Source organism: Leucopleurus acutus (genome assembly GCF_964270905.1).
Source record: "Leucopleurus acutus genome assembly, chromosome: 2".
Lineage (NCBI taxonomy): Eukaryota > Metazoa > Chordata > Mammalia > Artiodactyla > Delphinidae > Leucopleurus > Leucopleurus acutus.
The window spans coordinates 124,513,014-124,801,371 of record NC_139143.1 but is presented as its reverse complement, the minus strand read 5'-3'; the positions used below and the strand labels follow the sequence as shown (position 1 = coordinate 124,801,371).

At 35.5% G+C, this 288,358-nt stretch overlaps 1 protein-coding gene and 1 pseudogene across 4 annotated transcripts; both read right to left on the bottom strand.

Moving 5' to 3' along the window:
- Positions 1-36,890: 36,890 nt before the first annotated feature.
- On the bottom strand, positions 36,891-40,796 carry LOC309974484 (jupiter microtubule associated homolog 2-like; annotated as a pseudogene). The gene is made up of 2 exons: positions 40,711-40,796; positions 36,891-37,472 (listed from the first exon to the last, which is right to left on the bottom strand). The product of its transcript is annotated as a jupiter microtubule associated homolog 2-like (transcript).
- A 76,318-nt stretch (positions 40,797-117,114) lies between these two features.
- ADGRL4 (adhesion G protein-coupled receptor L4) lies at positions 117,115-243,257 on the bottom strand. 3 transcript variants are annotated; one of them, XM_082833985.1, is made up of 17 exons: positions 243,017-243,257; positions 241,517-241,666; positions 178,317-178,469; positions 168,496-168,642; positions 167,955-168,025; positions 166,827-167,006; positions 166,537-166,720; positions 164,990-165,106; positions 154,325-154,530; positions 148,575-148,748; positions 147,153-147,356; positions 144,852-145,072; positions 144,656-144,722; positions 121,288-121,379; positions 119,558-119,726; positions 119,141-119,199; positions 117,115-117,406 (listed from the first exon to the last, which is right to left on the bottom strand). In XM_082833985.1, the coding sequence occupies exons 1-17, from the start codon at positions 243,036-243,038 to the stop codon at positions 117,340-117,342; spliced, it is 2,283 nt and encodes a 760-aa protein (XP_082690111.1). In that variant the 5' UTR covers positions 243,039-243,257; the 3' UTR covers positions 117,115-117,339. The 3 variants fall into 3 exon arrangements, with proteins under 3 accessions (XP_082690111.1, XP_082690109.1, XP_082690110.1); XM_082833983.1 differs by having other exon boundaries at positions 117,115-119,199; positions 243,017-243,161; XM_082833984.1 differs by lacking the exon at positions 178,317-178,469 and having other exon boundaries at positions 243,017-243,161.
- Between the last annotated feature and the right edge of the window lie 45,101 nt (positions 243,258-288,358).

Sequence of the window (288,358 nt, the reverse complement as noted above, 5' to 3'; positions counted from 1 at the left end):
CAGGGAAGACCCAATAGTTTAAATTTAATGTGTATACGAGTTACCTGGGGATCTTGTTAAAATTCAGATTCTGATTCAGCAGGTATGAGGGCTGAGGGTGTAACAATCTTCCAGGTGATACCAATCCAAGGACCACATTTTGTGGAGCGATGTTCTGTGCCACAGGAGATTCAACTTTTGAACTCAGACACATTCTGGTTATTGATAACCAGCAAGTTAGATTCACTAAAAGTGCAAAACCAATGAAGAAAGATCAAAGCAGCCCAGGCAAGGAAAGAGACCTTTGTCTCTTTTCTTCTCCCTTCCCCCTACCTCAACCCTGACAGAGTTGGTATTGAAAGGGGCACTAGAAAGAGATGACTCAGAGAAAGATCATGTCTTACCTTTACCCGCTGAGACCAGAGTCCGGGTTCCAGCTCAAGGCTCTGGCAAACAGCTGGCAGCATGTAAAACCCTAATAGATTTGAATTAAACTTTTAAATACTGAAAGTGATAGAATTGGCCCAAGATAACATCAAAGTGCAGGAAGATTATACAGAACATATCTGAAAGCAGTGATTAGAGAACAGAGTTATTTCATATTTATTCTTCTCCATATTAAGACTGCTTGACAAAGTGGTTGTGTTTATATAACACTTGCCTTGAGAAAATTTTTCAAGCACATTTTAAAGTCTGGATAAAAATGAAATAATAAATGTTATGCAAACTATTTTTAAATGTTACCACAGAACTGTGTTTATACAATTAAAGATTTGAAATAGTCTCTTTATCCAGAGCAAAGTACACACACACACACACACACACACACACACACACACACACACCAATTTTTACAACAGAGTCAAGTCACCATTTTTATGAGTGGCATCTCCTGCCATCTGCTCAAGGTTGGTCGCTTTACTTCTAATGTGTTTACTTTCTGGAATGCAGACTTGTTCGGCTTGAAAGTTATTGGGCGATGCAGTGAAATCTAGGTAATAGAAAACATCCGATGTAAAGCTGATTAACTCTACAGAGAAAAGATATTTTGGGAAACTGCACAGGAAATAGGATTGGATGATTTTGTAGAGGCATAAATTGAATTACAATTATTGCCAAAGGCAAGCAGCACCATTAGAAAGCACATCAAAACGGTAACCAAACCAGACACACTGCCAGCGTTTTTAATGGGCATATCAACTCTCTGTGGAGATGTTGAGAAATAGCTTGATGAGATTCTTTTTCTGCTGTGTTTGGGAAAAGGGAATTCTTAAGATGTACATTATATTAGTTTAGAAAACAATGCATGTTTTTGAAGCTTAAGTGAGCAAACTCACAAAAACTTGTGAACAAGTGTGTGTGTGCCCACACACACCCACGTGCACACATGCACACACACAGGAAACTTTAGGTGTGCTTATCTTTTTGATATTCAAGATAGACTATTTGCCCGTCAGGCTTCAGCCAGAAAGTTGTATTTCTTAACAACTCCCCAAAGAGAATTTCGGTTCTCTTTCATAATTCTGACATTTGAAACCATTTTTCAACATTTCTACAGGAAAAAAGGAAAAGATAACTAAAGCCTGGTTAAATGGATCTGCTCTTGGGCTTGACTTCAGTCCCAACTCCTCTGTGAGAATTTTTCTGGCCATTTCAGCAATAAAAAGAAAGATCTATTCCTCCATCATTTTAACTCATTAGCCTTTTATCTATATCACTTGTCATTTAAATACCACTTAGTGTCAATAATAATTTTTTCCTGCGTTATTTTCCCAAATAGCTCTTCAAGGACAAGGAACTTGCTGTCTGGGGGGTATGTCATGGTACTTTCCAAGATGCCAACACACAGTAAGTATTTAATAATAATAACTGCCGTTTACTGAGCTTTAAGTATTACCTGCTAGATACTGCTATGTTACTCACATCTAACACTTCAATTAATTCTTATGGTAACTTTGTGAGGTAGCTATATTCTCCATTTTTTAGATGAGGAAACTGAGGCTCAGAGAGGTTAAAGACTTGTTAGATGTAGGCATTGGGTCAGAGTTCAGCTCAGCTCCAAAGTTTTTATTCCTGTGATATCTAGCCTTCCTGGTACCCACTATATGTATTAACTAGTAAGTCAGGAGATCAGATTCTAGGTCAAGCTCTGCCTCTAAATAGGTCACTGATGTCGTATTAGCCACTTTATCTTTATCAGCTTCAGTTTTCCTTGCTATAAAACAAACCTAAGTCCATAGAACCTGCATATGCACTTCCAGAGAACTAACATTTAATGAGTACTTATTATGTACCACAAACTATACTAGTCAACTTCTTATGTACATTCATCTCACTGAATCCTCCCAATGCCCCTAAATACATATATTAATATATCTCTTTTGTAGTTGATGAAAGTGAGATCTGAAGAAGTTAAATGAATTACTCAAAGATACTTGGTCTGAAAATGACGGAGTCTGGGTTTGAACCTGACCCTAAAATCATTGTCCTTCAACTTTGCCGTGCCAACAACAGGAAGAAAAGCTGCTGTTGAGTTAATAATGATGTAGACAATTAATTTTCTACTTTGGGAGGAAGCATAAACATCATTAATGCCCTGTATTCCTCTATTAGTGATCAGATAACTTTAAAAATATTCTCCATGTCAGAAATGGGTAGTTTAAGGAAGAAGTTAATCATGTCAAAGTGGTTGTAATAAAAAAATGCAAAGCTATCAATATATCTGTCTCTAGATACAATTGGAATTTTTATCACCTTGGAAATTCAGCAAAGTGTAGACAATGTTTCAAATATCTACTTCAGGCAAATATTATATGAATATCTTTGAAGCAATTAAACTCGTTTAATTTTCCAGTTTACAACTACTATTTGTAGGTATCTCCAATGTGGTAGCATGTTTAGTATGCCCTCCTAAAGGCATGTAGTAAAGTGATTGTCCTCCCTCTCAAGCTAGTAGTCAAGGGCTTCCCTGGTGGCGCAGTGGTTGAGAGTCCGCCTGCTGATGCAGCAGACACGGGTTCGTGCCCCGGTCCAGGAAGGTCCCACATGCCGCGGAGCGGCTAGGCCCGTGAGCCATGGCCGCTGAGCCTGCGCGTCTGGAGCCTGTGCTCCGCAACGGGAGAGGCCGCAACAATAAGAGGTCTGCGTATTACAAAAAACAAATAAAAACAATCTAACAGTCTAACTTTTTTTTTTTAACTGCTGGATATATTTTTTACAGCCACTAATTACTCAGGGATGGATTTGGTATTGCTATTGTTTGTCTATTTTACTCACCCTAATCTGGCATACGACCTGCTCTCTGCCTCACACCCCCATTTCATTATAGGGTATTACATCTGAATTCAGAGGGGTGAGATGCATTTATGCTTCTGTTAAAATAGTGTAGACTCGGAAAAGCAGTTTCCTTTTTAGGGGGAAAGAATGAACAAAACCATAACTATTTCTCCCAGGGTGTGTCCCAGTGCAATTTTCACCTTGAATTAAACCTTTAAGTCAAAATCTGCAAATGGTGCCAGAAACTTTTTGGCTTAATACTATACAGCAGTTAAGACTATTATTATTTTCCTTTTCTTCAAATAAGTTCACAAATCTGGTAATTACCAGGAAGTTGTTATTGTTTGCCTTTACGTGAATACACTTTATTTAGCATTAAGGTGGTTCTGTAAGAGAGTGCTTTTAAAATATGTATACAGAGGAGTTTTTTCTATCACATGAAGGTCATCCTGGTTGCTTATCCAACTTCACTGGAAAAGTCTTTTGTGCAACTGAAAAATAGGGAATGTACTTATTTCAATTTCTCCCTGGGTCCTGACAGCGAATTTCTCCTCAAGGTGATATTAAACATAGAAAGTGAAGAACTGAAGCAAAACTGGCCAAGAGTTAATTTGGACCTTCGTGGCAGCATAGTTGAGATAATTTGAATCATATGCAGTTCTTAAGGACTGCTGAAGACCCTTAGTGAGCCAGAGCTTGAGTTCCTCTGACAAGCATATTGAGAAAATGTTTATGGTACCTGGAAGTGAGGAAGCTCCTGTCACACTAGTTAAATTTGGAAAAATACCAAGAGCGCAAGTTTTTTATAGGCCAACCATGCAGTGTCTGCTTGTGTCAAGCCTGACCATGAACAATATTTTAGCCATAATTTATCTCTTGTGAAATCAGTTCACAATAAATCTTATGAAAAGTTGAGCACAGCTCTGTTCTCTTCTACTGCTTCCAGGTTGATGTATTAGACTACTGGAATACGTCACTTAGCAGGTTGAATTTATAATCTTCTAGCACTCTACTGACTGCTTTTTGCAGAACTTGATATATCTCTGCTGCCTATCATTAAAATGATCCATTTCTTATTCATTCTTGAGAGCATGGGATGCAATCCCTACCAGGGGTTAAGCGTAGTAAACAATCTTCCAACTAAAGTTACTGAGGGAGGGAGGCATATCTTTAATTAATATAGCTGATCCTATAAAGAGTGCTCTTGGAAACTGTGCTGATTTCCTTTTGCGGAGAATGATTTTGAGACTTTAAAAAGTAATTGAATATTTTACTCCCTTTACATACTCTGAGACATCTAAAATGGACAAGGCTATTTAGGAGCCACATTATGGAAAATAACACATACTCCTTAGTCACAGTGGAATACTTTTGTGCATTTTCAGTCTGCTACCTTTGCAGAATACACATCAACAACCAAAACATGTCTTTTCTGTTTTCTGGGTTTTTTTTTTTTTCTCTCTTTAGTTTTACAAAGAGATACTAGAACTAATAAGTAAACTCCATACTGCATTCTGAGAGAATATATTTCTAACTGTGGTCAATATATTTCCTGCTGTGTTAGGTTAATAGCTCCTTTCCGTTGTTTACTCCAGAAAATGGACCCCAGCAAGCATGTATGGTGGGAGTTACAGCAACAGTGGCAGCAACATAAATAGCTGTGGTAACTTTTTTACACATGAAGTTATTACATTTTTATTTTTTAATAACTGAATATATTGAATACATAAGAATAAAGTTAAATCTTGAGAACTGTATACACTTTTTAATTATTACTTTGAATTCAGCCATTCTTAATGAATGTGTTTTTTTTTTTAATATCAAAGTAAGAAAATTCCTTCAAGCCATTGAAATAGATTGAATTCTGAATCCTATTTCTGATGTTCACAGTAGGCAAAAAGCAGTTGACCTGCTCCTTTTTTAGTATAATGTCTTAACGGGGCTTTTTTTTTTTTTTTTTTACTTTGAGTGTACTAAACATTAGAAATGCTCCAAGCAAGTTGTCTAAAGAGACATCTCCCTTTTTCAGGGTCCTTTGATAAGGTAGCTTTAAGAACAGGAAAGAGCTCATTTGAAAAATATAAAAGAAACCCTCTTTCTTTTCAGACCGAGTTATTTTCTTACCACTGAGTTTGTCCTTCATTTATCAAAGAGTTGTTTACAAGGGTTGAGAAGGCTGACATATCTCTCTGTTCTTTAATTCCTTGTTTATGAACTGGAGTAATCAAACGAGAATGTACATAGCATGGAGAGTGGTAAACAACCATTGCTTTGTTATCATAGTTTATAAAATTACAGAATTTCTCAAGAGATTTACATCATTGTTTGGTGCAAAGCATTTTCACATTAATTAAGAAACAGATTCACTTTCGGAGATTCAGTAAACACATTTTAATTATTTCTCCAACAGTGTCTAAACCAAATGAACAAGAAGGTAATGTAAAATTCTCCTACTTACCTTGAATTCATTTGGAAGATTTTTAACTCCAAATATCTTTTGGCCCACATTGTGTACACTAGCTGGTGTAACCTTGTTTTTATTTTGTGCATTTGTGGCCAAAACCTTCTTAGCAACTAAAGCTGATGCCACATCATGCAATATTCTATAGAGATGACATATTTAAAACATAGCTGCCTTTGGAGGCACAAAGGAGGAGGTCTAGTTAAATTGAGACTTATCTTCATTCTTGAGGATGGTCAATCTATTTGAGACCTTCTCAGGATTCCCTGAAAGCACCATCTATATTTCAGGATTTAACTCTATGGAACCCATGGAAGACTACAAACTAGCTGTAGGGGTCCCCTAAAAATTTATGGTGCTAGATTTGATACCCTGGAGGTACTCTTCAGACTGCTACATCTTTGATTCCTAGGAAAATTCTTCATGTGTTTGCTCTGTAACATTTCCTTTTATATAAATGTTCAAAGACCAAACTAAGCATTATTAATGATAGAAAGGACAACACAGAAGAAAAAATGATGCCATACACAGACCCCATCTGATACCTTATCTGCTTCCACAGTGCTATAGACTGAACGTTTGTGACCCCTACACATGTGTTGAAATCCTAAACTCAGTGTGATGGCAGCTGGAGGTGAGGCCTTTGATAGTTGATTAGGCTATGAGGGCAGAGCCCTTGTGAATGGATCCCTTATAAAAGAGACCCTAGAGCGCTTCCTCCCTGCTTCTTCCAGGTGAGGACACAGCAAAAAGATTATCTCTGTGAACCAGGAAGTGGGCTCTCACCAGACATCACATTACCAGCATTTTGATCTTGGACTTCCCAGCCTCCAGAACTGTGAGAAATAGATTTCTATTGTTTATAAGTCACCCAGTCTGTGGTATTCTAATACAGTAGCCCAAACAGACTAAGATACATAGTTAACAAATGAATATCTGTCTCAATTTTGTTTTATAGTGGAGCATCTCGTTACTGAAGATAATGCTAACTGCTGTAGTGAATGAGCTCAAGATCTCAATGGGTTAATAAAATAGAGGTTTCTTTCTCTCTCACATAAAATCCAAATTGGGTTTTCTTGATTGGCAGGCAGCTTTCCACATTTGAGGACCCAAGCTCCTTTCATCTTGTAGCTCTGTCCTCCTCAGGAGCCATGGATTCCTCCTTGAATTTTGTTCATAGATAGGTAAGGAGAAGGTGAAGAGGGCTCACTCGCTTCTTTATCAATTTAGCTGGCGAGTATTTCATGTTATCAATATTTTTGCTGACACCATCGGCAAGAACCAGTCCCGTGGTTCCAGTGACATGCAAAGAGGCCTGGGAAATGCAGTCCATTTTTGGGCAGCCATCCTGGTAACAACTCTGCACAATGGAAGGGCATCTTTGATTGTCCTTTAGATTTAGGTGTCTCAAACATCCTTGACATTTGCTGAAGTGATGGTTTTCCATTTAAAACAAATTTGTTAGGTCCTTACCTTTAGGAATTTTTAAAAATATGGAACAATCTGATAAGGAGAGCTTCTAGGTGAGAAGGAATTTTTTTAAAAGAATATTTTTTTTCATTTGGAAAGAGTCTTTTCTTTCTTCCTTCCTTTCTCTCTTTTTCTTTCTTTTTTTTTTTTAGAGCATTTTTAAGTTTAGAATTAGTGAAGCTTTGATTTACAAATGGTTTACTTATGCAAATCTTCAGCAGAGGGCTAAAGTCAAATGAGTCAAGAGATAGTGTCTGGTAAATTGTGATTTCCATTGAATGGGGTGTGGGTGTGTGTGTTCTTTTCTCAGACATATATTCTTAGCTTTTGTTTGAGATATTGCCTTTAGGGATTTACTCCATTGATCTCGGAACTTTTAAAGAGCCATAAAACAAAATACAATTAAAATAGTCTTGTACTATAAATACTAGTATCATTTAAGATTTAGCCTAGGAAAAGGCTCTAGTGATCATGGAACTCAGTATAGAGGCCTGAGGAAGGAGAGGATATAGAAGGGCTGAGTCAGATGGGAGATGGAAAGATGAAGCCAGTGAAGACTTTTACCTATTTTCTAGTTGTATTGAGTGTCAGCTCTGAGTGGGAATGTTGATTTGGAGTACAGTGAATAAGTATCAGTGAATATAGAAAAGCTATTACTTTATTCTCTCCACATGTATTTTCTAGGTGCCTACTATTTGCTAGCAATTTTATGAGATGCTGGAATAATGAAGAAGAGGATGGTCATTTCAGTTTTTGTAGAACTTACAGTCTATTATTATTAAAATTGAATCAATTATATTGGCAAATTGAGTCAATAATAATGATAAATAATAATGAAAGTGGGCTGAGTTTCTGTTTCACTTGAAATATTTTAATTTATATGTGTAATATTTCAATATTGTAATATCTGTTTTACACATTGATATATTTATATGTAGGTAGCAATAGGCTAAAAGGCAGCATAGTGTTATTCCTAGAGCCCAGGGCAATATCTGGTACATAACAGAAACTCAACCAATGATACCTGATGAATGAATAAATAAAATAATCCTGGGTAAAAAATTAGGAGAACTCCAGTTCTTACTGTGAGTTTGCCAGTGACTTTCAGTGTGACACAATAAATGACTCCCTGTTTCAGTTTCCTAATCTGTAAAATGAGATGAAAACATCCATTCTATCCACCTTACAATGTAGATGGTTCCTTGTATAGAAACAAGATAGCAGACATGTAAGACTCAGGAATATTACAATAGCTGATAATCTCAAAATGGAGTATATTTTTATGTGACTAAGATATTTCCATATTCTGTTTTAGAATAAGCTTTCTGCTTGTCATGTTTTAGGGAAATAAAAATAATTTTATTTTAGAAAATTGAATTGTATTACCAAGAGGCAAGTATATTTTGTGAAATCTTAGAACCTAGTATCTCTTAGAAGTGTAGCCTAATGAAAGTGTCTTGGAGCCCTGGAAAAATCTCAGTGCAGAAAATGGTACCCTTTCCTCGATTCTTTCCTTTCATGGACAGATGTTCCCCAAGGTAAATCCTTGGTCCATCATTTTTTAACCTGGATTGCTTAAGAGAAAGAAGTGTTATTTAAAGACAATCTAAAAACAGCCTAAGAGGGAGGAGGTGCACATGCACATATTTGAGATTAAGATGAAAGAGGCATGTTTTATTCAAAGTTCAACATCCATTTATTTTGAGGATAGAGGTGTCTGTGTTGTGACTCATGCATGCTGGGAGAAAATGCCAAGTATCTTGATAACTAATGTTAGTAAGGAAAGATTCACCAAGAGGGGGCAGAAGCTCATGAAATGCTAATCTTTGAATACAAGAGTAAGAATCAATTTTAGATTCTGATTTTTTGGAACATTTCAAAGGACTTAATATTTTGGTACAAAAAGAGAAATTTATATATTCTGAGAATAATGATAAACACTTCTCTCTACTACAATTCATCGTTGAGGCTTTCTTTTCTTTCTTACTGCTTTAGCTTTTCCATTTTTCTTTTGTCTTCATGCCTCCCCTCACCTTCCCTCTAACCTTTCAGACTAAACATTATAGTCATTTACCTTTTAAGCTTTCAGACTGAACATTTTATTCCTTTAACTTTAGAAAAATTTTGGTTGTGAATGTGCTCCTTTTATGCTAAGTGTTGAAAAACTATAAAATTTAAGCTAGAAGGACAATACTTCCATCATAATCCCTCCTTTAACAAACGATATTTTGGAGCATTAAAAATGTTGTAAAGAGACAGTACATTTTCTTCAGTCACTGAATGTATGATGAGTGGTACACTGAAAGTGAAAGGAGAGACATTTTATAAAGTGTAAAGAACAAATTTACTAGGGCTTAGTTATGGACTGCACACTAACAAGAGACACGAGGCAGTTTAGTTGGATGACACTGGATCAAATTAATCCTACAAAATGACAAGGGCAAACACCAGGGATCTCCATTATGAAATGCCTTGGAGTGAAGGCTTAGCAAAAAGTCAGTCTTGCATAAGCATAAAACACAAACTCTTTTAGAAACTACATTGCTGAAGATGATTTATTTTGATGTGAGAAGAGTTTTTAATTTTTAATTTTAGACCTTTTCCTTAAATAGAAATATTGATTTGCCTAATAGGACACATATACTTTTTCATCTCAAAATATCAATGACTTCAAAAGGAGAGGTGAATGGGACACAAAAGGAGCAATCACAGACCACAGGCATAGAATGATTTTGATAACTTTTGGACCTGAATATAAAAATCAAGTTAACAAAACCACAGCCTCCTTCAACTTGTAATGCAAACACACAAAAATAACTTGACTTCAACAGGCAAGGTAAATTCACTTTACTCAGAAATGTCTACGGTACTTACAGAAAGTCAAGGAGAGGACCTAAAGTGAAGGAAAAAAATGTATCTGATTAATAATTAATAAAACTATTGTTGATTCAAGGAATATTGTTGAGTGGAATATTTTCAACATCTTAAATATGTTCTGATGTCAAATGCAAAGCTGTTGAACGGTTTCAAAGGAAATGTTGGCTCTGTAATAAGAAATCTGCATTTAATACATAAATAGATGGGTTTAATATCTTTGTATTAGCCAGTCTTGAGAGAGACTAGCCATATCTAAATTCATGTATTGTGTAATTTGCATGTTTTGAGTCTGGTAAATGTAGCTACCGAGAATCCATATTTTTAAAAAAGTAAGCATGCCACTTGCTCTTTTAAATTGCTCTGCTGCATTTTTAAGAGTTTTGAAAATGGGTACTTGGTGTGCATAGAACAGCAACTGTTGCTCATTCTGTCTTTGCCTCTACTTCAGCAAAGGGATATTTTAAAAAGAAATATACTAGGAATACATCAAAATATGTGATGCAATGGAAATAAGTTTTCCTTTTTTTTTTTAAACCTTCATTCCAAGCATTTCATCAGCCTAACAGAAGAGAATGTCTCTCACAAAACCTTCATGGCCACCTATCACTGTGGCCACATTCTTATCTCCATCTAAGCAATTGACATGGATCAGAAAATATAGCATAAATTTAAAAACAGGCTATCCCTTACTGGAATAACACAAGGGTTTTGTTTGAAAATAAGAACAGTTGAATTATTTGTAAGAATGTGGTATGGCTGAACTGGTTAGGAAACACACCCCATTAGAAAACTTTTCCCTCTTTCTTCTTTTGTCTATGTCAGGATAATTGAGGAAGGCTATTTCAGGTGGTACAAATAGCAACATGAAACACCAAAGAAGAAAATCTGCATCTCAAAGATGAACTGAGGGACTTCTTTCAGAGGTTTGAAAGATCAAAACTTTGAGTGGACTATCTTCCAAACCGCAGATTTTGAGATTAATCAATGACCATAAAGCTGGGTGCCAAAGTATCTCTCAGAATTTTGAAACATAAGCTGAATATACAATCATTTAACAACATTAACAGCCAAATTCATTTTCAAAGCAAGCCAAACAGTGCTATGGGCATTTTATAGTTCTTTTTCTGTTAATCTTTTATATTAAATATTTAAGTATTTTAAAATATACACCAATTATTTTTGATGTATTCAAAGTATATGTATATATTTAAAATATATGTAACACATATGCTAGCAAAACAATATAATAAACATTGGTGAAGCCATTATGTAACCTAAGAACTTAAATGTTAATATGAATTGCATCTACCTGTGTACAATTGACTATCCCATGCTTTCCACTGGAGAAAACTACTGTGGAGTATTTTAGTAGCTCATACTAGTAGTTTCTACACTAGTATAGAAAACTAACTATATATGTCATTATTCTGACATACGTATGTAAGACAAAGGCATATATGATCCAACTGTATTTGTGTTGAGATTTATAAAAATAGTTCTATGTTTTATGTAGTCTTATAGGACATTTCTATTCAACATTATATTTTAAGTCACATCCATATTTTTGTAAATAGCTGTGTTTCATACATCTTCACTGCTTTGTAATATTTGATTCAGTAAATATAAAATCATTTATTTATCTATTCCTTTGTCAAAGGACATTTGTGTGACTTCCAGCATTTTACTATTATTAGTGTTGCTATTATGAATACTTTTGCATGTCTTCTTGTACACTTATGTAATAATTTTTCCAAAATTTGTACATAAGGGTAGAATTATTGGTTTGCAGGGTGTGTGGATGTTTAACTTAATGTCAACAGGTTTTCTGAAATAAGTCCCAAATCACAATCCACCAGATTGTCTGAGTTCCTGCTGATCTACATCCTCCCAGATTGTCATATTTCTTAACTTTTTGGCACTCTAGTGGCTATGTGTAATAATTACAAATAATTAAATTAATTAATTAATAATCCCTACCTCATTGTAGTCAAAATTACATTTCATTCATTGCAGTATTTGAGAAATATTTGAGTGCCTATGTGCTGGGTACCTGTTGACTGTGCTGTGGATATGGCAATAAACAAAACAGAAAAAAAAATAATCCCTGCCCTTATGAAGGTTAAGTTTTAACTGGGCAGACTGAAAATGAACATAATAAATAAGTGAACTATGTAGCACATAAGGAGGTATCAATTGCCATTGAGAAAAATAAAGTGAGATGGGGAATCTGTGGGTAGAGGGCCAGTTGCAATTGTAAATAAGGTAACCAGGGTTGATGTCTCTGAGAGAGGATTTCAGTAAGGACTTGATATATGTAAGGTCTTTAGTGATGCGGAAGGAACAGCCAGGGCAGGAAGGATCCTGGGATGTTTGAAGCATAGCCAGGAGGCCATTACATCAGGAGCAAGTTGAATGAAGGGAGAGTGATAGATGAGATTGAAAGGTAATTGTGGACCCAGATCACCATGCAACGTATAGGTGATTTTAGGGATTTTAGCATTAATATTGTGAAATGTGAATCTACTGAAGATTTTGAGCACAGGATTTACATGTTCTGAGGCCATGGGTAGAAGTATGGAGACCAGTTAGGAGAGGATTAGAAAAATGGAGAAGATGATGGGGGATTGGACTAGGATGATACAAGTGGAGGTGGTAGAAATTGAGGAGGGTATACGCTTTTAGAATATTGGCTCATTCTATTCTTGAACATGGGATATCTCTCGATTTAGATCTTCTTTAGTGTCTCTCAATAATGTTAAATATTTTCTCCACACATATCTCTACATCTTTCATTTCTATTGTTATTGCAATTCTCTCTCTCTCTCTCTCTCTCTCTCTCTCTCTGTCTCTCTCTGCTTTAAACATTATTTCAGTGTTTACTGTATACTGAGATACCATTTATTTTTGTACTGAGATACCATTTATTTTTGTATAGTGAATTTATGACGAGCCACCCTGCTAAATTCTTATTAATACTAGCAATTTGTCTATAAATAATTTTGGGTATTTTATGTGGTCAATTATATCAGTTATGAATAATATTTTCTTTTAAGTATTCTTCAAATACTTAGGCCTTTGATTTATTTTCACCTTTCTTACTGTACTAGAAAAGATCCCTGATAAAATTGGAATAAAAGTAGTGATATGGGCATCCTTGATTTATTCCTGATTTTGAAGAGAATATGTTTAATGCTTTAGCACTACAGGATTTTTGTGGTAGACTTTTGGTACATATCTTTTATCAGGTTAAGAAAGACGCAGACGTAGAGAATGGACTTGAGGACATGGGGAGGGGGAAGGGTAAGCTGGGATGAACTGAGAGAGTGGCATGAACTTACATATACTACCAAATGTAAAATAGGTAGCTAGGGGGAAGCAGCCGCATAGCACAGGGAGATCAGCTCGGTGCTTTGCGTCCACCTGGAGGGGTGGGATAGGGAGGGTGGGAGGGAGACGCAAGAGGGAGGAGATATGGGGATGTATGTATATGTACAGCTGATTCACTTTGTTATACACCAGAAACTAACACACCATTGTAAAGCAATTGTACTCAAATAAAGATGTCAAAAAAAAAAAAAGAAGCTCCCTTCTATTCTTAGTTTTCTATTGGTTCTTTACATGAAGACAGGTGGGAATTTTATAAGATTTCTACATCTCTTAGATGCTCTTGTGCTTTTTCCCTTTAATATAGTAGGTTTATTATTAAAGGGTTTAATAGATTTTCAATGTTAAAACTTATTTGTATTGCTAAGATAAGTCCAACTTGGTCATAGTGTATATTTTTATGTTATTTTGGATTCAGTTTGTATATCTATCATTTGAATTCTTGCATCTATATTCATAAATGAGATAAAGCTATATTTTTCCTTGCTTAAACTATCCTTCTCTAGTTAAAAACGATGCCAGTATTTCTAGTTTTTGGCTGTCAAATCCACTACAGCATTTGTCCACACTTAACTAGTGAACAATATTTTAAGACCTTACTCCAGTGGATTTTGTACATATTGACACAATTTAAAAATTTTGTGTTTGGACCATTGGTTATTTTAAGGTAACAAATATTTGATTAAGCTAATGAAATCAAGACTCGGTCAACATATATTATACCCATTGTGCTTTTGTAATTCACAAAGGACTATTAACTTATGTTTATATATAAATAGCCCAAAAGTGATTATTCTATAGGGCTGAGGTGTTGCAAAATGAGTGCTATAGGAATGTAGTATTTTGAACATATGAATAAGTCATGATCATTATGTGAAATGTCTACTATTTCATCTGATATTTTGGTTTACTTGATTTTTTTTGATTTTGATTTTTGTTTTGATGTTTTGTTTGTTTGATTTTTTTTCTTTTTTTGCAAAAGTTTTGTGTATGTTTATCAGTACCCAGATCTCCACCCTAGCCGTCTTGTGTGCCCACTGTATCTAATTAGCAATTTCAAGTTAACAGAGTCTTTCTTATAAATAGTGACTTGACTAATTCACCCTAAGGTCAGAGATCTTTTTAAGCTGTAAGGTTCTTTAAATTGTTATCATTTCTAGTTTTTACCAGACCACAAGAGTTGTCAAATAAATATGAATGATTAGGCCTGAAAACTTTAAAATAACAACTTAGAAGAAAATTTAAACTACCAACTTCATAACATTAAGATGTTGTTTAAATGAATTAAGTTTTTTCTTCACGGTATTATGGAATTAAACATTTGCTTTATACAAGGGCACTGGGCTTGAAAACTCCAAAGACATTGTGTTTCTTTGACAAATTGATGACTTCCTTGTGTAGAACTGTCATATAAAAATACAAGACGTAATATTTGGGGCATATACCAAAAAATTTGTTGTTTACTCACGTTATTTTCCCAAGTTTTTGATTTATCTAAATTTACCTGGGTGTTTTGTACTGTGTTTGCTAAATCCAGTAACCCTCTCCCTAGGGGAATTAAAAACAAAAACAGGTTTTTATAAATGCCGCGTATAATTCTAAAGGAGCACCTAGCTCATCTGTCTAGGTCTATTATGTAATCACTTCAGGTGCTTAACATCTCTGCTAGTTAGTCATAAATAAGAAAGCAACACAAGTCAACTTGAAGAGTCTGTTTGTGTGCCTTCTTTGATATTTAAATAGAATTCTAGACAGTATTTGGTATATGGCATATCTGCTGTATTTGAAGTGAGAGTATGTGAGACCATAAAAAAAAAGTAAGAGGAAAAGGAGGTGCTGGATCCTCTCCTGACAATGACTAGAAAGTGAAGACTGCTTTCAATAGTCTGGGTCCAAATTCACTTTGAGCAGCTAGCTCAAGAGGGTTGTGACATTAATAGATGTATTAGAGATGAATATACGTGAAGGAAGAGGACAGAACTCCACAATACAGCTATTATTTGGAAAATAGACTCGGGTGCAGAAACCAGAGAATAGTTTGGTTAAAAGCAGATGAAATAACTGATATTTTCAACTAATCCCCATAGGTACCCAACAAGACTCAATGTCCTCAATTGTCCATTCTATGATCTGATAAGAATTCCTGGAATATTTCAAAGAGGAAGTACAATAAATGCTCTTTCTGCTGATAAGTCCTCAATTTCTGAGAAGTTCATTTTCCAAGCAGAATAAAAAAAAATAATTTCCATTTCCATGAACAAATCTGCAATTATGTTGAAAAGAACAATCCAAATAACTTTAAAGCTGTCTTGGGAATTTGTGTTAAACCAGATAGAAAAGTCACATAATGACTGAAGTGGCTTTGTGTGCCGAATATGTAAATAATCTTGGATAGTTAATTATTTCAGGTAATATTATAATTCAAGCAGAGAAGAAGGAAGCTTTTACTAAATTTCCTTGATTAAGTAGATTTTTCGCTATGATTAATAAAAGCCAGCCCCCTCCCAATATGACTCCTCCACTTTGAGTTTAACTCTCATTTCCAAAAATCAAAGCAAAACGAAAAATAAAAGCAATATGCAAAAATTATCAATATTAAATTTTCCATTTGAATGTATACTTAGGTTAATTTCCTAAAGAATATTTAAGATAAAATATTTTCTCTTAATAATGTGTCTTTAATTAGAAGTAGAAGACTGTTTTTAGGAAGTTGAATTCCGGTCACTTTTGAATAATTAGTCATGTTGGGGCTTCCCTTGTGGCGCAGTGGTTGAGAGTCCGCCTGCCGATGCAGGGGACGCGAGTTCGTGCCCTGGTCCGGGAAGATCCCACATGCTGCGGAGCGGCTGGGCCCGTGAGCCATGGCCGCTGAGCCTCCGCGTCCGGAGCCTGTGCTCCGCAACGGGAGAGGCCACAACAGTGAGAGGCCCGCGTACGGCAAATCAAAACAAAACAAAAAACAATTAGTCATGTTGGTAGATGATGAAGTTTCAGTATTTTGAGTAGCAGAATATTCTTAAGCCCTACAGTATTAATGTTAATACTAACAATAGAGCACTCTTTCCAGTGAATAGCAAATGTGTTACCATCCAAACTCATTATTGTATTTTGGAAATTAAATCTGTTATTTCTTATCTCAACTATATATTTGTTTAATTACTTTTTTGATTTTTTTATGTTTTATAATGATTTTTCTCTGCCTTCAATGGTTTAATGTGTGAATATACTAAAATACCTTAGGACAAATAACCTGCTAAGAAAAGGTTTGTAAGTATCACGGATTGTGGAAGACTTAGTTTACAGTTAAATAATATTCCTCTATATTAATATAGATTGTTATCTCTCTATTAAATATCATTTTTACTGGGAATAAACTTGTCTGTAAAAAGTATTATTAAGCAGAAAGAGCTTGTTTATCTTTTGATTCTAGCAGTGCCCAGGTCAATTTCCAGAGCAAAAAAAGGTCTGAGCCTGGGAGTGTTTTTTGTTAATACCTCTAAATAAGGGATGGAAAGAAACTTTTCATCTGCTATTTAGCTCTCCAGAGTGGAGGTCTAAAGATATCTCTTTAGTCCAGGAATAGATTACTAATAATTTATTTGACATTTAATAAATTCTAGGTGCTATGCTGTGCAGTGCACAACATAGTCTGTGGCTTCAGGGATTTCCTATTTATTTGAAAAACAAGACACAGATGTGTGGCCAACTAGTCAAGTGTACCTTGAACACTGCACTAAACTGAGACACAGTAAAACCATGTCTCTCTCTATTGCGTTACAAATTAAATGCAAACTTAGTTCTGGAATTTTATACTCTCCACAGTGTGACCACACCCACCCCAAGGTCTACTGCCCATTGTTTCCCTCACAAAATTCCACAATAGTGAGATGGGAGTTGCACGTAGCATTTGTTTTTTGAGTGTTCATCATGTGTCAAGCATTTCACACGTATGGAATCATTTAATTTTCACAACAATTCTAGGAGGTAGTTACCATTGTTATCCTCATTTTATAATCAGGAAAAAAGAAAAAAGGAAAAAAAAAAAGCAAGACATGAAGATGTTAGGCAGCTTGCCCAAGGTCATAGAACTAGAGGTGGGCCACTGTCAGGACTGGAAACTCAGTTGGCTGGCCCCAGAGCCTGAAGATTTAATCACTGTATTTTGCCTCCTTCTTGCCTGCTATGTGTTAGTCTGCTTCCACCCTTCAGTTCTTGTTGTTTCTATAATGCTTCCTTCCACCATCAAAACTGTTCTCCTTATTGAACCCCTACTCATCTTTTAAGGTTGATCTCAAAAGTCACCTTTTCTTATGACCACACAAAGGTACCTTTTTTTACTACTCTATAACCACTTTATTTACCTCTTTTTGGCTATTTATTAAATTTTACCTTATATTATTGGAAACTTTGTACTTATCTGCATTATGAGATTATAAACTCCTTGACTGTATCCTAATTTATTCACTCAACTCTCTGTCATTGTGCTAATCTCTGCCCAACATAGAATAAGACAGAGTACTTGACCTCAAGAGAAACCTTCTAGAGTGGGAGATAATTACAACAAATAATTACATCCAGGAGGGTCAGTGCAAAGACATAGAAGCAAACATTGCAAAACCAAAAAAGTGAACTGAATCTAAGTTGGTCACTGGGGAGGTGGAAGACAAGAAAAAGTTTTAGGAATTGTTGACACTGAGCTAAGGTTTTAGTGTTGAAACTAAACCTCATTGACTAGTGAGGAAATGGATATTATAGTCCACAGTCCCACCAAACCATACTCCTGCACATAGTAGATGCTTAACAAACATTGGTAGAACTTAATTAGATTAAAATCGCTACGTGCATTTCCTGTGTTCATGCAGACACAGCGAGAACAACTTTGAAGCCATTGATTAAAAAAGACTTTACAGAAATGAAAAGTTTCAGCTTTCTGTGAAGTTCCCTGTCAAGCAATCTCACAATTGCACATCGTTGTTGATAGTTTGGCACACATTATGGGCTTTATGGTCTTTATTTTCTTTAAAGCTCTCTATTTTTTAGAGATTGCTAGATAAATATGTGGCAGCACTCCGTGCAGAGTGCACAGAACAGAACATTCAAAGATAAATCCTACCAAGCTGAGGGGATAAAAGAATTAAAAAAAAAAATCAACTTGCATTTCAGGTTGTTCATCTGGGCAAAAAGAGAATAAAAACGGCTTTTATTTAGCCCATTCAATAATTCAAATTCCTGGAGAACAGTAGTGGGGTAGTCACCGGGCAGAAAATTCTCTTATTTACTTTTAAGAACAATTTTTTATGCCACTCATCTATTTCTATCACTTAATGAAAGCTGAAGATCGATTCTTCCCTGGTGAGTGCAGAGTTGGCCAAATGTAGCTGCATCAGAGGTGTCATATGTCAATACCTGTAGAATTATACAGAATAGTAAAATAAAAGCCAGAGTTGGCTCTGGTGTTTTAACACACACACATATATATATGGCATATATATGAGATACGAGAGTGTGTGTTCCCTATGATCTCTGTACTAGGAAAAGCATGAAAGATATTTCCAATTTAAAAGCACTCACACACATTTTTATAATATTGTGGAAAATTGAGTGTCTATAATAGTGAACATATGTGTAAAATGTTTACTTGGAATTTATTTAAATAACTTTTCCTTAACATAGTATTAAAGAAAAAGAACAGTATTCTCCACAGCATATGCCCACATCAGTGCTTTAATCATAACAGCCTCATTTTCCAAAGGTTTATTTACATAAGTGCTTTCTCTGTAAATGTTACATTTGAAAAAAAATACACACATTCATATAACCTTTTAAATCAACGACTGCTGGCAAAATGTATGGAGGAGACCAAAGACATATGCCAAAAGTGGTTTGGAAATGTATTTAGCCTTAGTACTGTTTGTAAAATTCATTTTAACTTTGATGCTTGATTACATTGCAACAGCTTTTTCAAGATTCCATCTGGCGCTGTAAGTGTAGTGGGTAATCTGTGCTGAAAAGGGAGTTTGGGCGGTGTTAAGTACATTGCCTCATGCGGATCTTGGACTAGGCTTTTCAGGTAGAGGTATTTTTGACTGATTAATATCTGGTGAACTTGACCTTACATCTTCATCTTGTGCCCTGGAGCCCTGCTTTCCCAGAGAAGGTCCTCACTTCAGCACCTTTTTGTGGATATTAATGAGATCAAAGGACCCCCTCCTAACCTGGTGAAAGGTATTGTCCTCAGATGTTCAGACTCCTTTTCACTTTCTAGATGCTTTATTTAAAGGAGCTGATGAAATTGACCAACTGTTTGGATCTTGGGTGGGTAAAGTCTACAAAGATAATGCTAGAACAACAAGGGACATAAACTTCCTAAAGACTGAGGCAGATTTTTAATGAGTTATTCAAATTATTATATAATTCTCAAGCTCACTTTTATCATTCAGATGTCATACTTTCTAAATTCATTTGTTAAATCTTTTCTTCGGTCTAACATGGGCTCAAATGTTGTAATTGAGGGACCATGAAACAAAGTGATTTATTTTAGTTCTTTAAATTCTGGATTATTTTTATAGATCTTTACCTTAGAAATATAAACATGGTTAAACTGAAAGAGTTACCAGCAAAACTTATTTTAGTCACTTTTAACGTTAACTTTCTGAGGACAATTTAGGAAATTTTGCCTGTATTGTATCTTTCTCCTCACTCCTCCCCCATATCTCCAGGCAAAATTCTTTCTCTAGATTACACTGCCATCTGTTTTCATTCTTTTGGTATTTGGTTGCAATTGTTTTACAGCATATATTTTTGAATAATAATTAATAGAAGTAAATCAAAACTCTCAGACAAATAATTCTCATATGTGGAATAGCAAAATCAGATGAAAATATGACTGAAAATATCAAATTAATTTTCAAAGCTAAGGACTGGGGATTTTGCCTTGTGGCCTTGATCAAGGTCAATAGGACTCGTGTGGTTAAGTTTTGGCAATGTGCTCTAAAAACGCTATCCTCTGAAAATATCTGAGGAAACTGGAACCAGGTAAAAAAAAAGTCAAGAAAACACAAGGGCATTAAAAGAAAGAAAATCTCAGAAACCCATTTTTTGTAGAAGCTAGAATAATATATTGTATGAAATCATTCAGTATTTCTGGCAGTATACTGGAGGTAAAATTTTATACTCCAGAGCAACCATGACTAATTCTTCTACCTGCTGTTCCCTTGGTTTCTATATTTTTTTCATTTGTGTTTTCTTTCCTTGGCTCTGCTGAATGCAGCCTTTCCCTCTTGGGGGAGTGTGATAAGGAGTCCAACTTTTCATTATTCATTATGGTCTAAAAATCTCATCTGCATGCTGATCTCACTTTGAAATCAATGGAATCTCAGCCCCCGAAGAGGTGTTTAACTAAATGAGAAGCAGCTCATGGGAAAATGACAGGGAAAACATTTTATTATACTAATGTACATTTCAAATCCAAATGTAAAAACATGATGGATGATAGAGGCAAAACTGGAACCAAGAAACATATTATGTCAAGAATTAACTTAGTTCATGTAGCAAATGTCTCAATTAGACAAAGGGGGGAGTAAAAAAAAGGCAAATGTTAATGTTATTAAATTAATGCAATTAATGTTTAGTTACTTTAATTCAGCATGATTCAATACTTACCTGAACTCCTAAGTCAACAAGTAATATTATATCAGGGTCTATAATGTTTATCGTCTATGACTAGAAACCACATTTTGAGAATTACAAATATTGATAGTACATTATATTATAGAAGGTTATCTATATAATCTATATTTTATTTTAAAAGGACTATCATTTCTGGGAATAATCAGAAAACTGGTTATCCCCAGAAAACATCATTTCTTCTGTAGATCTCTTCATTCCCTGGGCTTCTCACTTTTTTTGAGATTGTGAGTACTGTCATTTTCCTAAGATTTTAAAACTCATACAAAGACCTTTTAACATGAAAGTGGGACCATTTGCTATCCTGCCTGTATCTTATTTCCCTCATTTACTGTTTATTTCCATATATATAAAGTTATATAAATGTATCATAATAAAAATACACATTTTCATTCACATTTCAGGCATCTATTGAGGACAATGTCTCCTTTCTCACAGTCATCCTTACCCTTTCACCTTCTATCATCCTATATGATTTCACCATATACATCACCCCAAAGTATCCCAAATCTCATGACTCCTTATTTCCTCTATGTTAGTGTCTTCCCCTTATATTTCTCTTCAGTAATTTATCTTCATTGCCATATCCTGAAGTTTGCCCTCACCTGAAATGGAGCCTCCACACAGCAGGATTAGCGAATGTTGGGAAGAAAGTATTTTCCTTCACCCTTCAGAGGTTCTTTTGACTGGTCTAATAACCAAATAGACATGAGACAGATTGACAGGAGAAAATCAAATTTAATTTCATATGCACAGGAACTCCCACATACATGAGAGGTCCAAAGACAGAAAGGTAAAATGAGGTATATATGCAATCCAGAGCTAAGGAATGGGAAAGGAACCAGAGGCTTCAAAGGAGAGGAGAGCAGTTCACAGGACAATAAGAGGAGCAGGCCAACAAACACATGAAAGAATGCTCAACATCATTAATCATTAGAGAAATGCAAATCAAAACTACAATGAGATATCATCTCACACCAGTCAGAATGGCCACCATCAAAAAATCTAGAAACAGTAAATGCTGGAGAGGGTGTGGAGAAAAGGGAACACTCTTCCACTGCTGGTGGGAATGTGAATTGGTACAGCCACTATGGAGAACAGTATGGAGGTTCCTTAAAAAACTACATATAGAACTACCATATGACCCAGCAATCCCACTACTGGCCATATACCCTGAGAAAACCATAATTCAAAAAGAGTCATGTACTAAAACGTTCATTGCAGCTCTATTTACAATAGCCAGGACATGGAAACAACCTAAGTGTCCATCATCGGATGAATGGATAAAGAAGATGTGGCACATATATACAATGGATTATTACTCAGCCATAAAAAGAAACGAAACTGAGCTATTTGTAATGAGGTGATGGACCTAGAGTCTGTCGTACAGAGTGAAGTAAGTCAGAAAGAGAAAAACAAATGCCGTATACTAACACATATATATGGAATTTAAGAAAAAAAATGTCATGAAGAACTTAGGGGTAAGACAGGAATAAAGACACAGACCTACTAGAGAATGGACTTGAGGATATGGGGAGGGGGAAGGGTAAGCTGTGACAAAGTGAGAGAGTGGCATGGACATACATACACTACCAAACGTAAGGTAGATAGCTAGTGGGAAGCAGCCGCATAGCACAGGGAGATCAGCTCGGTGCTTTGTGTCCACCTAGAGGGGTGGGATAGGGAGGGTGGGAGGGAGGGAGACCCAAGAGGGAAGAGATATCGGAACATATGTACATGTATAACTGATTCATTTTGTTATAAAGCAGAAACTAGCACACCATTGTAAAGCAATTATACTCCAATAAAGATGTAAAAAAAAATAATAAAAAAAGAGGAGCAGATGTTTGGTAATTAGATGTTTGCTCTGCCATACAGACGGGTCACTCATATAAAATTTATCTCTAATAATAATTCTCATTCTGAAAAAACCCCGAATTTAAATTCTTCTAGGTAGTTAAGGGTGGGGCAGAAGTTCCTCTTGAGTGCACAGGGTCTTAATTGCCTTTTGTTCAAAATAATCCACTTGCCAAAGTGGCACATCTTGGGGAGGCTTATTCTGAACCCCTTCAAAAACTTAAGCTGCATTGTCTTTCTTTCTGATTACGGCATCATTTCATTTCAGACATCATGCGAGTATTCCCTACACTGTTGTTTTTTGATCTTATTGAAACTTTCAGTCTCTTGACATCCAACTCTTTCTTCTAGTCTCTGGGCTTACTTGAGGCATTCCTTCCTTTTCTAAACACTTGGTTCACTTTAAGGGTCCCTTGGCTAACAGCCTCAATTCTTTTGCCTCCCTGACCTCTGCCATCCCCTATAATCCTCCTGCAAACGAAAAATGTTAAAAATTGCCTTTCACTTCTCTACACATGTGTATGACCAGAGGCAATCACACAATTCAGCAGCTGTTCTCTGATTTATTTCAACAACTATCCTGGTTCTTCCATTTGTATGTCATGCAGCTTACTTTGTTTTCTGGCAACTTGAGAGACAACCTTGACTTCTATTATAAAGAGAGAAGAGCATAAACCACCAAGCATGAACTTTCTTTACTAACTCCCCATCCTCCTATAAACATGTCTATGTCTGATTCTAGAGTCTTCTTTTCCTCAGTCTCTTAGACTGAGACTAACCCCTAATTTGTTCTTAAAGCCAGTCATTTCTGAGATTTTTCGTAATGTTGATTCATCAATCCTCTTTTCTTTCTTGTTTCTTCAACTTCTTTATATTTGCCCTTTTCTATCAGTATTAAAAACAAACAAAATCTAAAAATTTATTTCCAGATTACACACTACCTTATATGGCATCAGCTTATCTTTACAACAGCCCTGTGTGTGTGCTGGTGGTCAGTTAACCTGGGAAATTCAGATTCAGCAGTGTTAAGGATTTGGCCAATGTCACACTGCTAATGGTAGAGCACCAATCCATTTCAAATTTTTCTTCTCCCTTCCACCATGCATTGTTAATTATCTTTTCATATGCAGTGTTCTAAATTAAAGGTATTCTCTTTACTCATTGTATCCATCACAGCACTTAGCCCAGTACCTCACAAAATATTGGTGAAATATGGGCTTCAGTTATGATAAAGTCATCACAATTCAGTGCTTTAAATGCTACATTTCCAAGATATAATCATGTAAACTACGCTCACAATGTCCAATTTACGGAAGTGTCACAGGCACTCCTTTCTAATGGCAGTCCAAAATGGAGGTTGGCATGATGTTCTGAACATTTGAAAAGAATAATAGTTTATATCTCTGAACTATGAAACTGTACTGCCAACTCCTAATGACCTTCTTGACTGTTAAGAGATTCCCCTCAGGTTCTCCAAATGCTTAAAATAATAATAAAAAAAATCTGAAATACTAAGATCATATTATAAACTGCACCTGGAGAAAATGCTTCCAGGGGTCATAAAGTCAGTAGGTATTGCAGATGAAACAACTTTATTTGAAAAAAATTATAAAGGGAAATTACGCCACGAATCAAAGTACCTAAAAAGAGATAGAAAAAAATACTGCACACTTTTCAAAACTTTCTATTCCATTTGGAATAGCTATTTATCAAGTACAATAAAGAAATTTTTTTTGTCCAAATAACTTTGCATATACAGTTGTTAACCTATTTGTAAGTATTGCTTTTCAGACACATTTTGGGGATTGCTTTTTAGTTATAACAATGGAATAACATTGTTCTCACTTGAAGTATATGAATAGCTCAAAAGTAATTTTCCTGCTTTACTTTTTTTTCTACCACTTTTTGGATATTACTGCTCTTATGTGCCCTGTAAATGTCATATCTTATTGGATGCATTTTCATAAGCATGCCTAGCCTTTGTTAAGTGTGCATCTCTATTTTACAGGCTAGATTATAACAAAAAGATTTTTAACCCACATTTTAAATCCAGGGCCATCTGAGTAGAAATACATCAATACCAAATTATTAGTAGAGTTCTGATGGGACAGTGCTACCTGTCTGTCTTACTAACTTACTAAGTATTGAAGGACATTTCCTGTCATAAGAAAATGTAAAAAGAAAGGAAACACATATCAGTACAAGTATAGTTAGATTTTAAAACCACCCTGTGCAGTATGGATTAATTTACTAATTGCCTAATATGACATACAGCATAACATGAGAAATGCTGGAAATCCCAACCATAAAACTGATATCATTAAACAGAACACTGCATCTTTGTCCTATTAATGTGTCTAATTAGAGGTCCCTTGTTAACTTCATGGCAGTTATAATGTTTTTTCCAATTGTACCAGCCAGATCATTTGCATTCCTTCACATTCTGTAGTAACAGTTCATGAGATGTATTAAATGGGAATCACTCAATGTGATATAAAAAAGGAGATCAAGAAATAAAACAAATGACTCTCTTTTGCTATCAGTTTGGGAAAACTGGTGAAGGTGTTGGGAAGAACTAGGCCAGGTGGTGAAGTGTTTTATCAGAGACAAAATTACAATGAGGTAGTTTGATATATCCAGTGATACCTGCTAAAATATTAAAAATGAAATGCAATAAAATCACATCTAATCTCAGAAACATTTGTCTGTCCTAGGGTTGGATATTCCTCTTTGAACTTATTTTTTTCTGCTCTGGTAGAATTGGAGAATAAGATATGGCTTTATATGCACTCATTGTACTTTGAATTAGATTAACAGCTAGTTCCATCAGGATTGGCAGGAGAAGTAGAATTTGACAGTATCATATTCCAAAAATTTAATAAATATTCTCTAGAGAGATTATGTGACAGATACAGACTTATGCATCTTAGAGTGAGCAGCTCTTCTGTTGAAGTTTTATGGAAAGACCTTGGTTGTCTCATATGCTTTTAGACTCTTCTCTCCATTTGTCTACTATATGAATTATTTATTTAAATTTATTCATTTATAAGCATGTAGAAGTTCCATTTGGAGAAAATCCCACCCATCCAAACCCCTTTCTCTTCATCTAATTATAATTCACTGGGTTGCATTTAAAGAGGAGTATTGGATGCATCATTGTTGACGTAGACTCTCTTCTTGACATAACTGTAGTCATGCTCCTCTAATCCCTCTCTAGGCCTCCACCTTCAATGTCTGTCCTTGATATCTGATCACTCTCCATATCTGGTCAAATTCCTTATTCCTCTTCCTTAGTATCTGATCCCCCTGGGTCTGACCTCGACAAGAATCCTATCAAGTAGATCTAGCCAGAATCCCCCCTTATCCTTGAGTTTCCTCCTAGTAATTTTCCATCCACTGACCTCCAATCTACTCCTGGGCTAAAAATTCCCATTTTTTTCCATGCTGTATTTGGAATTGAGCCCAGTTCTATACTGAGGTCTCTTTTCCCCTATTGCAACAGTTCTTAAATGAAATCTGGTTTTGCTTCTTAATTATTATCCAGTTCTAATTTTCTTTAACATTGTGAATATGCATGATGTCAAGAAAAGAGCTTTCATTTGACAGAACAAGTAAATAATAAATACAGACTTACAAATTGATCAAATTTGGCTTGTATTGATGTGCTGAACTTTTAAATTTACATTTGTTTCTGACTTAGACATCTTAATCTCTCTTAAAGTCCCCTACAAACATTCTCTCCTCTCTCACCTTCACCACTGGGGTCTAATGTTATCAACATTATTCCAGTATCTGTAGGTAGTGGAGGAAAAAGATCTTATAAATACATTCATAGTGATATGTACAGGACTCGTTGTGCCATTCTTTTCAGAATTATAGATTTTTTAAAAGTCCTAAGGAGAAGGCTAACTAAAACAAGAAAAAAATTAAATACTCCTAGTATTTTAGGCAATAGTGGGGGAATTCTCTGGATTTGCGGAACCAAGTAACAGTCATTTAATTCCATCAAGCAGTCAACATTCCACTGCCTGTGTATAAAACCTGCACTAATACAGATGCCCTATTTTAAAAGTCTTTATTATTATATATAATCATTGGTATTTTTAATAATAGGTAACTAATTTATTATTGCATCATTATTTCTTCTTCTGAGTTTTTACTTTACAAACCACAGTTTCTAAGATAGTGAACTTTTTCTTTTGGTATATGTTCTTGTTCTTTTTTCCCTATAGTTTGAATGCAAACTTATTTCTCCCAATCTATGGAGTTAATTTGAGTAGAGTTAGTTTCCTCATTACATTGGGTGAAGTACATAATTTATAAGTCTCAAAAAGTTATTGAGAAATATATTTGTCTTATGATATTTGTGTGATTTCAAAGAAGAGGCTTATGTCAACCTCCGTGGACAGTGTCCAACTCAACTCTCCTGTCTTTAAAGAGAGTGCTGATTTATTAGACTTAATAGAAATTGATACAATATGATATATTTGGTTATAATTAAGGCATAGTTTTCAGTTGGCTGTCATGCTATACATTTTTGCCACTGTCGTTGTTAAAGAATAATTTTCAAAGGAAAGGAAAATCTTGATTCTTATACAGATGCAAGAACGAGTACATATTAAAGATTTTATTTAACTCATTAATGAGGAAGCTAAGATGTTACAACCTGCTCAAAGAAGTTAAAGAAACACAAATATATATAGAATTATGGAATGGTGAAATAAATAGACAAGTGGAAGCAAAATTGGCTTTTCCACAACAGGAGAAGTTTGTCTCTTCACAGAATTTATTTGCATGTTGATAGAAAAGAATTATTTTTGTACAATAGCTTCCACAGAGTCAGAATCAGACAACCTAGAAGGACGTCTTATAGAAAATGTACAGTTTTCCTTTGAAGCACAAAGTTTTTCCTACACTGTCTAGACATTATGAGTTCGATTAATCTGTCCTCCTGGATGGTAGTCATGTCTCTGATGACTTAGTAATATGAGGACAATGGACCTTAGCTAAAACTCTAAGGAAAGGAAAATTCTAAGGTTGAATTTATCATCCTGACAGGTCAAACATGGACTAGGCTGCAAGGCTGTTTACCCTGTAATTCCTGGCACATAGACTTGATATCTCCGGAAAAACCTTAGCTAAATAGCAAGGGAAGACCCATATTAGGAAATTTGAAATAAACAGTAACAAAAAAAAAAAACTAGGTGTCTGCAACGGAAAACTTTGCATTGTTTAGACTATCATACTTTCTGGGTTACTAATTCTAGCTTTTTTTTTTTTTTTTTTTTTGCCTTTGAGCTAATTTAGAACTCTGCAAGTTGTAGATAACTGTTAGCAATGAGAAAGAATTCTTGTCAATAAACATGCAAATAAGTTAATAAATTGTGTCAGGTGGCAATTTAGTTGATTTCCCTCACTCCCCACTCCTCAAGTACCCCCCTGGAAAAAGCCAGTTTTGAGTCATTTGCACATTTATTTCAACACTTATTTATTCCATATAAATTTGCAGTTCTTTGGTTTCTCCTTTGGACTGGTTGTAATATCATACCAGTTACCTCAGTTAAATATCTTTGACATGTGTTCATTTGATATTTGTATGATACACAAGCAGGTCTTTTACAATTTATCGTTTAACATCACAAAAGCATCTAGAGACTCCTCTTGTGTAAGAAATAGTTGCAGTCTCACACTGGCTGGGTTACATTACGAAAGCAGGCAGAAGTGGAAGGAAATGATGGCAAACTCCATTACTTGCAACAGATCTCTGTCCTTACAATCTTCTGTCGTGTACTTCTTAAGGTGAATATGCCTTAGTTTTCAGGATAAAAACTAAATATTTGGTTTATAGGGGGTATTTATTGTATGAAATAAATTTCATGAAATAAAAAAATACATAATTACCATATTTGGTAAGTATCTTCTCACTGTATCTTATATTTTTATAGGAAGAAATAAGATATTCAACTTAATTCAAATGAACTCAGTTCAATTCAAATCAAAATACCTCTACTGTAAGTGTCCAAGAGGTGCTTTAAATTTAAAAAGTTTCTTGTTATCCAAGTTAGATATATTTTGTGTAATTCTCTGAGATTCTTGTGGAAAACTATTTCATAATTGTAAGGTATTTTCAGATTTGTATATAAGCAATGATCAATTATCAATATTTCTCCTGGGTATTTCCAGAAAGCAGTGCCTTCTTATAAAAAATAAATTGCTCTTTACCTATAGCTTAGATATTTTTCCAGCTGTTCATGCCAGTCCCTTAGCTTTCATTAGCACCAAGGAGTTATGCATGATGAAGGGAAAATATTTACCAATGGAAAACATGTTGACTAATGAAATGATGCATTCCAGCTATTGCATTTAGGAAGATAAGACTACATATGCAGGCATCTAATTGAAGTGATATTTTTCATGTTCAATCGCAATCGTTTGAAAATCTTTTAAGGAAGTATTTATATTCAAAATTACCTTGACTAAATATAAACAATAAATAAATACTTTTAAAAGACCTACATCACTAAACAATTTCTTATGATTTTCTTAGGGAAGCCTCCTCTTTTGCATAGCTAATGCTGTGGCAGCTTGAAATTGAGGTCCATGTATTAGTCAGTTAGGGCTGCTATAACAAAATACCACAGACTGGTTGGTTTAAACAAGAGACATTTATTTTCTCACCATCTAGAGGCTGGGAAGTCCAAGATCAAGGTGCCGGCAAATTCAGTTTCTGGTGAGGGCTCTCCTCCTGGCTTATAGACAGTTCTCTTCTCGTTATTTCCTTAAAAGGCCTTTCACTGGTGTGCAAGGAGAGTGGGAAGAGAGAGAGAGAGAGCTCTGATGTCTCTTCTTATAAGGACACCAATCCTATGGGATCAACACCTCACCCTTATGTCTTCATTTAAACTTAATTATGTTCTTAGAGGCCCCATCTCCAAATACAGTCAATTTGGGAGTTAGTGTTTCAACACATGTATTTTAGAGGGTACAAACATTCAGTCCATAACTGATCATAGAGTTCAACTCTGTTATAAAAATTTGACAGTTTGTATACACATTTTATTACAAATTAGAGAATGATTTATTCAATTTGAATGATAATTTGCTTATACTTATACACTTGTACCTTATATAGAAATTGTCCCTAGCTTCATGAAACCATCTTTAGTGCAAATATAGGACATATTTACATTCTATTACTGAAATATGCTTCCACAGTGCAGTGCGATTGATGAATTCTGACCGACTGTTTCTTCAGTTTGAAATAGAACCTCACATGTGAGCAAAAATGTGATATTCACTTACATTACAGATTTTCTGAAAAAATATGTATGTTCACATTTCCTCACTTTTTGTCACAAAACCCTCTGAAGTATACTTTTAGTGATAATCTTAATGTCTCTAATAACACAGTTGAATATATTATAAAAAGAAAGAAGTTAGTCAGGAACTTAGTGCCAAGAGACATCTGTTGATTTATTGTGATCTACCCTTCAAAATATTTATTATTCTGGACCAGTAGAGATGCATGTTTATTATAGGTTATATTATAGGCTATATGCCCGCCAAAGTGAGATTGTGTCAACTGATATACTTTTGTACACGTTATATGTTAAACTCTCCAGGGTTTGCACATGAATCCACTGAATCACCACGTTGCTAGTAGTATCCTCTGCACCCCAGTGTCTCCTGATTTACTACTTTCTTTTGGCCATGACATGAAATACAACAACGCATCTCAAGCCAACCTTTTTCCTTCCTACACTTCACTTTTCACAAAGATTTACATTAAAGCATAAGTGAGAAAAAGAAGTAAGCCTCCCTCCAAACCCTGAATGACTGAGATGTATTTGGCTATTACTAGAAAATTGCTTCTTACCTTCAGTACATTCTGAAAAATAGACATATTCTTTATGCTTTTAGTACACAGTGCTGATTGCATTTCTTTAAGCACGTCTTGCTAAATGTCCTCAAGTTTCTAGTAGGTGTATCAGCTATTACTGATACTGTTGTTTTTGTGGTCTGTTTTCTATTTCATTTTCTTGAAATGGGGATTAAATACTGTTGGAGGGTTTCTGGAATTAAAGAGAAGGCTCAGGTAAACATATCTGCCAATGATCTCAAATTGCTACATTTTCATTTGGGGTTTCAAAAATATTTTAGGGGCTTCCCTTCCCATTGTTTTCTCAGATATTGACCATTAGTACTGTTTTAACAGTTACTTTCTTGACTTTAGAAATCCTTTATGGTCTTCTAATAAATTATGTGGACACTGTTGTCTTCCAGCAAATTCCTGACATTACTTCCCCTATTATTATAACGATTTACCAAAGAGAATACATAAATTGACACACTTGGAGACCCTGTTATTTGGGAGTTCCCATTCAAATGTTATTTATTGGGAGCTGATCACTAAGAATCCTAAGAAAAATAGTTGGTATTGACCCAGCTAGCTAGTGTGGCTCGTGTAATTATCATACTCAGCCATATAAAACACAGCTATATGCAGTCAAAGATCCATGAACACAATTCACACTAACATCGTTGAAATTCAGCAGACAGACAGACCTGAATTTAAATTCCAGCTTCACCCCACATGAACTTAACCTTCTGGAAGTTACTAACCTGCGGAAACTTCTGTTTCTTCATTGGAGGCTGATCAAATTAGAGATTATGTATATACCACCTAGTACAGTCCCTGGCAAATCTTTGAGAGCCAATAAATTGTCATTATTATTGAGTTTTTGTTATATATCTGTGAGGCCAGGCTATTACTTGGTCTTCAAAGAGATGTTATGACACAAATTTAGTCTTTAGCTATGTATGACTTTGTAGAAAATATTAGTAATATTAAATATTTTGTTACTTTTCATAAGATCAATATGAAAACCTTAAAAACTTCCATACATTTGTTTTTATAAAAATATCGTACTACATAAACTGTGATGAATAGATTGCAAGGCAAAGTGGAGCAGAGGGACCAGTTAGGAGGCTACTAGTCCAAATGCACCGTGATGATAATTTATAAGACAGATTCAGGAAAATTCGATGATAGGAAATAGGGTTATAAAGGGCAGATTCAAAGTGAATTCCTAGGGTTTTGTCTGAAACAACTGTTTGTGCTGTCATTTACTAAGAAAGAAAGCTATAAATGGAGTAAAATCAGGTTCAAGAATAAAGTAAATTCAGTGCTTTTTAAATTGATGCATAATTGGCATAAAATAACATGCACAAATCTTAAGTATTCAATTTGACATGCTTTGATTATTTTATTAACTGGTGCATTCACAACACAAAATAATACCTGGGACGTTTTCTTCACCTCAGAAAGTTCCCTCATATCTTTTTCCAGTTGATTCAACTCCCCTTCCCTAAGCAATGATTTTCTGACTTCTGTAATTGTAGAATAGCTTTATGAATCCTCAGATTGCATACTGATGGACTCATACAGAATGTATTCTTCTTTGTCTGTGTTTTTCATTTTAGCCAAATAATTTTGAGAATGCCATGTGTATTGGTAGTTTATTCTTTTACATTGCTGACTAGTATTCCATTGTATGAAACTATCCCAATCTGTCCATTCTCCTGTAGATAGACTTTTGGGTTGTTTCCTGGTTTTGGCAATTATGAATAAAACTGCTATGAATATACTTATAAATCTTTATTTCAGATATATATTTCATTTCATTTGTGTAAATACCAAAGAGTGGAATTGATGGGTTGTGGAGTAGATGTATGTTTAATTTTAATAAGAAACTGGCAAACGATTCTCCAAAGTGGTTTTCATTTTATACTCTCAGCAACGGTATATGAGAGTTTCAATTGTTCCACATTCCATCCTGTATTTAGTGTAGTTTGTTTGTTTATTTGTCACTCTAGTAGATGTGAAAAGATATCTCTTTGTGGTTTTTTTTTTGACTTGGCATCAACTTTATTAGTTTTTATCACTAACATGCTTGGGCAGATTTGTTACTTGAAGCTGGTTAAAGAAAAAGGAGTTTTAACAAAATGATATGCTGGATAATTCTTGATGCTTACTGAAGGATACTAGTACACTATTGAGAGCTCAAGCTAACTGAATTAGAACTTGCTTCCTTTCCAATTTGTAAAGATAATTTCCTATTCAACTTTTTCTTTTTCTCATTACAAGACCCTAAAATGTAAGATGGGCACACAGGTTTCAAAAGTTCTGTCAATACTTTAATTTCAAAGTATCCACCCCGAATGCAGACTAAAACGTCACCTAGGTCCCTGTAATGTCCCTCTCATTTCTTCCTAAGTTGAAGTTCAGATAGCACTTTGTAGTCACACAGAACAGGAATCTTTCATGCATGAGCTCCAAGAATGCTAAGGATTAAGAATATAATGAGTTCAGAAGAAATGAACGGGATAACATAGGAGGAGGGTTCAACCCTTGCAGGGTTCAACTCACAAAGATGTTAGAACAAGTTATGCTCCATCCAAAGAGTCAGTGTATTTCTGGACAAGGCACAGGACCTGAAGAGGGAACCCTTAGATGTCTTCCACTTCTTCACCATAATGCACGGGAGCCCACCTTGCGCCTCTGACACAGCCACTGCCTGGCCTCTGGAGACAAACAGGCTGTGACACTCCAAAACCTCAGTGCTTGCCTGCGGCTGGAGCAGCTGCTACAAATAGGTGATGTACTGGTGCCAGTGGCTAGCCCTGTTCCAGGAACATGCTCTCAGATGAACAAGTGAAGAGAGTGTCAGGTCCCCCATGTTGGGTTTCTTTCTGAAGTGCTGTCCAGTTAGTTGGTCCTGATGCAGCAGGCTTCTAGAAGGAAGCTTCCTCTAGTGGAGCTCTCCAGGCAGGCAGTCTGAGAAGCTCCATCACCCTGAGTCCACTTAATACACATAAGGATATTAAGTTTGCTTGTAGGACACATGAAAATAGCTAATATATAAGAAGGAAGAACAATCTATGCTTTCTCTACAGGACCTGAATCTACAGGCAGATCAATTCTAATAGCTCAGCACTTCATCTACTCGCTGCCAGGCTTTCATGGCAGTTTCAAAGTCAACTCAGAGGCAAGTTCTTCAGGAAAAGAAGTGGTGTTAAGAGAAAAAAAGAAGCATTACCTTCAATTTATGGAAACTAAAAAGAACACTGCCACATTCCTGTCCATTCTGTTTGAAGCTAAGTCTTTGGTTTTCAAATGAAAAAAACCTTAAATCCATAAACTTTGAGAAGATTAATTCGGGTATCTTCTGGTTTAAAAAAAAAAAAAAAAGACAAACCCCTTCAACCAATGAAAATCTGTAAGGGAAGGAGCAGAGTTCAGGCACTCCGGAGAATAGATGTGGAGGAAACACGTCCGCCCGCCTGCCCGCCCGCACGCACACACACAGCACACGACCAACAGACAAAGACTCAGTATGTGACTGATAAGTTTAATTCAACGGCTACACCCACTCCTGCCTTGTAAAAATAACAGAATGCTCTTCTCAAAGTTACATCGCCATGTGAGCACTGGTTTGTTGTTTTTGATACAGCCTTACAAAAAGTTGGCACCAAATGCACATAAAAGAAATTTTAAGGCTTAATAAAAATACAGATGAGTAATTTCTGAATGCAGCTTGGAGGTTGAGAAAAGGATGCCAAGAGTTAATGAAGCTTCCAAATACAGGCAGTCCCTAATGTACAGAGCATTTTCCAAATGCAAATGGCCTCCCCCATCAGGTTCAAAGGAGCAAAAACTTTTCTGCTGTTCCTCCCAGGGACCAGGCTGCCCGGGGCTCTCTAAAGCCATGCGCATGGACCCAAGGAGGGAAAGGAAGACGGAAGATGGGGACAAAAGTAAGGCGATGCGGTCACTGCTGCCCAGAGGCTCTGCTCTGATTGTTTTCCTCCTTCCCCCAGGCCTCTATCCCCAGCTCTGCCCCAGAAGTCCCTGACAGGGGACAGATCTAGAAAGCTCTTCCCCTCATGTGACTGACAGTGAGACTGAAGCCCTGAGGGCCAGCAGCACGTCAGGGTCTTCTTGGCGATCCAATTTGGAATTCACAAATCATTTTCTTGTATATTAAAAAAAAGAGTTAGAAATAGCAGTTCATTTCTACCTTTGGAACATCTTACTGTAAGCTAAACAAGTTAGTGTGTTTAACTAACGAAGTTAGTGTATTTGAGCTTAAAAGCTAATCACCATGTATGACATTTTTTAATGTGGAAAAAAATGCTCTGAATTCCAGACAACTTTCCTATAAATGACCATTTGAAGGATGGAGGAGATAGGAAGCACTTGATAGAGTCACATGGAATCAGTGTTTCTCGGCTCCAAAGTCAGCAGGGGGACAGAAAGGCAAAGTGTCTTTACTTGGCAAAGCACCGTGCGAACCCCCCAGCGCCGGCGGAGGACGTGCAGTTTGGCAGGGAGCTCCTGCAGGCACGTGAGCGTCCAGGCCACTAGGAGTGCGACTGCACTTTAACAACGATGAAGACATTTTTAGCACCTGCATTAGCTTTGTAGGCACTCGTACCAGTAGCTCCAACCCAAACTGTTGGTCCCACGTGACTGCAGTACAGGAACCGAGACCATAGCCCTCCAGAGGCTGGATGGGAGAAACTTTCGCCTGATAGATTACAGCAGCACGATTCTTGCCAGCCCATTATCTTTGCTGGCAAATACCATGGAATGGGCCGGTTGAGACTTTACTGCCAAACTATTTAATGTCTTAGCCTAAGGTCTCTAAGGCTCTTCTGGAAACTGTGAATATGGTCCAGAGGTTCTGCAAAGCTTTATAAAGGGTGGCCTAAGAAAACTTTCCTTCCTCTTTGGTGTACCTGAGCAACAGACTTTTTTTCTAGAAAGGTGTCAGAAACAGATCAGAGTCAACAGTTACTGATGTAAAGCTGGTACTTGAGAACAGCTCTTGAGCTATTATGACAGAATCCAAACCTAAGAACCCAAGTTTCTCAAGCATCTCTTCTTCCCACTGTCAGCAGGAATATAAAGGAAGACATGTGAAGGAGTTAAACAATCCCATTACCTGGATATATCTGGGGAGTTTTTAAAGTCCTATAGAAGTTAGTGGTCTTGCAGAAAGGAAGTGTCGCTGGTGAAGGGAACTGTCTACATCACTAGTGAGGAGCAAAGGCCTGGACTTAAGGCTGATGAGGAAAAAAGGAACACTTCACAAGCAAAACTGCCTGTAAAGAGCCCCAAACCAGTCTCTCCTGGATGAAAGGGAGAGATTTCTACATAAGATCTGGCCAAGGATTGAGAGGGCAGAAGCGGGGCACCTCGGGAGATCAGGGTGCAAAATCTTTCCATAAAGCGTACGACTGAGAACAACATTTTGGTTTTTTGTTGACAGTTGCTGAGGAAAAGCAATGAAGATGTTTCAAGAAAATCTGCGGAACTGAAGCGAAAAACACTGCGGCCGAAGTCGCAGGAATGGAGACCGTGTCCATGAAGGGTAAACGGCGTCAGGACCTCAGGGTTCTATCCAGATACCCGCCTCCCCACCCCGCCAGGGTTTCAGTGTGTCTTGCTCTTCTATCCCACAGCAACGGACATGTGGTTTTTGGTTTTCTCTCCAAGGCTTTAAACTCTGCTACTGTGTTAGTGATTCCTAGATACCCAGCTAGCCAACACACCAAGGACGCGAAGAGCTCACTCTTCAGGCGCACCTGGCCTGGCACCGCCTCCCCGCCCACCCACCCGAGAGCTCCTCCCACACCAGGCATCACGTTTCCTCCCTTGGTAGTCCGGCAGGCGAGGTCCCGGGCTTCTAGTGATGGCAGTGAAGCCGGAGCAGCAGCTGCGGGTGTCCACCCAACACACCGTCTCCCCACCCTGCTCCTTCGGGCTAAAGAAACTACAACTTTGAAATCCTATCTCTCGAGTTTCCTGTCTGGCTCTGGGGGACGCAGCAGAGTCTCAGTAGAAGGAGACGCTGGACTTGCCTCCAGGCGGGTTCAGGACTTTGTTGTGGGAGCGAGGTCTCGGGATCAGCCTGGGCTCATGACTGCCGATGGCGGGCGCCGGCTGCTGGGCACGGGCTGCTCCTCCCGGGCCACTGGGCGCCCCAGCTCTTGTCTGGGGGAGGCGCTGGCTGCGGCTCTAAGGTCCGGTGTGTCCTCTCCCTCACACAGGAACACGTGGTCCTTGGGTTTGTTGGGTGTGCCATGGGTGAAGCAGCAGCGACTGGGGAGCCAAAAATGTCACTGGTCTTCCCACCAGGGTGGTTCAGACGCTGTCGCGTCTGCACAGGCGTGGATTCGTCAAATATACCACTTCCTTTCCCCCCAGGGGGTTTGGTCCTTTTGGGTAAGTTCTGAGGTTCTTCAGTGGGTCCCAAAATATTAGATGCCATCCTGTTTAGGCCTGCGTGGAGGTGCGGCTGCTTCTGGACGATCGCTCGGCTCTCCTCCCGGGGGCTTCATGGCCCTGGCGGCGGCCCGGCCTCCCTCGCTCTCCCGCGCCCGGAACGTGTCGCCCGCCACGCGGAGCCTCCAGCCCCTGTGGTTTTCATTTTACTTTTTATGTCCCTGATCGCAAATGATTTTGAGTGCCTTTTCATGTGCTTATCTTTTGAATATCTTGAATATTGAATATGCTTGTGCTTATCTTTTGAATATCTTGAATATTGAATTTTTGAATATCACTTGAATATCTTCTTTTGGAAATTGCCTGTTGTAATAATGTATCCATTAAAAAAATTAGACTATTCATAATTTTATTGTTTATTGTAGGAGTTTTTGTATAATCTGAATATGTGTTTTTGTCATATAAATGTCATGAATATTTCTCCTTGCATTTGGTTTATCTCTTCATTTTTAAGGGAAATCTTTTCATGAGCAGAAAATTTCCAATTAATCCATTTCACTTCTGCTAAAAGTTGAGTGGTTTTGTTTTTTTGTTTTTGTCCTTACCAAGAAATCTTTGCTTACTCTAAGGTTATTAGGATATTACAGTTTGGATCCTTTTAGAAGTTTTATGGTTCTGAATTTTCAATTTAGGCCTATGACTTATCTCAAATTAATCTTTGTGTATGGTTTGAAATTGGGGTCTACTTTCATATAGATATTTAGTTGTTTAATCAACATTTGTCAAAACCCCTCTTCTTTCCCAATTTATTTATCAAATGGCTAGATATGTGAGTCTGTTTCTGGACTCTATTCTGTTCATGAATCTCTCTATCTTACACCAAAATCACACTTAGTTATGTAAATTTTGAAATCAGTTCATGTAATTTCTTCAACTATTTTTTTTCAAGATATTTTCTAGGTTCTTTGCATTTCCATAAGAATTTTAGAATTTTCTCACCAGTTTCTATTAGAAATCCTTTTAGGATTTTGTTAGGGATTGTGTTGAATCCATGGGGAAAATTAGAGAAGGAACATCTTAAAAATATTGAACCTTCCAATACATAAAAGGGTAAATCTATCCCTTTGGGTCTTCATTAATTCCTTTGGGCAATGTATTCTATTTTTCAATATACAGGTTGTGCATATATTTCATTGGATTTAATAAAGTAATTTGGGGCTTACCTGGTGGCGCAGTGGTTGAGAGTCCGCCTGCCGATGCAGGGGACGCGGGTTCGTGACCCGGTCCGGGAAGACCCCGCATGTCGCGGAGCGGCTGGGCCCGTGAGCCATGGCCGCGGAGCCTGCGCGTCCGGAGCCTGTAAAGTACTTTGAAATGTTACTTTTTTTTTTTGCGGTACACGGGCCTCACACTGCTGTGGCCTCCCCCGCTGCGGAGCACAGGCTCCGGACGCACAGGCTCCGCGGCCATGGCTCATGGACCCAGCTGCCCCGCGGCACGCGGGATCTTCCCGGACCGGGGCACGAACCCGCGTCCCCTGCATCGGCAGGCGGACTCTCAACCACTGCACCACCAGGGAAGCCCTGAAATGTTACTTTTAATGGTATTGTTCATTGCTAGTAGATAAAAATACAAGTCATTTTTATATATTTATTTTGAATCCTGTGATCCTGATCACTTCACTTATTAATTTTAGCCATTGTTTTGTAGACTACATAGAGTTTTATACATAATCATGGCATTTTCACATAAGGACAGTTTTACTTATTCCTAGATTTTAGGTTTTTTATTTATTTTTAAATATTTTTACTTTATTGCACTGGCTTGGACATTCAATACAGTGCTAAACAGAAGTGGTAAGAGTGAATATCTTGACCTTTTTTCCTCTCTCAGGAGAAAAGGGCTCAATATTTTATTAAGTGCGATGTCAGCATTAGACTGTTCTTAAATTCCCCTTCTTGGATTAAGGGGAAGTTTCTTTCTATTCTTAGTTTGATGTGTTGTTTTTTTAAAATCATGAATGGGTGTTGAATTTTGCCTTTTTTTTTTTTTTTGTCCTCCTAAGAAAGTCATATGGCTTTCTCTTTTATTCTGTTAATGTATTGAGTTACATTGATTTTTGAATGAAACACTAGACTAAATTTCTGGGATAAATTACCTTTGCCATAACATATTATCCTTTTTATACATGGATTGATTGAATTCATTAATATTTTGTTATGAATTTTTGCATCTGTGTTTGTGAGAGATATTGGTCTGATTTTTTTCTTGTAATATTTCACCACAAAGTTATTCTGGTTTTATAAAATATATTGGGAAGTCTTCTCTCTTCCACTAATTTCTGAAAGTTTGTGTATAATAGGTATTATTTCCTCCTTAAATACTTGGTAGAATTCAACAGTGAAGCCATCTGAGTCCACGGTTCTTTGTGGGAAAAAAAAATGATATTAATTTCCTTTACAGTTATCGGTATTTTGTGCTGTCTATTTTTGTGTGTGTATGTGTCTGATGAAATTGTCCATTTACCTAAGTTGTCAAATTTATTGGCATAAAGTTGTTCAAAATATTCACTTATAGTCATTTTAATGGTTACAGTGTCTCTAATGATTTTTTCCTTTTTATTCCTGCTGTCGTTGTGTTCTCCTTTCATGAAACTACGGCAGGCCAACATTTTAGCTTTCAAGGAGGGAAAGCTCTCCAAGTCCTTGACAATAACCTGGACAAATTTTTCAGCAGTCCAAGATTTGACTGATTTAAAGTTAATAATGATTCATTTGTTATTTTACCAGCTTTTTTTTTTCCAGCTATCTCAATCCATTAATACTTGTACAATATTTGTAAATTCCTTGATGCAAGGTAGTCCTCAGAGCTAATATTTAAAGAAGCAAATGTGTTCATTTCATTGATAACTAAAAATTAAATACACAATACACTGGGAGGTACTTCAGTATTTCCACGTTGACATTACCTACCCCATTACTTAAAAGTAGATTTTAATTTATTGAGCTATTCAAGAATTATTGAGAGCCCTATTAAGCCAACTCTTGTGGAAGGTGCTGGAAATATAATGAGGAGTAAGACACAGTTCTTGCCCTGAAGGAGCTTACAATTGAGTATTGAGAAAGACGTGTTACCGTGACTTGATGGCTTAGTCTAACAAGTGATATGATAAAAGTGGGCACAAGAGACAGGGAGAAGACTTAACTCAGTCTTATCTAGGACAGGCTTCTAGGAGGAAGTGTCATATAAATTCAATTCTGAGGAATGAGTAAGAGCTAGCTAAGCCATTCTCAGATTCCTGTCCCTCAGAGACTGCAAAAATACAATCTGTCTTCATTATTCACAGATTCTCTATTTGCAAATTCGCCTACTTGCTAAAATATGTTCATAACCACAAAATCAACATCATGGCATTTTTACAGTCACTCACCGCCATGTGCAGAGCAGTGAAAAATCTGAGTAGCCCAATGATTGCGCCTCTTCCCAGTTAAGATCAAACAAGGCAATCTCTGCCATCTTCTATAAGGTCTCCTACTGTAAACAAGTGTCCTTTTCATTGTCTATTTGGTGCTGCGTTTTTCGCATTTTGGTGTTTTTTGATGGTGATTTCGTTGTTTACAATGGCCCCAAGCAAAGTGCTGAAGTGCGTCTAGTGTTCCTAAGTACAAGAAGGCTGTGATGTGCCTTTTAGGGAAAATATATGTGTTAGACAAACTTCTCTCAGGCATGAATTATAGAGCTGTTGGCCACGAGTTCAATATTAATGAATCAACAGTATATATTAAACAAGTTGTTTTTAATGAGTAATACACATAAAACAAATTTATGTATCGATTGGTTGATAAAAAGTTTGTGGCCAGAGGCTTGCAGGAGCCTAAGCCTGTGTTTCCCCAGGAGCAATGGTTCAGTATTCACTACTTCTGTGTTTGCAGTGACTTTATAAAATATAACTACTGTAAATAATGAGAATCAACTCTAAATGTTTTCTGTTTTAAGCACTAAGTTTTGAGATAACTGGCTATGCAGCAATAGATAACTAAAAGAACATATAAAGTCCAATGATGTAGCCTTTTTATAAGGCCTATATGATCTGACAGCTAATATACCCTTCAGGAGTGTGTCTAATGTCTAGCCAAAAATATTTTAGTACAGAATGAATGTGTACATTTGCAGGTGAATATTCATATTTTTTTGTTGGAATTGGCATAGCTCTGTAGACTATTTGGAGCTACTGTGTTTTGAGATATTCTGAATTGTTTTCTATTTGGAAGTAACTTAATGTATCAAGAGTTGGCCACATCCAGTGCCTTCCCACTTAACTTTATTTTCAGGATCTCTTTTAGCAATGTATTGTGAACAACATACGAATATTAGAAAATACCAGTTTTGTGGCTTTTCCATTGTATAAATCAATTTTAAAAATCAACCAAACAAGATTACACTGGCTATGTGTGAAAAGGAATGTCTTGACAACCTAAGGTCCCTGCTTGGTTTGACTCTCCATGATTATACTTGTTTCATATTTGTTAAGACAATGATCATTATTTAAGCTACAGAAGAGCTTTGCCTACCTCTGATGAACACACAAAGGTGTAGGGTGAGCCATTAAAGAAAGATTAAATTGTTGGCTCCTTATTAGAAAGTCCCGCTTATTTTGTTAAAAGGTACCAGATTATGTATAAAAATAGAAAATAGCTGAATTGGGCACAGGCATTCTGCTGGGATTAGATGAATGGCAGCTGCGAAACCATTGTGAGATGCAAAAGCGCATTTTAGCTTTCGCTAAAAAGACTGTGGCTCTCACTTTCCTTGCAGCTCTGGCCCATGTCTTGCTGCCAGCTCAGCTGTTAAATTACTGTGATATTAGAAAACAGGCTGGAGCTGGCTGTGTTGATAAGGAAAATAATTTAGGAAGTCCCTGTGCTCACTCCTAAGAATGTCGCCTTAAATGGATAAAGAATAATAATCATAATATTCAAGTATATGAGGTGCATAATCAATATCTTAAAAGATGTATGAAAAATAAAGTATCTTACCTGTGATATTAAATATTTACTGAAAATTTATAAAATTGTTCATTTCATAGACAACACTGGTTCTGATGCTGGTTTTCTGTGGGGACAGGGATAATAGGAATCAAGTTGTTATTTGACCCAGAAGAGATATGAATACACAACATATATTATTTTCAGTCTAACAGATAACTCAAAAATCTATACATCAGATCTTCAGGGATTCTTTTTGTGGGGTTCACTAATATTCAAAGATTTTAGAACTTGAACACAGCACCAGGAATCTCCACACTGACTCACATCCTTTGTAGTCTCCAATATTGCTCTGAGAATCACAAGAGATGTAACTTATTTGAAACTTAGTTCTGCTTAGACACAAAGTCATAATTCTTGCCTTCTTCTACTGTGGAAATGGGAAGAAGGGCCTGAGAAGAAATTAATCAAGTACTTTACTTCTATTCCCTTCCTGGCCACCAACTCCCCCCACCCCCTTCCCCCAGGTTAATAATTCCCACTGGTGGTAAGGGGTTATGGCAAAAACACATTCAGTTCATTAATTCAGAAAAGTAAATGAACCAATGTTTATGAAAATAGTCAATTTTGGAATTGGGGAGGGGCAACTCTTAGGTGTACCCATTTCAAATTTCTATGTTTTAAAAGTTTCAATAATGTTCATATTTCTTTTAAGCATTGTACTTTTGAGCACAAAATGGTTTAAATAAGATTTTAATTTCTTTAAATAATCCTCAAGGAGCCTAAAATAGAACTGTATTCTGTGCATTACAGTTTAATAGATGTGTTGTTATTTAAGCTGACTGCAGTTGTATTTGATTTTTTTCATATAATTAGATTCAGTCTAGCCTTTTGGTCTAGCCTACTGGTAATTTTCTTCATTGGAAAATCTGCTAAAAACTTTGATCTCTTTTTGAACCTCCCCATTAATCAGTTCAGTTCACTGATCTGATTCTAAAATATAAGCATATGAAAAGACTGAAATAATTGGTTTGCTCTGAATTACACAAGTTCATCTGGATAGAATCTATGGAGACAATAGGAAAGCTGAAAAGAGTGTGAAAGCATTTCCTTTAGTGGTTTCTTTATGCTGGAAAGAATGATACATTTGTATTTATCTCTGAAACAAAAAGTCACCAACACAAGATTAGGAATTAATATTTTCTTATGAGAAAGATGTATAATTTACACATAGGTTAGTTTACCTTAACAAAAATGAATTTTAACTTTTACTTTTTAAAAGATGAGAAATATTTGGTGAAATGCCTTAAACTCCATTTTAATTTACTGTTATGACCAGATATATACAGAAATAGTTCATTAAATACAAGGAAAAAAGAAAAAAAATAATGATGTTAACAATTAATTACTTGTGTTTTAGGGATAAAATCCATTGACAGATTTTTTTAAATTAATAAGCTTAATTTTTTTTAGAGTAGTTTTAAGTTCACAGCAAAATTGTGTGAAAAGTACAGAGAATTCCATGTATTTCCTATTTCCACACACCCACAACCTTCCCTGCTATGGACATCCCACACCATAGTGGTACATTTGTTACAATCAATGAACCTATATTGACACATGATTATCAACCAAGGTTCATAGTTTACGTTACAGCAAGACAAACATTTTCCAACATATATAAATATATATATATAACACATACACCTTCATACATGCATTTCTTTATTCATGTGATATCCAAAATTTTAGAAGAATGTGCACAATTTATTATAAAATTGTAACAAAGACTGGAGAGTGTTTTGATCATTCTGGAAAGATGAAGCTCAGTATAAATACAACCTTGGAAATTGTCCAGAGATTGTGGCAATATCTTTCTTCTAAATAGTTAGATATCCTTTGATTAAAGATCCCAAGTACTCTTAAAGGGATCTTGTGACAAGTATAGTGCAAATGCTAGACAGGGACCAGAGCGGGTATGTTTTTCCATATTGAAGTGGTCCTCACCCACTTTGACCTTATCTCTTGCAGGAAGCATAGCCTGTGTGGTGGTAGTGGGGTGGAGTGTCTGGAAACTGTGCTGTACATGTGGTGAGACAGCCTGAAGCAACTGTTATTTGGCTGTTTGTTGAGTCCCTGCTCACATTATTTAAAGTTATGTAAACTGGTGTTGAGGAATATTGTGTGGCAGAAATCTTTTAGTTAATTCCTAACTTAAGACCAGTTGATACTGAGTCTGTAGTTGTGAAGCAGTCAGTCAGATCCCTGGGTCTAATTAACTCTGGTGGACCTGACAAAATAGTTCCATGAACCTTCCAATGAAGGGCCAGACCATGGATCATTATGAGGTCTGACTCTGTTATGAATTGAATGTTTGTGTTTTTCCTAAATTCATGATGAAATCCTAATGCCCAGTGTGACAGTGTTAGGAGACCAGCATTTGGAAGATGATTAGGTCATGAGGGTGGAGCCCTCATGAATGGGGTGAGCGCCCTTATAGAAGAAACCCCAGAGGACTCTCTAGCACCTTCCGCCATGTGAGGACACAGTGAGAAGGTAGCTATCTGCAAATCAGAAAACAGGTCCTCACCAGACACTGAATCTGCTGGCACTTTGATCCTGGACTTCTCAGCCTCCAGAACTGTGAGAAATAAATGTTTATTGTTTAAGTTGTCGGTATAACGGTATAACGGTATTTTTGTTATAGTACCCCAAAGGACTGAGACATTTCACCTACACAAACAACAAGTAATCCTAGATCAACTTTCTGTTTTTAAAATCTCAAGCTGCAACCTTAAACCAGGGCATATATAACTCCTCCAGTGCTCAATGGATGTTTCATAAATGTAGTAACATAATGTACACAAGTGGTTAAGCAAACAGGTTTGGAGTCATATACATCTGGGTTTTAATCAGAGCCCTTCTTTTATTAACTGCGCAACCTGGGGAAAATTGCCTAAAATACTCTGGTTCTCAATTTATGTATAGGATAATTTCTACTTGATAGATTATAATGCAAATAAATTATTTGTATGTTAAATGAAAGAATGAATATTGCCCTTGATTAGTTAATATCAAAAAGTGGGCACTGGGCTTCCCTGGTGGCTCAGTGGTTGAGAGTCCACCTGCCGATGCAGGGGACACGGGTTCGTGCCCCGGTCTGGGAAGATCCCACATGCCACGGAGCGGCTGGGCCTGTGAGCCATGGCTGCTAATCCTGCGCGTCCGGAGCCTGTGCCCTGCAACGGGAGAGGCCACAACAGTGAGAGGCCCGCGTACTGAATAAAAAAAAAAAAAAAAGTGGGCACTTTGTAAGAGTTATTTTCCCTTTAATTCATCTTTTAGTTTACTAGTTTATTTTTGAATAGTTATCTTTATGGCACAATGAAAGAGATCCCTGTGGGCAGTGCATTTCTGAGCATTTCTACATCATATCTACAAAATATAAATAATAATGTAAAGTGGCTCAATATGACATCATGAGGAGGAGTCTTTTTATCTCAATATTACTACTGCAATTACCTCAGTCATTTGAAAAATTAATTCCTAAATTCAACAAGGCCCCTACTTCATGACAGATTTCAAGACAGATTGCTCTTCAGGAGTGAATGGGGTGATTTTACTACCTTTCATGCTATTTCAACCATCGATATGAAACACCATAATTTTTCAAACTTTATATATTTACTCTTGATGAAACTTTCAAAAATTTCCAAGTTGCCTTTCTATATTCAGTTCAAGGTGTGATTTTTAATATGGAATATAAATTCTTCCATTTTGTCCCCCAGGATACTGAATATTGACAGGGATGACAAGTTGTTTGGCCAGTGACTTGGTGAGTTCAAATAAAATAACAAAGTTATTTTTTGGCCAGTTGCCATTATACTCCACCATCGCTATAACTGAATTAATCCCCCTAAAGGATTATAGGTTTGATTTTGCATGGAAAAATTTTAAAAAGTCAAAAACTTTGTGCATAGCACTTCTTTCCATTTCATCTGTTTTTTAAAATTTTATTATAGAAATTTTAAGCATAAAAATGGGAGGGAATAGTATAAATGAATCCTTATGTTCCATCACCCAGCTTCAACAAATATTGACACTTTACTAATCTCATTTTATCTCTCTTCTCTACTTTCTGTTCCTGGAATATTTTTTGAAATCCAAGATATTATATCTCATGTCATTTTCCAGTAAATACATTATCTCTAATAAGTAAGGACTTAAAAACATCATGATGCCATTATCATGAACCTAGCAAAATTAAAATCATTTATATCATCTAGTATCCAGTCTGTGTTTACATTTTTTCTATTGTCCCCAGACTGTCTGTTTTATGGTTTTGTCCAAATCAACATCAAACAAGTTTCACACATCACATTTGTATCTATGTGTTAAGACTCATAAACCATAGCCCCCCCTTTTGTATTTTAATTTTTAATTTGTTTTTCTATCTTCAGATTGACTCTGTAGAATGCAAGTGAAAAATCTTCAAAGGATTATGTTTCCCATAAGACAGTGTAATTAGTTGGAGCACACAAATATTAGGATTTCTCTGTAAGATAAAGCTCTGAATACAGAAAACACTCATTTATTCAAAAAGTAGTTTTGGGTGTTTACTATGTGCCAGGTAGTATGCATAACTGGGATAGAATGTTGAGCAAGACTGATACAACTTGTGCTCTTCTGAACTTAAGTATCAAACAGAAAGAGAGACATGGAATCAGACATGTAAGATGCGGAGTGTAATAGACTAGTGTATAATGGTGTGTAGCAGGGCACTATGGGAGCATATAAGAGAGAACCTGACCCAGTCTAGAGCGGAGGAGTATTAGGACAGAATTGTGTACCTCTAACTTGATATGTTGAAGCTCTAACCCCCGTGTGACAATATTTGTATATAGAGCCTTTAAGGAAAGATAAAATGTGGTCATGTGGTTGGAGCCCTTATCAATAGGACTGGTGTCCTAACAATAAGAGGAAGAGACACAGAGCTCTCCTGTGTGAGCCTGTGCAGAGAAAAGGTCACGTGAGGACACAGCAAGAAGATACTGTCTGCATACTGAGGGGAGATTCCTCACCAGAAGCCAACTCGGCTGGCACCTTGATCTTGGACTTCCACCCTCCAGAACTGTGAGAAAATGAATTCTTGTTGTTTAAGTCACCCAGGGTGTGGCATTCTTTCATGGCAGCCTGAGCAGAACAATGCGAGGAGTAACAGAAAGCAGAAGTGGGGCTCCTAGCTTACCTCTCAACCATAAAATGCAGAAGATCTGAGAGAATTCCTTAATTCATTCACCAGTAAATCCTGATTACAAATCTACTACATCAAGGGCTATGCCAGGATGTGTGTTGGTGGAACAAACTGTACGTGGACTCTGCCCTCATGAGGTGCATCCTTTAGTAGTCATCTAGACATTAAACAAATGACGTCAGGTATAAATGCATCATTATGTTGAACCCGGTGAAGGGGAAGGGCAGAGTCCTAGAGGAAAAATTAATGGGCTGCTGTGTGGGTAGGAGGAGGTATGGAGGGGGCAGGGGAATATTCATAAGGCTGGGGAAAGCCTCCAAGAGGACGGGGCATTTTAAACAGAGTTTGAGAAATGAACAGGAATTTAGGTAAGGTTCAGAAGAAGAGCATTCCAAGCAGAGGAAAGAGCCTGAGGAGAGAATAAGCTTTGACACATTCGAGAAACAGGATCAGAATGCATGGAGTGTAATAACAAGAGAATAAAGAGCTGCGAGATGAGACAGAGGAGGGAGGATCCGGCTCCTGCAAGGCCTAGGGAGGCATGCTTGGAATATGGCACATGCAGTGAGACCCTGAAGGGGAGAACGCAGGCAACTACTGGTCTGAGAGAGGGATTAAGAAAATCACTCAGGCTGCTGAACGGAGGATGGCCAGCCATACAAAAGAAAGCACAAGATGAAAGGAATGAAAAGAGAGGGGAGGTTAAGTGACTAGAGCAGCTCACATCTTGGCAGAAACTAAGGATAAAAGAAGCATGTCTTTTTCAACATTTTCTTTAGCACGGGTACCTCTGCCCACAAGCACCTAGAACGTGATTAAAGAAAAACCGCTCCATCCTGGCTAATCCCACTTTATATTTATGATTATACCCTCAAAGCAGCCTTGCAGAGCTTTCTGGAAACTCTATTGCATTTCTCTTGTCCATTCACTTTTTTTCACTCTTCTAGATCAGGGGTCAGCAAGCTACCTTCTGTGAGCCAAATACATCTCTGATTGCTTTTATAAATAAAATTTTATTGACACAGTCATGCTTATTTGTTTATGTGTTGTCTGTGGCTGCTTTTACAATGTAACACAGAAGTTGTAGCTGTGACAGAGACTTTATCTTTCACAAAGCCTAACATATTTGATATCTGGCTCTTTGGGACAAATGTTTGCTGACCTCTGTCTGAGATGGCTATTATATTTCTGTGTCTGCAAAACTTCAACCCTCCTTCCCCTCTTTACTCTCAGCTGAAAACTTTGCTTTTTATTTAAAAAAGAGAGTAGAAAAATGCATAGGAAAAAATTCACATTCTTCTAACACCAAGTATATATCTTCCTTTGGACACTAATTTCCCCTTTTACTGTTCCTTTTTTTTTTTTTTTTTTTTTTGCGGTACGCGGGCCTCTCACTGTTGTGGCCTCTCTCGTTGCGGAACACAGGCTCCGGACGCGCAGGCTCAGCGGCCATGGCTCACGGACCCAGCCGCTCAGCGGCATGTGGGATCTTCCCAGACCAGGGCATGAACCCGTGTCCCCTGCATCGGCAGGCGGACTCTCAACCACTGCGCCACCAGGGAAGCCCTACTATTCCTTTTTGATTTTGTTGACCTTGATGAGAATCCCTTGAAAGAGTAATCTACATTTACTGTCTATATTTCTACTTCTTCCATTCCGTAATGAAGTCTTGCCACACAATATTTTTGTCAAGCCCCATAATGACTTCCTTGAAACCCTATTCATTGGTCAATTGTAACTTGCCTTCTAAGCAGCATTTAACAAAATTCATCATTCTCTCTCTTGAAGCAATTTTTTTATGTAGCTTCTCAAAATCTGTCGATTATTCTCTTACTCCACTGTCTTCTGGCTTTTGTCCCTTTCCAGGGTTTATTTTTCTTCCAACCTTTGCCCAAAACATCATTGTTCCAAGACTGAGTTCTCTCACCTTCCCTTTTTACACACAATGTTATCAGTTTTATCCAGTCTCTTACAATAAATGCCATCTCTGTATTGATTTTTCCCATGTTTACTCCTTGAAACCCCAGATTTTTATTTTCCTATTGGACTGTCTAGTTGATATGGAAAAATTAAAATTTTTCCAAATGCAAGTTCTTGATTTTTTTCCTAAAATCTACTCGTCTTGTTTTGGTGAAGTCACTTCCATTCTTCGAGTTGCTCAGACCAAAAACTCTGAAGTTTTGGGGGGGGGCTCTCTCTTTCTCTCATATCCTAAAATCAATCCATCAGAAAATCCTATCAGATTTGTTAAAAAATGTATCTAGTATTCAACCCCTTCCCTACATCTACTTTGACCACTTCATGCAAGCTGCCATCATCTCTTATCTGGATTGTTATAATATCCACTTCGATGGTCTCTCTGCTACCAACTCTTTCTCTCTGTCATCTGTTCTCCATTCAGCTGCCAAATGATACTATTTAAAACTCGAACCTCTCTTAGAGGCTCCACGGGCATCCATATAAGAACCAAATCCTTACCTTGTAAAATACAACTACAACAAAAAACAAATAGCTTATTCAAATAAACAATTATTGGAAATAATCAAGGGTCTTTTACAAAGATATGGGCAAGGTAAAAAGGGAAATTCAGGAGATAGTGGAAATAGTGCAGGATTGTGGGATTATTGACAGCAGAGGTCATTACCATCCTTAAACCTGAAGGAATGAGGGAAGGAAATTATTATTGGCAGCTGGAGGCAAAGGATTACCTGTCAGGAGCTGTGACCTGCAGTGTAGAGGCAGAGCCAGCCTGAGGTAACCAAGCACAGAGAGGTATGGGAGATTAAATACCTCACCTTCACTCTTCTCCTTCCCTCTGATTTCCTCTCATGCCTCTTATTGGCCAAATCCAACCTAAAGCCAAAGGGTAAGGCAGCCCACTGATATGATTCATAAAAGGGCATAGATAATGGAACAGAAGTGGTATGTATGCTGAGATGAAATCTCTCTAAAAAATGTTAGTATACAAAAAAGTAAGGAATAGAACAATGTACATGAGTGAGCCATTTCATAAAATTTGCTAAAGAAGATAATTACATGGATATGCATGGATATTCAAAGAGTTGTATGTGTGTATGTATGCGAGTATCAATATTTAGGATTTACATTTTATTTTTTTCTGGAGAGGGCTATAGTAACTATTTAACTGTGGTAAATAGAAAATAATGTTTGGAATTAGTATACAAGGTAAAAAGTATTTTATTTTTAATTTGACATCGCTAGGATTTTTAAGTTACTAAACACATGCATATTTTTATTTCTAAAAGCCATAAACTTTAATGATGTCCTCAAATATAATAAATGAAAAATGGATTCTATATTAACTTAATTTTTTAAGACTCTAATTATGTGAATGACAATGTGTGAATTTATATAGTTCTAGAGAGAGTTGTGGAATGACACATATAAATATTTTAAAATATATTTTTAAAAACAAGCTTACAGTGACAAAACTTTCTAGAATAATTTATAGAATTATAAGCAGGTGAGGAAATCATTATTAATATGCTCTTTTGAGAAAACCAATGGAAATTCTAAACTGCTGATTGTGGCACTTCAGCAGAGAGATTGGTGGGAAAATATCTAATTTACATTTAATTTTTGAAGAAAAACTTAAGAAATATATGCAACACTTGTGGCTACAACTGGCATTCACGTTTGGAATACTGCAAAGTTCCATTATTTCAGCAGATTTCACCTCAGCCTATCACTGAAATCAACAAGACCTCATGTGCTACCAGGAAATAGATTTAGTAATTAGTTAATATTTATAAGTGGAATATTGTCATGAAAAAGACAATACTGTTGGAAAATGATTAAAAAATAATAATTGGAGGTTGCATAGTGGTGCAGAAAAATTGACACAATTTTTCTTGAGAACCCTAATTAGGTATACACCAAACTGCTGCAAATCTAGACCCTTTTGGTCCTGATAAATGGGAAGAGAATTTGAAGTGGTCTTTAGGTTCAAACTGAGTAGTTTGTTTATGAGCTTATTGAACAATTTCAGTTCATTTTAGAGTGATGATGTAAGAGAAGAAGGAGAAAAAGCAATTCAAACGAAGGAGAATATTAACTCCAGAGGTAATCTCTAAAGACCCAATCTTGGTTGAAGCTCCAACCTATTTTATGTGGAGGACTTATGGGTGATAGAGAAATACTGAACCCTTAAACTCTGGACACTTTCCTTTAAAGGTTTATTGAAGGATCTATTCTTGTAGATATATATCTCTATAGAGATATAGGTGCAGATAGAGATATGAAACATCCTTTACATAAAGCACTATTACTCTGTGATCCTCCAAATTACCCCAAGTCAAATAATGCTTTTATGATGAAAAAACTGAGGGGGCTATTTTCATATATTTCTCTGCAGTGCAGAATTTTAAGTGAAGACATATTTTCAGGCAAGATGGGAAACGTCAGTATCAGCATGCAATAGTATATTTTTCTTTGTTGAATATGTATGTAGTATGAATCCTTGAAATGCAAAACCAGAAAACTATATTAATTATGTTAAATATCAAGTAAAAGTAAGCTATTTGCTTTTATATTCATTTGTCTTCTGCTTATGAAATGAGTTGATTAAATAATCTGAGGTTATATGATTTTGGTACAATCAAATTGATCTTGTAATGAACTGCTGTGCATTCAAAATTATGCTCTATTGTTTCCCTGAGCACAAAGCAGAAGAAATCCCTCAAGCCCAAGGTTGGCTTGAGCTGAGAATTACCTGGCAAAAGTGTGAAATGGAATTTAGGCTACTGCATAAAAAATAAATAAATAAAAATAACAGTCTTAGTTACATTCTATGTGAGTAAGCAAAACATATGATGAAACTGAATTATTTCTCCAAAGCTCGAAAAATTTGTATAGGAAGGTAATTTCTGTTTTCAAATTGAATATATTTTCTTACCCTAATAAGACTGGATTTTAGTTCTGTGCCAGTGATTTCTATTTTACTCTTTGTTTACAACCCATCTTTTCCAAGTACTGTTGTGGCATTCCACTAGCAATATCTTTTCATATTGAGAACTAGAAACTCTCCCTTTCTGAAAGTTAACTTCTGAAAAATAAAATACAGCTCTAGAATTACAAGCATGTTCAATTCTATTTAATGAAATACAAGGAATAGATTTAAATAATGGATGTGCTTTTGTTTCCCTGAAGAACACATGCAAAGGTGAAAGCCATAGTTATATTAAAATGCCTACATACTTTATATTCAATTATGAAAAACTATCATATATACTAATATAATAAGATACAATAATTAATTGATAATTAATAATTAATTGAGATAAAGTACTTACCCTAAACTATCATATATACTATCATACTTACCCTAAACTATCATATATACTAATATAATAAGGTACAATAATTAATTGATTATTAATTAATAATTAATTGAGATAAAGTACTTACCCTAATACAATTTTTGGTTCTGTGAACACCCCCAAAAAGTAGAAAATATTGCAATTAAGTTAGATTAAAAATTGTCTTACTTTTAAAAATTACATGTTTTTAAAATATATAATATTGCCAATAGCATAAGAAATCCGTTATTTCAATTCTGACACCAGTACACATTCTGCTCTTTTGTTCCACTTTAATGAAAGGCAAGTGAATTTCTAAACACAAATTCACCCTAAGAATTCTTATACCATTTATGTTCTATTTGTTTTTGTCACTCAACTCAAGCACCCATATTCTATCTGTCAAAGGACTGTCTCATGGGGCACTAAGTTTCCCACAGTTGTGTGTTGCATGTATGTGGGAACCCTGGATAGAAAGAAATGAGAAATGCATTTTTAGTTTAGATTCCCATATCTTTATCCTTTTCAGTTTGTATTTCATAAAACTACATTTAAAATAAATGAGGCAAAGTTTTTAATAAAAATATACATGTTGCAGAGAAAATCAAAATAAGAGAAATGGCTGTTTCTCCAACTGGTGATATCAATGGACCCACAAGATCTTCCCACACAAAATGTGACTATAAATGAGACAATGTGTTGTTTGCCAGGATGACGGCAGCATCCATAGCCTTCCTGATGGAGTGAAAATACTAACATTAAGTGTCAGTCATGCTGCTGAACATTAAACTTTATCAGAAGCCTATGTTAGAAGTATTGATCCTATTTTAAGCTTCTTTTACAGAAGATAATGAGTCCAGGGAAGTTCATTAACTTGCTCAAAGTCATACAGCTAGTTTGGAGCTGAGTATGGGAAATAATAGAAAAAACTTATAAGCAACACCTTACTTACAAGACTCAATTCTCAAAACAACTTGAGAGTAGATGTCCACAGGTAACCATATAAGTGAAGGCTGACTGATACTCTCTGAGCTTCAGCGCCTGGTCCAGGTTAGTACATGGTAAATTCCCAATGATTTGTGTTGAAGAAATGAAAAAAATAAATGTAATTGCATTTGACAGATCATGAGTGTTGTCTACTGATGATGTTCCGATTAAACCCTTATTTTCTATTTCTGTAGAAATAGCTTGAAACTCCTTTTTTCTACTAAACATATTTGATGTATCCCAAGGAGATACAGAGTTGGATTAAGCCAAGTAAACCTTGCTTTTTCCTCATGTCTTCTTGAGGCCTGGTGAGAAAGAAAGTAGAGGAGCTTCAGCTAAAGAGGAGGGTTAAAAGTGTCCATTTCTCATCATTCCAGTCTGGGTTTGGAATGAGCTGATGCAGAAGAAGGGTGGGAAAGATCATTCTGGTGACTAATGTCCTCAAGAAAACTGGATGCAACATTTTCTAGTCAGAGGAGGATCATAACCTTCATCAGAGGATCTCATCAGACACAACTACCATAGTATGGACACATGATGGACACATGACCTGTGCTTGCCTTTCTATCTTCTGCAGCTCTGGAGATGGTCATTGCTTCTTCCATTTTATTCCAGAGCTAGGGATACTCTGACTCTTAAGGCAGGTGGGCAGGTAACAGCAGTTTTGTGGCCTAATTCTTCAACAGTGACCAAGCAAAAAGTAAGCCACCAATTATTTTAAAACGTCTCACTAATGGCCAAATGCTCTTTTATTTTAAACACAGCATTTGCACCTATATTCAAACTCATGATATAGTCACATATCAGTCAGATTAGTACTTCAGAAGATCATTTTGTAACCAAAGAGATGAAACCTCATAATAAAGTCGTGATTTCAGGGCATATTTTATGTGCTACTTCAGCTCTTATTATACTCATCTGTAAATTGTTCTTCCAGCTACAGCAGCAGCTGCAACTTGACAATGCCTCACCTCAGCCCCTGCTGCATGCCTCTCACCTCCTGATCTATGGCTTTCCTGTTGACACTGAGGTATGGGATGTCACACGTCCTCAATGGGTTCTCACATATGAGCAACCCAGATGTATGGGAAACTTAATGTCCCATGGGACAATCCTTTGACAAATGAGAGATGGGAGCTGGTATATAAATATTTTTCGCCTTCCTCCATTCACACTCTATCCCCAAAAGTCTTCCTAAGATCGATGGATCTATCTATCTACCTATCATCTTGATAACACAGCTTTCTGTGCTGTGTTTCCCTCATCTCTCATTCCTTCTCCCTCAGCTTGTGTTACCTCATCAAACAGTAGCACCAAGCTCTTTGCTTCAAGTTTTGTTTTCTGATGACCTGGGATAAAACAGTTGGTAAGAGGATTGCAGTGTTAACATCTAACATGTAGTGGTATCATCACTCCTGAGGCTTTTACCTACTGACTGATGAGAATGAGATATAGGAAGGTGAAATGGTAGACTATATGGTGGCCATGATTCTATTTAAGGATCATGTAGGGCTATGATACTTTTACGAATTGTAATGTGGAGGGGGTTGGCTTCTGTTAACTTCATCAGAAGACCTGGGAAACAAATGATAAGCTCAGAACAGCCAACTGTCAATGAAAGGTATGCTGTGGAAACCAATTCTCATCTCCTGTAACTGCAAGGCAAATTTTTCTAATTATCAGGCCCAGAATCTAATTGCAAGGGCGGCAGAACAATGAATGCACAGCTTCAAAGGAATTTGTATGTCAAAATCAGGGAACTGATAGAATAGAATGAGATCCTAAGACCAGGATGGTGACATTTCCATAGATGAGCCTGAAAATCTTGAAGACTCAAATTTCCCTAATGACTCTAAGCTAGTAAGAACAGCCCTCTCCCCTTTCCAGAGGTGAGAAGCTTGGAGACCATGCCTCAGATCTAATCTGAAGCAAATGACTTGCAAGGTGACATCTATCCTCCTAAACATCTGCCCCTATCACTTCTCATTTCCACCAGGTTAATGAGCATGATCATGTCTCTGCAGAACCTGAGTGGGGAAGTTAGTGTCTGCCCCAGGAGAGAATGGTTTATAGGAAAGAATTGTTGAACCTCACTAATATGTGCCAGCAGGAAACAGGAGGGTGTGTTGAGGTGGATCTTAAGGATGTTAGATCGGGTGGGAAAGACTATAAAGCTGGACCGGGGAAGATTTATTTTCATGAGAGCCCTCACTCATGAATCCGGTTTTAATATTTGGTAAGGACACCTGGAGATGGTCCTAACAGTCCTAACAGTTAGTATGCCTTCTTGAAGCATGATGACAGCCTACAGTATATTGGGAGAAGACATCAGCATTTCCTTGGCATATTATTGAGGAAGGGGTCTGCAAGTTCAAGGAGATGGAAATGTTAGAATAGATTCACCTAAAAATACCCAAAACCCACCATCTGAGTGTTCATAAAGGCAATAAGGAATGCACTGGTGATATGGGTATGCAATATCCATAGAAAGCCTGATAATAGTTTGTTGGAACTGCTGCCATGGAAAAGAACTTCCTAGTGTCAATGGGGATGATGATTTTGGAATGGTAAAGACCAGATGGTGGCACTTAATCATCAGAATTAAGGTCTTTATAATCACCAAAATGGACAGTAAGTCTATAATGTGAATCTGGGTCCCTTGACCACTGTGGCAGTGACTATTGTTTCAGTGTTTCTAGAAATAAGATAGAATACCAATAATTAGGGTATACTTAGGAACTGGCAGAACCCTCATATTAGTTCCTGATCTATGGAGTAAGAAATAATTACAGAAAAAAAAGTTTAGCCATTTCCCTTCCTCCCTTGCCTAACCACGATGGTAAATAAGAAGAAATACCATATACTGGGAGGAATTTCAGAGATTACTGCTGTCCTCAAACACTAAAATGATGCAGGTGTATAGGTCCCCTTCCTATTCATTCCACCTGTGTGGTCACCATAAAACCAAACTGATAATGGTAATGGATTACTGTAAAATTAGCCATGAAATAATCTCAGTTGTAGTTGCTATTTCAAGGTATATCCAACACCTTAACTGAAATATATTTACACACTTAGTATATAATTATTTATCTGTTATATACCAACATATAGTCTTCCTAATTACTAAGCAATTCACTTTTATATAGCAGAGACAATGATATACACTTGCTGTCTTGTCTCTGGGATCATGTGAAAAATCTTACTCTCTAACACAGTATAGTCTTCAGAGGCTTCAATTGCCTTCATTCTTCTGGAAAAGTTCCCTGAATATTCTCTATTAATGACATCATGTTATATGCAACTGATAAGCAAGAAGTGAGAGTATCTCAAAAGTCCTACTATACAACAAAACACCCAGGAGCAGTTGTCCTACTAGAACAGGTGAATAACCTATCGGAACTCTAGCTAATGTTCCAACTTGGGGTCAACATCATGTTAGGATAGGCTGCTGTCCTTTAAGATGTGGTACAAGTATGTAACAATGGCCTCGATATGGTACAGTGTTTCAATAGTTAAAATGCACAGGTCTGGAAATCAAGAACTAGAAGTATGATTGGCCCCCCTCACCACCACTTCAAGTGTTCCACTTACAGAATTTTTGTTTACTTGTCTGTCATATTAGAGATCCTGGTTTCCAAGGAGGAAATATTTCTTCCAGAGACACAAAAAAGGCCACCATGTCCATATAACAGGAAGCCCAGCCTACCACTTAACTACTTTGATTTTTTCATGTCAACAGTCCAAAGGGCAGAAAACAAATACTTGTGAAAGTAATCAACTCTGATCACCATGAAAATGTTGGAATGCTGCTACACAGTGGGGGGTAGGGTGAGTGTGTATGGGTCCCACAAGATTCTGGTGCTTTCATCACCAATTATAGTGGCAAATGGGCACTTATAACAATGATAACACAACAAAGACAATATAACTAAGGGCCTTTTAGTTATCCCTCTGGGCTAAAGGTCTGTGTCATCCTACTAGGCAGGTATCCAAGACCAGCTTGGCTGAAAGAGTGGGAAGTGGAGGAGGGAGATGGTGACGCAGTTAAGATCTCAAGGTCAATGGTTATAGTGAGTCTTGCAGCATGTTTCACTTGGGAATTAAGATTTTTCAAAGAGTGTGGCTGGCTTCTACTTGGAAGGAAACTCTGACTTATTAAACTTGTATCACCTCTCTTTGGGAAAAATTAAGATCACCATATTCTCACAGAATTGGAGGCCCCATCGTGTTTTTTGGAGCCAGTTAAAATGGAGGATACAAGTTTACCTGAGGGGCAAGTATTCAATCAATACTTGGTAAGAGCCAGCGAATTAATTCTTCTTTTCTTCTCAAAGATATTCTTACCTAAAATGAACTTTATATAGCTTCCAGGTGAATGCTCCCCAAAACTGATTGATTGCTGCTCTTAGCAACCATTGCAATAATTACGGTATTTTGTAATGTGTCATCTTGGAGCAGCTCAACAACATTTTCCAAAATTCCCTTCCATTTCTGATTCGAGCTAGCCAAAAGAGAAATTTGGGCAAGAATTGTTCAGATGTTCTATATGCTTATAATTTATATACTTATATATATATACCTTTATGTATTCTATCCATTACTGAGGAGGCAGTGGTGTTAAAATCCTCAAATATAATTATGACTTTATTTCACTTTAATTCTGTAAGATTCTGCTTTATCTATTTTAAAATCATTACTTGGTACATACACATTTATAATTGTTATGCATTTCTAATAAACTGCTTTTTTAAACATTTTAGCAATTCTGATAAGTATGTGGTGATATCACATTGTGCCTTTAATTTGTATTTTCCTAATGACTAATGATGTTGACCATCTTCTCATGTGTTTATTTGCCACCTGTATGTCCTCTTCAATGAAATATCTGTCATGTCTTTTGCACATTTCTAATTGGATTTTTTTTTCATTTTTAGTCTGACCCAGATCTTAATGAATGCCTTGTGATCCTGCCAGTAATATAGCAAGGCAGGCAGTCCTGTGAGGAACTGTCACAAGACTGTTTCTTGTCCACCTCTCTACCTTGCAGGGGGCTCCCTGTCTAGCAGGAGAGGCTACCACAAGGCAGTTTCTCATTCATCTCCTTGCTTGTGGTGAGACGTGGGACCTCCCACCTCACCACCCCCTCCCCAACATAGGCTATAAAACCACCACTTAACTGCAGTCTAGAGATGGCTTCTCCACAGCAGAGTAATGTACTAATTGTGCTGTCATCTGGCCCCTTAAGTCCTGTGTCATTCTGCAGAATTAGGGTCATAGGTAGCTGAAACCATGCTGATCTTGCTTCTGCTTTACTTTGTGTAAGTAATAAACTGTCAAAATCCATTCAGGTTCATTGTCTTTTGCTGACTGAACCTATGGAAACATAGCAAGCCAACCTAGCAGCTGCCACCATGCTGCTAGTCAGGAACTGCTTGACCACTTGACAATATTCATTAACCTTTTACTCAAACACCATTTCTTTGACCTATAACTGCATTTGCTTAACTTATCTCCCTGCCAATGTTCTGGCCTCCTGCAAATCTCTATCTTACGTGAAACTAGAGTAGCTTTTCTAAATGCAAATCTAATATTGTTTCCCCACTTAAAATCTTTCGACTGATAGATAAAGTGAAACATTTTACCATGTCTTAGCCAATTCAGGCTGCTATAACAGAATATCATAGACTGGGTGATTTATAAAAACAACAGAAATTTATGTCTTAGGTTTTGGAGGCTGGGAAGTCCAAGATTAAGATGCTGGCAGATCAACAGTGTCTGTTGAGGGCCCACTTCCTGGTTCAGTCTTCATGCTTGGTCCCCAGTTGGCAAAAGGAATGAGAGAGTTCAATGGGGTCTTTGATGAGGGCACTAATCTCATTCATAAGGGCTCCAACCTCGTGACTTAATCACCTCTCAAAGACCACATCTCCAAATACCATCACATTGGACATTAGGATTGCAACATGAATTTGTGGGGGAAAACATTCAGTCCATAATACTGTGGCTTACAGTGGCTTCCAGGATTTGCCTTTTGACTACCTCTGCCACCTCATATCTTCCTTTAACAGTGTAAGTTCTAGTGGGATTGAATATATTCTCAGTTTTGGAGGCAAGATACCCATGTCAAGTTTTAGGCTTTAAATATGTTTAGTCCTGACCAATCCTGAGCACAAAATATGGCAGCAAGACATGAAGCTGAGTAGAAAGGCACTATTGGATTTGTGTGGAACACTGAGTCTTGCCTTATTTATCTGACTTAATGAGGTGAGTATATATTTATAAAATATATCCAGCAACCCATGACTTTCATGCAACAAATACCACACTTATCATGTATTAATGGGCTACAGGAGACTGCAAGTCCAGAGTCACATCTTATTCCCTGTATTCCTATATTTCCAGGAAAACAATGACATTAATTTCTTCAATTTTATAAAACCTCAGGGGTGATTACAGGGAGTTGATTTAGAAGCACTTTTGATTGAGTAGTACATGCAACATTATGTAAATGGCTTTAGGATTAAGTAGGACATATTTGATCCAACATTTTGCTGCAGTATTTGAAAAGCCAGCAAATGGCTCATGTTATGTGTCAGCATAAAACTTTAGACTGCAAAAAAGTGTCTGTTTTGTCTTTGACACTATATTCTTTGCCTCCTCCACCTTCCTCAAACTCTAAGAAACTAAGTAAGCCTTTGTAAATATTTTCTAATTTTTTCAATTAATGATATCCAAAAACAAAAACAAAAATTGAGTTACCAACTAATTTCCCCCCCGGTAGACTATCTCTCAGTAGGAAACTCACAAGGAAAGGAAGAATAATGTTCCCTAAAAGTACAAAAGATCTTGAGGAGAGATGTTTAGAGGTTAAGATGTTATTTTAACACTTATGAGAGAAAATATGATCCTTCTCCTTAGTGATAAGGAAGACATTTGTGAATCACCCACTTTAATACCTTTAGTGTGTATCTGGTACTTGGCAGCATTGGTAGCAGTAAAAATAAGAGTGCATAGAGCGTAAACGTGTAAGAATGAATGCAGTATGCTTTGAATTGCAAAAACCCCTTGATATGAAATGGAAATGCATTTGAATTATCACTTTAGAAATACTGCTTTAATGCTGGTGTTATTTGTTGCAATCATATTCCCTTCAGGTAACAGAGTTATGTTAATGACTATTAAAATTCAGCAGAGGGCTTCCCTGGTGGCGCAGTGGTTGAGAGTCCGCCTGCCGATGCAGGGGACACGGGTTCGTGCCCCGGTCCGGGAGGATCCCACATGCCGCGGAGCGGCTGGGCCCGTGAGCCATGGCCGCTGAGCCTGCGCGTCCGGAGCCTGTGCTCTGCAACGGGAGAGGCCACGACAGTGAGAGGCCCGCATACCACAAAAAAAAAAAAAAAAAAAAATTCAGCAGATATTTCTGAGTACTCCTCTCACTGTATTCATGATGCTGAGTTATGGTTTAGTGATATCATATGTTTAGGGACAAAAAATGGGATTAGGAAAATTGCTCTCAGCCACCCTAGTAAATTTTCACCAGAACAATCAAGGAGGCAGCTATGGTAGATGATATTTACTTTGACCTCTGAATACATCATTAGAATGGAAATGACTTAATGTAATATCCCCAAATATATGTTCTGCTGCTGAGATATGTTACCTAAGATTAGTATATCCTGTGCCAGTATACTACAGTTTAAAAAAGTCAAAACTTTTAACATTCTCCATTTTTAAATTTTGGTATTTGGTGACATTGGTACACAGGCAAATGCTTATTCATGAAATGATGTATTTAAATTGGCATTGTGTGGGAATAAAGGTGACATATAATTTTTAATCTCTATACTTAATTTTGCACGTTCTTTGCAGATTCCATATTTTTTTTCAAATCCCCCAAACCACTCATCAACAGAAATTGTAGTTAAAAGTGACAGCTAACACTGTAAAGAAATAATTACATGACCACAAGGAAGTCCAGTTCAACTCTGTATAAAATATGGCACTAATTCCATGCATATATTTTATCCATTTAACTTTAGAGAAAATATTTTTAGGAGAAGTACATTGCTAGTCATCATGTCAGAATCCAAACTGTAACAGTAGTCAACTGGCTTGGAGTATGTATTTTATAATACATGCCTCGTCTACAGTGAATGTTCCTGATTGCAATCTGCCATGAGGTTCATCTACTCAGGCTGTTGTCTGGGTTGCTTCTCTTAGAGGAGGACCTGGCTGAATAACTGCACTTCAAATTTTATGGTAAAAATAATTTTGTCTTGTGGCCAGGTTTTAATGTCAAAGGCCAAAATATAGCTTAGAAAAACCATACTCATATTCTATAGAATTTTCTCTTGCAATATTATAATATTGTGCAATTACTTTACTATTATGGAAATTTGAAATGTGTGAGACTTTATTTCTCTTCCAGTAATTTTGCATTAAAATTTTGACATAGGGAAGCAAGAGATTGATATGTCAGTTTTGACTTTGTCACTTTGTAAATTTGTTACCTTGGTCAATTCATATTAATGCTTACAGACATTTGTTTTCCAATTTATAATAGGAAGGAGTTGAATAAGATCATCAATAAGATTGATTTAGTTCACAAAAGTTGTAATATTCTAACAAGGAACTTGCTTAGGTAACAAATCTTAAAAAGTTGTACCATAAAATTCGGTATTACTTACCATGTGATTTTAAAGTGAGATTTCATAAAAATTTTGTTGATGTAATGAAATCAATGCTACTTCCTTAAAATTTAATTACAATTATCCCATATGCCATTAAATAATAATAAAACATTACTTTTTCTGTGGAAGTACATTTTAAAGAGAAATATATAATTTTTCTTTTTTTCTGAAAGACTTGATACGTCAAAAAGATTTACCTTTTTGAATGGTATCTATCTAGAATTGTTATTTTGTAAAACACAATAACATCTTGGAATACGGACAATTATGTCAGCAATTGAATATGTCATTAGATTTGACATGTGTGGAATGTGATGCTCATTTTTGTCATCTGCAGGTCACCATGACACAGGATCAGGATGACACTAGGTCAGAAGACAGACAAAATAAGCAATTTAATGCCTAAAGGGTTCTTTGTGCTCAATCAAACCTCTTTGTGCTAACTCAAATATAGAGCTTGATTTTACTCTAGAAAATGCAAAACCACCGAATCATCTAAAAGTAAAACATCTTTAGAAGTGAAAGTGTTCTTTAATCTGATAATTATAAAAATGCCAGTCACTTGTTACTCCATATACTTTGAAGTATTCTTTGGCTCATGTAATGTGAAGTTTGTTTATTTTGCTATTTTTGTTCCATTTTGTTCACATTTTTATTTCAAACATCAGTCAATGGAGGAATGATTTCAATGACCTCAACTGTCTACGTGGCAGAGCAATTTGCTTCTGCTTTTATCCATGTTGAATTAGAGTGAGGAGAGAGTTTCTCTTTGGACCTATGAGAGATTATTTATGTACAATCCTAGAAGAGGGGCATTATTAACTGCAAAAGAAATCCATGAAAGCCCCTAACACACTCAGGGTTTTTTGGTTTTTTTTAGAAGATGTTGGGGGTAGGAGTTTATTAATTAATTAATTAATTTTTGCTGTGTTGGGTTTTCGTTTCTGTGCGAGGGCTTTCTCTAGTTGTGGCAAGCGGGGCCCACTCTTCATTTCAGTGCGTGGGCCTCTCACTATCGCGGCCTGTCTTGTTGCGGAGCACAGGCTCCAGACGCGCAGGCTCAGTAGTTGTGGCTCACGGGCCTAGCTGCTCTGCGGCATGTGGGATCCTCCCAGACCAGGGCTCAAACCTGTGTCCCCTGCATTAGCAGGCAGATTCTTAACCACTACACCACCAGGGAAGCCCACACTCAGGGTTTTTAAGTTTAATGAGCTTATTTCAAGAGTAAGTCTAAATATTTTTCAGAAAATGAAAGTGATTACACAGAGACTATTAACCTGTTTTCCATTATCTTTGGTGATTTTGTAGACAGTCTTATTTAGCATCATTTGAACCAAGACAAGTGGTTAATTTTCTATTGTTTCAAATTATGTTGAAATCATATATATGTGCATGTGTGTGCATATATATATACATATAATAACTATTGAAACCGAGTGAGGCCCTTTTTCCCCTGTTTCTTGTAAGCAAGGCTCCAGCCTCCATGACCTTCCCTGAGTTCCAAAGGGCAGATTCCAACAGTTGTTAATCAAGGGAGAAGCATCCATGAAACCACCTGAGGCAAGATTTAAGGGACCAGAGAAGCTCATCAAGATTAGGTGACCACCTGAGCTGAGATTAAGGGCGTGCAGGCCCTGCGTAACCCGAATCTTGTCAGAGACCCCACCTTTGAACCACTGTTATAAAACTCTCATCAAATCCTCCCAGGTTGGGACACATAGTTTCTCAAGGCAGGAGCCCTATGTGTTCCCCTTTGCCTGGCAAAGTAATAAAGCTATCCTTTTCTACTTCACCCAAAACTCTGTTTCTGAGATTTGATTTGGCACCGGTGTACAGAGAGGCCAAGATTTTGGTAACACAATTAAACAATATTTTGATGACTATTAATCATTTAAAGATTGCAAGCAGAAAAGTTGATTTTATAGATTTATGAACATAGTTCCTTCTTAGGTTTAATTCTTATATTTAGATGCATATAATACTTTTCTTTAAGATTTAAAATGGTTGCAGAATTATTGTCCTTTCTTATTACAGATTTGCAGACTATTTTATAGAGTATCTATACTGTTAATCAAAAACAGTGATAATATATATGTGTTTATCATGTAATTTCATTTTATCTATGCAATTTTATAAATGCAATGGGAGAGTGCAAATAAATAAATAAATAGAAATTGGAAGCAATTTCTAATTACTAAGTCTCAGAAGACATAACATTTAAAAAGCCAAAATTAACTTATTCTAGTGACCTTTGAAATCATATTAGAATAACAATTTAGCAAATCACATGCCTCTTAATTCTGACTGAAGATATGAAATCAAAAAGTAGAATAAAACATGTTGAAGTTGCAGATAGTGCCAACTTTGGGAAATATTCTGTTTTATATCCTGATCATCCCTAATTTTGGCTTCAGGTCTCAGACTGTCTTCTCCTAAATCATTTAAAATCAAAGAAACTGAGTAACAGCCACATTTATATTAGAGACCTCTGCCTCCAGCTTTCTGATAGACTGGATATTCTACAAACAAACAATAAAAACACTTCTTTCTTTGATATAACTTGATCCTGGGTAAATTTTAACAAGCTTATATTTAAATGAGTGACTGAGCTTGTGATGAAGTAAGAAAAATTAACAGGGTTACCAAAATAGGAATAGCTTGCTAAAACCAAAGCAGTGAGCATTAAGTAATCAAAAGCTAGGGGATGTTCCTAAAAAGCAATGCATATATCAGGTATGTAGATCTTAAAAATAGATGATATAGTATACAACATTGTAAATCAACTATATTTCGATAAAAATTTAAAAAATAAATGACATAGCATGTAGGAAATTAGACATTATCCTTAGGCCCACTGAATTAGAGAGATAAAGGGACACGACTGCAGTAATACTATGTTTTAGTGAAATGGTAGGTTACCAACATTTTTCTTTTGTTTTATTGAACTATAGTTGAATATAGTTGAATTTTGGTACAAAATTCAACTATATTGTTGTTGAATATAGTATCAAAAATTTTGTACCAAAAATCTTCTGAACAACAAAAGGAACATACAAGGATACCTGTCTGTCTCCATCTCAAAAAAGAGAAAGATATGATAAAAATAATGATCATCATCAAAATGATAGGCTTATCTGATAACTTACAAACATAAAGCTCTCTCAGGTGACTCTCGATTTCAAATTTTTACAACCCATGTCAATGGAGAGTATCAAGCCAAGAAATTATCTTAAATTGGTCCCAAGTTAGTAGTTCTCCTGATGACATATAAATACTCTCAGGAGGAAAAAAGACCCAAGAAAATATCCTCAGGTTTTCAACAGAATAAATCCTGTCAAATATTAACTCAGATTAAAAAATACTGGCTATTTCAAGAAAGAAGCCATTATGTCTGAGGTCCAGCACAAACAACACAATAAAGACATACAAGGACTTCAGATACTGGAATTATAAGATTTAGAATATAAAATAATTATATTCTAATTGTTTAAAAAATGGGGTAAAAAAATAGCAATGTGCAAGAAGTTATCAAAAACATGAGAAATATCTGATATTCAATTAAAAAAGAGAATTAAGAGTGAAAAATATAATAAATTAAATTTAAAGTGAAGATTAAACAGCAGATTAAATAAATCGGTAGAGATTATTAATGAACTAAAAGAGACATTAAGAAATTATTTAGTCTGTAGCAGAGAGAAAAGAAGATGTACAGCATGAATGAGAGGTAAAAGATATGTAGGATAGATAAACATGGTCCATTAATATAATTAGAGTTCCAGAAATAAAGAAGAAAAATAATGACTAAGAATTAATTCTAGAAGAGATAATAATTAATAATTTTCAAGAACTTTATATGATATGAAAATCTTTATGAATACTAATAGAATAAATAAAAAGTTCACAACTCAATACTTTGTAGTGAAATAACTGTGACATACTCAAACAAAACCAAACAAAAAACTACAGCAAATATTTTTAAAGGCCACAAATTATCTTCTCATGAACAGTAATTATACTGACCGCTGATATTTCAAGAGTAACACTGTAATCTTGACAATAATGGAAAATATCTTCTAAGTGTGAAGAGAATTTATGTACCCAGCAAAACTATTTTTTATGAGTGAGGGAATAGAAAAGTAATTTGCAAGTAAACAAAATGGAGTTTACTATCAACAATCCTTATTTAAAGAACTTGCAAGTAATGCATATATCTCAAGAAGAAGGAAAATGATCCTAGAAGAAAGTCTGAGATATAAGAAAAAATGGTGAGGAAATAAATTGGTAAATATGTGTATAAATACATATACATGCCAATTATAAAAAATATTAATATTCATGTACAATTTGGAGGAAGTAGAAATGACAAAAGAGGATTATAATACCACATAAGCTGGGGTATCTAAAACATTCAAAGATCTTGGTATTTGAAAGGAGAATTAATCTACTGATTAAATTTTCTTTACATTAGGTACTCCTGAGAAAATTGTGTAAGTGTAACTCATAAAAGAATAAAAATAGGGCTTCCCTGGTGGCGCAGTGGTTGAGAGTCCGCCTGCCGATGAAGGGGACACGGGTTCGTGCCCTGGTCCCGGAAGATCCCACATGCCATGGAGCGGCTGGGCCCGTGAGCCATCGCCGCTGAGCCTGCGCGTCCGGAGCCTGTGCTCCGCAACGGGAGAGGCCGCAACAGTGAGAGGCCCGCGTACCGCAAAAAAATAATAATAATAAATAAATAAATAAATAATAATATTATGATAGCACCCAAATGTGTAGATTTAAAAAATAGTAACAATTAGCAAGTGAAAATTCCTGAAAAATTCCTCCCCAAAAAGATAGCAAAGAAAAATAAGACATATAAAAGCAGGAATAATAGAAAGCATAAAAAAAGATGTAAACAAGGCCTAATATATCATTAATCAAATGCAGGTAGACTGAATGTTTCTTTTATAAGACAGAAATTGTCGAGTGGAATTTAAAAGTCCAGTTGTAGCTACAGATTCTTTACAAGCAACAAACCAAAAATATGAAGACACCAAAATGTTGAATATAAAAGGATAGAAGAAGTCATATAAGGTGAATACAAAGCAAAAGAAACTATGCTAGAAATACTATAGATGCTATTATGAGAAGAAAAAAGTGGACTTTAAGATAAAAATGTTATTTGGACAAAAAGGATTAGTACATTATGATAACAGGTTTAATTCACCAGGAAGATGTAATAATTCTAACCTTGTACTTGTACTTAACTAATAGATAAAGCAAAAATGGATCAAACCAAGTGGAATTTGAACAATATGCTTACCAAACTTTATTTAATAGTAGATCTGTATATCTAATGTTGAAGCCAACAATCAGAGAAAACAAACTCTTCTCAAATGCTCGTGAAGTAGTTTTACAATTTGTCTTAATGAATGTTATGTTATTGAGAAATCTCAACAATTTTTAATAAATTGATATCATACAGACCAATATTTACTGACTACAATTACATAATATTAGTAATAAGTGAAAACTAACTTGATTGTGGTGATCATTTCACAGTGTATACACATAGCACACACATTGTACACCTTAAATATGTATAATTTTTATTTGTCAATTATACCTCTAAAAAAGCTGAAGAAAAATAAAATACAAAAATACTCCAAAAATAAATTAGACATAAGTGGTAAAATGATATTTAATAAAGCCTCTTTCTATATTAGAAAGTTAAAAATACATAAACAATTGAATAATTAAATAATGACTAGATGAAAAAATCAAAATTAAATAAAAAAAATTTTCCTGCATGATAGTAAAACACTGCATATTAACATTAGACAGATACAACTAAGTTGGTTAGATAAAAATGGATAGCCTTTAATGCTTAGACTAGAAAATAAAGAAGACTGAAAATTAATGAGCTCAGCCTCCCACTTAAGTAGTTAAAAAAAACAACAAAGAGAATAGACCTAAATAAATTGGAAAGATAAATCTAATAAAGATATGAAGAGAAATTAATAAAATATAAAACAGATATACAAAGGAAAAGAGCACTAAGCTAAAACAATGATTACTGAAGTACCTATAAAACAATAATACATTTTACAGGATGGAGAAACAACAATAAAAAAAAAGAGAATGAAAATACAAATACTGTCAAGAATTAAAACGGTAACATAACTACAAATATAGCAGAGATTTAAAGATAGTAATCGAATACTATAAGCAAACATATGCCAATATATCTGAAAACATGTGGAGTGGAAAAACCTCCCAGGAAATTGACTTACCAAACCAACTCAGGAAGGAATGGAAACACTAAATAATCCTATAGGCCTTAAGTACATTGAATCAATTAACAATCTCGTCATAAAAATAATACCACTAAATATTCCTCACAGATGGTCTTACAAGCAAATTCTATTATTTATATGGAAGAAACCCATCTCATCGTGAACAAATTATTTACAGAATGGAAATAGTGGGACTGCGCCCCAGCTTATGAGGCTACTAATAATCTTGATTGAAAGCCAAGTAAAGAAATAGGAGAATTGTACCTGCAAGATAGGTGAAATCATTTAAAAATTAGTCAAATAGAATGCAACAGTATATAAAACATATATTACAGCCTGATCTAAAAAGCATGTCTCATTTAATGTTACATATTCTATGTAATTTCCTTATTAAAAGACTAAAAAACAAAAATGCTTTGATCTTTTCCAGAGTTTAAAAGAAAATTCAACATCCATTTATGATAAAAATTTTAACAAACCAGGACCAGGGTAGAACTTCCATCTCATTGTCAAAGGTAAACATCATTGTTAATTGTCCAAAACATTCCTTTAAACCTAAGAAAAGGGTAAAGATGCCCAACGTCACTTTTGGTAAATCATAGTGAAGATCCTCCACAGTGTAGAAAGATAATAAAAGGCAGAAGGATTGGAAAGAAAGAACAATACATCAGTCGCTAGCATGCTTAGTAAAACTACAACAAAAGATGTGCAAAGTATTTATAAAGTTATTGAAAACAATTAAGGATATACTCCATATTAAAATATTAGTTTTCTCTAAATTAATTGAAAGAATCAATGCAGTTCCACTCAAAATTCAAACAGAGTTTTTCATGAAATTTGTCAAGCTGATTTAAAATTTTATATAGACAAGAAGACGAGAATAGCCATAACACTCCTAAGGCAGAAAACAAGGTAGAAAAATTTGTTCTTGCAGTTACCAAGACGAATTGTAAAGTTATGATAATTGAGATAGTGTGGAGCTAACAAATAGATCAGTGGAATAGAATATAAAATATAGAACCAAACCCAAGTATATACTGAATCATACTATGTGACAGAAGTGACATTGCAAGGAAATACGTTAGGATGGACTATTTAACAACTGGTAGAGAAAAAGTTGTAATTCTTGTAGAAAAAATAATAAAGTTGGAGCTGTACCTCATACCATAGACAAAAAAAGTTCAGGTGGATTGAAAGTTTAAGTGTAAATGACAAAATGTAGTAGATTTACAAGAAAATTTGAGACTATGTTTACAGCCTCAAAGTATTTCTTAAACAAGATAAACAAAGCAAAACCAAAATAGAAAGAATTAACATACTTTATTAAAATTTAAAAATTCTGCTCCTCCAAAGACACATAAAAATAAAGTGAAAAGGTAAGTCATAGTCATAAACCAGCAGAAACTGAAAATTACAAAAGAAGGATTTTTTTTATATATAAAACTACAAATCTAAAATTACTCAATAGAAAAGATACAAAATATATACACAGGGATTTCAGAGAAGAGAAAGCAAAAATTTTTAATAAACATAGTAAAAAAGACTCAGGATTACCTGTATAAAAAATGCAAATCACATCTATATTGACATATTCTTTTATATCCAAATGGCGAAAACCATATCACAATGAAATTTTAATATGGAAAAATAAATATAAAAGAACATGGACTCAATCATCAGGTAAGCAGGGCCAAAAAGAGAGAAAGCAAGGTGCAACTAAATAAAAGAATTCATCTTCCTGAGAATTAAAAAGAAATGCTAGACATCCAAAAAAACCAACCAACCAACGAACCAACCAAACTAACAGGAATTAAGAATGCATTTGATGGGCTTATTTACACTGGACGCAGCTGAGGAAAGAATCTCTGAGCTTGAGGATATCTTAATCAAAACTTTTAACACTAAAAAGCAATGAGAAGGGCTTCCCTGATGGCGCAGTGGTTGAGAGTCCGCCTGCCGATGCAGGGGACACGGGTTTGTGTCCCGGTCTGGGAAGATCCCACATGCCGCGGAGCAGCTAGGCCCGTGAGCCATGGCCGCTGAGCCTGTGTGTCCGGAGCCTGTGCTCCGCAATGGGAGAGGCCACAAAAGTGAGAGACCTGCGTACCGCAAAAAAAAAAAAAAAAAAAAAAAAAAAAAAAAAAAAGCAATGAGAAAAAAGACTGGAAAACATGACAGAATATCCAAGATCTATGGCACAACTACCAAAGGTATAACTTATGCATAATGGTGGTACCAGAAAGAAGACAGAGAGAGAGAAAGAAAATGTTGAGCAGAACACCATGAACCAATTACTAATCCGCGGGGAGGACTCCAACTATGTAGAGAATAGCAAAGATCATCACTATGCCAGCCACCAGGAGTAGAAGGAAAATGATATAGGTTAGAAATTTATAACTACATAAAAAAAGGAAGGGCATAGGGGAAGGAATAAATAATGTAAAATAAAATATTTTATTTTTCTTATCCTTAATCGATCTAAAAGGTAACGGTTTATTCAGAGTAATAATAGCAACAATGTATTATGTAGGCATGTAACCCTTCTCATGGAGTTAAGTTACTTTTTGTTCCTTATTCTGGGCAAAGCTGCTTTGCTTAGAAGGCATTTTCCAGATGGGAGGCATCCAAAAAATCAGTCTCCTTTCTAGGAAATTTCTATCTGTGGTTAACAGTTTAAGCAGACAATTTAAACAATTTCACATGCATGTTATTCTGAGTCATGTATAACCTAACACTGGCTTTACTGCCAATCAAAATGACAACTGCAAATTCATTCATGATCTTGATCTGAGAAGAGAAATCCCTACAGATGATTTAAGGAGAGTAGAGAAGAAAATGAAATTTTGTGTTATTGTCCATTATGGTTGCTAACTAGCAGGTCCTCAGAGAAGTGAGTGAAATGTTTCCCAGGCACTGGCTAATAATTTGGAAGGATGTAATTTGAGATTAGAAAGAGAGTTTGAGGTCCATATGACAAATATGTGTGAGCTAGAGTGGCCCATTTTCTCATCTAGAAACAAACAAATAAATAAAAAACATCTGAATAGAAATTTTAATAGAAAACCTTGAACTTTTGGAAAATTGGTCTGTCTGTCACACTTCATATATGATTTAAGGTAGGAGATTTTTGCTTGCCTCAGGGAGTAAAAGCGCTATTGAGTTTACCTAATGAGATTTCATGGAAATAGATGAATTCAAAGGAGAATAATTACTCTAAAAGTTTTACACTTTTCAATGCTTAAGGTTAAGGAAATTACCTATCCGTATATACACATTCCTCGGTGTGGTCCTTTTAAAAACTTAGAACGCTAGTAAAAGACTGCATCTTCGAAGAAGTGTATACATTTCTGAAGCACAGTACTTGGAACCCAGTGGGGAGTGAGTCAATATATGCTGGAGCGAGAGAACAAGAAGGAAAAGATGAAGGGGTATGTGGATAAGAGAAAATGAGGAGAGAAAGAAAATAGGAGACTCTCTTACAGTACTAGTTCTGAAGTTGCTAGATAATATATTGCTGAATTTTAGATTTAAATTTTAGCATTTAATACATCCAAAGGGATATAAATAATATTATATCAAGTACCCATGTAGTTACCAACTAGCTCAAGAAAATACTTGCCAATACTGTTAAATCTCTTTCACAAACCTTTCCTGTACACAACCCAGTTATGCTCTAGAAGTAACCATTATCCTAACATTGTTATTTAGCATTATAATGAATTTCTTTATAGTTTTCTAAATATATATGTATCCCTAAGTAATACATAGTGTTGTTTTGAATACTTAAATCTTTATATATAATTGGTTTCAATGTGCAACTTCATTTTTCTTTCCATCCAACATTGTGAGATTTATCTATATTCATTCCTTCCTGCATGCTATGAATATACTATCTATTTCTCCATTCTCCTGCTATAGACATTTAAATGGTTTTTCTCTCCCTTCCTTCCTTCCTTCCTTCCTTCCTTCCTTCCTTCCTTCCTTCCCTCCGTCCTTCCTTTCTTCTTACCTTCCTTCCTTCCTTCCTTCCTTCCTCCCTCTATCCTTCCTTTCTTCTTTCCTTCGTTCGTTCGTTCGTTTGTTCCTTCCTTCCTTCCCTCCGTCCTTCCTTTCTTCTTACCTTCCTTCCTTCCTTTGTTCCTTCGTTCGTTCATTCGTTCGTTCGTTCGTTCGTTCGTTCATTCGTTCGTTCGTTCCTTCCTTCCTTCCTCCCTCCGTCCTTCCTTCCTTCGTTCCTTCGTTCCTTCGTTCGTTCGTTCGTTCGTTCGTTCCTTCCTTCCTCCCTCCGTTTCCTTCCTTCCTTCCTTCCTTCCTCCATTTCCTTCCTTCCTTCCTTCCGAATGCTATTTTATGCATTATCCAAAGTGATGGCACCAATTCCCAATTCCACTGTAATGCATAGACATTCATCATGCTTCCCTACTTTTCCAATATTTGAAATATGGCAGCTTAATATAGCAGCTTTAAAAATTTTTGCCAACTTGATTATTATTAAATCGTATTTCATTGTGACCCTAATCTATTTTTTTCTTAATTATTAGTAAAGTGGAGTATCTTATCATGTGTTTATTGGCATCTTTTTGTTAATGCATTGTTTTTGCTTTTTACTGTTTTAGGAAGTTTAAAAATATATTTTAGATATATGTACAGTGTATTATACATACATATGTGTGAATATAAAAAATATTTTCCCCCCCAATTTTCAGGCTCTTTTCCCACTTTTGTGATGTGCTTTAATGAAAATGATTTTACATTTTAATGCAATCAACATACAGATAAACTCATCACCCAGATTCTCATCCCTGTTATGCTCTGTACATCCTACTGAGATCTATAGTCTGTTCAATCTATAACATTTTTACTGTCTCTCCTTCTTATGCGTTGCCTACAGCCTTCATTGTCTTGCCCTTTAGAGTACAAGTCTGAAAAATCTGAACTCTAAATGAATTCAATTTTCTTTGTACTCAGCACTTACACTGGGACTCGTAACACAGTGGAGAAAAAAAACACACAGCCATGATGCCTAACCCACTAGAACTCATAATCCTTTCCCTCTTCTGCTCTCCTATGTAGCTCTTTCCTGCTGCTTCTTAAATTCAAAACACTCTCTTATCCATCTTCACTCTCAGACTATGTCCTTGCTTATTTCACCAAGAAAATAGAAAAAATTGGAATAAAGATGCCACATACTTCCTCCACCCCAGTCCCCAGTTAACATAAACTATGCCCATAGAGCCTACATTACTCCTATAACTAAAGCTCCCCACTCCCCTATCTAAAGCTAAACCCTCCACTGTGTTCCCTCCCATATCATCTGCTCAAATTTCTTTCCAGCATTCGTCCCCTTTTTCTTCTGTGCACAACAGTCTCCTCTCTCTATTGGATCATTACTATCATCATACAAATAAGTAATAATTTTTAGAAAGAAACCTCTCTGGCCTCCACTTCCTTTCCAGCTAACACCACTGTAGCACTCCATTTCTTATCTCTCTCTTCTAACTAAAAACTCAGAAAAGCTGTGTACAATTACTTCTCTGATTCTCTGCTTTTATTCTCCTCTTTTAAGGTTTTTATTTTGAAAAATTCAAACATACACAAATATAGAGAGAATAGGATAATGAAATCCTATATTCTTATCACCCAGATTTAACAATTATTTGCCTTACTATCTACATCTACACTTTTCTCTTTTTCTTTCTTTCTTTCTTTCTTTCTTTCTTTCTTTCTTTCTTTCTTTCTTTCTTTCTTCTTTCCTTCCTTCCTTCCTCGCTTCCTTCCTTCCTTCCTTCGCTGAAGTACATAAAAGCAAACTTCAGACACCATGTTATTTTTCTTCTCTAGTCAGTCTTTGGAATTCAATACTTCACCATATCAGCTATTGTCAAGGTCAACTATGACCTCTACCTGGCTAAGCCCAATGGTCAGTTCTCACTTCCTCTCATACTTGGCTCATCAGCACCATTTTGTAAACTTGATCACCTGCCTCGTTGAAATATTTCCCTCACTGGCACTGCAGTGTACCCTACTGCTTTGGTTTTTCTCCTGTTACACTGAACACTTCTCTTCAGTTTCATTTGGTGGCCTCTCTATCTATAAATCGTAGAGGCCTTGAGATTTACTTTCTTGGCTTCTTTTATTCTTTGCATAGATTCATTCTTGGGTAATCTAATCCAATATTCTGGGTTTAAGTACCGTCTAAATACATAATGATTTTCATAGTTACATCCCCAGATGAGTCCTCTTCTAAGCCTGACTCATATATGTCCAACGACTTTCTTGCCTGTATCACTAAGGTGTCTAACAGGCATGTCGACTTTAATGTCCCGAACAGGACCTAGAATCTTTTCACCTCCTCTTAGCAAACTTCATCCTCTAAACTGGATCACTATAGCAGATAAAGTGATCCTAGAATATAAGAGAATATGTATATTCTCTCTCTATAATCTATAAGCTGTATCACATCACTCTTTAGCTCTACATGTTTTTTTTTTTTTATTCCCATCAGAGTAAAAGACAAAGTCTTACAAGGTTTATAAGTAAGGTGGGCATATGTTTATCTTCCAAACCAGAACACCTTGAGGAGTGAAAGAGGATTAAAACTAATTAAGGTAATATGATTTTAAAATACTCACTTATGAGTAGACAAATTAAATTAATTTCATTTGTAGACATAAAATGATCATATTCAAGAATTATTTCAGAACAAAAATGTTCTCCCCAAACAGTGTTTGTTAAAGCAATATTTAAAAACTAAATATCTCACTTAAAAATGAACATAATGTGAATAATTATTCTTGGTACATTTTCACATACTTTAGTCATGGTTTAGTCATAATTATCTCTAATATTATGTCACTGGCACTTTTTTTAAGTGTATATTTTACCATGGGTTTATTAACTTTATTTAAAAACATTTTTTCAAATGTTCTTCTAATTTGCATTATACAGCTAATTTAAAAGTAATGAATCTTTCAATGTGTTCTAGTTTCCAAGCTGTCAATAATTTCAATTTGCTAAAATCTTCAGATATGAAATTTGGAAGGAACTCCATTTGTTGACTAATTTAACTATTACTATTTTCTTGTTTTGAAAAAATACATCAACATTTAGAGGATTCTTTAAAAAAATGTTCAATATCATTGTAGCACATTTAGCTAGATTGACAAAGCAATTGTTCAAAGAGCCAACATTTTCAAAATATTATTGATGTGGGAAGCAAAAGAATAAGTTAGCCTCAGAGAGAATGTACTTTTTTAAATTTAACATTAACTTAATCAGAAAAGGTTTTATAGTTAATCTATATACATGTATATGCTTGTAAATTTTGACAACTATAGCTATTGTTTTTATTTATAGGACACTGCTATTTGTTTAGATGTAAATGAAAATTATACATGCATGATAACCAATTTAAGAATATCTCTCTATATATTTTTAACTTATAAGAACACTGGTAGAATTATGCTGTTATTCTTCAATATTTGTATTTGTTTTATCACTGTAGTGCTAAACTTTCTAACTTAATTAAGAAAAGTATTCACAAGAATGTCAGATATCTAACTTTCAACAGAATTAACTTTCAATAATTTTACTTTTACCCCATGAATTGTACAAGAAATTCAAATCATTATTGGAGTTAAATTAAAATTTATTGAAACATCAGATGACACTAATATGAAACTGGGATCTTTTAACTATTTCTGAAATTCTTCTACTAAAGGAGGCAATATATCACTTCACTCTTCATATGTGCACAAGAGAAGTAAATAATTTTAAAAAAAAAACTTGGATCTAAAAGAAAAGCCACACTTAGAGTGACATATAAATGTATCTTCTACAGTTACAAGCTCTAAGTCATTGTCTTGTGTGAAGTTGTTTTTAAAAAAAGAAAAACATTTATGTTTAAAGTAAAGGATCTCCAGCAGATTTTTCTTCTGATTTTCATGTGATCAGTGATATTATGGCCCCATGAAAGATGGAAAATATTGACAAAGAGTAATAAGAGCAGGGTTGCTGTACAAATATTACAAATGTTTATAAATATGGTAGCTTCAGGGATAGCGTAAGTCAGTCTATGAATGAATGCCCAAATGAAACTTTGTATTTAGGATCTAAAAATGTGGCTGTCATTGAATATCATGTTCTTCTATAAGGCCATCATTATAAGAAGAGCAATTTTATTCTACTGGACTGAACATTAAAAAAAGAAAAGAAACAGAAAAAAGAAACCAGGGTCAAATCAAGGTTTATGTGTGTCCTGATAATTAGAATTCTAGCTCATTCTTATGTGGCATATGCTGTGTGTAAGGCACTGTTCAAAATAATTTAGATATATTAATACGTGTAATTTTTACAACAACTTTGTGAAGGGGGAGTTTTTTATTATTACCATTTACAAAGAAGCAAACTGACAGCAGAGATGTTAAATAACATGTCTAAGATTACATGGCTAAAAGGTGGAAGACTTGCATTAAACCTTGGTGCTATGGGTTGAACTGTGTCTTCCCCAAATTCATATGTTGTAGCCCTAACCCCCAATGTGACCATATTTGGATGTAGGGCCTTTAGGAGGTAATTAAGATTAAATGAGGTCATAAGAATAGGGCTCTAATCTAATGGGACTGGTATCCTTAAAAGAGGAGGGAATACCAGAGTGCATTCTCTCTCTCTTTCTCTGCCATGTGAGGACATAGCAAGAAGGTGGTCTTCTGCAAGACAGGAGGATAGCTCTCACCAGGAACTGAGTTGGCCAGCACCTTGATCTTAGATTCCTGAGCCTCCAGACTGTGAGAAATACATTTCTGTTGTTTAAGCCACCCAGTCCATGGTATTTTGCTAGGGCAGCCTGAGCTGCCTAGTCCACCAGACAACTTGGCACCAGAGTCTGTACCTCTTAATGATTAAAACTCCAGGTGAAAAAATGACTTATTCAAATCTTCTCAAACTTGTGTTCTGGTGTGCACAGAGCAGCAGCATTAAATGAGTATTCCCATACGTATTTGTTTCCTAGGGCTGCTATAAAAAAGTATCACAGACTGGGTGGCTTAAAATAAAAGAAGTGTATTCTCTCACTTTTTGGCGGGGCTAGAAGTCTGAAATCAAGTTGTCACCAGGGCCATGATCCCTCTGAAAGCTCTAGGAAAGAATTCTTCCTTGTCTTTTCCAGTTTCTGTTTACCTTGACTTATGGCAGTGTAACTCTAATTTCTGCCTCTGTCTTCACATGATCTTCTTATATGCTTTTCTGTGTGCCCTCTCCCCTTCCTACAAAGACACCAGTCACTGATGTTAGGGCCCACCCTAATCCAGTATGACCTTATCTGAATTTAGTTACATCTGCAAAGACACTATTTCCAAAAAAGTTCAAGTTACAAGGTTCAGGTTGGACATGAATTTGTGGGGACTCTAGTCGACCCATCACCAGATTTCCGAGAAGACTAGATTTAGGTTAAAAAATCACTTGAAATCTTCTCTCTAGGAAACCAGGAAAGGGACAGCTGTAAACGAGCCATTTCCCTCTCTTTCTTCCTCCCTCTGGATTAGCCATTTTGAAGGATTAAGCTGAATTGTAGGCTCCCTGCCGTCCCTCCCCCCACCACAAACAAGAAATTAACTTCTTTCAAATTTCCTGTCTTTTGAAGAAGGGGTTGTAGGATTTAGAGCTATGTATGTGGTCTGAAGAGAGCTCATTTTAGAGTTAATTTAGAATTAGAATTTCAGACTTAATTTAGAATCTAGTACATGTGAACCTCAGACTATTCTAACTCTTAAACAATTAGTGTTGGAAAAGCTGACTGAGCTTTAGAAAACTGTAATATTTAGGCTTGTTACTGAGTTTTTCTCTTCCTGATGAATAATTAAAACTGTAACTGTTATTTATGGGAAATCATTCTGAAAGAGTTGTCATCTATACTTTTCATAATTGGAGTGGAATAAACACATATACATTGCTATGAAGGATAGTTTGCGCGTCTTTTATTTATTTTGTTAGTTCTTAGATATAAGAAGAGCAAAGTACAAGAAACTAACTTTAGAACAATTAAGAATTTAAAAAGATTTTTAAAAAAATAAAGGACGCTTAGGGGTTGAGGGAAAAGATCTTCTGTAATTTATGGACATTGAATTATAGATTTGAACATAATACTTCAAAATATCTGTGTTGGTTAATATTTTGAATTTTGGAACGTGCTGAGGATGGATAAAAGTCACAATGGCAGACCAAAAAAAAATCTCAAAGCAAAATGTAATAGTAAATTGTTCCGGATGGGCAAGGCCAAGGCATAGGTCCATTAGTAGATGATGTTAGGTAATAGCTTTCTTTGAACAGCTTGCTTGGTAAAACTGGGAAGCACTTTCCACTGTATGGAGCTGTGGTTTACATGAAAGTTCAAAGAAGAATTCTGGAAGTGGAGCATGGAGAATTATTAGAACCTTGACCTCTCTTGCTTCACTGAAGTTTAGTATAAAAAGAAAAATGCCTGATTTTCTACAGTGAATCCAGTGAATCTGGATCTACAGTGAATCTACAGTGAATCTTTGTTATAAAGAAACAAAGAAGGCTCTAAGAGGAGCCCAGTCTGAAGAGAGGAAGAGTGTGGATGGGTGGTCGGACAGCAGCAGTGCTGGCCCATCGGAGGGGAGTGCCGGGGTGGGGCACAGGGAGTAGCTGATGTGGGAGCCTCTTCAGATCCAGGTTTTTCTCCGGGGAAATGGACAGGTGTGTGAACTGAAAGTGCTGTGCCACTGAAGAGTATAATTTCAGGTCCAGGTAGCTTTGTTGTGGTTAGTCTCTGATTGGATGTAAGTGAGGAGAGCACATCCTTCTCTTTGACCTATGAATCCTTGGAGACAGAACGTTTTGCATCTGGGAGGACTGCTGGCACTTTTAGATGGGCTCTCAAAGACTCTAAATATCTGGCTCCACTATTAGCAATGACAGTCCACTGCGGGTAATGGTGGCCAGCTATGAGGCTGCAGGCAATCAAACCACCTGGGGGAGGGTGGGACACCATCAATTATAAGTACCTTGTGGAGTTCAGCCTTGAGTGATGCCATTGGCAACAGGGGAGCTCTGAAAGGGACTTATTTATGACAGAATGTAAGCAGCTCTGAGGATTTGTGTAAACATTTATATGAAGAGTGAATTCTGGAATAAATGGAAATTATTACAAGTAAACGGATAGTGGCTTCAAGATACTATAATGTAAATATAACTATAAATGACCTCTCACTTTTGCCATTGGGCTAGTGAGACATGAGGAGGTTCTCAGTGACAAAACTGCCCATATTAAGGCAGTGCCAAGGTGGTTAAGAGCTCAGAAGTTGGAAACAGGCTTCTTGTGTTTTGAGCCTGTCTGTACTATATACTAGTTTTGTCTTTGTTACTTTAGAAAGGTAAATTCATCTCTCTATGCCTCATTTTCTTTATCTGCAAAAAGTAGTGCCTCACTCATCAGATTGTAAGTTTCAGGGTCCCAAATTATTTCTTAAGTACTTAACACAGTGCCTGGCCCACATGCTATATGTGTAGTTAGATAAGAGTCAATCAAGGAAATGGAAGTGAACAAGGAGAGTTATATCTGTGTTTCTAAAAATAACAGGGTGAGAGGCTGAATTTGTTAGCATTTCAGGGGCACTGTTCATCTCCTCAGTGAGCATGACTGAACATCTCCCCTGGGTCAGACAATTGCTTAATTGTGGCCCTCAAGCAATAAGCTCCAGCAATGGGTAAGCCAATCAAAGAGGAGCTCTGGATATCTATTGTCTTCCATTAGTCAGAAGGATTGCACTGGACCTCAGGCAAGCCTGAATATTTAGCCACCAAGGTAAAAACATGCAGTCTTCTGGCCAAAGGATGACTCTAACGGCTGTCCCAGACCCTCCTCTGAGGATGCTTAGGGCATTGCTAGATACTGAGAAGCAGTAGTGTAGTGATATTAGAAATCGGCTATAGTGCCAGACAAAAGAAATGCTTGTGTTATAGGGCCATTGTGAGTATTAAGTAAAGAGACACATGTTCAAAGCCTAATAAATAGGCACATTGTGGGCTCCTGTTATTCGGAAGTTGCATTTCTCAAATAATTCTCTGCTGTTTCTCCAAGGACCTCAACATCAATCCAATACACAGCATCACTGACAAAGGCTTTTGGGATGCAGCAAAGCATAATGACTCGATATTAGGGCTCTAGACATATTCCTGTATTCAAATCCCAGCTCCTTTACTTACTAGCTGTGTGACTGAGGGCAGAGTCTATGCTCCAGGTTCATCATCTGTAAGTGGGAACAATGACAGTTCTTACTCCACCGCATCACTGAAAAGATTCAATGTATTAATACATGGGAAATCCCCAGGACATTACCTGGTGCACAGTAAGTGACCTTAGTAGATATTAAGCACTGTAATTAATATAAGAGTGCAACAAAACACCAGAAAAAGAAATAGTATCAGGAAAAATTCCACAGAAGGAATAAGAGAGTGATGAAGTCAGATTTGCCTTTTCTGTAAAAGCAGGGTTAGAAGAATCTTTTCTCCACTGATCATTGCTACCAATGGCTCTAGTGCCACGAGATGCAGGAAAAGGCTAGAGTAAGGATTCTGATGGCAGCAGTAAAGTTAAAGCAGGAAGCTCGTGAAGGATCTTCTAAATATATGAGGTTCTGAGTTAAGGGCAGTGAGCTCATTTAAAGACCACCTAGCTGGTGGGTCTAAAATCCAGTCTCCTTACCAAGGCCCATGATGTCCTATTTGATCTGCTGGCCTGCCCAGTCCTCCAACCTCATTTCCCACTCTCCCCATCCCCATTCCTCACTGCACTCCTGCCTTTTCTTTTCCTCAAATATCCCAAATTCTCAACTCATTCCAATCCCCGACTTTTGCGTTTGAAATTGCCTCTGCCTAAAATGCTCTAGGCTCTCCTGACTGGCTTCAGATCACCACTCAGATCAGCATTCCCTGGTCATCGATTTGAAAGTACCCAACAGACTCTAGTCAGCTTTCATCTCCCCACTTGTTTTCTTCTTTGTACTTAGCACTGTGTAAAATTATACCGTGTACTTGCTTCCTTGTGCAGTAAAAGCACGGACTTGGTCTCAACCACTATTTTTTTTTTCTGTTCCTGGAACAGTGCATGTCATACAGTAGGAGATCAACAACTATTTGTTTTGTGTGAAAAATATTCTGGCTGCTCAGCAGAACGGGGCTGGAATTTAAAGACAGAATATCTCTAGAGCCTGTGGCTGAATGGGGCTGACAAAGTCAGGGAGAGGTCTTCTCACTTCCAAAGAAGTTTTCTTTCTCTTCATGAGGTTGTTTTGGTTCATCTTAAAATGTGGGTGCAAACCTGTAATCTTCCAGGTATACTTTGGACTAAACGTGGCAGGTTTATCTCCATTCTTTCTCTGCTTTCCATTCATATTTTAAAATTCAAGACTAAAGCAGCATTAATTAAGTAGGTGAATAAAAAAAATAAGAATTTGGAACCTGTCTGAGTTTTATGGATTTTTAGCATTTTTTTAATGCAGTATTTCAAATTCATGGATAACAGATTGGCCTATTCAACAAATGATGCTGAGAAAACTAGTTAGCCTTTGGGGGTAAATGTAATGAAAATCCATACCTCACTGAAATCAATTTCAGATAGAGCAATGCATGTAATATTAAAAAGTAAGATTTTGACAACAGTTGAAGAAAATAGAAGTGACTATTTCAGAATTTCTGATAGAGGACAACTTTTCTATGCATGCCGTAAAGCCAGAAACTATAAAGGAAACGGTTGACCTACAAAAGATTAAAAGTTTCTATAAGGAAAAATAAGTCCTATAAACAAAATTATTAAGAGACATTTGACAAACCGGAAAGATTTACTATATTTCCTTAATGTATTTATGTTTTTTTTTTTTGTTTTTTTTTGCGGTACGTGGGCCTCTCACTGTTGTGGCCTCTCCCACTGCGGAGCACAGGCTCTGGACGTGCAGGCTTAGCGGCCATGGCTCACGGGCCCAGCCGCTCCGCGGCATGTGGGATCTTCCTGGACCGGGGCACGAACCCGTGTCCCCTGCATCAGCAGGCGGACTCTCAACCACTGCGCCACCAGGGAAGTCCCTCCTTAATGTTTTTAGAGATGTATTTACACACACACACACACACACACACACACACACACACACACACACAGACATCACTTAGAAGGACACCTAATCTTCTGAAGGCAGATGGCACTGGTGGCCCCATCCATTAGTCATCTTTCTTCCCTCGAATTTCTTCTTTGCCAGTGTAGTCAAGTTCTCACCATAGAGGCTGAACTGTCCCCCAAACCATGCTTTGAAGCATCCCTGCAGCTAGGCCAGGATCATGTGACTCAGTTGTGGTTAGTGGGATTTGAGTTGACGTCTGCTGGCCTCCTAAGATGTACTTTTTCTCTGTGAAAGAGGCTCAGAATAAGAAACTTTTCTTTTTAACTAGATATTGTTATGCCTACCTGGGAGCAGGATTTTGCTACATTTGAGGGCTAAGCCAAAAGTTTCAAGTCTGAAGACCAACCTCATATGCTAAGAAATTTAACTTCATATTTAATTTGAAAGGTAATTAATCATGCCAAAAGTTGAACATGATTTTATAATTTATCATTTTTTTAAATGTCCATATCATCTTTCTTTTCTAATCTAGAAGGCTAGGCAGGTTACATCTATCAATAGCCTTTGAAGTTGTTTTTGTTTGTAAATCATGAATCTGTCAAATATTTGAGTTAACTCTCATTCTGAAGGCTTAGCAACTGAGTCAACTGTCTGTGACTCTGTACAGTGTGTATAGTTGACAGTCTTAGCATTTTCTAACAGCCAAGCCACATAATATGCAGTGTTCCAGGCATCTGGGATCCCTACTAACCAGGGTAAATGATAAAATAAGACCCATTGTCTTCAACAAGATTGCTGTTGTATCTAACTCTGCACACTTCTGATCTGTTTTAATCAGTTAGAGATCCCAGTTGTCTGCTTCTGTGGCCCATCTGTGCTCTGATGTTCCATATTTTCTATAATACTCTGTACTACTTTGCCCTTGGGCTGCAGTCCTGCACCTTCTAAACCATCCATATCCTCTGGAGTTGCTCCTCCGTAATTGGCAACCCCTACCATATCCTCAGTGGATAGCTCAGTGTTCCTTCCATCATCTTGTCTTAACAGAGAATGGCCTCCTTCCTGCGGACATTACTTCTGCCCTTTTCTGTTTACTCTCCCTCACCCAATATAGCTCATGACCAGGAATTAGGCTTTGATGTTCCCATTTATCTCCATTATTACTTCCAGTCCACTGTTCTTCTACTCTCTTGTAAAGAAATTCTTTTTTTCTCAAGTCAATGTATTGAAAACTGTGTTGCCTAGTTTACTGTCATCATTTTATGTACTTCGCTGCTCACAGGATGAACCTTCAGTGTTCTGGCTTCTCAGTATTCTGACCGCTTCAGCTCCAATGGCTTTCTCTTTTACTTCACTTTAACAATCCACTCCAGGGGTTGTCCCTAACATCATGCCATCACCTCCGATTTCTTTTTCTCTAAAATAAGTAATTCAAGCCTTACATTCTTTTTTTTTTTTTTTTTTTTGTGGTACGCGGGCCTCTCACTGCCATGGCCTCTCCCCTTGCGGAGCACAGGCTCTGGACGCGCAGGCTCAGCGGCCATGGCTCATGGGCCCAGCCGCTCTGCAGCATGTGGGATCCTCCCGGACCGGGGTACGAACCCGTGTCCCCCGCATCGGCAGGCAGACTCTCAACCACTGCGCCACCAGGGAAGCCCAAGCCTTACATTCTTTACCATGTCCTCTTATATGTTCAGCTTATTAATTCAACATTCCTTTTTTTTTTCAACTATTCAATACCGTCCATATCACTTATCCATTCTTACCCATTCATTCCTTAATTTGTCAACAGCTACCTTTCATGCCTTGTCATCCGGGTTAAACTTTATGGTTCATCATTTCAACAACACTCTTGCTAGTGTCTTAAACTTTTTTCTCTGTATTTTTCCCCCTCATCATATTCACCTGGAAAAGCCCTCAATTCCAATCAGCTTGACTGTTTGACTTTTCCAACTTTCACTGTATTAGCCATTAGCTGCTCCTAGTTTCATGCCTTCTCTTACTTCCCATCTTAAAAGTTTTTTATCCAAATTTCTCAACATAATCACCTAAAATTTCGCATTTACTTCCCTCCAATTTACGTATTTATTTAGTTCTGTCAGTATTCTGACCTCATCCTTTCACCAAAACAATACATGTTAAGACCACAAATGATACCCATCTTCCTAAATTTTTCAGACAATTATCAATAATTTACTTGAACTTCCATCAGGATCCTGTGCTTTAGACTCACCCTTCCTGAAATAACTCTCTTTTTTGGTTTCCATGTCACAATATGTTTTCACTTCATTCTTCTCCAGGTCACTTATCCTGTTTGGTTTTGGGGGTTCATTCTTCTCTACCTACCCAGTGAACACTGACATTGCCAGGGTCAGCATTAAATAATCTTCTCTTCTAATTTTACACTATACACCATAACCTATATCACTAAAACCTATGGATTAAATTTTTCTCAATATGCAAATGACTCAGAAATATATGTCTCTTACATATATTTAAGATTTACTTACCTCCCATAGTTGCTTACAAGTATATGCAACTGCTAGTTGATATTTCTTTTGGTTGTGGTAAAAGCACCTTAAATGAAACATGGCTAAAACTAAACAAATGATTTCTACCCATCTCTCCAAGAAAACAAACAAAAATGCGTACAACACAGGTCCTCTTCTAGTGACACAACCATCTGTTTAGTTGTATGCATTAGAAACTCTCCAAGTCCCATACATAATCAAATCCTAACAGTTTCAATTTCCACAAATCTAGGATACCAACATTTCTCTCCAGGAATGTTATTCTGGTGTCATAACTCCCTCCCTCCCTCCTTCCTATCTTGCAACCATCCCACCCAACATAGTTTCCACATAAACCCAATTATGTAAACTCACTCTTTAAAGCAATGGCTTTCTCTTACACTAATTAAAAAAATATTTAAGTGATCTACAATTATATTGTGTGTCTATCCAATATCTCCTTTTCAGCTTCATTGTACCTCTGTCTTCCAAAAAGAATGAGTCAAGGTTGACTAAAAGATTTGGCCTGAGAAAATTCTAGGATGGCATTGACATTTCCTGAGACAGAGAAGAGGGTACAAGGGGCAGGGGTTATCATTATTATTTTGTGTTTGTGTTTGTTGTTATTGTTTGTAGTGGTGGAAATTTTTTGGGAAATACCTATTAAACATCAAAATGGAGTTGTTAGGCAATTTGATAGAGGATTTGGGCAATTAAGGAAGAAGGTGACAGTGGATATATTAATTTAAGGGTCATTTCATGAAATTACCTATGAAGTGAATATTAATAGAGAATAGGCTCAAGACTGAGCTCTCAAACAGGGAAACAATTTGGAATATGGATGAAAGGAAGGATCCAGCAAAGAATCAAAAATAAAGAGTGATAGGAGAAAAGAAAAGGTGGTGGAGTCCCAGAAGCTAAGTGAAGAAAGAGTGAGTAACTGTGCCAAAAGATGCTGATTCAAGTAACTTGAGGACTGGGTTTCCCAATATGAGGGTCACTAATGACCTCTATAATTGCAGTTTCAAGGGAATGATAGCGGTAATACCTCGGTTAGATGGGTTCAGGAGAAGTGAGACGTGAGGAAGTAGAATAAACAAATAGTGAATTTCTACTAAAGAAGAGCTATGATTGACTTTTCTCAACCACCTATGTTCGTAATAATAAGATACAATAGACTCTCAATAATTATTTGTTGAAAAAATGAATTAAGTGGATAAAATAAAGGAAGAAAATGTTATTATAAACAAAACTATGTAAATTCATGGTTGTTTCTTATCAATGACTTAAGTCATAAATTTTAAATTCCAGTTTTCTTTATGTCTAGTACATAGGTAGATAGGATCCTTTTTAAAATTATTATAAAGGAAAATTGACTTTTTACTTTGGCTTACAGTTACATGAATTTTTAAGACATGTATGGTTTCCACCCATACCAGGTTACAAAACAGGCACTTCATCCCAAACAACTCCATTGTGTTATCACATTGTAGTCACACCTTCCCTTCATCCATTTCCATTGGCAACTACTGATCTGTTCTCGATCACTATCATTTTGTCTCTTTAAAAATGCTATTGTATAAGGAAGCATTCAGTATGTAGCCATTTAAGACTGGCTTCTCTCTTCAGTTATTGAGAGTCACCTGAATGATTGTGTGTAACAATAGTTTGCTCATATTTGTGGCTGAGTAGTACTCCATTGTATAACCTCTGTACCATGGTTTGTTTATCCATTCGCCAGTTGAAGGACTTTTGGGTTATTTACAGATTTTGACTTGTTAGTTAGTAGATAGTCTCTTTTGTGTAACTTCTATAGCATTAAGTTCCATATAGTATCACTAAGAAATATTATTATAGGAAAAAATAATTAATGGAAGGTTTTTTATGTTTTAATAAATATTTTATAAAGCTATATAAAAATGACAGTTTTTTCTCCTAAAAGAAAAGCTATTTTAAGTTCTGTCAGTTTGCACCATGATCATATTTCACGATTTGCGACTCTGTAGGCACAAAATGACCTTGAGGTTAAGATAGTGTTCTAAGACCAATAGAGAGAAAACAATAAATATTCTGCATTACAGATGATACCTAAAATATTATTTCTTTACCTCCCTTCAAAGCCTTTAAGACTTTTTGTATGAGTACATATGTAATTATTTTCACATAAAAAAATTGCTTCAAGAATCAGCTCATATTCAGAATCCTAAAAACAGTGGGTTGTTTCTTCATGAATCTTACATTTGTTTTGTAGTTGCGATAGCTTTTTATTTAATTGTATTTCATACACCTTAGAAAAGGTGTAAAATATAACTTATTTAAATACAAATAAAACCCAACTATTTTAGAAGAATTTTTTTAATGTCAGGACAACACTGGAGGTTGAAAGCTCTTGGGATACAGCACAGTAGAGTGGAAATCAATCATTCATTTAACTCAATATAATAATATCCTCTTGTGATTTTGCTTACAAGTTGATATGGAGACAGTGATATCCACCTAGGATCCTCACTTTTCCAGTCAGTTTCAGAAATGACTATGGGAGAACTGGAGAGACATGTTACAGCTAGATGACATGGAAGAAAAGTAGGCGTTATCTATTAAGGTGGTTTTGTTTGTACCCAATGGATCATAAGCCTAGGCAAACATATATAATCACACACACAATAAAGACGAGTGTTGTATAATGATAGAGAGGTTTAATGTAGACACATCCACTGGGTGTTAAACCACTGTTCTTACTTTCTCTTAAACCAGTTTGAATTGGTAATGGCTTGAAGTCCATCTCCTTGTTCTTCATCCACAGAAGTTGACAGGACAATCTGTTTTCATGAGGTACATTAGTAGAAATATAATCCATTTTAATGCACTGCTAAAGTACATCAAGAAAACCATATCCCCACATTCCTATGTGTGATGTAAAAGCTGCTCAGGGCTACCGTGTCCTCAGGAGGTGTGTGTGGAACCACCATTAGTATTTAATAGAAGCTGGGCATGTCCATCAAGAAGATAATATTATAGTATCTGAGAATGTGGTAAGAGCTATCTAATATTAGGGCTTTTCTTGGACAATAGACATAAAAATGATTGAAATCCTGGTTTAAGGAAAAGAATGTATTCACTTTAAATGTCTTCTTTGGTGGTATTTATAGAAATAGCTTTTATTCTTCTCCAACAGCTTTCCTAACTGTGGAAAAAATAAGTTGTTTCAGTATGATGCAGCCTAATCTATAAACCCTTAGCCTGTAACTGTTCCACATACCATTTAAATACAAATACTCATCTGGCTGGAATTTGGAAGAGCAGTCAAGGGGGCCTACCTAAAATTTGCTTTAAATTGAGGACAGAATTAAAAGATTCTTTCGTGTGTCTTTGTGCATATGTTTGTGCATATATGTGTGGAATGATTCTATGGCACATTACAATATGGAAGTAAAGCAATCAATGATCTAATTCAAATAAGAAATGTTTCATTTTCTAAGTGTTGATTGGCTCAAAGAGACTGCCTTTTCAAGGTTGTTGGCTTAAAAAAATTAAAACACTGCTTCAATCCTCTCTTAAATTTCCTCTTTCCAGTCCTAGGGAGATAAAAATACTTTATTTAAAAAAAAAATCCCAATAAACCTGTGATTGATTAAAATGTGGAGATTTTTAAAAATTCAAATTATCTTTCCACAATTATCATTAAGCTTTGTGTGATGAGGCGCAGTGGCCTCCGTTAAATTTTTTAGGTCAACTCTCCCAGATCCTAACATTCAAATTCAATAAGCACTTCTTGTTTGAAGTAGAACTGTATTTCCCATGGACTGTTTCCTTAAATGAGATCTCTAAATAAAAAAGAGTGTTTTCCTTCATTTTTTCTCTTAGGAAGTAGTGGGTGGGGAGTCCGGGCTGGGAGGCCTTATAAGCTGTAATGTCCCGATGCTGAACTGCTTATTGGAGAATTCATTATACTCAACTGAGAGGGCACGACCTTTCAGCAATCGTGTCTTTAGATACTCCACATGTTTTGTTAGCAGCTGTATTGTTAAATTTAGATAAATCAGCCCTTGCTTGTACTGAGGATTGTGTCTTTGCAGTTTACCCTATATCAAGTTCAAGGTAATTAAATTTTAAAAATTTAATTTTCTTTCTTAAACACCATATGGGCTCTTTTTTAAAAAAAAATTTTATTTTTTTAATTTTTTAAACATCTTTATTGGAGTATAATTGCTTTACAATGGTGTGTTAGTTTCTGCTTTATAACAAAGTGAATCAGTTATACATATACATATGTTCCCATATCTCTTCCCTCTTGTGTCTCCCTCCCTCCCACCTTCCCTATCCCACCCCTCCAGGCGGTCACAAAGCACCGAGCTGATCTCCCTGTACTATGCGGCTGCTTCCCACTAGCTACATATTTTACGTTTGGTAGTGTATGTATGTCCATGACACTCTCTCACTTTGTCCCAGCTTACCCTTCCCCCTCCCCATATCCTCAAGTCCATTCTCTAGTAGGTCTGTGTCTTTATTTCTGTCTTACCCCTAAGTTTTTCATGACATTTTTTTTTCTTAAATTCCATATATATGTGTTAGCATACGGCATTTGTTTTTGTCTTTCTGACTTACTTCACTCTGTATGACAGACTCTAGGTCCATCCATCTCACTACAATTAACTCAATTTCATTCCTTTTAATGGCTGAGTAATATTCCATTGTAGATATGTGCCACATCTTCTTTATCAATTCATCTGTCGATGGACACTTATGTTGTTTCCATGTCCTGGCTATTGTAAATAGAGCTGCAATGAACATTGTGGTACATGACTCTTTTTGAATTATGGTTTTCTTAGGGTATATGCCCAGTAGTGGGATTGCTGGGTCATATGGTAGTTCTATTTTTAGTTTTTTAAGGACCCTCCATACTGTTCTCCATAGTGGCTGTATCAATTTACATTCCCACCAACAGTGCAAGAGGGCTCCCTTTTCTCCACACCCTCTCCAGCATTTATTGTTTGTAGATTTTTTGATGATGGCCATTCTGACCGGTGTGAGGTGAAACTGTGTCAATCAAAAATATGCTAAATTTTGAGTGTAACAACAATAACAACAGTAACAAAACCACATTTGCATCAGTCTCACATCTATTCATTCTTCCTATGATTGATTCCTTCTGATTTTGTTCTCCCTTTATCCTTACAAACAAACAACAAACAAAAACCTTTTTTTCTTTGACTGGTTCTCTTTTCTTCTTCTTCTTCTTCATTAAAAAAAGAAATTCTTTTATTTTCCTTTGTGACTATTAGTAGACTTCCTCAGCTAATTGTTTCTTGGCTTGGAAAACATAGGTTCGTTCGATTTCGGAATCTCTTGCTTTTAAAGATTTTTCCAGGAGGTGGCACTAAAACACTGTAAAAAGATTGAGTCACAACTCAGTTTTAAAACATCACCTGGAAAAAAATCTCTGATGGGTCGTGAGGTTGGTACATGTAAAGAGGGTATGGTTGCAAACAAAGAACATTTTACAGTTGAAAAATCTTAACACTGCATAGATTTAAACTACTACCAACAATTTAACCAACCTCATCTGTACAAAAGAAATCAATATTCATAAAGAAATAACAGGAGTTTGTATGAATGTGTTTGTCTCTTTTGGGGAGAATTAATTGAGACAGTCTTTGTCTCCGAAGAGTCTGCTAAGTGTTGTGTAAAATACTATGTTAAATCTGCATAAAATCAGAATTAAAAATGTATTTATCAGTATCCATATGATTATGTTTTCATTTCAACACAAGGGAATCGGTGCTCATACTCTAACATCTATTAGTATTAATGAGAATTATATGTGTAAATCCCCAAGTCCCAGTGCATTGAGATTAAAATCTTCAGAAGGATTTCCAAATCTGTATTTGTATTGCTTTTGGTTGTGAAGAAACTCAAAGTGTGGAAGTTGGTCTTATATCTTTAAACTTAGTAGAGATAAGTTGCACCTGAAACAACAGACTGAAACGTTATTTATTCCAGTAAAACATTCAGTTTTAGTGGGATGATCAATTCAGAGCCAAAAACTAGAGAGGTTTCTCGGATTGCCAACCCGGAATTCTGGAAATCAGCCATCCCCAAAGAGCTACCACAGCTGTTCCCATAGTAGCAGAGGTTGCTCCTGGGTCTGGCTTCCAAGAAGAAATATCTTCCTTTCCATGCCAGTGCGAGCATGAAAAACAGCATAGCTTTCCTGTCCCGCCCAAAGCCTATCTCTGCAGTTCCTTCTGCCTCACCCAGCGGGGCTGCTCAGTCTCTCTGGCACCTGTGGCTCCCAGGATCTTCAGAACACCACCTGGATTTGTGCTGGTCCCCAGTGACCCTGTAGAAGTAGGTTCTCTCCAGAACGTTCCAGGCCCAGGCAGCCGAGGAGGAATGTCAGCTGCACTGCAGCAACCAGCTCTTCCTGACGGACACTTCTGGTTTGGCACTGAACCAGGAAATTGAGGAGAGGGTTTTGACAGCTGGGAGATCTCCAGCCCTACAGGCCTAGAAGATTCTTGTGCCAGGAAAGAAACCCTTCCATGCAGGAATGCAAAGAGCCAGCCAGTCTTTTTCTCAACTGATTGTCTTTCCCGGCTCTTCTTTTCTGAGCTTTGCCCTGCCTAGATGACTAATAGTAAGTCCAATCGCTTGAAGAATCTGTGTGGTTGGCACGCAGCTGCATTCTCTACCTCCCGTGGTCCCAGAGACTTTCTGGTCTTAGTAAAAAGCCCTTCTGTTCTTGAGAGTATACTTCCAGTAACGGAAGACTTCAGTTTTCCCCCACTGGATGAGTTGATTAGCCAATATTTAGTGAGTACTGACGATGTGGCCAGCACTGTTTTATGCTGATTATGTGAGGGACAGGGGAAAAGATTCTTTTTCCATTTTTTCAACCCTCTTGCTTCTGACTACCTGTTTTTTGAAGTAAAATAGCCTTTTCTTTTCTTTCCTTCTTCTAGGTTGGCTGTGTCTACCATTCCTAGCTCTGCTTGCTGTATTTGCCAAGGTGATAGCTGTCACAAATCTACTGGCCTTTTGTATTTAATGAGTGGGTTTTAAAAGGCATCATTAGAGACAGTGTATACTATAGATAGATAATTCCCTCTGGTTTTAGGAAAAGATGAAAATGAATCTTTTATGTTAGCCTGAAAACTCACTCTCCTTTATATTTTGTTGGTTTTTAACTCCTAATGTAAAAGAAAATATGGTTTTTTCGTTTCCATTTTCTTGCTCTGGACAGGATGGAGAACTGTAACACGGGTACTGTGTGTTTAGTAATGATTTACTTCACTGATAGAGCAAATTGGTTTTGACAATAGTTGACTGTTACTGCCTAATAAGGGAAAGAGGCATTTTATTGATTAAAAGACAAAAGTACCCAAACTGGGTTTTGTCCCTTTAAATGTATTGACTGTAAAATGAAGACGTTGCGCTTTTTAAATTTGAATTTAGTCTGATATTACAATTACTTTTACTCTCACTCTATTCATGTTTTCTGAAAGGGCATACACATCTACCCCTTAGCAGATTCATTGTTGAGGAGCACTTACGCACACCCACATGCAAAGAAAAATTCAAAGCAAGAGATAAATGCACTCTAATTTTAAAAGGCATTCCGAGGTCATTGCTAAAAATGTTTGATTTGAAGTCAGTTCTTCCAAGTTGACTATAACAATATTTCTTTAGCACAGTATCCTCCGTCCACATCTCATTTACAGTAGTTAAATCCCTAATCCTCTAACACCAATTCAAATCCACTTACTAGCTTCAAGCTTTGGGTCACTATTCAGTGAGAAGTGACAGGCAGTAAAACAGAGGGCTTAATGGCAGGTAGGTAACGGATGTCAAAGAAAGCCTGCATGACTTGTAAATAGCCAGACTTTATAAATTATCTATTAAACAATTATTTTCTGAGCACTGTGCAAGGCAATGGGTGCAGTGGCTGAAATAATCACCATTCTCAAAAATTGTCACGGTTCTCAAGACATTCAGGGTCTGGCAACACAGGCTGATAGAGAGGAAAGCACAGGAGCTAATAATTGCCACAATCCAGGTGATTCTAAACATCCCATACCTGCTAAACACCTAATATACACCGTCTTGCTAATCTTCACAACCACCTTATGAAATATATATTATCTGAACTTTACCAAGGAGACAATTAAGGCTCAGGGAGATTATGTTAGATGGCTAATGTGTATACTTTATTAAATGACATCATTTGAACCCAGGATCGTCAGGCTCCTGAAACTGAGGTCTTTCTCCCCACCTTGCTATTTTCATCTCTTGGGAATACAAACGATCAAGTCAAATTTTCTGACAGGAACACAGGTGACCAGGTAAGACATCACAGAGACGGCATCTCTTGAGACTGGGGGATATATTTTCTTGGCACGCTGAATTAGCTAATTAAAAAAAAAGAAGTGTTAGAGAGTTGCTAGGTAGTTTATATTTTATTCCAAGTTGAGAAAATACCTTGTTTCAAGGCTTTGTTTTTGTATATATTCTTTGTGGGGTGGATCACATTGTAGGCAATTTGGAGAAAATGTTTATAGCTATACAGGCTGAGAATCTGGCCCTTCCCCAACACATATTTTAATGTATAGCAAAACAGCCACTGTTCATGAAGCGAAGTTTGATTCTGGGGCATAAACAGGAGTGTAACTATAGGAAACATGAGTTGAGCCTCTCGCAGTTTTCAGCATTTGTAAAGCTTTTTAAAGAACCTCCTGTTTAGAGCTGACCAAAGCAATTTAAGCAGATACATGGAACCTGGAAAGAATCCAGAGGAGGGAGTCTGGAATAATGTAAAGATTCTCCAGTCTGCCTCGTGTAAGAAAATAATTCAATTCAACAAACACTCATGGGCAAGGGACCCCAGAGGAAAAGCATAGCCCAAGAGGGCTGGATCCACATCTGTTGTGTTAATTAATATGTCCACAGTCTTTGCCCAGTTCTGGGTACATAGTAGCATCTTGGTCCATATGTGATGAATTGAATCAAGGGCCTTAGAATCTAGTAGGGATGCAAACCTAAGACCACAATCCAAGGAACGGGAGATAAGTGCTATACTAAATGTACCAGGAAGAAGGGAAGAAAGTAATTCACTCTGACTAGGTAATTATTGAAGGTTTCATGGAGGAGTCTAGTGTTTGAGATAGGCTTTGGACTAGGGGGGAGCTTTCTATAGGATAAAGAGGGAATGGGCATTTCTGGATATTGGGTCAGTCTGTCAAAAGACAGAACTGTAAGAGAGTTTATGCTGTACTGATAGAATGCAGGGTGGTAGAGCTGTAATATAAAGTTCATGGGGAACATGAAACAGAGGAAACAAGACTGAAATTAAGTCGATATCAGGCTACAAAAGGCTTGAATGTCATGGTAAGGATTTTGTACTTTATTCTTTAGGCAGTGGAGAAAATGAGAGTTAACATTTATTGAACTATGGTTATCAAATTTAATAGTGGGTAAATATGCAATTTACAAACATTATCTTACTTAATCCTCAAAACCTAGCTGAGGCTTAGTAGAGAGTTGAAGTAATATTCCCAAAGTCACCTATCTGGCTGATAGCATATCTGTCTGAATCTAGATCTGACCCCAGGGCCAGAACTATTAACTATTATATTAAGCTGCCTTTTGTCAAAACTTTTGGAGGAGGAAGTGATATGATTAGGACAATACCATCACTTTGAAGTATGCATTAAAGATATGAGAGAATGGAAGTGAAACCGCTTTGGTAAAACCAGGAAGATTATTGCCAGAGTCCAGGCAAACTATCATTTAAAGCATAACTCTAAAAATGGCAGTTGAAGTGAAAATAGGGCCTGGATATAAAAGTAATGTCAAAAGTAATCTAAAAAGGGCTCAAATAGTTTGAATTTGGTGATGTGGCTATTATTAGTGTTATTAGTCAAAAAATTCCAGTTCTTTCTCTTTCCAAACACATTGAATGCACTTTCTGTCTTCCTGTAGTTGGATGGGGTCATGTGGTTAATTTGAGACAATAAGTTGTACATGGAAATGAAGTGTGTAATTTCTTGCCTGAGTACTTAATCACCAATGTATGAACCTCCAGAGCTCTCTCTTTTCCTCTTATCATTGCAACTTGCAGTATCTGAAAAGGTGTCTTCTCTTTCAGCCTGGTTCTTGAATGCTTATACAGAGCAGAGAGCCCTTTGATCCATGAAAGGCATGATCTGTGAATGACAAAGAAATCTCTGTGACTGTAAACCACTGAAATTTTAGGTTTATTTGTTACTGCAGCAAACCTAGACTGTCTCGACTAATACAGGGGATGAGGGAACTAGCTAACATTTATTGAGTACTTATGATGTGATATGCTCTGTTCATTAATTATCTTATTTAGTTCTCAAAAGGAAATCTATTAAGTAGTTATTGTTATTATCCCTATATTTAGGTGAGGATCTGAGATGTATTGCTGTTAAAAGAGATTGGCTACAGGTTTCTTAGCTGAATACTCAAGCCAGAATTCCCCCGAGGGACCACATTTTGAATATCATCTTACCCTTTCATTGTGTTTTCTGGTCAGGATGACTGGAATCATGATTATGCAACATTAGTTGAAAGAGAGGGAGTAGGTTCCTTAAACATGTGTTGAGGAATTATTACATTTTAATATATTTTTTAAGTAGAGTTGGAACTTTTGGAAGCAGAAGATTGGGCAATTTTATGTAAATATAACACTTGGGGGAAAATCAAAACTAGTGTGGTAGACAGAACAGTAGTCCCCGCCCCAAGATGTCCATGTCTTAATCCCCAGAATCTTTGGATATGTGTTCTTACATAGAAAAGGATTTTGCAGGTGTAATTAAGTTAAACTCTTGAGATGGGAGATTATCCTGGAATGTCTGAGTGTGCCCAAATTAATCACAAAATTCTGTACGGGAAAGAAAGCAGATGTGATGATGGAAGCCAACAGAGGTCTTGGAGTCAGAAAAAGATTGGAAGATGCACAAGTGCCAGCTTTCAAGGTGGAGGAAGGGGCTGTGAGCCAGGGAAAGCAGATGGCCTCTAGAAGCTGGAAAAGGCAAGGAAACAAATTTTCCTCTAGACCCTACAAAAGGAATGCAGCTCTGTCAACCCATTTTGAACTTCTGACTCCAGTACTCTAAGATAATAAATCTCTGTTGTTTTAAGCCACTAAGTTTGTGGTAATTTATTAGAGTAGTGATGGGAAACTAATACAACAATAATAGTAGATTTGGGGATTCATCTAAAGCAACTTGATAGTTGATGCTGGGCAGGTGGTAAGATTGTCCAGATAAGGAACGTAAAGTGAAATGAGAAGGACTAAATACTGGACTTTGAACAATTATAAATTCTCTTCAAGGGGAGCACAAGGGAGGAGGATACAGTCAATGTCAAGATAGAAAATGGGCAGCTCTACAGGAGGAGAGCCAGAAGTGGTATAGTTATAGATCTGCTGTGAGTTTGGTGCTGCCGTCTCTGGAAGGAATGGTGAAATTGATTCATAGACCAATCATAACAATAAAAAACTAAGAAAAATAGGACATACTTGTATGGAGCTCTGGCCCAGCCAGCTCACTACTACTACTACTACTAATACCAACAATAAAAACAGCAACATATGATTGACAGTTTACCATATGCTGGGCACTGTTCTAAGTGCTTTACATTTGTTTATACTTCTGAACACTGCAACAACCCACTAAGGTATGCACTACTGTTAGCTTGGTTTTGTAAATGAGGAAATTATTTATGACAAAGCAGAATTTTAAATGAAAAAGCTAAGAACCCAGGCAGTCTGGAGCAACGTCTATATTTCCTAACCCCAATGCAGGTAGATATTTAAGAGAAATATGAAGAAATAAGACCATTGTGATTTCAGTTCTTTGTTAATCCATTTAGTAGATTTTTAAAATACTTGTTGCACTTCCTTTTTTTGTTTTTAAAGTAAACATAATAATAGTGGTACCTATTTTGTACGGCCGCTAGGAGGTGTACTATTCTGGACACTATTGGTTGCAAATGATAGAAACCCAACTCAGACAAACAGAAACTGCCCTCTCATTCCACGAAAATAAGAAAGGTGGACTTATTGGAAGGGTTATGAGGTGGTCCTCAGATGGAAAGAGCATCACTCTTGGTAAGGAGAGAAACGCAGCTATCTCTGGGGATCCCAGCAATTCAAGTGTCATCAAATTTTTTTTCTTCTCATCCCTACATTCATCAGCATATAAAATTTGTCCTCTCCTACAGAAGAATGTCTCCCTCCATCCATTCAGTGGGGGAACATGGTATTTTGGACTTCTTGTGCTCTTCTCTGTCACCTTCATGAGTACAAACCCATGATTTGGCCCATGGATATTTCTCAAATCTTATTTTCTTCCAGTATACCGCTGGCCCCTCCAACCATTCATACTAAGTCTCCTTGCTGTTCCTTGGACCTACCAAACATGCTACCATTGCAAATCCTCTTCTGGAATTCTCCATCTCAAGATAGCAATAGTAATAGCCAATTATAGAGTAATTATTGTGTTTGGGTACGGTTCCGTGGACTTTACCTATAAATTAATACTCAGTGTCAAACCTCTGAGAAAGATACTATTTTTATCTCCGTTATACAGATGAAGGAAACTAATTCATGGAAAGGTTTCTTACTCAATGTCACACAGTGAATCAATAGCACAGCCAAATTCAAGCCCTAGAAACTTGGCTTCAGAGTCTTTACATTTTCATTCTCTCATTTCCTTCAGGATTCTGCTCAAAGCCCATCTCAAAGACCTGACCACCCTCTCTAGTATAGTACCCCTGGTATTCTCCCTCTTTTACGTTCTATTATCCTCTAAGCATTTTATCAGCACTTGACATTATATTATGTATTTATTGGTTGTTACCTGTATTCATCACTATCGTATGAGTTCCATGAGAACAGCGGCTTGATCTGTTTGCTTAACTACCTGGCACATAGAAACATTCCAATATTGGTTGGACAAATTAAATTATTGAATTATTATGTGCTTAGTGTGTGCCAAGCACTATCCTAGATACTTAAAATGCATCAAAGATTCTTGATTTTGTGGAATTCATATTAGATGAGGATTTAGGGGAAGAAAACAAATAATAATTATAATGTAAAAGGAAGCTATAAAGTATGAAAGCAAATTATAATATAAAAGTAAATTTTATAATATAAAAGTGAATTGTAAAAGCAAAATTTTTTACTATGTTTGACGGTGAGAAATTCTATGAAATGAGACGGAAGTAGAGCAGGGAAAAAGGAGGTGAGGAATGCTCTCAAGATAGGCAGTTGCAAGTTCCAAATGAAGACTTGAAGGTGAGGGGGTGAACCATGTTAATATGGGGGGTGAAAAGAGTATTTGGGGCAGAGAATACAGTCAGTGCAAAGGCCCTGAGTCTGGAGTTGGACTGGAGAGTTGTCTCTGCTGTGGCTGAGTGGAGTGAGGTGGAAGTCAGAGGAGTTGAGGTGAAGGAACTCAGAGGCAGGAGAGAAGGAAATGGGTCAGGTCACCAAGAGACTTGAGGTTCACTGTCAGTATTTGGTATTTGAACAGAGAAGTGACATGACTTTACTGGATGAATAAATAAATGAGTGATTATAAAAAGGGAAAAATGTATTACATTAGCTCCACTTAAAAAAAATAAAAAGTCTTTGACATTACTGAACAGTTCTGCTTTGGGCTTGTGTCTATTTCTGAACAAATCCCATGACATTGACCATGAGCCTTGGTCACAAGGTTAGCTCAAAGTCAGTTGCCCACTTAAAAAAAAAAATCACTGTGGATAGAAAGGTAAGTTTATATGAGAAGGTGGTGATTTAGTTTTGTAATATTTAGTTTGGTTGGAAGAGAGGGTACAGTTCCCCCCAAAGTCAGAGTGGTATCCCAGATATGGCTTGGGACAGTAAATTTTAGTAAGGAAATAACCTGGCAAACAGTAGATTCTAATTTGCAATGTTCTTTTATCTGTTTCAGTCATTGGGAAACATTCTGTTTGAACTTGTGGCATCAACTTTAGATCATCTTTCATTAAACTCACTGTTCCAGGCACTGGGGACATAAAATTAATTGACCAAGACATGCTCTCAAGAAGCTCACACCCTAGTGAGACAAAATATAAACAAATCACAATAATACGACGTGTTCCTTGATATAATGGAGGATGCACTGCCTGCTATGGGGTCATGCTGGATGGATCGCTTAGAACGTTATTTTCACAATTCAGTTTCACAGAGCATTGTCCAAGGACTGCCTGTATCAAAACCACCTGGGGAGTATTCATTAAAATGCAGGTAGGGCTTCCCTTGTGGCGCAGTGGTTGGGAGTCCGCCTGCCGATGCAGGGGATGCCGGTTCGTGCCCCGGTCTGGGAGGATCCCACGTGCCCCAGAGCGGTTGGGCCGCTGAGCCTGCGCGTCCGGAGCCTGTGCTCCGCAACAGGAGAGGCCACAACAGTGAGAGGCTCGCGTACCGCAAAAAAAAAAAAAAATAAAATAAAATAAAATGCAGGTGTCTGGGCCCTACCCCAGACCTACTGAATCAGAATCTCTAGGGATAGGGTTTAGGAATCTGCTTTTATATTATAACAAGTCTCCTAACAATTCTTACCCACACTAAAATTTGAGAGCAACTGCCATATATTTTTTCTTTCCTCCAATGCTCCCTGGTAACAGTGCTAAGCACAAAACCAGCTGCAATGAGCTGGTTTACAGCTCAGCAGAGTCACAGGGGAATTTGCATGGTAGTCACTCTGCCACAAGGTACACAGATCTGAAAATTCAGCACTGAAAATAGAGAAGCACAGGCCCCCAAAACACTCTTCAGATTTTAAGCCATTGCTGTGGTTGCCTGTGTTTAGAATCCAAGTATTACCGTGGGTGATACACTTCATTATTATTATTATTTTTTGTCCATTGTGAGTTAATTATTTTTAAAAACACTAGGCTTTTGAGAAAGCCATTCTTTGCTGATAAGCGACTGTTGTTTTCCTCAGGACAAATAGACACAGTTATCCAAGTTAATCTGATTGCATGATTGAGAGCTGGTGGTTCAACCAATACATTCTTTACATTACAGAAAGAAAGGAAAGGAAGAAAACGAGGAAGGAAGGGAGGAAATCAAAGGAGGAAACCAAAGAAAACTCTCTCTCTTGTTACAATTTTGAACATAAGCCTTACTTATTATTCCCCCCACAAATTATTTATCTATGTAACTCAATTAGAGAATTGGCTCTGATGATGGTCAGATCATTACATATTTGTGTTTCTTTAGTCCTTTTTTTTTTTTTGCGGTACGCGGGCCTCTCACTGCTGTGGCCTCTCCCGTTGCAGAGCACAGGCTCCGCACGCGCAGGCTCAGCAGCGATGGCTCACGTGCCCAGCAGCTCCGCGGCATGTGGGATCTTCCCGGACTGGGGCACGAACCCGTGTCCCCTGCATCGGCAGGCGGACTCTCAACCACTGTGCCACCAGGGAAGGGAAGCCCTGTGTTTCTTTATTCCTATACTCATCTCCATGACCTCAGTCTCTAGCCCTCGTGTTCCCAAGTCCAGCTTGCTTACATATTACAATATATTCCTAGTGGTTCACTTTGCTTTTCTGTTACCTAGGTTCAAGATTCAGCAGTGATGCTTGATAAATATTCCTAAAGTATCACTTTCATGATGCCAATGTGTTAGTTAGGCTTCTAGAACCAAAGAATGGAGTTTTGCTCTGATCACCTTACATACAAGGACATTACTGGAGGCAATTGTCTTCTCTCTTGGTCTCCCATATGTACTATATGGTTTCATGATATGATTCTGACTACAAGTTTCCTCTTTCTAACCCTTTCTCTCCCCTGAACAGTCCTTTATGCAGTCAGTCTGATTGCCTTAACTAATAATAATCGTCATCATTCACAGTGGGCAGATTCTCTATCCCTGGGCTGTGTACCCACTCTGACCCAGTTAGTTATCAGCTCAGTGCCAAGAATTGTCCATCTTTGCTTCCTGAGCCACAACCTCTGGTTGAGGGCACCTGTAACTTTCCAGCTCAAGAACCTAAAGTGACTCTCTGTTATGACCATAAAAATGTTTAAACTTTCTCTCTCTGGATTTCAGTTTCCCTGATAACAGGATGCTTCCCTAACTTTTCAATTTTATTGGTGACTACTTTAATGTGTGCTCACTGCCATAGTAGACCAGTTTCCTTCAAGTGCTTCCATATACTGTGCATGGTCCCACCTCTACACCCTAGTCTGTAATGCTTATTCCGCAAAAGCCATGCACCTTCCCTCTATTGACACCTTACTCATTTAGCTACAGCTCACTCATTCTATAAGAATCATGTTCTATCACCTTTATCCAGCCTCTTCAAGGATTTTGTTCTATGTTGATCCTCCCTTTTTGTCATCTTTTTGAACATTATAAGTACTGTCTTATTATCTATGATTTATTATTCAGGTTGTTTATTTCATGTGTTTTTTACACAATACTTTGCTCTCTAATTGGCTTCCTTGTGTCATATTGGCTAGCACTGTCCTCCTATGTGGTAGGGCCACATACCACTGTGCTTTGTGACATAGTGCCCAGCCCAATTCTATAAACATAATTGGTGCTCATTGTTGTAAAGACAATGTGAAACAGAATAAGCAATCATTAAACAGGAAATTCCCTAAATGATTGCTGCAAGGGTGATGATTAGCAATATTACCCAGAAAATATCACGTATTTGGTAAACGGGAAACTTCTTTTCTGTATGAATTAATCATTGAATGGTTCTTTTTAATTAAAGAAAGGGGATTTTTTGGGCTTCCCTGGTGGTGCAGTGGTTGAGAGTCCACCTGCCGACGCAGGGGACACGGGTTTGTGCCCCGGTCCGGGAAGATTCCCACATGCTGTGGAGCGGCTAGGCCCGTGAGCCATGGCCACTGAGACTGTGCGTCCGGAGCCTGTGCTCTGCAATGGGAGAGGCCACAACAGTGAGAGGCCCGTGTACTGCAAAAAAAAAAAAAAAGGGGGGGGGATTTTTAAAATCTTTCTTCATAACCTCAAAAACAAACAAAAAAATCTCGATCTGATTCAAGTCCAGAAACTAGAGAGTTCTTTGAATGAAGTAGAGGACTTAGCTCATGGACACGAAATAGGGAGAAAAAGGCATTTAAGGCAGAGAAAATGGCTTAAATAGAAGCATGGAAACAAGGACACTCAGGATTTGATCTGGAGTTCAGTTTTACTGAAATAGTAAATTCAGCATAATTCCCACCTCTAGACTGGATGGTAAGGAATTTATCCTGCACAACTTTGTATCTTCAGTGTTTAACACAGTAGCTGGCATATGGTATGTCCTCACTAAACATTTGTTGCAAGATGACTCAGGTTAGAATGAAGAAGAATTAAAAAAAAGAAGAGAAATTATTCTACAGAGCATCCTGAGTGAATGCAAAACATACCTAGAAGTATAAAGGAATGTGTACATATTGTTCAATATTATAACTACCATTGACTAGTAATGAAAGTCAACTGATCATTTGAGAGCAAGCAATTAAAAAGACTTAATAATGAAGGCACTAAAGCAAATATTGGTTCTTCTAGCACCAAATGCTATGGAGTGAGATTTCTACCAGGTATACAGAAAATGAACCGTAGATCTGTGACATGTGTAAGTAAAAAGTAACCAGGTTTAATTGATTCAAAAAATACAAAGATTTTCTTTTGGCTTTCCTCGTGAAAAAAAATTTCCTTTTTCTTACCAGTTTCTAAGTGAGCAAATTGACATTGTAATTCATGTTGTTGTACTCAAAGTTGCTTTGTTAATTTGTGCCTTGGTCATCTATATAAGAATTTCTCTTGTTCTATATGTTTTTTCTCACATTAACTTTTTCGATTTCATTTTATTCCTTGTTAAAGATTTTCTTTCAAGTATTCTTATACATATGTGACAGAGTAGGTGGACTTTACTCAAATCAGCAGGGCTTTTTCAGCACAGGTACTGGAAACTCAATTTAAATGAGTAAAAACTTGGGTAACCTGGAAGTCAAGGGTGGAACTAGATTCATGCACATTAAAACCTAGGGCTCTAATGATGTTATCAGGCCTTTATCTTCACCCCGTGACTCTGCTTCTTGCTGTGTATCAGTTTGTATTTTTTCTACTCCAGATGAGCTTTTCACATGTGGTTGCTAAGGAGGCTTCTAGTGGGTCCAATTCTCCATGTTTCCACCTTAATAGAACTAGAGGACATAGATATTCTCTCTCTAATGTTTGTCTTCAGAAAAGACTGATTGGTCCAACAAGGCATGTAGTTCCCGTGAATGATTTGCAAAGTTGGGTTGTATGATTAGTTTGATTTTCGTCATATCCCTTCCCTCCCTGACTCCCTCACCTTCAGTGGCCAGGGTGTGCTAGGCACCCCATGTAATAACACTACAAGATTACAGGTATTGAAGGGAGAATTCTCAGAAAGAAAGTGATGTTGGCCATTCAACAAATGACTACAATTTTGACCTAATAGTGGAGATTATGTTTTCTAGATTGGAAACAATGAGGTAAGCAGCACATATCTTGACATAGAACACCATCCTAACAAAATTTATTTTTGCCTTATGATCATTTTTAAGACTGTATCCTACAAAGATGACTGCAACAAATCTTCTATCCCATGTGTTTTCTTCAATATGATCTTACCAGTTTCTGATCAAGAGGTGGAGTCTAACTCCTTCCCTCTGTCCCCAAATCTGGACTGTAGCTAACAGAAGATGGCAGAAGTGATGCTGCAGGGCTTCTGAAGCCAGGTTAAAAGCAGTATTGCAGTTTCTGCCATGGTCTCTTGGAATGCTTCTGCTTGGGATGGTCTATCTTAGAGCCCAGAAGCCATGGTGACTTGGCTGCATGTAGATGTTCTGATCGACAGTCCTAGCTAAGCTTGGCCTTTGAGTCATCCCAGCCCTGGCACCAGCCATGCAAGTAAATTAACTGTCTTGGAAGTGTATCCTATAGCCCCAGTTGTTTCAGCTCCCAGCCATTTGTGTCACTCACAGAGGAGGCTCTAGACATAAAGGGGAAAAGATGAGCCACACCACTGTGTCCTGGTAGAATTTCTGACCCTAAATTACGTGGCACAAAACAAACAAACAAACACACCTCAGTTGTTTTATACTACTAAGTTTGGTTAGTTTGTTATGAAGCAATAAATAACTAGAGCATAATCCATGCTCTCAGTGCCCAGCATGGGTTTTGGCAGAGGATAGAGAACATATTTTCCCCCTGACATCTGAAACACCATTACTCCAGATGAAAAACATAGTCTGAAAATAATACTATCAGAGAGGGATTTAACTGATAGTATAATGACGATCAGGTACATTCTTTAAAAGAGGTGGATTCTGAGATCTTAAAATCACTGAAAGATATTAATTAAGGGAGAGAAATGTAAAATAAAATCCAGGGATAGAGAGTTTAGTGATCAGCACCTACTTGGGATAATAAGAAATTGATGACTGAAATGTATGCAAGGCAATAGAGATGAATTTCAAAGCTGGGTAATTTATTGGGGTCTTGAATGTTCTGCTAAGTTTAGCTTTAGATAAGGAATAATAGGAGGGTGTTAAAATATATTCTGTTTGAAAGTTACATACCCTAAATGGTAAATTTGTTATCATAGCTGTGTTTCAGATGACTTAGAGTGAGTAACAATCCCATGATGTAGTAGAGAGTCTGGTAGAAAACATGAAGAGCATGTAGAAATGGTGGAAGATAAATAGAATAATTGTGTGACCAATTATAGTTAGGGGTTAATTATAATTATAAATTCTTGCTTCCTGTAAATGATTAATCCCCCCAAATAATTCCAGAACATGACTATAGTTTGTAGTGAGGGACAGCTGAGAAAAGAGGCTTATTTTGAGGGATTTTCAAGTGTTAATGGTTAGTATAGAGATGTAGTTTTCAAAAATAGCATTGGAAAAATTTTATTTTCATTTGGCATATTTGTGATCTTAGATTTTTCACTCTAGTCTTGTCAATCATAGGTCGTAAACCACACTAACAGAAAGTGTTGTACCTGATGTGTGTACTTTTGGTTTAGTACTCAAAATCCCAGTCACTAGCTATGGCATTTAGAGCAAGTAACATTCCTAGAATTTACTTTTAACATTGGGAAACTGTTATTTGACTATTTCATTGAGTCTGTGGAAGAATCAGATGAATACATATATGTGGAAGTGTTTTTGTACACTATCAAACCATATACACATAAAAATTCTTGAGATGAAACTAGAGTAGATTAAAACGTTTCAGCTATATCAAAGGAGTATGTTATAGGGTAAAGTCCCTGAGGGGTATATATACTGGGCTAGTGTCTTGGATTCTATGTGGGGCTACAAAGAGGAATGGTTCAGCCCAGACTGAAGATTGGGGAACACAACTTGATGTTGGATCAGAATAGACTCATACTATAGGGCAAGGAGCCAGAAATGGGTGTGGAGGTAAGACCATGATAAGTCCAAAGGTGAGAAATGAGAAGTCAATGAGATGAATCAGAGAAACAGATTTGAATAGACTGAAGGAAGGAAGTTAGAAAGATTTCAGTGGGTTTCTGTAGGAGGGGCAGAGACACTGGTATGTCAGTTTCCTCTATCGACAGTTTCCTTTATTGATGGTCCTCTTGGTGTGGGGCTTCTTTGCCTAGGGTTTAATGGGGGCATTCTCACATAGGATTACTTAATTATTAAGGGTTTCATTCTTTCAGTTCTCAAAATTGCTATACCTGATACTTTAACTTAGATAATTCCTATTCATGTCTCAAGCTTAGACTCTGAAAGCTAAGGGATATAAAAACTGTTGTCCTAGTTGGCTCAGATTCCTCCTCATTGACGGTGCCCTCCAAATACGAGGGCAGGTGACACTAAAGCACCCTGTATAAAGCCTCTATTTTGTATCATGACTCCCAAATGCAGCTACTATAATTTCCTTTTTTCCCTTTTGAAACCCTATTGCCTCAGAAGTTGTTCTACCACCTTGCCCTTCTTCTTTGGATTGTTCATTCTATCAGCTTGGGTCTTCACCCTTTTTCTGACCTTAGAAAATGTCCAGCATTTTTTGATTCCATGCTCCAGAGCCAGAGGCCACCCTTGCTGTACTCAAGCATGTTAATTTAGTGTTTGTTGTCAGGGTCAAAACCTGAAAGAGATTATTAGTCAGCCAGGGCAATTACATATGCTGTTAGGTAGGTGTTAATGTGGTCACTTTTATTTCAGGTCAAACATTGAGGTTATCTCCTGTTTTCATGTTATTTGAGTGATGGTGCAGAACTTTATCAGTACCAAGTAACACTGTGTATTTGAAAGCAAACAGAGATTGCATGGTGGGTGCAGCTTATAGATAAAGAATGCAAAAGAAATCTTTTCCACTTGCCAATATAATTTCACTTTCTGGCATGAGAATTGAATTATATTTCAAGGTGAATTTTTTTAAAATATTAAATGTTTAAAATAATATTTTCTATTTTAGAAGAAAAATTTTAGATTTACAGAAAAATTGTGAAGCTAGTACAGAGTTCCTGTATACCCAAGCCTAGTACATTTGTCACAATCAATGAACAAACACTGGTGCATTATTATTAAGTAAAGTTTTTAACTTATTCAGATTTCCTTAGTTTTTATCTAATATCCTTTTTCTGTTCTAGAATTCCATTGAGGGCACCACCCTATATTTAGTTATGGTCTCCTTAGCTCCAGTGACTACAATAAGTTCTCGGATTTTCCATGTTTTTGATGCCTTTGACAGTTTTGAGGAGTTTTTGTAGAGTGTCTTTCACTTGGGATATGACTATGTTTTACTCATTATTAGACTGGGATTATGACTTTGGGAATCCCCATGGATGTGTTCTTTCAATAAGGGAGGTGATTCTTTAAATTTAGCTATCATTTCTCGCTTATAAACTGGTATTATTTCTTTGTGTGTTTGTTATTCAGTGATCAGGTTACTGTATACAGGTCTCCTTATTGGTTTTCACTAGCATACAATACTTTTGGAGTGTCACCTCTTGCAAACGAATTTAACTAAAACCAAGATATCTGTCTTCATTTCAAGCATATTAGTGCCTGTAGTGCCACCAAAAGGCAATTATCACTCACTTTGAGATTTAGCTTATTAGAGACAGAGTGCTAAAGGAAGCAGGTTAATTCTTGGTCATGGCTATTTTCCCTTTAAAAATGAGAGGTGTAGGCTGCAGCTAAGGCTTCGTAATGATGTGTTCAGTGTTCACAGGCTGTGTTGCTTGTGTGGTTTCAGAGAAAAATACTTTTTGAACATGGGATTTTTCACCCTTTCCCTATTATCTCAAGCTTCCCCTGCTGGGTCTATCGGGTGTTTATGTCTGATTCAGTAGTCTGTAATACTCTCATTGCACTTGGAAATGTTGCATACAAATCATCCATTAAAAGGGTAGACAAGAAGATATCATTGAATGCTGTTTTCAGATTCAGTAGATGATTTTCAGTTTTGTGTAGCTTCAGGGAAGGCATCCCTGCAAACTACTTTCCTTTAAAAATGTCTTTAACTTCCTCACTAATTCATAAATTCATTTTTCTTAAACACAACTTCATTATTTCCCTTTCTCTTTTGTACACCGTCATAGTAAATCAGAGACTCAAAAGTTCTTTAATGTCTTGGGTAGCACCATTTTATTTTTGAATCTGTCATTTTGTTGTGCAAAAGTTCCACAACTAGATCTGGGTGAGATGAAATACAGTCTTAGTGTACAATATGTTTTAGGTCATAGCTTTTTGACTCAGGTTGTCACAGAAAGAGAAAATAGGACGTAGTTTAAGTTTGGTCTCACTAAATATACCAAACTTTTGAAATAGATTCCTTGTATATGTAAACTTGCTTCCTAATTTTTCTGATATTAAATATTTGTCTTCCTTTTTTTCTAGTCAGAGCACTATGTAGAAATATTATTCTGTAAATAGTATCAACTTCCTAGAGCAGAGCCAGAACTGGATACCATTATATAACCTTAAAAATACTTGAATATGGATAAACAAGTTCCTACTGTATAGCTCAGGGAACTATATTCATTATCTTATGATGAACCATAATGGAAAAGAATATAAGAAAATAATGCATATATATGTATAGCTGAATCACTTTGCTGTACAGCAGAAATTAACACACCATTGTAAATCAACTACACTTCAATAAAAAATTACTTGATTATGCATTCACTTACTATATATTAGTGACTTCACATTTGTTTAGAAAATGCTACATTCTTACTAGTTACACAATGATTAAATATAGAATAATACTTGTAATACAAAATAATTTATGTGCCATTTTACAAAACGAAAATATGTTCATCTAAATTTTAGGATAATAGTTTTTTTTTGAGAGCTAAATATTTGCAAGTATGTTCTAAACTTGAAGCTGCTCTGAAAGTTATCAAGTGAATGAAAGAAAAAACAGTAGATTTTCACACTAACTTTGGATTTTACACTAATAACCTTGAAATTTAATATTAAGATCAATGTATTTGTAAAGTTCATTTAGGTGGATATTTGCCTGTATATTGGCCAGGGAGAACTTTAACTAAATTACTCTCATTATGCCACAGATCGGGAGTTGTCTGGGCTCTCCATCACCCAATCATTTGTTATGTTGTATGAGGGAGGTGTGCCCTTGCTTTGCTACTTAATAAAGCTACTGTGTCCTCTTTTGTTGTTGTTTTCACAGAAAAATTATTAACTACATTCCTGAATTAATTGAATGCAAAGGAGTTTCATTTCACAACTGAAAGGTACTTGACTTAGAGTTTATTGTCAAACAGAGTGCTACTCAATATTTCTGACCAACTCTACTGATGGAGTCAATAATTATGGATGAGTGACAGTGGAAGGATGTGGAAACTCTGTACTGTATCGCATCAGTACTTCCCGATCTATGTGCTGTGTGATCTCTCAGATCTTGGTTAGTGTACTCAAGGGAAAGAAAGAAGGGTTCTGAGTTTAAAAAGGTATGGCAAAATTACGTTAAGCTAGCATCAACATTTTTGTTTGTGTGTTTTTTTAAAACAGCAGTAATTCTTTTTTTTTAAACATCTTTATTGGAGTATAATTGCTTTACAATTGTGTTAGTTTCCACTTTATAACAAAGTGAATCAGCTATACATATACATATATCCCCATATCTCCTCCCTCTTGCATCTCCCTCCCACCCTCCCTATCCCACCCCTCTAAGTGGTCACAAACCACCGAGCAGATCAAAACAGTAATTCTTAAAATATTTTATATACTAAAAGAATTGACAGGCTGACTCAGTCAGTGGTAGAGTTGGGCAGTGGTTATGGGTAAACTATGCAGGATTTCTCAAAAATTTTTACTTATGGAATACCTTTGGAATGGTTTTAATAATACTATGGAATATTTTAATAATAAAAATATTATTTTATTTTTTCAAATAGGCCCTATTAACTTTAATCAGAATACTGGTGTTTGGATACAGTATGGGAAATACTGATATAGACATGGATTTTTAAAGCTACCTCTGGATTCAGATATAATAGCAAAACATAGTTACCTGGATCATATAATTTGGGACGTTTATGGCTTTTATTGTTTTCACTGAATTGTTCTTTGGTGTGACTTCGTTGGACTGTATTCAAGGACACTTCAGGGAACAGTCCTATTGAGTTCTTTACTTTGTCTAATGAAAGGATACACAGACATTAGCAACAGCATAAAACTTATGGCAGATTATACTTTCCTAAAATGACCTCAATAATATTTCCCAATTCCATATACTTTTATGCATGTGACTTTGTCACTCCATTAAAAGGTGGATCTATTTCTCCAACCCCATAAATCTGGGTGGGATTTGTGACTGCTTTGGTAGAAGTAAACATTATGCCTTCAGAGGCCAGGTGGTAAGAAGCCTTTCAGCCTCTACCAGGGTCTTTTGGAATGTTTGCTTTGGACATGCTATCACAAAGACCCCAGAATCCATGCTGTGTGAAACCCAAATGACATGGAGAGACCATGAATGGTGTTTGGCTGGCAGCCCCTGTGAAATGGTAGTGGATGGCCATCTCAGATGGCTGTAGCCCCAGTGAACATCTGAGTGCAGTTTCACGAGAAACCCTGCGTGAGAGCTACCCTACTGCGTTCAATCAACCAACAACAATGTGAGAAACAATAATAAATTATTTTTCGAAGGCACTAGGTTTTGGAGTGGTGTGGTTACACTGCAGCAGGTAACAGGACAGAACCTGAATGAATAAAGCACTCATGTTTTAACTCCATTTTATGGCTGTACCCTTATTTCTCCTTTGACTCAATTCTCATATGTGTTTTGCATTAAAATATCTAGTTTATATTTTATCCATGTTTGTAAAGTGCCTTAAAGTTATTTTGTAAAAAGGTTGAATGTACATAATGCTTCATGTATAAAATCACATCATGTCCAAGTCCAAAAATATATATTAATCCACTTACCTTTTCTGAGATTTAAAAAGAAAACAGAAGGATACTAAGAAACAGCATTATACTCTTGGTCTCAAGGAAATAGAGATTTGGTGAGAAAGAGTCCCAACAAGTAGAAAAAAAAAATGTTTGGTTGTATAGAGTTATTCAGCTTATCCAAGCTATGCATGCAAATCTACTTGAGAAAAAAAAAATTCACACAATGCTAAACAGGTCTTATACTTTAGCACATAAAAGAATAAAGAACTATGCTTCTGACCTCTGAGGCATTCTTTTTCAGAATGATGAGGTATCAGGTGACGGTGACATATAAAATAAAATGTCTGAATTCTTATATTAGTAACTAATAGAATTCCTGGTTCATTTATCTCAAAAATTTGCAATATCTAGTTTACTAAATATGGAAACTAGAAATTGCCTTTATATAATAACAAAGACATCATATTGTTCAGGAAATAATGAAGAAAATTTAAATAGCATAAAAATAGGTAAAAACAAATGCATTTTACATATGACTATGAGACATTTATTAAAGAATATTTCTTCCTTTCTACTGAAGATTCCTTTTTATTTTTTTCTCAAGTATTAAAATAGCTCATTTGCTTTTGCCTTTAAAGAAATCAAGACTATGTTTTAAAGGAGCATGGTTTCTATAGTTTTACATTAGGCAAGAGCAAATGAAATGACTGCAAATTGTCCTGCACAAAGAAGATGAAGTACCCAAATGATGCCAGTATGAATTTCTCGGTCTTTTATAGGAATATATGGAAAGCTGAGAATATCAAATTATCTTCGCGTATATGTAAGTGTTTAAAGAAGAGATTATATTTTTCAAGTTCATATAAATGCCCATAGTATTTATACTTAAATAAAAATATATCAATGCACCTTTGTACAGGAAAACATTTAATCAAATGTTTAATCAAATTGTGGTACATTTAGCCCTGCAGGGGCAGAGATTTTATATGTCCAGAGCAGTGCAGGGGCCTGGACTGCACCAGTACTCCAAAGGGCGTGTCAGCAATGTTGAACATTTGAAATTCCTCTAACATCCTACCAGCTTTAGAGTGGAACTTCAGGTTTTGAATGGGGCAGGGTGGAGATGGAAAGGTAAGTTGGGAGGTGGTAGACAGGAAAGTGAACCTACAATTTGACTTCATCGTGACTGATTTCTGTTTTTACTGTTTCCTCACCTTTTTTCAGAAATAACTTGCTGATAAATCAATAATGTGGAAATCTTCACTTTATACAAGAAATGTATGTCTATTTTTTATTAATTTGCTTTTTACTAGTGAATTCCACCACATACCTATAACAGTCCCTGGCACTTAGTAGGTGCACAGTCAATACCTGTTCACCCAGGTTATAATAATCATAGCTAATCCTTCAATGTCAATTGCTATGTGCTAAGCACTGTAGTAATTATCTTCCATATATTAGTTGATTTAATTGTCACGACAACGTGATGAAATAGGTCCTGTTGTTATCCCCATTTCCTAGATGAGAAACTGAGTCAAAGGGCATAACTAAGCTGAGATCCCATATCTCACTAGAGGTAGAAAAGGAATTCTAGCCCAGGCACTCTGACTGCAGAGAGACTGGCCACACCGCGTTGCCTTTCGGAAAGTAAAGTTCTAAGATGTGAGAGGTGGCTGTTTATTTACACATTCCTTAAGGAGAATTGGAGAGATTGATCTGAGTGGGAAGATCAAATTGGGGAGCATTTAGGTAGTTCTGCAAAGGAGTGGGTGGCACTTGAGAAACAAGAAGTGATGTTATTTTGAATAATTACTTTCCTTACTCGGGTCATAGAAGGTCTTGCACAAAAGCCTCCTGCATCAGACTGAGTGGAAGATATAGTTGTCATGATTGCCGAGTGGGCTGAAGTGACAGAATAAATGACCTCACTGGAGCTGTGTCGCTCTCCAGGAGCCAGATGCATGGAAAACCAGGGGAATTTTAGGGTAATTTGAACAATATTTGCAGTGGTGGCAGCACAAGGTTCTTTCTTCACAGCAGGCAGCAGTAGCGTGGAGTCTTTTTTAGGGCTCTGCTCATATCACCTAAAACTTACAAAACTTAACTGACTGCCAGGATAATTAACCCCCCTGCGTACTGGAGGTTCTTTTAGATCCACTTCCGATACATTAAGGAAAAGAAAGAAAATAATCATTTTCAGGTTGGGCAGCCTGGCCCTTGGATGCTGATATATGGCAAATTGCAACCCAATAGGAAATGAAACCACATTTCTTAAGAACAATTTTGCAAGAAAGCTATTAATTTTCCCCTTTTGAGTGTATAAAATTGTAATATACTTTATAGATTTTATTATTTACAATGCCTCAAAGTGGGCGGTTGAAATTAGAATCGTGGTACATTGACACCAGAAGAGATCCATTGCAGCTAAACTAACACTCTCATTTTATATTAATCATAACTACCATACAAACCTATGACGTATAACGTCTGAATGAAATACTGAGTAAATTGTTCTGTACTTTCAGATTGCCTACTGATCTTAATGCTTGCTCAAGCCTTCTATCTAGTGTAAGTAATTCAAATCCTTTTCACTTAAATGAAAATGCTCAAGGAGCTTTGTGGATCTCAAATCCATGGCATGATTTTCACTGAATAGCTACAAGAAATAACAAGCAACTTCTATATCAATGAAAGGTTTATAGTGCTTTAGCTTATCAACATGGGTCCACATCCATCATAAGAAAAAAAATAACTATTGGCATTGGGTATGTTAAACAACAAAACCAAGCCACATAGCATGGAGAACATTACTCCTGAAAGATACTGACGTCTTCTAATGTATTATTGCATACCAGCTGTGCAATTTATGGTCCATCCTTAGTATGGAATATTATTCAGTCACTTAAAAGGAATGAATGAAATATACCCATTAGCTTTCCACGTGATAATAGAGATGCTTTTAAAATGTGATCTAATACTAATCATTTGAATATGATGATATGAACAGGAAGAAAAAAATGGAAGAATATATAACAGCTAGTTAAAATAAATTGCCTGGTTGGGGGTGTAAGTGGGCATGGGGATAGGAATAAATGTGCAGAGAAAGGGCAGCAAAGCAAAGAGAAAAGAAGAAAAATACTTCACCTTAAAACATATGAAATACACATTTCAAATTGCATATGCAATATAGAAAAGACATGTTAAAAAAGAATGTCACACTTCCTCTATACCCAAAAGAACATAATTGCAAACAGGAGTATTATCCTTATATGATATGAGTTTATAGCTACGGAACAGTGGAATATGCTCTAGACTGAGAGGCAGAAAGCTTGGGTATGAATCCAGTCCCTTTAACTTCCTATCTGAGAGAGTCTGAGCAAGTTCCTCAGAGTTTCCATGCGGGGAGCAGAAGCAGCTGACTTTCAGTTTAAACACTGATTGTTCAATTTCCTAGCTGTGTGACACTGAGCACTTTTCACGTTAAAGAATGAGGACAAAATTGCATATATTACTGTAAGAATTAAATGAGATCACACAGTTTAACAATTGAAATCTATATCAAATTTCAGGAAGAAGTCTTTTTTTCCCTTTAAATGCCATCTTCCAGTTATTTCTCTCATATCTGTAGTCTAAAACCTAAAAGTTTTAAGTTTTAAGCATGATGACTTAACAACCCCTATTAAGTGTTATGTTATTTCGTACACTTTGTAAGTGCTATAGTTGTAGTGACTGGGGAAATTAATATGCACCAAATTGATCTGAGAGGCTTCATACTAGGGGTCTTGAATCATGCGCAGAATTTGCACGGGAGAAGACGTTCTAGGTAGCAGAAAAATCTGAACCATAGGTACTCTTTCTGATCCATACTGAATCAATAATTCACATACTCCTCAAAGATTTCATGTTGGAAAAATTAGAGGATAATCTTGACACATAGAAAAGGCTCATATTCTGTAAGTAATTGAAGATGGGTACAATAACTTTAAATATATGGAAAATTAAGAAATGCAGGGTTATCATTTAATTGGGGGGCATTAAATTAAAAAGGACTGAAGAAATGATGCCATCATCAAATGAGTATGTATAGACTGTTGGTTATGCCTAGCATGAAGATTGTGGAGTATCTGCTTAGAGACTTTCTCGTACGTTTTTTAATTGCTATATTGTGTGCAAATATATTTTTTCTAACCACAGTGTAATCAATCAACTAACAGATTTTTTAATTAGGGGATTATAGTGTCTCCAGTTAATAACAAGTTTATACACAGTGAGGGAATTTATCTTACACTTCTTTGGTGTCCATTCATCTCATTGTTTGAGATGCACCTTAAAGTATTAAGTTCTTTGATTGAATCCCTTGAAATACGATAACCCTTCTCCCAACCCCAGCTGCTCATGAAGAAGAGTTTGCAAATTAATATTTATTAATGAATTTGTAATACATTTTAGAGGTTGAGAAGACTGAATTTAAAATCCTAATATTTATTCCTCTCACTATCAAATGGTACATGAGGAATAACAGACAAATGGAAAATAAAGCACTACTTTATTACTTCTTTGGCAAGTTCCTTACAAATCCCCAAAGATCTTCCCTGGAAAAACTGAGTTGAAGCCATATTACGAGCTCAAGGCTACATTGGTAGCCTAATTCCTCTCCCTGCTCTACTTCATCAATTTGAGATTGCTGGGCCATCTCTTCCACCTAAACTGCATGACGTTAGAGATAAGCATGGAGGGCTTTACCTGAGAAAGCTGGCTCACCCAATATGCTTCCAGTATGGAGTATTTAAAGCAAAAGAGCAAAAGCCAGGCTGTTCAGAGGGTCCAGACTCTCTTATCACCTCAACCACAAGGTCACAAAACAGAAGAAGGCAGTGACATTGATTCACGAAGCAAAAAAGAAAAGGTATCTTCCTTAAAGGAAGAACATAACTTGGTACAATGAATATCTTGAGCTCGGATAAATAATTGCAATACAATGTGATAAATGTCAAAATAGGTAAGTACTGGATGGAATGATGACACAAAAGTAGAGCTGATTAATTCCTTGTGTGAAACCAGAAAGGCTTCATAGAGAAAGATACATTAGGTATAAGCAGATGTTTGTCAGAGTAATGATGATAACAAGGAGGAAGCTCCAGAAATAGGGGGTTTGGTAAACCATAGAAAGTCTTGGGAAAAATAAACAGTTTAGCAGAACTGAAGAAACTCATAGGGCAAATGTCAGAACCAGGGGGGTAGGATCTCTTTATCTCACAGACTTTGAGTGGGTTTAAATTTTTTCATGTTAATTAAGTGTGTGGTGTGTGGGCATTTGAAGGCGTGGGTGATGTCCACACCGTGGGGCAGTGTCACTTGGGGATGGGGTGAGCCCTCAGGCAGCGGGTCACACTGGGTCCTGCTAAGGCAGAGCTGCTGGGCTTCAGGGGACATGGCTTCATTGCACTCCTCCATCTGAGGGCTCGGGAGCCGCACATTGGAAGTGTGTTTCCAGCAGCTGTATGTACTTTTGTATGTACCTTTCAGTTCAGCATCTTAACACATTCCTGTCATTGTAATGTTCATTTTTGTTTTTGTGGTTGTTTTTTTTTTTTTTTTTTTTTTGCGGTACGCGGGCCTCTCACTGTTGTGGCCTCTCCCGTTGCGGAGCACAGGTTCCGGACACGCAGGCTCAGCAGCCATGGCTCACGGGCCCAACCACTCCGCGGTACGTGGGATCTTCCCAGACCGGGGCACGAACCCGTGTCCCCTGCATCGGCAGGCGGACTCTTAACCACTGCGCCACCAGGGAAGCCCCATTTTTGTATTTTTTAAACCGAGCCCAGTGAAAACCTTTTATGAGCCCTTTCTCTTGTTGATTATAAAAACAGGGGGCAAGTGCTATGAGGCACTTATGCAATAAATATATATTTATACGTGTGCACACATCTTTTTTTTTTTTTTTTTAAAGAGAGATCCTTACCTAATAAAAAGGTAAGTGAACAGTTATGAAAAGGTCTGAAATCTCATACTAGAGAATACAAGTTTCACCCAATGATGTCTATGGGAGGGTTAGTGAAAACAAGATTCAGGATTTTAAGGTTTTCCCTACTGATATGAATACTTGCTTATATCTAAAGATGTTATTATGTATATATTTCCATAGTATTAGTTCCTATAGTTGCTGTAACAAATTATCAAAACAAATATCAATAATCTTGTGACAAATTATCAACAAACTTGGTGGTTAAAGCAATATATATTTATTGTTTTACAGTTTTAGATGTTAGAAGTCCAAACTGGGTCTCCCTGGGCTAAAACAAAAGTACAGCAGGGCTGACTTCCTTCTAGGAGCTCTGGGGGAGAATCCATTTCCTTGCCTTTCTCAGATTACAGGAGCTGCCCATGTTCTTTGGCTTGTGGACTGTTTCCATCTTCAAAGCCAGCAATGTGTGGTTGAGTATGCCTCGTACGGCACTGCTTTAACAGGCTCCCTCTTCTGCCTCCATCTTTTGTTTATAAGGAAACTTGTGATTACATGGGACCAACCTGAAAAATCCAGGATAATTTCCTCACGTTAAAGTTAGAGGACTAGCTGTTAGCTGTTTAATTCTCCTCTCCACATAACCTAACATATTCATGTGTTCTGAAGATTAGGGTGTGGGCATTTTGGGAAGACCATTATTCTGCCCACCACACATAATTTGTATACATTGATTGAACAGATTACTTTTTTAGTATCTTATTCCAATAGCACTGTCCTATAATGATAATTATAATAATAGGTCATATAAGAGATCAAAAGATCAAATAAAAAGTTATCACAAATACTCTAAAAATGTTTAAGACATTGGCAGGCAGCTCATCTTTCTAGAGAAATGCCTCAGTCAAGCAGTAGAAAGATTCATTCAGATATCATTTTATTTGTTAGTGTAAGATGTGACAGACTTCACTTGAACAGCTGGAGAAATTAAGTTCAAATCACAACATTTAGTGTATTGGCACACTTTTACAGGTAGGTGTAGAACAATTACATATTTTTTGAAGTAAAATCACTGCTTCTACATTTTAATGAGAAAACTTGAAGATAGATAGAAGCCTTACATTTTAGCAGATATGCCTTAATAGAGGAAAACTGTCAGAAAATAGATCCAGTGTGAAAGTTTATACAGTTCCCAGTGATTTCTTTGTTATAAATAACATTTTTAAATGTGTACTTTTCTGAACAGAAAAAAATAGCAATTAACTTTATGAATACTTTCATATTTACAATGCCCTTTTAAAAATAGTAAATTGAAAGAGAATATTGTGATGTGAACTACAATATTTCTAAAATTAAAAAAGAAATAAAGAACTCAAATATGCTAGTCTAATGAGATACAATATTTTTCACTACACTGAAAGGTTATGGAACAGAGTACTTCAGGTTTATATATACAATTTTTACATTTACAGGCATGAACAATATTATATTTTGACACATTTATGTACTACTGAATAAGCATTTGAAATCACAATCTGTGAAATAAGTATAGAAAGAGCATATACCTCATTCTGATGTTAACCTAAAAACAGAACAGAAATGTTTAGTTTTTTTTTTTTGTGAAGTTTTGTGTTTTTATAGACTATTAGAATAGAAAATGGATATAACAAATACAGGTCTAAGTTGTTTTGGTAGAAATTTAAGTTCAGAACAATTCACAGAATGGTAAGATGTGTTTATTCAATTGTTTGTTTTATCTCTAATTTCCCATCTAGTTTACAAAACAACGAGCTTGTTCAAAATATGTCTCATTGTTACAACCGTCATTCCCTTTTTACTGTTTTATATTCTACCTCTTCATTCTCTTATGTTCCACTTTCTGTAACGGAGCTCATTACCAAGGTGACAGGGGACTAGTTTCAAAGGCAACATGAATCAAGAAAATATCAAGCCAGTGGTTTCCTTCAGGACATTCATATATTTTTTGTGTTAGAAAGAAAACCTTTCCTTGGGTGCAGTGATATCACTCTGAGAAACCAATTACTTTCCAAATATCTGCAATACTATTTTTGACATAGCTAACTAAGTCATGTAGGAAAGCTTACTATAGCTATATGGTACATAATTTTATCTCATATTATCTACATTTCTTACACAGTAAACAGAAAAATGGACTTAAAATATTTGATTAGTATTAACAATTGGACAATTTGTTTGAGTCATTTTTATACACTGGCCATCCACAGCTTGGCTTCTTTATTTCTGTGTAGTAATAATGATCCAGAGTTCTCTCTGTTTACCTCAAACATCCGAAACAACAAGGGACATTTTTGAACAATCTATAATATTCTTCTTGGATCTAAAAAAAAAGAAGAAAGTAAGAAACGTGAAACGTAACTGTAACAATCACATCAAATTATTTTCAAATCACAACAAATTGTTATATTTAGTTTTCTAAATTATTGCTGCTTTCTGATTATCTGTCAGAATACGCTCAAGTGAATGTAAGCTGTATTTATACTCCTACTAGCAAGTTTTTTAAAAGCACATTTCCCTATGAACAGCTAAGCATTCTGATTATTTTGACACTAAAATGTACTGCACTTAGGCAATAAAGGCACAAGTCATAAATCTATGAGAATGAGAATTTTTATCAATTTGGTAACTGATGCTACATAAATATGCTATAAGGTTGACAAAAATAACAAATTGCTTACCTTTCTAGATAAAACACACAGGAATAAGAAGATGAACATCCCCTGGAAGGCATTGCTGATGGTGAAGAGGTAAGCTGTCACCACCGATGCATGTACAACATGGAGCACTCCAAAGATCCAGGTGGTGCCAAGGAGGAACAGGAGAGCAAGGGCTCCTCTGGCACAAGACCTAGAACAAATTTGCAATGTTCCAGCTAAGAAAGCTATGCATACTTAACGTATCCTCAAATTCCTCAAATTATGTGGGAAGTCAGTTTTTGAATAACCAAGAAATCTTCGGTAAAGACCAATAATTTTGAAACTGACAAATTATGCTATAGCTGCATGGGACAGGCTAGGGTATACTAGCGTACTGTGGCTGGGATGTGCTTCCAAATTCAAGGCAGCATTTTTAAAATCTGGTATTTTTCAAGGAATTTCCTTAATCCTAAAATATTTTCATCTGTGTGTATGCTTTTTTTTTTTTTTTGCAGTACGCGGGCCTCTCACTGTTGTGGCCTCTTCCGTTGCGGAGCACAGGCTCCGGACGCGCAGGTTCAGCGGCTATGGCTCACGGGCCCAGCCGCTCCGCGGCATGTGGGATATTCCCAGACCGGGGCACGAACCCGTGTCCCCTGCATTGGCAGGCGGACTCTCAACCACTGCACCACCAGGGAAGCCCTGTGTGTATGCTTTGATCTCAAATCTAATGTTGCAGGAACTCCCAAAGATAAGACAGATAGCTGTTAGGAAGTATTCTCCCTAAGAAACCTTGAAGAGTATACCATGTGGATTTAGGTCAGCACATGGGCAGGACATCAAAGGATACTTCTGCTTTCCTTTCAGGCTTAGTAGAGAACATGTAAAATATAAAACAAGTTTTTTTTTTTTTTGCTTTTGCAATACAGTTACCTCAAAGTAAATTCATGTTAGAATGCTTATTTCTTAAAAAATACAGGCACATACTCACTTTTACACATTTTCAACTTATTGCCTGTGAGTTTTGGTAAAATAATATTCAATCCTGCTCACTGAGGACCTGCCTTGAAAATGAGGCAACTAATACTTATTTTCTCATTCATTCTTAGTGCAATCATTCTTTACTGCAGAAGATGTTTTTGCAGTGTACCACAGAAAATGAGTCATTCTCAACTTTATTAAAGCCAGCAAACTACATGTAACTATGAATGGTGAGGAGTAAAAGAAAGTAATCAATCAAACATTTGCTAAATCCTAACTATAAATCTTGTGCAAGATATTGAAACTACAGGAGTGTTCCCAAGAGACCCAAACGTCAGTTGTTTCTAATGTTCCCTACAGTACACTTCAGTTTTTCCTGAATAAACCATTTTCAAGGTCTCAATAAATCAGTTTTAAAGGGAGGGAGCTGAGGAAAAATCATGGCGGAATGCAAACTAGAAATCACAAGGAAGAAACACAGTTACTAAGCGCTGAGAAGTGCTTTGCAAAAGCAGATCACTAAGGCCAACTTCTGTCTTAAAATGCAGTCATCATCTTTTCTTTCAAAGGGGAATATGTTCAAAAAGATTGCTTTACTTACCATTTAATCTGTGGTGATTATAGGCTTATTAAACATATTAAATACTATTTAGCAATACTATGTAGTATTTTAAATATGATGGGGGAATGTGTGAAAAATCATTTAAAAACTGTCCTTCCAAAAATTATTTCTACTTTAAGTTACTAAAGCTTTTAATCACTAAAGAAAATACAGTTGAAGAAATACTTACCTTATGTTCTCACAGCAACTAACTTCTGGTTTCAACCCCGCAGTGTGACGAAAAACTTTGTATATGATAACTCCAAATGCCAAGAGATTAACCTGAGAATATAAATTAATTTCAACAAAGAGATAATTTTCATAGTAAACTAGATACATATAAAGGAAATAAACAAATAGCAAAGATATCAAATAAATAGAAACCAGTAAATCATGGCACTTTTATGTATATTAAGAAGTACAAACCCTCCGGTAGACATATGCAAACAAATATGTGGTTGATCTTTATAATATCACTGAAAATTGTCAGTACAAATCACAGTTAGTACAATTTGCCAGATTGTATTAAGCACCTGTTCAAGAACTTCTTCAGATGTTATAGTCACTTCTACAGATTGATGAATTATCATCTTCTGCCAACAATATGGTTAATATACATATTAAGATAAATTTTGGTTTAAAAAACTTTATGAACACTTGAGAAATCAAATTTTTGTTGATGAAATTGTGTGCTGCTTCTTTGAAAAGAAGTTTTAGTGATACTTCTGTCAATCCTTTGAAAATTTAAACTGGAAAAGAGAAATTGAAAGGAAATTTGAAAACAACAAAACACCCTTAATTTCTACTGTTAGAAAATGTTTGAATGCACTTTCTTTTGTATGGTTCATCTAGCTATCTCTCCTAATATTATGTTGAGATTTCCTTTCCCTAAATTTAATCTCATAAACTTTCAAAATATTAATCAGTGAAATATATGTTTAAAGGCATATGCATTTTGATAAACATTTATATTCTATTATATATATTCCACAATATTGGTTATATAGAATGCACAGAATTTTTACCCCTTCTAAAATGACTGCATTATGAAAAACTTACTCTTCTTTTCTTTCCTTTTCTTGTACTTTTGGAGACTTGTAAGTCATATGTGCAGTGTCAGAGGATTAATTGAGGGGTATATTTTAAATGTATATCTATTTTAACATAAGCATACTAATAATTAAAAATATTAAAATTATAGAAATAATTTGTAGGTTAATCCTTTATTGAATATATTTTATTAATCCAAACAAATTTTTCAAAAGCCATTTTGTAACAACAGTAGCAAAGTGCAATATTTTAATTTTCAGCTAATTCTTATACTAGGATTTCAGAAATTAATAGAAAAATTCTGTTTTTTCTTCCATATTCTAAGGACTTTATATAGCTTCTAAAAATGAAATTTACTAGTTACTATTATAAAAAGCAATATAAAATAATGGATCAGATAATTTCATGTTGTCATATCTCCATGGAGAGGTCCTTGAGAGAAACTCTTAGAGGAATATGGATCTAGTCCCTTCTTCCTGCTTCCAAATGTTTATTACTTCAATTATACGATTAATTAATTCTAATTACAGTAAGGTTTCCATACAAAGAAACACTTCAGCAATTGCAGAGGGGAGATAAAATATATTTAAATTGATTTAGTTGACAAGTTTCTCCCTATTGTATGCTCAAATAACTAACTGAAATGACAATTTAATAATATTTAATTTTATAAATAGTCTCTGCTACTTATGAAAGAGAGCTGCATAGCATTTTCTAGGCTTCTATAGCTATAACTTCTTTAAATAAATTTGGGAACAACACTTGTATTTAATTTTATAAACATATATATGTTTTTTAAAATAATAAAAAGTATTAAAATTTGGTTAGTATAAATAATATACCCAAAATATTATTGGTTTGAAAATTTTCAAAGAAGTTTTATGAGGTGTTTATATTGAACTTGTTAACTCAACAGAAGAGTTATAAGATAAAATAACTTTAAGTGTTAAAATAATTGTTCACTAATGCATAAATTTCCTGTTAGTGATTTAAATTTATAATATTTATTAAATAAAGTTTCTTAAACTTCTGTTATTGATAAAACAAATTTGAAAAATAGTTGCTTATATTGTTATGGTTTCTCAGAAATGCATATACATTTTGGATATGCTTTTACGTCATATGCTAAAATAGTGAAGAGTAAAAATGGAACATTCTTTATGGGTGATCTAGCTGTGGAAAGTACATGTTTTCTACATAGAAGGGAAAATGTTTGCATACTTATAAAAACCAGGTGCTGCTAGACAAACAAGAGACAATTCTTAGTCCATAAACTTATATTTTTGCAATTGTAAGATAAAACAGATTAAAGCATTTTAATCAAAAGGTATTATGGTTTTATGCAATGAAAACAATCACAAATACACTGATTGTATTATCAATGACAATAATAAAAATATACGGAGCCTTTTATTTGCATATATTCAAAACATTTTATAAAGGGTCAACTAAGTGTCTGGTATATTGGTGAGGTCTGGGTACATATTAATGAACAAAACAGACACTGCCCTTTGTTCTCATAAACTTATTAAGAAAATAGATAGTAAAAAAAAAATCATACAAATACTTACAATTCTACAAACTGTGAAAAATGCTACTAAGTCATAAATTTAGACTGTTAGGAGACACAAAATGAAGGTGGACTAGAATGAAGGTTTGGGAAGTATGTCTCTTAAGATTTAGCATTTTAAACCAGACGTGACGACTGATAATGCATTAGCAGATCAAAAATGAGGGAGAAAAGCATTCTATGAAGCAAAATGGCATAGAAAAAAGCCATGAGGCTTAAGAATATGGTATGCCTTCAAGGAATTACCAGCAGTGGTGGCTGAAGTGTAGTAAACATAGGGAAGGGTAGCTGGAGACAAGGTAGACAAAAGATGAAGAGTTCTTAGATTTTATCTTAAATGCAAAGGTTTTTAAATTTATTCTTTCACTCAAGAATCACTTACGCACTATAGTCCTTTTCCTCAAGGAACTTACAGTACAGTGGAGGAGATGGCCAGTCAACAGGCAAGTACAACATTACTTAGGAAGGGCCATGCAGTTGTTTGCAGAGTAGAGTAGAAGGACACAGGTGATGATACCCTAATGTATGATTTCTAAGCCAGTCTTGAGTGATCAGTAGAGCCAAAGGAGTGAAACACAAAGAAAATAAGTGATTCGTCTGGATCTCAGTTGCTGGACCTGTCTATATATACTCACTGCCTCAGACTCAGTGGCTCCAAATAATATCCTTAGGCCCCATCTAACTTTTCTGCTTGGAAATCTAATGGGCATCATGAGTTAAAATGTCAAAAGTTAAACTGCTATTCTTCTCCTAAAGAACATAGTTTTGTTGTAACATATCCCACCTCACGAAAAAAAAGTTATCTCATTTTCTAGCAGATCAAGTTTATTCATCAGCAAACCTTTCATCTCTACCTTCAAAACATATTCGGAATATGACCACCATGTACCGTCTTCACAGCTCTTATCCTGGAAGAGGCCACCATCATGCCTCTTCTGGGTTATTGCAAAAGCCTCCTAATTGGTCTCTCTGCTTGCATCCTTGCCTTCCTACAATCTTTTCTCATTACAGCAGTAAGATTGAGCCTTTTAAAACATAAGGCAGACCACTTCTCTAGTCGGAACCCTCTAATGGCTTCCCATCTCAGAGTTAAACCTGAGGATCTCACAATAAATTCTAAGGTCTGAAATGACATACTTCTTCCCTCAAGTCCTATTTCTGTGTTTTGATCACCTCACTCCACTCACATTGGATTCTCTGTTCTTCCTCCAGCACACAAAGCATGACTTCAGGCCATTGTCCTTGCTGGACCTTTAGATATCCCCTTAGCTCATTCCCTCACCACCTCTGTTTAAATGCTCTTTATCTACCTACTGCCTCCCAGTGTACCTTTGTGAAAAACTGAAACCCAAATGATAAAATCAGACCCGAATTCAATTCTACGGAAGTGCAGAGCATGATCGTACTTTTTACTGTTTTGGACAATGAAAATTCTGTATGTCAACATGTTCTTCCCTTGCCTTAGTCAGTAGGAAACTGACAAAGACTTTCCTTAATTAAATCGCAGTCAAGTTCCTCTGAGCCCTCTTCTCATCTAGGCCTCGACCCTGAGCTTCAGTGACATCCTTGCAGTGCCCAGTTTTAGCAAGAATCCTGCTGAATCAGCTTAGAGAGGATTTTTCCCACTCTTGATATGTGATCACTTTCAAATTCCTCATCTCCCATCCTTGATATCTGATCACCCTGGCCTGCCATTCAGTAAGAAAGCTCTTAAAATAAGTTTAGCAAGAATTCTCCCTACACTTGGGCTTCCCTGGTGGCGCAGTGGTTGAGAGTCAGCCTGCCGGTGTAGGGGATGAGGGTTCGTGCCCCGGTCCGGGAGGATCCTGCGTGCCGCGGAGCGGCTGCGCCTGTGGGCTGTGGCTGCTGGGCCTGCGCATCCGGAGCCTGTTGCTCTGCAGCGGGAGGGGCCGCAGCAGTGAGGGGTCCGCGTACCGCAAAAAAAAAAAAAAAAAAAAAAAGAATTCTCCCTACACTTGATGTCTCCTCTTAGTAGTTTTTCATCTGCCATCCCCACCCACGCCCTCACACATAATCTGTTCCTTGGCTGTAAATTCCCAGTTGCCCTTATTGTATTCAGAGTTGAGCTCAATCTCCCCTATTTTGATAGTTTTGACACGTCTCACAATAGTCTGGAATAAAGTCTTCCTTACCATTTTAACAAGTGTCAGAATAATTTTTTCCTTAACCAAACTCAGAGTCAAATCCAAGGTCATATTATAATATTAAGCAAATTTGGGATAACTGGAAAAACCTAAATTTACTCTTTTTACACTGCCTGCATTCTCTCTTTATCCATAAATATATAAGCTACTTAAAATTCTTTTTCTAATAGAGTAAAAAAACCAAAAACAACTTAAACAAAGAATTAGCATCACTTAAAGGCATATGACTTTACTTAGAGGTGGAAATTAAGTTGAAACTCTATGCATTTTACATGGTACAGAAAAGTATCTTTTGGGAGGAAATGTTTTATGAAGTAATCATGAACAGTCTGAGATGAGATAAAAACAAAAGCTCAGAACAAGATTATGTAGAATTAAAAAGTATTTCTAATAATAAGATATAGTTTGCAATTATTCCAGAAGTAATGAATTTGAGGACTGATACAGAAATATCTGTATTTTAGGTTAAATAGTTGGGAAGATACTATTAACACTGTGTTTACAAGCAATGGCTACAGCAACAATAAAATACTTGAATACTTCAGTAAGTCTTTAAAATATAATGTAAATCATTAATATTAACCTTAATTAGCAAAATGTTGCCTTTAAAATGATTCACACTTTTGCTCATTAGTGCTTACCTATGTGTGCTGATTTTATAAGCTGTGGTTCCCTTATTACTTATCTCTAACATTAGTGTCACAAAAAAGCACAGGGGCTAATTAATGACTCGTGAATCAACAGAGTCACTCATTATGACTTTTGTCTCAATTTTTAAAATACAGTTGTAGTTTGTCAACCAGGAGCCCATAATACTTTTCTAGGAATAAACAGGACAAGGACATTACATGGCAAACATAAGAACTCTGAAATTCATTGCTGTACTTTAGATTACAGAAGAGAATGAAAATAGCTGTGGAAAAAAAATCATTCAAAGTCCTGGAAGCTTAAAATCAGTTCCCTTGCTTCATCTTAAGGGATGTTTATCTATACAGAGATTTGTTTCTTCACTTCATTGATACATGCAGTTACTTCAAAGTTTGGCACACATGTTTGACAGAGTGCATTAAAAATTTTTAAGTGCCTTAGTTTTTTAAACTAGAAATTTAAATAGATGGGCTGGTGAGAGAGCGAGAGCTAATTCTGAAAGATTTAAACCTACAGGTACATTCAACCCAAGGGCTTCAAATTCAGACTTCAGAATAAAGCATCCCAATCAGTCATTTTTTTCTTAGTCTTTTTCTCAATAATTGATGAAGCCATCTATATGCTGATGTCAGATCTCACCAGAAAGAATGAGAAAATTTCTCTTACAGCACTTTTAGTCTCATGCTTTAATTTTTCATATATATCAAACAGGATCTGGTTCATTTAAGAATGTGTCATGATCACAACTGCTATATCCTTTCAAATAGTTTTATTACCTTTAAATTAACTGGCCTAGAACAAAACTGCTTCTGCCAAGGACAAAAGGTGGGTTTCTACTGGCTTACCAAGAGGATATAAAAAAAGACCCATTCTCAATCCCTAGGCCACTGCAGAGATGGCTGAGTAGCTTTTAATTTAAGCTTTAAAGTGAAAAGATATAATCTATTAAATAAAAAAATTGTCTACTAGCTAGATTGGAATTAAGTAGTTAGAGTTTTGTCTTCTGATTGTTTTTTTAAATTATTTCCCAGCTGGAATCACTTCTTTACATGCCTTAGTTACAGTATATTCATATAGTATTGGGGTACGTGGTAAGTGGAATAATATGCCCCTTCCAAAAAAAAAATGTCTACTCCCTAATGTCTGGGACCCTGTGAATATAGCAAAAGGGATTTTACAGATAGAATTAAGGTTATAATTCTAACCTTAGGATAGAAAGACTTTAGGATAAGAAAGTTATCCTGGATAAAATAACGGCTCGATGTAAATATGTGAGCCCTTAAAAACGAAAGAGGAAGGCAGAAAAGATTCAGCAGAGATGCCACAGAAGGCAGGAGAGATGAGGCATAAGTGAAGGTCTGAGAGACGGAAGACCAAGCGGGCCATGTGTCAGGAAATGTGGGAGACTTTACAGATTGAGACTGACCTCTGTCTAACAGTCAGCAAAGAAATCAATCGCATGAAACTGAATTTGGCCAACAATCTGAATAAACACAGAAACAAATTCTCCCCCAAAGCCTCCAGAAGAGCTGACGCCTTGATTTTAGCCCAGTGAGACTCTGAGCACAGGAATCAGCTGAGCTGCACTGTGCCCAGACCTCTGACCTACCGCACTGTGAACTCACAGATTTGGGGTGTTTTAAGCCACTAAGTTTGCAATAATTTGTTATGACAGCATTAGAACACTAATACAGGGTGTTTCCATTGCTAATTATAGAGGTATAGATATGAAACACCCTATAATTAAAGTGTTTATTTTTAAAATAAAAAATTTAAATCCAGCTTAAAATAAATATTAATTTATCAATAACTCATAAATATTATTGACGTTCCAGATATTTGATGGGTAGTCAATTACATGAAAGCATTTATTATTTGTGGATTCTGCTTCTGTGTTTCCTAAAATGAAAAGATCAAGACAAGTTATAACTTGTAAAAGACTTCCTTTCCAGCAAGTCACAAATGCAGTTTGTACTTTCAGGTACCTGTCACATTTTCTTCATTATAATACCTGCCCTTATAGGCCTTTCTCATAGTGCTGCCAGATTAGTAAATAAAAATATAGGATGCCAGTGAAAGTTGAATTTCAGATAAACAACAAATTAATTTTTTAGTATAAGTATGTTCCATACAATATTGGGGACATGCTTATACTTAAAAAATAATTTTTTGTTTATCTGAAAGGCAAAGTATGTGGGCACTCGGACGTTTGTTTGACAACTCTGACTTCTTAGCTTTCAAGTTATTTTCACATCTGATCTTTTTCATACTCTGAGGGCACTGACTTCTTAGTAGAGAACCCCAAGGACATTATCCTCTTGATGAAGGCTGATCTATAACTGCTTGAAAAGAGATCTCAGAAGAAGAGGGGGTCAATTTTCAGAAGTTGCAACCATTGTGGAGCCTGAACATGTGTGTATGTGCTAAGACTGATAAAATACCCTGAAGGTATATAGTGGCTGAAAGCACATATAAAAGGTTTGAGCCCAATAAGGAATATACCCAGGCTCGGTAGAACTCCCCCTGGAAAGCCCAAGATCTGCATGGTGAAGCTGTGCCAGGAAGTAATGGGTTGGGTTGGCACCTGTTAAAAGCTTTTTGCTAATAAATTAATATTTGGAAACTAAATTTCCAAAGTTTAGATGCGAAATTGCTTTAATATAAATTTAGGGAAAACCCACCGAAATTATGACGCTACCGTGTTTGTTGACCTTTTGTCAGAACTGTGGAGTGGAATAACTTTTCCTCTCCATATACCTCCATGACACTGCTAGGAAGCATTTCTCTCCTAACATCACGAGCCTCATCTTGTTTAACATTCCTGAGGCTCAGAACTGAGCAGCTTGGGAATATCTACAGAGCTAAGAGATGCTTCTCTCCTGAAATTATTAGCACCTGGCTCAGGAAGGCATAGACTACAGAGAAATGGGAATGTAGTCTACAAATTATATGAAAAAAAAGTAATCTGAAACATATTGAAACATCTGAAAAAATCTGAAAACAACATATTTAAGTAGGTTCTAAATATCATGAGAGGAAAGTATCCCTCATAGATTACTCTGGGGTATTAACAGTATTCCTGATACTTCACTAATCAATCTCTTGAGGTTTACACTTTAAAACTCTCCTACCAGGCCTTGACTGCTTGGATATACAACTGGATGAATAGTTGTTCTGGTATAAAATAGCATTTTTCATGTACTCAATAACTACTATAAAATTGAGGCTCAGATCAATAACAAAAAGAATAATAACTAATATTTATTGTTTTCTATGTGCCAGACACTATTCCAAGTTTTCCTTATTTATTCGTTTATTTAACCCTCACATGAACTTTATGGGGTAGGTTTTCTTAGTCTTCTTAATATTATCGTTACAGATGGTCCCTGATTTACGATGGCTTGATTTAGGATTTTTTGACTTTACGGTGGTGTGAAAATGATATGAATGAAGTACAGTTTCACTAGAAACTGTACTTCAAATTTTGAATTTTGGTTTTTCCCGGTCTTGTGATATATGGTATGATATTCTCCTGATGCTGGGCAGCAGCAGCGAGCCTCAGCTCCCAGTCAGCACCGCTGTCACCAGGGTAAACAACCAGTACACTGACAAATATCTGTACCCATACAACCACTCTGTTTTTCACTTTCAGTACAGTATTCAATAAATTACATGAGATATTCAACACTTTATTATAAAATAGGCTTTGTTTTAAAATATTTGCCCAATTGTAGGCTAATGTAATTGTTCTAAGCATGTTTAAGGTAGGCTAGGCTAAGCTATGATGTTTGATGGGTTGGCTGTAGTAGATGCATTTCGACTTAGGATGGGTTTACTGAGCCATAACCCCATTGTAAGTCGAGTAAGATCTGCATCATTACATTTATTTCACATTTATGGCAACAGAGGCACAGAGAAGTTAAATAATTGGCCCAAAGTGAAACAGTTAGGATGTAGCAGAGCCAAGATTCATACCTAGTAGACAGATTCTATAGTTTATGCTCCTAAGAACTCTGCAAAACTACCAAACTACAGATGAAGGATAGGTAAAGAGAAGTTAAATTGACATCTAAAAGTTTAAGAATTTGTTTAGACATTTATTTATTTTGACTACTAATAGTAACTTTATTTTAGAAACGGTTAAAAGTAGAAGAGGAAAACATTATTGAGTAGTGACTTGGTTAGCCATTAGGCATTAGTGTTCATTGAACTTAGTCAAGAAACCAGTAACACTGAACAGGATGTAGTGTTTTATGCCAATGATCCCTTAATGGAGACACCTGCCTTCTGTTCTCTGTGGTCAAGGATCTAAGAAAGCGATAGTTTTTCCTGTGCTGGTCAATAACAAAGCTTTATATCCTTTAGAGTTCAAATATGGTTATCGGGTTCATGTCAGTGGTCTAAGTGGAATGCAAAATAATCTACTGTTGCACAGGAAAAACACATTGGAATTCCTATTGATATTTTTCCAAGGAAAACTTAAGGTTTACTACTTAAAATACAAAGGATACTGGTGCCCTCACTTTTTCTACATCACATGTCACACATCAGATATAAGCCATTGGGAGGGATAAGTGCTTGTTACCAAAGGTAGCAGAGTCCCCCCTCCCCTGCTGCGCCCTTTGTTATCTTTCACCCTCCTGCAGCATATGGTATGTGTACCTGCTAGGTGGATTTCCAGATCACATTACGTAGTTTAATAAAGTAACCCTAATAAAATGAAAAAAGTAAGATCTAATGTCTCCAAGTGCAACTCTGGATTAAAATGAATACTGCTAAGGTATACACGAAGGAGAAAATGACACAACTGACTTTTTTCCTACTCCTAGACTGAGTTATTTGCCAGAAAAGTTGCAAGTCCATGTAAGTCAGTCAAGTTAAAATCCACAAATGGATTCAAATTCCAGCTCTGACATTTATTTACTTAATTCCTTGTATTGCATGTTCCTTGTCTGTAAAATATGGATAATATTAGTACTTATTTCACAGGGTTTTTGCATATATTAAATTACATAATTAAGGTAAAGTACTTAGAATAGTGTTCAATATATACATTGCCAACAAACATCAATTATTATCACTAATAGTTATTAATTCATATGGAAAGATGTTATTCCAAATTGTCTCAAATATTTGAAGTGTCTAACAATAAATATAGTGAATATTTATTAACAATTGGATAAGCATTATTTTGTGTCATAGTCTCACTGGACCTATAAATAGCACCTTAAAAAAACAGAACTTTTATCTGTCAGTCTTTATTTTAGGCAATATGTCTTCAACAGAAAATTTAAGATCTTTTTTTCCACTTTCAGAATTTTCCTCTAAAATAATGTCAGGAAAATAAATACTTAGATATAATTCAACAATAAGTCTATTCTTTATTGTTCATGTAAACAATTTCTCATTTTTGTTAAAACATCTCTAGGGTAGAATTGAAATTTCAGGGTCAAAAAGCTAGCTATCTTTAAGAATTTTATAGAAAAGGAAGGAGTAACTGTATTTTAAAGGGCAATCAATATATAAAATTACCAGATACCTTAATATAAGAAATATATTCTTAATAAATCCAATATGATATTCTAGGATATTTTATGGGAGAGGATAGTTATCTTTTCTTACATCACTCTAGTGTAGAACAGGGATTAGCATACTTTTTCTGTAAAGGGCCAGATAGTAAATAGTTTAGATTTTGAGGGTCATATGGTCTCTATCATAACGACTCAATTCTTCCTACCATTAAAACAGCCTTACAAGAATATACAGTGAAGAAAAGACAGCCTCTTCAATAAATGGTGCTGGGAAAACTGGACAGCTACATGTAAAAGAATGAAATTAGAACACTCCCTAACACCATACACAAAAATAAACTCAGAATGGATTAAGACCTAAATATAAGGCCAGACACTATCAAACTCCTAGAGGAAAACATAGGCAGAACACTCTATGACATAAATCACAGCAAGATCCTTTTTGACCCACCTCCTAGAGAAACGGAAATAAAAACAAAAATAAACAAATGGGACCTAATAAAACTTAAAAGCTTTTGCACAGCAAAGGAAACCATAAACAAGACAAAAAGACAACCCTCAGAATGGGAGAAAATATTTGCAAATGAAGCAACTGACAAAGGATTAACCTCCAAAATTTATAAGCAGCTCATTCAGCTCAATATCAAAGAAACAAACAACCCTATCCAAAAATGGGCAGAAGACCTAAACAGACATTTCTCCAAAGAAGATATACAGATTGCCAACAAACACATGAAAGAATGCTCAACATCATTAATCATTAGAGAAATGCAAATCAAAACTACAATGAGGGCTTCCCTCGTGGCGCAGTGGTTGAGAGTCCGCCTGCCGATGGAGGGGACACGGGTTCGTGCCCCGGTCCGGGAAAATGCCACATGCCGCGGAGCAGCTAGGCCCCTGAGCCATGGCCGCTGAGCCTGCGCGTGCGGAGCCTGTACTCCGCAACGGGAGAGGCCACAACAGTGAGAGGCCCGCGTACCGCAAAAAACCAAACAAACAAATAAACAAAATAAACACAAAAAAACTACAATGAGATATCATCTCACACCGGTCAGAATGGCCATCATCAAAAAATCTACAAACAATAAATGCTGGAGAGGGTGTGGAGAAAAGGGAACCCTCTTGCACTGTTGATGGGAATGTAAATTGATACAGCCACTATGGAGAACAGTATGGAGGGTCCTTCAAAAATTAAAAATAGAACTACCATACGACCCAGCAATCCCACTACTGGGCATATACCCTGAGAAAACCATAATTCAAAAAGAGTCATGTATCACAATGTTCATTACAGCTCTATTTACAATAGCCAGGACATGGAAGCAACCTAAGTGTCCATCGACTGATGAATGGATAAAGAAGATATGGCACATATATACAATGGAATATTACTCGGCCATAAAAAGAAACGAAATTGAGTTATTTGTAGTGAGGTGGATGGACCTAGAGTCTGTCATACAGAGTGAAGTAAGTCAGAAAGAGGAAAACAAATACCATATGCTAACACATATATATGGAAACTAAAAAACAAACAAAAAAAAACAGTCATGAAGAACGTTGGGGTAAGACGGGAATAAAGACACAGACCTACTAGAGAATGGACTTGAGGATACGGGGAGGGGGAAGGGTAAGCTGGGACAAAGTGAGAGAGTGCCACGGATATATATACACTACCAAATATAAAATAGCTAGTGGGAAGCAGCCGCATAGCACAGGGAGATCAGCTCGGTGCTCTGTGACCACCTAGAGGGGTGGGATAGGGAGGGTGGGAGGGAGGGAGATGCAAGAGGGAAGAGATATGGGGATATATGTATATGTATAACTGATTCACTTTGTTATAAAGCAGAAACTAACACACCATTGTAAGGCAATTATACTCCAATAAAGATGTTAAAAAAAAAATAACAGCCTTAGACAATACTGAAAAAAATGAATGTGACTGTATTCCAAAAAAACTTTATTTATTAAAACAGGCTATGGCCTTTGTAGACTCCTGGTCTAGAATCCAAGATCTATAAGGGTAAGGATTTTTTAATATTTTATTCACTGATGTATTCCCAAGGTATAGCACAAAGTCTGACATATAAAAGATGCTCAATAAACATTTGTTGAATGAAGAAGAGGATGAAGAATGGTATGCCCCAATCCCAGGTATCCTTAATGGCTTATGTAAAGGAACATTCAACCATTAATCTGACTAAACATTTAAAAATTTATATTTTGTTACATCTTGCAGATTTTGACAAAACAATATCTCACTAGAAATCTATAATCTGTAGATAGATATACCAATGGAAACTGAGAGAAATAGTTATCAAAGTATAATGACCCTCTAGGAATAATTTTGAGAAAAGGGAAAGAATTAAGTTACATCTCCTTCATTTTATGAATGGATATCTTGGGATATATGCAACATTTTGCATCTAACAGAAACCACAGACCTATGGACTTTATGAGGAATATTCGTTAATCAGACTTGGGCACACAAAAGTCTTAATCAACAAGTGGGCAGAAAACTGCCTCATTAGGAAAATATCTTCCCACATCTCCCCTGAGGTAATAGTTAAATAATTGCTCTATTTTATTACGGCTAAAATTCCATAGCAATATATAATCATCTTATGAATTAAAAAAAATATTCACCCTTCATATTTTTAATATGTTTCCACTGGGAATATTTTAATAGTTGGATATTTTCAATGTTTGAAAGAATAATTTACTAGTCTCCAGACAGAATTAAAAGGTGGAGAGAACTAGAAATTTATAAACACGAAGGGTAAAGTGGCCTCCGTGGGTGTAAGTGAATTTCATGAGCTTATTTTTATGGCTGGTTTCAACTGCAGATGGTTATAAGCCATAGAAAGATACTAGAAAACAAAGGTGAAGGAGAAAAACTATATGTGAAGAATATTTACAACAATTGTTCGGTTTAATGTGACAATGAAAACTGAATAATGAAATTTAAGATATAAGCAAGGAAAAATGTTCCTTTTATATGCTTACTGTATAAAATGAGGATAGAGGTTAGTAACAGTTAAAAAGTTTATACAAACATATAAATCATTAAGCTGTTATTTAGCATCTGATAGAACTTTAACAATTAAATTCAAAGATGTATCTAGTTATCACCAATATAAAAGATAAAAATAGAAGAGGGACATAAGACTGTCCCCCAAATTATTAAAAGTTTTCCTTTTTTAACTTTTAAAGGATGTTTTTATCTTTTTAATTTTGTTTCTTTTTTTTTTTAACTGTAACTCTGTATATAGAGTTGGCATTTCTATCCTCATGTACATATTAGAAATCCAGGGCATAGAAAGGACTCCATAATATGTGCTTTTTACTAATCATACTACTTTTTAAAAACTCTGATATTAATTGGCTAGGACCTCATTTTATTCAGTTAAACCTAAAATGCCAATGAAGATAGATCTAGGTAGATAGATATAGCAATTATTCCTAAGGTGAAAAGAAATAAAGTAAAAAATGAATGAAATAATGCCATTTGCAGCAACATGGATGGATCTAGAAATTATCATACTAAGCGAAGTAAGCCAGAGAAAGAAAAATATACAATATCGATTATATGTGGAATCTAAAAAAAATAAAAGATACAGATGAACTTATTTACAAAACAGCAAGAGACACACACACAGAAAACAAATTTATGGGGGAGGATAAATTAGGAGGTTGGGATTAACATATACACACTACTATATATAAAACAGATAATCAACAAGGACCTACTATATAGCACAGGGAACTATACTCAATGTTTTGTAACAACCTATAAAGGAAAATAATCTGAGTATACACAAATATACATATATGTAATATATGTATAATTGAATCACTGTTCTGTACATCTGAAACACGACATTGAAAATCAACTATATTTCAATTAAAAAAGTGATATGCTATAATGACTGCTTCACATGTTATCTCTCCTGAGAAGTCTTCCCAAAATAACCCCATTTCCACGATGATGATTTCTTTCTTTAAATTTCCTTTGGAGAAAAGAATTAACATTTTTGACTAACTACTGTACTTGGTGCATCATTTATTTATTCATCCAACAATATTACTTGAGTGATTACTACTTGGCAAACTTCAAGGATAATATAGTGAGAGAAAATCCATAAGGTTTTACTCTTATAGAGCTTACAGTCTCCTGGGGGAGACAGATACGAATCAGTTATTGATCAGTCATTCAAACTAACTCCCGTGTAATTATAAATAGAGGAAAGTCTTCAAAAAGAAAAAAAAAAAAAGGGCTTCTTTGTAGGCATATAACAAAAAGATTCATTATAGACCAGTGAGTCAGGGATGACTTTCCTCAGAAAGTGTTGTTTGAATTGATATCTGAAAGGAGTTAACTGGATGAAGGACAGACAGAGGAAAGCCACGAGGAGTGTTTTAGTGTGGAGATGCTGACATGGGCAGCTACATAGAACTTCTGAGAAACTATAAAGCAGCCAATGTTATTAAAACACAAAAGCCCATGGGAGGGTCATGAGAGATGAGGCGGATCAGCAGACAGGGGCCAGAACACGCAGTGCCTGCAAGGGACAGTGTCCACTTTATCCATGTTTGTTGAGGCCCAGTATTTGTTACTCCTGTTGCCCAGTGTTCTGCTCAGTTTAGAATTTACTTCGAGTTTTTTGTTTTCATCTTATTAAGATAAGCTCAGATATGTTTGGCAAGCTCCACCTCCAGCTTCTGCCATGGCTCCTGGGGTACCGTGTGAGAATCATGTGTGTAGTGACCATTCTAACTTTCAAATGTGCCTAAATATGGAAGATAACCAGCAATAAGTCACCTCTTTCCAGACCTTATCCAGATATGATGTAAGCATCACCTTTCACCCAAATATGCTCAGGCACAGGTGGCTAAGGACAGCCACCTCCTTCGTGTATCGGGGTAGTGGAAGAAAGATTCAAAATGTCTGTCATTGGGAATCTATTATTATCATTCAAAATGTCTATCAGGCACGTGGTGCTCTGTTCCAAATAAGTGTTACTCTGTAGAAAAAAAAATTACTTTTGAAAATAGCTTTTTGAATAGAGCTGTCTGGAATACATCCAGACTATCTGTATTCCATATACTGATCTATAGTCTGGTATAGTCAGGATTTCAGGTAGAATTTTTTGATTAGTTGTTAGATATGCTTGGCAAGTATTTAGATAAAGCAATACAAAATGGGGAAAGAGACATCTATAGTAGATGAGATCTCCATCATTTTCAGTGAAAAATAATTTATTTTGACATCTTCACTAAGTAAAACAAAGAATTGAAAGTTTATGAATAATTTTTAGAAGGAATGTAGTTGCTGTGTCTCCGATGACCCACCCTGAAACCATTTGTGGAATCTGGGAGATGGGAACAAGTTTTTCATGGACCTAACAAAGATCTACTCCCTTCGGTCTCTTGGGCAAGGCAAGATGAAAGAATATATGACAGGGAAACAGCACAGAATGTAAACTTGGAAAGCATGAGCTTGCCTCTACCATTCAGTAGCTGGGTGACCCGGAGTAAACTTCTTAATCTCTATAAGCCTTAAAATAAATTCCCACTTATTTGAAATACAGTCAAAATGGTGGCTCTTACCCAAATGAGTATGAATGAATCTCTAATGAATAAAGGTTGTGCACTAACACTGAACAACTTGGGCTCTCTTTTTGAACAGAAACCATCAGAAGGCATGTTTTTTTCATCAGAAGGAATTGTTAAATGTTCCTTTCTTGGGAAGCCCTGAAACTAGACACATTTTTATATGAGAAACAGAAATCAAGACAGAGCCACGCAGATAGTCCATTCTCTCAGAATGAGTAGTTTATATTTTGCAGAGAGTACTGAAGGGGACAGAGGGACATGATACATACTTACAGGGAAGATTAAATATTTTCAGATGTGTAGAACAAGAGCTCAGCAAATGCTAACAAAGACTGATTCAAATAAGGGCTCACTCTTGTTGCAGACCAACTTGGGTAAGGATGCTGTGTTACACTAAGAGGATGAGCAGAAGTAGAAGAATGATCAGAATATGTAGTGTGCTCTTGGCTAAGGTTAAGGATTTTTATTTATTCTTGCTGAGTAGTAGCTTGAAGATTTCATCTGTTAGCTACATAAGAATGTACATAATTAGCTTTAGTTTAACCAGTTCTCAAGGAATTGGTACACTTCTTTAAAAAGCTATAAATAGTAGAACCCCCATAGGTATTTATAAATAGATAAGTCAAGATTATAGTTACTAGATCTAGTGAAAATCTAGTAAAACATTATCTCTTATTACATGCTATTCCTACCTTAATTTCGATGTATTACTGAAGCTTTTGGGAAGATTAACTGAGATGCTAAAAGGGTTTTGTAAAGATTAAAAGACTACACAAACATAAAGTGAACAATAATTCTAATTGACTGTCTTGCTCTACCAACATCCCTAGTGTTTCCCTCTCACCATTTCATTATGTAACATCCCTCAATGTAAAGCTGCATTTATACGAAAATACCAGGGATGAATTTCACCTTGGCTGGTGAAATTCTAAGTGAGCTGGTTATTTCTTATTGGGCTTGAGAGACCCAAGGGGTTTCTTTTTCGATATTTTTTTGGATTGATAAGTTTTATGAAGTTATTCAAATTTTATGAAATTTTTTAGAACAAGTTCCAAGAAGATTATCTGTGAAGGTATTTCTGATAAGAATATAACTCCCATGAATGGGAATACATAGGAAACTACAAATGTATTATTTATGTTAAGTTCTTTTTTAGCACCACTTTTCCTTTTTTAAAATTCCAGCTACCTGTTTCAAGAAGGTCAGAATAATATGAAAAAGTAGCTAAATGTTATAGGCTCTGAAGTTCTTATTAATACATAATATGGAGAAAAGGGTAGAATACTGAAGTGCCTTGAACCACAGAGGTCACTAAAGATGCATCTAACAAATATGATGCCATTAAATTAACACATGTAATTAAAATGTTATCCATGTAATTAAAATTGTTATCCACAATTTAAAATTTACAATGAATAGTGTTTCTAATATAACTTCAATGGGGTCATCTAAAGGACATTGCCCAAACTATGATTTTAATTCTCTTCCTTATATTTGTGCCATTTAAAGAAAGCTGCAAATGCACTCCTATAAAAGATACTTAAAAACCAAGTCTACACTAGTAGCTCCCAGTCAAGAGATTTAGGAGTATTGCCCCCCATGGGACATTTGGTTGTGTCCAGAGACAGTTTTGGTTGTCATACCCAGGTGGTGATGGTGGAGCTAGTGGTGATGATAGAAGTCAGAGATGCAGCTAAACTTCCATACAGCACAGGTGCCACAACACAGATTTGGTCCTATGTGTTAATGATGCCACTGTTGCAGAATCTTGGTCTATCATAATTCTTCCTTTCAGTTTATATATTCCTATTTAGCCATTAGACACCACAGTAGATAAAATTATCTAGTGTTGGCAAAAATGTCAGAAAACAGACATTCTTATATATTGTCAATGGAAGTATCAATTGAAGTAAGTGTTTCGGAGGCAATTTGGAAATTTAAAAATCTGCCTCTACTTGCATTTGTACCTTTTTTAAAAATTGAAGTTTAGTTGACTTACAATATTACATTAGTTTCAGGTGTACAACAGAGTGATTTGATATTTTTATACATTATGTACTATACAAAGTTATTATAATATTATTGACTATATTCCCTGTGCTGTACATTATACTTCTAAAAAGCACTTCATAACAAATTTATATAATGGGTATATGTAACTGTATTGAAACGATTCTCTTGCAGTATTATTTGTAAGAAGAAAATCAATAAGAAAGTGATTAAATAAATTAGATCATACTCATAATATGCAATGATAAAAAATAGTAGAATTGTATGTTCTAACAAGGAAGGATGAATATGATACATTGCAGGTTATAAATAATTTGGGTTATTTGAATTTATAATCAAATTTCTTGCTTACATTTATACATATGTATATGCATATTTATGTGTGGTATATATGTATTTGTGTGTGTGTCTGTATGCATAGCAAAGGTCTGGAAAGATACAAAGTAAATATTAAGCAAAAGAGTAGTCAGTCATGAAGAATATGAGTATGTTTTGAAATGTTCACTTTTTACTTTACATAGTCTTGTAATATTTGCATTTCTTTCAAGCTTGGGCAATTTGCGAAATTTAAAAAAAGTAATAAGAATACATCACATAATAATAAATATACATAGACATGGTCTGTCTTATAAGGCTTATGTGAGGAATTCAGTTTTGAGTAGGTTTTAATAGTTATTTCCTAGTGAAAGGGAATTAAGAGATTGTAGACACAATTTAGAACAATTAGAGGAGACCATCACAAAAAACTGAGTGGAATTCTGGGCAACCTAAAAAGACATGGGTAAAGGAGCAATATAGAAACACTGAATTATAAGAGTTGTGATTTAAATTGAAATTAAAGTTCTCATTTTTTAAAGAAAATGCCTTATTTGGACACAGCTTAATTAGCATTTGCCTCAATCCAGCAAATTAAATTCTTCAATACTGAACATATCTATGAGAAACTTCAATTTCTACTTAAAAGTTAAATTATTTTCACAAACTCTTCTTTATATTTGTGTACTTGAATCTAATCATTTGCACAGTTTTAGTTGAAAGAATTCAGCATGAAAGATTAAAAATACTGAAGAAAAGAAATAAATTATGTAAATTATCTTCAGTTTGCAGCTTGCTTTACAAAGATTTAGAAATCTCTTTCTTGTACAGCTCAATCTTTCAAAAGCATGGCTAGGTCTTTTCATGTATAGTTATAATCTTAACATTCTAAATGTAGTGATTCGTAGATAGAATCAGTGGGGTCAGTGGTTCACACTTCAGAATTCTAAGAGATCCTTAATATTAATGAGTAAACACCTGAGGAGTACTTTTATTTGATCAATGCCGAAAATGTTGCTGCTCAAATACCTAAGTAGTTAACACTTAACAGAGTAGATTGAAAGCTTGAATCTTCCTTTGAAACAACATATCTAGGGGTAGAAAAAGCCACCAGTGCGAACTAATTCAGTGCTTATTCATTTACATATTATCTTAAAGGCATCATCATTATAACTCCAAACCAGACATGCCCCAGGGCTCCATTCATAAAAACAAGCAAATATCATTTACTGGGAATTGGTTCTTACTCTACAGAAGAAATGCAAGGATTCCATGTAAGAATTAAACCCTTTGCCAGTTGTTCGATAAAAATGTCTTTTCCAAGTACAAGTCTTCCCAGATTTATTCAGAGAAAGCTGAGAAAGCAATTTTATCTCTCATTTAAAGCCAGGCATAACAAAGTCACCACTAATTATCTATTTAAATTTGAAGGTTCACTTACTTTTTTATCTTTATTCTGGAAAGTAAATACTATTTATTCTATTAAATTTCTATTGCTTCTCTTTAAGACATTTCACACTTTGTTTCATTTCAGTTAACGTTTTCCAGCAGAGTGTACTAGAGACTTTTAACAAATTCCATGTATAAGCACGGTTATCATAATAATATCTTGCTATAATTAAACAAATGCTGTCACATCTTCACCAATATTTAAAAAATTAGGACCTATGCTTATATATATGTATACAGACACACACACACACACACACACACACACACACACACACACATTATACTGGCCGCTCTATGGCATAGGGCTCTATGGCTCTAATTGGCTTATGTGATGGCTTACACTTAGATGGTATATGTGATTTTTTTTAGTGTTTATAGTATTTCATTTCCATCTTGGCCCCTTCCATTTTTCAGAGAGGGCCAGCCACGCCACCGTTCAACATCACCTGTGCTCAGCCTATTTTCTTGCTGTGTATTACTTCACTTGAGCTGACAACCTTCTGGGCAGCACTACAACTTTTCTTCCCCTCTCTAACTTTTTTGTGCTTATAGGATAGCTGAAGCCTTTGTGCGTTCGCCCCGTCATTTTATTCCCAGGCACACTCTATAATAATCCTTTTCCTCCCTGCTGTCAAGGGGATAGTCCAATAAGCATGCAGCCTGCAGAAAACTAAAAGCAAGTCTAGGCTCTATGTTCACACTTGACCCAAAGTCAGGGGACATATGTCAAGCTGTCATAAAAATTGTTCATATATTGCTCTTGTATATCAAGGAGACATGAAAATTCCACAGTCACATCAATCCGGGATCAAGATGAGAGTTTTACTCTTATTATTTCTGATTCCATTCTTTACAGACCTTTTGGAGTACTCCTTCACAATTTGAACTTGTCTTCATGGAGATGGGGGAGTACTTTCTTTTTTTTTTGACTGACAGGGTAAGGAAAAGCTTTTCATAGAGAACAATGCACTCCCTCAAAGGCCAAGGACTCCTAACTCTGAGACACGACCCTCTCAGCCCCACTCTTTAGTCCCCTTACTGGGCTACAGCTGGTCCTACTGTTTCTTTGAAAGACCCATGGGAAGTGTCAGGTCCAAACTATTGGTGGCTCTTTTTCAAATGTCTGGGTGCTCAATATTTCTTTTACTTTATCTTTGAATGCAATACTATTCTGGGACAACAGGAAAACTTTTACTTAATGTTGTATCATGCAGCTGAATAACAATAATAATAATAATAGTAATAGTAATAATAGGCCAGCATTAGCACAGAAATCCAGAGATCACTAGAGTAAAGGAATTCACTTTCATTCAATAATTAAAGAATTTCTGCTGTTTTCAAAGATATAAAAAAGATAAACAGTATTCAGTTTTAGACTCAACCGAAAGGCCTTATCCATTTCTTAAGTAGCCTGACCCTCTAGTTAAATGAATGATTATCATACACAAACCATATGGAAGATATATTGGTTCATTAATTTCAGACTAGGACAGTGTGACATTGTTCATTTAGGCTTCTAGGAAAGTTTACAGGACTCATTTTTAGATAAGCCCATCTAAAGTCTGTCCATCTTACTATAAGATAATCCAAAGTTATCTTTTCCCTTATAGAAGCAAAAGTAAAAAAAAAATAATTTCAGGGAACACTTTCTGTTTCTTACTTTAGAGAAATATGCTCCTATTTTTCCTGTTTTCAGGAACTTTCTAGCCCACTACTTTCCTCTAAACTCTAAGAATCACTGATCCAAAGAACTTTCACTTATACAAAACAATATGAGAGATGGTCCACTCCGTAGAGAAGGAATCAGTAAAATTAGAAAATTTAGACAGTGCTTTCACACAAAATACTCATATCAGGGCAACGCCTGAAAATATATGGATGGGACACATTCAGCCTCTATTCTCATGTGGGTTGAAAATTTTGGAATTCTAAATAAACTAACTCTGAAACTGTTTTAGCTGAAATCTTGCCAATGTTTTCTTTTTATATTACTAGATTCACTGTGAGAATTATAAACAATTTTCTGTGATGATTAGGAAATACAGTTACTGAATGCACTTTATTTCACCCACACCATTAAAAGGTAAACCTTGAAGAAAATTCTCTGCTTTGCATTTCAAGTCTTTCTCCATTTAGCAGCTTCCTCACACCCATAAAAACACATGGGGAGGGGCTTCCCTGGTAGCGCAGTGGTTGAGAGTCCGCCTGCTGATGCAGGGGACACGTGTTCGTGCCCCAGTCCGGAAGGATCCCACATGCTGCGGAGCGGCTGGGCCCGTGAGCCATGGCCGCTAAGCCTGCGCGTCCGGAGCCTGTGCTCCACAACGGGAGAGGCCACAACAGTGAGAGACCCGCGAACCACAAAAAAAAAAACCCCAAAAAAACACATGGGGAGAGGAAAAAAATTCAAAAAAGATAGCTAGCTGATGGTCAAAACATATGGAACAAAGTTGTCCAAAATACTGTCACAACTCCTCCATTGACAATTCATTCTATTGTAGAGCCTTGTCAGACCTCCCAGATTCATTGACAGACTATTATATTCAGAGAGGCTTTGAAAACTTACGGCACTTAGAAATGCTCTGGAGACACATAAAAATGTCTTTATTTAGAATGGAACATATAACACCTGCCAAATTTGTAGGTTTGAAACCACTTCCAATAAGAATTAAAAGGCCCTCTTCCCAGTTGAAATAGGGCTATCAATACATGACTTGCCTGCTCATGGGAAATAGTGGGTTCTTGTCTCTGATGTCGCAATTTAGTTTAAAATCACTTTCGTGATGACAGGGTACATAAGGATGATAAAACTATAAAGATGACAGTCTAATCTTCAAAGATCACTGATCATTGATAAAAGATTAAATAACGTAAACATCTGAAATGCCAGATTATCAGCTGGTTGGCACTCTCTCAGTATTGAGGTATGCTGAGATACTACTGATAAGTGAAAAATGCTTTTTCTACATGTAATGAAAAAATACAGCCTCCCAAGAGGGCCAAATTAATTATAATAGCTTTGAGTTTAAAATGTATATTTTTTCTCAATAGTGATGCAATATATGTCCAGTATTAATAAATGATTTATTGTAAAGTGCTCAAAATTATTTTTCCCCTCAAAGTAATGCCTGATTGTTGAGAATTTTAAGCACCCTTAAACTGTAACTTTTTTTGAATTCTAGCCGCAATTTTATGTATACTTACAAGGATGATTAGACATGCTGGTCCTATAAAACTCCAAATAAAGTTGTTTTCTGTGCTAAGCCAACATCTGAAAAGTAAATAAGAGATAAAATCTACATATATGCTTGTACGTACTTCAACAAAGCAAAATTTTCAATGATATACAAAGTTTATTCAGAATTGCATTCCAAATATTTACGAGATCATCTTAACTTACACTTTGGTGGTGCCATAATACCTATATCCTAATGATGCTGAAAATCCAACTACCACAGCTGGGCTGAGATAGCCAAAGATATAAAAATTCTTGTGCAAAAATCCCTTGTTGTAGATGACTCCTACAACAATGAGATAGAGGTGGATGCCTTCAATGCACATCCATGCAAAGGCAGCTAAAAAGAAGTAATGCAGCAGCCCGGCAATGATGGAACAGAAGAGCTAGAAAGCAAAGAAAGAAACCATAAGCAATGTGTACTTTAACATTATTGCAACATAAAATCTTGACTTTCTCCATAAATTATGCCATTTCATATAATGCTTGGTCACATTAAAATATCCTTGTCAAGTGTCAGTTTTTTAAATTGTACCATTTCCAACTGATTTAAAAGAATTGTGCTTCATCAGTGTGAAACATTCACCAGTCCTGTAATAGAACTAAGTTGCTGTTCTCGTCCAGAGATTTATACTTTTTATACACTTATATTATGTGATAAATTGTGGATTAGTCACATGATTATCTCACAGTAACTGTTATGATTTGAGTTGATTTCTGTTTTGGAGCTGCCTTTACTTTCCTTTATCTTAATCATGCTCAAAGAATGAAAATTACTGCTAATACTATGTTAAACAAAACACTATAAATAATTAAGAGAAGGCACTGAAGTTACAAAACAGACAAATGATGATATATTTTACAAAAATATCCATTATATGATCACTTGAAGTTACAAGATTATCAGGTAAATTTGAGATGGATTTCAGTTAAATATTATTTATTAGTATTGACTTCACACTTAGAACTAGAGTTAGGTTTATAAGAAATAACAAACTGTAATAGTTATACACTTCTGTAGTAACAGAACTAACACAATCTATTACTGGTGGGATAACACAACATTTACATACTTACTGCACTTAATAAAATAGAGTATAATTGAAACATAATGAGATTACCTACTAAAATATATTCGAGAGTACTATATAAGGCTGGGGATGGTGATTAAAATTTGGGAACCACTGCAGTGAGGAAGTGAGATTTGAAATACGGCTTTAAAATGGGAAGAATTTGATAGGTGAAATAGAATTGAAAATAAACACTGGTGAAATAGAATTGAAAATAAACACTAACGAATAGTTTTGTGGTGAGGATGATGGTGGGGTGAAGCTGAAGGAGGAATAGGGCTTTGGAGGATAGTGGGAGGTACACAGAATTGACACGTGTTATAAATACCACTGCAAAACAAACAAACCAACAAAAACATACGGAGTTTACAGTCTTTTGTAGGCTATTTAAAATAGGTGCTTTGTGGCATCTACTTCAGAAGAAAACCTTGATAACTGATGGTTAGTCTCAGTACTTGAAAGATGACTAGTAAGAATGGAAATATGGAGGCAATTTAATGTTTTGTGGCCATGTTGATGCACTTCTCTGGTCTCCAGCTGCAGGGCAGGCTGCAGTTGCTCTACAGGAAAGCCACTGATATGCTCACATTCCCTGATGGTGCTGACAGCCATTGACTGAGCACAGCAAGACATTCCTGTTCTTGAGAGACCTGCCAGGTGACTTTGGCTGAGGGTCTTCTCAAAGGACTCCTTGACAGGCAAACTGGGCTTTCCTTAGAACTGCACTGCTGTGTAAAGCGCTTCTACTCACTCATCCTTTCATCTTTCTTTCCTTCACTCAGGCTCAGGCCTGCATCTTGGTCTGATGGCTCTCCAAGTCTCTCTCTTCCCGTTTTCTCTCACAGCCATTTCGCTTAATAAATTTATATTGTTTTATCCCACTTTAGTGTCTGCTTCGAGGATGACCCAGACTAGCTCAAGATGGGAACTATTTGATAAGGCTCTAAATCAATAATGGTGGAAAATGGTTAGAAAAGTGCATTTACTAGGTTGAGCTAATTCATCATATTTCAACCTATGAACCTTAGCCACTTTTGTGTTCCGTCCCTGTCTTGAGATAAACATTTTTTCCAACTCTCTCTCTCTCCCCTCTTTTTGTTTAACGCCCACGGAAAAACAAACCAAAACAAAACAAAAAACAAAATAAGGTTATTTCTTCAGTTTGTTGACAAGTTTTTGCAGTTCATCATAATGAGGGCCACTGTGGTTAATGGAATTACTAAGCAAGTTGTTCAGATATATTAGCATTCTCAAACTTAGAAACACCTTAAGAACAAAGTATATCGTGTATTTGCCCCATTAAGCCCTTAATTCCAATTCATGTTTCTATGACATATATATTTAGGAAAGTAAAAATTTAGAAAATAAAAATAGAGAGTAAGGGAGATCTACATACCTTATTAGTATTTGTATTGATCCCAACAAGAAAAACAAGTTCAGCAAGGAATAGGCTACAGCAGAGATTTTTGTGAATTGTTGTCCTGGTGCTTTGAATTTCACTGAAGAACCAGAAGGTAAAAATGCATATGGCAAGGCAAATCAGTGAAATAATTATTCCTAGTTGAGTGATCCTTGTAAGAATATTATAATCTTTAATACCCTAAGGGAAAATAATAATACAACTGTTAAAAGAATAACTCAGTAGCTCGTCAAAGGAACTACAACATATAATGAACTTCCCTTTTTGGTGAAACATTAAACTGTTCCTAAAATGTAAAAATACAAATGTGCATTTAGATGAGAACATTTTGTACTTTTGAAAATGCTCAACATTCAGAAAATCTGATATAAATCATGTAGCACTTTAAAAGTTCTGTAATTAGTGATTTTTTTCCCTAAGCATAGCATATATTAGTACATGGTTTAACAATGTTATCACCATCAGTTTCTTGATATTAGAAAGGCAATTCATTATTGTAATGTGAAAATGGTTAATTAAAGCAGCTTTATCAGTGGTAAGAACAAGTAATTTCTATGCAGTAATTCATTTAAACACATTAAACAAAGGTATCAGAAATGCTGAATATGTAGAATAACAAAACAGTATAGTCGCGAGACTTTGAAATTGGAAAGGATGGTTTCGCTCTAACCAGATGGTTTTAAGAGGCATCTTTGTTTATTTAACATTCAGAAAAAAAATCATCTTTGTTACTGACATTAGGGTTAGGCAGATTTATTTAGTCATGATATGTATTTGATGGATTTTAAGTATTGTATGGAAATGAGCCTGTAATCTAAAGATTCCAATACAAGGATATAAAATAAAAACCTATATAATGTAAAAGCAAGATATTACTGATGTAAAATACATATTATGAAGCTATTCACCTTAGAAAGATTTTTCATGTTTAAAAATCTTGTGGGGTTCTACATTATTAAAACATGGTATTTGTTATGAATGTGCTAATACTTATTGACCAGGTATCAAATATTTTTAATGAATTTGTCATCAGTAAAAATAAACTTTCAATACAAAGGCAAAAGCCCTTGAAGTCCATGATACTTTAAAATGTATAAATGGTCCTTAAAAGCCGCATTAAAAACTAAGAGTCAATGGATAGATATTTAATACACAATCTACTAGATATTATAGATTAGGTAAGTTTTACACTAAGAATAACCAAAGATCCAAACTAGATATGTCATAGAAGGCAGGTAAGAAAAGAAAGACTAAAAAAAAGGTAATGTTGAGATTGTATCAGTAAATTAAATATGCTATTTATACCCAAGAAAACATATAAAAATTAAATATTCTCTTGAATGACATAAAGAAGAAGAAAAAATAGATTTATAAATATGAATTGGAAAATTGGCTTACAATAGAAGAACCAGAAGACATCAAAATTGCAAAATGTGTCAGGTGGTTACAGCTGCATGAGGTGTGGGTCTCATTTGAGTATGTCACCTCACAGCCCTCCGAAGACCAGCTGCCATTCATGGTGTCAGGTAAGTAGTTCCAAAATGCACATTGACTCCTATACTTATCTGTGGTCTGAAAAAGAGACATTTTACTGACAGGAAAAAGAGAAAAATTTACACATACGACATCGTTTTGGTTATATTTAAAATACCATTTTGCATAGCAATATAATTAAAACCATGCCTAAAAAGTAAAGCATAAAATCAATGCTAATAAGTGAATGCTACTGTTGTGTGAAAAAATTGAAGTTTATACTGCAATCATGCTATATTTTATCAATCCTGTGTCATGCATTTGTGAGAATTATTGTCAATTGAGATCATGTATGTCATTTAGAATGGTGCATGACATATCTCATTATCTTCGATAAATGTTTATTGGATATGCACTAGATATTAGTCATTGATCCAGGTGCTAAAAATACAGCACTGAACAAAACAAAAAAAGTGTTTGCGTTTTTTTTTTTTTTTTTTTTTTTGCGGTACGCGGGCCTCTCACTGCTGTGGCCTCTCCCGTTGTGGAGCACAGGCTCCGGACGCACAGGATCAGCTGCCATGGCTCACGGGCCCAGCCGCTCCGCGGCATGTGGGATCTTCCCGGACGAGGGCACGAACCCGCGTCCCCTGCATCGGCAGGCGGACTCTCAACCACTGCGCCACCAGGGAAGCTCCGTGTTTCTGTTATTGACCTTACATTCTAATGAGGAGATAAGATATTATTAAACAAAATAAATAAGCTAGGGAAAGGAGAACAGAAGTAATTTGAGGAGGCTTTTCCTAGGAAATGACATTTAAGCAAATACTTCAATTAAGTGAGAGTGTGAGTCTTAAAGACTTGGGAACAGAGGGTTCCAAGAATAGAAAATGAATAGAATGAATAGAAAATGGAAAACCTCTGAAGTGAGACTCAATGAAGGTCTTCCAGAAACATCTAGAAGCCAGTGCAGTTCAAGCAATGAATGAGGTAAAGGGTACTGAGTGTAAGATCAGAGATAGACAGGGGCTGATCAAATAGACTACAGGAAGGTTGTTCAATAAATAGCAGAGTTCTCCTTATCATATATTAATATTAACTAATCATAACACAATACTTAATGCACTGTAAGTTTTAATAAGTTACTCATAGAATGCTGTATACCTATGCTTGTGTCTTGTAGAAATAAAAACTGTTTACAATTATGTAACAATTTATAGTTAACTAGGTGCTTTCTTACCTACTTTGTTTAATTTGATCCTTGAACCCTGTGAGTGGGTATTGTGTTGAGAGACCAAGAGATGTCAAAAAATATATGCAAGACTAATCATTGATAAGTGGAGTAAAACAGAACCAAATGCAAATCTTCAGACAACTATTCATTAAAGAAAATATTAGTTGAGTATCAAATATAGGCACTGTGCTAGGAGCCACGGATTCTTAGTTGAAAAGATAAAGCATCTGCCCTCAAGGATGACAGAAGCCTAGATGATTTTAATACAATTAGACAGTTGCTTTAATGGCCTATATAGAAAATCCAACACTTAGATCAATAGTTGGAGCACTGGCCAATTTGATTGGAGTACGTCTAGGAAGACAGTGATTGAACTAAAACTGGAGAGATGACAAGAAATTTTTCAAAGAGGTCACGCTATGTGAAGAAAATTGAAACTCTACATCCAGTTGCCCCAAAACTGCCAGGAAAATACCCAATCCCACTCTTGTTAAAAAACAAACAAACAGATAAGCTAGAGGAGCCAGAAGGACTCTAGAATTGAGGAACTAGAGTCAGCTGAGAGTGCATCACTCAAAAAACAGGGGTTAAGTGAGGGTCTGTCTACATGCTGAGCACCCACCATTGCCCACCACTGTCTTTTTATTCTCCTAATCCTTGCAGTGAGCTTCTGTCTTTAGGCATGAGACTAAAAGGTTTCTGAGGAACTAAAGGCCGAAGAGAAATGACTTTTAGGTAGTGATCTTCAGGATCTTCCAGTGCAATGGCCAGAAACTAGCCTGATGATAACTCTCTAGGGAGGCACACCACTGCCACAAGCCACCTGAACACACAATCATCTTTCAAATGTCTCATTATTAGATATGGATGGATGGCCATGAACCACTAGACCTCCGAGGACACACGCTACCATGAAAGACAAAGAACAAAAAGCCAACAAGCCAAACAGAGGAAATCATGAACATAATGTAGGGAGTAGAACACAGGTTTTTTTAAAATATAAATACTACCACAGAGAAATACTGCACCTATGAAACAAAAGTAGAGTTCAAAAAATAAGGGTGCTCTGTTATAATTAAGTATAAAGTAGAAATAAAATATGTTAGCAGGAAAAAAAAATGTAAAGGAAAACTTAAAATGAAAAAAAAAAAAAAGACCTTAGAGGCTCAGCTGGAGAGTCCAATATTTACATAAGAATAACAAGAGAAGAGACAAGAGATACTGGAGAGAAAGAAATTAGCAAAGAAATAATAATAGAAAATTCCCTAAAACTGAAGACCATACATTTTCAGACTGAACAGACTCACATAAATGCCTAGTACAATTAATAAAGAAAGATCCACACCAAGGTTCATCTTTGATTGAATCCTGAGAATAAAGATAAGATCTCAAAAGTTTGAGAGAAAGAGACAGATCACTTGCAAAAGAATGCAAATTTTAAGTAAAATATTAATTGCATGCAACTTCCCCAGGTTAACCTGGAAAGCTAGAAAAAAATGAGCAAGGTCTAGAAAATTCTGAAGAAAAAATTATTCACAATTTATAACTCTATACCATGGAATTTATCTAAGTGTATGGATAAGATAGAAATATAGTATATACTTAGCTAAAAAGATAATGCAAGAGCTCAAAAACTTGACTTTCTGGGCACCTTTCTCAAGAGTCACTGGAGAATATGCCACCAAAATATAGAGATAAACCAAGAAAGAGGAATCGTTGGTTCAAGGAAACATTGAATCTGACACAGGAGAGAGGATAGTTGCATGCCCAGGATGATGGTGACAGAGATGTCCAGGCTGATAGCTATACAGAAGGCAAAGGATAGACCATCCAGACAGGATCAAGTTCACAGAGGCCTAACAAGGATGTCTCCAGAACATTAATTTAGCTGATAATCCTATGTATTTGAATGTTTTATAAGGAGATTTATAGTACTATCAGAAAGTTTGGGGACTAATTAGTAATGGATAAATAGAAATCTAAGCAAGCTAAATTAAGGGAATTTACTAACACCAGGCAAATTGTTCAGCCTCATGATTCAGCTGTGTATAACACATTGAAAACTGATTTAACCCAAAGTTTGATGAAGTGTGGGAGGATGAATAGTTGGGGGAGTGTGTGGATCACAGGGGAAGACATGTATAAGAAAATTAAATCCACATTTTCTATAGATGAAGGCAATAGATAGTATCTATTTTTTAAAAGCTTAAAAAAATAAGAGGAGTTATTAAGTTTGGGGTGAAGGAGATAGAGGGTCAATGGAAAATGCTTTCCCATTTTGTAGGAGGCCAGAAACTTCAGCCTATTTGTTAGCTGAGACACTGGGACCAATGTGGAGACATCCAGGAAAGCTGAGGTAATGGACAAAGCTTAATTTCTTGGGAGGTAGGTGGGGGAGTGATTCAGAGAATAGCATCAGGCAGGAGAGTATCTTAGCTGTGGAAGAATGGATTCTGGAGAAAAACTGTGGGTATGAAACTTTGTTCTACCAGTTGTTACTGAGTGACCACGGGCAAGGCATTTAATCTTTCAGAGTCTCAGTATCCTCATCTGTGAAATGGAGATAACAGTACATACCTCATAGGGTTCTTGTGAGAATTAAAGTAAATAACTTAGAACAAAGCATGTTTCCATATAAGCATTATTAAAGTATTGGTTGCTATAATTATTATCATTATTATTATCTGTATTATTATAACAACTATAATTAATATTCCTCTAAAGTAATGAAGTATATACTAGTTGGTGAAGTTGCAATTATCAGGGAATCAGGAAGTGGAAGGTGTTACATATGAAATAACTTCGATTTTCCTAGAGAATAAAATGGTATCCAAATTTTATTCTGAGAGGGAAGCAATTGATTAGGTAAATGTATTGTCAGAGGAAAGAGATGAAATTTCAGAGTGGTCATTGCTTTGCATGGGAAAAGAATTTGAACAGAGAAGAAGATTAAGGACAATCAAGTTTTCTCATTAAGTATGGTGAAGAACTCTTGTGTAAATGTGTGTTTTGTTTTGTTGCTGTGTCAAACAGAGATGGGAGAAGTGGGCTGTCCCTGGCACCTCTTCAGCTGCCAAAACATTCCACTGGTAAAAACTGTAGAAAAACCATAAGACCATGTAAAAGAACAATGTTTGTTTTCTAGTATCAAAAGGTCATTTGCATTTAGCATCTGAAAATATCTAAATTTAGTTTCCATTCTTAAAACATTTCACACCTTCTTTTTCCCTCAACAGAATGCCCACCATTGTTTCGGTTTGACCTACTATTTACTTGCAATTTCTATACATTTTGTTTCTCTCTACATCAGATGTCTGTCTTTAGAGTGACACATTTGTACTGTATGGAAGCATATAGAGTGGTCCCTCGATATTCACAGGGGATTGATTCCAGGACCCCTGCGCATTCCGAAATCCACGGATACTCAAGTTACTTTTGTAAAATGGAGTAGTATTTGCATATAACTTATGCACATCCTTTTGTATACTTTAAATCATCTCTAGATTACTTATAAAACCCAATACAATGTAAATGCTATGTAAATAGTTGACGGGCTGCAGTAAATTCAAGTTTTGCTTTTTGGAAATTTCTGGAATTTTTTCCCTTGAATATTTTCCATTTGTGTTTGGTTGAATTCATGGATGTGGAACCTGTGGATACGGAGGGCTGACTATATGTTCTTTTAATCCCCTGTTTTCCATAAACATGCAAATACAATTGCCCAGCTTCAAGGTTCTCCAAATAGAGTTTCTGAGGCACTTTAATTATGTACTAAGATTGAAATTCAATTGAAAGCCCAATAAACCATTAACTGTAAAAATGCAGCAAACAATATGATTTTGAGTTTCCCCTTCACTTTTAGGTCTATAGAAACCCTAAATACTTAGTTATTTCTAATCATTTTTTTTATTGTATAGTTTTAATTATACATGGGTTTGAAAAAAGATTTAGAATAACAATAAAAGAGTAAAGTGTTCTCAGATAATTTCTTTATGAAATATTATAAACTTCTCTATGATTTTATTTTAATCAGCACCCAAATCCCTGCAAGTATTATTTTATATGACAATTAACCAAACACCTCCCTCATTATACAAGTAACATTTATCTCTTTAATACTTTTTTATAACTTCTTCCTTGAAGGGCTGGAGACTTCCAAAATGAACAATGTACTTAAAAATAAAACTAAAATGTAGCTTAATTTCAGATAATCAAATACATAAAATTCTTTGGTATTTATTATAAAATTTAAAGAGCACTGAAAGTACAAAAATATTTTATAGAAAAATTAGTTGAAACCACTTTACTCTTTTATTTCAATTTTGAATTTGCATTTTTAAACTCAAGAACTGACATACAATTAAAGTGACACTACAAAAACATGATCATTTCTCTGAATGCTTCACAATTATAATCAATAGTCAACAGAAACACAACTTACCTTTATGTGATTTAATGTAAATGTTATTTTTTCAAGTTCATACAATGTGGGTGGGTTTGAGCTAATTGAGACTGAAATTACTGAAGAGATGACTCTTCCCTCCTCTTCAGCTTTATCATAACTTTGAGGTTCCAATAAGATGTTGTCAGATGATGAAAATAGAGGACCAATACTCTTATAATATAAAAATGCAACTGCAACACTGCCTGTCAATCAAATAAGTGTATTCAGTGAAATTCTTAAAATAAACATAAAAATTGACCAAAGGGAGTCATACAAATTCCCAGATACTGAAATGTGGGTCATAATATATCTATGCTTACATCATCCAACCATATTAAGACATATTCTCTGACCTCTGTGACTCTGAAACTGATTGTGGACTGTAGCATTCCCTTGGCACAGACTAGGAGAAAAATAGTCCTAGATAAATTTACATCTAAGTGCTGACTAAGAACCAAGGAGTACAGTATATTCACTTGAAAAATAAAATTTTGACTTACTACTTTGCTGGGCGAATATATGAATTAGAAAGATATTGGGAGAAAATTATCACAGATTTACAGTATTAAGAAAGTTTAGAATTGAAAGAGTTGTGAGATGCCACTGAGTTCAACCTCATGCCCACTGAAATGCTTCCTCTTTAAATTCATGACATATAGTTATGCCGACACAGCATAAGGAATTTATTGCCTTTCGAGGCAGCCATTTATCTGAAACCCTGACACTCCCCAAATGCAGCACATCAGCACATAACCAGATACTAGAAATGTTACCTGATCAGTATAGACTATCACATGCCTATTTTTCCCTTAGCCTGGACACTACACCTATTTTAACGGATCTCAAATTGCCTTGGCTTTTGAGATCATTATCAGCAGCTCATTATCACTGATATTAAGTGTGTGTGAACAACTCAACATGGACAACTATTATCTTTTAAAATTCCTGTTGTCACTTAGGTCACATTCCTTCTCTGTTGTACAGAATTACAGACAGTAAATTGAGGAATTTATATTCAGAATTTACTCTTGGAGTTAGAAGTTCTGGATTTAGTCATTTCTCCTACTTGTGTGTCCCAGGGTAAACTTGAGTTTTCTCATGTATAACATGATGGTAGTGATATTCCCTCTGGCTATTTACTAGGATAAGGGGGAGACCAAATGAAATTATATGAGAGAGTCTTCTATAAAATTTAAGATGCTATATTAATATGATTATTGTTATACTTATTAACTAGAAATGTTATATGTTTGCTTTAGATACTTGGACAAATTTGGAAGAACTCTATCATATTCATTTTCCCTCAAATTTGTGACACCAGCAAATAATTTGAAAAGCATAAATTAATCAAAATCATTAATACAAATGTTGATAATGTCATCAAAAACAAAGGTCTGTGATATAATGCTGGAACCATCCACATCACAATATCACACTAATAGCTAGTATTCTTTGGATATGGTTATGTGAGCTAGAAGTTGCAAAAATGTGTCACTATTCACGTTTTCTATCTTAGTATAAAAAGGCACCCCAAGATACTGCTAAGAGCCTTGCTGAAATTCAGATACATTACATATTTTCCTAAACTGCCAGCCCAGAAAACTTATATCAAAAAAATAATGTTAGTATAACACGGTTGGGCTAGTGAAATTGTGATGGCTCCAGATGACAACTAGCCCAGCATTTGCTATGGACAGACCAGGGATGGAAGCAGAACCTGGAAACCTCTTAGGGGAACTTGACTTAGTCCAGCTGATGAACCAGTTCATGCAACAGCAACTTCTCAGAGGTTGTAGTAGTGGGTAGTCCAAAATCAAATGAAGCACCAAAGAGATAACATGGATTTAAAAATCTATCACTTTGATACTTTCTAAAGGAAAATATTTATTTAACATCAATTTTTGACTTTGGGTAAAAGGAGACTCATGCCACGTAGAATGGTCCAAAATCCCTTTTTAATCTTTTTCTGAATATTGATCCAGTATTTGTTCATTCTTTTTAAATCATTTGGGACCTATTTTAATTCCCATGATTTCTCACTAATTCTAGGCCTGATCTAGCTTTTAACTCTCATATCAGATCTGTACCTATTTTCAGTAAACTAGGGGTTCATTCACTAATGATAGGCACTAAAATTCAGTATATAAAAAAGATTAAAAATCCATCTGTGCCACCCTTATTTTCCTCCTAATGATACTATGCAGCTTTTAACTAATGAATGTTTTTATTAAGGAAGTTTGTCAATAAATGAATAATCACATGTAGACATCATTGAGTGGGTTTGATCAGTTTCTTACACTTGTCCTTATTTTGATGATTCAACCTTGAGGAAAATAAATTTTCTCCCTCTGCTTTCTTGAGAGCTGATATTACTGTCCCTTTCAAATGTCAGCGTTTGCATGCGTGATTATGAAATGTAACAAAACTACCATACACTAAGACACGATCTCTTCGAGATATTAATTCCATGACAATTTCATCATCTGTCACTATGATAAGTATTTTCAATGTCTTTATTCTCAACTTCCAAATACTACTCAAATTGTCTTTGAAAATACAACAGTTTAACACATTCTTTGGATTTGCTCCTAAATATTACGTGTGTGCTTGGTTAATTAGAATATGATGTAATGGGGTAAGAGCCATGGGTTCAATGGCAGTATGGCTTAGTTATTTTTGTTTTTTATGGCTATCTGTTTCTTACTTTTGAATAAATAATGACAAAAAAAAATGGAAAGGATAATATCAATGGATTAGAAAAAAATTCCCACATTAGCTCTGTAAAAATTTTTTTAAAAAGATGGTATTCTGAGAGGGAATGTGCAACAAGCTTTTTAACAATAAAGACAGGAGATCACCTTCCTCTCCACAGATACACCAGAAATACATCTACGCGTGGAACAACTCCTACGGAGCACCTACTGAACACTGGCAGAAGACCTCAGACCTCCCAAAAGGCAAGGAACCCCCCACGTACCTGGGTAGGGCAAAAGATAAAACTAAACAGAGACAAAAGGATAGGGACGGGTCCTGCACCAGCGGGAGAGAGCTGTGAAGGAGGAAAAGTATCCACACACTAGGAAGCCCCTTCGCGGGCGGAGACTTCGGGTGGCGGAGTGGGGGAGCTTGGGAGCCGCGGAGGAGAGCACAGCAACAGGGGTGCGGAGGGCAAAGCGGACAGATTCCAGCGCAGAGGATCGGGCCGACCGGCACTCACCAGCCGAGAGGCTTGTCTGCTCGCCCGCTGGGGCGGGCGGGACTGGGAGCTGAGGCTCCGGCTTTTGTCGGAGCACCGGGAGAGGACTGAGGTTGGCGGCTGAACACAGCCTGCAGGGCGTTGGTGCGCCGCGGCTGGCCGGGAGAGAGTCCGGGGAGGGGTCTGGACCTGCCGAAGAGGCAAGAGACTTTTACGTCCCTCTTTGTTTCCTGGTGCACGAGGAGAGGGGATTGAGAACGCTGCTTGCGGGGGCTCCAGGGACGGGCGCGAGCCGCGGCTGGGAGTGCGGAGCCCAGAGACGGACATGGGACGCTAGGGCCGCTGCTGCCGCCGCCAGGAGGCCTGTGTGCGAACACAGGTCGCTAGCCACACGCCCTTCCGGGGAGCCTGTGCAGCCCGCCACTGCCAGGGTCCCGGGATCCAGGGACGGCTCCGCCGGAGAACGCACGGCGCGCCTCAGGCTGCAACGTCACGTCACGCCGGCCTCTGCCGCTGCAGGCCCGCCCCGCACTCCGTGACCCTCCCTACCCCCCGGCCTGGGTGAGCCAGAGCCTCCGAATCAGCGGCTCCTTTAACCCCGTCCTGTCTGAGCAAAGAACAGACGCCCTCCGGCGACCTACACGCACAGGCGGGGCCAAATCCAAAGCTGAGCCCCTGGGAACTGTGAGAACAAAGAAGAGAAAGGGAAATCTCTCCCAGCAGCCTCAGAAGCAGCGGATTAAAGCTCCACAATCAACTTGATATACCCTGCATCTGTGGAATACCTGAATAGACAACGAATCATCCCAAATTAAGGAGCCCTGTGGATGAAAGGCTCTTGGTGCTGCAGCCAGGAGTCAGTGCTGTGCCTCTGAGGTGGGAGAGCCAACTTCAGGACACTGGTCCACAAGAGGCCTCCCAGCTGCACATAATATCAAACAGCAAAAATCTCCGAGAGATCTCCATCTCAACGCCAGCACCCAGCTTCACTCAACGACCAGCAAGCTACAGTGCTGGACATCCTATGCCAAACAACTAGCAAGACAGGAACACAACCCCACCCATTAGCAGAGAGGCTGCCCAAAATCATAATAAGTCTACAGACACCCCAAAACACACCACCAGACGTGGACCTGCCCACCAGATAGACAAGATCCAGCCTCATCCACCAGAACACAGGCACTAGTACCCTCCACCAGGAAGCCTACACAACCCACTGAACCAACCTTAGCCACTGGGGACAGACACAAAAAACAACAGGAACTACGAACCTTCAGCCTGCAAAAAAGGAGACCCCAAACACAGTAAGATAAGCAAAATGAAAAGACAGAAAAACACACAGCAGATGAAGGAGCAAGATAAAAACCCACCAGACCTAACAAATGAAGAGGAAATAGGCAGTCTACCTGAAAAAGAATTCAGAATAATGATAGTAAGTTTGATCCGAAATCTTGGAGATAGAATGGACAATAGAATGGACAAATTGCAAGAATCAGTTAACAAGGACCTAGAAGAACTAAAGATGAAACAAGCAACGATGAACAACACAATAAATGAAATTAAAAGTACTCTAGATGGGATCAATAGCAGAATAACTGAGGCAGAAGAACGGATAAGTGACCTGGAAGATAAAATAATGGAAATAACTACTGCAGAGCAGAATAAAGAAAAAAGAATGAAAAGAACTGAGGACAGTCTCAGAGACCTCTGGGACAACATTAAACGCACCAACATTTGAATTATAGGGGTTCCAGAAGAAGAAGAGAAAAAGAAAGGGACTGAGAAAATATTTGAAGAGATTATAGTTGAAAACTTCCCTAACATAGGAAAGGAAATAGTTAATCAAGTCCAGGAAGCACAGAGCGTCCCATACAGGATAAATCCAAGGAGAAATATGCCAAGACACATATTAATCAAACTGTCAAAAATTAAATACAAAGAAAACATATTAAAAGCAGCAAGGGAAAAACAACAAATAACACACAAGGGAATCCCCATAAGGTTAACAGCTGATCTTTCAGCAGAAACTCTGCAAGCCAGAAGGGAGTGGCAGGACATATTGAAAGTGTTGAAGGAGAAAAACCTGCAACCAAGATTACTCTACCCAGCAAGGATCTCATTCAGATTTGATGGAGAAATTAAAACCTTTACAGACAAGCAAAAGCTGAGAGAGTTCAGCACCACCAAACCAGCTCTACAACAACTGCTAAAGGAACTTCTCTAGGCAAGAAACACAAAAGAAGGAAAGGACCTACAATAACGAACCCAAAACAATTAAGAAAATGGGAATAGGAACACACATATCGATAATTACCTTAAATGTAAATGGACTAAGTGCTCCCACCAAAAGACACAGATTGGCTGAATGGATACAAAAACAAGACCCATATATTTGCTGTCTACAAGAGACCCACTTCAGACCTAGAGACACATACAGACTGAAAATAAGGGGATGGAAAAAGGTATTTCATGCAAATGGAAACCAAAAGAAAGCTGGAGTAGCAATTCTCATATTAGACAAAATAGACTTTAAAACAAAGACTATTAGAATAGACAAAGAAGGACACTACATAATGATCAAGGGATCGATCCAAGAGGAAGATATAACAATTGTAAATATTTATGCACCCAACATAGGTGCACCTCAATACATAAGGCAAATACTGACAACCATAAAAGGGGAAATCGACAGTAACACATTCATAGTAGGGGACTTTAACACCCCACTTTCACCAATGGACAGATCATCCAAAATGAAAATAAATAAGGAAACACAAGCTTTAAATGATACATTAAACGAGATGGAGTTAATTGATATTTATAGGACATTCATCCAAAAACAAAAGAATACACATTTTTCTCAAGTGCTCATGGAACATTCTCCAGGATAGATCATATCTTGGGTCACAAATCAAGCCTTGGTAAATTTAAGAAAATTGAAATTGTATCAAGTATCTTTTCTGACCACAACGCCATGAGACTAGATATCAATTACAGGAAAAGATCTGTAAAAAATACAAACACATGGAGGCTAAACAATACACTACTTAATAATGAAGTGATCACTGAAGAAATCAAAGAGGAAATCAAAAAATACCTAGAAACAAATGACAATGGAGACACAACGACCCAAAACCTGTGGGATGCAGCAAAAGCAGTTCTAAGGGGGAAGTTTATAGCAATACAAGCCCACCTTAAGAAGCAGGAAACATCTCGAATAAACAACCTAACCTTGCACCTCAAGCAATTAGAGAAAGAAGAATAAAAAAACCCCAAAGCTAGCAGAAGGAAAGAAATCATAAAAATCAGATCAGAAATAAATGAAAAAGAAATGAAGGAAACAATAGCAAAGATCAATAAAACTAAAAGCTGGTTCTTTGAGAAGATAAACAAAATAGATAAACCACTAGCCAGACTCATCAAGAAAAAAAGGGAGAAGACTCAAATCAATAGAATTAGAAATGAAAAAGGAGAGGTAACAACTGACACTGCAGAAATACAAAAGATCATGAGAGATTACTACAAGCAACTCTATGCCAATAAAATGGACAATCTGGAAGAAATGGACAAATTCTTAGAAATGCACAACCTGCCAAGACTGAATCAGGAAGAAATAGAAAATATGAACAGACCAATCACAAGCACTGAAATTGAAACTGTGATTAAAAATCTTCCAACAAAGAAAAGCCCAGGACCAGATGGCTTCACAGGCGAATTCTATCAAACATTTAGAGAAGAGCTAACACCTATCCTTCTCAAACTCTTCCAAAATATAGCAGAGGGAGGAACACTCCCAAACTCCTTCTACGAGGCCACCATCACCTTGATACCAAAACCAGACAAGGATGTCACAAAGAAAGAAAACTACAGGCCAATATCACTGATGAACATAGATGCAAAAATCCTCAACAAAATACTAGCAAACAGAATCCAACAGCATATTAAAAGGATCATACACCATGATCAAGTGGGGTTTATTCCAGGAATGCAAGGATTCTTCAATATACGCAAATCTATCAATGTGATAAACCATATTAACAAACTGAAGGAGAAAAACCATATGATCATCTCAATAGATGCAGAGAAAGCTTTTGACAAAATTCAACACCCATTTATGATAAAAACCCTGCAGAAAGTAGGCATAGAGGGAACTTTCCTCAACATAATAAAGGCCATATATGACAAGCCCACAGCAAACATCATCCTTAATGGTGAAAAACTGAAAGCATTTCCACTAAGATCAGGAACAAGACAAGGTTGCCCACTCTCACCACTCTTATTCAACATAGTTTTGGAAGTTTTAGCCACAGCAATTAGAGAAGAAAAGGAAATAAAAGGAATCCAAATCAGAAAAGAAGAAGTAAAGCTGTCACTGTTTGCAGATGACATGATCCTATACATAGAGAACCCTAAAGATGCTACCAGAAAACTACTAGAGCTAATCAATGAATTTGGTAAAGTGGCAGGATACAAAATTAATGCACAGAAATCTCTGGCATTCCTATATACTAATGATGAAAAATCTGAAAGTGAAATCAAGAAAACACTCCCATTTACCATTGCAACAAAAAGAATAAAATATCTAGGAATAAACCTACCTAAGGAGACAAAAGATCTGTATGCAGAAAATTATAAGACACTGATGAAAGAAATTAAAGATGATACAAATAGATGGAGAGATATACCATGTTCTTGGACTGGAAGAATCAACATTGTGAAAATGACTCTACTACCCAAAGCAATCTATAGATTCAATGCAATCCCTATCAAACTACCACTGGCATTTTTCACAGAACTAGAACAAAAAATTTCACAATTTGTATGGAAACACAAAAGACCCCGAATAGCCAAAGCAATCTTGAGAACGAAAGAAGGAACTGGAGGAATCAGGCTCCCTGACTTCAGACTATACTACAAAGCTACAGTTATCAAGACGGTATGGTACTGGCACAAAAACAGAAAGATAGATCAATGGAACAGGATAGAAAGCCCAGAGATAATCCCACGCACATATAGTCACCTTATCTTTGACAAAGGAGGCAGAAATGTACAGTGGAGAAAGGACAGCCTATTCAATAAGTGGTGCTGGGAAAACTGGACAGCTACATGTAAAAGTATGAGATTAGATCACTCCCTAACACCATACACAAAAATAAGCTCAAAATGGATTAAAGACCTAAATGTAAGGCCAGAAACTATCAAACTCTTAGAGGAAAACATAGGCAGAACACTCTATGACATAAATCACAGCAAGGTCCTTTTTGACCCACCTCCTAGAGAAATGGAAATAAAAACAAAAGTAAACAAATGGGACCTAATGAAACTTAAAAGCTTTTGCGCAGCAAAGGAAACCATAAAGAAGACCAAAAGACAACCCTCAGAATGGGAGAAAATATTTGCAAATGAAGCAACTGACAAAGGATTAATCTCCAAAATTTATAAGCAGCTCATGCAGCTTAATAACAGAAAAACAAACAACCCAATCCAAAAATGGGCAGAAGACCTAAATAGACATTTCTCCAAAGAAGATATACAGAGTGCCAACAAACACATGAAAGAATGCTCAACATCACTAATCATTAGAGAAATGCAAATCAAAACTACAATGAGATATCATCTCACACCAGTCAGAATGGCCATCATCAAAAAATCTAGAAACAATAAATGCTGGAGAGGGTGTGGAGAAAAGGGAACCCTCTTACACTGTTGGTGGGAATGTAAATTGATACAGCCACTGTGGAGAACAGTATGGAGGTTCCTTAAAAAGCTACAAATAGAACTACCATATGACCCAGCAATCCCACTACTGGGCATATACCCTGAGAAAACCATAATTCAAAAAGAGTCATGTACCAAAATGTTCATTGCAGCTCTATTTACAGTAGCCCAGAGATGGAAACAACCTAAGTGTCCATCATCGGATGAATGGATAAAGAATATGTGGCACATATATACAATGGAATATTACTCAGCCATAAAAAGAGACGAAATTGAGCTATTTGTAATGAGGTGGATAGACCTAGAGTCTGTCATACAGAGTGAAGTAAGTCAGAAAGAGAGAGACAAATACCATATGCTAACACATATATATGGAATTAAAAAAAAAATGTCATGAAAAACCTAGGGGTGAAACAGGAATAAAGACACAGACTTACTAGAGAATGGACTTGAGACTATGGGGAGGGGGATGGGTAAACGGTGACAAAGTGATAAAGAGGCATGGACATATATACACTACCAAACGTAAGGTAGATAGCTAGTGGGAAGCAGCCGCATAGCACAGGGAGATCAGCTCGGTGCTTTGTGACCGCCTGGAGGGGTGGGATAGGGAGGGTGGGAGGGAGGGAGATGCAAGCGGGAAGAGATATGGGAATATATGTATATATATAACTGATTCATTTTGTTGTGAAGCTGAAACTAACATACCATTGTAAATCAATTATACTCCAATAAAGATGTTAAAAAAAAAACAATAAAGACAACATATTTTTTAATGAAGTGATGTCTGTAAAAGTGACATATGTGTGTTATTGTATATATTTTCCGTTTGTATGTATGACCACCCACAATGCTTTGTGGAAATATTATAATTCATGTTTTATAGTTAATATATTTGACCTATATGTGAACAGCACCAATTCTATTATCAGCAGAGATTTTTTTTTCTAAGTGCATTGCACTATGAGAGCAGATAAATGGTTAAATTAAAATAGCAGCTGCTAGTTTGCCTGTGGTTAGGTGACAAGGGAAAGCTGGTCAGGGCTGATTTCTTTGTTACCTCCTTCTCTTCAAGTCTTAGTTCTGTATTATCTGTTGATGTACATAGAGACAAACCCGTTAGCTTCTTGTGCCTTAGTTCCATTATCCATAAAATGAGGCCATTAGGTTAGATAACTGTAAAGTCACTTGCTAGTACTAGCATTCTATGGTCCCATTTCTTAAGAAATCCTGCCTTTAGTTTAGCTGAAGAGTTTAGTGTACAAAAACTAAGAAATGAGTGGAAGAGAAATCCATGCTTAAACAATAACTTTCTACCTTTTTGAACACTACCTCTATTCATCTTCTTCATACAATCCCAAATTCAGTCTTACAAGGAGGAATATGAAGGATTACTGAAGATGAAATATTAGAAGAACTCTATGAAAATTATAGCATCTGACTGCTGCAAAATGAGGAATAAAATCACAGTTCCTTTGTATATTTCCACTGGGATCTTAACATTATTAGACAGTTACAGATTTGGAGGATCGAGGACAAGAAGGATCTAGGTATCAGCAGCTAAAATTCTACCCAGATATTTTTATCATAATGAAAATCTCAAATATAAATATGGAAATTCTGTGTATAAACATAAAATATTTTTGTATAGAAAACCACACAAGTTATATGCACATATGATACAATCAAATGTATGGTATTTATTGCAAAACATTGAAATATTGTATATAAGATTGTCAAAGTCCTACCATTTGAATGATATGCAGCTTTTCTATTTGGAAATATCTTTATATTATCTCCGTCCATATTCATATGGGGATGAATATGCTTCATGTGATATGAATCAAAAAAGAAAACTTTGAGAGCTGAAACAAAATCATGAAAATAATAAATTCTCTGAAATTAGTTTAATCAATGTATTTATTTAGTTAGAGACAATTTCATCCATCATTGTTATATTTCAACTTCTTAATTACGGCAGGTAGAATGAACATATTCTGAACATGATGTTTGGACATTATAATTTGTATTTAAAAATCTGATTCAAGTTTATTTGTTTGATTTCACTATAGCATTCATGGTTTAATTCTAACTTTATTGAATAAAATAAAAGAAAATATGTATGTACACAAAGAAGCTATAAATCGTAATTACTAAAGCAGACAAGCAATTATAATGTATTAGAGGATGATATCTACAATATAATTCATTATATACAGAGTGATTGACTTAAATTCTTGAGTAATAATTTCCTTACCTGGTGCATTTTCACCTTTTTCATGCAGGAACATCATAGAAATTTAGGCTCCTATATATGGTCACAATGCTTGCTACCTTAATTTTGAGTAACTGGTGAATCCCGATGAGTTAATGATTTTTGTATATCTATAGGTGCACAGCAGAATAACAACCAGAAATATAATAGGGGTGTATATGCAATGATTACTGCAGAAAGTGTACTTTGTTTCCTCAGAACAACTTTACAGGCAGCCTCAATTTGATCCAGATTCTTAATGTGTTAAGTATGAGATTTCATAAAGCAGGAAACATTCCAATTTGCTATGCTAATTACTTTATATTATCGAAAGGCAAAGGATTCCTAATGAGAAATTTAAATATACTACATTCGGGACAAAGATATATGCCCAAAGGATTTCAACGTTAAAAATAAACATCTTCAACGTTCAACATTAGAAAAACAGGGAATGGTTACATAAAATATGATCTATCCATAGACTATTGCAGAGACACTAAAAATTATGCTCATGGTATGGTTTTAGAAGTCAGGATGGTATAATCTTTATGGGGCAGGGAGTGGCTGCCGGGGGGATGAGGGGTCTTCTGGGGTGCTGTTTATACAGACATGTTCACTTTGTGAAAATTTGTCAAGTTATATTCATTTGACATGTGCACTTTTCTGTCTGTTATACTTCAAAAAAATTAAACTTAAAAAAATGAAATATACTACACCCAGAAAATCTGTCTGTACTATGATCCGTCAAGACAGATCCTACCAAGTCATGAGATGACAAGGGAGTAATGGTCTCTGAGCATTTAAATGCTAAACAGTTCAGAGATAGAAAAAGGTGGAGGCTATAAGTAGGTAGCAAATCTTAGGCACTCATCCTTTTCACACTTCATTCATAACTACTCTTGTGATATGCATCACCATTCATGTCTACATTGATAAAACAACTGCCAGTTTAATTAGCAATATTTTAAAGACTTTTCTTCTCTTTTGAGAGTGGCTTGTTTGGAAAACTCGATTGCTTTGAAATTGACCTTGGCTTCTTACCTATATCACTTGAATTAGTATCAAACTGAGTGGTCTTTTGAAAGTTCTGAGATAGCCTTAAGGTAGCTTGTTCCACAGCATGTATCAGTTTTGTAAGATGATTTCTTCTATGGTTTGTAGACAACTTGTCCCAAACTATAAATGTATCCTTTTGAACAAAATTATTCACAGTTTTTACAAATTCCTGTTGAAAAAAAGTGTATCTTTTAAAAATGTTGGACTTTTACATTAATCACAAATGTAAGGAAAATTTTAAGCCTCAATTATGAGTTAAAGCTCAACATACTTACAGTAAGAGTTGAATTAGAAAGAGTGTCCTTGGCCGAATTCGTGCTATTCATATAACCCAGTAATGGGGATGATTCAGCTAATATTTCTATATATGTAATTATATCCGTCGGTGAAAGATCTTTCACAGAATTTCTATAGACTTCTTGTAGCAAAGCCACAGGTTCTTCTATGTGTCTAATCTGAACAAAAATGAGCCCAGAGAAAGGAAACCAGTTTAAAGCACTACTAGATCTTTTCAAGAATAAATGTTGCATGATAAATATGGTCTGAGTTTTTTTCTTTCTCTTATACATTAATAAGTTATCAGATACACCTAAACCATAACACAAAGCAATGAAACCTGAAATTATTTACAAAGGATTAGCAAATAGCTTAAAAGGCATAGAATTTACTTCAGAAAGGCAATACATGTTTGAATTTATCATTTTAAAGTTAATTAAAATAAATTATAACTAACTTGAATTAGATTTTAATTAACCAGAGAAATTTTTTTACATGATAAAATGGCAATTTGCTTTTACCTCATTGTTAATGAGTCATGTGAGACTCACACTTCTAATCTCAGGACAGTAATTTTATGAATGTCCTACTTTGTTTACTCTTTAAAATAGTATTTACTTTGGTGTACAAAATCTAGTTGCATTCAGCTATGTCTCCTTAGAATTTGAAAATGGCCTGGGGTCAAAGTGTGTTTTTACTATTTTATCCATCCAATTTCTTTACATGTTGAAAATAACTTTCCAGTCTACCGAATAGTGAAAAAGTAACTTAAATTAAATAGGTAAGTCTTCTTCAGTACTTTGGGGATTTTCAAATTAATCCTATCAAGTACTTAGATCTCTATATGTAAACAGTTTCAACTCTACATGAAGACCAACTGCTTGTTACTCTTTTAAAAAATGTGACTTTGGAGTGCTCACTTCGGCAGCACATATACTAAAAATTGGAAGGATACAGAGAAGATTAGCATGGCCCCTGTGCAAGGATGACACGCAAATTTGTGAAGCGTTCCATATTTTATAAAAAAAATAAAAGAAAAAAAAATAAAAGAAGTGACTTTGGAAAGAATTAAACTGAAACCAAAATGTCAAAATAGAACGTATTTTTAATTCAATACCTTTACTCACTTTTGTTAAAGTTTTATTAATATTCGCCGCAATACAGATATTATCTAAATGGCAGTCTGGATTCACAATTTCTGTAGAAAAAAAGATTATATATTAAGTCTTAAAAAATATTTTTCCTAAGATAATTATATTGATTCCAGTGATTTTGCTCACTTATTTAGACATTAAGAACATTCTTATCATTTGAGTTTCATTTTTATTTTATTCATGAAAATTCATTTATTTAAAATTTTTTTCATTATTCATTATTTTAAAATTTTATTCATAATAAAAATTCATTTATTTTTATTCATTAAAATGCAATATTTTATGGAAAATAGAATATTGTAGTTACCCTAAGGAAATAGGGTATGGTAATTACATAAAACATGTGGTCTACATTTTCCATTAAATAAAACTGTAACTTTTCTTATTCCATTTTATAGCTAAAGGAATACTAGCACATTTCTTGGAAGATGTAGCTCTTTGATACTTCACAACTGTGTAGTACATATTTTATATGGTGCTTTGATAATACATAAAATATAATAATATAATTTACCTTGGCAATAAGTGCCATCATTAGGGGTGAACTGTGAGTTTCCTGTGGATGTATAACCTTCCTTGCAGGAGCAGTAATATCCACCATCCACATTTTCACACATTGCATGATCTCCACAGGCAAATGATTCATTGCATTCATCTATATCTGGGAATATTTGAAAAATTAAAATTTTAATTTAGTGCTCATATAGTTGCTACCTTGTTGATAATAGTATTACATAGAGTTAGTGATTTCATATAGAATTTTACAAGACAGCAAGAAAAATTCCATCATTTGGAAAATGACAGAGCAAACTTAGCTGCATATATATATATATTTTGTGTGTGTGTGTGGTACGCAGGCCTCTCACTGTTGTGACCTCTCCCGTTGCGGAGCACAGGCTCCGGACGCGCAGGCTCAGCGGTCATGGCTCACAGGCCCAGCCGCTCCCCGGCATGTGGTATCTTCCCGGACCGGGGCACGAACCCGTGTCCCCTGCATCGGCAGGCGGACTCTCAACCACTGCGCCACCAGGGAAGCCCTGCATATATATTTTTAACTTTGATTTGGTCAATCCATTTTGACAATATATTGAAAATGTTATTCATAGACCAACGCTTGAATTGTTTTCTAAATAGCTTGATTCATCAACAAAGTCATTAGAGTAATTTCAATCATTGATGATGTAATATTTATTCCTAATTAAAGATCTAATTTTAAAAATACATTTAGAATTCTTTGTTTTCTAGTATTAAATTAAACTGATTGTAACAACTCAGTTTAGAGTAATCTGCAGGGCAAAAAGGAGTAGCCTATTTTCTTTCCAAAGCCTCATTTTTCCATATAAGTAAACCTAAAAATTAAGATGTAGCAGAATGTATGATTCAACTCCCTTAAAATTTTACCAGAACTTATTACTTTTGTTCAGGTTATATTTTACTATGATTCTTAATACATGGTCATCAAAGGTAAAGTAACAAACTGTACAGAATTAAGTCTTAGATTTTCAGTAGCTATATATCAAAGCTACAATAAAAATGGTAAGTTATAAACTCACATAATTTATATTCTTAATTTAAAATTTTACATACTATAATGAATAGTGAAATATGTCTTAAGTTATAAATACAGAATAAACACTCTGCCACTAGGCAGAGTTCCAATAGGGAATGATTCCAAGGAACTGAAGAGTCCAGATCATTAGCTTAAACTAATATAAAGATTTTTGTGCTCCTAGCCTAGCCCTGACATCTTAGAGCTTCTCTATGTTAGATTAATGCATTAATCTGTAATCTTGCATATACAATTCGATTTTTTAAAGACTCATAGAGTGGCACAATCCTGTTTGCCATAATAAGGGGGAGTAATCAAAGTCCAATTAAAATGTCATCTAGCGAGCTATCTGAAATGTAGATGATCCTCATTTCTCATTTTAAAAATGCAATAATGGCACAAGAAAAAAACCAAAAAAAAAAAAAAAACCATTAAACTTCACACCACCAGAAACTGGAACTGACAGTAAGTCTCCTGCCAGTTCTTGAAGAAATTTCCATTAGCTAAGAAGGTGAGGGTACTGGACTTAGAAAGACTACTAACTCCCTGAAAAAGAGGTAGAAAACCCCTTGTTCTTCTGCCAAGTCTTCATAGTCACGATCTGTACTGCCTAGAAGTCCAAGTTCTCTACTTTTAAATAAACAAATGCTGCCCTAGCACCCTCACCCTCTTCCTTGAATTTCTATATATATGTGTTCATAAACTGCCACTTCACACAAAAAAAGGACAGAAATAAAGGAGGAGGTGATAGCAGGTTGGCTCTTGGGATCTGGAGAATCATTAGCAAAATCATTCCAGGTTGGGCTGAAGTAAAGAAGTCAGGTGGGAGGGCAGACTAGAATTATTATTTTTCATGAGATCAATGAAGTGAGAAAAAAATATGAGAAAGCAAAAGACTAGTCTTTTGTGGAGCAGCGTTGAAGAAGTCATTTGTGCAGTACCCAAATGTGGATAATACCCCAGTGAAGGTGTGAAGAGATCCATGAAGTTTCATAAATAGAAAAACTTATTTCATGGGAAAGAAAGCTGTGTTCTCTGAATACCCCCACTTCATATTTTTGGATACCTTCTATGGCTAACTGAAAATGAAGCGTTGATTTCTCCCAATTTCAAAAGTGCAACTTTTCTTGGGAACTTTGTCCTAAGCCCAATCTCTCAGCAACATACTGATCTTAGCTTTACAAACTCCATTTGCATCCTCCCTCGTGCACTTTGGACACAGATGTACACAGTCTTGGTGTTCTTGACGGTTTCAGCTTTCCCCTGTGCATCCTCCATACCCTGAGGTCATTATGTTGGGGTCTCTCCTCTGGTTCCAGCCCTCCCAGCACCCGCTCATCTGTCTGCTATCCCAGCACGTCAGCTTTGGACCAATTAGGGTATTTCAGCTTCTGAATTCACCAAGTGACAGAATGTTAATCTGTAAAAATAATGGGGTCATACTCTGGGAAATAAACATTTGAGATTAAGATTATGCAAATTTTTATATTCTGACTCCAAATATTCTAAAAGAATATCAATCACCCTACCAAAGTAATGTTTTTCAAACCTCAATCATCCTTAATGAAAGACATGTTTTCTAAATTGTTTATACTTTCCTTGTTTACATTATTGTTTCTCTTTTTACTAAAATGTAGACATGAGGTTTGCTGAATTTGATATCCTTCTCAATTTTGGCCTCAGTATTAGAACTTACTGAGTTTAACCTAGTAACAGGTACAGAGTGTGTGACCACCACAACTGGCTGTGTGTCAGGGTAGTCAAAGAGCTTCCACTATCCTTAGCATGTCACTCTATGCCTCCTTGCTACCTAGTAATATAAAGAGATTCATAAAATACTGAAAGAGTATCCCAGGCCCAAAAGGGATGAAACTGGCTTAGCCAAAATTAATGTGACCGCCATTTTACATTGAGATCCATACTAACATCTCTTGCAATTTCTTGTAGGGCCTAATTAAATCTAATAAAACCACTATGTATCCTCCTTCCTACAGGCAAAGGCCCTGTAGAAGACCTTAATTCAAATCTTGATTCTAATACTTATTAGCTCTGTGACCTTGGGTAGTATTATAAAAATACTCTTAACTCAGAAGAGTTCTTTTTCTTAACCAATGAGGAAATGTACGTAAAGGTGTTTGGAGGGATGCCTAAGATATAGTAGGTACCTGATATTGTAAGTGGAAATCAGGTCCAGTGATTCTACTCATATTGTGTGTTTTCTTAATAGCAGGAGCCCTGTGAGTATGTAGGTTTGGAGAAAACACATTGATAATGAGTGTCTCCTTAAATTGCCATGTTTTGGTACTCCTAGAGCTGTAAAAGAGAAAAAGAACCCCTTCTCCCATTTTCATGAAAGCTAAATTGCTGCTGTATAATTATTTCAGTCAGGTTACAATTGACAAACTATATTTAATAACTGACCCACTTTTTCCACTACCAACCTAACACTCAACAGTAATAACTCGATTTCGCTAAATATAAGTACATCATAACACACATTTCCTTGTTTTGCATGTCAAAAAATTCATTAGCTACTTTTTCATTAATAAGGTTATGCTTGTTTTTCGTGTCTACAATGAGCTAACACAGCAGTATTTTATCATAATCTTCTTTCAAAACATGATCATATGATTGTTTTGATTTTTATAATTCTTATAATTTTCACCAATAACTGAATTTTCTAATGTTGTTTAACTCATACACTGAAAAGAAAAGATACAATGTAGTGGAAGCAATTTGCAAAAACAAAATTGAATGTTAATATTATTCAAAGCCAGAAAAAAAATCTGTATTTATCAGGGTACTTAAGGCAATAGGACATAAAAAATTACAAGTAGTGAACAGTGCTCTTAAGCACACAGAAAACGTGAAGAAGTTCTTGGGTTCTACTCATTTGGTTTTGGGAGAGTCACTTTACCATTGGATGCCTCAGTTTCCCTACTTGTGAAATGTGAGTCTAGAACAAGGTCTCTTGGGAGCTGGGCACCAGACGTTCTGTTTTACTCTGATTCCAAGGAGAAGGAAAATAGGCAGGATGCTAAATCTCACTCAAAGCCTTCTGCAATGAAATTACCTCATCCATGGAAAATAGTATTTGAATATAGACTAAAGATATAGAATTTTGCTAGGGTCATTTCTTGCCCTGTACTGGAGTTTTTCATTATGTTTTGTTCATATTTTCTGTTTCTTCCTGGTTCAGTCTTGGAAGCTTATACCTTTCTAAGAATTTGTCCATTTCTTCCACGTTGTCCATTTTGTTGTCATAGAGTTGCTTGTAGTAGTCTCTTAGGATGCTATGTATTTCTGTGGTGTCTGTTGTGACTTCTTTTTCATTTCTAATTTTATTGAGTCCTCTCCCTCTTTTTACTGATGAGTCTGGCTAATGGTTTATCAATTTTGTTTATCTTCTCAAAGAACCAGCTTTTAGTTTTATTGATCTTTGCTATTGTTTTCTTTGTTTCTATTTCATTTATTTCTGTTCTGATCATTATGATTTCTTTCCTTCTGCTAACTTTGGGTTTTTTTTTCTTCTTTCTCTAGTTCCTTTAGGTGTAAGGTTAAATTGTTTACTTGAGATTTTTCTTGTTTCTTGAGGTAGGCTTAGCTATAAACTTCCCTCTTAGAACTGCTTTTGCTGCATCCCATAGGTTTTGGATCATCGTGTTTTCATTGTCATTTGTCTCTAGGTATTTTTTGATTTCCTTTTTGATTTCTTCAGTGATCTCTTGGTTATTTAGTAACGTATTGTTTAGCCTCCACGTGTTTGTGTTTTTTACATTTTTTCCCGTAATTGATTTCTAATCTCATAACGTTGTGGTCAGAAAAGATGCTTGATATGATTTCAATTTTCTTAAATTTACTGAGGCTTGATTTGTGACCCAAGATGTGATCTATCCTGGAGAATGTTCTGTATGCACTTGAGAAGAAAGTGTAATCTGCTGTTTTTTGGATGGAATGTCCTATAAATATCAATTAAATATATCTGGTCTATTGTGTCACTTAAAGCTTTGTTTCCTTATTTATTTTCATTTTGGATGATCTGTCCATTGGTGTAAGTGAGGTGTTAAAGTCCCCCACTATTATTGTGTTACTGTCGATTTCCTCTTTTAGAGCTGTTAGCACTTGCCTTATGTATTGAGGTGTTCCTATGTTGGGTGCATATATACTTATAATTGTTATATCTTCTTCTTGGATTGATCCCTTGATCATTATGTAGTGTCCTTCCTTGTCTCTTGTAACATTCTTTACTTTAAGTCTATTTTATCTGATATAAGTATAGCTACTCCAGCTTTCTTTTGATTTCCATTTGCATGGAATATCTTTTTCCATCCCCTCACTTTCAGTCTGTATGTGTCCCTAGGTCTGAAGTGGGTCTCTTGTAGACAGCATATATATGGGTCTTGTTTCTGTATCCATTCAGCAAGCCTGTGTCTTTTGATTGGAGCATTTAATCCATTCATGTTTAAGGTAATTATCGATATGTATGTTCCTATGACCATTTTCTTAATTGTTTTGCGTTTGTTTTTGTCGGTCCTTTTCTTCTCTTGTGTTTCCCACTTAGAGAATTTCCCTTAGCATTTGTTGTAGAGCTGGTTTGGTGGTGCTAAATTCTCTTAGTTTTTGCTTGTCTGTAAAGCTTTGATTTCTCCATCGAATCTGAATGAGTTATTTGCAGGGTAGAGTAATCTTGGTTGTAAGTTCTTCCCTTTCATCACTTTAAGTATATCATGCCACTCCCTTCTGGCTTGTAGAGTTTCTGCTGAGAAATCAGCTGTTAACCTTATGGGAGTTCCCTTGTATGTTATTTGTCATTTTTCCCTTTCTGCTTTCAATAATTTTTCTTTGCTTTTCATTTTTGCCAATTTGATTACTATGTGTCTCGGCGTGTTTCTCCTTGGGTTTATCCTGTATGGGACTTGCTGCGCTTCCTGGACTTGGGTAGCTATTTCCTTTCTCATGTTAGGGAAGTTTTCGACTATAATCTCATCAAATATTTTCTCTGGTCCTTTCTCTCTCTCTTCTCCTTCTGGGACCTCTATAATGCGAATGTTGCTGCATTTAACGTTGTCCCAGAGGTCTCTTAGGCTGTCTTCATTTCTTTTCATTCTTTTTTCTTTATTCTGTTCCACAACAGTGAATTCCACCATTCTGTCTTCCAAGTCACTTATCTGTTCTTCTGCCTCAGTTATTCTGCTATTGATTCCTCCTAGTGTAGTTTTCATTTCAGTTATTGTATTGTTCTTCTCTGTTTGTTTGTTCTTTAATTCTTCTACGTCTTTGTTAAACATTTCTTGCATCTTCTCGATATTTGCCTCCATTCTTTTTCTGAGGTCCTGGATCATCTTCACTATCATTATTCTGAATTCTTTTTCTGGAAGGTTGCCTGTCTTCACTTCATTTAGTTGTTTTTCTGGGGTTTTATCTTGTTCCTTCAACTGGTATATAGCCCTCTGCCTTTTCATCTTGTCTATCTTTCTGTGAATGTGATTTTTGTTCCACAGGCTGCAGGATTGTAGTTCTTGCTTCTTCTGTCTGCCCTCTGCTGGATAAGGCTATGTAAGAGGCTTGATAGGAGGGACTGGTGGCGGGTAGAGCTGACTGTTTCTCTGGTGGGCAGAGCTCAGTAAAACTTTAATCCACTTGACTGTTGATGGGTGGGGCTGGGTTCCCTCCCTGTTTGTTGTTTGGCCTAAGGCAACCCAACACTGAAGCCTACCTGGGCTCTTTGTTGGGGCTAATGACAGACTCTGGGAGGGCTCACGCCAAGGAGTACTTCCCAGAACTTCTGCTGCCAGTGTCCTTGTCCCCACGGTGAGCCACAGCCACCTTCTGCTTCTGCAGGAGACTCTCCAAAACTAGCAGGTAGGCCTGGTTCAGTCTCTCCTGGGGTCACTGCTCCTTCCCCTGGGTCCCGATGCACACACTACTTTGTGTGTGCCCTTCAAGAGTGGAGTCTCTGTTTCCCCCAGTCCTGTCAAAGTCCTGCAATCAATTCCCACTAGGCTTCAAAGTCTGATTCTCTAGGAATTCCTCCTCCCGTTGCCAGACCCCCAGGTTGGGAAGCCTGGTGAGGGGCTCAGAACCTTCACTCCAGTGGGTGGACTTCTGTGGTATAAGTGTTCGCCAGTCTGTGAGACACCCACCCACCAGTTATGGGATTTGATTTTACTGTGATTGCGCCCCTCCTACCATCTCATTGTGGCTTCTCCTTTGTGTTTGGATGTGGGGTATCTTTTTTGGTGAGTTCCAGTGTCTTCCTGTCGATGATTGTCCAGCAGCTAGTTGTGATTCTGGTGTTCTCGCAAGAGGGAGTGAGAGCACATCCTTCTACTCCGCCATCTTGGTTCCTCCTCATTATGTTTTTATAGAGGTTCTTAATGACTATAATTACCAGACATGTCAAATTTAAGGATCAGCTAAACTTTCAAATCAGAAACAATATACTACAAGGTGATACACTAATGTAAAAAGGAAATAGAATTATGGTTCTCTGTTCAAATTCCCTGAGGATTATCACAGTGCACAAGGAAAATTACTATAGGACTGGGGGAAAAAAAGGAAAAGAAATAACTGTTCTGCTTCTTAAAAAAGTTTAATCTTTAAGGAAAACAAAACTGGTGAGAAATAACAATTTTCCAGAGAATGACTTTTTTCATCAAATAATCCATCAAACAAAACAGGTAGAAATTGAAGGACTCAATATTGGGTATTGGGTTTTAATCTAAGTTATTGTTTACTGATTACTTAAAATAGCTAAAAGGGGAATTAGCAAAACTGCAGGGTCCTTCCACAGTATCTCAATAATAATTGAGTACTGGGAGAAAGAGTCTTATATTACAAATATATTACAACCCCGTAAAATGTTGGCTTTCAATTATCTTTGTGTGTGTGTTTTCTCTGTATCTGTGATTAATTATTTTCTAAACAGGAATTCTTTACTTTCAAGGAATACAGAGAGAGAAATATATATCCCTTTGTGAACTGAGGCATATTAAAAGTAAACATTATCAGATGAAAAGACAGATGTCTTCTAGAGACAAGAGGGAATGGAGAGCACAGTTAAAATTGTATTAAATTCCGTGATTAAGATGTCATAAGTTGCATTTCTTCATTAACTAGAACTTTTCTAATAAAGCTTATACAGGTACATATTTCGAACTTATCTACTATAGATAAAATAGGCACACATTATATAACATTCTAAAACTAGAGACAAGAGTTTAGGTTTGAGAAGAACAAAGAGTGGGGTACTAGGTTTTCTGGGAAAATTCTAATTTCTTGCATATATTGTAATGCTATAATCCAATAAAAATTTTTGCTGCAAACAATAAAGACAAAATTATAATTCAACAGAAATAGCATTATTTTCTCATATTTTAAATCATTTATGCCCTTGCAAAGTTGATCCACTGCATTTGCATGATCCAGATTCATGTGAGATTTAAATGGCCACCCATTTAAGACTCCTGTGGAAATACCAATGGCTTTCTAGATACAAGACTGTGATTCTAATCTTCCCTTTACCCTAAATGTGTGAATCTGGAATAGCTCTTCACTTCCCTTGGCTATAATATGAGAATAAAATCTACCTGGTTTATGTAGCAGAGAAAATGCTGTGAACCATAAGTACACAAGACAGGATAATTTCTTTGATACAGACATTTCACTGATAAATTCTCTTTGAATATTATCTCCTGACTATCATGTGTGTTAATGATAACATTGCCAGGTTTCTCCTTAGCTCACCGATGAGAACCTCACTAGAAGCTCATCAAAGGCTTTAGGGTGATCTATATTGATTTAGACATCTCTCATTCATCTAACTATGGAAAGTAGAAGCAGCACCTTACTCCTGCCCATGTTGCATGTACAGTCCTGAGTTCAAGTCTCATATCTACCCCTGGTTATGTAATTAACTCTCAGGACCTTGGTTCATCTGTTAATTTTGTAGATTATTATCAATCATAATTATACTAGCTGTTGGTAAACTGGACAGTTTCTTAGAAACCATGATTAAGATGATTCATAATTTATTTTCAAAGTTAAAGTCTTTGGCTCCAGAGAATTTGTCTCTGAAATTTCTATGCAATTATTTTTTTCTCAGACTATAGGATCTGATAAATCAAGTATGTGACCAAAATACAACAGAAGGACATTAAAAAAAATCTAGATACTCTCTTCAGACTCACAATATTTCACTTAGGGATTGAATTGAAATTAATAACCCTCCAGAAGACATTTTAGTGAATCTGAGATGATTTTCTAAATAGGACTATAGTGTTTAGAAAAACAGAATGCAGATTTTAAGTGTGACAAACTTTCGGCAGGCAGCAGTAAAAGCACTAGGACAATTTTTTCACAAGTAATGCTTTCCTGAACACTTTCTAGGAAAATGTAGGGCCCATCTCAGAGTTCATATTTATATAAGCATCAATATCTGGTGATACCAATGATAATTTTCTAGAGTTAATGTATTACTTTAAAGTGTAAATATTTATTGTGTTGTTTGCCACCATGCTAGATCTCATAACTTCACAATTTATTTATTTATTTTTTGGTAAACTGGTTGACATTCTCAAAAAAAAATTTTTCTTATACCCTTGGATAAATATACCATAGTAACTGACACCATACTGGAGAATTAAGGGAATTAATGAAGTTTTTGATAGTATTAACAACGGGGTACAATCAAGGACTGACAGAACTTGGTTTGAATATTATTGAATCTCTGGAGGTATAAGCAATAAGAGATAGGTACAAATTTTAAGTTATATAGTTTAATTTACCTATGCAGATGGTTCCATCATTAGTAATAAACTTGTCTTGCTTACTGCTGGATCTGAAACCAGGTGCACACATACAGTAGTAACTTCCTTCTGTGTTCGTGCAGTTAGCATTTTCACCACAGGACTGCGTTAAATTTCCACACTCATTATCATCTGTGGACATATCAATTTAAAACATTATTTTTATATAATTGAGATGAATTCCTAGTTTCCATCAGCTTTTGGGAATTTTGCCTGTTAAATAGTTTTAGGTATGTGATGTTTATTTATAAGAGAAGTTAATAATAAGAATCCACATTCCAGGTACTTCCTTGGTGGTCCAGTGGTTAAGAATCCGCCTTCCAATGCAGGGGACATGGGTTTGATACCTGGTTGGGGAACTAAACTCCCACATGCCGCGGGGCAACTAAGCCCACACACTCTAGAGCCCGCGTGCCACAACTAGAGAGAAGCCTGCATGCTGCAATGAAGAGCCAATGTGCTGCAACTAAGACCTGACACAGCCAAATAAATAAATAAATAAATAAATAAATTAAAAAAAAGAATCCACATTCCATACTTGGTTATTCTTGTTTAAATGTGAAACCTTTGCAGTTGCAAAGCAAAATAGAATCTCTTACTTCAAAAACACTAAACATAGCTATTGAATCTATATTGGATTATTTTTCAAATTTTTACACATAATTCAATTATTATGTCAATGAATATCTTATTTGTGAAATTATAATACTTTTTATAATCAGTCAAAAGCATACCATAAGTTAAAAATGAAAAATCAGAGATTACACATTGATATACTCTAATCATGTGCCATTTATTTTTGTCACTTACTCCCCAGAAGAATTTTGTGTTACTAGGTTTGCATCCCTTCATTTATTCATTATCATATGTATTGTACTGTATATGGAAGAGTACACAAATACAAAAATAATTACATGATGATCCATGGTCCTTACCCTTATACTCTTATACTGTAATTTATCAGAAAAGATATATATAGGTTCATAAACCATTTTTAAAAATCAGATCTATATTATCTTTCAAATAAATGAAATAGAAAACAAGTGTTTCTCAGAAGTGATTATGAGGGGCTGGAGGAGACATTAGATCCTCCTGTGGGCTGAACTGTGTCTCCCAAAAAGATATACTCAAGTCCAAATCCCCAGTGTCTGTGAGTGTGAGCTTATTGGGAAATAGGACCTTTGCAGATATAATCAAGTTAAGATGAGGTCATTCTAAATTAGCAGGGCCCCAAGAGTGGTGTCCTTATACTATGTAGGAAATTCAGACATGGAGCCACAGAGGAGAAGACAATGTGAAGACAGAGCCAGAAACTGAAGTGATGTAGCTACAAGCCAAGAAAAGCCAAGGACACCTAACAACCACTAGAAGCTAGAAAGGCATAAGCAAAGATTCTTTCCTAGACCCTTCGAAGGGAGCATGAACCTTCCAACCCCTGGATTTCAGACTTCTGGCCTCTAGAACTGTGAGAGAACAAATCTGTGTTGTTTCCAGCCACCAAGTTTGTGCTAGTTTCTTAGGGCAGCCCTAGGAAACTAACAGACCCGAACTGGCTAATTTTAGGTAAATAAGTATTTGTTAGACAGAGAGAAGGAAATCACTAAGAGGAAAGCAAAATTTTGGGCAAAGATGCAAGCCTAAGGGTGATTGAGACGTTTCTGAAGGTAGAGGGAACCCTAATCAGGGACACAGGGAGAAATCATAGGGGGATAGTGGTACGAGTTGAGTTTGGAAAATGTCTTGAATTTCTATTCGCCATTTTAATCAAACTAAGGTTAATTTATTTTAAAAGGATGATTTGTATAACATTTAATTTAAACACAGCTTACTGAACATGTATATTGATACCTAAGGGTTGGAGATTTTCCTAAGTGTTCTATAAATACTAATTCACTTAATCCTTACATAAGTTCTAGGAAGCAGGTACCATTATTATTCTCTTAACTGATGAGGACAATAAGCCATAGAGAGGAAATGTAACTTGTCAAGGTCAAACAGCCATTTAGTGACAGAGCCAATAGTTTGATCCAAAGTTTGTTCTCCTAACTGTTGCATCTTGCTGCCTCTGTGAGAATCATTTTAAAAAGCAAATACATAAGGTAAGAATGTATCTAATGGATTATGGGTCTATTTTGAGAGAAGAAAAGATATTGAGGTAGAGATTTCAGAAGGAAAATAAAAACTATTTGTATTCTATCTCTAATGTAAAATTTATTTCCACTTAATCATTTTCAAACATTATAGGTATAAGTATAGAAGTTAGTATATGACAGAAAACTAGAGGTGAATTCCTCTCTCTCTCTTTTTTTTTTTAATGATTACTATGGACAGTCAGGTAAGATTTGCAAATCCTATCCTTTCAATACATTCAAACTATACATCTCTATTCCATAATTTTATTTTAATATTTATATGTTCTATCACTTTCACTTATTACATTAATTATAATAGGCCAACTGCTACAAATATATCCCAACATGTAGTGATTCAGCACAATAAAAGAGTATTTGCTGCTTTAGTCAGAGGCCAAGGTTAGTGTTCAGGTTGATGGTGTGGCTTCTCCAACAATGGTTCAGGGACCCAGACTCTACTTTTGGCACAAGACCATTTCAATTGCTTGGAAAAACCAGTTCATAAGAAAACTGGTCAGTCCACAAGAAGCAAGATCATTTTCTCCAATGTCTAGAGCAAAGCTAGGCCAAGGCTCTCACCTAACAGTTTTTCATGTTATGGCATCAGGTCTCTTTCCACTTTCCCACTGGCGCCTCTTTTGGGTTCAATCCCTTGCCCCTTTGAAAGTTCTAATTCTCAGCATGTGACCTGATTTATTCTTGGGTGAGTAGAAAGGTAGAGCAGCAAGAGAAGAGTTTTGAGCTCCCCTTAGAGGCCAACTACTTGGAGACATGTAAGTGCAAAGGTTGAGCTCTCAAAAAGCTTGTTTAGGCCAGGCAGGAGGGTAACTTAAAGTCTGACTCCACCAAGTGTCAAACAATAGAAGGTGGTGTGGCTTATGATATAAGGAAGTACATATCTCACTTAGAGGATTTAAAATTTTTTAAATTTGAAAAGCATATTTAAAACTTTTTTTCACATTCAGCACTTGGTTAGGCATTTGTCACCCCTAAGTTAAAGTGTATAAATGTTGGAGGAGTTAAGGAAAATTGCTGAAAATATGATAATCAAGTAAGAGAAATTATGAATGGCCATTATATAAAATGTTGAAGAGTTAATACTTTATTAACATGTGTGTATTATTAATTTATCTATTCTGTATACAGAGATATTATGCAACTCTATATGACTATATGCACATATATATTGAGAAAGCAAACATATAGGCCTATGTATGCATTCAAAATAAATTAGACTAGTTTATTAAAATTACCTGAGAGTATCTCACAAATTGACACCCAAGAACCTAAATCAAGTTAAAGAAAAATATTTCACACACTTTGGGTTTGATTCAATCATTCAGTTACTCAAATATTTATGGAGTTTCCCAGTTCCCAAATGTGAGTATGTCTACACTGGGAAATAAGTAAAAATTAATCAAAAAGTCAGGATCTGTGCCCTGCTGTCAGAGTTCACATTCTAAAGCAAGTTAACATAGGAGCACGTAATTGAGTTCTTATTAAAATAAAAGTTTCCATTTTTATTTCAAAATTTGACTCCCTTCACTGCATACTGGGAGAAGTTTATATTAATTTTAAAAGAAATTGTGCTCTCAGATCAGTTATTGGTAACACAGAGAATGATGAAGATTGTATCCCTGTGGTCTATAACTGCAAAAATGATATGCAAAAATACTGAGGAAAAGAATTCACTAGGTCTGAGTTATTGGTCGAGTCTAAGAAAATTAGCCACTTTATATCACCTGATTGTGTTTCTAAAAACAAATTAATGTATCGATATGGTATTTGACTCCAATATATTTTTAAGTCTTGGGTAACACATTAACTGGAAGAAAAAAAAACAAAGATTGACACTGATTTTTGTGTTTCTCCTTACTATGTAGTTTTGAGCACTTGACCTCTTAGCTTCCTTATCAAGAATTTGGAAATAAAAACATTTTCTTATCTATCTCCTAATCTTCTGGACTGGATATACAATATAGGTGAATTCCCTAAATGGTATGACTCCAATCTTGTTCCTTGAAATACCACTTATCTGAAAGTAACTGCCTCTCTCCCCCCAAGATAGTGGAGATAGGCAAAAAAATTATCTTTCTGAAGTAATATATAAATCTGAATTATTTAAATAGCTTTAAACTTCCCAGTGTCTAACTCCATAATAATTAAGTTTCAAGGAGAAAGTTTCTTTGAATGGGTACAATATAGGAAAATATATGTCTGCTTCTTTTGTGTTGTTATTTCCATTGTTTAAATCAATTTAGCAGTTATGTTACCCACTCTCTGTGACTCTATATTTAATACTTCTTGTGGGATTATAAAATAAATATTTAGATTAGGATGTCACTTGAAAAATTCATTATAACACCATTAAAGAGAAGGTAAATTATTTAAAAATTATCAAAAAATGTTAATAAGGAGAAATATTCAGCATTCCTTCAGCAAAAATTCTTACTGGCTCAAGCCTAACACACCAGGTTGAGCACTATAGGAACAAAGGCATACACACAGCCTGTAACATAACAGGATCCATGGCTGCTGAAGAAGACAGACAAAAACCCAAATTATTAGGATGTGGTGTGTATAACAAATAAATGAGGTGTTTAGCGGTACACTAGTAACTCAGAGAAGAGACGGTTTCCTCAGCAAGTTTTCAGGATAAAAGGGAGAAGGTTATTCGCACAGAAGGTTTAGAAGAGGGAGAGATGCTTGAGCCAGGCACTGAAGTATAAGAAGAATTCAGACAAACAAAAGGGGCCCCAATGATCCATTCAGACAAAGGAAAGAACTCACCCAAATGCCTGAAGCCTGCAGAAGCATCATACTTTAGAGGAGAACTATATTGTGGAACACCAGCCATGAAGGTAGAGGCTGTAGGGCCAGAATCTATGCAGACAGATATGGTCTAAACTGGGAAAACACTTGCTAAGAATTTCAGACTAAATTCAGTGGGTAAAGGATGGCCATCATCAGATTTTATGTAGTGGAGAAGTCTGATTGGACTTGAATTTCAAAACAATTTTTGAAATATAAGGAAAATTAGCTAAGATCCAGGTAGACCTGCTAAAACGCTGTAAGACGTGAAAAACTAACAAAACAGAGTCAAGGAGAAAGGGGGGAGGGTGGGCTAGATCAGAAATATTTTCATGTTAAAAGTCAGTGATCTGGGGAGAGAAAGGAAAGTGGGTAGGATTCACCTAGATTAGGCATGAACTGAAAACTGTGTCATCTGGATAATGACTAACATGTGGATCTTTATATATTTTTTTAAGGTTGTATTTTTTTTTCAAAGTTACATTTATTTATTTATTTTGGCCATGCTGCACAGCATGTGGGGTCTTAGTTCCCCAACCAGGGATTGAACCCACACCCCCTGCACTGGAAGGCAAAATCTTAACCACTGGACCACCAGGGAAGTCCTTGGGTCTTTACATTCTTATTTTTATTTTTGTGACTTTGAAATTTTTCATAATAAAATGATTTTAAAATATTAGTGTGGCTTGGAGACTAACTGGATATGAGTTAGTTGGAGAGGAAGTGAGGACTCCCAGGTTCTGACTTGGAGGGATTTGTTGGCTACATTGACTCACGAGGACAGAGAGAAGCAGAGGGGGAGCTTACTTTGGGGTTAAGAGAGTGAACTCACTTTTGAGCATGGAGAGACTGAGGTGCCTTTAGGACATTCAGATGGGAGTATCCACAGTTGGATAGTCAACCATGAAGCCATAACTTGTTTAAACACAAGGTGGAGCTCAAGACTCCCTTCTTTTCCAGAGGGTGAGTCAGAAGCAAGAGCCTGGCATTTACTAGGCTCCAGTGCAGGGAACAAGCCTGCTGTCTTCCTTTGCCCTTATCTCTAGGTGGACCCTTTCTCCTGACTCCTCTTGCTTTGATCTCAGTACTTTAAATGAACTTTGCCTCGGGCATTATACACTCTCTTGTTATTCCTTTTTCTTTTCTTTCTTCCTTTTTTTTTGTTGTTGTTCTTTGTAGCTTCTACTTACTGAGTTTGCCTCTTCCAACCAACTGAGTGATAAAGTCCAGAGGTTAGGATGTGAGGGTAGAGAGAAAGGACCAAGGAAGCCCCTTAACCTGTGTTTGGTCTCAGTGTTGACCAGAAAATTTCTTGGAGTTCCACTTGCTTCAGTCCAGCCTATTGGAAAACTACACAAATCTTTAAAATAATACACAGATGAATATACCAGAAATATCTTCTCTCAATATGTTTTTGGGCAGCTTGTTCCTATGGTTGATGGTTAGTTACTGATTTAGTTATTGGCTTATATTTAGTTATTGGCTTACATTAAAAACTAGATCAGCATGATTTATGCCGAATAATCTGAAAGAAGAGAGGAAACATTTTTCAGGCATTCTGCTAGATGGCTCATTTTAGTTTATTTAATCATTACAATAACACAATAATTGATATTATCCCCATTCTATTTATTAGGAAATTAAAGCCCAGATGCATTACATCATGCTAGTTTAGAGAATCTGTTGGATGTGGTTTTTATATTTAAGAATGCCTGGCTCTAAAGACCAAGTTATATCTTTGTATTGTAGAGTGAGGTGTATTTTGTAAAGTGTGCTTCTAAACAAGGCATAAGTAGTGGGTATATAATTCTCCAAATTCAAGAGTGATATTGAGTACCCTAGTAATGACATGTTTTTGGCAACAAAGCATAGAATTATATTACTTCCTGTATAATAATGTAGAATTTTACTAGCTTTATAGGTCACTGGCATTCCAGAATCTGAATAAGATTTTAGTTTTTCTTCCATTTTTCAATCTATTGACCACAGATAGGGAAAATAATTAAAAAAAGAGAAAATATTCCCCTTTCTTTTTCTAGCACTTGAAATATTATTCGCTGGGCTCAAATTGATTATAACAACTTGAAAGCCAGAGAACTTTAACAGCAGCATCACTCTTATACACATTTTCCCTCTGGACATGATTGCCAGTATTGCTCCGTAAATTTGAACACTAAAATGACTATAACCATTGTGTGATTACTTGTGAAACAGGCCCTCTAAGTCAAAGATGGAGCAACTCACACGCTTTTTTTTCCTATTTCTCCCCAAGGCAGTCTCCTGGGCTCATTTGTTTTCAGTAACACTGGTAATTCTCTTCTCATATCCAGCATTCTTTAATGAACTTAGAAGAATCATCCTTATGAGCCCCCTGAATTATGGACTTCCTATGGTTTATATTTTTCTGGGTAATATGAAGGTAAACACATAGTCATGGAGGTAAGGGGGAGAAAAAGGTCAGCAGAAGGGAAAGAAAAAAAGGAGAGCTGCAATGAAACCAGAATTGGTTCAGTCAGTCAAGAAAAGTAATGGAGTTATTGTTTCCACACTGGAACTGTCATTACCAACCGCTATACAAGACAAGGAAAGGTATCAAAGGAGACACTTGGAATTATATCTTTCTTCCCCTCTGGGAATTTCTTCTGCACCTGACTCTTCAAGTGCAGCCCAGAATATGAGTATGATACACACATAACCCACCCTTCCACATAAACATACTGACATATGCAGAATTATTAAGAAGACAGAGAAAAAAATAAATCCAGTGCTGAAGATATACTTCCTACATTACCACTGTTGATTATAAAACACATAGTATAAAATGTATGTTTCCCATAACTGTAAAATTAATAAGTCCAATTTAGTAAAGGAAAAGTCAGACACATCAAATGCAAAATGTTAGAATTTACCATGGTAAAGAAAGTAGAATTACATAAGAATAAATTGTCCGTGCTGGGTATTTATTATTTGAAAAAAAATTATTTAGTGGAAATGTGTTTTTTTTTTTCATTGTTTGAAGCAACAAGTATCACTTGAAAATTTTATGAAAGAAGTGTGCCTTTGACTATGGAACAGATTTTGCAAAGGCTATATAAGCCAGGAAAACAAACAAACAAACAAACAAAAAACGTATAGGATGGTCTCTGTTGCTGCTTTTGCATTTACTTATTTTCCAAGGGAAATGTAGCACTTAAGAAAATATTCTCATTTTATACTACTCTCACTTTTTTAGTCCATTCTTGGTAGGAATTATTAACACACACATTTTAGAGCAAACAAGCAAAACCAAGTGTAAGCAGAGTAGGCAAACAGGAGAAAAATAAATCACTAGACACTGGAAACCACTTCTCTTGTTCGTTTGATACAAACGTTTGATACAAAAAAAATCCTCATACATTTATTTCACATTATAAATTAACTATTCTAAAGTTTTTTCATTTCATTGTATCTATCAACTGTAACAGTAAAAATGAATAATACTCTTATATATAGTCCTTCTGGTGCTTGAGTGATGGCCATGAAATAGTTTTTGAGAAACTAGTTTTATTGATTTTTGTTTCTAATCATTAAATAATACATATTCCAGGGGAAAATCAAATCCATGATAGAAAAATCTTACAAACTTGAAACCGAGTCCCCCTAAAACTGAGTTCCCCTGCTGAGTTTACAATTAATTTCTCTATCCGCTTCTTGTCCTACCCCTGTTCCCCTCAGGATTGATGAGTATCAAAGAAAAGAGGGGACGTAAACCAAGCAGGACTGTGCGGGGGGGCCTTTCTGTGTACAGAAGCCCTGATTGTGCATCGTATGACCCTCTCCTCTAACACTATCTTTAAAAACCCTTGTCTAAAAGCCATGAGAGAGTTCAGGTCTTTTGAGCATGAGCTGCCTATTCTCTTGCTTGCAATAAACGCTGTACTTTCCTTCACCACAACCTGCTGTCAGCAGATTGGATTTGCTACACTTCGGGCAAGCAGACCCAAGTTTGGTTCAGTAACAAGCTCTCAGTTGCAAAAGAATTTGCCAGTTTACAAAGGAAAAACAATTATAATAGTATCAGGTTCTTGCTAATATAACTGAGAGACAGTAGGATACCATGTGTAAGTCACTGAGATAAAATGACTATGAGACCAGTTGTCTAGTTCTCTAACCAGCCAAAGAAATCTTTTACTCATCAGGATGAAAAACATTTGTAGAAATACATGGATTCAACGAGTAGATCACCCATGCACTCTGTGAAGAAAACATTCGAGATACCTTTGAATCAAATAATAATGAATTTAGGAGACAGAGCTCAACAAGGGAAAATGAGATGGAGGTGTAACAATGGTAGACAGCAAATCCTGCAATATGTAAATTCAAATGAATGATGACTGTATGATTATGAATGTGCAATATAAAAGATAATTAGGATTCTTATAAAAATTTACTGAAAGGAAAACCTAAGAGTCTGGATATAGTGGGTTCATATTACCGTGGTCAGGCTGAGGATAGAGTACAGTGGCAAGTAAAGCACACTGTAGAAAGGAAAATACAAAATGTGCACCTAATTTTGGTAAAGTACAAAAATGTGAATTTGATTATGAATAGAAAAAGGAAATGGACTGAGAATTTACAATTTAATTTTTAAAAAAAACAAGAGGAAAGGGGATGAAAAGTAAACTGATTAAGAAAAAATTAAAAGAAAAAATGAAACTATAAGTAAAAATAAAATAGCTAACATGAAATAATTTTGATGGAATAAAAATATCAATCAAATATATCAACTGTTATGCTAAGTGGAAAAGACTTATATTTCCCCATTATAAGACACAGCTTGTTAGATTAGTTTACAGTTGCAATCCAACTATTTTGTTAATAATAAACACACTTAAACTTTAAATTAAAGCAACCTTGAAAATAAATCAGAGGACAAAGAAAATAGGGATGGCACGTTTAATATCAAAAATACCCACATTACTGCCAGCCTGATTTAATTATTAATGAAACCTTGTTTCCTTAATTTTAAGATGTCATAAATTTTGTCACTTCATCAATGTGATAAAATATTTTGGGAAAAAAACTATAGCCAACCTACACTTATTAAAAGTTTAAACATTTACCCTACAAATACATAGTACTTTATCATAAAATTGACTCTAATCCTTTTACACATTATATTCTAATATAATTTGGAATTACCTTTGGTATCCAACAGTACATATGTTATGATAATATGATGCCTTCCCTAATTTATGATCATAACCTTCACCTCTATATTCACTACATTTAGATGTGGCAGATGTTACTGAAATGCAAAAGCTATCAGAGTTTTGCCTGCATTTTCTTTTTAGCTAAACTAGGATTTTGCTTGCTTTTGTTGCATTGTATAGCACTGAACATTTATATAACTTCTCAGCACTCAGTTTTAGGCTCTGACAGATTTCTCATGCCTGAGTAATATTTGTTCCTGATGCCCACATTGGTAATACCAACTTCTCCTAGGTTTGCTCATTGTATTATCCATTCCTAAATGTGTTAATATCTGAGCAAGAAATGGCAACAGACTTGAAACTTATTTCTCTATCAGCCAACAAGTCCATCCTGATATCAAACTAACAATGAAAAGCAGTATTTGTCTAATGTTCAATTCTATGTTACATTTTAATTTGGGGGAAGGCAAGAGTTTAACGCTCATTTTTCAAATTCCTCAATCTAATTTACTTTTTCCTTATTTTTCAATTCTTTCATGCTAAATTAGGTTTCCCCATTATTATTTTTCAAAATATATAATATAAAATAGTATTGCTGACAACAGTGAATTAAATTAGTTATCAACATCATTAAAGGTTAATGAAATTTTTTAATTAAAATTATCCAAAGTTTTAGAAAACAACAAAAACAAACCTCCCAAAACTTCTAAATAATGCACAGGACAGAAGAAATCAGAAATTATAATGGATATTTTGTAGCTTTCTGACACTAGAAATGAGTATATAATTCACAAAAGAAACTCAACATATAAAATTGCAAATAAATATTTATCCTTACTGATAAAGAAACTCAAAGAGCAAATGAAGGTCAATTATCATCTATAAATTTAGCATGATACCTTTAAAAATTCTTACCACCATTTTTATTAAAGCTAGAGATTTGCTGTTATTTCGTGATCAATTAATAGTCCATGGTCATTGGTTACAACACTATCCCACACTGTATTCCTTATTTGCTACTACTAAAGTTTTAAAACCAGACTGGGGCAATAGGGCAGAAAAAGCAAAGATCCATGAACATCTTCCATAACATCTTACTCCGATTCTGCCTCCACTCTGATTTTTTGATTTGTTTTTCTCTTGGGAAAAGTGTTAGAACAGTGTATTAGAACAGTGTATGGACTGGTGGGCAACCTGGTATCATGACCTTTTTTTTTTCAAAAAATAGCAATTTACAGAAGTAATGGAGTTCAACTTGTATTCCCTTTGATTTTATTGGTCTGAACTCTTTTTACATTACTTTAACATTTCAACAATTTCCCGTAACTGTAAAGAAAAAAATAGAGGAACTTAAGAGAATACTGAACCAGAGGTGGAGCACTCACATATCTTGCTAACAGAAGTATATTCACTGTTAAATCAAGAGCCTGAAAAAATGGCAACATCTTTTTCCCCAGGAATTTCCCTTCTAGGTAATAATTCTAAGGTTCAAAGATACGACAAAATTTAGTTCAAGAACTTTCACTGAAGTTATATAATGGTAAGAATAAGCAAGCGCCTAAATACCCATTACAAATATTTTGAATTATGTGATAATTTACAGCCATTCAAAATCATATTTTGAAGAATACTGGCTAACTTTAGATAACATCCATAGTTTAATAAGTGAGACATCCTGAAAAACACAATGATGAATCCCACCTCCTATTGCTTACTAATTATTTGAAATATCTCTGACACCTTTTAAGAAAGATGCTTACTTGGAGGCATATCCTCATATGAATTATTTCACTGAAATAAAAATGTGGCTTTTTTGTAAAGCACCTCCTTGCACCATGATTTTTCTAACGCTATTAAATTTTACAACAGTTATTCAGACTTCTTTAACTATATCTGTGCCCATGGGCAGTTTATGATTTTATATATGTTGTAAATAATATCTAGAGTTTAAAATTATCACACAAATGCCATAGTAAATATTTAAATCAGGTTTCTGGCAACCATAAGCCTTTGGAATAGACCATAAATCTGACAACGACCCTTTGCTCTTGAAACATTAACTATACTTTGACACCCATATTGAGTGATCTAACATAATTACCTCTATCCCAGACCATATAGATTGCAAAGCCAACTGTGATCTGGAAGTGGAGTTAGAAAATTTGATACTGTCATAACTCTTCTGCTTTACTATATATTTCCTAGGTTAAGGTTTGCAAACTTTTTTTTTTTTTTTTTACAGTTGCCTATGGTAGGAAATGCATACATCCCCATGACTGGATATATTTATAAATACAGTGAAACAACTTTTTCATAAAAAAATATTTACCCTTCTGTCATTTACCATCATTTGATATTTCCAATTCTATAGTATTTCAGTATGTTTTAAAAAGCTGGTCATGATCCACTCCATCGACTGTTTCGCCTTTTAACTACATAAACTATATATATATATATATATATATATATATATATATATTTTTTTTTTTTTTTTTTTTTTTTTTGGTGGTACGCAGGCCTCTCACTGTTGTGGCCTCTCCCGTTGCGGAGCACAGGCTCCGGACGCGCAGGCTCAGCGGCCATGGCTCACGGGCCCAGCTGCTCCGCGGCATGTGGGATCTTCCCGGACCAGGGCACGAACCCGTGTCCCCTGCATCGGCAGGCGGACTCTCAACCACTGCGCCACCAGGGAAGCCCCATAAACTACCTTTTGAACAAGCACAGATGGCTAGAGTCACTTGATTCTGTTTAGTGTCAGTTCCACATTTTATGACACCATGTGTTGATGACCTACTGTATGCCAAAGGCCAAGCAATGTTTTTTTTTTTTTTTTTTTTTTTTTTTTTTACTGGCAGTCACAACAACCCTGGAGCCAGGCCATCAGGGCTGCATGTATAGCCTTTACATGGCACCACTGTATATATGTCCTTGATACGGCGCCATTGTACGTATTAGAAAAATGTGCCCTCTCTGAGAGGACACAGCTTTGTAGGCATGGAAGTAAGTGAGCATATGAAAGCTTTGCACCAATTTGTAAGAAGCATCCCCTCCTCCCTGCGAAACCAGCCCTGCATCTTGGAACAGGGCCTGGAGAGCAGAGCATGGGCAAGACTTCAGGCTATGCTGTAATCAACATTTAATGCATCCCTAAAGTGCCTCAGTCAGCAAGCAGCCTTTGTGCTTCTCCTTAGACATCATTCACTCTCTGTGTTCAACTATTACCCCTGGGGATTTACATTTTTTTCCCCTACATCCTTGATCTCTCTCTGCATTTTAATTCAACAGCTACAAGATACTCCCACTTATCCCTCTCAGCATTTCCCTATACTAAACACGGGAAGTTTTCGTATATTATCTCCTTCTTCAAAGATGACAGCCATTCTGCCTCCCTCAAGTTCTTTGCATCTACACCATCATTTCATGAGTCCTCCTGCAGTCCTATGTTGAAGATATCTTTGATTCCTTTCTCTTCCCTGTCTTCTCCAACCAAGAATAAACTTTATCTTGACAATGTCAGGATGACATTTTTTCTTTAAATATTTCCCATAAATCATATTGATCTTTCTTCAAAAATATGTCATTTATGTATTTTGTTTTATAACTAATATATATGTATATATGTATGTGTGAATATATAATATACATAGTTTTTATTTTTTAAAAGAAAGGAATACAGAAATTTAATTTCAATAACATTTCCACTTTTCTGGTAACATATCTTTTCATATATGACAGATATCTCACTATGTACAAAATAAAGTGCAATAATGGTGAGGACATACATAAAACCTATGGCTAATAGAACTAATCAAATAACAAATTTTAAGTAATACAAAATACGGTGCCAATCTATTTGAGAAAAATGGCCATGGAAGCTTACATTTTCTTAGAAATACTCGATATGCAAAATTATAGCATGCATAAAAGCTTGTTTTCACATTTTATTATTATTAAAATATGGTTTCTGTATTTTATCATTGTAAGTTGATGAACTATCTACAAATATGCCACTTACTTTAAACTGTGAGATTCTCAAGGAAAGAGACCATAAGTTATTGACATTTGTATTTTCAGTCAAGTGTACATATCTAGCACATAGCAGATGCACAGGAAATGCTTGCTCAATGAGGAGACTGTGATATTGAATCTTCTTGCTTGCACCCAGATCAGAGTATGTCATGCACTTTTTATTGACAAACTGTTGAAAACTTAGTATGGGATTTGTAAGAGGTATAAATCGTACCAGTGTTCCCACTGCAACAGAGGTCTTGTTGCTTGCTAGGCAACTCATGCTCCATATTTCCTTTGCTCCAACCTTTCTCTGCTGCTTTGTATACCTGTCTGCCTTTCCTACCTGATCCCAAACTCCTCTGCGCCCAGAAAAAAAGTTAATACACCCTGCCTAGTTAGGAGTATTTGGACTCCCAGGGTGCTGCCAAGATTATCTTTCTCTGCCTTCTGAAGTCTCTAGCGAAACGGAAAGCTCTAATTGGATTTGGATATTTGAGGTCTCCTTTGGGACTGTGTAAAATGAACCTGGTACTCCTAGTTTTCATATTAGCAGGATTAAATATGACATTTGTTCATATTTTAAGACAACTCTACCTTTATCTTAAAGCATGCCACAAAATGATTATTTTATCATTTATGTCTGGCTGGTCTTAAATCACAGTCACTTGACTGTTTTATAGGATATCTTAGTAAAAAAGATAAAAATACATTTACACATAATAAAATCAAGGCCCCAAGAAATAATGAAAGCATGTAAAGAAACTGTTTCATGGGGCACATAATAAACATATGGACATTTCTTCAATTCTTAGAAGAGTTCACTGATTTAAAAAATCGTTGCTGTTCAAAAAAAGGTATGAGTAATTTATAGCTATTTAAATTGAAAATGATACTAGGTGTAATCAAACATCACGCTTCTAGCCCTAACATAATTGCCTTAAGGGTCAGTTAGAAATTGCTTTCCACCATCAGTTTTGCAGCCTTATACCACTGTTTAGGTACACTGAACTGTGTGAGGATGATTTAGCTAATAGTTCAGACCCTGGGAAAAGACATGATGCCTTATTTTCCAGACCAGTGATCTGACTGGTCCGGAAAATAAATATAGGATGGTAAAACTGATTATATAACTTGAATGTGAATACTTAAGAGCAAAGGAGACTGATTCAAAAACTTTGTTCAACTTGAAAATGAATGTTCAAGATCAGAGTGATCCTGATATTACTGTACATTTCTTTATCACTCTAGTGTCTTTCTAGCTCAGAGTATGCAGTTACTGCATTTTTTTATGTTTAATAACATCTTTTTATGACAAGCCACTGAAGTCTTAGAGGTATCTCATTTTTAGTTCAGACACTATTTCTGATCAAAGTACAAAGCAGAAAAGGTTGCAACAATAACCATAGAATTAAGTTGTTTACATCCCCATATATGACGCAAAAGTGAGCGAAAACAGCAAGGACATTCTAGGTTGTTGGTATTAGGTTGCATCCCTACTATCTACTTAAAATGTTTCCATGTTTATTTTTCCCCTAGCCCTATTGTTAGCAATGTCATTTCAAAACCTAATAAAATTCTTCCATTTAAGTCCGTTTTTTCTTTCTAAAATATTTCATCAATCAGTACAACTGTGCTTTTTCGTGGGATAATTGCAAATTGTCATGTCAAAAAAAGCATCTGCATGTCCTCATCCCCCTTATCTCCACACGGGGCAAGGATGACAGCTAATTTATTAGTTCAGATATTGTTAAACTCATCAAATAAAATACTGTTTTCTGCTTCTGTGATGTTTTCTGTTACAGTATCAAAACTGTCTCTTTCAAAGCCCATTTAAAGATGCCTGTGATAGCAGTTAGTTATGCCTAATGCCTTTGTTGTACAGACATTGAAAATGGGAACTCCTTGGTTCTGGCTAAATGACTTGTACCAGATATTCTGGAAGAGAAAAGATGTGTAATCAGAAGACAGTTCTGCTTGTTGGTGTGTTAAAAAGTATGAAGACTTTAAATCAGGAAGATAAACATTTATTTACCACCAGTGGCTTTTTTTCCAGGCAAGTCACTCAGTACTACTTTGTGTCTCTGTATTCTCACCTACAAAGGGGTGATATTATAATTACTTCTTTTAAAATTTCTGTAAAATTTTTTTCAGCAATAAATCAGATAGTGACTGTAATGGATTTGAATGTTAATCTGTGAAGCTATTTTATTCCTAGTATTTTAACCTTTAAAAACAGAAATTCACCTAAGTCATAGTATAGAAATCTAATTGATGCTTATAACAGTACAGTCCACAGTTCTGATAAAATGCAAATATATATTTTTGGAGGTTCCTTTTTTAATGTAGAGGCTAAAATTTTTAATTTTTAAAAATAATCACACTTAAATATGACTAAAAACCCCTATAATCTGAATAATATTTACTACTTTGTTATAAGAATAAAATGTAAGTGAAATATTAACTGATGATTCAATTTTAACTGTGCTAGAAAAGGACATATTTGGAAACTAACTCCTTGTACTTTCTTGTTCATAGCCGGCAAAACTTGTAGGCTAACATAAAAATAAATAATATAGAACAACGTGCTAACATTTCAGTTTTTATAGTATTCTTGGAGATACCCAAACCATAAAGTGTTCATTTAAGGAAAAAAATGGAGCACTTCCTTATCTCACAGTCCAACATTTCTGTAGCAAACAATAAAATGATTTCCCAATAACAAGTATAACCAGAATCCTCTTTTAAATAGCCTACTCTAAAAACCAATAGCTGGAAAGAACAAGAGACTGTAAGCATTAAAACTACTATACCCATTTCCATCTATCTCTTATAATAATGATTACACAATGATATATATAATGATATATAATGATAATGATATTATAATAATGATTGTGCTAGGCGGTTACATTAACTGTGTCATTTAAATATTAAAACACACCTTTGAAAACTATTGCCCCCATTTTATAGATGCAAATACTGAAAGCACAGAGACAGACGTTAAGCAGCAGGCTGAAGGGCACAACACTGGAGGGTCAGAGCTGGGTTATAAATCTGACAGCTGAGATGACACTTTAAAATATTAAGCAAGATTTATATTATCTCCAATGAACATAGTGCCAAAAAAACTATTCTCCAATGAGAAAGTAAAGTTCATTTCAGTTTAACAGTGATAACAGCACAGAATCAAAAAAAGAAAAAAAAAATCAAAACAATGAAGCTGTTATTTGGAATCCTGGTTGAAAAGAGCCATAAGAGATTGAGAAGAAACAGACTGAAAAGTCATGTATAATAAAGTTTGAATCTTATGTGACTTGTCCACACTTTAAATTCCCCATCAGCAAAACGGAATTAATACTGTCCACTGAAGAGTAACTGTAAGCATTAAAAATCCATTGAAGTTGGGAGGGAGGGATGAATAGGCAGAGCACAGAGGATTTTTAGGGCAGTTAAAATGGTCTATATGATAATATAGTGGCGGCTACATTTCATTACTTATTTTTTCAAACCCATAAAATGCACAACACCAAGAGCGAACCTTAATATAAGCTATGGACTCTGGGTGGTAATGATGTGTCAGTGCAGGTTCACCAATTGTAAGAAACATCCCGCTGTGGTGGGGGGTGTTGATAATGGAGGAGGCTGTGCAAGTGTTGGCTTAGGGGGTGGACAGGACATCTCTGTATCTTCCTCTCAATCTGCTAGGAACCTAAATCTACTTTAAATGTAAAGACTTTAAAAATAAAACAGCAAATGTCCTCAGGGAGTAACTGGTACGTTGAAGGTGCTGTACAAATACTATGGATAACAAAGCATACTGTTGAGTAAATATGTAGGAAAGTAAATAATTATTTTTAGCCCACTGCTTAGGTTATGGGATCCTACCTTTGTTTCTGTAAAGCATGTATTTATCACCATACTGTACCCATAGGATGACAAGTCTGACTGGATTTTATATCAGTATGAATGCTAAGTTCTAATATTTATGGCCAAATCTTCATTAAGGCAGTAAACAGAAACACATTACTGCATAATTCTAAGATTAGAATTAGTAGGTTTCATTGTAAATCTTACTGACTCATAAGTTTTCTAATGTAGCATATTTAGAACAAATGGAAATTATAAATATGTTAAAAAGAATAAAATCCAGAACAAGGAACTTATATAAAAAAATAGTTTTGTTCCTATACCAAACCTTTATCATGTAAGAACTGTACATATTCACAACTAGCACAGTGATAGGAGTTTGTTGAATTAGAAAGAGAACATGCTGGGAAATAAAATGCATTATTTGAAGATGAGGAGGATGGTATTGGCTATTTGGTTTCACGAATGTAATCTTATTGCCAAATCTTTTTCAAATTCTCTGCAACGGTTCTGTTTTCTAATTAATGTCTCAAATTGTAAGACCTTTCACATAGTTTCATGGCCGCCATGCATCTGCACGTTTCCCCCCAAATGTTTTTTGTTCCACAACGACACTCCAGCTGTTGTTGCCACCTCACTTGTTCACCAAAAGTGTGGGAAGTCTGGTTGAGGAGTCAGATTGCCCGCGGACCCTGTTGCCACCAGGTGTGAGCCTCTCAGCTTTGAATGTCAGACTGAATTCATCGGCAAAGCACATATTTCTGTGGTTTTAAAAGAAGCCAGACAGGTCACATTCTTAGATGGTTAGCATTTTCATTTTCATATATCCAGTTTGCTCCACTTTATTCCTTTGATTTACTTCCAAATTTAGTCTTCTTTTCTTTCTTTATGAGCTGGTTTCAAAGCATTTAAAAAAAACAGATTCTTTAATTTTGTTTCAGATCTTAGAGTTAAACCAAGAACTCTTTTTATCCCCTAATTTATATGCCTTTTAAAAATGAGTTTATGTTTGCTCCATGTTACAGAGCAAATATCTAGTAACTCCTTTCATATATGTGTAGGTATTATATATCAGCTATATATAGAGAGAGACGGCCTTCATTTCTAAAGAAATGAAAGATTCTGAGTGACTGTTCTACTTATAATTAAAAATATTATTTTAAAACCTATCATGTAAATGTATATTGCTTTAAAAGGTATTCTTATGACTATACTTAAAGTTTCAAATAAGGGATATTTTATGAGCAAGTACAACATATGGAAACTATAATTTGAATAAAATGTAACATATATCAACTTCTCCTAAGTGATGTGAGATGTATCTTATATGAAAATAGTTAAATGTCAAAAGAAATAAGTAAGGAAAGAAGTCTATTTATATAATGTTAAACACATTTTTCAAACACATTTTTCAACAAATTTTGCCATCTAAAATCTTTATGATAAATTGACCTGCTTGTTATCCCTCTCCACTTGTAAAATGTGCTAAAATATCCATTACTACTAAAGGATTTTTGTTTTATGTTGTTTTCCTCATATATGTTCATATTCTATAATTCTCCTTTTCAACAACTCCAAGAAGACTTTTGACTAATTTAATTAAAAATTAAGCTTAGGGCAACTGACAAAATCTTTAGGTAGTTATCCATGAGCTTTAACTTTGATTTATTTAATTATTGAAGTATATTGACAACAATTTTTAGAGAAAAATACACTCTCGTTTCTAGCTCAATCAGCATATTGAACACACACACACACACACACACACACACACACACACACACGTGCACTCTTGAGGTAAGTACTCTGATTTAAATTATTATTTAATAATTACCTACAAAATTGGGGCTAAAAATCACAACCTGTGTTATGTCTCCCTGTAGATACAGGTGAATTTGAGTACCATGATCTATTTTCTTCTACTCTTCCAGGTATTTCTTGGCAATCCAATTGTGCCATTTGGTTTTTTTAAAAAAAATTATAGTGTCTCTTTTAAAAATATGACTCCAAAATCCTGTGAGGTTAAAAAAAAGAATAATGTACTCAGTTATGCTTTTCACTTTTATGTAATATTATACCCAAGGAAACATACTCAGTTACTGTATTAATTTCCTATTGCTGCTATAACAAATTACCACAGACTTGGTGGTAATGGCACAAATGGCAATGGATCTCACTGGGCTAAAATATTTTGCTGGGGCTGAGTTCCCCTTAGGAAGCCTTAGCAGAGAATCTATTTTCTTGCCTTTTCTGATTTCTGGAGGCTATCAGCATTTCTTAGCTCATGCCCCTCCATCCATTGTCAAAGCCAGAAATGGCTAATTGAGTCTTTCTCATCTCATTACTCTGACACTGACCCTCTGCCTTCCTCTTCCACATTTTGGGACACTTGTGAGATTACATTGGGCCCACTCAGATACAACATGATAATTGTCCTACTTTAAGGTCACATGATCAGCAACCTTAATTTCACCTGCAACCTTACTTTCTTCTTGCCATGTAATATAATATACTTACAGGTTTCAAGGATTAGGGCATGGATACCTTTGCAGGCCATTATTCTTCCTGCCAATAGTCAGCTATTTAATATGTTGAAGAAACACTAACAAGACTAGAAAATAGACTGCAGTGGGCATGTGAAAACATTTGTTTTTCAGGTCCTATTACAATCATACAATCACAGAGAGAAAAAAAATGAATAAATAGATCAACTTTTCTCTCTAGCACCAAATTGAAATTGGGAGCTTCCAAATTGAAATTGGAAGCTTCTTTATATGATTATAAAGTAATCCTAACTCTTGACTATTATGTTTCTGGATATCTCTCATTAATAGGACCAAAATGGTTTCTGAGTTGTAACTATGATGAAGGAAACACTAATGATTGCTTAGAATAAATATCTCATGATAACTTAATGATATGACAATTATAATATAGAAACAATGGTGAAAATTATTCCATTATATGAATATTCCTCAATTGAGTTATACACTCTACTGATAATGGTCAAATGGATTGTTTGCAGTTTTAACTATTAGAAATATTTCTCTATGAATATTTTTATGTCTTTTGGTGCATAAGTAGTAGAACTGTTGAGTTACAGGTCATGCTTACCTTCAAGCATACTAGAAAATGCCAAACTGTTTCCCAAGGTAGTTATAACAATTTATTTTCATGCTAGCACTGATGAGAGTTCCCATTGTCCAAAAATTTCATTAACATTTGATATTGACAATCTTTAAACGTTTTACCCATCCTGGTAGGTGTGTAGTATTGACTTACTTTTAATCTCTGTGATTATTAATAAGTGTGACCATATTTTCTTATGCTCACAATGCATTTGAATATCTTCTTTCATGGACTGCCTATGCAAGTCTGTTGCTCATTTTCTATTGGGTTCTTTGCCTTATTATTATTTTGTAGAAGTTCTTTACATATCCTATGTAACAGTCATTGAAAAATTATATGTGTTGCATGTATTTTCTCCCACTATATGGCTTGCCTTTTCATTAATGATGTCATTTGAAGAAAAAAATATATTTAATTTTCATCTAATCCCATTTATATTTACTTTTATGGTTACTACTATTTTGTCCTGTTGAAGACATAATTTCTTAATATCCTCTTAATCTTCTACAAGCTGTTCTGATTTTCATTTCTTATAAAGATTTACAATTCAACTAGAGCTAACTATTATGTATGATGTAAATAGAGGGTATGCTTTTCATTTTTCCATATGGATCTTTAATTGTTTCATCACCATTTACTGAAAAGACCATTCTTTCTCCATTTTCTGTAATACCTGTGTTATTGTAAACCAAAATAAGTATCAAAATATAAAATTAACTATTAAAGAAATTGAATCTGTAATTAAAAATAAACAAAACACCAGGCCTGTATGGTGCACCATCTGGATAGTATAATGAAATAATGCCATTTCAAAAATTCTTTCAGTGAACAGAAGAGAGGGAATACTATCTAACTAATTCTAAGAAGCCAGAAAAATATAAAAATCTGAAAAACTGATAAGGACATTATGAGAAAGAAAAATTACAGATCAACTTCATTCATAAATAATAATGCCAAAATGCTAAAAAAAAAAATAGCAGCAAATCTAATCCAGTAAAATACAAAAGTGGATAACATATGATGGCTAACTCTGACTTGTTACAAGAATACAAAGATGGTTTAACTCTGAAAATCAATGTAATTTACCACACTAGTAATGTAAAGAAAAAATAGCATGGTCATCTTAATAGATAAAGCATAAAGACTTTATTGAATTCAGCATCTATTCCTGATGAAAATTTCTATAAGCAAGTAATAAAAGGGATAATACAGTAAACACAAAATTTAATGATGAAAAGAAAGTTTTCCTTTGAGAAGAGAAATGAGATAAAGATGTCTGCTTTTACCACATCTATTCATCATTGTACTGGTGATACAGTGAGGCAATAAAAATAAATGAAAGGTATAAGTATTAAAAGAACAAAATAAAATAGTAGATGATTTGATAAATTATCAGAAATATAAATAAATATATCAAGCTCATCAGATAAAACATCAAGATAAAAAATAATTTGCATTCCTTTTTACAGAAATAGGCAATAAAATCAAAATATAATTTAAAATACAGAAAAGTAACAGATATCTAGAAATAAATCTAAAAAAATTTGCAAGCTCACTACAAATATCGTTAATCACTACTGAGAAATGTTAAATTATTGTAAAGCAGGCATATACCATGTCCATGGATTGGTTACATCAACATTACCAAAATATTCATTTCAAATATATATAGATTCACTGCATTTTGAAACAAAATCCCAACCACAGAAAATTAGCTTTTGTGGAACTAGTTATGCTGGTTCTTTCAATCTACATAAAAACACAAAGAGCTAGAAATGAATATCAGAGATCCTATTACTCTCCTGCCAGAAATAACCAACATTAATAACAACACAACAACAACAACAAAACAGGAAAAACAGATGAATAAATGGTTTTCAAGGCACTGTACGACAGATATCAAAAGACAGTAATCCCTGTGAGATGAGTAAAAAAAGTGAAGCAAGCTTACTGCCTTGAAAATTTATTGGCCCAGAGCAGCCTCATGAATTCCCTGAATTGAGCAGATGGAGCTAATAGTGCCAGAAGACCAAGGTGGCTAGAGTTTGCAGAACAGGAAAAAAGAGAGAGAGAGAGAGAGAGAATCCTAAAGAACTGCAAAGTTCATGTTGAGGATTCAGCAAAATACTGAATAGTGCTTCATGTGAAGAACAAACCATCTGAAAGAGCAAAAGAACAGCATCCTTTGCTCACATAGCAACAGTTCTGTTCCCACAAGCCAGATGGAAAACAGGACATTAGGGAGTATGTTTAATAGTGTTAGGCTTCAGCAGTTTCTCCCATATGTGCAAAAATGACATACAGATATAGAATATTTTAAAAATTCTCAAGATAAAATCTTCAGTATTTGAGGTGAAAAATACACTTCATGTCTGTTCTCATTTTAATTTAGTTTAGTTTTGTTTGTATTGCCCATGAGCTAAGGATGGTTTTTATAATCTAAAGTGAGTATATGTTAAATAATTACATAAATACTATTCATACATAAAAGCCTCGATTTTGTCCTGTGTAGTTTAAAATATTTACTTTCTGGTCTTTATGAAAATGTGTGCAAATCCTTGACCTAGATAAAATGGAAAAATTCCTTAAAAAACACAAACTATCAAAACTCACTAAAAAAAGATAATCTGAGTAGCCTTATAACTATTGGTAAAGGCGAATTTGTAATTAAAAGCTTTCCCAGAAAGACAACTCCAGGCCTAAATGGCTTCAATGGTAAATTCTTCCAAAAACTTAAGAAATAAATACCAATGCTACACACACTCTTTCAGAAAATCCAAGAAAATAATTTCCAATTAATTCTATGAGGTCACCATTACCCAGATACCAAAATCAGATAAAGGCATTACAAGAAAACTACATGCCAATATCCCTCATGAACACAGATGTAAAAATTCTAAACACCACTGTAGCAAATTTAATCCAATAATACATACAAAACATAACACATCATGACCAGCTGGGTTTATCCTAGCAATATAAATGTGGTTTAACTTTTGAAAACAATCAATATAATTCACTATATTAACCAACTAAAAAAGAAAAATAATCTGATTATTTCTATTAATGCAGATAAAGGATTTGACAAAATTCAAAATCTATTCCTAACCTAACTAAACTAACCTTCAGCAAACTAGCAATTGAAGGAAACTTCCTCAATCTCATAAAGGACTTTACAAAAAAAAATCTTAAATTATATTTAATGGTGAAAGACTGAATGTTCTTCTTTAAGGTGAATAACAAAATAAGGATATCTGCTCTCATTACTTTTATTCAACATTAAATTAGAGGTTTTAGCCTGTGTAATAAGGCAGGAAAAAGAAAAAAGGGCATTTAGGTTGGAATAAAAAAGAAGTAAAAGGAAGTAAAGTAAGGGGAAGAAGTTACACTTTTTATTTGTAGGATAGTTTTTTAAGAAAATGATGACAAAATAGTTGGATATTGATATGTAAAAAAAAAGAACTTTAACCCCTACTTCACACCATATTAAAAAAAATAACTCAAAATAGACCACAATATAAAACATAGGATGAATTTTTGTGGCTTGAATTATAAGAATATTTTTTAGATACAGCACAAAGAGCAAAATCAATAAATGATCAAACTGATAAATTAAAGTTCACCAAAAATTTAAATGTTTGCTTTTTGAAAGACACTGTTAAGATAATGTAAAGTCATAAATTGGGAGAAAATATTTGCAAAGAATATATCTCAGAAAAGACTTCAATCCATAATATATTTTAAAAACTCTCAAAATGCAATAATCAGGAAAAAACAATAATATTGGGTAAAAGAGTTGAACACACACTTCAGCAAAGATAGTGATTGACAAGAAGCATGTAAAAAGATGTGCAACATTGCTAGTATCTTGGGAAATGCAAATTAAAACCACAATGAGCTACCATTACATACCTAATAGAAAAGCTAAAATTAAAGTGATGGACCACAGCAAATGTTGATGAGAATGTGGAACAACTGGATCTCTCATTATCTATGGGAAAGTAAAATGGTTCAATCATATTGCAAAACATCTTGGCAACTTCTTATAAACATATACTTACCAAATGAACCAGCAATTCAATTTCTAGGCACTCACGAGAGATGTAAATATATGTCCATAATAAGACTAGAGTATGGATTTTCATAGCAGTTTTATTCATACCCCAAACTATAAACAACCCAAATGTCCATCAATTGAATGATTAATAAATTATAAATATTACTCAGAAAGAGAAAGAAATAAACTACTGATACTTGAATAAATCTCAATCATTATGTTAAAAACAGCAGTCATATTCAAAAAAGTATGTATTTAAGACTGCATGTATTTGAGATAGATCAGATCTAAAGTGACAGAAAGTCAATCAGTGGTTGCCTCAGGCCTGGTTTGGGGGTGGGGACAAGATTGACTATGATAGATTATATGGGAACTTTTGGGGGTGATAAAATATTTTATATACTGATTGCGGTGTTGGGTATGTGGCTTTATAAACTTATCAAAGTTATCAAATATAAATTTTAAATGGGTGACTATTACTGTATGCAAATTATACCTCAGTAAAGTTGATTTTTAAAAATGCAAAAGGCTAAATGCTTCTAAGATACTCTTGAAGAGAAGAAAATGACTTTATCAGTAGAGACTTACAGTAATTAAGTTACAGTAATTAAGACCATGTGGTGCTAATACAAGAATAGACAAAGAGACCAAAGAAACAGAGAACCAAGAAACAGATCCATGTACAAATATATGTGTAGGTAGTAGCAGTAATAGTAATAGTAGTAATACTATGTGTGTGGATTGGTAAGTAGTTTGGAGAATAAGTACTATTTTTCCTGTGGTACTACTAGAATTTGGCTATAGACTATTTACACTAGTGATTACATTTTACAACACAGGTATAACCTTTACTTGGAATTAATTAGCAAAGACTAACATAATCAAAATAGTAGACAGTCACCCCTATCATGTATTTGTGGTAGAAAATATTACCTAAGAAGTATAAGCCACTAGACCAGAAAATAAACTCATTAAATAAATCAGAAATTAACAAATAACTAACATTTCTAAATTAATAGTATTCTCCCCACCAAACTTTGCAACCATGTAAATTTCCATAACAATTCCCACTCTGCTCTACATCCTCTATTACAATGGCCATTTGAAAAAAGTTTGGGATCAGCTTCTTTGCCATCCAAAATAGTTAAGACTTCCACTTGGTTCTTGGACCCTAAATCACATATCGTCAGCATTCCAGTTCTCTTCAAGTTTAAAAGTACCCATTGTGATCTATATTCCTGACTCTAATCTCTGTGCTATTAATCAGGTTCTAGATTTCTGGAGCTTGGGGTACTCTTGGGGAATTTTCTTGCCCTCTACAAAGGATCAGGGCAGACCATCTATTGGCATCACTGGTTCTGTTACCTACACAACTATGTTTGTATTGAAAATGTACTGCCGGGCTTCCCTGGTGGCGCAGTGGTTGAGAGTCCGCCTGCCGATGCAGGGGACACGGGTTTGTGTCCCGTGGGAAGATCCTACATGCCACGGAGCGGTTGGGCCCGTGAGCCATGGCCACTGAGCCTGTGCTCCGCAACGGGAGAAGCCACAACACAACGCGGGTGAGAGGCCCGCGTAACGCAAAAAAAAAAAAAAAAAAAAAGAAAAATTTACTGCCTACCCTACAGCTGACACTGTAAAAGTGAAAGGCACTATCTTTGCCCACAATAACATGGAAGATGAAAAGCTACAATTTCCAAGTAGAGAATTGCCTGCACTAATCAATGCCTCAATTCCTCTCCCGTGTAATTCTTCGGGCCATTGTTGCCAGATGTTTCTGTTTTTATTATCATCTTTTTCTTATAACCTTCCTCTTTAACATATATGATATATTCTTCCCTTTGAGAAGGATTTCCTAAGAAACCTTAGAGTATTTTATAAATATGCACAAGAGCAGACTAACATTTATCAAGTACTTTCCAGGTACTGAAATCTGTAAGTGCTTTACATGTGTTGTTTCAATTGATCCTCACAAAAATTCCTGTGGGTTAGATTTTATTAGTTCTATTTTACCTGTTGTAAAATTAGAATCAAAGAGGTTGACTTTTCAAAGTTTACAAACCTGGAAAGCTTGGAGTTAGGACTAAATTAATCGAATGCCAAAGATCTTATTTTTTTTTCATCTCTACCCTAACATATTCTATTCTATATATTAGATTGATAATCTAATGTTGAAGTTCTACATTTTAATGTTTTAACATTAATATTTTAAATGAATAAATTAATATTTATTTTACAATGTTTAATATTTTAAGTATTTTAATATAAATTTTGGACTGTCAGTACTTATCATTTACCACTAGCAGCAGCAGCAATTTTTAGAGTCAGTTATGGGTAAAATTTAACAAAAACACAGGTCCAAATACACCTAAAATTTAAACCAAGAAAACACCATAGTCTTATCTATAGCTCACATAATTATCTCTCAAATGTGGCTGGCCTTCCTAAGAAAGTAGAAACAAAACTTTTATGATAATTTAAGTGGTTAACAACCCTCAAGAATAAACATCGTTCACAGTCATGAGAGCTACAGACCCAAAATAAAAATGTCATCATGGCCTTTCCCTGCTTAAAAAGCCTTGTTTTCAACACTAACTTCAAATCCCATAGCTTGATATTTCAGTCCATTCTCCATCGTTTGATACTGATGTTCCTTCACGATCCAGCCCTTGGCTATGTCTCTCTTCTCACCTTACCCTTGCAGCCAATATTTCAGATCTACGAGATACTTGAAGATTGTCAAACTCATATCTCTCATTTTCAGAACCATTTAACATATTACTTCTGACACATTATTCCTCTTAACCTCACTTTAACAAAAAGTACTAATATTTTCGGACATAAATCAGATTTAACCTTTTTCCAGCCTTGCTAATTTCTCAACTACTCATGGGCACACACTCCCTAGTTGGAAGGCATTCCCTTCTCCCATGTGCTCTCTCTTCTTCCAATGCTTATTTATAGTGAGTTTCAATCCTTTTTATTTACTGTAGACTTTTTCACTTGGCCTTTCTTCTGAAGAGTACGGACATCTTTGTTTCTTTCCAACTTTTTCAGATAAGAACACAATAAATATTTAGTTTAAAAAACACTGCTTTTTCCAATATAACGGTCTCCAATAGAGACCTATATATCAAGTCCATTTGAGTGTTCCACTGAAAAAGAGTTTTAACTTCTACAATTAAAAAAGTTTTACTTAGGTCTTCCCTGGTGGCGCAGTGGTTGAGAGTCCACCCCCCGATGCAGGGGACGCAGGTTCGTGCCCCGGTCCAGGAATATCCCACATGCCGTGGAGCGGCTGGGCTCGTTAGCCATGGCCGCTGAGCCTGCGCGTCAGCAGCCTGTGCTCCGCAACGGGGAAGGCCACAACAGTGAGAGGCCCGCGTACCGAAAAATAAAAGTTTTACTTAATATTATTAAAACAAAATTTTATAGCCACTGAGGAGTTAAAGCTTTATTTATACAGTAAAGTCAGAAAATTTAGATGAAATCTTTAGTAACTAGTTTACCATTGAGAGTATTAACTGCAGCCTAATGGAATTTATGAGTTCTGAAGAAATATTTTATTTCTTTAAAGAATTACAAAGCTGGAAACGAACCAGAAGGGTCACTTAGTTCACCTCTCATGTTTAAATCATCCCAGATAAATGAGGAGCTATACTATTTGTAAAAACCTCCAGAAAAGTAGATATGACAACTTCTCTTTGTACTCATTCTAGTACATGACACCTCTTACCCTGACAATCTCTCCCTTAATGTAACCTAAATTTCTATTGCTAGAGTTTAAACCCCTTTCCTCTTGCACTATCACTGTTTAAGCCTGAGAACAGTAGGTTAATCTCCTCCATGTAAGCAGCTTATACACTGTAGCCTACTACTGGAGCCCTGAGTACTCCTTTTGTCTCTGGTTGAATAGTCATTTTCCAAAATTGTGTTGATCTTTGTGACACCTCTCAGAATTCTTGCCAAAGGCGTCAGCCTCTCTACCACAGCCTTCTAATTTTCACTCCTGCCCCTCAACAAGCCCTTTCTCCAAAAGCAGTCACATTAACATGCAAACTTCGAAGAAGGCAGTATAAAAAATGTCTGTTGAAAGTAAAAAAGGTGAATATGAAGTGACTAATACAAAGACTGGTTACAAGGAAGCCATGATTATATCCTGCCCATTCCCTTCATGATGTTTCAAATTATTTTGTGTCTGCTTATTCCACTGCTGCTTCAGGTATAAAAGCTAAATTATAACTATTTTTTCACTTATAAAATGGTTACAATAAGAGCACCTACTTCACATGACTGATAAGGATGATATGAGTGAAATGAAAGTAACTGTATTGAGTAGGTGCTCAGTAATTGTTAGCGGTTATTATTAGTAATATTCACAGTACTATTGATTATCTTTTACTCTCTTTAAACATATGAGCCACATAATATAATTTTAATTCTCATAAAAGCCCTGAAAGACTAGGGATATTGTCTTAGAGGAACAAATAAAAGTCTATTTGATATCCTAGTTTTCCCTGGTTTTATAAAAGTGGCTGCTAAAATTTATTAAAATGTCTCTTTCTTGTGTTATGAATTATGTTCATATAATAATGCAAAACAAAAATTAAAAATTAATAAAATTGAATTATTTAAATCATTACATAAACATTCTTTTATGTCCCTTAATGTCCTTAATGTGATTACAGAAGATTTCACTATTTTCACTTCGTGTTGTATATATCTTATAATTCATTTTGCACTTTCACCTTTTACCTCTATTTTCAGTCTTCTTTGCAATCTACCTCACCTGTCTATTTTGCTTTCTCTTGAGTTCAGGGTCTTCTAAGAAAATAGTGGCATAATTTTCTTCTTTTTAAGCTTTATATAATTTTTGCATTCATATATTTTAATAAAATATTATTTTTTGAATATTTTTCTGATTCATTTTGCAATTCTAAACTTAAGCAGTTTACCTTGAAAATCTCACTTATATTTCCCATATTTGCAAGCACCATTTCAAAATATGTGTGCACTTCTGTTAGAGCCAGACAACACCTTGCTTTAACATTCTTCTATGAAAGGTAAGGCAACAGCTCACACCAATACGGCTTTACAATCAAGGTCAGGAGGGTTGAGAAATCAAAGCAAACAAACTGATTATAGATCGTGTAAGGTGCTTCTGACTATAAGTAACAGAAAACCCATTTCGAAGTGACTTAAACCATAAGGTAATTAATTATCTCACAAAAGAAAAAGTGCAGCAGTAGAGTGACTACAAGGTTATTTCCTCATTCTGCTCTGTCAATCCCAGAATTGATGCTTTTTCCCTCAGTCTAGATTTCTTCATAGTCATAAGATGCCTTACAAAGAATTTTGAATTTTTATTGTAACTATATAAACACTAGATAATCTTAACATCTGTCTCCAACAATAGAAATACTAGATAAAATATGACAAATAAAACAAATGTACTCTTAAAGGTAAAACCGAGAATACTAGAAAGTACAAGAAATCCTCAGAGACAAAAATGAAGAGAAAGATAAAACTTAGGATGTAAAATTAAGCCTCAAAACACTTTTTAGGGGTGATAATTTTCAATGACTTCTCTGGGAGGAAAGGACTGAGCCTGCGCAAGGGGAAGCCAGGACTAAAACCATTGCATAAAGTCAGGATCATCAAAGGGCTGCGCACTCAGTGATAGGATGGATTTACCAAGGTCTTCACCAGGGAAAAGGGGTGACAAAAAATTATCTGTCTTGGCCTAGGCAATATGTGGGGGGCAAAAACACATTTCAGAATCTGTAGCTACATGCCTCTCTGCCTGCAGGAACCCCAAGCTGACAAAATAGTAGAAAGTGACTCTGAGGTGGCAGTGATGGGGGCATGGTAGCTGCAAGGAGCAAAAATGAATATTCTACCTCCATAGAAAGATCCTTGACACAGGCAACACAGGACCCCACACATAATGACTGTGGCTAAAATAAGTCCTACCACTAAAACTAAACACACACACACCCACATGCACACGCACATGCACGCACACACACCATTTCTGAGGATCAGCACCAACAAGTAAGAAATTTAGAATCTTTTACAAATGGAATTATTGAATACATATATAAAATAACTATGTTTAAAACATAAAGTGATAAGGGATGAACTTTAAAATATCTAAAAGCAATAAAAATATTTCTATGAAGGACTCAAGAAAGTTTAAAAGAATCAAGTAGAAGTTCTAGAATAAAAAATACTAGTTGGAGTTAATAATTTAGCAGACTGTTGCACAACAGATTAGCTCTATCTGTAAAAAATACTGATGTACAGCTAGATCCGATGAAGTTACCTAACAGGTGGTGTATACAGACAAAGAGATGGGTAATGAAAAAAAGTTTAAGAGACATGAAGGATAGAAAGAGAACATTCGACTGGAATTCCAATGAGGTTAAATGAGGAAGACTCATTATTTTAAGAGTTAGTAAATAAAATGTTACAGAATTGAAGATAAGAATGTTTAAATACAGGAAATAAAATTCCAAGCCAGATAAATGAAAGAAATCTAAGCCCAGACACATCACTGTGAAACATCAGAGGTGATCTTATAAACAGATGCTCTTATAAACAGTGTAATAAATTGAATGTTTGTGTGCCCCCAAATTCGTATGTTGAGGCCCTGACCCCTAATGTGATGATGTTTGGAGATGGGGTTTTGGGAGGTAATTAGGGTTGGATGAGGTCATGACAGTGGAACCCTGGTCCAATGGAATTAGACCCCTATAAGAAGGGACATCATAGAGCTCTCTCTCTCTCTTTCTCTCTTTTTCTACCAGGTGAATGTGAGGACAAAGCAAGAAGGTGACCATCGGCAAGCCAGCAACAGAGCTCTCACCAGAACGTGACCATACTGACACCCTGATCTCTGATTTTCAGCCTCCAGAGCTGTGAAAAAATAAATTTCTGCTGTTTAAACCACCCGGTATATGATATTTTGTTGTGGCAGCCTGAGTTGACTCATACATACAACTATAGAGAAAAGATAGATGACCTACAAAGATAAATGACAACAGACTTGTAAAACAGTGACATCAAACAAATGCTATACCATATACCTTCAAATTTCTTAAAGAAAATTATGTTAACTCAGAATGTTACGTTAAAGTACAAGACAAAATTCAGACATTTTCAAATAAATACTGTAAAAGGTGACACCAATGGTGAACCTCAGGGCAAAGAATATTGAACCCAGAAAGAAGGAATGGTAAACATGACAGAATGGTGAGAAATAAATGGACAAATAACCAGGTAAATTTAAAACAACATTACTATGTAAATACAATAGTACACTTAAAGAGACAGCAGAGCAGTGGTTCAGAACATTTCAGAAGCTGGCCTGCCTGTGTTTTGAATTCCATTCAGTCATTAGTTAGCTGGGTCATCCTTGGCAATATATTAGTTTCCACATCTGAAAGATAGGCATCATGAGGATTATATGAGTTAATATAAGCTAAGATCTTAGCTTATAGCTAAGATCTTAGCTTAGTGTGTTCCAGGCACAAAATGAGCAAGTTATAGCTCTTAATATTTCTGTGAATATGACCACTATTATTTCAAAATAATAGTGACTAATTTAAGGGACAAAAAATATCAAACTAAAACATAGGACTATAGTAATAATTCAGATAAGAGTGAGTGACAGGTGTTGAAATATTAAACTCATATATATATATTTTTTTATGTAGTTGTTTAAAAAAAATTTTTTTTATTGGAGTAAAATTGCTTTACAATGTTGTGTTAGCTTCTGCTGTACAATGAAGTGAATCACCTGTATGTAAACCTATATCCCCTCCCTCTTGGACCTCTCTCCCACCCCCCACCCCCATCTCACCCTTCTACGTTGTCACAGAGCACTGAACTGTGCTCCCTGTGCTATACAGCAGGTTCCCAGTAGCTATCTATTTTATACATGGTAGTGTATTTATGTCAAACCTAATCTCCCAATTTGTCCCACCCTCCCCTTCTCACCTGTGTCCACATGTCTGTCCTCTATGTCTGTAGAGATAATGATTATCTTTGTCTCGTTTCCTTAATTATGCAAGCTAAAGATTAAGGATACTACTAAAGGAAAATACATAGAAAAGGCAAATGTCTTCTAGCAAATAGTCTGGATAAATTTTGAATGTATCCATCTGGACAGAAAATGCATGTCATCTATGAGAAGTTAAAAGTCACACTAGCCTGAATCTTTGACATGAGAGCAGCCAGTGTCAGAAGATATAAAAAATGGTGTACAACATTCTAAAGAAAAGACTGTTTGGTTTAAAGATAGTATGTCCAGACAAGATTTTCAAGTATGAAAGGAGCTATTAAACCTTTTCAAATATACAGGAGCATAAAGGACACAGCGGTCAGAAACCTTCTTGAAAAAACATATTCAATGATGAAATTCAGCTAATTAGAGAAGATATTTTTTAATCCCCAGAAATGCAGCATCGATAGTGAAAATTCCTCAAGGGAAGCACTAAAAGCTTTTAAACATAAAAGCAAGACTAAACTTCTATGGGAATCATAGTAGAACAGAATATCAATAGTATAAGCCTTGATAGGATAAGCAACAAAAACCAGGTAAAAAGGGAAAGTAAGGGAGAAGTGTTACTGTGATAATCAGTTAATCTTTTATAGCAACAGGCAAACCAGTACTGTTTGAAATTAAAATGAGTAGTTAAAAAATTATCTCAGCACGCTGATTCTATTTATATTTTTTCTTATATTTACACAGTTACTTTAAAATTTATTTCTCTTGTGGTTAAAAAAAGAAATCTGCAATCAGCAATTCCTTCAGTTTCATTTCAATTTCCTTTTCTTCTGTTAACTTCTAGTAAAATAAGTCAGCATCTTTCAGTATATAGTATATTATATACTTTCAGTTATAACAGTCTATTCTTTTTCTTCTGTTAAATCTAGTAAAATGAGAGTGGACACCTTTCAGTAAAATAATAATCCAACTGTTATAATTGTCTATCTATCTATCTATCTATCTATCTATCTATCTATCTACCTATCTATCTATCACTTATCAATCACTTCCCTTATCTATCATGTCCTTTTGTAGGTACCTATAGAAAGATCTCCAGAATAGTATTCATTAAAAACATAAAGGCTGACTTGGGGGGCTGGGGATTTTAGTGATGTTTTGCTTTCTCCTTTGTACTTTTTAAATGGCTTGAAATTTTTATAATGAGTATATATATATATATATCACTTTTATAAAACAAAAATAATATTTATAAACAAAAGATTAGAGTTTGTTCCTGATTTGATAAATTTAACAGCAGTATCTTTTTGATGTTTTAGTTGTTTTGCACAACTAACATAATATGCTTCCTCCAATGGTAATTTCAGATGGTTAATAGCTATCATATATAATCTCTCATTGCTCATGTAAATGAAGATGAAAATCAAAAATTACATATAATAACATCCTCAGGTGGCAGAAGACATGAGTGGCAAAGCTTAAGCAATATGTGAAAAATATGGTTCATATTTAAGTTTTTATATGACAGGAATATGACTAAGTGACTGTCTTTTTGGCAATGAAATCTGCAACAAAGATATCAATTTTTTTAAAAAGCAGTATTCGTTATTTTTTCTTCTTTTATTCAGAATTTCAAAAGATGTGATATGAAATAATATTTGCAACTAATAAAATACAACTGAAATCCAAATGTGAACTAGGTTTCTACTCAAATTCAAATATTTTCCAACTTGTTGACTCATCATAACAAAAAGCAGCTGGTGTCCTTTTCAAAATGACTATAGACAATTTAAGTTAACACCTCAAAAGATTATCAAAACAGAAAAAAATGTATTTTGCAAAAGAGATTGGATAGAAAATCTAAAAATGTATTTGACCATAAGGGAGGTATTCTGTAGCAATAAGATGCTTTGAAGGCACTTTAATCTCAATATATGTGTCACAGGACAAAAACAGATAAATCACCGTGGCATGATGGTATAATTTAAAAGGGATATTTTGGAAGGAGCTGTCAGTGCTATTTTTAATAGTAAATTTTCAATCTCAGATGAATTTTTTTACTACCAAGGACATGAGTTAAAAGTAGCTTCAAATCTCAATATCTAAATCAATATTTAATAGAAAGTACAATAATTATAATTTCCATGCATGACTTCAGATAGTTACATGGTATATATAAGACAGGTTATCATGGTATACTTGTCAAAGAGGACCTCATCAGTACCAGTTGTTTCCAAATTACAGTGGGGGAAATGCACGTGAAAAACAATCCATTGATATACAGGAAAACTGTTAACATTTCTTCACTTATAAATACCTTTTCCTTTTTACAGTTCAGTAGTTATTGATCATAACGTAGGCGGCTATAATTTATAAGTAAATGTATATATATATATTGGATGTGCAGTCTAAAAATTCTAATTTACAGCATGAACAGAGTCAAAAAAATCACCATCATTAATTAGAATGGGATTGATTTCCATGTCAATTATAATTATCTGGTAGTTATTGATCAGTACACTGTTTTGAGAAAATTCCAAGGCAGTGTTCAGTCAGTGTCGGTAAGGGATACTGCTATGGATTGAATATTTGTATCTCTCCAAAATTCATATATTGAAGCCCCAATCCCAGTGTGATGGTATGTGAATGTGCGGCTTTGGGGAGGTAATTAGTTCATGAGGGTGGAGCCCTCACGAATGGGATTGGCACTCTTTTAATTGGATGAAAGGACTAGAGTGTCCCTTCTCTACCAAGTGAGAGTATCAACAAAAAATGGCCATCTGTAAACCAGGAAGAGTGTTCTCTCCAAACATCTACTCTGCTGGCACACCGATCGTGAATTTTCCAGCCTCTGGCATAAATGTTTGATGTTTAAGCCACTCAGTATATGGTATTTGTTATGGCAGCCAGAATTGATTAAGACAGAAATTATGACAGTTATCTATGGGAGAAGACAGGAAGCATGGCATCCTTGGAATGGTAATCTGGCATCCTGCTCTAGGCACTGGCAACTAATACTGCTTGCTTAATTTATGTGGATAACTTCTTTGTTTCTATCATTTCCTTTTCAATATTCCAAGACTCCTGTCATTTTCCTAGATAAGCCACATTTATTCCCTCTTCCATCCCCCACCACTCAAGGATTTGAAATAGCATATGAGGATGCTCTAGATGGCAAACCTGTGCCTGTGTCTACAAGTAAGCCAGAATCTTTTGTTCTAAACCCTCATTTAGCCTCATGTTTTCTCTGCTCAAAATCCCACCCATTTTTATCTTCATTGAACCTATTCTTTCTTCTAGTCTTTACTCTCATCTTCTACTCTTTTTCTGCTCAATTCTTTCCAACAGCCTTTATATTTGGTCAATTTCCACACTGGCTTTTTTGTTTACTTTCACAGCTATACTACTTAAAATAATTTCTTTACTTCTCAGGCACTACTCAACCCATTCTCGATTGGATTCAGTCACCAAAATTTCACCAAAGTAGTTCGTGCTAATGCCACCATTGATCTCTATATTAAAACAATTATTGAGTGTTTTTTAATTTTCATTGGGCCTTTCAGTAGCATTTGAAACTGTGAACTCTTCTTTCTTGCAATACCCATTCCCTTAGTTTTAACAATAACACACAAGTTCTCCCTTCCTTTAAGGCCACATTTCTAAATTCCTTACGTCAATTTTCCTTTCTCTGCTGATTAAAGATTTGAGCTTAGTTCTTATTTTCATTCGATGATCTCTTTTATGTCATCTCTATAGGTAATCATATTTACTTCCATGGTTTCCATTAACACCAACATTCTGCTAATGATTCCAAAAATTTTCTGTCTATTCAAGACTTCTCTAAGTTCCAGACAAACATGTACTGTTGTCTCTACATAGATGTATGAATAGCATGACAGTGATACCATACAAAACAAAACTAATGATTTTTCTCCATATATATTTCCTTTTCTCATCAAATGCATCAATATCCACCCAATTGTTCATACTACAAACCTAAGAGATATCCTTCACATCTCTCTGTCTCTCACCTGGAACGTCCAATTCATCATCAAGACCTATAGATGTCTACATTTTAAATATCACTCCTATCTGTTTTCTTCCATCTTTTTGGTCACTAATTTTGACTAAGCCAAAATTCACTATCCCCGACCCATGAGATATCCTCCACTTGCTGAGCCTGCTTCCACACTTTGCTGGCCTTCAATTCATTTACTTTGTAGAAGAAAAGGTGAATATCTGAAAATAGAATCCATTTTTTTCTATGGATAACATCAGGGCCCTACATAATATGACCACTGACCTACATTTTAGATACATGTTCTACAATTATAGCATTTCACTAACTAATTCAGCAACTTATATTTGTTCTTAGAATTTGTATTTCTTTATCGTTCATTAGAGCTTTCATATGTGCATACAATGCTCATTCCTACCTGCCATTTCTATCCTCAAGCACATGCTTCATCAAACTAATTCCCAGCTCAACTCAGTTTAAACATTGTCTCATTATGAAGCTTCCATGATCACTGGAACCACTCAAATGATTAAGTAATCATTGTGTAATAGTGGTTTTAATGTTTTTCTATCTTTCTAGAATCCATAACAGCCACATATACTTATTCACTGCTTTATATTTAACCCTACAAAGTGCCTATCACATCATACGTGCTCAACACGTATTTTTTGAGTGAATGAATGCATGAATTAATGAATGGTAAACTATATAAAAGAGCACCTGATTTGATTCAACCTTATTGCTCTATCATTAAAAAAGGTAATCTACACTAATTACAGTATGGATTTTTAAATTTATGATAAGCTATCATCATATTCTTTAAAATATTTTTAATAGCAGCTGCATTTTTTGTGTGTCTGTAATTTAGAAATATTGAAAAATTAGAATGAAAGTTACAAATGTATTAGAATTTAAAATTTAAAAAAATTTAAAAGTGAAGAATTATGAAATAACCTGATACTTTCTTGCCAAGTTACAAAATAAAAGTAATAAAAAAATAAATGTTATTATATTAAGGGTTTAAACACTTTATCACATTTTTTAAAAGTTAAATTCATCATCAGCTCCTTGACAATAATTTTGAAATGACAAGTTAAAAAAATAGAGAGGAGTAAATTTAGACTTAGGAGAGACTGATAGGGATTTTCACCACTGGCCAAGTGCTATGATGTTTGTTTTGACTTTTTTTTTTTTTTTTTTTTTGCGGTACGCGGGCCTCTCACTGTTATGGCCTCTCCCGCTGCGGAGCACAGGCTCCGGACACGCAGGCTCAGCCTCCATGGCTCACGGGCCCAGCCGCTCTGCGGCATGTGGGATCTTCCCAGACCGGGGCACGAACCCGTGTCCCCTGCATCGGCAGGCGGACTCTCAACCACTGCGCCACCTGGGAAGCCCTGTTTTGACTTTTAAAAAATATTTATTTGAGATTTAGTTTCAGAAAGATGACTTTTCATTCTTAATCAAATGAATTTGTATTTAGCTTACTTTTCATTTATTGGAAAGTTTTCCAAGAAAATAAAGATGGTTCAAATGCAGTGAGTAAATACTTGATCATCTTGGGGTGACATAAGTTAAACCATAACTCAGAAATGTTGCTGAACTGAATAAAGGTGTCTTGACACATTTTCACTCAAATCTATCCTCATTCAGAATGAGATGTTAATTTGATGAATGCTTGAACAACCTTGGAAGAGCAGAATCATAATAGAGTAATTCAAATCATTCCTCTCAACGAGCTCTTGTCAATGAACACATGTCATTTCTCCAAGGCACTGAAAATCCTGATAGCTGCTGTCCTAGGAGGTTATTCTATGGATCCTTGATTTCTCTCAGAGTTTAAGACTCTACCTAGAGTTTATATTGAAATTCCCATCCTTGAAACAAAGTTGTGCCAAATATTTCATCTTTCCATTCTGCAAAATTATTTTCTTTATATTTCTCTCAGAATGATCTTATTCAATGGCAAAGAATCTTATTATTATATATAAGCATCATATATATGTGATCTTGTTATTATATATAATGATCTTATTGTTCGTATACACACATATATATATTTCTCTATTCAAATAAGCTTTAAGCTAAAGTATCCTGCAAGTCTTTTTTAAAAATTGCATAATAATAATTAAAAGAAACCTCATATATTGGGACTTCCCTGGTGGCACAGTGGATAAGACTCCATGCTCCCAATGCAGGGGGCCGGGTTCAATCCCTGGTCAGGGAATTAAGTCCCACATGCATGTCTCAACTAAGAGGCCACAGGCTGTAAATAAGGTTCCGCATGCTTCAACTAAGAAGTCTGCATGCCGCAATGAAGACTGAGTGTGCCACAACTAAGACCTGGTGCAGCCAAAATAAATTAAATAAATAAATATTTAAATTAAAAAAAGAAACCTCATATAGAGAAATATCTATTTTTCTGTGTATCTGTTTATCAGTGTTCATTTTTTTGTTTTGTTTTTTAATTTTTATTGAAATATAGTTGATTTACAATCCTCATATACTTTTTTTTTAATATAAGCATTTTTTTTTTTTTTTTTTTTTTTTTTGTGGTACGCAGGCCTCTCACTGTTGTGGCCTCTCCCGTTCTGAAGCACAGGCTCCAGACACACAGGCTCAGCGGCCATGGCTCACGGGCCCAGCTGCTCCGCAGCATGTGGGATCTTCCCGGACCAGGGCATGAACCCGTGTCCCCTGCATCGGCAGGCGGACTCTCAACCACTGCACCACCAGGGAAGCCCTAAGCATCTTTTTTTTTTAATATAAGCATTCTTAAGGTCACTTTTCCATAAGCTATGAGAATGTCCCCAGAGCATTTTCTCTGGTTCTCTTATATGCTTGTGGGTTTTTATTTGTTTGTTTCCATTTTCTTTTTCTTTTTTAACTGAAAGTTGCAAAAGCTTAACATTAGGATCAGGCAAAATCTTATATTCATTTCCCATATCAGCAGCTTCACTTCCAGAAGATTAAGGGTCATAAGGGTTTAAAGCTTCATCTACCACAAAGGTTCTCAATTCTTCATGCACTTTAGAATCACCTGGGGAATTTAAACAACTCCCAATGCTTCTGTGCCACTGCCACCAGAGATTCTGATTGGCCATGGATGGGGCCCAGAAATGGCAATTTAGAAGCTCCAGAGTGGATTCTAATATGGAAGCAGGGTTGAGAAGCTCTCTCTTTATTCTTTTTTTATTTGGGGGGGGGTCTTTTAACATCCTTTACATTTTATACACTCTTCATATACTTTTAAATAGCTAATTTCAATGGGAGATTTGTTAAGCCAAAGAAAAATATTTAGAGTTTCATAATATGTAGATTTGTTCAAGTTTTCATGTAAATCCTGTGTTTTCAAGCAATATTAATTTATTACTCAACTATGATAAATATTCACAGTAAGTGGACTAAACTGTTTTCTCAGAATTTACACTTTTAAATGTTTCTTACTGTACTTAACATCTTCCACTAGGTACCACATCTTCAATGCTAAACATTTTATATTATATATGCCAATAAATTATAAAAATAATTTATTGGCATATATATATATATATATATAAATTTGAAAGTAATTAGTTCCTAAATATTCTTTTTAAGTGTGCTTCTACTTTAAATTCAGTCTTCCACCAAGCTGACCAGGTGATTGGTACAAAGGTAATTTAATGAAAATTGTTCTTTAAAGAAAGCTTACTTCACAAAGGCCAGTGATGGGTGTTGACATGATGTGATTTCTGCCCAGTGCTCTGAATGTCAAAGTGAAGAAATTCAATGAAGCTTGGGTAAATGGTGGGAGTAACTATGACTCTCTTCAGGTAGCCAAATACCTTGTCATCTAATTAGTGGTGCACATGAATGGATCAATGAGATTCCCACTGTCCCTACCTACTATCCAGCGAAAACACAACCAAGGGAACAGGCTTGGTGGAATCAGAGGAGAAAGAAGACCCTGTAGAGCTTAACTCTAGTCTGGCATGGTGAAAAGAATGAGAGATGTAGAATAAGTGGGAGGCCCCTGGCACACTCTGGTCCCTGTGAGAGGGTGGGGCGGGGTCCACCGGACTTGCAGGCTGCCAGTGAAATACCACTACTCTGTTTTTTCACTGACCTGGTGAGGTGGGGGGAGGGGGGCTAGCCCCGAGGGGCTTTTGCTTCTGGAACCAAGTGCCCGGCTACACTCTGGCCATGAGTGACCCACTCCAGGGACAGTGCCAGGTGGGGAGTTTGACTGGGGTGGTACAACTGTCAAATGGTAATGTAGGTGTCTTAAGGGGAGTTCAGGGAGGACAGAAACTTCTTGTGGAGCAGAAGGGCAAAAGCTCACTCGATCTTGATTTTCAGTATGAATACAGAGCATGAAGGTGGGGCCTCAAAATTCTTCTGACCTTTGGGGTTTTAAGCAGGAGGTGTCTGAAAAATTACCACAAGGATAATTGACAGTAACACAATAATAGTAGGGAACTTTAACACCCCACTTACAACAATGGACAGATTATCCAAACAGAAAATAAATAAGGAAACACAAAGTTTAAATGACACATTAGACCAGATGGACTTAATTGATACTTATAGGACATTCCATCCAAAAACAACAGAATACACTTTTTTGCAAGTGCATGTGGAACATTATGCAGGATAGATCACATCTTGGGTCACAAATTAAGCATAGGTAAATTTAAGAAAACTGAAATCACATCAAGCATCTTTTCCAACCACAACGCTATGAGACTAGATATCAATTATAGGAAAAAAAACTGTAAAAAATACAAATACATGGAGGCTAAACAACATGCTACTAAATAACCAAGAAATCACTGAAGAAATCAAAGAGGAAATCAAAAAATACCCAGAAACAAATGACAATGAAATACGGCAACCCAAAAATTATATGATGCAGCAAAAGCAGCTCTAAGAGGGAAGTTTATAGCAATACAATCCTACCTCAAGAAACAAGAAAAAATCTCAAATAACCCAAGCTTACACCTAAAGCAATTAGAGAAAGAAGAACAAAAAACCTCAAAGTTAACAGAAGGAAAGAAATCATAAAGATCAGACCAGAAATAAATGAGAAAGAAATGAAAGAAACAATAGCAAAGATCAATAAAACTATAAGCTGGTTCCTTGAGAATTGGTAAACCATTAGCCAGACTCATCAGGAAAAAAAGGGAGAAGACTCAAATCAACAGAATTAGAAATGAAAAAGAAGTAACAACTGACAATGCAGAAATACAAAAGATCAGGAGAGACTACTACAAGCAACTATATGCCAGTAAAATGGACAACCTGGAAGAAATGGACAAATACTTATAAAAGTACCACCTTCCAGAATGAATCAGGAAGAAATAGAAAATATGAACAGACAAATCACAAGCACTGAAACTGAAGCAGTGATTAAGAATCCTCCAATAAACAAAAGCCCACGGCCAGATGGCTTCACAGGTGAATTCTATCAAACATTTAGAGAAGAGCTAACACCTATCCTTTTCAAACTCTTCCAAAATATAGTAGAGGGAGGAATACTCCCAAACTCATTTCACGAGGCCACCATCACCTTGATACTGAAACCAGAAAAAAGATGTCACAAAAAAAGAAAATTACAGACCAATATCCCTGATGAACATAGATGCAAAAACCCTCAACAAAATACTAGCAAACAGAATCCAACAGCACATTAAAAGGATCATACACCATGATCAAGAGGGGTTTATCCAAGAATGCAGGGTTTCTTCAATATAGGCAAATCAATCAATGTGATACACCATATTAACAAATTGAAGGAGAAAAACCATATGATAATCTCAATAGATGCAGAAAAAAGTTTTGACAAAATTTAACACCTATTTATGATAAAAACCCTCCAGAAAGTGGGCATAGAGGGAACCTACCTCAACATACTAAAGGCCATATATGACAAACCCACTGCCATCATTCTCAATGGTGAAAAACTGAAAGCATTTCTTTTAATATCAGGAAAAGACAAGACTGCCCACTCTCACCACTATTATTCAACATAGTTTTGGAAGTTTTAGCCATGGCAATCAGAGAAGAAAAAGAAATAAAAGGAATCCAAATTGGAAAAGAAGAAGTAAAACTGTCACTGTTTGCAGATGACATGATACTATACATAGAAAATCCTAAAGATGCCACCAGAAAACTACTAGAGCTAATCAATGAATTTGGTAAAGTAGCAGGATACAAAATTAATGCACAGAAATCTCTTGCATTCCTATACACTAACAATGAAAAATCTGAAAGAGAAATTAAGGAAACACTCCTATTTACCATTGCAACAAAAAGAATCAAATACCTAGGAATAAAACTACCTAAGGAGTGCTCGCTTCGGCAGCACATATACTAAAATTGAAACGATACAGAGAAGATTAGCATGGCCCCTGCGCAAGGATGACACGCAAATTTGTGAAGCGTTCCATATTTTTTGATGACCATAGTGGTAGTCTGCACCTGGTCCTCCTTGTGGCATTTCTAAAAGAAACCCGGCAAAGATTCACCTTGTTGACTAACAGGTAAAATAAAAGAAAATATTCTAGAGGAAATAATACCAACAGGACTAAAAAAAAAAGTGCCACCAAAAAGTGAAGAGTCTGCTCTTCCAGGGGAAAGTGCAGTGAAACATGGTATATTTGTAAAAGATGTTCTGTTCCCTTGCACAGAGGTGCCTGCTATACTGCCTATCACACTCTAACAAAATATTAGTATGCTTTAGTAAGACATGTACAAAGTTTCAAATAAATACATTAAGTACAAAAAAAAAAAAACTACCTAAGGAGGCTAAAGATCTGTATGCAGAAAACTATAAGACACTGGTGAAAGAAATTAAAGATGATACAAACAGATGGAGAGATATACCATGTTCCTGGATTGGAAGAATCAACACTGTGAAAATGACTATACTCCCCAAAGCAATCTACAGATTCAATGCAATCCCTATCAAATTACCAATGGCAGTTTTCACAGAACTAGAACAAAAAATTTTTCAATTTGTATGGGAACACAAAAGAACCCGAATTGCCAAAACAATCTTGAGAAAGTAAAATGGAGCTGGAGGAATCAGGCTCCCTGACTTCAGATTATACTACAAAGCTACAGTAATCAAGAGAGTATGGTACTGGCACAAAAACAGAAATATAGATCAGTGGAACAGGATAGAAAGCCCAGAGATAAACTCACGCACATGTGGTCACCTTATCTTTGACAAAGGAGGCAAGCATATACAATGGAGCAAAGACAGCCTCTTCAATAAGTGGTGCTAGGAAAACTGGACAGCTACATTAAAAGGATGAAATCAGAACACTTCCTAACACCATACACAAAAATAAACTCAAATTGTATTAAAGACCTAAATGTAAGGACAGACAGTATAAAACTCTTAGAGGAAAACATAGGCAGAACACTCTATGACATAAATCACAGCAAGATCCTTTTCGACCCACCTTCTAGAGTAATAGAAATAAAAACAAAACTAAACAAATGGGACCCAGTGAAACTTCAAAGCTTTTGCACAGCAAAGGAAACCATAAAGAAGACAAAAAGACAACCATCAGTAAGGGAGAAAATATTTGCAAATGAAGCAACTGACAACGGATTAATTTCCAAAATATACAAGCAGCTCATGAGGCTCAATATCAAAAGAAAAAAACAACCTAATCCAAAAATGGGCAGAAGGCCTAAATAGACATTTCTCCAAAGAAGACATACAGATGGCCAACAAACACATGAAAAGATGTTCAACATCTCTAATCATTAGAGAAATGCAAATCAAAACCACAATGAGGTATTACCTCCCACCAGTCAGAATGGCCATCATCAAAAAACCTAGAAAGGATAAATGCTGGAGAAGGTGTGGAGAAAAGGGAACCCTTATGCACTGTTGGTGGGAATGTAACTTGATACAGTCACTATGAAGAACTATTTGGAGATTACTTAAAAAACTAAAAATAGAATTACCCTATGACCCAGCAATCCCACTACTGGGCATATACCTGAGAAAACCATAATTCAAAAAGATACATGTAACACAATGTTCATTGCAGCACTATTTACAATAGCTAGGATATGGAAATAACTTAAATGTCCATCGACAGAATGGATAAAGAAAATGTGGCACATACATACAATGGAATATTACTCAGCCATAAAAAGGAATGAAATTGAGTTATTTGTAATGAGGTGGATAGACCTAGAGTCTGTTATACAGAGTAAAGTAAGTCAGAAAGAGAAAAACAAATACCGTATGCTAATGCATATATATGGAATGTAGAAAAATGGTAGTGATGAATCTAGTGGTAGGGCAGAAATAAAGATGGAGACATTGAGAATGGACTTGAGGGCACAGTGGGGAAGGGGAGGCTGGGATGTAAGTGAGAGAGTAGTACTGACATACATACACTAACAAATGTAAAATGAATGGCTGGTGGAAGCTGCTGCATAGGGAGATCAGCTCGGTGCTTTGTGACCACATAGAGGCATGGAATAGGGAGTGTGGGAGGAAGGCTCAAAAGGGAAGGTATATGGGGATATGTGTATGCATATAGCTGATTCACTTTGTTGTTCGGCAGAAACTAACACCACATTGTGAAGCAATTATACTCCAATAAAGATGTATTTAAAAAAAAAGAAAGCTTACTAATAAGTAAATGATTAATTTTTTTTCCCTTCAGACACAGAAAGCCTAAAATGTAAGTTGAGGATTAATAAACTATTAGCAAGTAGGGACTAATATACCCTTATTCTAGGTATATGGTTAAGTGCTCATATGTGTTGCTGTTCGTGGAATTTAGGAAAAGCAGAAGAGCACCTTGTTATAACATAACTGCCTAGATGATTTTCATCTGATTTTCTGGATAGTTTGGGAAAGTAGAAAAAGAATGAACCTATCCAAAACAATGTGGCAGAAAGTGACTGACAGATTTACATTAATAACATTTCACTTACTGAAGCCTTTCTATATGGCCAGTATCATAACTAAATGCTATATTTTTATTATCTTCTTTTATCCTCAAAAATATTTTGAAGTTGATAAGACTATTTATATACCAAAGACATAGCAACTGGTCCAAATATGACAGCTAGCAAATGATGGAACCAGGATCCGATCCCAGGGATGCCTTCCTCAGAAGCTCTGTTTCTTCTATAGCTCTGCTTCTTTGGATCGATCTTGGTTCAAAGTGTCAATAGTGTCTGAATCTAAAAAGTTGAGGTACAGATTTTCAAAGCAGGTCTCCATTATAATGCTTCATCTGATGAAATCTACTTTGAAATAAACTATAGCCATTTTTTCCCCTCCTATATTTATTATTTGTACTTGGTATTCCAGATTTGAATACTTACCGTATGTCAAAATTTTGCTTTAAATTCTATTCTCTAAGTGTGTCATATTTGTAAGTGTGTCATTCGGTTTTAATATTGTTGTAAGGACAATTTCTTTTCAATTAATAAAGGAACTGATCTGCAAATATTAAGGCATTAGTAGTAGTAAGTCCTTGGATCATAATTTATGAATCGCTGGAATCTTTTTTTGAAAACTGTATCTCCAGTAATCAATAAGACTTAAGTTTTCTTTTCTAAACACAATAAAGTGTATTATGGGTTATAATCTAAAACCTTGCTTAAATTCATATTAACTTCATACTTCTTTATTCTTAAAGCAACCATCTGATTGTTTAAAAGGATAAGTATAAAGAGATTGACTATAAAACAACAATTACTGCCTCTATTGAAAATTTTCTGACATATTTGTCTACTAATAAACTGAAATTCAAAGTCCAAAACATATTTTAAAAAACAGTCTTCTCCACATAGTATTCCATTATGAAACTGCTGCAGGGAACATAACATTCGTTGAACAAACACAACACTATAATCAAGCATCTGCTTGCTTTCCTGCATTGCATATACAACAGAGATTTGTTGTACTATTTTTAGTATTCTCAATAGATGTCTGTGTTTATAAAGGTCCAGAAATTATCTTCAGAACAGATCCTCCATACGGCACCAGGAAACCTAGCATAAGAACCTTTCTGACACAAAGGATATAGAACTCTCTTACTTCAAAATATCAAAATTTTTCCACAAATACAAAACTATCAAGCAAGTGTCAGGACCACCTCAACTTCTGTTCAGTCTCGTCAAAATTGATTTAGTTGTCTGCACAAGTCAACTTTAATTATCAAAAATGTACAAAAAACAGCACATTTCTTCCCACTTAAATGTTAAACATGACTCCAGTGACATTTTTAATTACAAATTCTTTAAGACTCAGTATGTGTTCTTGATCTGCAGAGGGCTAACAGCATGATATCACTAAAGAAACATGACCCAAATTTTAGTTCTGAGGTTATATCCACAAAAGAGAAATAAAGTGGAGATGCCCACTTTTCTGCGTAATTATTGCATATATAACTGACTTGGTGAGTCAACCCAAAGAATCTCAAGGAAAAAATATATATATATTGGTGTTCTTTGGTAAGACTTTACAAATTTCACAATTTGTTTGAACTCTCCTCTGCAATTCATTTTTTCCTCTGTAAATATATCCTGAGTTAACACCTGTTAAATAAGCTAGCATGTAAGACATGTAGAACACTGATAACCTGACTACCTTCATTCTACTGTAAGTTCTTAAAAACTACATTCTAAAATTCACTGAATAATTTAAATAACAAATAATTTTTATGTCTGTGCTCATGTGCACACATTCTTATTTTTGATTTTATAAATATAACCTTTAAAGTATTAGAAAATACAAAATACCACGTTAATCTATAAGGATAACACTCTTAAATGACTGCACCTTCAATATAGTGAAACAACTAAATATAATGTCAATTACATAAAAACCACTTGTTACGCCATAGAAGATTATTCAGACCCCACACAAAAGGTAGTTTCCTTCCCCATAATGGTAACAAAGTGATTAACTAGCAAGTTCAACATGAAGGAATGATATGGTTCCAAGTGTGTATGGTTCCTTAAACCTTGTCAAGGCATATTGCCAGATATTTCAATTAATGCGTAACAAGGTCACAAAATCAATTTCTTATCAGCTAAAAACATTCTTACAGTAAATTTTATTTTCAAACCATAATCTCTAAATTAAATCTGTGTCCCTAAAACATACAGTACAGAAACTCACTCATTGGGTTTTCCCCCTGATAGCATTTTCACAAATGGCACAAGGCTTTGTATGCTATATATAGCCTACAATGTTTGGCTGGATTCTAATCTTCCTAGAGAATGTCTTTATCTTTTTCCATGGCAAATGAAGAACCAAAGTATTAATTTACTCCTTAAAATAAGTACAGGCTTTGAACAGTCTGGCATTCTATCTTCTAGCAATTTGTTTGGGAACTTTTAAACAGTTATAAAGAGAATCTCTGATACTGTATATTAATCCAGATTTCTTGGTAATATAAATTATCAGAACATAACATTGCGGGAAAAATCACGTTAATACGGGAAATACCATTACCGTGCAGTAAATTCCATTTAAAGGGACTTGGCAGGAATCGAGCTTTTCAGGCCAATGACACTCAAAATAATCTCATTCTTAATGAAAACTCTTTGACTTGAATATAAAATACCATCGTCTATTATTCAGGTGCTGGAGTTCTTTCTCTATATTCCAATTTCTTTAAACAGAATGTTTTTTCCTCCTAAAATCCTTATTCTCACTCTACCCACAACTACACATGAGACTACAGTAATTTAAGTCCTGGTACCTTTTCCCTCAATGGCAATGGACCAAAATAGTTAAAGCAGCTGAAATGTATCAGTAATACTGCCTTAATTTTTTAATATCCAGAAAATCACAACTTTCAAGGCAGACAAATATGATCTGTTCTGTTTTTTAACGTTCCAAATGCTTGATACATTTATACAGATGCTGTATAATGTACACTACATAGTGGTATTATCTCATACAGCTGACCAACAAATTAAAAAATCGATTAATTATTAATTCAGATTCTTGGCACCAGTTTGATGGTTGGTAAAATATGGGATATAAAATCATATCTCAAGAAGACAAGAAGAAATTATCTGAGATAATACATCAGAGTTTTTCAAAACATTTTTCCCACATCCTCCTAAACATATACTCTTTTAGTTGATTTCAGCACTGCTAGAGAGCATGAAAAGAATGTTTCCTAAATCAAGGAAGTGAATAACTCTTAGGAAGGGCTACAACACATTTTTTAAAATTAAACACAACATTTTTGTAGATGAAGACAATATTTTCTTCATAATCTTTATATATTGGAGGTATTAAAATTCTAATGAAGTAATTTAAAGTTACAGAGATTAAGAATATTTTTTTCTTCCCAATTCATTCATGTGATAATTTATTCTATTTAATCAAATTTAGAGTTTGATAAAAAACAAAATAAAATTTGTCCTTCACTTTGTACATACTAATGCAAAAAAAGATAAAACTTCACCTTAAGTAGGTAACTGAAGAATAAATACAGCTTCATGTAATGTTGTATTTAAAAAGATTAGTTCATGGGAAAGAGTGATAAATGTGAGACAGATATTTTCAACAACACAGAATAAAATTCTGTTTTGAAATTAAAGAAAGAACAAAGTACTAATATGCTTAGAAATGAAAATATCATTTTTCTAAGTGCTAATAATTTCACAATTACTAGGATTTCTATGAAAACAGCATATGTGACACATCAGATGCAGAAAAAAAATACCATAGTCAATGTGACTCCTGGGACTCTGAAGATTAGGACCAGGGTGCTTCAAAAACAGGAGGTCATCACAAGGTATTAGTGCCAATATTGCAAATGTCCCTGCTTTAGGACATACTGCTTCCTAATTCAGGAAAATGTTCAAAAGAGCAATAGATAAGTTAATGGAAATTCAGTCTTGCACAGTTGATCACTCAAAATGAAATAGGGAAAGACAGTTTGGAGAAAACCAATGTGAAGTTTATTAAGCAAACTGATCATTCATGCACATTTTCTATCTGGCTATAACGGATAGTCTTTATTTACAGCAAAATATTTGGGATGGGATTATACCTAATGTAATCTTGCTATATGGGTCTCTTACAATGTATAGAATTCAAGCAAATCTAAGTGCTGATTCATGCAAGCAGGAATACCACCCACAATGTCTTAATAAATTCAGCATAGGCAAGGAACAATAAGAATGGGGCACCAACCAATCAGAGTAACCACTCAAAAACAATCCATAGTATTTTACAGATTGGATCCAAGGAATTTTGGTAGTTTCCAAGGATCCACTCAAGAATAAGAATTAGTTACTCTCCTCAAACAGCAGTCACTGTTGGGATTCCCCAGGCACTATTAAAAAGCAGGCATTCTCTATGTCTGTGTCTTTATTCCTGTCCTTGAGGACACGGGGAGGGGGAAGGGCAAGCTGGGATGAAGTGAGAGAGTGTCATGGACATATATACACTACCAAATGTAAAATCGATAGCTAGTGGGAAGCAGCTGCGTAGCACAGGGAGATCAGCTCAGTGCTTTGCGACCACCTAGAGGGTGGGATAAGGAGGGTGAGAGGGAGGCACAAGAAGGAAGGGATATGGGGATAGACATATGCATATAGCTGATTCACTTTGTTATACAGAGGAAACTAACACAACATTGTAAAGCAATTATACTCCAATAAGGATGTTAAAAAAAAAAAAAGCAGGCAAACTCCATCAACACTTATTCCAATATCATGAATTGATGCAAAAATAAAAAATGAATTATGAGAAGAAGATGAAAAAGCAAACAATTATTCTTAAAATATAGAAATAAGAAAGGCCTTGCAAAGAAAGTGACATGTGTATTGAGCTTTAGACAATGAATCTCAGTTTATAATTTTTCCAACATTGAAAGTGCCTGATTTATTTCCTGAGCACACACACAGCTGGTTATCCTGTCCCATTTATTGTCTGACACAAAGTATTTTGATGCCTGGAACTATATGAAATCCTCAGAATGGAGAAATTTAGCTACAGGTTTCCAGCTGAGAAGACTGCCCCTCTGATCAAGTCCACTCTCAACATCCCTGGCTCATCACAGTTAAAAATAAACAATCGTCAATGTTCTTTTGAAATTGCAACACAAGGACAAGTTCTATTTTGTAGCATTTTGTTCCAGATTGTTCATTAAATGGTACTTATAAAATCACATGAATCATAACCCTCCTCCCCACATAACGAATATGTGTACCATTTTATTCAAAAGGGGTTCTCTCAACTGCATACAACAGAGACTAAACCTTTCCCAGAGGGGAGCAAATATAAAAATCAAGGTTTATAGCCTTCTTGTTTCTTTTTTTATGATTCAGGTGACTCTGATATAGCACTTCTCCTGCTGATCATTTTCTATGTAATACCTTACTTTTTAGCACTCTAATACAGGGGCTTCACTGAAGATTCATCCAGAAGTTCCTTTCAAAGGAGGAAATCACCAGAGAAAACAATAATGGAAATAATGGAAAATAAGTTTTATTTATGTGCCTGCCTCTACTAATTTGTAACACCTGCCTGGAGAAGAACTTTGAGGTCACATCCTGGTTCAGCAGAAAAGAATATCATGATGGTGTTATGGCCATGAATAGGGAGAAGGTAGCACAAGCAGTAGATGAAAGACTCACCTGCATTGGTCATGCCAGCACCAGAGATCACAGTAAAAAGAAGGGTAGTAGAGTGGAAAGTGCACTGAGTTTAGAGGCAAGAGACCAAAATCCATATCTGTTTCATTTTCATGTTTTAAATTGAGCCGAAAATCCATTAGTTACCCAAAAAGTAGATGAACTGTATATTGACTACAGTCCAAATAAAAGTCTCACAGTAACAGAATCAAAGAATTTTAAAGCTGAGAGAGACATTAATAACCATTACCATAACAGTCCCAGCTGAACAGGACTAGAATATACATAACAAGCTTGGAGACCTCATCACAGTCATATGAGAATTTATTATCAGATACCAGAGAATTTAATTACTCGGGCATGGCATACTAGGAGGATTCAAATTACAGGGCTGCTCCCAGTTATTGAGATACAAGGATATAAGAAAGGGATCCAATAATGGGCACCTGGAAGATAAGACTTTGGTGTAGTAATTATTTTATTTTTTTAGATGATGGGGTAATATCACAGTATTTCTAAAATATACCCCTCCTTTCTTAAACTAGAATTAGTCTCAGAAAAGGGTTAAATGAAAGTAGATGAATGTAGACATGGAGGCCCAGAGGATTGACAGAAACTCTTCTTGTAGTGGTCATTGTTGATTTTTGGCTGCTTCGCATCTATTCACTCTCCTGATGGTAAGAGTCACTCAACTGTCGTCTTGAAAAGTACTTTTTCTCACTCTGTCCCCATGATTTGAGAAGGTTTTCACCTATGCTACAGGAATGAAGAAGTCTATATATTCTATTATTTAGGTACACAAAGGTAATAAACATTTTGAATGTATAAATAAAAATGACAGGTTATGAAGTAAACTATACTCTTCTTTTATTGCATGATATCAATAGGTATTCCTTAAACATAAGCTGAGAAGCAAGGCACAAACATATTATGCAAAAGACAGTTGAATATTAGAGGGCTCTTTTAACTGAAGACTCAGGTGTTTCTTAAGCTATGGGAAATTGTCTTATATCTTTTGTTATTTCCTTTGCTAAATCTTGTCTGATCCTACTTTAATAAGACTTCTATTAGATGAATATTAGGTTCTCCATGTTGCTCTCGTATTTTCCATCTTTGCCTTTTAGTTCTGCAGTCTCTGGGTATTATTTTTCTGCTGCTTTATTGCACGTTATTGCCTCAATTTGGGAGTAACATAGATCAGAAGATAAATATATTTTATTGGAGGAGAAAAATAGATCTTTTTGTATGAACTCTCAAGAGTATTAGCCAGTGAATTCAGGAAATTACTCAGGGAAAACAAACAACATAGGTTGGAAATTGCAGATAATTACAATATTATAACCACAGAATTTATAAGTAAGTCAAAAACAAAGTTTGAGTTCAATCAAATGGAGCAGAGGTTCTTCAACAACAATGCACTATTCCTGGGTACCAAGTATGGGCTCTATCCCCATATTAGTGACATTATAATGTGAAAAATTACCAGCAAATCATGGAATTAGGGTCAAAAGACACATTGACTACCCTGTTTTACCTTTGAGATAAACTAGGGGAGGAATCTGGGAGAGTTGTAGGCAGAGATAATGGAAAAGATCACAAGGGGGTGAAATTGGGTTATTATAAAAAGGGGGATTGTGCTCAGCTGATGAACTTAAGAATATCCTGACTTATGCAGTCCAGGGGTATCTCCTACTGATGTGTAAGAAAATTTGAAATTTGTAGTTTCCCTGTTCGGTGTGTGATCATTTTCATAGGAGAGAAAACCCAGGAATAGAGACTTTAGTCTCAATCTTCTGGTGATTTTTAAGAATTGCTTGCATTACTGACAATTTTACCAGTTTATTGTCTTGATGGATTTCTACAAAAGGAGATGAATAAAAGGATAAAAGAGGTACAAGGAATTGAGTAGCACAAAGGTTATGGGATATACCAAAGAAGAAAGTATTTTTTCTGGTATAATAGCTCTTTCACACACAGAAGCCTATTCTATTTGTTTTGTTTGTTAGGATGCAAAATTTTTGAGAATCTCTTTGAGGGTATCAACTAGAGTTTTTCCTTCAAACTTTCTCTCCCTAGAAAGTAACTTTTTCAGGCCAGTTCTATTTATTCATCTTTGTGTTTTTGGCTTTTCTCCAATGACTGGTTATCCTTAAAAGACCCTTATGTTTATAACTAAAGAACAATGTTGATTATCACAGGTACCATGACCCAGGTTTTGCCTGACAATTACAACCTCTTTAGTGCAAGAGTTCTGGGTTTGCTGCATATGTGGGTGGGGCAAGTTTCAGGCATTATTCCAGGTAGCATAGATAGGGAGTGGGCAGAAAGGTGGTATTAATTTGCACCTTAAGTGATGACAGACAGATGACAAAGTTTCCTTTGAGAGTATTTTCTTGGCTTTATTTGGGAGCAAACACCAATGGGAAATAGGGAGACCAATCTGTACAGTTTTAGGAAAATAATGTCTCAACCAATCACTTAGATTTCCACTCCGTTTCTGGGAAGGGTAAAGAATATGACCACCACAGGGAAAAGACACCATCTTCACTGAAGCCTTCTCTGTGTACATTGAACTACCCCCATTTGTAGCGCTGGATTCTATTTTGAGAAGTTCACTCTTAATTTGTAGACTTCTCATGAGCCTCCTTTGATTTCACTGATTTTATTTTCAATTCACTGGGCTTGAAAGAGATAGATAAGCAGGAGTTAAACAATTGTTCCTGGCCTATGATTTTCATCAAGCTATTAAAACTTGTAAATAGTTTTAACTTCTCTGTACTTATTCCTAAGGTATCATAAATATACACACCACACATTTTTTTTTTCTTTTTATCAGTTGTTTTGATAATGTAGCACAAAAAAAGCAGAATTGAGGTAGGAGGGGTAGAACCAAAATAATTCATTTTTTTCTTAATGAGATTCAATTTCATTATTTGCAGACTTAATTCACATAGTAGTTTGAGGATCATATGAGAAGACTGTTTGAAGGTACTTTCTCTGGGAAAATTATTTAACCTATAAATTGAGAATAATACTAGCTTTTACTTCAGAGTTGTTATGAGGATTAAATTTACAAATTCATGTAAAGTGCTTAGAATAGATGGTAGCTCAGAGAAAGCACTCAAGTTAATATCAATATTATTATTCTTTTTTTGTGAATAAGCTGTAAATCTGAAGTTCCTTATTTAAGCATTACAGAGACTAAGTAAGGATGAAGAGAAATAATGCAAAAATGAATAATCAGAAGACTGGTTAATTTGCTTCCAAAATAACTGGGAGTTGGCTATGAAGTATGCTAATGCCCTATTAAAACGGGGACTGTAGAAAATTGACATTCCAACAACAAAAGAAATATCATCCATTTTGCAAAATGAAGTTAGCAATCTTAAAATATTGACAAAATAATAGAATTTTAATAAGCAAAGCGAAAGAATTGAGACTCATTGAGTCACTTTACAGTGTTAAAGGTGCTATCTCCAAATTCCTTTGTTCTTCTTTATGCCAATATTTTCTTGAAAAGCAACAGAGGTTTAAAATGTCTGAAAATTCCACATTTAGAGCACAATTTTCACTTAATTTAAATTTCCTAGCAGTTCCTAAAGATATGACTGAACATAAAATATAAGATGGTACAACTGCCATGTTCACTTTGCATGCAAAAAATGAAAACTAATGCTAGAAAAATGATATCCAATTGTATTGCTATTGATGCTTTATCATCAGCAACACATATTATATGACGTATATATATATAAATATATATATATATGATGAATCAACATTTTAGCCTACAGTAAAAACAAATTGATAGTCTTCACTTGAAAAAAAAAACCCATCACTCTGATAATGTCAAATCAGATAGTAAGTCTTATCTAGGATTGATTTAACACAGAAATTTGAGTAAGTATTTTTGATTATTGATATTAGAACTCAGAAGTTCTGTGTTGATTTTTACTATTTCTGTTTAATTCTCTGTGCCATTAGTTATCTGATATTACTTTTCTGATTCTAAATATGCAATGAATCCATGTAGATAATACTGATTAAAAAGTAATCAAAAATAAATGAGACTTCTACATGAAGAAACATTTTCACGTTTCATTATAGATTAGTTGGGAAAATCCAAAATCATATATTCATATTAAACTTTTCTTTAAGAACTCAGGATACTTCTTAGTTTGTACCTCATTCATTGTCATATCTGTCCAGTGAAATAAACATGAAACAGGATGACTTAGAAAAATGATTCCTGAAACTTAGTCTGCAAAAAATGACCTTGTCAAGTTAGATAAGAGAAGTTTTTAGTTTTTAGTTTTTTAACATTGTTATTGGACTATAATTGCTTTACAATGGTGTGTTAGTTTCTGCTTTATAACAAAGTGAATCAGCTATACAAATAGAGGGAGGAGATATGGAGAAGTTTTTAGTTTTAAAACTGTGGAGCTGATCAGCAAAACTCAAATGACACAAGTTCTTTTTTCTTTTTCTTTTTAAAAATAAAATACTAGCTTAAAGATGGTTTCTATAATGGTTTATTCTTTTATTTTTCTCTTTTTATATGGTAAAAGAATTTGTAATCTTATAGAGTAGATTTTTTGAGGAGGTTCTACTTAATTATTGTGCTTGAGTTTGTTCTCTCTATTGTGTAACCCTTCTTGTCAACAGACGAAAGAGGTCATATTTCTAGTTACAAGGAAAAGAATTTCTGAAATTGACAAAGGTATTTTGTTTATTTGGATGAAGTTCACAGAAATCATGCATCCTGGAATGTAAGCCTTGGGTTAATTTAGACTATCAGTTTTTAAACAGGTTACAGTTTCCATTCAGTACAAGAAGGCCCAAGGAAATATGTACCTCACTTTAAAAAAATTTGATACACAGCTATCTAAAAGCATGTTAGAGTTCATACTTTTTCAAGTTTGTATTAGTATTCATTTTCCTAGGAAATTCCTCTGGAGTATGTAAAAATACACTTGTTTTACAAAAGAAATTTTGCTTCCTCAAGGGTTTTTAGTAACATATTACATATGAAGGAAGATGTGGATGTAATGTTATTGAGACATAGATTTCTAAATCTTCAAATATTCCTTAAATATTCCTTAAAAACCAGAAGACACCTCCTTCTATGGACTGGAACAAGAAGAAAAGAGAAAAAGACATAGAGAGGGAGGCAGAGAGAAAAAGAGAGAGAGAAAGGGAAAAATTAAAGAAAATGCTAGCCCTGGCTGCTACTCAATTCTGTACTCCTAAGTTTCAATACCACAAAATGTAATAAATGTAAAAGGATAAGAAAAGTTGCAGATGAACTACTAGGAGAGCTGATGATGCCAGATGAGAAATGAAAACAAATATTCAAAAGATACCCATTTGCAGCCTTAAGACAAAAATGATTTAGAAGCTGTTGTGAAAAATCACTTTTCTAGAGGGACCTGATCCAGGCAGTTTTGATGCACTCTATCTTCTGGGTATGTAACTCCACAGAAGTTAAATATCAGTATAATTTAAAGATGATTATAAACTTTAACTTTCCTTGTTTTTGTTCCAACTGTCTCACTCAATAAATAGACTAACTTTGGTAACCAGACTATTTAATTTGCCAGATCATGACAGAACTAAACTGATGGACCATCTTTTTTGGTAACAGAAATAAAATGTTGGTATGCTAAATTATTAAGGGTACCATATTCTAAGTTTTCAAAGCTAGAATAGGTTTCAAAAATGACAGGGCCAAAATGAATATTCCAATTGTTGAAATAAGTAAAGGTAATGATGATGTTTTAAAAAGGTAATGATGATGTTTATCATATAAGAAAATGCTTGACATGTTCGCCAAAATGCACTGATACATTTTATGACATTTTTGTCTTACACTGTAAGGTTTATTTCATAAAATATTTGTATTAATGAAAATATGTCTAAGTAAGCTGGTATACACTTAGAATCTAGTTCAACAATGTGTTGGGTTTATCTTTGTTACTTTTAGAGCTAGAGATATTAACAATGCCCTTTGGAATTGGATTCATAAAGAACAGATAATGCTTATGAAATGAATGTGTGAAAATAATACAACTATCTTTAAGCAAATAACAGAACTTAAGCAACCCAATGAGAATTAACAACTTGAAAGTCAGTACATTTATTCTAGTGATCTCGCTATTATATGCAATATCAAAACATTTCAAAACTTAAAAAACTATCTTTGTTCCATGCTACTCATGAAAAATATTTCATCTCATATTACTTTATAACCACACACCATTTTCTTAAAACCATTTTGGCAATTAATCTTCCACTTCACCCATCAGATTTGGTTAAAAGTTTCTCTTAGCTGTTTCTGAAGATTAAATCCACTCTCAAAATCTCATTGTCATTGAGGACAGGAAAAAAAATATATATATATATATATATACTTAAATAATTTATTTAAATTTAATTTATTATATTACACATATAAATTATAAAGTAAGAGTTCTAATAAAATTTTAAGCACTGGTAGCATCATTTTCATAATTAAACCATCTTAGACAATGATATTTACTTGAGTGAGAAATGGGTGATACCAATTAGTTTGTTATTCTGGAATGTTTGTTCTGAAAAATCATTCACATACAGAATGTGACTATACCTCATAAAAGTGAAAAGGTATATGTATGTTATATAGCTTTGACTATATGTATATATCATTATTAAATATGAAATATCATTGAGATGTGATGCAAAGAAGAGTACATAAGAGTTCTTTTTCTGTTCACATTTCTATTACGGATATTATCATTTTGTTAAATATTTACAGCTACAGTTATTACTTGTAGGACATAGTTTAGATAGTATATCTAATTGTGTTAACGATGTGTATATTCATGACATACACATTTTGTATGCTTTGCGTCTGTTCTGATGACTATTGGTTTGCCCATTTTGATGATCATCCTCTTTATTACTAGAGAAAAAATTGTTATGGAAGCAATCACATGTCCTCAACACTTCTATTTTATCCTGGGCAGATTCATGCTAGTGGACTATTTTAATTAATATTTCTCTCACATTCTGCTCTTTAGATAGCTACTGTGACACTGTTCTCTTTACCTTTACCAGCCTCATACTGCTCTCTAGTTTATTATGATATTCTTCCAGTTGAATTTTACAAGCATACGTATGGTTATTAGATAATAATGAAAAACTACTTTTTAATCATACAGTATGTCTCCCTGAGTCAGGCACCAAGACTTCATTATTTTCTGTAAAGTGCTTGTGATGTTGTTCATAATAGGCATAATAGGCATGTCTCAAGCTCTGAAAAGATTTTTATACACGCGTACTGGTAGTCAATTACATCCTTCCTGCCCATTCCTCTCCTTACCTGGGGCAGTTGTTTTCCTCCTACCCATTCTCATTCCATGAAACTTCCCAAAAAACAGCCCCACTTAGTGTGCTGATATGAGAGTAGGGAGACTATTTTCTCACCACCCCCCATCCTTACACCCAAACATGCAATGCACTGCATCCTTCCACTGGTTCCTGCTTCTTGCTTCTCACAGCTCAGTTTATTCCAACTCAAGCAATATAGTGTTTTAGGTGTAGCCAAAGATTCTTTTAGCCCTTCTAACCTTCCTTCCCTTTTTTAACACTTTCATAATTACCTGGGGGAGGAGGGATCTTTAACTTCCTATATTTGTAACTACTGTGCACTAGAAGGTAGTCAAAAATGTACTGAGAGCCATAAGGAACGGCAATAGTAATATATGTTTAAAGAACTAAAATAACCTACATTTTATAGTTAAACATCATCAACAATTTCAAAAGCCTTTAAAGGTACCCCCAAATTTCTCCACACTTTTTCACCTCCTATCTTAAAATACACTTACATGTCAGCATAAAGATAAGTATGTAATAAATTCCCATTAATACCTCAATAAAGTGGTAATAAATACATTCCTATTAAAATGATACTGTTCCACCAATTTGGTTTAAAAATCTGTACTAAACTAATTATGTCAGGTGACTGGTAATATGCTGACATTTTTGGTAATTTAGAGAAGGCTGAGATTCCAGGGTTTGAGTCCTAACTTTATCACTTTAGCCTGGGACACTGGGGAACTCACTTAAGCTTTCAGAGTCCTGCTTCTCTCATATGCAAAAGGCTGTAGTGTGGAGTTCAACAGAAGCTAGTTATAACCAGTAATAATACTGTTTGTAAGTAAAAGACAGCATCTGTAGTTTTTATTTCAACTGCTTGATATGAAGATTAAAGTACATTGGGTAGATGGAGCATAAAGTATAATGAACTGTACTATTGGTTTTACAGGTTGGGTAAATGGTCTTTGTGAGTTGACCCTTGCTAATCTGTTCTTACTCTACCTAATGGGGTTATCTTTCTAATACATACAATCTATCATGTAACTCAGCTACTTAATACCTGCCAAAGGCTTTCTTTTGTTAACAGAATAAAGTCCATACCTTTGACATCTTGACTTAATTGCCATTGACCCCTCAACTAAGATACCTGTGATATATATCCAGCATGAAATACTTGGAGCTCCTTAAAAAAAAAAAACACACATGTTCAACTTCTAGGCCTTTGTTACTGCTGATTCCTTTTGCCTGACTTCTCTCTGTCACTTTGTTTGTCTTAATAAAATCTATTTATTCTCAATTCTGAGCATAAATGTCACCTCTACTTGGAAAACTTCCTTGCTGTTGACTGCACACCTCAAACTTACCTCTTTTATAACATTGTATCAAATTATTAACATAGTTCTGTAACTGTCCTCAGATATATTAGAAATCAAGGTCAATTCTTATTGATTATTTTAACCCAAGGGCATAGCAGTATCTGTTAAGCAGAGGCCTTATGGTCAAACACAGTGAGTAATAATACAGGCACTGGAATTAGACAGACTTGGGCTCAAATCTTGGCTCCACTACTTATTTGTTGTGTCACTTGAGATTTTCACTTACCTTCTTAACACTGTATTTCCTTATAGATAAAATGGGAATAATAACGGATGGAAGATGTTGTGCTAATTAATATCTTGGACTAAGTGAACAATACAGCTTAACTATCCTGATGATGATCGTGATAATGATAATGATGATGATGAAAGTGCTCAACAAATACTTGTTTAATAAAAAGATAATTAAGTGAAATAAATTCACTACTATTAAAACTTGTTTCTGTGGGACCACGTAATCCAAAGTCTAAATAACTTGTTCAAAACTAGCTCTTGGAACAGAATACATTGAGTAAGGTTGGGTTATTATCATGACATTTATTTGGCATGCCTTGGAGGGAGCCAGATTTTATGAAGATGATGAAGATGATGTTAATGATGCCAAAAAACAACAATTTTCACTCCTCAAGAAGCAGGCATCTTCTGTAACAAAAATTCTGTCCAGTGATTTCTTAGAGACCTACTAACAATCTTAGAGAAAGATAAGGAAAGATGGGGAATCTCCTTAGAGATGAAAAAAGCCAACAAGAGTCTTCAAACCCAAAATATAACCTAGACGAGTCAGCAGTTGAAAACACAATGTTTTGATTCCAAAAATCATATTAAATATATTTACTGAAAAAAGTGTCCCAAATTTGTCAGTGGATTAATAAAATGTGAAAAAGATGAAAACCACTGTTTGAACAGTTTTAAGAGGATATTATAAACCTCAGATTGTGAATATTAACACAAGTGTATATGTACCATTCTTCAAATAAGAAGGGAATTTAAGAAGAACTTGAAAAGAAAAAAAATTCCCATTACAAACTGTGTTCTGTGTGAAAAGAAATTTCAGGGCCAAAGCTCTTGAAATATTTTTATTTTCAACAGAAAATATTTTCTGCCCTTCAGCTGACTATTGACTAAACAGCAGGGGGAAAAACAATTGCATTGGATAATGGAAGAGGTGTTTTTAAAAGAAATCATTAAAAACATGATTATGAACTGCTTGGCTGCTGAAGGTCCAAATTGTGAAAAATTATTGATGTTAATGATGGTAATCATGACACTTGAAAAGTATCTAAATAACAAAAAGGCAACACTGCTTATGAAGTACTCTGGTACAATTTGTAATGATTAGTGGAAAAGCACACTAATATGTTTGATGCCATATTTTGAAGGTCACTCAACTATCAACTTGCCATAATGCCATTCAATTAAATACACAATAAAAATCTAAGACTATTTATGGAAAGAATTTTGTAGTGCTTGTAGAATAGTAAATTACAAATCCTGGCTGTATGTACAAGCAGAAATGCCTGATCTAATGCACCATTAAGCAACTGTAGCTTTGCTCCACATTTTTAAGCATTAAACTAATTGTGATGAGGTCTGGTCTTACTATATACTGCATATTTAATCTTTTTTAAGAGCCTATCAAATTGAATCACGAGACGCAACTTGTTTATGCTATAAGCAAACACATGCAATATTAACAATGTACAATATCCTGGCTTAATTAGAAAAAGTCCATGTTATCTTAAATACATTTAGGAGTGTAATACCACACAGTTCGAGTCTGAGGCTTCCATTTAATTATATTTTAAAACTAATTTACATAGCTTGGAACTTTTTTTTTCCTCGCTCTCTCCTACATAGAATGTTGTTCTATTGACCTAGTTAAACTAGATTCTACTAAAAATGAAAGAGAGAATAAAGATTGGGTGAAGCTTGAGGAAAGAAGAGGCATGGTGGTGATGGAGACCACAGGCAAGAAATCACTTAAATTTGATTATGGGATAGTGTTCTGTTCATCAAGTCAATGGGCTAAATTGTAGCCTAGAAGGAACTTTCCTGGCATTCTTGCTCTGGGCTCTAGCCTAAAGTTCCATAAATGGGATCTACTTTTTCAGAAAAGAATATATTTTAAAATTTTCTTTCTCTCTCTCTCTCTCTCTCTCCGGGGTATATATCCAGGGTATGCAGGAGAAAACCTCGAATCTCTTAATGGTATTCTCAAATTTAGATAGGCAAGTACTAAGGAAGGTATCTGAGGGTAACACATGTGGATATAGCCTGGACTTCATGAATTCTCTGTTCTTCTGTTCCTGAAGGTATTGACTCTGCTCTCAGAACCTAGTTTTCCAGCTTAAGTTCAAGGGCAATCTTTACCCAAAATAAGATATGCATGGAGTCATCAAAAGTCCATAATCAAGTATAAATTTTGACCTGGGAAGTTTAAACTTATCGTTTCATTAATTAAGCTGTTTTATCAATAGCATGAAACCAAACAGTATAAAGTAAGACAACTTAACTTCTCGATAAGAAAAAAGCAGTCATATCAGAATTTAATCTTACAATATACTCCAAAAGAGGTAATAAAGATTGTCTACCTTCACAAATTGTGACACCATTTCCTGAAAATCCAATGTTGCAATAGCAGCCTTCAGCTCCATTCCGTATTTCACATTTTGCATTTGGGAGACAAGGTGTCCTGGTACAATTCTGAGTGTAGCAACAATTCAGCAAAGTGGAAAAACCCACTAAAGAAAATAGAGAATACACCTTTTCAAAAAGAAAAAGAAAAACCTTCTCCCACTGTTGAGTTAGATGACATACACATTACTATCCTTCTTCCTTTCCATTTAGATAAATGCATTATGAGAATTTCCCAAAGGAGGACTTAGGTAAATAACAGGACATGACCAAGTGAGTAAAAAATGTAACGTTTTTCTTCAGTCTCAGTGTTTATCAAGTAAACCTCAACCAAGCTAAAATGTAGTAAGCAACCTGGCTTTATAAAGAAAACAGCATTCTTACATCACTGGACCCTTCACCTTGAGGTGAGATACTTTTAAAGGTAGCTACATGATTGTAAAGTAATATCCCTCCCCTGGGAATGATTCTGTGCAGAAAGAAGTCAAGGTGAACTGAGTATTTGTGTCTTTTCAAAGTCAAATCTGTGTTATTTTAAGATGAAGAGAAACATATCATACCATTCAGGAGGACAAATGCAATTATGTTTTTTTCTGTGTTCTAATTATCTTTTAAAATTCTGCCTTTTCCAGAATAAAGTTTCTTTTACATTTTCTCCCATTAGAGGGGAAAAAAATCAACTCAACATACTGGTCAAAGATCGATCTTCCAGAAATGGAACACCAGACAAACATGACCAATAACATGCAGCATAAGAGAGAACAAGCCTTTATTTCAGAGTTTTTGAAAACAAAGTTGGCAATGGTATTATGTGGGCTGTTAGGAAACGATAAGGAAAAGGGTAGGACGTTCCTTTTTTATTGTTGTCCTAGGCCTTCTCAAGACAAACACGCTTGGGATGGACAGTTTTGAATCATGCAAGTCATTACTCTGAAAACAGTCATCCGAGATAAATTGTCCTCATCTGGTAACAAGAGATTCTTAAACATTCATTTCTAAATCCTAGCCTCACATAGGGCTGTATATACTGTCTAAACCAAAATTAATTCGGCTTCAAAGATGTGATTTATTTTCTTTCCGCACAGTATCATCGAAATGGTATTTTAAAGGAACCCAAAGTCTGGGCCAGCAGTCCCCTTGAAAGGCCAGGAAACCTCCCACAAGTGTTAATGGTTTGGATTTCCCAAATGTCTTGGGGGAAGATCAGAAGAAAGGTCAAAGTCTGGGACTTTGAGGACTTTGTCAGCAGGAATAAAAAGATGACTTGGTCCCTGGGTACTGAATATCGAACTCCAAAGTTGAAAGGCCAAAGAGAAAAACATCCTGAGAAGGACTGTGTCAATTCCCCCTGGAGTCTTGGGCAAATGCACTCGGCACGTGAGTTCCACCTTGGAAATAGCCTATTCCCTACAGGTGCTGGCCCGGGGCAGCCGGGCGACCGGGGCGCGGGCACTCACCTAGGAGCGGAAGGAGTCTCATTGGCGGCGCCGCGGTCGTGGCGGTGGCGGTGGCGGTGGCGGAGCGGCGGGGCGAGCGGGCCGTGTACCTGGGACGCGGCGGGGCGGGCGCGCCAGGCTCCCGGCTGCGGTCCCCGTGACGCGCCCGCTTCCTCCCGCCACTTTCCGGCCTCTTTTGTGTGAGTGCGCTCGTCCAGCGCTGAGTCTGCAGGCCACGTCCGGGCCCGGCCCCCAGGCCACCCTGACCTCACCCCTGGCCTCGGGGCTGCCGGCCCGCTGCGCTCCGCGCACCCCTCGGGGGGATTCTGTCCCCTTCCCGCGGGCAGCGTTCAGGGTGTCGCCCTCAAAGACAATGCGTTCCAGAGTTCAGTGGAGCGTACCGCGCCCCGAGGGAACCTGCTGAACTGCCTATCAGGGGTCCTTCCTACAACCTCAATTCCGGGACACAGCTTTTTTTTTTTTTTTTTTTTTCAGTAACACGTTTCCCTAAAGAACTCTGGGCCCAGAAGTAGGCTGGAAACTTGGATCCAAACAACAGGGCCTTGGTTTCCAGCACTGAGGCCGCACCTTATGGGGACTGAGGGTTCCAGAGTGTAGAATAAAGATACTCTGTCTGCCTACAGAGCCTACAGGTTAGAATCGTGTCTAAAATGACTGAGAAAAAAACAAGCAAACAGAAAAGCCAAGTGTCGAGAATTAAATGGCTATAAAGTACAAGATGCTGTTTTCCACTTTCAACTAAAATTTACCTCTCTCCTCACCAGCGCCCTCCCCAGAACACCTGGTGCATCGTGTATAGCTTTCCTTTCATGTTACTACATATGAGTTGATTACATAGATACGGATCGTTCAGGTTGAAACACGGAAACATTTTTAGTGTAAAGATTTAAAATAACTGGCAGGCAAGGCTGATCTATAAGACAGAAAGCAGACCAGTGGTTACTTGAGGTTGGAGTGGGGAGTGAGGATTCACTGCAGAAAGACACAGAGGGAAACGTGGGGTAATAGGAATACTATTCATTTTGATTGGGAGGCTGGTTACCTAAATGCATGCATTTGGCAGAACTCATCTCTTAAAATTGTGCCTTTTATCACATGGAAATTATACCTCAATAAAGCTGATTTAAAGAAAAGAAGTAACGGATGTTTGTGTCACTGACACAAGTCATTCCACCTAAAAACAGTTGGGCACACCTTTGTCACATTTCATATACGTTCTGTTTAATTGAACAAACATCTGCTAAGAATCTACTTTGCACAGAGAGTACCCTCACAAAGATGATCAAGTCATGGCCCTTGGACTCCAAAAAGATTATAAATAGTGGGGCAACAGCTGAAACTAGTCACAATGACACAAGTCACAATGATACAAGTACTTATGTAGAGACATATTTCCTTGGCTCTCTATTGCATTTTCCTGGACCCTTTCTAGCTTAATTTAATTCCTACAAAAAGCTCCTGAGTGTGGTCCCACAATAAATGAGGGAAATGAGGAACAGAGGTGTGTGTGATTTGCCCAGAGTCACACAGCTAGTCTAGCTGACCGGTTTGATTCAAACCCAGGCTATTTTGCTTCTGAGTTGGTGCCCTCAGTCACCCTGCTATATTCCTTCTACAGTGGTACCACCCTGAGAAGGGTATTGCAAAAATGAGTAGTCATCAGTTATTGCTACCAAGGAAGTCTGGAAAGGTGATTTAAATGCCCTAAATTCCTTTTTTTTTTTTTTTTTTTAATAAGCTAGACAGTGATTCAGTGAATAAAACTCTCTGGCAGCAGTCTAAATGAGGGATGTTATGGAGACAACAAAAGCAGGGAAGCCAGAATAGTCCAGGAAATAGACTACAAATGCCTGAACCAGGATAGGAGTATTGGGATGAGGGAGATAGGGACAGATTGAAGAAAGGATTAGATAAAGAAAATTGACATCTGGTTGACTTGCTAAGGTTGAGGGATAGGTTTAAAACAGAGTGTGAAGATTTTCTAGTTGTGTGAGCAGAAGGTTGGAACCATTCACAAAAAGAGGAAAGATAGGATGAAGAGTGGTTTCAAAGGGGAAAAAGTAACAAGCCCAGTTTTATAATATAAAATTCGAGGTGTTCAGAAGACCTGGCTCCATTTATGGGAAGCTAGTTTTTCCAAAGTCATCGCATTGTACTTATGAAGTCATTGTGTATACTCATCATTCAAAAGACATAAATATAGAAATATATTATCTCCTAAGATACGTTTTAAACTGAAACACTGTACATATGTTTAAAATCACTGTCATAAAATAGTTTACACCATAGATCTGCCACACATGCTTACTCTTGATTTTTATACTAAAGGTAATAGAAGACAACCAATTTTAAAAAATATTATTTTTCTCCATGCATTGCTTAAAAATAACAAAAATGAGGTAAAATGCAATTTTAAAATATTTTCCAAACTTTCTTTTTGCATGTGTGTTCTTATTAAAAAGTAAAAGTTTATTCATATATTTTATCAAGAAAATACAGGAGAGGCCTTCCCTGGTGGCGCAGAGGTTAAGAATCCACCTGCCAGTGCAGGGCACATGGGTTCAAGCCCTGGTCCGGGAGGATCCCACATGCTGCGGAGCAACTGGGCCCGTGCACCTCAACTACTGAGCCTGTGCTCTAGAGCCCATGTGCCACATCTGCTGAGCCTGCGTGTATAAAAAAAAAAAAAAAAAGAAAGAAAATACAGGAGAGTAAAATGTGAGCATGAAGTGTTTAATGATGCTTATAGTTTTAAGATCGTTCTTTGTAAAAATCAAAATTACTTAATTTATTGCTCAGTCATTTTCATAAGAAATAAATATAATAACTGAATAATTTTGGATATGTTGTCTTTACATTAATGAAAAACAATATATTGAATTTTCATTCCAAATATTTTACTTGTGAGAGAAAAGTATATGTTAAAGAAGTATTCTCAAAGAAATATAGAACTTTAAGTTTAAAATGTTATCAACGATCTTCATTTGGGTACCACTGAGACATTTCTAGTCTTTTGAAGATATAACAATCATTTAGGGCTTGATTTTGGCCTAAATGTAACACATGGAAGTAAAATCATTTTAAGCTGCCTACCTAATTGCAGTTTTAATGCACTAGTATAAACATTCATCCTGCAATGCGAGATCTTATCAAATCCATGATTAGTTCTATGTCGGGTCTGTCTGTAAGGTGCCAGGATTTAAGCAGGTTTCCTTGAAAGGTTCTTGGTCAGGCTGAAGTTTGTTATGGAAAGTATTTACTGTGAAGACCTGGGTTTAGCTCTAACTTTTATTATGAATAGATTCTTTAGCCTCTTTGGGGACCAGTTTACCCATTGTAACATGGAAATAACAATGCCTGCCTTAGTAGATCATTGTGGGTTGTTAAGGTCATTAACATACATTTCAGAAATATTGGGCATTTAGTACCTTTAATAACTAAAGCATCAAATATAGGAAATTAGTACACAATTGAAATGAAGACCTTATCCATGGATGTATTTATGGTGCTCCAGAGAGTGGCACGAGAAACACATGCAGCTTCTGGACCCCCTTCATGAGGCATCTGTGAGACTGTCTGATTCCTCACCTGAGCGTTGGTAGTATGACTGAATTCTAAGTGTTTGGCCAGCTCTGTGACTATATTTCTAAATATCATCATTATTCGCACATCATTTGAATTTTCTCAACTATGGAAACTTTGTCACCAATTTCTTAATTTAGGTAGCTCCTCATTTCTTCATATTGTCTCTATTCCCATAAGACCCTCAAAAGGATTACAGTTTACCAAACATGTTTTCCCACCACAGGTCAATTTTAGTCAAACCTAGAATTAACAATGTACAATTGGCAAAAGGACGGCAAAAAGGTTAAAAAAAAAAGAAAATTGAGTTATATGTAAGGTTGGGAAGAGTAATTGGATGGCAACACACTCAATGTTTACACCAAGAAGAGTTTTACCAAAGTGGGATATCAGTTCCTCATTGTAAGGGAAGTTCCACGAATGGATAAGGATTGAGGTTCCACAAGGTGAACTTCTCTATTAATGGTTCTTAACCTGGACTCTTAGAACTTGAAGGTAAGAAATCTAATTATTTTTTCCTTCATGACACCTCACACAGTGTCTCGAGGATAATAGGCATGTAATTTTAAAGGTGCTGATTGAAGGAATAAATAAATTAATAAATACCTAGAATAGTGTGTAGTCAAATTTATCAGAAATGAAAAATCTTTCATTTTGGAGATTAACTGTTTGCCTCAAATGTCTTTTAGATTTCTAGATACATTTCATGTCATTGGGATATAACTAATCACAATCTTTTGCATTTCAATTTAAAGAAAAAGCCAGGAAAACTCTTAGTTAACTGTAATCTATAGTTCCCAAACGGTAGGGAACCATTTTTTTGTCTACTGTTAAACTGATGATCTTAAATAGTCGGCGTAGAGATGCTGCAATTCCTGAACCTAGTTACCTGGTAAGTTGTGACTCTCAATCTATATTGAGTCTATGTGTCTGTCGACATCTTGTATCAAACAATTTTAATGTTTTATTTTATTTATTTATTTATTTACTTTTGCGGTACGCGGGCCTCTCACTGTTGTGGCCTCTCCCGCTGCGGAGCACAGGCTCCGGACGCGCAGGCCCAGCAGCCATGGCCCACGGGCCCAGCCACCCCGTGGCATGTGGGATCCTCCCAGACTGGGGCACGAACCCGCGTTCGCTGCATCGGCAGGCGGACCCTCAACCACTGCGCCACCAGGAAAGCCCAATTTTAATGTTTTAATACACATTTCCATTGGGGCACTTTTAACAACTTAATTTTCTAATTATAAAACTCAAGTTAGTATTTAAAAGAACAATTTAAAAATTGAGTTTCCAAAACTACAAACAGAAACACTTAAATAGCTTTTATGGTACTAATTGTTTTTAGTGAAAGGGGATGCAAAAAGCATCTGGTAATTTTCAACCTTGGTTGGCAGAGAGGAGATCCGAGTTCCTTCCCAGCCTGGTTTGTTCAATTGTTTTGTGGCCTTCATAAAACCCACTAAAACTTTCCATTATTCTGTTTAACATTTGCAAATCTCTCTGTTTTGTATGTTTTTTTCTCTTCTATGGTTTCTGTTCATAAAGATTTATAAATTAGCACCCACACTTAGGAACTTATGTTTTTAAGCCAGGCATTGGCCAAAAAAAGAGAAGTATGTGCATTATGCTAATTGTTTGCATTATAACTGACTTCTATGTTATTTTATTAATGTATTTTCCTTTGTTTGAACCTTTCCATGTTACAAAAATATGAAACTGACCTCACTTTTTAAAAATGGCAATACTTCTAAAATAGAAACCATGCTAAAATCACCACCTATTTGATATTGTCGTACCTTTTAGCTATGCTTTTAACATGTTGTAGCATTGATTTATTTATAGTTGATTGCTCTTCTTCATTGAGTTGTCCAAAATAATATCCTGAGAGGTTACAGAATCCATCAGGATGTACAAGTAATTTAAATTATTTCTTTAAGTATGTAATACTTTGTGCTTTATATTACATTTCATCTACCTTTGTGTTCTTCAATCACTAGTTTATTATACCTTCTTACAATTCTCCATATGGCTCAATTTTTTTAGCAAAATTAAATATTGTAATTACAAACTGTCAGCATATTTCAGCTGCTTGTTCTTGACTATCATCCATTATTATTAACATGCATATTGAAGACACAAGCTTCTGGTTCAAATCTCCAGGGATCATCATTATTAACTTCCTACCACTTTGAGAATTATCTTTTTTTCTTACTCTTTACTTACTACTTTGTCACAAACCTTTAATCTCAGACAAGATTTAATTTTCCTATTGTAATGTTTTATTAATAGCCTTCTGTAAGAAGGGATTGGCTTAAAAAACAGAAAGCTATTTGGAGATCTAAATAAAATACATTAGCTTATAGTCATTTGTAATTGATCTCATTTAAAAAAATCTTATTAAAGGTAGATGTCAGACCATGAGTTGTCCCCTCATCTCCATCTACAACCATAAATGAATATAAAAGTACTGTCTCTAGCCAACCAATTGCTAAAATAATCTTGCCTATACAGAAATAATTTAAAAAATTTAAAGGTAACATTTACTCTTCTCAAAGTCATGGTAATATAAAGGCATCATTGATATATAACTTGTACATTAACATTGTCAAACAAGGGCTAAGATAACAGAGTTTAGTTCTCATATATATCAAAAATTATTCACAAACCAGTTGCACTAGTTTCTCTTTCAGAATTCTGAAATAGTTATTGATTTTTCCAAATTTTAGTTATACCTAATCTACTACTTTTCTAGTAACTAGTATAATGACATTTTTTAAATGTATGAATAAAAATAGGTTTCTTTGTCATATGAAATTATATAAACACATTTGTTTTATTCAATGACTTACAAGAAAGTGATGGAAACCTAAAATGATGATCAGTTAGTGATAATTCCAAGAACATTTTTTTCTGTGAATGGAGTTCCACAGAGGGAAAATGTATTTAAAATGATATCTTTTGGAAATGAATCTCATTTGTGAAATGTAAACAAAATTATTTATGGTGCAAAGAGTAATGATATGAAAAAAAAATTCTCACATTATTTTATTTTTGTGACAAACATGATTGCTGAGTCCAGAACATTGAATGATCAAGAGGTTTTTGTTTTAATTTCTTTTCATTAGTGGATATTCAGGTATTTATAGGTAACTTTCCTGATATAAACACATAGGTTTAAAATTAAAAGAATTCTAAACTATAATTGTAATGAAATTGTCTAGGTGTGAAATTGTCTAGCTGCGAAAGATAGAAGTTTCAGTTTAATTATTATCACATAATTGACCCTTTAATCCTGAGGTTGATATCCTATTTCAAGGCGTTTTTTTCACTTTGCCTATTCAAATCAGAAAATAAAAATAAGATTTCTATGTAAAGAGTTGACATTTTTGTTAACATAGGCACTTCCTCTCCTTAAAAAAAAAAATGAGCTACATGTTAAACACTCTTCAGTAGTTTTTATTTGACTTCTAGGATACTACTTTATACTATTGGCCAAATTTCTTTTTAATGATTATTCTTCATTTATTTTTTAATAATTTCAGTATTCTCTCATTAGCAATGAATTTTGTGATATGTCCCCCATTACCCTCATATTTATGAGAATTAAAGAGTTTTATTTATACTTGCAAGAAAGTACTTTTAAAAACTTTTAAACAATTCATATTACTTTAAAATCATGAATCCTCTGTTGACTGTCTTCTTTTTGTTTTTGAAGGCTGAAATTAACTTTATGTATTGTTTATACTTTCAGTGCTAAGATTGTTAATGTCGATGTGTAAAATTTTTAAGTGATGTGTCTTGTTTACAATGTCCTGTGGTCCATTACCAAAGCATTTGAGAGGAACCACATAATTATGGTCTTAGAGGTTGTCCTGTAAATATACTAATTTCGTTCCATTTCCCTACTATCCTTGTCAATAGAATGGCTAAATATCATCTTTCTCTTTTTGTTTTTATTTCTTTTAAAGGACTTATAAGGCTGTCAACAAAAAATGGATTAATTTTTTACTTCTGTCATCATAAAATGTTCAGTCCTAACAGAGTTATCCCTGAATTGTAACTCATACTTTCACTGTGCAAAAAATTCACTGAGAGATAACATGCCAACAAATTATTCTAGTCTTAGCAAATCTTTAAAAATAAATTTCCTGGTTCATGCGGAATGCTACAGAGCACTGAAAAAGTATGTATATGGTAAAGTAACTTGCCTAGATGCAACTTTTAATGTGTATTATGTGTCTCAACCTAATAATCTGTACTTAGAGTATCAAATCACTCTAACACTGAATCATCTCCAAATATTATTACCCAATAAAAGCAGTAGTCTGTACAATGTGTCTGATAATTAACTAAGGCACTAGGAACAATAGAATATAAACCATTTCTGAAGTGCTCTGCTTTATCTGGAGAACTGTGCTCCAGATCATGTTTATTACTGCTAAGACCACATTCTCATTGGCTTCCAGTGACATCATATACCCAAGGGATGCCAAATTTCTTTAATCATCTGAAGCCAAAAGCATTGTTTCACCTACCTGGCCTGATATCTCTATCAGAAAAGGAAACTCAGCACTGACTATGCCTGGCCTTCCTGCTCTTCCATGAGCCTTCAAACCAGTTGCAATGGCCTATTTATCCCTCTTGTCCTCAGTGAGAAATTGTTTTATAATGAATATTTTTTTCTTTTATGATTAAAGGAACTATTCAATAAGATGATTGGAATCAGACTGAAAGAAATATAATAAGTTAAAAAGGACTTTCTGATGAGCAATTCCCAAGATAAAGTCTCTTAGCATTACTCCAATCAGGCTCACTCTGTGTCTCCCTTGATAGGGTCATAGAAAGGTTTGCTCTTTCATGAGAAAACACACACTAATGGGTCAGCAAATCTATACAAAGGTGACTTTATTTATTTTTTTCATTTAAATAAAGGAACAAATAATTCAAGTATTAGTGTATTTCTCAATGTTGCTTTCAGGTATAGCATCAGATATCCTCTATTCATTCATTCATTCTCCAGCCAACATAACTGAGTATCTACCGAATAGCAAATTCTGTGTGATAGTCTGGAGATTCAAAAGTAAAATGTATCAATCAGAAACATTCCAGGATGGTCCTAGGGGCTAATTCCGGGTTTCCTGAGCCAGGACTGGAGATGCTCCTCTGCTTTCTTTATCAGGAGAGGCTGTGCCAAACCTGACTTCTCATGGGGACCCAAGGGGCCTAGGTACTTTCCCAGACAGCTCTCATCAACAGCTGATATCAAAGTTCAGACTTCTTGGCACCCAAATTGACCAATAATTCCTTCCTATACAACTGACAAGACTGGTCTCCTATTGACCCTACCAAAAGGGAAGGCAGGGCTCTATCCACTAAAGCCATGTCTGTACTTCATGTACAGCAGAAAAGCCTTGACCAGCAGCCCTCCCCTGGGGATGATGGGAAGACTGCAGGACCTGTACTTGCTTTTCTATTTCTGACCTTGGGCTTGCAAATTTCCCTGCATAGGTGCTTTGCTGAACACACCTTGCATGTTTGGAGTCCAGTGAAAGGGACTTGACCCTCTGTTCTCCCTTATTATAAGGGAAACCTAAGAAAATGACTTTTTCAGAGGGTAACAGACTCCTGGGAACCAAGAAATCTGGCTTCATGGACCAGCTGCCTAACATCGGGGACTATAAGGCCGTTGGGAGGTTTTAACTCCTCCTGTGAGTGACTGGGGTAGGAGAGAAAACTGCCTCTTAATGGAGAAAAGAGAATTCCTAATCTAAGATATCTTGATGGGCAACCTAGAATGAATCCTCAGGGTTACTTTCAGGCAGTTCCTGGTCCTCATATCATACAAGTTAATATGACATGTTCCTGACTTTAGTAATGGTACAGTTAAGCAAGGATAAATTAAAATAAAAACATTATACTAAGAAAGAATTGTCAATAATGGTACAAAGAACATAGCTTGTCATGAGGGGTGTGGCAGGGATTGTTGGTGGCTTCTTAACAAATATTTTTTTCTGTCTTTCCTAATAATGGCACCTTGTGTTTGAGGCTGTGAACTTGGCCTACTCTTTTTCTAGTCTACTTTACAGCTGGGAGTGCTGAGACTAAGTACTGGCCATTGAGGTATAAGCACAAGTTTGGATTTCACTTCTAGAAACCTCTTTTAAGTGGACTAATTTTTCTCACTGCTTCTTCCATCCTGCTGCTTTAGACACAGTGGTAAAAATCACAACTTAGCCATTATCTTAGGCTAGGAGGAGGAGGTGCAGAGTTGTGATTGATACCCCAGGACAAAGCCACGGATACCATGGTGGTCTGCAAGTGGACTCTGTACCAACATAATGCCAGGCCTCCACCTAATTTGTTCTTGACTCCCAGTAGGTATTGATCAGACACTGTCAGCAAAGGGAAACTGAGGCTCAGGCAAGAAGTAAGAACATTAGGATAAGTCAGGGCTACCACATGGCCCTGAACTTCAGTTGAGGGAATTACACATACACATACCCATATTAATATCTACGTATGTGTATATTTATACATGTGTATAAATATATATGTATCTATGTGCATATATGTGTGTATATTTCTACATAGACACAAATATAGTAACTTTTAAAAAGTATGACTGCTTTTCATACATCAATACAACACAAATATCCAAAATTAAAATCTTTATTTTCAGATTTTTTTTTCACTTATTTATTGAGTCGAGGGATTAAAACAAAATTAGGGCAAAATAAATGTTTTCCCAATATTTATTATGAGATAATATCTTACAGTGTTAGATCTCTCTTTATCCCAATTCTTTGAGCATAATTAACTTATGATAATCGATCCTTAAGTTGTAAATTAAAGAGATTGTCCCTGATTAAAATAAGAATGCTACACAAAAGCACCTCAGTGTCGCAAGCCCAAATCCAAGTAATTTAACTGCTCATGTCTCCATCCTCTGAGTATTTTGCTTAGTCTATTAAAAATAATGACAAACCTTCAAGATTTCAAAGAAATCCATAAGGATTTTGTTCAATCAAAGGGTTACTGAAACATTTCTAGAGGGTCGACATGGTGACTTTAATAGATTATGAAGACAGTCATTAAAAAATAAGACAGTGTTTATCAGAGTAGCATGAAAAAGCATCCCAGTGTGCTGTAAGTGATAATGGGAAATTTTATTAATTTATAACTACAACACGTGTTTTTGTAACAGGATCCTGGGCTTTGAGAGTGAAGTAAATGTGGCTTATTTATAACGTCTTTTGGTTTCTAAGTGGTTGACATCTTAAGCTTAAGCGACATATTTAGAACTAATAGCTTTGTTAGTAAAATTGTAGTTCTGCTTTGCCTCTCAAGTGCAATTATTAGATAATATTCTCTGGCAGATACTGGTGGCTTTTCATGCAAGAGGATAACATTTTGATCTTGATAAGATCTTGATAAGAAGTCATTTTAATCAAGCATACTAAATCTTTTACTATATATCAAAATTTATTTTGCATGATCATAAATAAACTTTTTTATTTTACAATTCCTATCATCTGAGAAATGTGTTGATACTGATGAGGTTCAATCAAAAATAAGTTTTGGGAGAAAGCATGAAGAAAAATTTGAAGTACATTTTTCAGTTATAAATAAAATAGAGATTCAATATAATGGTCCATTAAGGAACAAAATAAGAATAGTTTAAAGTTTTTTCACATTATAAGTACACATTAGTGATGAGGGACACCCTTCGCTTTGTGATTTGTGATTGTTTATGAAATTTAATTTCTTCATTCTCCATGTAGCTTGACTTTACTTCCTTACTTTGACTCTTACCATGGCCTGCTTCAATGCTACTACTTACGTATAAGTAGAATCACCCACATCAGACCATAAGTTCCCTCAGGGACAAACCCTGTCTTGTTCAGCTATAAGTATGGAATTTTGAGTCACATACTATGCTTAGTCATTGCTGCCCACTGTGAAAATCTGTCCTGTAAAATCCATCCTGTGATTATTGTTACAGCAACAATGCCTAAGAATGTCTTGACACAAGTGACCTCCTACTGCAAATTCTCTGCAATTGTTAGTTAATTAATTAGTTAAACAAAAAAACAAAACAAAAACAAACACCTAAACTGATTTGGAGGGCAATTTCTCAGTGTTTATCAACAGCCTTAAGAGTATTCTCACCTTTGACTCAGTTGTTCCTGTCCTTTACATATATTCTAAAAAAACAAAAACAAACACTCCTCCATTTTGACAAATTTTATGCACCAAAATATGTACAGCCATTTTATTATAGCATTCATATATTGGAAACAATTTAAAAACTCAACCAAAAGAAAATAATTAAGGAAACTATGCCACAACTAGTCAATGTTGTATGGTCATATAAAATTAGTGATAGTAATAATAGGGCAAAATGGATATTTTGTGGGGTTTTTGGCTAATTTCAAAGTGCTGATATCAGTGTTATTCTTTTATTTAAAACAAACATAATTTTGAATTCACAAAATGAAATGAGAGTAAATATATGATATACTTCAAATGCAATAAACTATAAATATAATAAGTCATGGAGTAGAATTGTAAATTTATACTTTTCACTCAAATATAAATTAATATAATAAAGTACTTTCAGTGAACCAAAATACAATAAAGTGAAAAAATAGTTTTAATTATGAAATATTTAAAGCAAAATGATATTTGATCTCTTTTTAAAAAACACTATCTTTAAAAAAGTGTCAATAGTGTCAATGTTAACTCACAAGTATATTTTTGGGTAGATTATTGCCTGCTGCTGAAGAAGCTCCTCCGGACTCTACACACTTCAATAGAATTCAATAGAATGATACAGAGATAGGCTATAAAATAATTCCAGATTCTTCATTCCATATCTTTCATCTTCAAATAACACATCCTTTAGATAAGTTTGAGGAGATCACTTAAAATAAGATTTTAGTGTTTTATTCCTGGCTTTGCAAACTTGTTTATTTATTTAATTTTTTACATTTGATTTTTATTTTATATTAGGATATAGTTGATTTACAATGTTGTGCTAGTTTCAGGTGTACAGCAAAGTGATTTAGTTATACATATATCTATTCTTTTTCAGATTCTTTTCCCATATAGGTTAATACAGAATATTGAGTAGAGTTCCCTGTGCTGTACTGTAGGTCCATGTTGATTATCTATTTTATAAATAGTAGTGTGTATATGTTAATCCCAAACTCCTAATTTATCTCTTCCCCTGACCTTTTGTCTTTGGCAACCATAAGTTTATTTTCTAAGTCTGTGAGTCTGTTTCTGTTTTGTAAATAAATTTATTTATATCATCTTTTTAGATTGATGAAAAAGTATATATTTTGGTTTTGTTACAAAAAATAGTTTCCTGGTTTGTCCTTTTCTTTCATTTTATCATTGATAAATGGAAGTGTTGATGCAGACTTACCAAATAACAGTTACAATACTGTGATGTTCATAGTTCATTTATTTGGAATGTCTTTGAAGTAGAGTAAGAATTGTTATTGAAAAAGAAGATTTGCAATATCACAATACATTTGCCTATTTGGACTCACTGGCACAGAACTGGCTAGACTTATAGATTAGCAATTGATTTGTCTTTTCACATTAACTGTATAGTAGTTATCTTCATTTGTATAAAATAATGATACAGATCTCAGATTTTTAAAATACCAACATGATGACATAATACTAACAAAAGATACTAGTGTATTGATTCTTAAAAACAGCCTTGAATACTGGAAAAAGTGAACACAATAAGCATGACAAATGCTATTTTAAATGTTACTTATAAAGACTCTTCAATAATATGGAAGATTAGTATAATATAAATCTAAGTAGAGAACAGAAAGAAAATTTCTACACTCTCTATGCAATCTACAAAATTTCATACACAATAGTATTAACAGTAATAACTAATAATTACTGAATAATATATGTTTGTTATGCACCAGTCACTATAAAGCATTTGGTGGATAAAAGTTCATGTATATTCGAGATAACTTCATGAGCTAAAAGTGTGTTACCATTTTAGAAGTTAAGATCTCAGGCTTAGCAAGAATAAAATGTGTCTTATGTTATCTACTGGTGAGTAGCAGTATCTGGATCCCATCTCGTATCCCATGGTTTCACCTGTCACATAAGCATTTTAAAGTCAGTCTGCCTGCAACCCATAATAAGAGATTTGTTTATAGCATTGGAAACTCAGCAAACACACATAAACACACACATAACTTTGTATATAGAGAGACATAAATTTTTAAAGAGTATCTTATACTAACTTAGTCATTCTTTTTTGCTTGTGTCCTAACAATTTTGTTCTGCATTTTGATGATGTAGATCCACCTCTTCCTGTCAGAGCAACAGGAAAACAAACTTCCTCTTTTCAGGAGTGGCTACAAGAGGTAGCCAAATACCTTGGCCAATTATTGCCAGAAAAACATCTGAATATCAATTATGGAAAAATCACAGTTATTGCTTTACACAAAATGACCTGGTGTTCTAATAGATAAAACTAAACTGTGTTCACATTAACTCGTTCACTTATCTGGAGGTCTATTTTCTGACTAATGTCCTAGTCGACTCACGTGGTTATCTCTCTTCAAAATCAAACATGTTACAGGAAGCAAGTTGCTTGAAGGATAGAGGTCAGAAACAAACAGATCTGGCTTTGTCTTCTGAGGAAACCTCTGGCCCTATCCTCAAGTACTCTTACTGCACAGCTCCCATAAAGGCAAATTCATGGCAGGATTTTAGATGTTTTTAATAAAACATTTGTTCCTTCATGTCTTAAATATTTGTTAATATTGCACTTAAGAGCAATGTACTATGCATGGTAATGAAGATGTAACAAAATAACATGATGAAGCCTGACGAGACTTATGTCTTTGTTGTTTACACTTGCCGTATTTAAACTATATCCCTAGCACCTAGAACTACTTACTTGAATGCCTAAAACACTTTCAAAAATTAAACTTCACCCTTCTCCTTCACCTCCCCAAACAAAATATCTGAAACCGTGTTTACTTCCACATTAAGTTAAGGGCAGTGTCATCCTAATTGTTACTTGAAACACAGTTCTTGGAATCACTCTTGACTCTGCTCTTGCACACCTAAAATCTAACTCATCAGCAAATTCTGTGAGCTCTATCTTCAGAACCTATTTAGGATCACTTCACTTTTCACTGCCACCACCACCTTGACCCTGGTCCTAGCCACCATTATCTCTCTCTCCTAGATTTCTTCATAAGTACCTTAACTGGACATTATATTCTCACTTTTGACCCTAAAGCAATCTGCACTAAATACTGCAGTCAGAATGATCTTTTTAAAATGTAAGCTGTACCATGACACTCCTCTGTCAAAACAATCTAATGACAACTTATGTTCATTCAGAATTGAAGCCCAAGTTCTTCCACTGACCACAGGACCTTACATAATCTGTACTCTTACTCTTCTAACTTCACGTCCTATAATCCTCTCTCACACTCCCCCATTCAACTCTATTAGTACTGTCCTCATTGGGGAATTTATTCTTACAGGTCCCCCATCTGAAGAGTTTGCCTCCTAGTTTTTACATGCTTTGTCCACCTCAGTGTCCTGCTCAGCATTGTCACATTGCTTTTGCACTTCAGGCATTGGCTGAAATGTTACCTTATAAATGAGACCCTTCCTAATAACTCTAAAACCACAGCCCTAAACTTATAACTGCTTTTTCCACTTTCTCTTCTTTATTTTTCTCCACAGCATTTACCACCATCTGAGGAGCTATATATTTTAATTATTTATTCTGTTTATATATTTTTTTCCTGATAGATTGTAAGATCCATGAGAGTAGAGACTTTGGTCTAATTTGAACTCTTTACTGTTGGGCCCACAGTATATAGGACAATACCTGACATATAACAAACTATAAATATTCATTGAATGATTAAATCAATTAAACAATAAATTCATCAAATTTGAATAGTAAATGAATAAAGACCCTGTGAATGAATAAGGCAGACAAGATTATTGTCTTCTGGAATTCAGTTTGGAAGGATAGATCATTAAACAAGAAATTTTATTTTTATGTTATATATTATATACTTAATATGTACACAGATAGACATATTAGGAAGAATGAATTAGATCCACTATAGAAAATTGAGCATATTAGTTTCCCTGTTCGGGCTGCTTGCCACAAACATCTTTGTATTAGGGACCAAGGCACTTTCTGAAAGAGGATCTATCCTAAGAGAACAGGGCATGAGACATGCAAATTTGTGCCATTACCAAACTTATGAAACAGCCCACAAGACCACTCTTATTTCTGAAATCACCTATAGAGTTCAGGGTTTTCCAAGATAAGCCTCAATTTGATAATTCATTAAAAGGACTCACAGAACTCACTGAAAACTGTTAAACTCATGGTTATAGTTTATTACAATGAAAGGATACAGATTAAAATCAGCCAAAGGAAAAGAGACCTAAGGCTGAGTTCAGGAGAGTTCCAAACACAAGGCTTCTAGCTGTCTTCTTCCAGTGGAGTCATGGAAAGTGTTAACTCTTTCCAGCAATGGTATGAAAATGTGGATGGAGCATTACCAACCAGGGAGGTTTACACAAGCCTTAGTGTCTAGAGGTTTTGGTCACATAGAGATGGTTGGCCACTTATGTGGCAAAATTTACTCTCCAGTCCCTTTGACGGTTAAGCTGATACTGCATGACCCAGAGTCTACACAATAAATCATATTATTAGCATAGGCTGTTCAATGTGGTCCAAAGCCTCCAGGTAAAAGAATACTTTCAGCAAGGAAGACATTCCAAGAGCTTAGGGATTACCACTCTGGAACCAAAGGCAAAGACCAGACCTCTCTTTGGACAAGGTGAAATTCTTTACTACACACAAAACTCCATTTGCAAAAGGAGAAGGTTCCTTCTGAGTATAGCATGGTTCCTGTTATTCTGATATTTTCCTAGTCCAATTCCTCTGTCTGCCCAGAATCTTGACCATCTTCTATAGATACAGCTCTCTTTATTTTGGGAAGTAACATTAATTCTACTTCAAACATGTGGTGAGTATGGGAGCAGTCATGTTTCTACAGACTCTGATATACTGACCATTGCTGAGTAGAGGGTAACATGATTCAATTGAATACTTTTCTCAGAATTTTTAAATTGGAAAAAGCTAAAGCCATAACCTTTCTGATGAAAGGCAAAATATATGAAATAAAGGACTATAGTGGACAGTTTTCATGGACACAGGCCCTGGAGCAAATGTCTAGATGTGATTAAGACTTTGCCATTTATGAGCTGAACAATCTTTTTTGTGCCTCTGTTTCTTCATCTTTAAAATGGGGATAATGATAATAGATTGCCTCTAAGATTGTTGCAAGTATTATATAAGTTATATGCAGAGCAATTAGAACTTATAGTAAGCACCTTGTTTTAACTCTTGCTGTTTTTGCCAAGAAAGGTGATTTTTCAGTAGAAAAAGATAAATGCAGTATTATAAATAATTTTATTGCAATTGATTTGTAACATCTGCCCAAAAAGACATATTTATAAGAAAAATAATTTTTCTTGATTGATTAAAGAAATATAAAATTGTAATAGTCCTATAACAATTTTCATAGTATTTAGAAGTCTTTTCATAGAAAAAACTTCAAATCCAGATAATTTTACAGATGAGTTTTTTCAAATTTTCGAGGAACATATAATTTTAATAAATCTTATGCAACTATTTAGAGAATAGAGAAAAAAGAGGCAAACAAGTTTATAAGGCCTGTATCACATTGAAACCAAAAGTAAGCAAGGATAGTACAGAAAAGAATAATAACAGTCAAACACAATGATGTGTAAGAAAATACCAGTTTAAGTTTATCCCAAGAATGCAACTTTAGAAAACCTTTAAGTGAATTTATCACATTAACTGGCTAATGAAGACAGAAGTAATACAATGGCACCAACATATACAGAAAAGAATCAATAGATACAACTTAATACTCAGTCCTGATTTTAAAAATGCATATTAGAATAAAATATGTTTAGAATTTGGCAAATATCACTCTTAATGGGAAGCATTAGTAATATTTGCTTTAAAATTAGGAAAAAAAGGCCAAAATGACTTTTCACTTCTTTGTACTGAAAGCCTGGTGAACAGAGTAAGAAAGAGAAATAACAATGAATTAGGATTGAAAAGAACAAACAAAGCTGCTATTATAATATATTGTCTTATAATATATATATTATTAGAAATAAAGAAGATTAACAAAGTGGTTAGATAGATGATCAATATATAAAAAATAACTGCATCTTGAAACAATTAAAAAATACCACTTATACTGTAAACAAAAAATACAAAGTATGTGGGAATATATAATCTGATTTGGAGGACCTGTGTGGAGAATATTATGAAATTTTAGTGGAAGTCTTTATAGAAAATTTAAATAAATTGAGAGGTGTAAGCAGTCATTTCTCCATAAAATAATCTATGCACTGAATTAAACTGGAAGAAAATCTTAATAGGGTTTTAAAAAAACAAAATATTGCTGTCCCAACTTTATTGGGATAAATTTAGGTTGACAATAAGTAAGTTACCTGACAACATCAAGTGTTGGTGTGGATGTAGATCAAGTGAAGTTTTATATTTTAGTGTATTTATTTAGGAAAAAATTCTAATATCTACCCTTGATCAATTCTATGCCTAGGTATATAATCTGAGAAACTGCTGCACCTGAGGCTTGGGAGACATATACAAAAATGTTCATAGCAGCTCTGTTTATAATACCAAAAACAAACAAACAGAAACCAGAAATCTGGAAACAACCTACCGGGATGTAGGGAGGAAAACTGATAAATAACTAAAGTATATTCATGTAATAGTATATTATTTATTAATGGAAATAAATAAAACCAAAAATGAAACAAATGGATACATCTTAGAAACATAATGAGGTGAGAAAAAAAAAAAAAAAAGAAAAGAAAAAAAGAAAACAGGGCTTCCCTGGTGGCGCAGTGGTTGAGAGTCTGCCTGCCGATGCAGGGGATGCGGGTTCGTGCCCCGGTCCGGGAAGATCCCACATGCCGCGGAGCAGCTGGGCCCGTGAGCCATGGCCGCTGATCCTGTGCTCCGCAACGGGAGAGGCCACAACAGTGAGAGGCTCGCGTACCGCAAAAAAAAAAAAAATAATAATAATAAAAATAAAATAAAATTAAAAAAACAAGTCACAGAAGCTGATGTAAAGTGCAATGGCATTTTTATAAATCTCAAACAGAAGTAAACTAATTTATTTTTTCAGGGGTAGATACACTTGTGCTAAAACCATTAAAAGCAGGAGAATATACTAAAAAAAAAATTAGGGTAGTGTTTATTTCTGGCTGAGAGACAAAAATAAGAGATACAGGAGGAGTAGACAATGTATACGGTGGTATCTGATTTGTCATTTTGCTTTATAGTTTGTATATACCTATAGGTGGTCTTTCATCTGTATCGAATAGTTCATATGAAATAATGAATAAAATATAAGCAAAAGAATAAACTTCTGAGTGAATAATGCTTGATGTAAATGAAAGAAGATCTAAAGAAGATTCTAGAACTATTTAGATCAGATCATATAACTTATTTTTCCTATGCTGTTGACCCTTGATGTTCTCCCTCTCTTTAAAACTCTTAAAGCATTTATCCTAGCTATACCCACTCAGCAGGCAGCCAACAAATATCAGATGATGGCAATCATACATCTATGCTTATGTTAAGTTGTTTTGTCCTTCAGACAGATGTTACTTGGACACAATTTTAAATTTTTTCTCCATTTAACTGTCCAAGGGAGGTTGACACACAGTGAACCATATTTTTCAGTCCACATCAATACAAGTTCCAGAATTAACTACACACAAAGAACAACTGGCTTTCAGTTCAATACATTTCACACCCGACCTCTTTATTAGAGTCCATATATTTCTTAAATCAAGTACCTTTAAGCTAGGAATTACAATGTACCTTATGAATATTAACTCTTGGTTCCTATAAAATTTCAAGAGCATCTATCACTATCTGAACATAACTTTGAAAATATTCATTTTTATAAATGCGTATAGTTGGAAGAAAATTAGCCATCAGGTGTTATAGGAGTGTTTTCAGGTTTTTAAAAATGAATTATTAGTCCTTGCAAATACTTAGTCTGTATTCAGTTTAAAAATCAGTGTCAACATTTTTTGGCAAGGAAATTTGATATGATTGTATGATAAAAATTTTAGAAACACCGCCATAAATTCCTTCAGCCTTCAAAAATAAAACACTAGAATAATTATCTCTAGAGCAAAGAGGTGCCATACCCCATGGCTAATTACTGACATGTTTCTTCCTAGGAGCCACACATCAAACCTAGTGGTTAACAGCCTTGGCTTTGAGTTCAGAAAGCCTGGGTTTGAATCTTGCTTGTGCTACTGACAAGTTGTGTGGTTTTGGTCAACTGAGTTTTGCTTTTATCTAGAAGTTTAAAGACTGCAACAGCCTTGAGGTTTTGCTATGAGCATTAAATGAGATAATACACATAAGCACAATTCCTGCATGTAGTAATTTTTAATAACGGCAACAATTTGCGATCATTATTTCATAATAGACCTGCAAAGACCTGTGAAATACTTCTAACTGTCCCCTTGTTGGCAGTAGACTTGATTAATAAATAAATAGAAAAGCAATTTTAGATGTAAAATACATCCTTCTGGAATGAAATATATAGAATTTATCTCGAAGACTGTGTTTAGGAGGAGAGCTAGACAAAATTATGACTCAGGCAAATTTGGACTCTATTCTAACTTCACTTCCACTTTTGCCATTCTTTTGGTTTGTACCCTTGACTAGGTCCCCTGTTCTAGTCCTCTCCCAAACACTGACCACCTTCTCCAAATCTGACCCATTATATTATTACATTATGTAATTATAGCATCATGTAACAATGTACAGAATGTGCATTGCTATGTTAGCTAATAATAACTTAGCTTATGCAAGGATGTTTAAGCTTTTATATCAAGACCTAAGGGAGTGAATCACTTAAGATAGAATTTTAGGACTAAATAGATCAATCAGCACAGGATAAGTTCTTCAAACTGCCTGTTCTGTCTCCCCCTTTGGCTGCCTATATGCCGATGGTGAGGTAACTAGGATATATATCTATAATATCTATACCTATATTTGATTCTTTTGGATTTTCTTGACAGGTTAGGAAAGCTGTCTAAGTCATTGTGCTTTCAGATGCAAAATGTAACAGAATAAGTTTCAGACTGTGTTCAGTTCAATTGACCTCCCCCAGTTTTCCTTTCTTATTTCTCCTTAGAGTGGTAAAAAACTGTGGGAGTTCTTAGCATCATCTCTTCTCACAGTATGCGCAAAGGCTGGAAGAGGAAATACCAGTCTTTGTGTGCCCATTTTTAGGTTTCTCCTAAACTTCTCTAGAACTCTACTGCCTACAGATTCCCCCCTAATGCTGCCTCGTATCACTTCATGGAGCAGTTCCTAAAGCCATGACTGATCAGAAGACTAGAAGTATCCTGTCTGGCTAGATGTACCCTTCCAGATAGACAGAGGTAAAACTGACTTCCACTATGGGAGACCTTCTGTGTCTTGCCACCCTCTCATCTCCAGATCACCTGCTTTGGGCAGCATTTTCTGGGGATTTCTCACAGATTGAAATACTCTGTTCATGTTTCTCTCATGATATATTAAACACAATTTATGACATCATGTCTACACTGTATTTGAATTGAATATTAACTGTCTTAATAAACTGTTGTTCCTGAGGGTTTGGGCTGTGTCTTTCACATTTCTGCACCCCCAGAGACTGACAGAATATGTTCAAAATGTCTAATGAAATGAGTGAGAAACTTAGGGATTGAATGTTTCTTCCTGACCAAAGTATGTTTCCATTCTGGAATTTTGTCATTTATTAAAATTTACTGTGTATAATTATCTGCAGAGGTCTTTTTGGATACACATGGCCTTCAAACAACTCTTCCTGAATGTCAACAGATATAACAAGAATAATGAAATAAAACCAAATAGAACTAATAAAAAATTCTCTGCTGTTTAAACATTTGGATTTTGAACTTAGATACTGTATTTATTTCTAGAATGCTTGAGCAGAAATCATGGAAATTTTAACCAGTGACTCAGGCAGTGGGAAGAATCAGCACTTCCCACAAAATCAGTCAAGTGATCCCCAAAAACGTAGGTGGACAAATACAGAGTGAAAAATGCAAGAAATTACTGACTAAATCATCATTAAACTGCCTTCCTCTCTAACTCTTACCTGAAGTATTATGATAACTGTGTATTTTTTCCTCTTCTTCACCTTTGAAATGATGTCATTTAACTTCAAACTATTAAAATAAGTAATGAAAGTGCTTACCAGTTGTATAGTCATAATTTCAAATATGTTAACTTACTTTGCAATATATACTGTAGTTCAAATATCTCCTCTTAAATCACTATCTGGTTTATGGTAAATTGCTGTGATTAAAGCTCTTCATCTGGTGGGAAGAAGTGACTATTTATTTTGCTAATGTACCTCACATCTGTCATTTTCACTCCCAAAATACTTTGTCATGGTACAGAATATAAACCTTACCGAGTAGGTCTATGAAGTATGTTTTCATTTTAAGAATCACTGTCTCTGATGTAATTTGGAATTCTGAAATGATTAGATCAGTCTTTTTTCTTTTTTTCTTCTTTTTTTTTTAACCACTAAAGAATAAGCATGCTAACTTTAGAAATGTCAACTTTCATATTCCCTGATAAAACTATTTCCAGGATTTATTCTAAACTCAGATTTTGAGGGTGGGGACTGATTCTTATGTGACCATTTATACAGAGTTAAGTTATTCTTTGTGGTTGATAAGCACTACCTATTTTCTACTGTTTAGGAAGTGTGCATCTGAGTAGGAAAAAAAAAAAAAAACTGTCAGAGGAAATTTGGGTGGTACCCTGTTAATTCAATTAATTTAAAACTGAGAGTTATTATATAAAGGAAGGAAACACATATCAACTGTTGAAAAAGGAATCTGAAGTACCTTGCAGAGTACTGTATGAATAAATAATATGCATTCAAATATGTTTTTAATGAGTGAATTTGAGAAATGGGTGACATAAAATGTTTTTTCACAGAAGATAACATTTCTCATTACAGTAAAAACATATTTGGCAGTGATAAACCAAAAGAGAATGTATTTGTTAAAAAATGCATTTTCTTTTATTCTTTCTATAAAATGACACAGCCAAAGAAAAGATCTAAATAAGATGTGTGAGTGTAGAAATATGAGTCAGAAAATCGCCTTAAATATTTTCAGTGAAGTGCATATTTAGAGTACCTAAGCTAGGGAAGATTTAGATAAGTTAAGATGGAAGCGTTTAAACATTTACTTAAAGCTGACCATGACACAACTAAAGATATTTAAATATATGTATATAGAAATACACATGTAAGGATATTTTTGTTTTCAGCATCTCTCTGAGAAATTCCTGTTTAGGCAAGATTCTACCCATTAAAAATTTGATTGGTTGATGAGCCATCTTCATGAGATACAAAATAATAACCCAGTGTATATATATATATATATATATATATATATATATATATATATATATATATATATATATAAAACCAGTATGTATATAAATAAATATCGTAATACATAGACTGCCAGTTCTGAAAGTGAGATATTGATACTTATACTATGAGTCTCTTTTTTTTTTTTTTTTTTTTGCAGTACGCGGGCCTCTCACTGTTGTGGCCTCTCCCATTGCGGAGCACAGGCTCCGGACGCGCAGGCTCAGCGGCCATGGCTCACAGGCCTAGCTGCTCCGTTGCATGTGGGATCTTCCCGGACCGGGGCACGAACCCGTGTCCCCTGCATCGGCAGGCGGACTCTCAACCACTGCACCACCAGGGAAGTCCTATGAGTCATTTTAAGAAGTAAAAACAGTGACATATATAATCTGACAAAAATTTAGCCAAAAAATTAAAGAATTTTTTGAAGCAAAGTTTTACATATTATCATTAATTATGAATCATAACCAAGAATATAGGTAATTATACTCTGAAGTCATATCTATAAGGAGGCAGTAAAATATTATTCATTACATCTTTATTTCATCCTTTCAAAAATCTACTTTTGAATATGTTAATAAATATGTACCTATATGGGGGATACTAAAAATGTAATGGATATGTGAGTTTAATGATACAATTTTGGAGGCAACTGATAAACTGATAAATGATACAATTTTGGAGGCAACTGATGGAGCTGCAGAATCTGGGAGGGTTTTGTGAAGAGATATCAGGAAGCCTCAAAACTTCCTGAAATTGTATGCAAATCTAAAGTGCATGTGCTGACTTGTATGTTTCTAAAGATAGCTTGCAGGGCTCTCATGACATTATCATGGAAACGGAGACTCATTTTAACTTAAAAACAACCACATGTTATCAATCCCTTATGGATTCAGACTGAAGAATATTTAAATATATTGGAAACAAATATTTGGTATGTGTTAAGATGTTTGAATACATTTTTAATAAATTGGGTTTATTGCAAAAAATATGCCTTCATAGAATGATATAGGTTGCAAAAATATATAATTATGTCAATTGACTGAAATGCATCAAATAACAGGTGTGTTACAACTGATAGCTAAAATGATATTTAATAGAAATTCATATGGTAGAATTTCATTTTTTCTTTTCCATTTAGTAATCAAAAATACATTATAGACACTATAAAATGAAAACGGATGAAATGAATTTTCACTTGGGTCCTGCCAAATTTCATCTTCTCTGTGAGTTCTTAGGAAGTCCAAAATCCATTCTTGTGAGTCTAACTGGAATCTGCAGAATCTGTGAATTGCTTCATTCTGCCGCTGACAAACTGCTCAATGTAATGAATACGAGGCGATGGAAGGCAAGTGTGTTTATTAGGGCATCAGGATTATTTCTTTTCCTCACTTCTCCCTTCCCCTCCCCTCCACTCCCATTTTCTTTCCCCTCCCTGTTCCTTCCAGGACTCCCTCCTTCCTTCCCTTATTTTTCAGTTCACTTCATTACTGAAAACATTACAATGCTCTCAAAAACTATTATTATGTTATTTTTTTCATAAATTTTGTAAAAAGTAGATGTCAAAATGCAATAGATATGTCGCTCTGTTCTGAGTTAAAAGACAATTTCTGTCTACTGAAATATGGAATGGAATCCATCCAGAAATAAGATTTAAAGTTGGACTACAGAAATGTATTTATTTTTTAGCAAATCAAAAATAGTCTCTCCTTAGTCTACACATTAATAACCTTTTGGCAGTTATATACTTCCACTTACTGTCACTGAACTAAAAAAAGAAAAACTGCAAGTTGTCATGAACTTTCTACCAAAATGAACTGACTGAAGGAAGTATTTAAGTTTCACTGTGTCTTAATTTGTCGTATTCATTCATCTACCTTCAATCATTCAAATATATTATTCTTCACCAGGAAATCAGTACTAGAAATGAAAGAACATTTTCAAGAGTTAATATTCAAATGTCTTTGACATATAAATGATACACATCTCTATCTCTGTATTTCAAATTTTATGAACTACAACATAATTGATGACATATTGTTTAAAGGATAATCATTTCTTGAGGTTGCTTTAAGATACCATGTAAGTAAATATTTTAGAAACATGATCATGTTTCAATCAGAGAAATCTTAATATTAGGTATCTAAAAGCAATTGGTATTAATAGTTTGTGCACATTTATATTTAGTGAATTAATTGGCTTTAAAATTAATGTGATTAAACTTGATTCTAATTAGCTCTAGAGGTTTTAAATATAATTTATTTACTCATACTTAAACCCAGAGAAAAATGGGTTCTTTTAAACATCATAATAATTGTATGCATTTTTCAGTTCTGATATACTGTTTGAAATGCAAGTACAACTTACTAAGTTGAAGTACCTAATATCTAAAAACTTAAATGATCATTTTCCCACTATTTCATAAAAATATTTAGTGAAGAATAAAAAAATAGGGTTAGTTTTCTTGCTTTTACATATTATTACATATGTGGAATAGAACATTTCAATCTTTGTATATTTTAATCTATCCCTTAACCCATGCAAAATTTAATTTTTAATATAAATCAAAATGCTCTGTTATCAGGGATTTTTTTAAAAAAATTGAGACAATATTTCATAAGAATTCTAAAACACTTTCATTCTCCTGGGCTGAAAAAAAATCTGAACTCTATCCTCAGTTGAATATTTTATGCTTCCATCCATGGCATGTTACACAATCTCATTTAGCATTAGTTTGTAAAATGGGGATAGTAATAATAGCAATGTCTATCCTGGCTCCCACATAGCATTTTTTTAAAGGTGGGATGAGGATCATTTGAAGTAATGGATATGAAATAATGTTTGACTCACAGAAGTATAATTTAGTGTCAGTATTGATATGTTACTAGTGATCTATAAAACAATATTGATTTCTGATTCTGACCATTAACATAGTACTTTATTCCTGGGTAGACATTTGGGAACGTATAATTCAATCCATATATTTTACAGACCAAGAGAAACCCAGTCCATGATTTGTTGAGTGACTATATCTCAAAATTCTTGACTTACTTCAATGTACTATCATTTCTTTTATAACACGTTGACTTGTATATTAGTTCATTATCTTATTATTGTCAACAGCTTTTCATTAAGGTTCAATTCTCTAATAAAATATGTCTAGTTTATGCAGGCTGGTTTAACTACCAATAGTACATTCAGTTTGGATGAAAAGGAGTCTGGCTAAATTGGCCAAAGATATTAATCATCACCATCAGCAAAGTAATCCATTTATTTGATAGTGTACAAATTTTTATCTTGTACTATTTTTGCTAAATAATACATAGCAAAAATAGTACAAGATAGAAATTTCATTGCATTTTAGACAGTGTTAATGTTTTGTCCAAAATCCTTCATCCAGAAAAATGTTTTCTGATGTTGAATTTACTGATCTACAAAAAAAGATAAATTAGAGGCTTTGTAGGTTTCACATAAATTAATTTAAATTGTTGTTTTAAAATGTTAGAACATTATTTAACAGGAACACTGTATTCTAATTAAAATATGACTTACTCCTGCCCAGAATATAGTAGTGTCTTGTCTAACTTAATTTCCTAGAAGTTGTTCTTAATTCCTAACCTGTGATCTGTTCTGGCATGCCATGTTGGACCCTTAAGTCAGGATTATGGGTAGTTCCTAAAGAAAATGATAATATAGAAACAAAGATACTATTTGGAACCCACAGAGACTTAATTTTTGGAAAAGCGTCAAAATTTGAATCTTTTTATTCTTTTATTAAATCAATAATATCTATCAAGTAGCGTGGATAGAGTTGTTTCTGAATCATGTTTTATAAAGGGTTGGCTTTAGAGCAAGTGGAGAGGTATTAGGAAAATTCTATTGGTTCTTTTTGTGATTTATTAGGACAACTGAAAAAATCTGCCGCCCATTTTAAAGTACACACCATTTGTGGTTTTCCAATACCAGGAATCACTTTGGCTGTGTAATAAGAGACATGCAATTGTTCTTCTTTATCCATGGGGAAAAAAGTCAAACAAATGACAGTTATGACACTAAATAAATATTCACAGCATTTGAAACATAAATTATTTATTTTTGAGTAGCAATCAAATTACGTTGTCAAAAGAAATGTCATTCTGCAATGATGAATTCTTAATCTTTGATTCTCTTTTAAATCCCTCCCTTTTCAACTGAATTTAAACTTAAAGAGATTTTTGAATGTGAATAAAAAAGTGTTCAAATTTCTTATCAGGGCACTATGTTTCACACATGACTTTCTGAGCATAAGTTGTAATTAGAATTTGAAATGATAGTGGAAAATAAATTTCTCTTTTCTATTGCATAGTGAAGTAAAAATATTTGTTATGACAAAGTCCCAGGAGTATAACCAATAACATTACTTTACATTTAATTGTTTTGCTCTCCTGTGAATAAGTTTTGGGGTTGTGGATAATCGCTTAATTAACTCTTTAAAAAAATAAAACCAAAACCAAAATCAACTACCTTCTTTGAAAAACTTCTCTTTTATGATTTTTTACATGAGTTTGGTCACTAATTATTTCATAAAATGTATTTGAGATAGTAGGCACTTTTAAAACTGTATATAAAATGTTTATGAGAAATTATTTCATGTATATCCATGAAGGAACTAGATACATTTACAATAAAAATTAAGTAGTTTTCTTTAGTCAAGTTTCACAGTGTGTTGTAGTAAAAACAAAATAGATTTTGATCATTTGCCTATGTTATAGACTGTAATTTTGTTTTGTTTGTTTTTATAAGACTCAACTTACTAGCAGCTATTGAAGGATCAGAGAGAACACATTTTTAGAATAATGTACAATGTAGGTGTTCTTTATTAAAAAAGACTAATTTTACTCAAGGTTTCAATATTTTCAGAAGAAAATAACACAATATATTTTTGCAGAGATGAAACAGAGTTTCTGAGCAAGAAGATGCTGCATATGGCAGTGTCTTAAATGGGAAAAACTCGTTGTCAGGAGATGTTTCTAAAAAGGAGCCACAGCTTACATTTAAAAGTCTTTTCAAACACAGCTGAGAATATTCTCAGAAATATCTCATTCTTACAGTACTGAGAAAGCATTGTTACTAGTTCTTTGGGAGAGCTAGCATCCTAACACCACATGGAATTAAACTTGTTAAATTACTCTTGTAGAAAACACACACACACACACAATTTCAAAAACTTTAAACACTGATTATCATCAAAAGGTATGTTAGGCAAAAGACTTTGTTGAGTTATGCAAAAACTCATGGTCTTTTTTGTACAATTCAGCCTAGAAAGATAAGAACACTCCAAGGATTTTAAAACATTTTTGAGAAACAGAAAGGATTGACTATATTAATTTTTTAAAAGTTTATAGCCAGAACAAGGGATAGATGGTATAATTTACTATATAATTATAATAACTTATGCTTATATACTCAATTACGGTTTTCTTGCTTTGTTTCCCAATTTGGGGTCTCACAACAGTGTTGTAAAACAGACAAGACATTTTTTGCCTGTTTCAGATGAAGAAACTATGTTTAAAAATTAGCCTATGGGTTAAACTGAAACTTAAACCCAGATCAGAGCTGAGTATTTTTACTTATTTTTTTTCTCATAGTATACTCATTCACACACATGATTCAGTCCCTTTTCAGGAAGAATGAGCTAGTGGAGTGGCCCCAGGTCCCAGCCCTCTGTTCATTGAACACCCTGTGCTTGACCTCAGGACCCTCATCTATAAAAGAGAGGACTGAACTTCACATTCTTCTTTAGCTACTCCCCATCCTACCTCCTAAAATGTGAAACTGATTTTCAAACTGAAAGTCATGCAACATGTATAATCAAGGGGAATTATACATACAAGACAGAGAGAAGACTCTAAGATCTCCTAAAGGGCTCCGTGTAAATTAGGGAACATAGTGTTGAAGAATAACTTTGCCTAAGACTAAAAAATAACAGAGGTGTAAAATCATGATTGCTGCTTTGAGCCCTCTTGGAGAATGAGAGTTGCAAAATATTGAGGACAGGTGTTCTTAGGGTCAGAAAGAAATTTAGAGAACTCTAAGTTGGTTGATTCTGAAAAATACTGTTGGGGAGAAAATGTTTAGGGAGCATTTAGAAAAGAAGGCAGTGATAACTGGGCAAGCATAGATCCTTTCCCAGTAAGGCATGTTAACTTTTTTATTATAATACTAGACTGGTATAAATTTATGTGTGTATGTCACCATAGAATGAGTTCTTGATATTTTTGTGGTCAAGATAAAGAAGTCAGTGCAGACTGGATCAAAATCAGGTTGGATGGATTTTTAGGAGAATAAACAAGCCGAAAGAGTTTGACTGATAGTTCAAATTAGCCTGGCAAGTGGTCTCTAAGGATTGGCCATATGCTACTATGATTAACCTTTTTTTTTTTGTATATATTTTTATCTGTTACTTAGAGATCTGCTTTAATAGTGCCATATGTCTTTCAAAAACTCAGACTTCTGTTAGACTGTCTGTTTAAGAAATAAAATCCTAAAATGTTGGTCTATATATCCTAACGTTCTGATCAGTAGTTTTTGCTATTAAATCAGTAGATCCTCTTTAAAAGAACCAATAAATTGTGCTACCTACATCTTTGCCTCCATGTGGCTCAGTGTCAGAAGACAAAACAGGAACTGAGAGACCTTTGGTTAATGTCGTTAAATGTCTCCATGGTACAACTGTGTTGTCACTAACCATGACTTTAATTTGGTAGTAAAATTACTGCTCCCTTCCCCAAAACAAACAAATAAAATATTCCATTTATTTAAGGATAATTTCCTTTTCCTTCTCACAAAATATCTGTTTTTGATTTTTTCTAATTAATAATGTTACTTTATTTTAGCAACTTTTCCAAATGGAGTTGTATTTTGCATATTTGAATTGCATGTCTGAAGACTTAAAATTGGGATATAGACTTCCCACAGAGAGGTGGTATGAACAGACAACTTGTAGTGTTTCAGTAGAGTAATGTGAGACTATAAGATATATCCCCACCCCCTACAAAAAAAGTTTTCGACCAGACCAAGAATTTCACTTTTTGCAACACTATGTATCTGGCATTGGAAACTTTATTTCTCACAAAGCTAGCATATATTACTTTTAAGGATATTTGTATGAATGTTTTACTGACATTCTTATCGGAAATAGTCAGTAGCTACATTAAAAATGCTAAGTTCACATAAATGTACCATATCCTATGCTATTTGTTATTTGTAACATTGAATCCAAATAACAGTAACTGAAAATTAAAATATTTTGAAATATTCAAAAATTTAAAAAATATTTTAGTTGCAATAAATAACAACTAAGAAAACTAATTAGAAAATTAAAATGTGAAGTTTACTGCTCTAGCAAACCTTGTGCAACTCAATGATTAAAATTTAACATCAATTTTGCCACTGTTGATAAACCTTGAATCCCTAACTAAAGTATATGTTGTTTCTGAAACATTCTTAACGTACAAAGGTACAAAAGCACAAAGTGACTATTATTTCGTTTGTGTTATTATATTTTAGATTAGAGTACATTTCATAATACTCTATTTTACGTAGTGGTGACTTTTTTCCAAACATGAACCTGATAGCCATCTGCTATTTCAATATCAGCATCTACCAACATAGTACCTCAATATTAGTCTAGTTTATATTACCATATCTTTTGTTGTATGAGCTTCTATTTTAAGTTGTTGATCAAAATTAATGTGATTCTTCTACCCAATGGCATTTATTTTGGTTATAAGATTAGAAATGTAAATTTGCAATAAAGAAGAAAATAGGAAGGTGGTTTTAATGAATATTTTACACATGACTAATTAACAAAATCCCCTACAGGAATTTGGAAGAAATAAGGAATTGATTGATAATAAATTAAAAATTAATAAAGGAGTCTCCAAACAACTTTGTTTATGAACATTTAACAGTTTCTTCCTTAGTTATGAATATTTCAAGGTGTTTTGTTATTCAGCATGTATTATTCTTGTAGAGTTCATAATTTTAGAGGTGATTAGACAAAAAGGGAGTAACACACACACAAAAATGTCTTAAAATGATAAAAACCCACCTTGGGAAATCTTGCTAATGTAAAAATAATGGCTTAATATTCATGGGTTTTGTCTAACAATGCCTGCACAACAGAGTCTGAATCCATAGAAGGATCAAAAACCCTTAAAAGGGTCAAGAGAAAACCCAGCAGCTTGATTTCCACTAGCAATATAAATGCTTTTAGAGAAGAAAATTTTGAGCTGAAGATAATGCTGCTCTTTGTCAAACGTTCTGAAAATTAGTTTAAATGATATAGATTCATTCTTGCATGTAAATTGGTGAGAACCTCTTTCCAAAAGGAATATTATCATATCATCCTTTTTCAAGTATATTTGATCTTAATTTATTCAGGCAGCTGAATATTTATGGGCACTTTCCTTCAGTGTTTGCAAACTAAAGACATAAGTTAAAGAACTTTAGCTACAATATGTCAAGAGCCAAGTTTTTAAGAAACTTCAATTTTTTCCCAAAATTAAAATGGAATAATCAGACAGATTGAGTGACAATTATACCTTTTACTTATCTACTCTCAGTGGAAGCAACACTGATAACTTCAGGTGTGATCTGTACAGAAATGGTGAAGTATGTTTGGAAAAATACGTTACATAAAGAAAAATTTGAAATACAACATTTGAATATATAGGAAGTACCAATTTGTTTCATATGAACAGAAAACATTTAGAACAAATGAACTGACACTTACAAATGATAATAGATTTCAGTATTTAGTAAAAAGAAGCAACTATAAAATTACTCAAGTATAGGTCATAAATATTTTGCAATATTAAATCTCTTAATATACTTAAAAATCTGCATATGTACCAGAAGTATTTAATAGGGAAATAATAGACATATAAGAGTGCCATAGTCTTGAAAGCATTTCAAAAGAAAAAAAAAAAGTCAGGTTCCCAAAGTTAGGTTTATTAATATTTTTTAATGTTTTCTCAAATCAGAAATGCATTAATAAAAAAAGTTTATGTTCTTAAAATACTACACACCTTTTAATAGGAAATAAATATTTCCCATGTCACCTACAAATTCTAGAACCAAATTTAATTGTAAATGTTCTGATATAAAGTGTCCTCGTTACTATCAGTTCTCCTATCTGCAAGATGAACTTTTCACTTTAAGGAAGAAAAAAAAGTCCATTACTTGGCATTGGTGATCAAAGTCAGAATCACTAATAACTTGTGTATTTCTTACTGTAATTTGGGTTTTCAACTGTAGAATGTGTTTTTCTTCTGAAAGATAAAGAAGCAGAAAGACTTAAGTCAGCATGCTATTGTGTTTCAGGTGGATAGATTGCATTTGGTTAGAAAGGGAGGAAAGGGAAATGTTGAAGGAAAAGAGAAAACAAAGAGAAACAAAGACAGTGATATGAGACAGGGAGGGAAGGAAGAAGGGTCTGTGGCCTTCATCTAACAGTAGTTAGGTATTTATGTGTTATGTGCAGAGTTCCTTGTAAATACATTCCGTAACACTACATAACCATACTTTGCTTAGCCTTCCTTCCTTTAGCCAAAACAGGATATATCAGGAGGAGACACTGGCCTCTCTCTAGTGATCTTCTCTCCCCCACACACTTTCTCCTCCTCCTCCTCCTCCTCTTCCTTCTTCTTCTTCTTCTCTCTCTCTTTCTCTCATTCCATTCCTCACCCTCCCTCCCTCATTCCCTCATTCTCCTTATCTTTCCTATGGGATATTCCTCAAACTCAGAGATGTATAATTTATAAATAAAACTCTAGAAAAAATTTATATTTGGAACTAGCAGGCCATGATTACAGGCCCTGTGGTCTTAGTAATATTATCATTATGAATTGTTTTTGTCTAAACCTTTAAAAACCAGCCAAGACATTTTACTTTATTTTTCATCTTGTCATATGCAAAACAAATTTTTGACTTTATCAGAACATCAGCAACACATGGATAAAATTTGCTTCAAGAGTCTAAACAGGGGACTTCCCTGGTGGCGCAGTGGTTGAGAATCCACCTGCCAATGCAGGAAACACAGGTTCGAGCCCTGGTCCGGGAATGATCCCACATGCTGCGGAGCAACTAAGCCCGTGCACCACAGCTACTGAGCTGCACTCTAGGGCCTGTGAGCCACAACTACTGAGCCCACATGCCACAACTACTGGAGCCCATGCGCCTAGAGCCTGTGCTCTGCAACAAGAGAAGCCACTGCAGTGAGAAGCACGTGCACCGCAATGAAGAGGAGGCCCCTGCTCACCACAACTAGAGAAAGCCTGAACCCAGCAACGAAGACCTAACACAGCCAAAAATAAAACTAAATAAATTTATTTTTTTTTAAAAAAAGAGTCTAAACAGTTGCAACTGAGTCATTTAAGTAATGGTACTAAAGTTGTGTTCAGATATTCATTCTGATTTCAAAAACAGTAACAATATAGGAATATATTTACCTGCCAACCTTTTATTAGCTCTACTACCAGGCATTCCAATTTTATTATTTACAGAGAAGATTTGAATATTGAGAGTTAGTCTTTATTGATAGATACATAAGGTAATCTAAAGTAAAAAGATTGAAACTCTGAAATTGCAAGTTTGTCATTGCTCTCACTTTCATGTTATTCTTTCTTTGAAAATTCATATGGATAAGCAAGAGAGTATATGGAACAAACAAGGTTATAATTATTTGCCTGGACTTCCAAGCAAACAACAAACAAAAACATAAATTCGGGCTTCCCTGGTGGCGCAGTGGTTGAGAGTCCGCCTGCCGATGCAGGGGACACGGGTTCGTGCCCCGGTCCGGGAAGATCCCACATGCCGCGGAGCGGCTGGGCCCGTGAGCCATGGCCGCTGAGCCTGCGCGTCCGGAGCCTGTGCTCCGCAACGGGAGAGGCCACCACAGTGAGAGGCCCGCGTACCGCAAAAAATAAATAAATAAATAAATAAATAAATAAATTCAATTAAAGTTAAGTTTATTTTAAAAGGTAAAAAGTTAAAGACAACTTCTGATTCTAGAATGAGCCAAGGTCTATAAAATACTTGATGGGTGCAAACTGTCCATTCTATTAACTGTTTCAGGGAGTTGATGTCACAGTTGGCAAATTGTTTCTTCCTGAGTATTTAAATGATACCTTTGTGCCCTGAAAGAATTACTGATCCTTTCCAGTTACCGAAACGTTAGGAACCCTGGCAAAAGAATTGTCCAAACACAGGCTCAGGAGTCATGAAATTCGGATTATAGTTTTAACACCATTTCTAGGGCAAATCTATCATACTGAGTAATTCAGTTAAGAGAGAGTATCTCAGTAACTCAGTTCCCTCACTGGAAAAGCAACTGTTTGATATTTTAAAATAATATCCTTCAATAATTATTGTATTATAATGAGAACCTAAAAAAGATTACACCAGTTTTTTTTAATGATTTTTCTTTAAAGACACTACTGGAGAATTCCCTGTTGACCAGTGGAAACTGCTCTATCTTTAGTATTTTGAAATTTCTGTTCCAAGTGGTGAAAATTGGGTAAATGATTTTGACTGCTTATACTAGTCTCAAATGGACTGAAAAAAAATTGAACAATTAATATTTTTTCCCATGCTTCCAACAATATCAAAGGCCAGGGAATACAAAATTAACCATTTCCCAGGCAGCCTACTTATGTCTACTTATGAAACTTATGACTGGTGCTCTAAGGGCAGAAATTTTCCCGTTCTACCTATAGGTATTTATATTCTGAAAGAGCTACTAAATTACCAAGCTATACTCCTTTAACATAGAGTCTTTTTTTTTTTTTAAAGAAGATGTTGGGGGTAGGAGTTTACTAATTAATTAATTAATTTTTGCTGTGTTGGGTCTTCGTTTCTGTGCGAGGGCTTTCTATAGTTGTGGCAAGCGGGGGCCACTCTTCATCGCGGCATCTCCTGTTGCAGAGAACAGGCTCCAGACGCGCAGTCTCAGTAGTTGTGGCTCACGGGCCTAGTTGCTCCGCGGCATGTGGGATCCTCCCGGAGCGGGCTCGAACCCGTGTGCCCTGCATTAGCAGGCAGATTCTCAACCACTGCGCCACCAGGGAAGCACAGCATAGAGTTTTTTTAAAAGTGCTACTTGAACACGTTCCAACTAAACTATTCATATGCTTACTATATATCGCAGGTATTTACGTGCCTATTTCATTTTAAGCTAAATAAGGAAGTAGCTAGTCTTATTAATTTACGTGTAACAGATTTCCATTTATGAAATGCTTCATTTTAGAAATTAAATTGAGACGTTATAAAGTCAATAGTAATAATAACCTTTCATTCATCTATAGTATTACAGAAGTTGAATTAAAAATACCTTCCTTAGTCTCTGAAACTCTGAAACGCGCAGGCTCAGCGGCCATGGCTCACGGGCCCAGCTGCTCCTGGGCATGTAGGATTTTCACGGACCGGGGCACAAACCCGCGTCCCTTGCATCGGCAGACAGACTCTCAACCACTGCGCCACCAGGGAAGACCCAAGCTGATGGAGATTTTAGCATGTAGTGCTTGATCAAAATTATGCTGTGCCCTACATTTCTGTTACTGGTGGGGATTGGGAGTGGAAGGAAGAGGATGGCAAAGTGATAGGAATTATCACCTCTACAGAAAAGGAAGTGTTAGACTTCAAGTGTTAGAATTCTTTCAAACCAAAACAATGTAATAACTGAGAAAATCCTCTGATGCTACATGGTAATTCTTCAGAACAAAAATTTAAATAACCATTGACACAATTAACTGAAAATAGTAAAGACTTTTTCTGTGAGAATTTAAAACAGAAGTATTTGTTTCATAAGTTTGGTCTACATGAGTCAAAGTTGCTATTTAATTGAATTTAAGTTAAACCGATATTCTTTCACTGAGGAAATATTTATAACACACATTCCCCATGACTATGAGATTGAAGACTCCGTAAGTCGTTCAATGGAGACTGGGTTTGAGAAAGAGATGTATAAAGTAATGATATGTATGGGAATAATAAATGGAAAAAAGAATGGTTATATCTTTAGAGAAATATTGCTTAGTGGGGGTAACCAGGCCACACATCAGAGGCTGATGAGCTTAGCCCACTATCCTTTGTCACTGGCATGCACAATACACACTGTCTGTCACTCTTCTACTTATGAACTGGTAATGTGTTACTTTTAATGTATGCAGGCAGAAGGTATTTGACTTATTTCCTTTCTTGGAGTACAGAGCCAAATATATTATTTCCCATTTGAAAGTGGCCTCTGTAACAGGAATTTTATTTTAAAAATACATCATATTTGTGTTCATTTATGAGTACAAACAAATCTAATAAATAGCTAAAATCTAAAAATGATCATCAATATATGAAATTTAAAAATCACACCAAAATCCAAATGGAATCTAGAAATCCACACAGAAGTGAGACTCTATTGATATTGCTTTGTTAATGAGCGATATATCAGATTAAAGCTATTACACTTGACACTATATTCTTATTAAACTGAATCTATATTTTTTAGATCCAAAGAAACATGCATCCAGAGAAAAACAAATGTTAGGTATTGGAAAGAATACTCAGTTTGATGTCAAGAAATGGGGAACTGCTGATGTGGAAGAAATGGCAAGCTGCTGCTGAAAGGGTTCATGTATTACCTCAGTTAACATGATCTTACTGAAATTTGGGGGCTATAAAACAAAATATAATAATCAACAAACTTGCAGAAGTTTGTTGAATTACTAAATCTTGTAATCGTTCATTTACCATAATTATTAGTCAGTGTTTAAGTTAAATAAATGTTCTTTGCGAATTTAAACATTATATATTATTGTTTTGCTTTTGATATGAAAGTTTACTCCCTTTCCATTTCCTGAAGTAAAGCTGTTAAATACCCCTTACCAAATAATTTATACATAAAATTTGCCTTGAAATAAAAGTACAGCAGTGCAATGATACAAATTAGTATCACTAAAGCTGTTAATTAAAGCCTAAAATATGTGTGCCACTGTTAAAGAAATTACAATTTCAAGAGCCTTAAAAAGAAAAGTTATTTGTTAAGGGGTCCTGAAGCAATTGTGCTTTTGAAGGTAACTCCTAAAACAGCTCCAGTCTGGTATTTTGTTTTTATTCTATTTAGCCTTTGAATCTTGCTTTCATGGACATTTTCTCTATTGGTGCAAGAAAGCACCAAGAATGCATCTGCCTGGAAGGGAGGACCCTTTGCAAAAAACTTAGGAAACAAACAGGGGTTCAGATGAAAATGTGGAGAGTTGCCCCAGAAACTCTGGTAGCAATTCCAAAAAGACATTTTTTTAAAGAACCTTAAGGGATTTATCTGGAGGGATTTCATACATTAAACTGCAGTATAAAAGGAACGATTTTGTATGGACTCATTAGGGGTGCAGGGTAACCAGCAGTATTAATAGGGGTGTTATGCTGTAAGAACCTGCAGGTAGTGGATGAACAGCTGGGGAACGGTTTGACTCACAGATGCTTCCATGTTGGTAGAAGGCCTGTGATGAAATTCATGGATGTTTTACAAATAACAAATCCATTGCCATTCCAGCTGTGCATTCTCAAGCTGCAGGTAATAGTGGAGGGTCCTTATGCCCCCAGAACTAAAACAGAATTGCTTGTATAACACAGAGCCCTTACTGGATAATAACTGTTCCTCCAGAGTCAGATCATTCATCTGTCAATATTGAAAGCCAAGGTTCTTATTTAACATCACAGTGAACTGGCAAACTACCTGGGAAGCAAATAGGAACCTTTCTTTCACTTAAATTTCTGCTTTACCCTCCATATTTATCAGGTTAGGCTCCTGAATATTTAAATATGCAGAGATCTGCAGTCATCTTTAGCCTCATCCCTTGGCAATTTGTTAAGGCTTAGGGTCTAAGTATAGATTTTCTTCACTGAATAAAGCTGTGAGGAAACATGGACTCTGCCAGTTAAGTGAGTCCAGCAAGAAATAACCAGGCAGTATGAAAACCATTACGATGTTAAGGTTCTCGCGGCAATTCTGAATTATTCATCACCCTTCCTCCCTCTACCTAGCCAACATATGGTGCTGTCTGGGTGTTACTTTTATTGAAAACTGGAAAATTCTACTAAAATACAAGGCTTGCTTTGGTCTTTTTCATCTTTTTCATATATCTATGTTAATTTTAAAATATGCTCAGTTCATAATAAAAAATATAAGGTATCTCATTGTTATTTGTCATTAAGAAATTTCTGATGATTTCTTTGTTATGAAGGCAAAAAAAAAAAAAAAAAAAATGGAGGAGTTGGACCTCCGGCCTGGTTGGGTTGAGTCAGTGACTTGTAAAGGGAAATTCTGCAAAATATTGTTAATTTTAAAAGACTGTAAACTGTGCTAAAGTTTGTGTTCCTTCTCATAAAGGATATTAAAATTTTATAAAAATTATAAAGGTGATGATGGTTTTTAAAGGTTATGAATAATCTTAAAAGCATATCTTATTGTTTCCTGCAATTGAACTTGCAAAAAAAATTATTTCTTTTTGAAACATTTGTTGCTGTTTTACCCATGTACTCACAGGTGCATTAATCAATGAATGTTACTACATGTATCCAGGAAGGCAATTCAATCATTTGAGGGTGACTTATTTTACTTGAGGTTAATTTGTAGGCAGCTCTGGAGGTATATGGCTTTAAGAAGTTACTGAAGGTGACAAAATGAAAGTTAACAGCTTTAGCCCTGTATTACTATATATTACATGGCTGAAATTGAGCAAAGTAGAAATAGGAGGCCATTGCAGTCCCCAAGATGGACTTGGCTTGAAGCTCGTCTGTGTGCTTTGGGTTTTAGTGTCACCACTGGAGGTTATTTTTATGCGATCAAATCACAGGAAGCCTGTGAAACTAAAACATATGGGTAAAATGATTTTCCTGGAAGCAGCTGTTTGCTATTGGCTGTGTCTAGCAAGTAATTATGCATTAGCATTTAAAAATGCAAACACTTCGCTGATTCCAAGATTGTATATAATTTGTGTCTCACTGTTACTTTGTAATTATTCCCGTTTTACAGTTGAAGACATTGTGGTCCAGAAGAGTTAAGTGGCTACCAAATGATGAGGTGAGTCAGTTCTAGCCAATTCACAGAGGGAGACCCAATTAAGTTAGTTTTTCCTTCTCAGACATAGAAATAGGGAGATTAATGTGCAAGTCATTGCAATGATCCAACTAGAACTAATGGGAACTTGAGCAAAGAGTGTGTTGCAGAAGACAAAAGATAGTGCAGAGATAAAAATCAAGCTTCGGTGACTGATTGGATCAGGGAGTAGAATGAAAATGACTCTGACATTTCAAGTCATTTGCTGTGATAATAACAATGTAGGGAACAATTTTTTTTTAATTAACTATTTTACTTTGAGATGAATTTAAATTTACAGAGGAGTTGCCAACTTAGTACAAAGAGTTTCTGTATTCCCTTCACCTAACTTCCCCTAATTAACATCTTACCTAACCATAGTGAAGTTATCAAAATTAAGAAATTTACATTGTTCCCAAACTACTAGCTAAACGATAAACGCTATTCACAAATGTACATAAGTGATAATCAGTTTTACTTATTTGAATAAGTATCTCTCCATCCCCATTTCATTATTTTTGTTTGCATTTCAATAAAACACTAAGGAATGCTTAACAGACTCTAGACATAAGCCATCAGTTTACTAATGATTGGATCTTTTGGGGGAACACTCCATCTTTGAAATCTTATTTAACCTTTTAAAGGAGGCAATCTCCTGGCAAGGGGTGTTGGGTGTGCCTGCTCACCTTCCCACTGTGCCCCGCTGACACTGCTCCCACACTCATGGGAGCGGTCATTATGGAGCGGATACCAGTGTGACTCAGTTTTTGATCTTGTACTTTGATGTACTCCAGTTTATTACATTTGATTGCACGTCAGCAATGCTGGATACTGTGACCACTTTTGCTCAACTCAAAGCCATCTTTTCAAAAAGTTTGATAATTATTTTATAAGATTTATTTCAGGCTTCTGCTTCCAGCCTGAAATAAATGGATGGAGTAACAGTGACTATGTTTACCTTTCTGCATGAAATGCCCCCAAACTGGATAAAATATATGAAACACTGGTTTTCAAGATACTATATTTCAGGAGAAGTGTTGTTCCACCCCAAATCCCTGCCCACAGAAGCCAATTCCATTATTGGCAGGCACAGCAGGGAGCCGATCAACCTGTCTAGCAGATGCACGTGCCACGCCCATTCCTCCACCAGGATCATATCTGTGCAGTTTAGGGGCCAGCTCGCCTCCATGCCACACCCAGAAGCAAAGAGATGTAAAGAGGCAGTGCAGGTATAGCTGATTATCACTAGAATTCACATCCCCTTCCTCCATGGTGGTGGGGAGATGAGTTTCTACCCCATCTTACATCAATAAAATAAAACAAGGTGGTACAAGTAAATGCTAGTGAGTATTTCACTTCCTTCCCACCCCTGGTATCTCGGAAACCCAGTGGGGAGCTGAACTTCCTATCCACCCGGCAGCAATGAGACTGAATAAGCTGTTTGGAGCAAGGCCAACCACACTCCTGTTTCTGCACACAGCTCCTCCATTGTCAGCATGGGTTGCAGATTTAGTGGGCTGCTGAGCACCTACCTCAGGAGGCACAAGGAGGTGATGGGAATGGGATTGGTTGACATGCTGCTCGCCCCACCTCCCTCCTCCTGGTGTCTGGGGACCCCAGTGGAGAGTTAAGCTTCTGACTCCAGCCTGCAGCAATAAGGCAGTTTGGGCTTGAGTTCGTCACTTTCCACCTTCTTGGGGGCAGCAAGATCAATGGAAAGCTGATCTTACCACCCCCCCCGTTCAGAGGTAATGAGGTGGGGTGAATAGGTGCCCTATTTTTAATGTGGAGGTGTCATCAGGGTCAAGGAGAAGCTGATCTTCCACCCCAGCTGTCTGCAATTCAGCTGTGTGAGTCAGTGCTCACGAGTGTGGGAGCAGTGTCAGCAGGGCACGGTTGGAAGGTGAGTGAACACACCCAACAGCCTAGTGTTACACCTTCCCAGGGGACTGCCTCCTTTAAAAAGTTTAATAACATTGAGAGTCTCATAATATAATGTCAACTCTATGTAGAACCAAGAAAATCACAACACGAGAAAATATAATCAACAGATGCCAACAATCAAGATGCATCAGATGTTGATTTTATCTGACAAGATTTTTAAAGCAGCCATCCAAAAATGCTTCAACAAGCAATTACAAATTCTTCTGAGCAAATGAAAACATTGAAAAATATCAGGAAAGAAATAGAAGTTGTAAAAAAGGACCAAATAGAAATTATAGAACTGAAAAATCCAATAACTGAAAAATGTCACTCAATAGTTTCAACACTGAAATGAAGATGACAGGGATAGAATCAGTGAATTTGAAGACAGATCAATGGAATTTACCTAATCTCAACAACAGAAAGCAAATAGACTTAAAAAAAATGACATGTAGACAGATGAATGGATAAAGAAGGTGTGGCACATATATACAATGGAATATTACTCAGCCATAAAAAGAAACAAAATTGAGTTATTTGTAGTGAGGTGGATTGGACCTAGAGTCTGTCATACAGGGTGAAGTAAGTCAGAAAGAGAAAAACAAATACCGTATGCTGACACATATATATGGAATCTAAGAAAAAAAAAAGTCATGAAGAACCTAGGGGCAAGATGGGAATAAAGACACAGACTTACTAGAGAATGGACTTGAGGATATGGGGAGGGTGAAGGGTAAGCTGGGACAAAGTGAGAGTGGCATGGACATATATACATTACCAAACGTAAAATAGATAGCTAGTGGGAAGCTGCCGCATAGCACAGGGAGATCAGCTCGATGCTTTCTGACCACCTAGAGGGGTGGGATAGAGAGGGTGGGAGGGAGGGAGATGCAAGAAGGAAGAGATATGGGAACATATATATATGTATAACTGATTCACTTTGTTATAAAGTATAAACTAGCACACCATTGTAAAGCAATTATACTCCAATAAAGATGTTAAAAAAAATGACATGTAGGACAATAACAAAGAGCTAATATCCATATCCTTGCAATCCGAGAGGAGAGGAGAGAACTTGAAGTATTTGAAAAAGTATTTGAATGAATAATAGCTAAAATCTTCCCAAATTTGAGGAAAGATATAAACCTGCAGTTTCAAAAAATTGAGCAAAACTCCAAGTGGACAAACTCAAATAGATCCATGCCAATACACATAATCAACTTCTGAAAACTAAGAACAAGAACAACAACAAATATATATATATATACATATATATATATATATATATATAAAGCAACCATAGAGAGAAATGACACATTACTTAAAGAGGAAAATCAATGTATATTAGCGTGTTTTCTCATGTGAAATCACTGAGGCCAGAAGGAAGTGACACAATATTTTTCAAGTAATGAAAGAAGCAAACTGCTAACCTCAAATTTTAAATCCTGCAAAAATATCCTTCAGGAATGAAGAGGAAATATATTCTGAGCAAAGAAAAGTTAAAAGAATTTGTTGCTAGCAAAACTATCCTTAAAGAATGGCTAAAGGAAGTTCTCTAAACAGAAAGCAAATGGTAACAGAACAAAGCTTGGAACTTCTAAAAGGAAAGACATTAGAGTGGATAAAAATAGGGTAAGTAACAGAATATCCACCTTTTTATGAGTTTCTTAAATCATAATTTATGGTTGAAGCAAAAATAACACCGTTACATGTGGTACCCAATATATACTTAAGATAATTATTTTTCAAAGGTGGAAGGGTAAAAAAGATCTAAATTGAAGTAAGATTTCTACACTTCAGTCAAAGCAGTAAAACAGTGATTGCTATCTACTGTAATAAAGTATGTATGTATGTTTTAATACTTGGAATGACCACTCTACCCACTTTATCATATAAAGTGATACACACTATTACACTCCAATACACGATCAATAAATCCAGGTATAATCTTTAAAAAGGTTCAGATTACCCACAGGAAGCTAAGGAAAGAGAACCAGAGGAACAAGAAGCCAAGAAAACAAATAAAAAACAATAAAACGGGGGCTTCCCTGGTGGCACAGTGATTGAGAGTCCGCCTGCCAATGCAGGGGACGCGGGTTCGTGCCCCGGTCCGGGAGGATCCCACATGCCGTGGAGCGGCTGGGCCCGTGAGCCATGCCGCTGAGCCTGCGCCTCTGGAGCTTGTGCTCTGCAACGGGAGAGGCCACAACAGTGAGAGGCCCGCGTACCGCAAACCACCCCCCCCAAAAAAAACCCACAATAAAACGGAGGTAGATGTGACTGTAAAAAGGCAACAGGAAGGATCGTTATGGTGATGGAAGAGTTCTGTACCTTGACTGTATCAATGTTAATATATTGATTGTCCTATAGTTTTCAAGATGTCACTATTGGGGAACCTTGGCAATGGGTATATGGCATTTCTTTGTATTATTTCTTACAACTGCATGTGAATTAGTAGTTATTTCAAAATAAAAAGTTTAGTTAAAAATGTACACAACCACAGTGAGATACTACTATATACCTATTAGAATGTCTAAAATTTAGTAAGACCGATCATACCAAGTGTCAGCAATGATTTGAAGTAGTTGTAACTCTCATACTGGTGGTCAGAGTGTAAAATTATGCAGCCACTTTGGGAAAGAGTGTTTGCTCATTTCCTGAAAACATTTAACCATACATCTGCCAAATGACCTAGCCATTCATACCTAGATATTTATTCCAGCATATATCCATAGGATGGTTTGTTCAAGAATGCTCATAGCAGTACAACACAGATGTCCTTCCACAGGTGAAAGGACAAACAGATTTGGGAATAATAACACACTAGAATACTGCTCTGCAGTAAAAGAGAAGGAACTATCGATGTTCACAATAACATAGATGAATCAAAATGATGATTAACTGAATGAATAAGAAAGAAGACTACATGCTGTATGATTGCATTTATATAAACCTTTAGAAAATGCAAAGTAATCTATTGAGATAAAAAGCAGATTAGTGGTTGCATGGGCACTGGGAGGGGCAGGATAGGAGGGGAAGGATTACAAAAGAGCATGAAGAAACCTTGGTGGTGAAGATATAGATGAATATGTTCACTACCTTGATTATGGTGATGTTTTCTCAAGAGTATAAATATGTCAAAACTTATTAAATTGTAACTTTAAGTACATTTGTTAAATGTAACTTTAAGTATGTCTAGTTTATTATTTCAAATTTACCTCAATAGAACTGTTTAAAGCAAAAACATTCCTGCAAATTCCTTCCTTTGGGTTATGAGAAGAAAGAAAGAAAGAAAGAAAGAAAGAAAGAAAGAAAGAAAGAAAGAAAGAAAGAAAGAAAGAAAGAAAGAGAAGAAAAAGAAATGAAAGAAAGACTGAAAAAGAAAGAGGAGGCAGGGAGGGAGGGAGGCAGGGAAGGAAGGAAGAAAGAGAAAGAAAGTTGAACAGATTATAAGATTATATGTTATTAACCTTGTTGTACAGATTAGGAAATTGGAATACTGAATTCTGCAGGGAAAAAATTCATGTAAAAGTGTCAAAGACACAAGAAATATTCCCACAATGGGAAGCTAGAACTCCCCCTCCTCTTATTGTGCACCACAAGTTTCACTCACTGTGCCTGAGATCATATATCTGTAATATTAAAAAAACAAAGACATTAATTTTATACTATGTTACCATGCTAAATAGTGGGTAGATTAAAAGATATGCTCAGGTCATCTAAATCATTGTAACTAAACAAGGACATGACTTCAGTTTAAGAGGTACATTCTCTTTTCTGATAATTTAAAATATTACCTGGTCATGACCAAAAACATAAAACAATTATTAAATGTTTAGAACTATTATAATTTCAAATGTCTGAAGAGAGAAGACTTACATTTACTGAGGGTTTTACACATGCTAGATTTGTGCCAGAACTTTTATGTATATTATTTTATTTGACCTACACAGAAACCTGAGGTAGGTATTATTTGCTACAAAATGCTGAGAACAACACAGATGAAGAAATGCAGCCAAGTTAATAAAGACATTTTTTTTTTTTTTTTTTTTTTTTTTTTGCGGTACGCGGGCCTCTCACTGTTGTGGCCTCTCCCGTTGCGGAGCACAGGCT

Coding starts and splice junctions, on each gene's coding strand:
- ADGRL4 (XM_082833985.1), bottom strand. CDS start 243,038: ATGAGACTCCTTCCGCTCCTAG. Junction 178,470..241,516: donor TGGTGTCACAATTTGTGAAG/GTAGACAATCTT, acceptor ATATGTCCACAG/ATGATAATGAGTGTGGAAAT. Junction 148,749..154,324: donor TTACATTAAATCACATAAAG/GTAAGTTGTGTT, acceptor TCTCTTTTTCAG/ACCACAGATAAGTATAGGAG.